Source organism: Lemur catta, chromosome 23, assembly GCF_020740605.2.
Source record: "Lemur catta isolate mLemCat1 chromosome 23, mLemCat1.pri, whole genome shotgun sequence".
Classification (NCBI taxonomy): domain Eukaryota; kingdom Metazoa; phylum Chordata; class Mammalia; order Primates; family Lemuridae; genus Lemur; species Lemur catta.
Genome location: NC_059150.1, coordinates 19,013,624 through 19,280,296, shown reverse-complemented (window position 1 = coordinate 19,280,296; position 266,673 = coordinate 19,013,624). Strand labels below are relative to the sequence as shown.

Below are 266,673 nucleotides of genomic sequence, written 5' to 3'. Positions count from 1 at the left end.
TTTGGAGGAAACGAAAGTAGAGCCTGCTTTGAAATAAATCCCAAGGACAGACGGTCATTAACGAAATAGAAAGTGTGCTATGCCCCTCATGGTGCAGACGCCCAGTATGATGTGGCATGACGCTCAGTAATTGCGGCAATACAATGTCCCCAATAATCCCGCCCAGCACCAACACGCCGCCCACTCGCGGGAAAGAGAGCCACCTAGTGAGAGATTATTCTCATCTCTGGTGTAGGAGCCTGCTTTTCCTTAACCCTGAGAGCCCAAGGGTGGATCCAGATTACTACTCCATACTACCTCAAAAATCCTACATTTCTTCCCTGAAGTTTATTGGTTAGATTTTTAAAAGATTTTAACCAGAATAAAAATTCTATGTCATAATTACCCTTTTACTAATCATCGTAATAACTTTTTATGTCTGTGGTAAATATCTCCAGTAAATAGTATATGAGCAGATTACACTCTTGATAAGCAATCTAGGAAAATATTATTATCTTCTAATTTTGGAAATACAGAAACTGGGATCAGAAAGATGAATCTTTTTGTTATGGTTTGCTGGTTTGTTTATTCAATAAACATTTACTAAGCACTTATTATATTTCAGACACCATCCAGGTTACTGTGGATACCACAATGACATGGTCCCTGTTTTGAAGGAACCCACCTTCTCATAGAGATGTCAGAGTAGAGAGGTGATGAGGATGCAGTATGATGGATTCCGTAATTAAGGTACGAGCAAAGTAGGAACACAGATGAGGTCAAAAATAAGAAACTTTGTATTTTATAGCAGCTTTCCTAAGAATTTTATAAGCTTCTTCAATAATTTTATGATGTTGCTATAAACTATATAAAAGAATAGTAACATAATTTACAGATTAGAAGACACTGATGCTAATCTTAAAAATAACTTTCAAAAATCAATAGGATTCAGAAAAATTATGACCTGGAATTTACATACTGCTTAATACACATTTTCCAATCTCATCTCTTTCTACCCCAATCAACAGACTTGTAGAATACAGATATCTTTCTGTAATAGATTTTATTCACTTTTTTCCCCTGAGAAATTAAAGAGAAGCTGCCTCATTTCCTTTAATCCTACGTGATTTTAAGTTTTTTGGTTTGTCTTTTTGACGAAGTGATTTCATGGAAAGGTCATAAGCTGACAGACCTGAGTGTGCATTCCAACTCTGCCATCTCGGTATCTGAACTTCAGTTTGCTTCTTAACCAAAATGGAAACATTACCTATTATAGGCTTTCTGTGACCCTTAATGATGATATATATGACTGAGTATGTAAGTGCCTGATATACAACACTGGCGTGTAGTAAATCTTAGTTTTCTTTCTGCTCATTCATATCAAGCTAAAATGAATAATTTAGAACTACAACAACAAAATTATTTTTAAAAATAATTTAAAAATAATAGTCTATCTAGCCTTTGTCTACAATACTCATAGGTCTGACCACAGACCACCCAAATCTGTTGTTGTTCAGTGCTAGAAGATAGATTTCTTTATCCATGACTCTGATTACAGAAAAGAATACAATATCAGGACATTGTGAGTCAGATTCTAAAGGTTCAAAACTTTTCATAAACATTTTATCACTACAAAACACTATATCACTAATATAATCACATTTCTGCTCTAGTAAATAGAGTGGACTCTTTTGAATCGACTACTAAGTACTAGCTGAGAAGCCACTCTTAACATTCATACCAAATTTACCCATAGCTTCAGTAACCTGACAATTAATACATAGTAAGCCTCCTCCCTATTTATAATAATAGACATCTCACCTGTTCCTTAACAAGCACTAATTTATTTTAATCTTTAGCCTACATATTCTGAATGTTTCCAAATCTTGTGCACTATTAGGCACTTAACAAATATTTTTCTGTTTTAATGAGAATGATTTATCAATTGCATACTCAAGTATACAATGTATGTAAAGCTAGCCCATACTCTTTAGTACCACACCTCAGACTATAGAGTTAAGTGATTCAATCAAGTGAGTGATTCAGTCTCTTCAAATAATGACTCAGATACAAATTGACATTTAAACTCAGGTCTCCTATTGCTCAAGATTTCTTAGATCAAGGGTCAGCAGCCATCCTCAAACAGTTTGCCAAATGTATATTTATTCATTCTCTCCTAAGAGGGAATCATTTAGCCTGAAGAATAGTCAGGAAGCATTGTAACAAGAAAAGAAACTTCTGGTTTGGGAGGCAATGAGGTCACAGTTGGGTAATGATAGTTAGAGCTCTCTTTTCCTCCTTGTCCACTCTCCTAATATTTACTAAGGGAAACATTATTATCTTCAAGGTTTCCCCCCAACTCCCAATAAGAAAATACGCTTAAGAAATTACCATACCCCCAAATCTTATCTGCTCATTTAATTAACACAGACAATGTAGAGAAGACAAGAAGAGATGCTCATAGAGAAGACTAAAGAGAACATTAAAAATAAAATAAAAACCTTAGCCTTTCTTACTCTATTGACAGAAGGCCTTAGTGTTCATGCATCTCTTTAGTACCCCAAGCATAGTACTACCAAAGTCATCTTGGAATCCTTAATCTAAAATCCATATATTTTATGTCGAAGTCTATTGAGTTACCCAGAAGCTGCCATTTTTTTCTTAAAACACTGAACGAAAAGAACATAATCTTTTAATATTTTCTAGTCTCTACATTTCTAATATCTATAGGGTAGATACTATTTTTGAGCACAGAGAATGTGATACTGTTATTCGTTATCAAAACTCTATTCTTCAAAATCATGGGAAACACATGTACATACACAGACATACACATACACCTTCCTCTTTTTCCTGCCATTATTATTTTATCATCTCCATTTGAAATTCAAGCTAACATGATAAAGATGAAAAGCAAAGAAACTTAGGACTTATGTTCATCACTTCAAGGCATAATAAGAATATATACCCAAGCATTGTTTTGCTTTGCTTAACTCTCTCAGGGTCTTTTTGATTCTCCGAAATCTACATAACAGAAACCTGGATAGTTTGTCCCATATTTGTAAAAATTCTTAATATTAGCCAGGCACGGTGGTGAGCAGCTAGAGTCCCAGCTACTCAGGAGGCTGAGGTGGGAGGACTGCTTAAGCCCAGGAATTGGAGACTAGCCAGGGCAACATAGGGAGACCCCCATCTCTTAAACAAAAAAAATTTTTTTCTTAATATTATTGGATTAAGATATAAGAGCACATCTCAGAACAAATTACATAGTAAATTAATATGTACCTATATTCCACATTTTAGCCGTATTAAGCTTTTTAAAAAGTTTTCTCCGTTAGACTTTAGGTCTCCATTGGTTTTCCATTACCCTTAGGATAAAGTTTCCAATCTTTAAGGTGATCTATGTGTTCTAGTATCTGCCTGCATGTTCTCTAACATCCCCCCTCACCCCCTGGCATCACCACGCTAGCTATAGTGACCTTTTCTTAGGTGCTTAAGTAGGCAGTGTTCTTTTCTACTCAGAGCCTTTACATAAGTTCTCTCTGTCTCTAGATAACTCTTCTCCTCAGACTATTCTTCTCTCTTCTTATGCTTCAAGCCTAAATCTGACCCTCTTTGGAAAACCCTTCTCTACTTCCCTATCCCCCATCATCAGGCTAGGTTAACTACGCTTGCTATGTGTTGCCACAGCACTCTGCCCTTCTTCTTCATGGCATTTGTCATATTTGTAATTCTTTGTTCAATGCCTGTTACCTCTAATTGTAAGCTCTGTCAGAGTAGACACTGTGCCTGTTTTGCTCACTATTGTTTTATTGCTCCCGTAGCAGAATGCCAGATAGAAGAAATGCTTAATAAATGTTTGTTGCATCATTGAATTTTTTTAAAAAAAAACAAATTAATAGAAATCTGGACCATGGCTTTCCTATAAATGCTTAAAATTCCTAACTACCTTACTGAGGAATATTCTCTAGAAGTAATCCCTAAGCAGTAAGAAAAGAATTTTACTGGGCCTTCTACTAATCTGGGTAATTGAAATCTGCTATTATATTTCATAAGATGAAAGTTTTAATTAAATGAAATTTACTCAGGCAGTGAGTAAAGAGCACATGATAAGATTAAGCATAACTCATCAATTATCTCACAGCAAAGCCTTAGACTTCAATGTAGAAAAACTAGTCATCAACATAACAAACGAATCTTTTTTTTGGAGACAAGATCTTGCTCTGTTGCCCAGATTAGTATGCAGTGGCGTCATCATAGCTCATTGCAACCTTGAGCTCACAGGCTCAAGCGACCCTCCCACCTCAGACTCCTGAGCAGCAGGCATGTGCCACCACATCTGGTTAACTTTTTTATTTTTCATTTTGTAGAGGTGGAGTCTCACTGTATTGCCCAGGCTGGTCTTGAACTCCTGGCCTCAAGTGATCCTCCTACCTAGGCCTCCCAAAATGTAGGGATTACAGGTATGAGCCACTGTGCCCAGCCCCGAAATCATTTTTATTTAACTTTATGTTTTCTAATTTAGGATTAGGTACAGCGGTTAATTCTTTCATTATGTGGCAGAAGGAAGACACAGTGCTAAGGGAAGGACAGCAAGGGAGAAGGGAGACTATCAGCTAATTAGAAAATTGGACCAAAAAATTACATTTAAAAATTCAGGGCAGGGCACAGTGATTTATGCCTATAATCCTATTACTCTGGGAGGCCGAGGTAGAAGGATCGCTTGAGGTCAGGAGTTAGAGACCAGCCTGAGCAAGAGTGCTCTACTAAAAATAGAAAAACTTAGCCAGGGGTGGTGGTGCATGCCTGTAGTCCCAGCTACTCGGGAGGCTGAGGCAGGATGATCAATTAAGCCCAGGAGTTTGAGGTTGCTGTGAGCTAGGCTGATGCCAAGGCATTCTAGCCCAGGTGACAGAGCAAGACTCTGTCTCCAAAAAAAAAAAAAAAAAAAAAAATTTAGAAAGGAAATTGGATCAGGATATAGAATGGAAAGCTCAGTGGTCTCTATGTCTCACCAGAAAAGTGTTTATAAATTTTAGCATTATTATTTTTATTTTTTTCTTCCATAATGGGATAGGGCTAAACAAATTGAATGTAAGATTCTTAAGGAAAGGGCCATATCCAGTTTCAATGTAAATGCAATAATTAAATTATGTTTCTGGAGGCAAGTTCTCCAAATTCAATTCAATTAAATAATGTAAGTAACATACATAGCAGTGCCTGGTACTTAGGAGACACTCAACAAATGGTGTGGCTCTTATGTATATAGGGTGAATAAGAACTTCATACACACTCTCATTAATGGAGGTTTAACTTGTCTTAAAAAACAAACACAGAGTGCTGTAGAATTGCATTTGTAGAGAGGGAAGTACACAGCATACTGCCTTAAAACTATACGACCAGTTATTTCATATGACCAAGTATAAATTGCCAAGAGAGAAAACATCTTTCATCTCTTTGTGGAGGATGTCTCAGTTCATTAGCTGTTTTATGTTTGAATGAGATGAGATCCAAGGTGGGGTTCAAAGCTAAAGAAGATAAGGAGGCTCATAGGAACAAAACCAGATGCTTATGCTTTCTCCTGCCCTCTTTCAAACTAGCATCTCCAGCATGGCTCTGGCTTGTATGCTCTCTTACCCTCACTCTCCAGCATTGGCTGTAATGTTCCCATGTGGTCCTCTAAGTTGTCCAGTCCTTTGTCTAAGAAGACATGCATGGTTTTAGTTCTTCCTTAACAATATGCCTGTGGCAGGACCAAGGCTATATAGGGCATGCCAAACATTAGAATGCCAACATTTCCAAAACGTAGGCAGCAGTGGCCTAGATGTTAACAGAAGGTTATTCGTTGTAGAAAGAATTTGAAATTAATTTTCTGTAAGTATTTGAGGGACAGCAAAATTTTAGCATTAAAGCACAGCAGGTATGTTAGGTAGAATTAAAAAGTTTAGATCTAAAGAAAGTGTTCAATTGATAATCAATTCCTATATTTCTCTGCTACTTCAAGACAAATCTATATCTAAACCACAACTTTACTTCTGGAAACTTTAATCTGGGTAAACATAGCCAGGTATTTACCAGATAGATAGTGAGGGATTCCAGGTCTCCTAGGGACAACAGTGGTTGCTATTGTGATACACACCCCCCAAATGGGCTTTCAGAGAGGCTCATGGGAGATCTGCATATACAGTAATATTCAGATCATGCAATTCCTAACTGTCCAATCAAAGTGGTTCCATGGTGACATCTGATCCATGCGGGAGGTTCCTATCCGGGCACTATAAAACAAGACACAGACCATAGCCAGCCCCTTTTTTGGCCCCTTCCTCTGGCTCTCCTTTTGCTGTGACAATGGGTCTGGTCATCATCTGTGGCGTATGTATCATGCTCTGTAAACCTATGTCTTGCTCTTGCCCTGCAATCCTATCTTTCTCTCCTCAATAAACCTCCTTCTCTTGCTTGCCTTACTTTGGCATGTCTGGTCATTCTTTGGCCATGAGTGTGCTAAGAACCAACATTTTCAGACTAAAACCTGGTGTGTATTCCTATATTACAGAGAAGTGTGATAAACTACCTATCGTCTATAATTTTAGCATTTAGTAATTTATTCATTCGTTCATCCATTCTTCAAATATATTAATATATTGAGAACTTTCATTATATCAGGTTGTATGCTAGTTATTGGGGTGCAAATGGTGAACAATACAGTTTTGCTCTCAGACCTTAAAGTTTAGAGGAGAACTAAGTATAGGGGAAGTTATATTGTAAAGTGGTAAATACTGCGGTAGAGGTCTTTGGAACCATTCCACCTTGAGATCAAGTACAGGCATGCAATCAGATAATCCACTTAAGTGTCCCAGTCAACTACAAAGTCCCTCAGAATGAGATTTTGCAGGGTTTCCTTTTTCAAACTCTATTTCCCAGCAGGAAAAGGACTACATACAGCTCGCTCTACCTGCCAGAAAAGTGATGGAAAACTGTGGCTGAAAGTATACTAGACTAAGATATGCCTGAAAGATACAAACCTGTATATATAAAGTGCAACTATGAAATAGAAACTCAGAAAATGGTCAGAAATGCAATAAAATGTTAATAGCAGTTACAACTGAGATAGACTACATATGGGTGGCTTTTCTTGTATGTATTTTTCAACATCTCCCACCAGCCAAAAAGCAAAGCTGATTTTTTTTTGGTTTTTGCTGCTGCCGCTGCTGTTGTTAGGTGTTTCATTGTTTGTTGTTGTTTTTAAAGAATGTCTGAACTATCTGCTATTTTACAGGATCCTGAAAGAAACATTGGAAGTTGCAAAGAAGGCAGATTAAAAATAAGCGTAGTAGCTTTTCACAACTTGATTGAAAAAAATATCTTGTTGTAGGCACTTCCTAAGGCTCTAATGCAATATCAGGTGCTGATACTTATGTACAAGCAGAAATTGTTGAGAGTGATCATTTTTTAATACACAGTTACTGATCAAAACACCTGGTAATTTTGGATCTACTTCTGGAAACCATCACAGCCTGAGAAAGATGGCACACCCTGGATGGGAGTCACAGAGAATCATCTTAAGTAATAAAAGTCTAAAGTTAAACCTTTATTTAACCTTTTTGCTTTCTCTTTCCTTTACAATTCTTTTCTTCTCCTTCCTCGACTTTAGGTCACACCCCGGCTCCTCCTAGTTATATAACAACCTGCATTTCCTCATTTCTCTGGAATGTGACCAGTCAGGAAGGGATCTCAACATTTGCTTTTTTTTTTTTTCTTTTCTTTTCTTTTCTTTCTTTTTTTTTCTATTTGTGGATGACAAAGAAAAAGAGAGTCAGGAAAACTGAATTGAGAAAGAAGAAAGAAGAGGCTAGATCCCCAATCTGTCTTAAAAGCAAGAAAAGGGACCCTGTGACCTTTGAAACATACTTCTAGACTCAGCAATCTCTAACTTGTGATTAGTTTTGCTGCCTGGAATCTGTGACAGTGGAGATGATTCCGTTTAAGATCCAGTTCAAGGAACTATACACCTTGAGAAACTTTATATTGCTATTTTAAAGACCAATAGTCTTCAAAATGAAATGTATCATTCAAATTTGGCTGTAAGTACAAAGTGGAATGTCAACCTACTCTTATTTTAGTAAGAGTGAAAACACCACTTAAAACAAAACAGTGCCATCCAGATAGTTGTTGAACTACTATATAGTCTGCAGAAAGTCCTCTTTTACCCCTCTGGTGATCTTGAGATAATTAGGAACCTTTTAACTAAATCTAATAATCTCTTGTAAATTTTTATTCTTTTAAACTTCCTGTTCCGTTTGGCAATACCAATCGTGTTTTCTTTACCAAAACTATCTTTTACCTTGAATCTAAGGACATTTAAATTTTTTTCATTCTATTATCTTAACTTCATCTTTAATTCAACATACGGTTATGGCATAGTAGGTACTTAATAAACCTATGATAGATATATTAAAAATTTCCACTATAGCAGCTGGGACTGGAGGCAAGTGCCTGTAGTCCAGGCTACTTGGAAGGCTGAGGCAGGAGGATCCCTTGAGCCCAGAAGCTCAAGTCTAGCCTGGGGAACACAGCTGAGACCCTCAACACTTAAAAAAAAAAATGTTCTGTCTATGTATTGTTATATAACAAAGAAACCACTCCAAAACATAATGGCAAGAAGCAATAACCATTTCATTATGCTCATAGATTCTGCATTATAGAAATCTGTATAGGTACATCAGGGAGAGCTTGACTCTGCTTCATGATATCTAGGGTGTCAGGTGAGAAGACTTGAACAGTGGGTGGTCACTTGAATGGCTGGGGAATTTTTGACTCACATGTCTAGGCTAAGGTGACAAAGGTTAGACTCTGCTGGGATCATAGGTTGGAATTCCTACACGTGACTTCTCCACGTGGTTCGGGTTTCCTCGCATCCCAGTGGCCTCAGGGGAATCGGACTTCTCCCATGGCCGCCCAGGGCTCCAGTAGTAAGTATTCCAGCAGACAAGGTGGAAGCCGCATGGACCTTTATTACCTAGCTTCAGAAGTCACACATGTCACTTCCACCTTTACTTTGTCACAAGCCCACCCAGTTTGGGAGTATGGGGGGTGGGGTAGACCCACCTCTTAATAAGAGGAATACCAAAAAAATTGTGGCCATGATTTAAAACTTCCACAATATGTCTTCTCTTTTATATCATGCTGAATTCTGGATAATTTCCTTAGGGCAATCTTCCAATTCAGTAATTCTTTCTCTGACCAGTTTAGAGTTCATCTCATTATTGAATTTTTTATCACAATGTTTCCATTTTATTTATTTATTTTTGAGACAAGGTCTCGCTCTGTCACTCAGGCTGGAGTACAGTGGTGTGATCACAGCTCACTGCAACCTCAAACTCCTGGGCTCAAGCAACCCTCCTGTCTCAGCCTCCTGAGTAGCTAGGATTATAGGCCCACACCATCATGCCTGGCTAGTTTTTAAATTTTTTTTTTCTTTTTTTAGAAACAGGGTCTTGCTATGTTGCCCAGGCTCATCTTGAACTCCTGGCCTTAAGCAATTCTCCACCTCAGCCTGCCAAAGTGCTGGTATTACAGGTTTGAGCCAATGCGCCTGGCCCATTTTTTCTTAGTTATTTTTAATATTGATCTTTTCTTTATTCATATATTTCATATTTGTGTCTTAAGCTTTGGTTCTTTTTTTAGATATTTTATTTATCTTGTTGAATGTGTTTATTTTAAAGTCAATTTATTTTTCCTATCTGGATTTCTATTCCAGTGGGAATGGATCATCTCTAGGAAATGAAAAATTTCTATCATGTCTATATCCATATGTAAAAACCCTCCAACCAACAAATACGGAATGCATACTCTTTTCAATCACACATTAAACATTTCTATAATTTGACCATATACTAGGCCAGATATTTCAAACAACCACTGTAGTACGGACTACATTCTCTGACCAAAATTTAGCTAAATTAGAAATCAATTTTTTTATGTTTGAAACTTAAAAACACATTTTTAAATAACTCATGACTTAAAGTAAAAATTACAAATCATTTAGAAAAGAATAACCATGAAAACGCTGCATGGAACAACTTGTATAAGGCAGGTAAGGCAGTCATTTGAAGGAAATTTATGGCATTAAATACATTTATTAAAAATGATTTCAAGTGAATGAGCTAAGCATTCACCCCAAGAAGCTAGAAAATGAACAGAGTCTATCCCAAAAAAGTAAAGTTTATTAATAAATTCAAAAGCTGCTTCTGGCCGGGCGCGGTGGCTCACGCCTGTAATCCTAGCTCTGGGAGGCCGAGGCGGGTGGATCGCTCGAGGTCAGGAGTTCGAGACCAGCCTGAGCAAGAGTGAGACCCCGTCTCTACTAAAAATAGAAAGAAATTATCTGGCCAACTAAAAAAATATATATACAAAAAAATTAGCCGGGCATGGTGGCTCATGCCTGTAGTCCCAGCTACTAGGGAGGCTGAGGCAGTAGGATCGCTTAAGCCCAGGAGTCTGAGGTTGCTGTGAGCTAGGCTGATGCCACGGCACTCACTCTAGCCCGGGCAACAAAGTGACACTCTGTCTCAAAAAAAAAAAAAACAAAAGCTGCTTCTTTGAGGAGACCAATAAAATAAACTTCTAGCAAGCCACATTGAAAAGAAGATAGCATAAATAAGCAATATTAGGAATTCAAAGAGGTACACAACTAGAAATACATACAGCAGAATAGAGATTAAAAATATCATTGGTTATGCTAGAAAATTTATAATACTGAGTGGCTTTATGTCAGTCAATTGAAAACTGAGGTGAAATCCACCCTTTGCCAGTAAAACACAAATTAAAAAGTTGACTCAAGAAGAAATAGAAAATCTGAATAAATCAATCATGATAAAGAGAATAGATCAGTAGTCCAAAATCTCCCAATATTCTGCTGCCTGTTCTTTTTCTACCCCTTGCCATAAAAACCAGTCCAGATGGTTTTACAGGTGAGTTTACTAAAGATCATGGAACAGACTATCCTAACTCACACGAACTATTCCAGATAAGAGGAGTAAAGCTATTCAGTTTATTTTACAAAGTTAGTAGAATCTTGATATCAAAATAGGACAACTCTACAGGCAAAGGAAATCATAGATGAATTTCTCTTTTGAACATTCACATGAAAATCCTAAATAAAGTCATTATGAAATCAAAGCCAGCAAAGTATACAAAATAATACATCAAGCACAAATAAAGTTTACACTACTACAATGGTACTGCAATTTAAAATCTATCTGTAATCCACCTCATTATCAGATGAAGGAAAAGGCCCACATGCTCATCTCAATGGATTCAAATAAAGCATTACAAAGTCAAGAACTATAATTAAAAACAAAATGTCTTGGTTAACTAGGAATGGTAACTTGCTGTGGGTATATATGAAGGACCTATAACAAACATATTTAATTAGGAAACTATAGAAACATTCTTGTTAGAGCCAAGAAAATGACAAGCCTGCTGAAACCTCTACAATTAAACATTATACTACAAGTTTTTTTTCCCACCCCCCACCTCTATACTACAAGTTTTTAAGACAAGAGAAAAAAGGTATTCAATGATTAGCAAGGAAGGATAAAAAATATTTGTGGACAATATCATTTCTTAGCTAGAAACTCCAAGAGGCTCTATGAGAAAAAAAATTAGAATGACCAAGTGCTGAGCAGTGTGGCTACATGCCTGATCAATGTGAAAAATCTATAGCAATCCTATATACCTAAGTAATAGGAATTCCACACACCTATGCAATAGTGGGGGAAAGATCACATTTACAGTTGCAGCAGAAATAATAAGATATTTAGGAATAAATCGAACAAAAATGTGTAAAAGCTTTATGACGAATGTTATAAATACCAAAGGGCAAAAAAAAGAAGATTATAATAAGAAGTTTGTAATACTAAACTCACAGAACAGAAAATCAATACCATTAGAATTATAATTCTACACAATTCAATGCTATTTCAATCAAAATACCAACAAGATTTTTTTGTGTGTGTGGAACTTAAGCTGATACTGAAGCTACTTACAGAAAGAAAAAGTCTAACAAGAGCCAAGACAATTCTAAAAAATGAAGGAAACGTGATTTGCCTTCTCAGAAAGGAAGGTTCTTTCTAGAGCTGTAGTAATTAGATAGTTCAGTGTTGTAATATGAAAAAGAGTACTGAGACAGACACGAGTACACATGGGACCTTGACTTACGATAAAGGAAACCTTATGTGTCTGGAGGGTTTGGGGATTACTGACTTTCTGTATTAAATAAAAAATTAGGTCCCTTTCTTATACCTTATATCAGCAATTCTCAAACTTCTTTTGGTCTCAGGGCTCCTTTATGCTCTTAAAATTTACTGAAGATCCCAAAGAGCTTTTGTTTATGTGAGTTATATGTGTTGACATTTACCACACTAGAAATTAAAACTGAGTAATTTATAAAACACATGGACAGTTAAGCACCCACGCTGTTAGGCAGCAGAGTGACAACATCATGACATGTTCTGTAGCCTCTGGAAGTCTCCACTGCTCATGAGAGAATGAGAGTGAAAAAGAGACAACATCGCAGTATTATTATGAAAATGGTTTTGAACTTTGATACCTCTTGAAAGAGTCCTGGGGACTACCAGGTGTCCCCACACTACAGTTTGGGAACCACTGCTATCAAGTGAATTCCAGATGAAAAAGGTCTAAACCTGGAACAAAGTAAAAACTTTATCACTATCAGAAGAAATTATAGGAGAGCACATTTATGATTAGAGGGGAAGGAAGGATTAAACGTGACAGCAAAAGCACAAATTATGAAGGAAAAGCCTAATAAGTTTGAACACTCTGAATTTAGTATGTCTGTTTGATAAAATATCCCATAAACAAGATTAAAAGGAAAGCCACCATCTGGGAGAAGATAATTGTAATATATATATATATATATACATATCAAACAAATAATTAGTATTCAGACAATATAAATTACTTTTGTAAATAAGAGAAAGACAATCCAATAGAAAAAAAAGTAAAAGAAAATACGCTCAACCTCACTAGTAATCAGAGAAATGCAAATCAAAACATCCATCAGACTGGCAAAGATTTCTAAGTTTGACAATACCCTGTGTTGGCAGGGATAGAAGGAAGTAAATCTTACCTACTGCGGAGGAAACATAAATTGATACAACCACTTAGGAGGGCAGCTTGGAAATAATTTAGTTGAAAATGCATACATTCTGTGATCCAGAAAACCTATAATTTAGGAAAAAATATTGAAAATATGCACGAGGAAACATTAATTCATATATATTGAATAAATATTTACCGAGTTTCTATCTAAACCAAGCATCATACTAGCCTTGGGAATAAAATGATGAACAAGACTACTTTCATGAAACCGAGATGAACTTATGGGTAAGTATGTATATGGGTTCAGACAATGACAAGCACCTTGAAGCAAAGTTCAGCAGGGTAAAGGGATAGGGACTGGAGGTGCTATTTAGGCAGGACAGATGGGGAAGTCCTACCTGAGAAGGTGAATTTGAATGGATTAGAGAAGTGAGGGAGCAAGATCTGTGTTTAAATTCTGTGGAGAGTGCATTTCGGACAAGAAAAGAATGGGAAATGCAAACACTCTGAGGCAGAAATGAGCTTAAAACCCTGGAAGAAAGAAAGAAGTCCCCGAGGTGGGGTGGAGTCAGTGACGGAAAGTCGGAGGAGATTAACCTGGAGGGTAGGCAACTGCTACATCACATAAGGCCTTCGGGTCAAGGTAGGGAGTTTGGACTGTTTTACTAAGTGTACTGAAAAGCCACTGGAGGGTTCTGTGCAGGGACACGGTTGATCTAATTTGCATTCTTACAAGGCCACTCTGGCTGTTCCATGGAGAAGAGGCTGTATGGTGAAAATAGAAAACTATTGCAGTCTTAGGAAAGAGATGTTGGTGGCTTAGGCTTGGTTCAAAGTGTTGAGAAATGGTTGGATCCAGAATATATTCTGAAGATAAAACAGATAACTTGGTGGTGGAGATTTGAGGTGTGAGGGAAAGGGTTCAAGGATGACTGAAGTTTTTGGCAGAGCAGCCAGACCTGGTGCCTGGTGATGTCATTTACTGAGATAGGGACAATGTAAGGAGTAGTAGATGGGGGAAAGGAATAGGAAAGGATAGTTGTTGCAACATTGTTTGTATTAATATAACACTGGGCCAGGCACAGTGGCTCATGCCTGTAATCCTAGCACTTTGGGAGGCTGAGGCAGGAGGCTCACTTGATGCTAGGAGTTCGAGACCAGCCTGAGCAACATAGCAAGACCCTGTTGCTACAACAAATAGAAAAATCAGCCCAGCATGATGGTGCCCACCTATAGTCCCAGCTAACTGAGAGGCTGACGTAGAGGGATTGCTTAAGCCTAGGAGTTTGAGATTGCAGTGAGCTATGATTGCACCACTGCATTCCAACCTGGGCAACAGAGTGAGACTCTGTCTCAAAAAGAAAGAAATGAATAAAACACTGGAAACAACCCAAGATTGAATTAATAAGGAACAAACTGTGGTATATTCATTCTATGAAATACTGTACAGAAGTTAAAATAACTAATTGACTTTATGTCATACATGGATACATTTTGAAAACATTCTACAACATCATGTTGCAGCATATTATATTCAGTCTGATACTATGTGCATATACTTTTAAAAAACACAAATACAAGATATTGTGTTTGTCTACAATTATGTCAGACAAAAGCATAACAACATGGACTAGATTTGCACCAAATTCGTGATATTGCTTGTCTCTCGGGAGTAAGGGAAGGAAAGGAGTTAGGCTGAGGAAAGACATACAGTGGACTTGATCTTTATCTGCACTGTTTTATTTCTTTAAAAAAATCTGATGGAAATATGAAAAGACAGTAACATTTGTTCATTTTGGGTGATAAGCACATAAATCGTTTATGTTATTATTTGTACTTTTAAATATTTTATTTGTTTTCATGAAAATAAAAAGACAGACTGAGTGACGTCTGGGAACATGGGCCCAAGCCAGCCTCAGGCAGCTGTGAAACAACTTCCTATGCACCTGAGGGCCTGAAGCTGACAACATGGCAGCACCCAGCATGAGTTGACAGGTGGCTGATGATGGAGACCCGCAGGCTGCCAGTGCAAACAGACGATGGCAGCATTATACGTGGCACAAGTCCCCAAACCCCAACTGCTCCCCATGATGTAATGCCGTCCCCAAACTCTGAAATTCAGCTACAACCCAGAGAAAGGGAGAGAATTAGCCAAGATTATATTTCCTCCAATGTTAGGATTGGAGGCTTGTAATTGAAGTTGAATTTATTCGTAGAAAAATATTTCATAAACATTAAAGTTTGTGCTGCATCTTTATGTTAGGAAAGAAGGAAGCAAGGATGGGTAGTGGTATAGATACATTTCTCACTGCGGAAAAAATGAGTAGTCCTGGGAAGGACTACTCCCTTTCCCTTCCTGGTAGGGAAAGAAGAGGGAAGGGGAAAGGCCGGCTATATTGAGAGAACAAGTGTGGTGACAGTAATGGAACGAGGTGGCTGGAAAGCCAGAAGATGTGGTCCAATAGTGAGAGGTGTGAATCTGAAATTTGTGAGGTCGAATGGCTCCAGATGATTTTAAGGTCCTGGGTGTGGCCATAGGGCTGGAAGGCTGAGATGAACCAGAAGTGGAGACAACGGGAGTCTCCTTCCTTTTCTCCTGATTTATATTTACTGATTATAAACTGTAATCATGGATAGGTTGGTAATGAAAGTATTCTGCACATTGTCAGTACTTCATATTCCATAGAATTACAGAAATTGTAGAATCAGGGAGCTAGAAAACCCTCAAGAGATTATGGTTTCCCTCCTCTTCTGAAAGTGTCAAAGTCAGAATTATGTATGTGTAAGATTTCTTGGTATAAGGAGTCTTTAACTTTTTGAGGTAACCTACTTAAATCTCAAATCACTTTTGATTTAAGGTTAACTTATTATTTTAATTCAATACCTCTCTGCTTAGGGACAGGTCCCTGAGTTCAGTAAGATGGGATATTCTGCCCCACATCACCAATGGAAAACACAGTGTTAACACACTTTACACTTATCCTGAGTTGTAACTTCTCTATCTTTGGTTCCCATGTCGTGAAAATACATACAATTTTTCATCTATCCAACTGTCGAAGATCAAAACATTAGATAAAATACTGGTTTGATAAAGGTTTGAGGAAGTAGCCACTCACATACAGTTCATGGATGTGTAGGGGAGAAAGATAACTTTGGAAATATCTTTTAAAAGTAAACATACATGTACCCATCCACACAAATTCAATTTCTAGGTGTTTATCCAGTGAATCTATGCAATGCAATATTGTTAATTATATGAAAGATTGGCAAGAACATATATATTTTATAGAATGGCAAAATGCAATGGCATAGGCATTCAGTGAGTGCTACTCAGCTGTTTAAATAAGCAAGCCACTAGCTCTCCATATACTAATATGGAAGGATATCTAAGGTATATTGATAAATGAAAAAATTTAGAAAGCAGGATGTATATTACACTACCATCTGTGTAAGAATATGTTTATAAATACATAGAATACCAGTGGAAACAAATTTAAGAAATTGGTAATAGTGGTTGCCTCTGGGGAAGAAAACAGGATCACTGAGGGGCAGAGAAAGAAGACTTTTCTTTTTTTTTTTTTTTTGAGACGGAGTCTCACTCTGTTGCCCGGACTAGAGTGCCGTGGCGTCAGCCTAACTCACAGCAACCTCAAACTCCTGGGCTCAAGCAATCCTATTGCCTCAGCCTCCCAAGGAGCTGGGACTACAGGCATGCGCCACCATGCCCGGCTAATTTTTTCTATATATTTTTAGTTGTCCAGCTAATTTCTGTCTATTTTTAGTAGAGACGGGGTCTCGTCTTGCTCAGGGTGGCATACTTTTCCTGATACGCTCTTTTGTACCTTTTGATTTTGTATATGTGAGTATGTTACCTATTCAAAAATAAACAAAAATTAAAAACAAATCTACAGCCAAGCAGAAATAGCCATTTGTTTATTCATTAAGTAAATGAATAAATACCCCCCCACACACTTATCTTACTTATGAAACATTGTAACAGCAATTCCTGGGCTACTGAGAAGAAATATACCATACAGTGAGGCATGGCTCCTTCAAAGACAGCAGCATCCTGCAGATTGAGTTCCCTTCATTTAAAGAGAAGCAGCAAGGACCATCTGTGGATCATTAAAGGCCCATTTAACCCAAAATGTTTCGTTTTTGTTAACTTGCCCAGTTCTGGAAATCCCTACCTTGGGAATCGTTTTTTTTTCTTTCTTCTTTTTTCTTTTCTTTTTTTTTTTTTAGGATAAAGGCATTATATTTTCAGGAAGCCCTTGTTATGCTGCAAATATGTAACCTGGCTAACGGTAACATTAGGCTCATTTGTGGGTTCCCTAGCAGAAAGCAGTTTCTTGAAGAATAAGATTGGTTTGGTGGGAGGGAGTTTAAAAACTCTGATGCAGGCAACCCTGCAAAGGAAAGTTTACACCCTGGAGATTTGCCAAATGGGAGTTTCTGGGAAGTAATAGGCATCATGAAGGTAATGAGCATTTTGGAGAAACAAAGAAAAGAATGAAACTTTGCAGAGAGTGTCAAATGCAAATCTCACCCAGTGTTTATGAAATAAACCCTGATGCATGGTAGGTGAAGCCCTATACCAAAATTATAGGAAGGTCAAATTCGTGGTAATTGAATATAGGTTGACAATAGGCCCGCACCTCCTAGTATTTTCTTTTTTAGCTGCAATAGTAATATACCCTGTTATGAAATGGTTTTTATATCATCTACCCAATATTAATCAATCTATGTTTTGAATAATGCTAGTCTCTTGAGATGTTAATAAATGTTGCTAAAGCATTGTGTTCTATGATCAAATAAATTTGGGCAACAGTAATTTAAGCAGATTTTTTTTCTTGGTGGGACTTCTCAGAGCCTATAAACATGCAAACGTGTATTTATTTCCCCAAGAGGAAAAAAATTATGCACTGTGCCCCAGATTATTTTCCCGTAGAACTCCTTCTTATCACAGCACATCGTAGAGACTCCTGTTATTTGGGACACTTGGGAATTGCTGATCCTTCCTACTCTTGCCCTGGCCTTCCATTTTCGTCCTGATGATCACTTTCACCTTGTCTTACCTTAGCCTCACCTGAACCATGACGTATCCTCCATTATAATGTTCATATCTGCAAAAGTGTTGATAATATTAAAAGTGATGATGACCTTCATGCAAGGACTTTCTTACCACTTACTACCATGCTCCTATGCATGAGTGCAAACTCTGCATTTTTTAAAGCAACTACATCTGTACAAGACTCAGAGCAGTGTGAGATTGGAGCAGGCCTGAATGCTACGTCTCGTTGTCAGGGAGGCCTGTCCTCTAGGTGTCATGATGCTCTCTGTTGTCATGCTTTGCCTTCTCTTGGGACTCAAAACCTGGGTCCAGGGCTTGGCGTTCGGCCTCCCTGAAGCAATCATGGTGTCTTTTCCTCCCCCTCTTTCAATGTATGACTCATCTAAGTTTCTAAATCCTTTAAGGCTAAAATTAAATTTCATAACAGTTAAAAACTTCAGACCATGGAGTGCCACCCATCTGTGGACAGCACCCACTGCAAATATGATATGATGTGGGACTGAGACAGCTCTGGCTAACACAATCTCAAAGGTTAAGACATAACAGTTGATGATGGCCCCACTTATTCTCAAGAGAGTCCGACTGCATAAATATTTATAAAACCAGAATAGAGCTTCGTCCAGCCTTAGCGTCCATCTCAACATTAGGTCTCATTCAAAAAGAATCACAAATCCACCTTTAAACAGCTTTGAAAAATAATTGATCTTCACTAAAGACTCTTGAAGAAGTAGTGAAGTGACGAATCACAACATATAACAAACAATAGAATTCAGTTAAAATCCTCCTTTCCTGTTTATTTCCCCAAAGCTCCACGCCCAGAGCAGCTGCTGTCCAGACCCCTCTCTCTGCCTGTTACTCACTCCCTTCTCCTCTCACGTCCCTGCTTCCTCTGCCCCCTTCCGCTTCCTTCCAGATCTCTGCCACTTCAGGTAATTCTCATCTTTTAAAAAATATGTAAATCACTTCAGCTTCTCTCCAGCTCTTCTTTCTATCCCTTATCATCTTTTCTCCCCATTATCTTCCCCCTACAGCTTCCCCACTCCCTCAGCAAGGAAGCTGGAGGACAACAGAAGAAGGGGGAAGATGGTCACTTCCACATGTCACACTTTGTCTCTGACACAGATATGTATAATGTATAAAATGTATGAGATAAAATAGGACATATATGTTATATAAAACATATGTGATATCGATTTCGTCATGTCCAGGAGAGCCTCATTATAAGCGTCCTTGCCATCTGTCCTATCCGACTGCTAAATTGATGGACCAATTAGGTATTTTCTTCTCATGCTCCAGTAACTCGTTCCCTTTTAAAAGTTTGTACCCTTAGCTCAATTCCACAGCATGGCAAATGGTGTTCTAAGGAGTTTCTCCAAAGACTGTTAAGCCGTATGTGATGGAAACAGATGAACAAAATATCTGGGTACTGGTCATTTACGTGAATAAAGCTGCCCATCTATCTTCCTCTGGTCAGATGGTCTGAGCTTGTGCAGGAAGACCCTTTGTGTCTTACTTGTGCTAAGGAAGATAAAGAAACCATTGAGTAGGAACTAGGTCAGCTGCCTCTCACTGCTTATCAGTCATCAAAGCAAATTTCTTAGGCTTAGAAGTTTCGTGTCTTTTAAATGGATTTCTTGTTCTCTTTTCTTTTATACAAACTAGAAGCGCATCTGCTAATCATCTCAGTTTCAAGCAAGTTTATATATCAAAGTGTGTGAGGGGGGTGGGGGTTGTGGGATTTTTCTCAAATTCTTATTTTTTGGCTTACATATCTAACTATTTGCTGGGCAAATACTTCATGTGTAAACTATACAAAAACAGATATCCAGGCTGAATATAAAATTTGGAATCAATAGTAGGAACTTCTTCAGAGAGAAACCGAACTTGAAAAAGAATAGAAAATGTCAGCCTGTACCCCAACCCTCTGCTACTTGATCTTGGTCAGAGTGAAGTCAGGATTCAGTGGTGAGGACTACAGCCCGTTGCCATGGAAATGATTGTGCTGTCACATATTTAGTATGATAACTTCACGGTAAAGAGGAACAGATGGTCTGGAAGAGAATGAAGGCCTAGGGTTAACACAGTTGTTCGGGGAATAAGCCGTCTTAGATCCTTTTTGTAAGCAGGTAGGAGCATAAATAATAAGCAAAAAACGACTTGACTGTAGCTTTACAAAAGCTACTGAGCAAGAAAATGCTTAGCCAGGGCAAAACTACAAAGCGCTGTTCCATAATAGAAAAAAACAAACATTTTAATGAAGGATGAAGCACAAGTAAGAATACAAATCAGCTTACAAGTACATGTTCCAAAGCTGCCTCTCCATCCTTCCCCAGCCTCTCTGCTGACCACTGTTGAAGTCAGTAATATCAAAAACACTTAGGGCCAATGGTAAGGCCTCTATTTGCCATAGTTTTCACACTAATTTTTAGGTATTCTGGTTTTAGCATTGGTTTGATTCAGGCATCCTGGATCTTATACCTCCAAATGGACTCAAAATACAGGGTTGGATAGCCGGTCCGGTGGGTGTGGAGCCCGCACAGCAAAATCAGGGGCACGTGTAGCTCACTCCTCTTCACCCTACGTGGTCATGGGTCCAGACCCAATTCTCCAGCCTCGTTGTCACTCTGCAAAGCAGTCTCCACTGACTGGACAGTGAAACTAAGGTATCCTCAGCTACTCAAAAGTGACATTGATCAAAAGCACTAATTTTTAAAAGCATCAGCTTGGCAACTTCCCATCATGATATTGTTTATTTAAAGGGCAAACAAATTTCCCAAACTTATTGCTATAGTCTGTATGTTTGTGTCCGCGCCCCCCCAACCCCAGTGCTAAAATTGATATGTTGAAATCCTAACTCCCAAGGTGGTGATATCAGGAGTTGGTGCCTTTTGGGAGGTGATTAGGTCATGATCCCCAGGAATGGGATTAGTGCCCTTATAAAAGGGACTAAAGAGGTCCCTCACCCCTTCCACCATGAGGGGACACATCAAGAAGGTGTCTATGAGCCAGAATGGACGGGCCCTCACCAGATGTCAAACCTGCCAGCGCCTTCGTCTTGGACTTTCCAGCCTCCAGAGCCATGAGAAACTTCTGCTGTTCCTAAGCCATCCAGGCTATGGTACTTTGTCATAGCAGCCTGAATAGACTAAGGCAATTATAAACACCACCAAAATCATTCATCCTTAGAAACACACTTTTTATTTAAAGGCAATAAGATTTCCCAGCACTATCATTCTCTGGGGTTGATGATCAAGTAATTTAACCAAGAGAAGATAACATCAGACACTAGCTAGTATGTACCAGCCTAAACACTTTTTAAAAAAAATTGTCTTGAAATAAGTTTAGATTTACAGAAAAGTTGCAAATATAGTGCAGGGAGTTCATGGATAGCTTCAATTCAGCTTCCCCTAGTGTTACCATGTTGCATAACCATAATACAATGATTGAAATTGTGAAATTAACTTTGGTATAATACTGTTACCTAAACTACAGACTTCATTCAGATTTCACCAGTTTTTCTTTTCTTGGTTCTGAGATCCAATCCAGTACACCATGTAACATTTCATCATCATGTCTACGTCTCCTTTAATCTGTTTCTCAGTCTTTTCTTGTTTTTTCATGACCTGGACAATTTTGAAGAATACTGGTCAAGTAGTTCATCAAATGTCCCTGAATGGGGCTTTCTCTGTGATGTTTCCTCATGATTAGACTGAGCTTATGAATTTTTGGAAATGATGTCATGGAGGTAGCATATCAGGGTGAGTACAATCAATATAACATATTTACGGATGATGTTAACTGTGATCACTTGATTAAAGTAGTTTTCCATTGCATGATGTACGACAATTTGTTAATCTGTTTACCTCTTGAGGACTTCTCAGTTGCTTATAGTTTTTGGTAATTATTAATAAAAGTTACTATAAGTATTCATTTACAAGATTTCTGTATATGCAAGTTTTCTATTCACTTTGGTAGTTACTCAGGAGTGGTATTGTTGCATAAGTGTATGTTTAATTTTGTAAGAAACTCACAAACTAGCTGTACCATTGTGTATTCCCACCAGGAATGAATGAGAGTGCTGTTGTACTGTGTCTTAACCAACATTTGGAATTATCAATTTAAAAGAATGTTGTCATTCTAATAGGCATGTTGAGATATCTTATGTAGTTTTCATTTGCATTGCTCTAATGACTAATGATTTTGAGCACCTTTTCATATGCTTATGCGCCATTTGTGTATCTTCTTTAGGTAAGATCCGTTCAGAACTCTTCTTGTCTTTTTTTTTTTTTAATTGGATTATTTGTTTTCTTGTTGAGGTATACTTTGTATTTTGGCTACAAGTCCTTTGTTGAATATGTGATTTGAAATATTTTCTTCCAGTCTGTAGCTTATCTTTGTAGTCCCTTAACAGTGGGCTTTTCTTTTTTTAAACAAAGCCAAAGTCTTTAATTTTTTTACATTTATTTATTTGTAGGTGTGAGCCACAAAGTTTTTAATTTTGATTAGTCCAGTTTATCACTTAGGAAAAAAGTTAATTTTTTTCTCTTGTGGATTGTGCTTTTGGTATCATGTCTAAAAACTCATCACCAAACCCAAGATCATGCAGAATGTTATCTTTTCTTCTAGAAGTAGTATATTTCTACATTTTACATTGAGGTGTATAATCTACTTCGAGTTAATTTTTACGTAAGTATGAAGTATGTGTCTCTTTGTTTCTTTTTTTTTTTTTTGGTATCTGTCTGTCAAATTGTTTCAGTACCATTTATTGAAAAGACTATATTTTCTCCATTGAATTGACTTTGAACCTTGTCAAAAATCAATTGACTATATTTGAGTGGATTTATTTCTGGGCTCTCTATTCTATTCCTGTGATCTTTACATATATTAATGTAATAGTATTAATATATAAGATTCCCTGTCTAGTTCTAACATCTATGAGTCTAGTTATCAATATAAGTGTTTTGTCTGTGCAGGCTGTCAGCCTAGATGTTTTAAATGTGTTATCTCAAAGTTTTCAAATGCATCTTAGAGTTCAAGGAGAATTTTTAAAGTGTGTGTTTATATTTTATGATTATCTAATATAAAATTATTCTGAATCTTGTCATGCAATGTTAGTCCCCATGTTTGTTTCCAGCTTAGTATGTATCAGTGAATACCCAAAGTAACAGCACATAATATTCAAGGAGTGGAAAAGCACGTCAAATTTCTGTTAGTTTTGCATATCTTACAATCAAAATAATAATAGTCCTACATATATTGCTGTACTCGTGTTGATTAATTTTACCAGTTTTGTAGACAAAACTAAGTTTTTGCTATGGTTACATTAATTGGAAAGGTGTTTTCATAAAAAATACTTTAGCTTAATTTATTTAATAACTTGAAAGTTTGATTAAACATGATAAAAATGACATAATGACATAGTGCCAGTTAATTAGCAATGACCAACCTAATACGTAAATTTCTTATTTGTATCTAGTGAAGGTTAAATGATGTCATGCTAGGTGTACAAATGAAGTACTCCAGTAGATCAAACAGAGAAGAGTGGGAGAATTAAATAATCTACACCATAACAGTCAGTCAGTTTCACATTGCAAGTGGATATATTGCTTGGGTCTTATCTTTGTCAGCCTAGTTGTTCAGGTTTTTTTTTTTTAGAGATGGGGTCTCACTCTGTCTCTCAGGCTAGAGTACAGTGGCGTCATCATAACTCACTGCAGCCTCCAACTCCTGGGCTCAAGAGGTCCTCCTGCCTCAGCCTCCCAAGTAGCTGGGACTACAGGCACACACCACCATGCCCAGCTAATTTTTTAATTTTTTGTAGGGATAAGGTCTCACTATGTTGTCCAGGCTGGTCTCTAACTCCTGGGCTCAAGTGATCCTCCTGCTTCGGCCTCCCATATTGTTGAGATTACAGGCATGAACCACTGTATCTGACCCTGTCAACCCCACCTTAACAGATTATTAACAGAAGTATGGCAGTATAAACCAAAAAATAGAATTTTGTACTAATTCTGTATTTTCCCAGAATTATATTTTGGGTTACATTACTGAATAATGGACAATCCAATATTGGATTGGGGATTAAAAACTAATTCATATTTAAAATGAAAAGTAATAACAACAGCTCAAATTTTGGCCAGTTAAATTAAAAAATCAATTAAGTCAACAAGTGACAGGAAGCAAAAGGAACTTTCATTGCCCTCTCCCTGTTTTGGAATTGGCAGCCTCAATTCCAAACAGTCCTTTGAACACAGCATCCTGTCCATGAACCATAAGGAAGTAAGTGAGTGACCTGTAATGGCACATGGGCATTTGGCAAAGGGAGGTTAAGTGGGACCTGACATCCATCTGGAGGAAGGAGCACCATTTGTAATTTACACAGAGATGTCAAATGTAGTGATGGCAGCTCTGGTTGAAGAATCCTTTCCTTGGCCTGGTCTGTTGCATTTTTCAGGATATAAATAGCTACAAGTCACAGAACACATGACAAACAGTGGCTTAAACCATGAACACATTTATCTAGCAATAGATGGTTTCAGGATTGGGAAGTGGGTCCATGATGCCATTAAAAATCAATTGATTTTTTTCTACTCCAACATCCTCGAGTCTTGAATGTTCCTCTCATAGTAACAAAATTGCTGCTGCAGTTCCACGATCACTTCCTCATACAACTGTATTGAACCCTTATCTGTTTTTATCAGGAATAAAAATCATTCCCAGAAGTAAACCCCTCTTCCTACCCCAGCAGACTTCCCCTCATGTATCATTGGCCAGAACTGGGTCACATAGCTACACTGGCTTCAAACAGAGCTGGGAATGACAGACTAAAAAGGAAGAAGAGAGGTGGCAACCAACAGGATCTACCACACCCGTGAAAGAAGTTTCTTTTCTACTTTCTGTCTCAAAGGCAACCTTCAAGTCTAGTGAGCAAAAAGCATCTCAACTACCCTTCTCTTTGACTCTGGAATTCCTTTATTGAATGACTTTATAATCTCTATGTTGATATCCCACTTATTCAGACTAATTGTAAAAAAGATAAGATTGAGTTCATTTGAGTTTGAAAAAACAAAATAATTTTAGAAACTTGCATGTCTACTACCTTGAACTGTAGTTTATCAGTAAGAACTGGGTTAAACAAGGAAGACCAATAACCAATCTTTAATGATAGAAGAATCATTACTAATCACCTGGGATAATTACATTCTTTGTATACAAATGTATCTACCAAGCTTCTTTTTTTTTTTTTTTTTTTTTTTTTTGAGACAGTCTCACTCTGTTGCCTGGGCTAGAGTGTCAGCCTAGCTCACAGGAACCTCAAACTCCTGGGCTCAAGCAATCCTCCTGCCTCAGCTTCCCCAGTAGCTGGGACTACAGGCATGCGCCACTATGTCCGGCTAATTTTTTCCATATATTTTTAGCTGTCCAGATCATTTCTTTCTATGTTTTAGTAGAGACAGGGTCTTGCTCTTGCTCAGACTGGTCTCGAACTCCTGACCTTGAGCGATCTTCCCGCCTCAGGCCTCTCAGAGTGCTAGGATTACAGGCATGAGCCACTCTACCAAGCTTCTTGAGCATTTTTTTTCCTTTTCTGTATTACCGCCTGTAACCCTGTTTAAAATGTGTGCCTTGGCTAGACATGGTGGCTCACACCTATAATCCTAGGCCAAGGTAGGAGGATCATTTGAGGCCAGGAGTTCAAGACCAGCCTGAGCAAGATAGTGAGACCCAGACTCTACAGAAAATAGAAAAATTTGCTGGGCATGGTGGCACATATCTGTACTCCTACACAGCTACTTGGGAGGCTGAAGGCAGGAGGATCTCTTGAGCCTAGGAGTTGGAGGTCACAGTGAGCTATGATGATGCCACTGTACTCTAGCCCAGGCGAGAGGGAAACACCATGTCTCCAAAAAAAAAAAAAAAAAAAAAAAAAAAAGATGTGTGTCTTTGTCTATAGGGTGGGAAGTTAATTAGGGGAACAACTAAAGGAAAATTAACCCAACATTGGCTTCTTTTTTTTTAAATTTAATTTCTTTTTTTTTTTTTTTTTTTTAGGCTAGTCAAGTGAAGCAGTAGGAATGGAGAAGGAACGAAGGAATCTGTAACTGGTTGTGATCAATTAGTTGTAAACACCACTGCACTCAGACAAGCCAGTATTGGCTTCTTAATGTATCCATGATTTAGCTTTTCTTTGTTTATATAGAAAGGCTCTTTCTGTTAAAAATTCATTTTGATTCACTCTATCTTAATTCTGGTACATCTTTTTCAAAAGCTTTGTGTGCCTGAAAATGTGAGTGTAAGTTAAGTTTTCCTAAATCTCAAAGCATGGATATCCAATCAGGATCTTTATATTTAGAGAAATCCTGGCTGGATATGGTGGCTCACACTTGCAGTCCCAGCACTTTAGGAGGCTGAGGTGGGAGGATCCCTTGAGCCCAGGGGTTTGAGGCTGCAGTGAGCTATGATCGTACCACTACACTCCAGCCTGGGCAACAGAGCAAGACTTTGTCTCTAAAAAATATATAAAAAGAAAAAATAGAGAAATTCTATTTGTGAAACTTTCTTTAAAGCAAAAAGTCTATGAATAAATCAAATTTATTTCTTCTGTAAATATAGATTTACATATATGAAGTTTTACTAACACATGGTATATACTTTTGCCTTGGTTTTCCTTAGTTGTATTATTTTCGATAGTAACCACATTTCTCATAACAGAATCTCCTGATAAACTCTTGTTTTTATGCACCCTGAGCAAGACACTTCTCTTTTCACACACAGACACACACACACCCCAAACACACCAAACCCCATCCTGCCTGAACTTGCCTTTTTCTTAGTGGAGCTTTTTGGAAAAGGTATGAGTGAGCTTCATTTTTCCCTCCTCTGAACCCTACTTCCAAGACTGAAAAATGAAACCTGATCTGGGTCATTCTCATATGAAAAGTGCTTCCTTTTCTTTCAGTGTCCTGGATTTGCTAAAGAGCACAATGGCAAGAGAATAGAGTCAGCCACTAAGGCAGTTAGTTACCCATTGCATTGTGAAATTGCCTCCTTTTTGGTAGCACATTTAATTTAAATCCACATTATAGTTCCTGCACTTTTTGCAGAGAGGCTGAGAAAGCAAAAGACCCATCATTCCTAATTATACACAATTTGATTACTTCAAAGTACCCTTGCAGTGCCCTTTATAGGAGAAAATGAACCCTCTGCTATGTATTAATGACACCTCCCCTATGTGATGAATTTGCTCAGATCGTCTTGGAAACCACTTCGGCTCATACCCTTTAGGGCCTAAAGGAAGATTTTAAAGCATTTTCATTGCAACTGGTCTTCACTTACCTCCTGTCAGGAACTCTTCCTTGAAAGAGATGTGGTGAGGCAGAGACCTTCCGAAGCCTGGCAAGGGCTCAGGAGGCCTTGGCACAGGTGGGCCAGGTGAAGGGAGGAAGAAGAGCAAGGGTGCTGATGACACAGGCAGTAAGTGCTGCCTTACCTGCCCCGTTCGTCACTGGCATTCCAGCTGGTGGGACTGTGGCTGGCAGTCACTTCTGGGTGAACTGGTGTCCTCAGCCTTTGATTAGAAATGTCATAGGGCTGCAAAGTAGGGTGGCACAGTAGTGCTTTCTGTCCTCGTCTGAGCTAGTTATCACGCTCGAGGGTCAAGAGAGATCAGAGGTAACATCTGGAGACCCTCCCTTAATTCAGAGTCCAGCATTAGGAGAGGCAGCTGTATACTCTGACCCCTAAGTCTTCCTTCAAAAAGGCGGCATGGGGCCTGGCAACAGGAGTGGGCCCTGGACTTGGGCGGGCCTGGTTCAAATCCTTGCTCGGCCATGTATAATGGTTGAATGATTGTGGGCAAATTATTTGACCCCTCTGACTCTTTTTTCGCATTTGGAAAATGGTGACAAGAATCCCTGCTAACTTCCAGTCCCCTCCATGACACACCCAGGTTTAGAGGAAAAAGTCAGAAAGCATCTGACTTTGGAAATTCTCTTGACAGTTTCCTTTTCTTCCTTCTCTTACGAATACATTTCCTGTACTGATGTATAGAGTAAAAGAGCCCCCATCCGGAGGGACGGCAGGAGAAAAATCTGTGGCCACCTTGCCTGTGCAGGCTGGTGGATGTGTGCAGAAGGGCAGTTTAAGAGAATGACATTCATCAAAAGCAGCCATAAAGGTGAGTCAGAAAATGCGCCCTCCTCATTCACTTTGCAAAATGAAATCTCAGAGCCTTGGAACCTAATGGTGAGTCTTTTCACCCTCAGTGAAAATAGCTACACGACCATCCATCAGTCTGAAAACTGACGGTTTATTTTTATGGACATCCAATGAGCTATGCTGCCTCCTGTACTTCTTTCTCTAGAGTGAATCTACCAGTAATTTTTAAAATTTGTACGTGCACATATACACTACAGCAGCTCTAAGTTCCCAGAGTCCCCTCTTCTTCCTTGAGTCCCCTTGGATCCTCTTTCCTGAGACACAGTTACAAGCAGGGAGAGATCTTCCTTCCCTCCTTTTTGCAATATTTTCCTAGCCGGGGCAGCTCCATGCCCAGCTAACCCTAAGGTGATGATTGTTTGTATCCACTGAGACAGGGGCTGGTCTAGGGCAAATGCCACCAGACCTGACAAAAGTCAGGGGAGCCCTCACTGTATAGTCTCCCCAAGAAAGTGTTTTCTTCTTCCCCGCAATTCCCAGAGCAGGGCCAGATGCCACTGTGTTTACCATTGTGCCAGTCACCCAGTGGATAGAGGACAGTCTTCCTTTTCACCTGATCCTGGAGTGCCATCCAGGCAGGGGAAATAAATATCAGAGCCAACTCTTTCTGGGTCCCCTAAATGACAACTGATTCATCCTTCCCTTTCCCACACCACTTCTGAGTAGCTGTTGGTATTTGACAGTGCCCAGCAGGGACATTTCACTCTTTTCCCCAAGCAAGGCCCCTTGCCTATCCACACCTTAAAGCAGTGTAGACCCGGATGATAGGAAGTGTGAGAGCTGAGAGGGAGCTCTGTGGAAGGCAGGACCCAAGCACTGGGCTCTCCCTGCAAAGAAGATGTCCCATGCACCGTAAGGCAAGGCTCAATGCGCCCAAAGCACATTAGACTAATGCGACCTTGGAACTACAACTTAACCTTTCCCTTTGTCCCATTGCCCTTCTCTATGATGACATAAGAACTCACCCAGATTTTTAAGCTCAAGATCGACCATATGGGCTCAAGGTCAGGAGTTCGAGACCAGCCTGAGCAAGAGGAGACCCCATCTCTACTAAAAATATAAAGAAATTAGCTGGAAAACTAAAAATATATACAGAAAAAAATTAGCCAGGCATGGTGGTGCATGCCTGTAGTTGCAGCTACTTGGGAGGCTGAGGCAGAAGGATCACTTAAGCCCAGGAGTTTGAGGTTGCTGTGAGCTAGGCTTATGCCAAGGCACTCTAGCCCCCAGCTAACAGAACAAGACTCTGTCTCCAAAAAAGACCAACAATATGGGAACATCAAACTATTTACAAAATGACAAATTTTATCTACCCAGCATGTTGAATCCACTTTGCTCCTAGCTCCACGGCCAGCTCACTCACGTTCTACCTCTCCAGTACTAGTCACTGAGAAAGAACAAAAAAGGGCATCTCCTAGTCTTGAAAAAAGCAAGAATCTTTATGACTGGGCCCTACAGCCTTTGTGTTCAAGATTCAGAAATAGCATGCCAATTGTCCTTGACAGTCTGAATTCCTCAATTTTCCTCATTCTTAAACCAAAAGTAATTTCTATAGCCAGCTTCTTAGAGTAGGACACAGGAATTTGGAATCAACATTCTGACCCAGCCACCTACTAGCTTCAACCTTGAGCTTAAACTTCCTTTGCCTTGATTTCCTTCCTCATATGAAAGCTATACCAGGGCCTGCGAACACTTGGTTCACGGAATCATTCATTGTAAAAGTCAAATAAAATAACATATGTAAGGGAACACTGTGAGCTCTAAACAGCTCTACACATATAAACAATGATTAGATCAAGTTCTTAATAATAATGATAAATCTTATTCTTAATTCCAAATCTGCTCTGCTGTTCCCTTGTAGAATTCTAGGGTCCTCTACTCATGTTTATCCCTCTCTTTTCCCAGTCATCTTCTATCATTCTGCTTGATTCATCCTTTCCACATCTCCCTTCCTGACTCGTGAAACACACACACACTCCCCCACAATTCTTTCATCCATTATTTTAATTCCTGCCAATCAATTTCTTATTCATCACACATTTACAGTTTCAAAATAACTACATTTACATATCATTTGTTCTTGCCTGCGCAAAAAGTGGGTACAGCTAGATACAGCAATTAAGGGATGTGTCAGTCAGGTTTCAATTCCGGAAACAAAAACAACCCTATGTATTTCAAGTAGAAAGGGCTTAAAACCAGGTACTTATGTGCTTATAAAATTCATTAGAAGAGCTAAATAAACTGAAGTTAGGGGCCACGACAGAACTCTAGATCAAGTGCACACTGCAATAGCTGCAGTCCACAGGTCAGACATCAAATTGCCTCTTAATGCCCCTGACTTGGGTGACTACTGAAAGGCGGGTTCTGGCTTTAAGTACACATCTACAGCGTTGCTTAGCAGCAAAAGCAATAGGAAGTGGACTTTCATTTCACTTCTGCCTTCCACATCTCACATGAGGGCATCTCTCTGGTAGAATCTAATTGGCATACAGAAATTTAGCTGCAAGGGAGTCTGAAAAGGTAGTTTCTAACTTTCTGGCCCCTAAAGTTCAAGAACATACATAGACGTTTTGGGAAATGGATGTCTACTTCAGCTGACAAGCACCCACTCAAAGGAGATGCTCTGATCCTTACATTTGATGAATAGCACAGCTATAGTCTAAAAGAGAGCTTGGGGGAGAAAGGGTAGGGGATCCAGATCTTAGAGCTGCAGGCTTTACAAATACTGTTTTAAGTTTTTAAGACATCTAATTCAGAGCAGAAATAGAACAAAATACATGGAGAGTGATCCAGGCATAAACAAAAATCATCCCACCTTTATTGAAGAAATTTTTTTTGAACCCATACTATGTGTCAGACTGTGACAGACACTAGGGATGTAACAGTGAACGAGATAGAAGCAATTCTTCCTTTCATGAAGGCTTTGGGAGGTGGTAGAAATGCCTAGCTGACTACTCAAGTTCAAAGCCTGCCTTCTCCACTTAGTGACTGTATAGCTTGAACAAGTTATTTAACTTCTCTAAGTCTGTTACCACATGTGCGAGATAGATATAATCAAAGAACCTATGTAGGCCAGGTGTGATGGCTCACACCTATAATCCTAGCACTCTGGGAGGCTGAGGCAGGAGGATCCCTTGAGGTCAGGAACTCGAGACTAGCCTGAGCAAGAGCAAGACCCCATTTTTACTAAAAATAGAAAAAATTAGCCGGGCAGTGGGCAACAGAGCAAGACTGTCTCAAAACCAAAAACAAGAACCCCCCCAAAAACAAACAAAAACACCCTACATCATTGAGGTATGATATAGTGAAAATTAAGTGAGATAATGTCTGTATAGTGCTAAGCATACTGCCTGGTGCAGGGTAGGGTCTGAAGGTGCTGGTGGAGCGTATAAACAATTGAAAAAGCAAGAGCAATGCCGAACACCGAAAGAAGTACAGAAAAAACAGAACATATGAGGAGAGAGGCTAATGCAGACCCAGGGAGCTCACAGAAGGCTCAGGAAGTAAATCAAGTGAATTCTGGGTTGAACCGGATTTAGTGTTAAAGTATGAGGATGAGAAAACAGCATTCACTGGCTGGGAGAGAGCACACCACATTTGATGACTAAAAGAAGGCAGGATGTGGCTGGAATAAAGAGAGAGTAAGGTGAGGTTGGGAGGCAATGAGGAGCCAGATTATGAGTGTACTTGGAAGATTTTAAGAGTTTGAATTTTATTCTGATGGTGCTGGGGAGCCACTGAAGGATCTAAAGCCAAAGAGCGATATGACCTGACTTATCTTTTAGAAACTATTCCTGCCTTAGTCTGTTTTGTGCTGCTATCACAGAATACCTGAGATTGGGTAATCTATAGTGACCAGAAATTTATTTCTCACAGTTCTAGAGGCCAAAAAGTCCAAGATGGAGGGGCCAGCATCTGGGGGGGACCTTCTTGCCATGTTGTCCCATGGCGGGAGGTGGAAGGGCAAGAGAGCATAAGAGAGAGCAAGAGGGGGCTGAATTCACTTTTATCACAAACTCACTCTTGCAATAGCAACATTAATCCATTCATGAGGGCTCTACCCTCATGAGAGAAGCAGAGAGAAGGACAGAGAGAGAGAGAAATGGGGAGGGGGAGAGAGAGGGAATGAGAGAGACAGAGACTGTAGGAGTTTAGAAGCTTCTAGAAGCCAAGCAAGGCCAGCTTGGAGTCCAAGAGTATTAAGCTCTCATCCTCAAGAGAGTATTTCATTCTCCTCAGTCCCTAAAACCTACAGCATAAATACCCTGGATTCCTCTAGGACCACATTTGCCCTGGAATACCTTGTTCCTTTCCCACAAGCTTCTACCCTCCCACAAAAATCAACACATCTCAGTTTACTTCCTACAAGGTGCTGGAGTTACCAATACTAACAAGACATTTTCTGGGTTTAATCAGATTATGGAACTCAATGTCTATGCTATATATTTTCTTCTTATAGCAACATTAGGGATACAATTTTGCTAAGCCTCGCTACCTTCTATTACAATACTGCCCAGTCCAAGTAACCCAGAAGAAGTTGGCCTTTCTTCCTGTTCCCGTCCACCTTCAAGCCCAGCGTGGGAAAACGACCCAGGTTTGGCTAATTAGAACACTTCCTCTTTCTAGTCACAGTGACTGATTAGAAATAGACACATGATCAGTGCAGGACTGATGAGAGTCTTCCTTGAGACTTTTACTGGCATTCTTGGGAAAGATGCTCTCTTTCAATAGGATTATGATCTGTAAAGACGTCATCGTTCAAGGCCAGCAGGCACCTTGTTTGAATGTGGAGTGTACCCATTTGAGAAGGGAATCCCAGAGGACAGTAGAGTAAGACATGGTGGGAAAAAGAAACAGGGTCTTAATGATATTATCTGAATTCTTGGATACACCTGTTCCTACAGCTAGATCTAGCCATTATGCTTCCCAATCACATAGATCAATAAATTCCCTCTTTGGCTTAAACCCTACTTTGATAGAGTTTCTGTTATTTATTGCTGAGATAGTCTTGAGTAATACAAACAGCATATAAAATCTAAAAATGTACAGTTACCAACCTTGAGCCACTTCAACTCCAGCAACAGAACAAATATGGGGTGTGAAAATTGATACTAGCAGGTCCAATTGGTGGAAATTTTTCTTATGCCTCCATTTCCTCTGAAATTAGTTTAGTTATTACTGGCAAGTTGTTAGAGAAGCTCAGCTTCAACAGTTATTTCTTTACCTCTGATAGATTTGAGGAGTCATGGGATTGAAATTCCAGGTTAGATCTGACTCAACTGCATTGCAAGGTATTGACCTAATGGAAAAAATGTTTTGTTATTTTAAGCTCCCTATCCTTTATTTAACACTCCCTTGAGTCAAATGTATTTTCCATTCGGGTGACTTAAAGGAAGAAGGCAGAGATAGTTTCAGATGTCATTTCAGGGAATAATTTTACTTCTTAATCAATCATATCTCTTTCCAAATCTGTTAGTACTGATTTTTCTATCTCCTATTTCTGCTCCTTATGATAAGTAGTGAGATCGTCAGTCTCAAGAAAAAAATTGAAAATATGAATATAATTATTTGTAAACCCTCCCCCCTGAATATCTGAAAAAAGCCATGATGAATAAATTGGCAAATATCTGAGTTAGCTGAAGAAATTTGTTATTTTTAACGGTATGCAGTGCTAACTGGTTATGAAGACCTGTGTACTTTCTTTCTTTCCCTGTGGAGCCAGTAGTATTGCTATATTTATAATTGACAACCAGGTTTTAAAATTTGGGGACATAAGGCAGGCGCAGTGGTGCACACCTGTAGTTCCAGCAATTCGAGAGGCTGACGCAGGGGGATCGCTTTGGCCCAGGAGTTTGAGATCAGCCTGGGCAACACAGCAGGACTGGCCCCCAACCCTCACACACCCAAATTTGGGAACATAATTCATTTGTCAAATATGATTTGAATAATTAGAGAAATTATAAGGCTGAGTTACATTTGGGGGATTTAGAGCTGCAGGAAGGAGGATCTTGATCTAGTGACATTTTTTACTCCATGGATGTAAAAATGTTCGCTTGTGGGGAAGAGGGAGAGAGGAATGCCAATCATTAGCTCCATCCTGAAGATGTCCATCCTGAACAGAAGAGAAGAAAGCAAAGGAGACAGAACCATACAAATGTAGAAAACTCTCTTCCCAAAGAGCCATGGTTTCCCCAGAATAATATTTTTACCAGGAAAACATAAAATAAATATTTGATATCTGACTTGATCCCAGGAACTGAAGGACTCAATTCCAGGAATATAGGTGTGTGCCTCTTTGTTCTTCCTATGAAGGATGGTCCCTAAGATTACTTTGGAAGCCTGCGCGGTGGCTCACACCTGTAATCCTAGCACTCTGGGAGGCCGAGGCGGGAGGATCGCTCAAGGTCAGGAGTTCGAGACCAGCCTGAGCAAGAGCGAGACCCCGTCTCTACTAAAAATAGAAAGAAATTATATGGACAGCTAAACATATATATATAAAAATTAGCCGAGCATGGTGGTGCATGCCTGTAGTCCCAGCTACTCGGGAGGCTGAGGCAGTAGGATGGCTTGAGCCCAGGAGTCTGAGGTTGCTGTGAGCTAGGCTGATGCCACGGCACTCACTCTAGCCCAGGCAACAGAGAGAGACTCTGTCTCAAAAAAAAAAAAAAAAAAAGATTACTTGGGAAGCCAGCTGCAGAAGTGTAAAATGCTTTTATTCCAATTTGTGATGAAGATGGATGATTAATCTTGAATAGGTAAATGAGAAGATAAGTGAACATACACACTCACGAGCATACACACCCACTCTGTTAAACTTTATGTATGCACATTGCAGATCAGACCCAATAGACACTTAAGTCTGCCCCTTCAGAACAGATACTTAGAAGGGAAAGTTCTGGTTTGGTTTGTCTGCCTTGAGCTATTAGTAAACTGGACTGGCTCCAGAAGACCACAAGTTTCAGGCAGTGGGAGAATGACTCTGCTTCCTTCTTGTCAGCCTAAAGCAATTTCTAGCTGTCGGAAAGTTGAAATATCGGACAAAATTGTATTACCTAAGTTAAAATAAGCACCCCTGAAAATAGATCACTGTATATATTAAGCTACATTTATCGTGTGAGAGTTGATATTCTTATTTCCATGTCTTATAAACTAGCCTTGGAATCTTCACCAAAAATAAATTCATTGTTAGTATGTTTTTGGCTATTTGTTTTCATTGACTGATATGTAGACTACTGGCATATTCCCAAAGCCATTACTCTCTAAGATTGTTACTTCCAGAAACAACCTCAACCAACCCACCAATAGAAACAACTAAATGCTTAAAAACAATAGTTGTTTGTATCTAGCAACTGTGGAGTTTGACATAAAGTTGACAATACGCTTAAAAAAAAAAAGTCCTTTACTTACACATGATTTTATTTGATTCACATAGCAACCCCGTAAAATACACAGGGCATGTATTATAGTATTCACCATTTTACAGATAATAGGTATAGCTAATATTTTTTGAGTGTGTATTATCTACCAGGATGGAGGCAATTTCACAAAATATTACATGTATCTTAAGAACCTAGAGATAGGCAGAGTTCCGGTTGGCAAAATAAAGGCTTAGCAATAAATGACTTGCCCAAAGCCACACAATTAGCAGGTGGCAGAGCCAGGGCTTGCTCTCCATGTTTCTATATTCTAATTCCAGAACCCTCTTTGGGCATACATGGATTACAGACAGGCATAAAAAAAATTACAGGAGACTATTAGGATTACAACCAACTAATTCTAATATATAGAATTTAAACTATTACTTCAGATATAACCTGGAGGGTTGAAAACATATTTATTACATTGTATTATAAATCCACATCTGATTGCTACTCTCTGGGCACTGTACTGGTAAAGAGATTTCTGTACTTAATTCATCAATATTTATTAAGTACTATTCTGGATAAAATTTTGAGCTGAATATTTTTTCTTTCTTTTTTATTAAAATTAACTTGTAGAGGGGGACCAGGCATAGTGGCTCACACCTGTAATCCTAGCACTCTGGGAGGCCCAGGTGGGAGGATAGCTTGAGGTCAGGAGTTAGAGACCAGCCTGAGCAAAAGGGAGACCCCGTGTCTACTAAAAAATAGAAAAATTAGTTGGGCATGTGACGTGGGCCTGTAATCCCAGCTACTTGAGAGGCTGAGGCAGAAGGATCGCTTTAGCCCAGGAGTTTGAGGTTGCAGTGAGCTATGATGACACCACTGCACTCTACCTGGGGTGGCAGAGTATGACTGTGTTTCAAAAAAAAAAAGAAAATTAGGCCGGGCACGATGGCTCACGCCCGTAATCCTAGCACTCTGGGAGGACGAGGTGGGAGGATTGCTCGAGGTCAGGAGTTTGAGACCAGCCTGAGCAAGAGTGAGACCCTGTCTCCACTAAAAATAGAAAGAAATGATCTGGACAGCTAAAAAATATATGTATAGGAAAAATTAGCCTGGCATAGTGGCACATGCCTGTAGTCCCTGCTACTCAGGAGGCTGAGGCAGAAGGATTACTTAAGCCCAGGAGTCTGAGGTTGCTGTGAGCTTGACGCCACGGCACTCTAGCCTGGGCAACAGAGCAAGACTGTGTCTCAAAAAAGAAAAAAAAGAAATAAAGAAAAAAAAAAGAAAGAAAATTAACTTGTAGTTTTGAGTGAGTATCCAGTCATTCCAGCAAGCTACACCGAATATTGTTGTTCACTCTTCTGTTTTTCCTGGATAAAAAAGAAGAGAAAACCTGAAAAGCTGGTCACTTAGTCCTTTCAGGCTGCTATAACAAAATACCATAAACTGAGAGGCTTATGAACAACAGAAATTTATTGCTCCCTGGAGGCTGAGAAGTCCAAGATCAAGGCGCCAGCAGATTTGGTGTCTGGTGAGGGCCTGGTTCCTGGTTCAGAGACGGCTTTCTTCTTGCTGCATCTTCACCTGGTAGAAGAAGCAAACAAGCTCTCTTAGGCCTTTTTTAATCCTATTTATGAGGAATTCACCCTCACGACCTAATCACCCCCTAAAGGCCCTACCTCTTAATACCATCACACTGGGGATTAGGTTTCAACATATAAATTTTGGGGGGAGACACAAACATTCAGACCGTAGTACCTGGCAAGGCAATTCTCAGTCTGTTCTTAAGCTCTGCTAAGAAGTCCTATTCTCTCACTTATAAACTAGCTATCATTTATTGATCATCTACTATATGCTAGGTGTTCTAGATATATCACTTCTAGTCTTCACATTTCTGTGGCTTGGTGGGTATTGTTATCCTCATTTTACAAATGTGGTTCATACAGCATAGCAGTGAAACAAGACGAGAAAGTAGCTTTGGATCAAGAGTAGGGCCTTTGATCAAAACCACGAGAGCTCGAATCTGGCTCCATACATACTAGTTGTCTGAAGTCACTCCAGTTACTTCATTTCTCTGTGCCCTTGTATGCTTATCTCTAAAATGGAATAAAATCATACAAGCTCATGGGGGTATTATGAGTGTTAAATGAGCTAACATCTATAAACAGCTTATAGTGATGGGCTTATGAAAGTTAGTACTATTATTAATTTGATGTGCCCCAGGGCTGAATCTGAGGGCCTCTTTTTTTCTTGTATATCTGTTTCTCCCTAGGTGACCTCATTGAATCCCATGACTTTAAATATAAACTATACTGATGACTCCAAAATTTGTATCTTCTGCCAAACTGATAGTTTTCAAATGCCAGTCAGCTCATGTCACTTCTCCACTTAACACCCTCCAATGGCTTCCCATCTCGCTCAGTAAAAAAGCCAGATCCCTAACTGGGGGCTCTGAGGCCCTATATGATTTGTCCTGCTTTTCTGATCTGTCTCCTGGCACTTTCCATATTCTTTCTTTTCTCTGGTCAGGCTGATGTGCTTGTTGAACACTCCTAAGCACTTTTGCTTCTCACGTCTTTTGCATTGGCTGTTCTGCCTGGAATGTTCTTCCCTAGATATTTAAATGACACATTCCTTCACTTCATTCAGGTCCCTGATCAAATACTGTCTTATCAGAGAGGCCATTCCTGATCATCTGAAATAAAAGAAGATTTCCTTTCCTTCTCTTATTACCCTGTTTCTTACCATTTTCCTTTATGGTACCTATTACTGTTATGTTTATTCATTTGTTTATGGTCTGTTGTTTTCCTCTAGAATGTGAGCTGTATTAAAGCAGAAACTTTGCTTTGTTCACAGCCCCCAAAGCAGTGCTGGTGCATGGCAGACACTCAATAAATATTTATTGGTTAACTATAATTATGTCAATTGCCCAGCTAGTGAGTGTCGGAGTTTCATACCCAAGTCAGCCTGCCCTTGAAAGCTTTTGCACTTACTACTCCATTAATCTGTATCTCATGTCAGGGAAGATACAAACCACGTTATGAATATACATCAGTTCTCAGGACTTTTCTATTTAAAAACTAGAACTTTTATGCCTATTAGGGTTGATTTGCTATTCAGTAACATTTAGCAAATATTTACAGGACACCTTCTACTTGCTCTTGGATAAAAAGCAATGATACCCCCCCTCCAAAATAATGACCAACTCACTACTAGGGAGTAGAAATTTATCCAAGAAACTTGAAGCTCAGGAAAGGTACATATTTGTACTTGTGAATCTCTAAGTTAAGAATTATTGGTTCTTCCATCAATACATGAGTGGATTAATAAAATGTAGTGTATGTATACCATGGAGTATTACTCATAAAAAAAAATGGTGAACTACCTATTGTATTATCCTGGATGGAGCTGGAACCCATGCTTCTAAGTGAAGCATCCATCACAAGAATGGAAAAACAAACACCACATGTACTCATCATTAAATTGGTACTCATCAATCAACACTAATGTGCACATATGGGAGGAAGTAACATTCATAGGGTGTCGGGCAGGTGGAAGGGTGGAGGAGGGGATGGGTAAATTCACACCTAATGGATGTGGTTCGGTGCACACTGCCTGGGGGATGGGCATGCTTGTAGCTCTGATGTGGGCCGTGCAAAGGCAATTTATGTAATCAAAGCCTTTGTACCCCTGTACTACTCTGCATAAAAAAATAATTGGTTCTATGTGTAAGAATAGAACATTTAATCATCCCTCAGATTTTTTCTTCTCCCATATTTCCTAATTCTAGTTCACTCATTGCTTAAGCTAAATTTCTAGACATTTTCCTAGATTTCTCTCTTTTCCTCATCCTCTATATCCAATCCATCCACAAGGACCGTGAACTACAAAATCTACAAAACTTATCCCGAGTTCATCTACTTCTCAGCACTGCCACCTCTCTTAACTCTAGTCCCAGGACAACTCTACTTGCCTAGGCTACCAGAAGAATTTCCTAAATATTTTCCTCATCCTCCCATTCGCACCTTTTTCCCCACACAGTAGGCAACGATCTTATAAAAATATAAATTACATGTTACTCCCCTGCTTAAAAGCTTCAGTGGTTTCCTTTTGTTATTCCACTGTAAATTATTCCACTTAGAAAAACATCCAACTCATTGCCTTAGTCTACAAGCCCTATTTAATTCGGTCCTGATCACTACCAGTCCAATCTGCTCTCCTACAATTTTCCCCCTTGCCCATGCATTTTAGCCACACGGGCTTTCTTTCATTTCTATGAGCACAGTAAGCCTTTTCCTGTCCCTGAATATTTGGACCAGCAACTCCTTCCTGTCATTGAGGTCTCACCTTAAATGTCACTTCCCCAGAAAGGCCTTCTTGGATTACATGATTGGTCTCCTCTTCTCCACTCACTCTCTGTTCTGTCTGAGAAGGAACTGCATTAGCTTACGTTCATGGCACAATTGCCATCTAATATTTTTTTCTCTCTATTTTTTGTCTATCTCCCTTCAGTAGAACGAAAACAGAGACTTGACTTTATCAGCACGGCTCATTGCAGCACCTAACACATAGTGAGCATTCAGGAAACACTTGTTTAGTGGTAAATCTTTGTCTCAACTTCGGTAGCTTATGTAAGATCACAATAGTTCTCTAATACAGCGTTGGTAACTCTGCCCCTTCCAATGTGCTCTGAAACTGACAGCATCGCTTCACCCACAAAAAAGACCAGCATAGCGGAGGAAAGGTTCCCCCAATCTCTTGGCAGCCACTAGGTCAAGATTTGGACTCAGCTCACTAGTTTGGAATCATCAGATAAGGAGAAAAGGTTAAGGCAAATTCTACTGAAATTAAAAGTCATTTCTCATTTAAAATTTTGAGGGAGAGAGAAAAAAATTCTTAAGATCAAACATTTTTGCAGTTGAAGATGTTAGAGAAAGTAGATGGGGACAGACAAATGTTAGGGAGGAAAACTAAATCAGGAGGCAAGAGAAAGAGCTCACATCGTGCTCTAAGTATTCGTGGTTCTGGGCTTGGGTCCTACTTCTTGCCTTTTATATAAATTTCAGGAAGAGAGAATGATGGAGTGAAGCGGAGTGGGGACCAGAGAAGGAGTGGCGTGGGGCACCAGCACGCGAGACGCGAAAGAAGCTAGAAGAAGAGAGAGGGACGGAGGCGAGGGGAGAGGCGAGCCATACAAAAGCCGCCTCGGATGTCGCCGGCGCTGCAAGCGTTAAGGGGAGGCGGGGAGTGACGCGGTTTGCGTCTGGAGCGGCCCCTCGGAGTCCACAGCATCCACGGCCCGAGCCTCGCCTTCCTTTCTCCCTCTGCAGACGTAGCGAGACACAGAAAGAGAGGCAACCCCTAGACCAGCGCTAGGGACCCACCGGCACCATGACCGAGACCACCAAGACGCACGTCATCTTGCTGGCCTGCGGCAGCTTCAATCCCATCACCAAAGGGCACATTCAGATGTTCGGTGAGTCCCCCGCCCACCCCCGGAGGCTGCTTCCGCTCCGCTCGGCACCGGTGTTTTGCCGGCGACGGATCGGGAAGGCGTGCGCCCCTCCGGAGGGCTGCGCCGGCCGGTCCGGGCGGCGGGGGGTCAGCCCGTCTCCGCCCGACTCGGTGGGGGGACGCAGGCTGCGTTTCCCGGGCGTCGCTCGCTCGCCCGGGCCAGACCCGGCTCGCAGGGGCGGCCGGGGGTGGGGGAGGGAAGAGGGCTGGAGGTGAGTGTCATTTTGGGGTGCGTAGGGGTTCGAGGCGGTGCGGTGGCTCGGCTCCTCGGCCGGCGAGCCCCGGGATGGGGGCAGAGGCTGGGGCGCGGGGAAGGGAGGAGGGCGACGGAGATAACGTGCTGTTTGTTTAGGATGGGCTGGGAGCTCGAAGGAGTTAAATGATGTATCAGCCTCGGAGACACACGCTGGCACACAACACGCCAGTGACAAGGGGCTGAGGCTTCAAGGAGATCGATTCAGGGTTTTGCTGATGGTTCGGGGCGGCGCAGCGGCGAGTGCTGGGGACCGTGGACCGCGCGTCGCCCGCGCGGGGTGGACACGGAGCGAACGGGGAGGGGGCCCTGGCCCGCCCGGGACTCGCCGCCCAGGGAGGGGAGGGCCGGGCCGGCTGCCGCGGGAGGCCCTTCGCGAGCCGGTGTGGACGGATCGGGGCCCAAGTCGGCGGAGGCTCTGCCGGGGCGGCGATGGCACCCGGAAGGCTGGCGGCGTGTGAGTGCGTGTGTGGATGTGTGCGAGTGTGTGCGTGTGCGCGTGTCGGGGGAGGGGAGCGCACCACCGAGCGTTTGTTTCTTAGAAGCTTCGGGGCGTGGAGCGAGAGGGAGCCAGTGGGGGCTCCTGGTTGCCGGTTTGGGGTCCAGCGGGGGCAGGGGCAAGGCGACTGATCAATGCCCATTGGAGATTTCGCGCCACGGGTGGGGAAACCACGCGGTTTCGCAGCTGCTGCGGTAGGACCCAAAGGCGCGGGGGCGTGCGCGTGTAGACCCTTAAAGAGGGACACGGAGGTCACTTTGGAAGCAGGAATCGGGGAGAAGTTAGAAGTTGGAGGTGCCTTTTCCTGGGACCGGGGGCAGCAAGGACCAGGGTCGAGCGAGGGCCGGGAAGGGTGAGACCGGCGCGGGCCTGACCCGGCGGCTGGCGGGCGCTCTCCAGGGGCGGCGGTGCTGAAACGCAGGGCGCGCGGCAGCCGGCTGCGGACACGTGTCCCCCGGGCCTGAGCATCGCGGGAGCCCTCCTGGGGCCGCTTCATGAAAGCCACAACACGTCGGTAAGGACCAGGCCAGGTAGCCTAGGCTAAAAACATTCATCTTTAAACCTAAAAGGTGCGCCGAACTGGGCCCGCTGGTTATTACAAAAACCTCATGGAAAGAACATAGAACTACTTGGAGCAGAGGGCAAATCAGGTAGGCACATTCACACACGATCGAAGGAGGGAAACGGAGAGAGAGCCATCCCTTCCGCGCCATTCCTTCAGCTTTTAAAGTGTTTTATTAGGAACCAGTGCCAATTTGCCTATTAAATAAAGACTTTTGTGAAAGTATCAGGGTAGACCAGAGCATCCGTCTTCTCAAGGAATATCAGCGCCTTAGGAACATTCTACTTTCACTTTCTTTTCATTCTGGTGTCTTCACCCCTTTCCTTCTTTTCCTCTCTGTCCGTATTTCCTCTAGCCATTTAACGTGGATGTACTTTATTCCTCTCTCTTGACCAGGCAGGGATGGGCTTTCCTTTGGACCTCCTTGGCTCTAGCAATCTTCAGTGACCCAGCAGGTACTCCCCCTTTCTTCCTGGGCTACGGATGTAGTTATTCCCACTTGTTTTAGATTAGAAGAGGAACAGATCTGATTAAGAACCAACGATTCTGTCTTGTAGCAGAAGATACTTCGGTGACAGTGATAAAGGCTTTTGTTAAGTGGATGCTGACCTGCCAATTCTCCACGAGCTCCGAGGATAGAATATGTGGAAATAGGCATGGATTTCAGCAGAAGGCTTTATGACACAGAATAAGTGAAAGGAGACTTGGACAGTAATGATTATTTACTTGGTATTAGAACTGAGGACTACGGAAAAATATCTGTCAACAAAGCCCTTTGAGTGCCCATTAGTTAAGTATCGTCCACAGAGCAACAAAGAGGATGTGATGTGCTCTTTATGGCTTTAAGGAGCTTCTTACCTAATGAAGAATTCAGCACATAAACACGTGAAAGCCAAGCAAGACTAAGAACACAGTATCCATATTAAACAATCTTTTTTGTAGAATCTCTTATTGAGCTCTTCATAAATCTTTGAGCTCTTTATAAATTTTGTGCTTTATTTTTATAGAGCAGTTTCTGGTTAACAAAACCTTTTCCTATACGCTATGTCACTTATTCCTATTAACAACCTTATAAGAAAGGTGTCATTTTCTCCATTTGACAAATGGGAAATTGACAAAGGCTAAGTGACTTTCTTATGAGCCCACAAGAAGAGTGGGTGGCAGAGATGAGACTTGAGCCCCACATTCCTGATTCTTCTTGAAAGGTCTTTGTACTGCACCAAAGGCCGGAGGAAGTGCTCACTGATCTTCTGACTGCATAATTCCATGAACACTCTATTTCCTTCAAACATATACTAACAGATTAGAATTAAATTGGCCATCAACTAAATGAGATTCCTAAATATGCACTTCCTTAATATCTTTTCCCCATCTCTAGAGAAACTAGAATGATTTCTGCTTTTTAAACAGCTTTTAAAAATTTTTCCCTAACAACACAGAAATAATTAATGTAATTAAATTATCAAACTTTCTTTAAGGTGCCCAAAATTTGTAATAAAATTTTTAAAGAAGACACAAACAGGACTTTGAAATTAGATACTTTTAATAGAACTCATGTATTTTGAAATGCAATTGCTTACCAAAAGAAGAGAAAGACCATACACAAAAAGAGAAGTGGCATTCAGAACTAAAGACTCATTCTTTATCTTTGGAAAGTAGCACTTGTATAATTCTTCATATTTGTAAAATTTTTTAGAATGAGATTTTCTTTTACTCTGAAAGGGAAGTTGATATTATTCCTCCTTTTTGTGACTATAAAAACATATAGAAAAATAATATTTGTAATAGAGATAGTTGACAAGGATGTTCTCAGGGATGAATAAAAGTTTTGGCAAAGGAAACCTATAAACTTATGATGTCATATTTCATGGGTCCACTTAATTACATAAGAAAATATGAAGCTAGAAGTTGTTTTTTTAAATACAAATTCCTAGTTTTTAAGTACATAGATATTATACTTTAGTATAATTTTCTTTACAGTTATATTGCTATATTTGTCAACAAATCCATCACTAGGAAGCCAGAAAACAAGTTTGAATAGAAAAGTAAGAAAGGACTAATAGATTGGTTTAGCCATAAAAAATAGAAGAAGTTGGGGGATTTCATCACAGCAGAAATATATCCTGTTTTTTGATGATTGCAAAATAACCGAAGTTTTCAGTTTTTCTATTTCAAAATACTTTTGCTTTGAACAATGGGATCTTTTCTGTTCCTCTTAAAGGATAATGAAGAGGACTCTTTACTTGTTGTGGAATTGGAAATGCAGCCCCTATTGCTATAGCTAGAAATCATAAGAAAAATCAATTTGAGTTGCTGCTAATATAAGGGAACTGCCAGAAATCAAGAAACTGTTTAATGTGCTTGAAACACTTATATAAAAAGGCCAGTAAGCACAGTATTTTGTACTTTTGTACCACTATCTCATTTGATCCTACCCTGCAAAGTAAACTGGATAATATTGTCTTTCCCCTTTTACAAATGGCAAAGCAGAGGTACATGTGTAAGTCATTAGGTCAAGATCATAAGAAAAAAATCAGTATAGAACCAATTTATAGGTATCTAGACTTTCTCTCTCTGTCATGGTGCTTCTTCTTTATTCCCTTGTAATTGCAATAGCACCTATGAAAGAAGGAGCCATCTGAAGTTAGCTGGCAATAAAGGGTAATGAGAACCTTACAAATTTTTTCCCTTGGCCAACAAAATATATTCAACAAAGACATCTGTACCCAATATCATATGCTCATGACAAGAAGAGACTATTTCTTTTCTCAATATTTTATATTTTCCATTTAACTGTGTCATCAGAATATTCCTTCCACAACTCCCCCAACCTCCTCTTTTCTCCCCACTCTTCTGTTACCCCAATGAACACCTGTTCATTCTTCAGATTTTACCTTCAACAGTACTTTCTCAGGGAACCTCCACTGATCCCTAAATTAAGTCTGGCTACCCAGACATTTGCTCCCACATCCCCTTACACTCTCCATGCCATAACTCTCATCTCATATGTTTCATGACTGTTTTCCATGCTAGACCTTAAGCTCTATGAGGACAGAAACAATGCCTGGTGTCATAACTGATATATTTCTTAGCACCTAGCATGAGATATGCTCTCCATAATAATTGTTGAATAAATTTAAAAAGTGAATGTACAGAATCTTGTTCCAGACAGAGGAATCAGCCATGTCCAAGGGCAGGGGTGATGAGACAGTCATGGTATACGAGAACAAAGAAAAGTTCAGGATGGCTCAAGGAGAAATGGAATGAGAGATAAGACTAGAGAGGTATGTGGATGTCTGATCAATTATGAAGGCTTGTAAATCATGAAGAATTTAGACTTTATTGCAAAGACAATGAGAAGACATTGCATTGTTTTTTAAGTAAAAAGGTAACGTAGCCATACCTTTTGAATTATTATTTATTTATGTATTTATTTAGAAATAGGGTCTTGTTTTCTCACTCAGGCTGGAGTACAGTGGCATGATCACTGCAACTTTGAATTCCTGGGCTCAGGCGATCCTCCTGCCTCAGCCTTCTGAGTAGCTGGGAATACAAGTGCGTACTATTTTACCCGGCTAATTTTTTGAAAAATTTTGTTTGGGTAGATACAGGGTCTTGCCATGTTGTCCAGGCTGGTCTTCAACTTCTGGCCTCAAGCAGTCGTCCCATCTTGGCCTCCCAAAATGCTGAGATTACAGGCATGGGCCACAGTGCTCAGCTTAAATTATGATTTAATTGAATTTTGAACATAGATTTGTGAAGGGCAAGAATGTGATGACCAGTTAGGCACATATTTCAGCAACAGAGTTCAAGCCAGAGAAGATGGTCACCTGGCCCAGGTTGGTGGTATTTGAAATGGAGAGTGAATATATTTGAAGATTATTTAGTAGGTAAAAGAATTCCTCATTTGGTGATTTGATGAATGGGTGATGGTGAAGCAGTCCAGGGTAATTCGTAGATTTCTGTCCAAGGTGGATGAGTAGAGAACACTGGAGGAGAAGCAGGTTTGATGGGGAAAGATTTATATTTCTTACTCTAAAATTTTGGAAATATGTGTTCTAACAAAGCATTGATATAAAAGAAAGAAATACCTGAATTGAAAGTCTCTCTGTAGCTTGGGACATCTGAGTCTTGTAATGAAAGCTTCCAGTAGGTTCCAGTTGACTTATTCAAATTTCTTAATGTAAGAAAGATATTAGGCTGGGCGTGGTGGCTCATGCCTGCAATCCTAGCACTCTGAGAGGCCGAGGCAGGAGGATCGCTTGAGGTCAGGAGTTTGAGACCAGCCTGAGCAAGAGCTAGACCCTGTCTCTACTAAAAATAGAAAAAATTAGCTTGGTGTGGTGGCAAGTGCCTGCTGTCTCAGCTACTCGGGAGGCTGAGGCAGGAGGATCTCTTGAGCCCAGGAGTTTGAGGTTGCTGTGAGCTAGGCTGATGCCATGGCACTCTAGCCCAGGCAACAGAGCTGAGACTCTGCCAAAAAGAAAGAAAGAAAGAAAAAGAAAGAAAGAAAATGAAAGAATGAAAGAAAGAAAGAAAGAAAGAAAGAAAGAAAGAAAGAAAGAAAGAAAGAAAGACATTGAGATTCATTAATATTATGGAAATAAAAAGATAATAGAAAGGTTTTCTGGTTTTTTTTGTTGTTGTTGTTTGTTTACTATGGGAGAGAATCGAGATCCTAAATTTGACTCTTTTTAAATGTGAGATTGGAGACAGTTCACAAAACCATTGCAAAACAAAACTTGTCCATCACTGTGATGATGATTGTAATATTAACTCAGGTAGATGCTTGGGAATCCTACCTAATGCATTGGTAAGTTGAAGGTCCACTAAGGGAAACTCATGGATCACTCACAGTAGTTCCACTGGCAGGAACTAAGTCCACTCATGACACAAGAAATATGGGCTGAGAAAGAAAATTTAGACATTTTTGTTCACACAAACAGGTGGCTTGATTTACTTTCTTCTGCTGCATTGACTGACTGAGCCATATATGGACACAACTTACCTGTGCCAGGCAAATCTCCCATCTAGGATTCATCCCAAACCAGGATATAATCAAAAAGAGCATTGATGGTCTATGAGTTTTGCAATGAAGAAATATTTATTTTCAGTTTCTTTTCTCTTTTCGTTTTACTTGATCCTATTCTATATACCTAAGCCTTTTTGCTTAGAACTATCAGAATTAAGATAACTCAAAATATTTAATTCAGACTCTAATTCAAAATGGTTTAAATTATTGCTTAGTAGGAACATCCTTTGAATGTTATGAATCTCAGAGCAACATTTCTATACAAATTTCCAATTTTAGATCAAGTCAAATGAACAGCCTAAAGGTAGAGGCAAACTAAAAAGCATAACCTGCCAACACTCAAGTTTGAACCTCTTTGTTTCAAAGATATCCTCAGACACAGAGGAAAATATAAAAGTAGATGGATTACATATGTATTTATACATATATATATAGTTAGTTTTCTATTGATAGGCAATAGTTGTGAGAGTAGTCTCTGCATGACTGGAAAAGAGAATTAAAACCATTTTGAAAGTGTTTCTTTGAAAACATTTAAGTCTAAATTTTACAATATTATTGTCCTCTCAGCCACCAGTACAGTTTCTGTATGTGGTGGTTGCTTAATTAATATTTAATGATGCTGTGGATTATACTTTCTAGTACAGTTCTTGTTCAATCTTAGAGTTTTCAGATTATCCTGAATTGCTCAAAAAGCTTCTAACAATACCAAAAAAATGCATTAAATATTTTTTTCAGTATCTTTTTTTTTTAACAATACTCAACACAAAATTTTGGTTAAACACAGACATTTAAAATAATTTTTTCAGATTTGATGTTACAGACTAAGACTTGCGATATAGGAATTCATTTTATAGAGAATCACATAACTCTATGGATATGTTCCATATCGCAATATATGTAAATGCAGCATCAGTTTACAAGGAAGAAAGTTTTCCATTGCTAGAGATCTTCCAATTGTAAGCATTCTGTTGCAAGGAACGCATTTACTTTTTTTGGATACAGTTTGGCAGCCAGCCTCAGAAGTCTTTCAGCTTAAAAAGACGTTTGAATGGCTTACTTATATGGTGTGACCAAGGCCATCCTCCTGACGTTGGTTCCCTCCTCCTTTTATATCTTGCAATATCTTCATGATTTATGAACTCTACAGCAAAGGCAAATGTTATAACCACTACCAACATCATCATCTTCTCCATTATCATTCTAATAATGGAACAGTCTTCTTTGAGCTTCTTTAAACCCTACTGCCATTAAACTGTTTTCCATTATATTTACTGTGTAATTCTTTTAGTCTTGGATGAGTGAGCCAGCCAGGAAAATTCTTATAATTCTGGGGAAAAGGGGTTAAGAGGTTAAGGTAGCAAGGGAGCAAGACTCTGAAGCTAACCCCTGGAAGTGATGGCAGCTGAACTGCATCCTTTTCCTACTCTTTCTCCTGCATATTGTCTCCACGTGATTAGCCGTGCTGCAACATGCTGACTTCATTTAATATTTATCAGACATTAGGAGGGTGAGTAAAATATAGCCCCTAGGTAAGACTAAATGCCTATAGTTTTTCTCTTGTTCCAGTTGCTTAGGCCAAAAACCTTGGACTAGTTCTTCATTATTCTGCCTTTTGCACACCCCACCTATATCAGCAAATGTTTTGGAATCTATCTTCAAAATATGACTTAGATCAACCATCTGTCCCCACGTCCAACCTTGGTACAAGCCACTCTTATCTTTCATTTGAATTACCGCGGTAGTCTTTTCCTGGTCTTCCTGGTCGGTCTACTCTTGGCCGCATCACTCAATTCTTAAATAACTAGAGTGATCCTTCCAAAATTTAAGCCAAATCTAAGTCAGATCATACTGCTGCTTTGCTCAGAATCCTCCAATGGCTCCCTGTGTCACTCAGAGTCAAAGTCAAATCATCGTAATGGCCTCCAGGCCTCTATGATGGGCCACCTTCCCCCAACTGCCACCCTAACTCTTTCTGCCACCTCTTTCTGCTTCATTCTTAGCCAGCCCCACTGACCTTGCCTTAGAGTCTTTGTGCTGAATGTTCCTCTGCCTGGAGTGCCCTCCCCCATGTATCCCCATGTCTAATTCACTCTCCTTGAAGTTCTTTGCTCAAATGTAACTTCTCATTGTCCACTTGTCAGGTCCTACTCCAGAGCACACAATTTAAAATCCTACCTCACAGGCTCCCAGTCCCCCTTATCCTGCTCTATTTATATCTTTTCCCTTTAGCTCTTATCACCTTTTAACAGAGCATGTTATTTCCTTATTTGTTATGCATATTATTTAACTCTTGTCTTCCCAGCTAGAATGTGAGCTCCTCCAGGGCAGGGACCTTTGTTTACTCTGATCATTAATGTATCTCAGGCTCCTAGGACAGTGCCTGGGACATAGTGAGTGCTCAGTCAATGTTTGTTGAATGAGTGAATGAATGAAATGTTAGAATTACCTACCATCCTTACCTTAAGTCTGTAGTAGACTTGTGGGCAGGAAGGGTAGAGTCAGGAGGGCTCCATGGTGGCTGATTTGTTTGACAAGTGTTTATTGAGTTATGAATGAATGTGCTTCAGGCACCGTGCTAGGCCTAGGGATATGAAAATTGATGACACTCTTTCCTATGCCTTGGGGAGACCATTTTCTAGATTATCTCTAGAGGAGAGAAACAAACAAATTTAGCAATGTTATGGAAGAGGTGAGAATGGGGTGAAGTGGGAGCATAGGGGAAGAAGTTATCACTCTGGACATGGTAGGAAGGCCATCAAGGCAGGTATTAGTGAGAGTTTGAGCTTGAAAGTCAAAGCTGCCCAGTGGACAGGACAGAGCATGGCACTCTGGGCAGAGAGCGGGATATGCTTGGAGACCCCAGTAGCACTGCACGTGAAGGAGTCTCCAGGGAGGTTGCTATATGGTTGGAGGGTAGGTGGGCACAGGGAAGGGCAGGAGATGAGAGAGCCAGAAACGGGGGGGGGGGGGGCAGTGCCAAGTGGTTCAGACCGTACCCAGCACTTTTAGTGAGGCTTGAAGGGTGATGGGCAGAGGGGTATGTGGCCGATGCTGGGCTTGCACCCCAAATGTCAGTGTTTCCCCATTAGTTCTTTAGGGATCTGCCAACATACTTTCACCTAAACATTTTAAAGTTACTATTTCTGCATTACTCTTTGAGATAAAGAGAGTTTTTTCTTTTCCTTGTCATGATTTTATTTTTTGAAATGGAACCATGGCACAAGCCACATCTACTGATGGAATAAATATTAAATAAGTGAAAAAATTATACTGCTGTACAACCCACCAAAGTAACAACTACAAACAAACTACTCCCTGATGAGAAGTTGTTCTTGCCTAGGTTCTAAATTTATCTCTCATTGTGCTTTAATGAGATGCCCCTGTTTTTCAAGTATTCTCAGATTTGGTGAACTCAGTTCACCCTAGTTTTATCTTCCATGATTTTTTGGAATTTGGATATGTGCCTGCCCTCTTTTCCACAGGCTTAATTGTCTGAAAAGTAAGTTCTATGGAAGCGTTCACATTTGTTTTTAGCTCTAATCCTAGAGGTCTTGAGCAAGTATATTTCCATTCTTGCCATAAAAATCTGGTTTTCTATGACTTTTAAAATTATCATTATATCATTTTAAAGACTCAAATAAGTGGCATTGCAGTGAGGAGTCGAGTTTTCTGATGCTTTGTTCTTTGACAATTTGCCAACCCTTTACCTGGGTACCCACAGAGAGGTGGAATATTCATTCCATGGAACTGAGATTAAAGTACATCAGTGACTATTCATATGTCTTTTGAAATGTGTATGTGCTGATAAATATTTAGCAGTATGTGAATTATCACAAGAACTACAACATCTTTAAAATAAGGCATTTAAAAAAACTTAGAGATTGCAACTCATTATAAATTAAAATTAAGAAAGACAATAAAATAGTGTCTGTGTAAATTCAAGCCATGCTTGCTTCATTTACCATGAACCAATCTTGCTAAGCATGATTTAAAATTTATTTACCTGTTATGCCCTAGGGAATCAATGTTGGTAGATAATATATGTTCCCTGCTGGGAACAATGTTGATAAAGGGTGGGTAAATGTCCCAGTTTTTCCTATCTCTTCATTTTTTCCCTTTATATGGAAACTAATAAACTGAAGGGCTATTGACGGGAATACAGTTAGTCTCTTGGAGCCTTGTTTTTCTCATCTGTAATAAAGGGTGATTGATAAAACTCTGAGGTCAGCAGACTGTGGCCTGCAGGCCAAATGTGGCCTGTTGCCTGTTTTTGTAAGACCCGAAAGCTAAAGATGACTTTTACATTTTTAAATGCTTAAAAAATGTAAAAGAAGTATAATATTTTGAGACACACAAAAATTTTATGAAATTAAAATTCTAGTATTCATAAATAAAGTTTTATCGGCCCATAGCCGCACTCATTCACACATGTCTTACCTATGGATGTTTTTGTACAAGAACAGCAGAGCTGAGTAGTTGCGACAGAAACTTCACGACTACAAAATCTAAAATATTTACTCTCTGGATATTCACAGAAGAAGTTTGCCGACTCCTGATAGAACCTACCTCTGGGTGGTGGAGTGAGAGTGAGTCTAAAGAGTTCTTAAAATAGCAAGTCCGCGGAAGTCCATTACCCAGAGAAACTGTTTAATGAACAATTTTCAGTCTAAACCGAATCTCTAAAAAGACTCAGTTAAGAAGCAAATGTAGTTTCAATATCATAATTGTAATTTTTCTGGCTGACTGGGTAAATGACCATGTTCACAGTGGGGATGATTTTCTGGTGTTTGGTTTGCAGTAGACGTTGACTGGCCACGCTGGCTAATGGTGGGTGTTTATCTGCTGTTGAACGTTGGATATGCCTTCCCAGAACACATTTGTCCTTTTCTGTCCTTTTCACAGCTTCACTCCTTCTTTAAATTTAATATTAACATACTTTATAGTTGAGGATTAAAAAATTAGCACACCAATGGCATCAGGCTTTTGCAGGCTGCTCTTGCAGTCACATCTAGATGTTTTTCTGCAGCATGTCACCTCCCTCTGAACTTTGATAGCACTTGATTTGTACCTCTCTTATAGCACTTAGCACATTGTGCCGTGGGTTGTACCTATTTCTGTTCATGCTTCATATTCTCTATCCAATGTAGGCTCTTGCCAGGGTTCTATGGCTCTTTGTATCTATCTCCCAAGGTGCCTAGCACAGTGTCTTAGGGACATATAAGATGCTGTAAATATTTAGCAAATGAATGAATGATTAAATTGTTAGGAATATGTAGACTCTCAACATCTAGGCAAAATAGTTGATCAGAAAAAAGACAAACATTTGGGATACGGCATTTATGAGGAAGCAATGCATTTGGGAACCAGGAAATACAGGAAAAGAGAGTCAAGGAAGACAGGGCCAGAAAACAGGACAAATAGCACACATGTGTTGCCAATGGCTTAGGGACTTCAAAACTGAGACAATTCTTGCCTCCAGATAGGAAGGCTCATGCTTCCTCGAGGGGAACCCTACCCCAGAGTGTAGTCCTCCGGTATCCACAGTGGGACCCGCAAGTCATGGTTGGGAGCTAATAAGGATGTAACTTGGCAGGACTGAAAAATGTGGGGTCACGGATGAAAGTGAACCCTGATATTGTCCACTGGCTTCTTCAATCAGGTGCGCAGGACCTCTGGGAATGGTTTCCCGGTGAGGCCAAAGGAGGTTTGAGAGTGGCAGAGGAGTTGAGTTTTATTTTTATTTATTCACAGTTTGAAAAAGGTTCTATGACCATGGCACCTGGTAAAGGGAAGTTTTGTAAATTATCTACTTCAAACAAGTAAAATGAACAAAAAACCCTTGGTTTATCAATTTTAAGTTTTCATCTTTAAACATCATAGAATCTCCATTAGAAGGAGATTTCAAAATCATGCAGATTATTTATCCAGTTTGAAATCCCTTTATAAAATCTTTATAAGTGTCTGTTCAATCTCTGCTTGAGATCCTCTGGGTCCAGAGAATGCACTGTTTTCCAGAGCAACCAAATAGCCCTGGCACAACTGTACTTTTTTCAAGATTGTTCCCTTCACCAGCTGACGCCGGGCTTCCTGATGCTCCTAGGTATTCCTTGACATCCCTGGGGCAGGTCTGATCTCTCTTCTACTGTGACACACGGATGCTCTGTCCTCTCCACTAGGCTTCTCCTTGGCTTGGCAAGCCGTAGTTCCTTCGGTTGACCATTCATTACCATTTCTGGTGTCCATAGCACCCTGGCTCATCTCCTTTAAATGCATTCTCACTGTCTGTATCTCTTTTACATCCAACTCATGACGCAGCAGTCTGATACAACCTGATTGTGCTGTCATGTCTGTTATTGAGCTTAGCATAGGGGATATTCCCTTTACTTGGGATGCTGTGTCTATCTCTTTCTTTCTTTTTATTATTTACGTATTTATTTATTTATTTTTGAGACAAGGTCTCACTTTGTCGCCCAGGCTAGAGTGCAGTGGCATTATCATAGCTCACCGCAGTCTCAAACTCCTGGCTCAAGTGATCCTCCCGCCTCAGCATTTCTGAGTAGCTGGGACTACAAGGCACACACCGCCACACTCGACTAATTCTTTCCGTTTTTTTAGAGACAAGGTCTTGCTATGTTGCTCAGGCTGGTCTTGAACTCCTGGCCTCAAGCAATCCTACCTTGGCCTCCCAAAGCACTAGGATTACAGACAGGAGCCACCAAGCCTGGCTTATCTCTTTGAAATTGAATTAAGTAAGGCAAGCTATGACGACCTGTATGGTAAGACGTCCTGACATTGTGAATAACTGGTCAATTTGGTGAACTAAACTGCTAAACTAGTCCAATTTATTTAAAAAAATCTAACTGGTATATTGCTGAGATGTGCTATCTTTTAGAACACTGCAGGTCAGAGCACGTGCTTAGTTGTACAAGATGTCAACTACACACTAGGAGTGACAGCCCACCTGTGGAATAAGAAAGAAACTTTGTAGTTCCCAGCCAGGGCTGAGACTAAGAGTTTCTGAAGTCTGATATCAAGTTTTTTGATATTTCGCTGAAGGGGCTGTTACATTCTCATGGCCATGCTGTGGACGCTGCCCTATCCGCAGGGCTCCCACAAGAATGCGCTTGTTCCCTGCGATGGTGACTTTGTCCCAAAAAATCATATTTAAATTGGACAAGGTGGAATCTTCAAAAAAACCCAAATAATAAAAGAAAACATTTTTCTTATGAAAAATTCCAAACGTCTGCAAAAGTAAACAGAATGATACAAAGAACCCTGATGTACCTATCACTCAGCTTCAGTAATTATCAATTCATTGCCAATTTTGATTTACTGACATCCCTACCTACTCCCCAACCCATGGCCTATACTATTTTGAAGCAAATCCCCAGAATCTTATTGTTTCAGGGTGAGCTCTTTTCAGTGGGTAAGTAATTGCTTCTCTGTCTATCTGACCTCCAGTTACAGACAGAATCTTTCTCTTTCCCGTCTCATGTTTGTGTGACCATTCGGGTTGCAGACAGATCTGGCGTGGGAACGATGTCTAATTCCTATCTTTGAGCAGATACAATAATGCCTCCACGCCAGTCAACAGCGGGTGACACTTTAGCATCCATGTTGCCTTTAAAGCATGGGATTTATGGTCATTGCCATCTTTGTCACGTCATAGAGGGCCTGGGAGGCTTCCCTCCAGAGTGGAGCTCCCACTGGACACAGTGGGCCATTCTTCCCCCACGTGGACCACGGAGCTCTTCATCCCCATCTTTCAAAGCCTTCGGTGTCTGTGTTAGATGTTCCTGTGTCAGTGGTTCTCAGCCTGAGGGCCCTCCACAGTCAGGGTTTCTCATAAATCAGAAATGTTTCCAGGATTTCTGAGCCTGCGCATTCACCCCCAATATGGCACGGGCTCACTGAGTATCAAGTTTCTGGGCTTTTGCTTGAATTATTCTCAGTTTGGTGACATAAACTCCTACTGGTCAGGAGTCCAAATTGGTAGCTATAGATATCTTTGATGAACAAAAAAAAATGGGACCTTTTTTCCTTCCATTCCTTCACAAGAGGAGAAAAATAATTAAACGGATCCTGTTTGGTGACAAGGTTGGCCCCTTGTAATAGCATTTAAATTCTTGGCTTCTGTTTGGCCCGACTCTAACCTCTGTACAAAATTAAAATAAAATCCTTCTTGCTGGTCCCTTAATCCTTCCCTTATGCTGCATTAAATCACCTTTTCCAAGTGTGTTATCATGCAATTTTGTTATGATTTGCATTTAAATGTAGTGAATAAAGAACTCCCCACTAAACCCCTTAAGGAATGTTTAAACCCAACATCCCAGTTTGCCCAGTAAATCTTACCGCTATGAATATTCATTAAAAAGGCCCAGAACAACTTCTCCATGTGGAATTTGCCCTTCCTGCTGCACCTGCTTTGTCAAGATTGGTTCTTTGTGGTTTCGTCTGTGGTCGTGTTGAGCTTGCACAGACGATGGGGGAAAAAACGGTGGGAGGGGGTAAGGGCAGGCTCCCCACGGCTACCAAGGTTCTTTGACACTATTTTCCTGGCTTTGTGCCCCACCCCTACTTGCTCCCACTCCCCCACTCTGGACAACCTGTGGTCACTTACACACACACATTTCTTTTAGATGCAAACTGGTTTATTTCAGGCTGCTGAATTTAAAAAATTTTTTGTTGTTTAAAGAAATGCAAAAGGTTAGGCGCGGTGGCTCACGCCTGTAATCCTAGCACTCTGGGAGGCCAAGGCGGGCGGATTGTTTGAGCTCAGGAGTTCGAGACCAGCCTGAGCAAGAGTGAGACCCCGTCTCTACTAAAAATAGAAAGAAGTTATATGGACAGCTAAAATATATATAGAAAAAATTGGCCGGGCATGGTGGCACATGCCTGTAGTCCCAGCTACTCGGGAGGCTGAGGCAGAAGGATTGCTTGAGCCCAGGAGTTTGAGGTTGCTGTGAGCTAGGCTGATGCCACGGCACTCTAGCCTGGGCAACAGAGCGAGACTCTGTCTAAAAAAAAAAAAAAAAGAAATGCAGAAATGATGTGTTTCTTCAGTCTTGAAAAGTCAGGGAAGGGAGGAGGAACAAGATACGGCGTTTATGAGGAAGCAATGCATAGAGGATGTGTTTCTGCAGTGCTGAAAAGCCTGGGAAGGGGAGAAGAGGAAGAAGATACGACATTGTTTATGGGGTATTGTTTTATTGCATGATGACAGCTTTGGGGTAAAGTCTAAACTTTAGAAATTAAAGGGATAGGGAAGACGAAAGAAAACCCGACTTGTCAATTAGGTGATCCTCAGTTTGCTTTCCCTTCTCTTTCTGAACTATCCCCAGAGGGCACCTGCTCAAATGCCTTTGCAGGGAAATGGAACCACTTACAGACACCCTTCCTGCCTGGGGGCGGGGGGTGTGTGTGGACTGGGGAGCAGCGGTGGCCTGACGTCCTGACACCAAGGAATTTTTCTGGACTGTGTTTTGACCAACCCTGTTCATTCCCTCCAATATATAATCATTGTAAACGAAGACACAAGCTAACATTATTGAATACTTAACTATGTGCCAGGCGCTGTTTAAAGTACTCTCCTTTTTTTTTTTTAACCTCATTTAATCTTTACAACAATCCCATTATCATCCCTATTCAGCTAATGGTCAGAGAGGTCAGGTAACTTGTGTCAAGCCACACAGCAAGTGCTTGGTGGACAGAAATGTAGACCCACACGTTCTGACTCTGGAGGTCGGATGCTATCTTGCTCATCGTTGAATGTGAAGGGACACTCAGCACCATGTTAGGGGCTGTGACAACACAGAAAGGCACCATGGTTTGTGTGCAGAGAGGCTGCCGGAACCAGGAGCCACTGGTGGGAAACAGGAGAAGCTTGGGAGCAAATCAGGAAGGGCCCTGGGTAACGCCATGAGCAGAGTGAAGTTGCCACACCTGCATTTGTGCCACCTTAAAGGTATAGGATCAGAGTAGACAGACAAAAATATAAAATTCTCTCCTCTTCTTACATTGTAATTGGCCAGAGTGTCTACAGATAATTATTCAGTAACTGCCCTCCTACCCACACTATAAAATGAGTACGATAATACCCACCTTATTGGGCTGTTGTGAGGATTAAATGAGATGATGTGGCTACATGGGCAGGCACCTCCTAGAGTAGTCTGGCTCCTACCCTGGGCTATGGTGCTTCATTGCACCTCCTGCAAAAGCACAGATCCAGGCCCTTGGTACTGATGTGGGGTGTAAATTTTGCTAAACATTTTAGGGGCAGATGGCAGAGAGATACAAGGTGTATCACCAACAATTTCCAAATATCCCACTCAACTCTAGGGAGAGGAAATTTCCCTTTGGGTTCATTTCTCTTCCTCCTGCAACTCTCTGCCCCGATGATACCCTTCCCACAAAATATTCTGGCTCCCCTCTCCCTCACTTAGCTTCTTTTCTTTTTTTTTAGAAACAGGGTCTCCTTCTGTCACCCAGCCTGGAGTGCAGTGGCACGATCATAGTTCACTGCAGTCTCAAACTCCTAGCCTCAAGTGCTCCTCTCCCCTGGCAAGCCACTGCACCTGGCCCACTTAGCTTCCTTGACCCACTTGCCCTTCCAGCACCTTTGCCAACCTCTCTAAATGCCGTGGCCTGCCCACCCCACTCAGCAAGCAAAAGCCACCACTGCTATTTAAACTCTGACCAGCCATCTCTCTCCACCCCAGACCCTGCCACGTATATAGGGGTTATAGCCCATCCTCTCACATACGAGTTTTCAGCACACTGTCTGGGCCACAGTAAGTGGTAGATAAATTGGAGCAATAGTAGCAGTTTTGCCAGTGTCTGTCCCATGACCTCTTGCCTGAGCCAGCCAGGACACAGTCACCCCTGCAGGTCTGGTTGCCCCTGTCGGTGGGGGGGTTGGGGAAGTGGCTGAAAGGCAAAGGAGGGCGGGTTATTGCCATACAGGGACATTAGGAGCTGGCTGGGATCTCAGAGAGGCCTGCGGACATGTAGACATTGTCAGTGAGCATCCAGAATTCACCAGAGAGGCAGCCTGGAGTCCAGGACAATTTGCCCTTTTCTTTTCTGTAACCGCTGGTGGCTTAACTGTCAGTGAGCATAGAGTGACTGGTGAAGACATCTGCCCGGGCCCACTGGGCAGAGGACCTTGCTGAGACGCCAGGCCTTGGTGGGCTCTGTAGGAGAAGGCTGGGGGAGGCTGTGCTCCCCAGCTCCCTGGAGAAGAGGCAGGTTTGGCGCTGCTGAGGGTCTGGGGCTGACAGTCAGGTGGCTCTCGGCCTCTGTGAAGGCTGGCAAGAGAACCATGGTTTTTGGCCAGATCTCTGCTCCTGCCCATTGCCTTTCCTCACCCTCACAGAGCCTCCTCCTGGAACTGATGGTGACTTGGGGTAGAGAGAGGCTCTGCAGAGTGGAAAATAATCAGATTTGCAGTTGGAAGAGACTTCTGAGGTCATTTCTTTGCCTCTTGGATACTTTCCATGACAGGGAGCTCATTTCCAGTTTCTTTCATTGCTGGGCAGCTTCATTTGCTAGAAAGCTCTTCTGTCACAAACAAAATCTGTGCTCTTAAAACTCAGTGTTTGTCTTAGTGTTGTCTTCTGAAGCCGTCAACCAGGCTCTGTTTTATTTAGCTTTACTGTCACCCCCATTCCCTAGCACCGGGACTGGAATCTTGAACACCTTTGATACCCAAATGCACAATAATACATTTGTAGTGTCCCTGGCCAGCATTTCCAGCATGGACCATCCCAGTACGAGATGGAGGATTTGTGGGCAACAGCTTAAGTTATCATGGGGCATCTCTAATGTGGCTCATCTGCTCTGCTCCCATCAACCTCCAGCCCTTTCCCCTTCACAGCATTATCATCCCCTGACATGTTTTAGACAATTTATTTATTTGTCTATCTTTTCTCTAAGAATATAAACTCCATCAAAGTATGGCCTGCCCTGGTCTGTATCGTCCTGCACTGTCTCCCGTGCTGAGAACAATGCTGGAATCTAGGAAGTGCTGGATTAATATTTGTTGAACGAAGCAGGAGCCAAATCAGGGTAGTGAAGGTCCCAGAGCTGTCAGAACTCATCTGAGCACTGCAGAGAAGGGCAGGTTGTTATTTTAAAGGTCGACTGGTATAACAGCAGTGGCCCTGGAGTCAGGGGGACTTAGGTTCACCCTGACTTTGCACTACCCATCTGAGTGACCCTTAAGCTGGATATTTAACTTCTCTGAGGCTTAGCTTCCTCATCTATAAAATGGGATTGGCACTCTCTGCCTTGTTTAACCCACAAGGTTGTTTTGAGGATCAAACATGACTATAGAAGAGAAAGAATTTTGTAATCTTGAAAACACCATATAAATATGAGTTATGATGATGATGATTGAAGTTATAATATATAATCTTGGTCTAGTGAAAGTGTATTTAGCCTGAGGATGAATTTATCTTCCATTTGAGGTGAATTCATTTCTGGAGCAACTAGGGCTCATGTGATTTCCAGAGATGCACTCTATGAGCTTGTTAACCATCACCAACCGATACTTGAGCATCTACCATGTGGAAGCGTTAGTCTAGTAGCTAGAAGTGCAGCAGAGAAGAAAACACACCAAAATCCCTGCCCTCGTGGTGCTTACAGTCTAAAGGAAGCAGAAAGACAATCAACAAGTAAGTTAGTAGTATGTTAGGGCGTTAGGGTTCTAAGTGTTGAAAGATTAAAAAAAGGAAAAAGCAGGATAGAGGAATAGTGAGTGTGGGGGCAGGGACTGCAGTTTCAAAGGGTGGTCAGGGGAGACGACATGAGAGGTGACACCTGGCCAAAGACTTGAAGGCCATCTGGATTCCCAGGGAAAAGCATTCCAAGCAGAGGAAGCAGTAGCGCAAAGTCCTTAAGCTGAGAGCTTCCCTCCCATTTCCAAGAGGAAAATGAGACTCGTGAGTCCAGTGTGGAGGAAGAGAGAGGGAATGGCAGATGGGATGAGAGAGAGAATGATGGTCAGACTGTGGGGCCTCACAGGCCATCACGAAGACTTTGGCTTTTCCTCCAAGGGAGAAGGAATCATTTGAAGGTCTTGGAAAGGAGTGTTACATGATCTGACTTCCAATTAGACTTAATCTGGCTGTAAGGATGGGAATAGACCATCAGGGTTGGGCATAAAAACAGCAAACCTAGTTAGGAAGTTGCTGTTTATGATCTGGAGGGCAGATGATGGTGGTTTGGACCAGGGAGGTGGAGGTGAGAAGTAACAGGGTATTAGATATATTCTGTAGGAAGTGGCAACAGGATTTGCTGATGGATTTGTTTTGGTGATGGAGAAAAAGGCATTAAGGATGAGCCCAGGGCTTTGGCTGGGCCCTGGGAAGAATGGAGCTGCCATGGGCTGACATGGGGTGACTGTGGAAAGAGCAAGTTTGAAGGGAATAGCAGGATCTCAGACTTGGACATGTTACTTCTGAGAGGATGATGAGACATTCACGTGGAAATGTTGAGTAAGCATACCCCAGCCTTTGCCGAAAATAAAAATAAATAAATAAATAAATCCGAAGTCTTAGTGTAGAGCTGGTATTTAAAGCCACGAGACCGGCTGAGAATACCAAGACAGTGAGTGCAGCTGAAGAAGAGGGCAAGGACTGAGTCCTGGGACACTGCCGTGGGCAGGGACTGGGGGGACGGGCAAGAGGCAGTGACGTTGGCTGTGAAGAGCAGCCGGTAGGTAGGAAAACCAGGAGGGTGTGGTGTCCCGGAAGCCAAGTGAGTCAGTGAGGCAAGGGGCGTGATCAGCCCCATCAGACATTGCTGAGAGGTGAGTTAGGGGAGGGTGGAGAACTGACTGTCGGTGCCTCTAAGTGGAGGCCACCGAAGGCTTTGACAGGAGCAGAGCTGCCCGAGTGGTGGGGGCAGAAGCTGGACTGGCGTGAGTGTCAGCGAGCTGCAGGACTGTCACGGAGAGAGCATATTCTACACTCTTTACTCTAAAGGGGTGCAGAGATCCGGTGCAGCTGGAGGAGGACAGGGGTTAAGAGAAGGTCTTTGGTTTTTGTGTATTATTTTTTTTAAGATGGGAGAAATAACAGCATGTCTTTACACTGATGGGAATCATCCCATAGATGTGGAAAAACTGATGTCGCAAGACAGAGAGGGCAGAGATCTGGGAAGAGTGCCCTTGAGTAGGTTAGGGCAGTCGGGCGAGGGCAGAAGGAGGAGCTGGCCTTGCCCAGGAGCACCGGCCAGTCTTCCAGAGCAGAAGAGAATAGAGCGTGCAGAGTTGCATGCAGGGAGGTGCAGAGATGCAGTGCTGGCGGCAGGGGGGATTCTCTTCCCAGGGCTTCTGTTTCCTCAGTGAAATACACAAAAGGAGCAGGGACAGAGCCTAAGGGATGTGACCATGCAAGCGGTCCTCTGAGGCCCTCGGCATGTCACTCGTGTGTGGGAACTCTCCTGTGCTCACCGATTCTAGGAAATGCCAGACGTCCCTGTCCCTCCTTCAAGCTTTCGTGGTCAGATTTGTATCGATTTTCAGGCATCAGTTTTGCCTAAAACTGACTCGTACATCACCCTAAATGATTCCAGGCTGTGGAAGCTGTCAGAATTGTCATGCTGTCTTCAGAAGTTGACTGACTTCATATAAAGTAAAAAGAAGAAAATGTCATGCTCTGACCCAAGCTGACCTTCACAATGTTCCAAAGGGATGCGGCATCACGTGGTTTAATTTTGCCTGCACGTCTCTAGTGAAGGAGTCAGTTCTGGCCTGAGAGAGGAAATATTTATTTCTTTTGTTTTGGACAACTGTGTTTCCCTTTACATTTCTCCCTGGAAAAATGACTTTGGTTCATCTGGCCAGGCAATGCTAGCCTGAGTTATTATTTTATGTTTTTTAAAATTGTACGTGTTCCCTTGAATCACTACCTTTTAGGTAGCAGCCAAGAGTCTTCAATTTGGGTTTTAAGTGTAATTTGTATAATTACCGTTAGGATCAAGCAGTCAACAAGTATTCGTGAGGCAATTATGATGTGCTGGCTTGGAAGTCATACCGTGCCGGATGGCATTGACGCACTTGGCATGAACACAGTGCTCACGAGGGCAGGATGGACTACGTAACTCCTTCATCACAAAGAAAGTGAGGACCGAGAGAGTGGTGACACGATGAGGATGCAAAAGTGAGCTTGGCTTGTGATGTTTTCTCACTGTAAGCACGAAAGCATGTTCTTTTTGGTCATTAAGATCTATGTGTCTCCCGTTCCAAGGCTGACTGGTACCATGTGCATTTCTGAGTAACTGTTTTAACAGTGACGTGCATGCAGCTCACCCTGCTCAGTAACTGCTGATTTATAGACAGCACATGCAGGGAGAAGGCAGCCATCTTCCCCCACCTTCCCTCTCCACCGCTGCCCACAGGCACCCTGGCACTGCAGTGTTCTAAAGGGTGGTGGGTTTCTATTGTTCTATTCTGTGAAACCCCAACTCTCCTTGGTTCATGGGTTCTTGTCGATAGTTGAGAATATACTTCGAGGACAAAGAAAGGATGAACATCATCTTTCATAGCTACTCTGCACCAGGTGCTTTGGTCTATTTTGTCCCATTTAATTCTCAGCACAGTCCTGGCAAGTCACTTTTAGCCCCGTGTTTATAAGATGGGAAGACTCAGGTGGTGGGAGGTATGTAATTTGACTGAGCTTGTGCAATTGCACTATGGTAAAGCATGGATTCAAATTCAGGTCTTTGTATGGGACAGAAAAAAATAAAGATTTTTTAAAAAAGAAAAATTATTTTTCATTTTCATGTTTCCTTCTTAAGAGGATGGATCCCGAGGGGGTATGTCCTTTGCTCAACAGGAATGACAGGAAGAGGTGAACTGGAGCCCCCACATTGCTCAGCAAAATAAGGAGGCGGATAAAGGGTCTAGTGTGGTGGCTCACACCTGTAATCCTAGCACTCTGGGAGGCTGAGGCTGGAGGATCGCTCAAGGTCAGGAGTTCGAGACCAGCCTGAGCAAGAGCGAGACCCCGTCTCTACTAAAAATAGAAAGAAATGATCTGGCCAACTAAAGATATATATAGAAGAAAAGTAGCCAGGCATGGTGGCACATGCCTATAGTCCCAGCTACTCGGGAGGCTGAGACAGAAAGATCCCTTGAGCCCGGGAGTTTGAGGTTGCTGTGAGCTAGGCTGATGCCACGGCACTCTAGCCCGGGCCACAGAGCTAGACTCTGTCTCAAAAAAAAGAGGTTTGCTTGTCTTTGAGACATGAAACAACGATGGAGTGGTATTTCAGCTAGGTCTTGGAGATGGGGAAAACGCAGAAATTTGGTAGAAGGGGTGGGGAAAGCCATGGGTGTGCAGAAGCCAGGCAGGTGGGGCCAGCGCTGACATGCTGACTGGTTTGATTGGTCTCAACATTGAATGTGCAAAGTTAAGAAAGAGAGAGGTGCGGAAATGTGGTAGGTTAGTTGACAAATGTGTAGGCATTTGAATGTGATGGTTGGTATCAGACTTTGTAGGCAAATTGTAAACTACTGTGGATTTTTAAGGATCTGGATCCTTAAAGAGGTGTGTGGGTGCGAGGGTTGTTTATTCCAACGTTAAATGACTCTGTAATTTTTTTTGACTCTGTAATTTTTTTAATTCTCCAATTTTTTTTTTTTTTTTTTTTTTACTGGATTTGTCCACAGGGATTGGGCAAGAAAACCTAAATGAATTAATTACATATTCCAAATCAAGAGCATTCTGTATTTTCTCAATAAGATATAAAACATAGATAGGGATTTTCCGTCATAGATATATAAACTTTTAGAGCTATAGATGACATTTTAAATAACATTTAATTCATGAATATAACTACTCATGCAGATTTAAAATTATACACTCTATCAAATAATATATTAATTTATAAATATTGCCTTTCTTCATGCACATTTCATTAAACAATTTTATTCAAACTCATCACAGACATCCTCAATGTTTCTGTCATCACTAAACTGAAGTTTTAAATCATCAAAACATTTTTGAATAGTTTTCCAGAGCATAATATCTTCACATTTATTTGTTTGATATAAAGTACTTCTTGCATCTGTGTATAATAAAATTTTGTCCTAACTACAAGTGTCCATTTGCATAACATAAGAGCAGTTTTGATTTTTCATTTTAACTTGCAGTATCTTTTAACTACTCTTTATGATCACCACAACATAACTACATACTATATTGCCTTTTGTGATTGTTAAAGAATTTGTTGTTTGTGCAAAATGTTGACACGATAATGCCAAGTGGAAAAGGCAAAATAAATTACAGAAAGGTAGTATTACCTCACTTATGAAAAAATAATATTCAAACTCATTAATTTGCTTTTTAAAAGTGATCTTTCAAAAGTTCATACACAATGCCCAACCCTTCCTATCGTGAGGGTATATTGCTAAGAATAATTATTACACTTGTGTTAAATTGCTTTGCTTTTGCTTTTGACCAATTTCATCAGATGTTTTCTATAAGCACCCAAACTTAGCATAGATAGAGGCTTTCTTTTTTTCTTTCTTTTTTTTTTTTTTAAAGGTTTTGCATCTTCTGGCATAGATAGAGGCTTTCTTAGGTAAAAATAACTTCCCCCAATGGGACACCACACCATTCAAAATAAAGTAATTGAAAGAGCACCTAAAAAATACGAGAGTCTTTGTAAGGATTTATACATAAGATAACCCTCTCTTTCCTGAGGGACTTTTTTTAGTTGGGGGGAGCCTCACCTTGTATTTGGACCTACACGGTCCCTTCTCTCCCCTCGACAGTGGCTCGTCTTGTGATTCCTTTGCTCACGGCCTTGATCTTCTTTCTCTAAATGGGTATAATTTTTGCTTAACATTATAGTCCTTCAGGTAACAAAACGCTATAGGAGAGTTAGATAAAACACACACACACACACACACACACACAAAATTTCAAGCCCCTAGCATAATCCTTCTGAGGGGTATCGGGTCTCAGTTTTTATGTCTCCCCAACATTACGGCTCAGTGCCCTCCTGTGCTCTCAGCACCCAGGACTTGTCCCCTGGGGCCCTCATCAACTGACCTCATGGACACCGATTTACTCGCCCGGCTCTGTCACCAGACACGAGGTGTCCTGAGGGCGGCCGCTGTGTCTTGTTCACTACCCCAGTCCCTGGCACAGCGCCTGAGAAATGAATGAACAAATAAGAGTCCAACAGCCTCACAGAATCAGGACTCCTTCCAATATCTTAGAGAGTTGGTACAAATTTCAGATGATACCATATGCAGACTTGAACGTTTGTTGATTCCAACTATGTACACACATTCGGGTAGCTCCCATCTGCTGTCTGAATGTATGGGTGGCCAGATCTCCTGCAGGAGGTGAGGGAGGGAGGGCAGTTTAACCATGGAGGCTTTTCTGAAAAAAATCCAGGCTCTTTCCGTTAGTTTATATCACATGGCTTCAGTTTCGTGACGGTGCCAGGCCACATCCCTGTCATCACAGAATATATGAAAGTTCAGCGTGTCTATAGACTGGTAATCCACTTTAGTATTGTTTTAATCTCCACTAGACTTGTGCCCACCGTCTTCCAAGATTGTCTTCCGTAGGTGTATTTTTAGATTGTTAGGTAGCTGGTGAATGTTTTTCTAGGAATTTCTGATGTCTGTGGGTTTTAGGCCATTGCTTCAGCCAACCTCAGCCATCGTCCAGACTCGCAAGCACACACATGCACATGTCCACCTGTGGGTGTTCATTTTCACCATGTTTTTGTTGCATATTTTGTAATGGTCTTAGTCATACTATATATGCAACATTCTGCCCCGCGGTCTGCCCAGTCGTGCCTGGTGGCTGGCAGGGCACCAAACACACCACAGCCATGAATCTTTGGTGCCTTCTCTCGCACTTTTGTTATTCTCTCGGCCGGGAATATCACTGCTTTCTGCCTCAAAGTAGTGAGAGACACTCACCCCCTCGGTAAAGATGTGAGTTGGGCAATTATTACAGGACCAGGATCATCAGCATGAGAGCATCATGGCAGAGCATGGACTCCGGAACGAGATGCCTCATTTGGGTCTGGTTCTGCTGTTTGCCAGCTATGCCATCTGGGGCAAGAGTCTTCAATTCTCTCATCTCTTAATGGGTATATAATAGTTCCTGGCCCCCTAAGGATTCAGGATAAAATATGTGAAGTGCTCAGAACAGTGCTCACCCGAGTAACTGTTATTTTAAGTGTCAGTTATTACCACTTTCTTTTTTATGGAGGTAAAATAGTAGCTATTGTTGTTGTTATTACCATTATTATTATTACCATTATTATTATTATTATTATTATATATGCTGTTGGCTCTGCTTAGCTGGAAAGGAGCTGACCACCATGACTGGCCCAAATTGGGTTATTCCCTCCCTGGGAAAGTAGGGGTTGGTTTTTGGTTGGTAACTTGTGCTTTCTCTGCTTGCAGAGCTTGGGGGGGAAGATCCAGGGCTTGTCAATCTTCTGTCCAGAACAGGAATCATGGGAATGCCCATTGTCCTGGCCACATATGTAATCACTGTCTCTGTCATGCATCCTCACGACCATCATTTGACTCTTCCTGGGCATCTCCTGCCACAGGGCACCCCATTTAATTTCTCCCACATGCTCACAGTGGTTGGTCCAGGTCCTCATTCTGCCGCCCCTGGACCACTAAAGGAGCCTCCCCCCTCTGTCTTCCCCACCTCCAGCCTCAACATCTCCTCCACTCCTCCCGCCGCCTCCAGAGTGGTCTTTCTAAAACACAAATCTCATTTTGTCTCTTCTGAGCTGAGAGCCTTCGCTGGCTCCCTATTGCCTGCACAGCCCTGTGAGAAGACACTGTTCGGCTTCGAGAACCTCCTGCAATATGACAAGAGGCTCATTTCTCTATGCCGTTCTCCCGCTCACCTTCTAATCCAGCCAAACTGAAAGTGCCTATCTCTTGCTTCATGCTTTCATTTAAGCTATTTCCTTTTTCCAAATGACCTTTCCTGCCACTTTGATCTGTTGAATGTTCCCTTTTAAAATTTAAGAAGAGATCTGCTTTTTATAATGAGAGTTATTTTCCAAGTTCTCCACCTCGTCCACTCCTGTTACCTGTCCAGAGTTGTGCATCCTCTCTCATAGTCCCACGGTCATTTGTTTGTATCTCTATGACAATGCTTAGTGCAGACTGCCTTGTGGAATTTGTACTTTCTTTTATTTCAGAACTGCCTTTAGGTGGCTAACAAAAATGATATGGTGATATTTGTCAAAACTTATTGAACTGTACACTTAAGATGGATTTGTTTTATTATATGCAAATTATACCTCAATAAAATTGATTCTAAAAGAAAAAATACAGTAAAGGCATAGCAGAATAAAAATAAACAGATGGGAAAATTGGGATGAAGGAAAATAAGGACAGGAAAGTAAAATAAATTTATTTTTCATACTAACTTATCAGTATAAAAAAGTTCCATAAATTTCCATTGACTAAAAACTTTCCTCTGAGCTTCCCAGCTGCCAAAGGAGATAGAGAATTATGACCAGAGAAATAGAAATTTTCCTAGGTCTGACATCTGAGCAAAATCTCTCTCATGGGCCCTTGTGAAGAGAACACTGTGATCTAAGGGACAGCTTTGTCAATAATAACCCTATTGGCAAAGGGTTAATAATAACCCTTAAACTCAATGAGGAGTTGTATACATTGTTTCTTATAACTTCTATCAGTTCAAGTTGCCTGTAGACACAATTGCAATTAAAAAATCAGTTCCACGAAGGACTAAAATAGCACAGTTGAAGTACACAGCTTTCTAATGGTTTGGTTGAATTAGAAAATAAAATTTATTTATTTATTTATAGAGATAGGGTCTCTCTCTGTCACCCAGTCTAGAGTGCAGTGCCCTGATCACAGCTCACTGTAACCTTGAACTCCTGGGCTCAAGTGATTCTTCCATCTCAGCCTCCTGAGTAGCTAGGACTACAGGCATAGGCCACTACCCTTGGCTAATTTTTCTTTTTTTTTTGTAGGGACAGGGTCTCATTATGTTGCCCAGGCTGGTCTCGAACTCCTGGCCTCAAGCTACGCCCCTGCCTCAGCCTATCAAAGTGGTAGTATTAGAAGCATGAGCCACCACGCCTGGCAAGAAAATGAAATTTAAAGTAACTATAGAAATGGGTAGACTGTTTATCTTTCAAGGAATCCCTTGAATTAATCTGAATATATAACTGTGAATATATCTTTGTTACTATTTGAGAGAGTTCAAAGCTATAAAGTCTGATTAAACCCTGGAGTGCAGGTGACTGACTGTTACCAATTAAGGGAAGATCTTTGTTTTTGAAGCTCTGTTGTTAGGTGCATACACATTTAAGATTGTTCTTCCTCCATGTTGACCAAACCCCCTTATCATTATAATCTCTCTTTATCTCTGATAATATTCTTTGGTGTGGAGTCTACTTTGTCTGAAATTAATAGAGCTACTCCAGCTTTCTTTTGGTTCATATTTGCATGTATATCTTTCTCCATCCCTTTACTTTTAACCTATCTATGTCTTTATATTAAAAGTGGGATTCTTGAAAATACTATAGGATTGGGTCTTTTTTCCCCCTTTAATCCAATCTGCTAATATCTGTTTTTTAACTGGTGTGCTTAGGCCATTCACATTTAAAATGATTATTGATGTAGTTGGATTAAAACTTACCACTTTGCTCAATGATGTCTATTTGTTCCAGTTGTTCTTTGTTTATATTCTCTAAGTTTGAGAAATTTTTTGTGATTCTACTTTTATCTTTTTTTTCTGATTTATTAATTATATTAGTGATTGTCCTAGGGCTTATAATACATATTTTTAAAGTAATTTGCATCTACCTTAAAATAATATACCACTTCAAGTGAAATGTAAGAACCTTATAACACTGTATTCTCAATTCCTTCTTTCCATCCCTGGGCCATGTTGTTATATATTTCACTTACATATGCTACAAACATATAATACATGGTTTCTCTTTTTGCTTTAAACAGTCAAATATCTTTTAGAACAATTAAAAATAAGAAAAAATATTTCATTTTTCCTTCTTCATTTCTTTTTGTAGATTCAAGCTTCTGACATATATTGTATTTCTTTTGCCTAAAGAACTTCCTTTACTACTTCTTACACTGGTATTAAATTCCCTAAGTTTTTGTTCATCTGAGAAAGTCTTTATTTCTCCCTCACTTTTGAAAGCCATTTCAGTTGGGTATAGAATTATGGGTTAATATTTATATTTTTTCTTTCAGCAGTTTGAAAATAGCACTTCATTGTCTTCTTGCTTAAATAGTTTCTGACAGTAAGTCTGTGGTAATTCTTATCATTGTTCCTGTGAGGTAATGTGTCTTTTTCTCTGGTTACTGTCAAGAATTTCCTCTTTGAGCTTCTTGGATCTGTTGTGGTTTGGTATCTCTCACTAATTTTGGAAATGTTTGGTCTTTATTTCTTCAAATATTTCTTTTGCCAGTTTTCTCTTTTTTTCTCCTTTTTGCATTCCAAATACACGTATATTTAATACTGTCTGTTTAATATTACCTCACACCTCTTGGATTCTTTTGTCTGTTTTCTTATTCTTCTTTCTCTTTGTATTTTAATTTTGGTAATTTCTATTGACCTGTTTTCAGGTTCACTGATTTACTGATATGTCCACAGGTGAACTCACTGATGACATTGTTTATCTCTGTTCTTGTGTTTTGGTTTCTAGTATTTTCATTCGATTCTTTCTTATAGTTTTCAACTTTCTGATGAAATTACCTATCTAGTCTCCCACGTTGCTTGCTTTTTTATTAGAGCTTTTAACACTCCAGGTGTCTTTGAGGCTGGGTAGGGCTTGGATATATGGATGTGGAAGAGGGGAATTTGCCCCAGGGAACAGCCTGGTAAAGGCATCAAGGAGGAAAAGGCAGGTCGGGATCAGGGAATAGAAAGTGATGAAGTGTAAGTGGGAGTAGGGGGGGTGGAGAGGAGGGGGTGGAGTAGAAGGCATGGCTGGGGAGGCTGGCACAGAGCAGGTGCCTGATAAATATCTGTCAAATGATTGGATAAATAAACAGAAGCACTGAACATGGGTTGTTATTGTTTATTTATTTGTTTCGGTAGCTAGCAGTGAAAGATTTTGAATAGGGAGGCGATATAAGATGATTATCTTAGGATGGCATCTCTGTGGAGGACAAGTGACAGACAAAGCTGATGAAGGGTGGGGACGTGAGTTAGGAAGCTGTGGCGATTGTCCCGCGTGGCCTTCCTGCCCCAGCCCCAAGGCCTGATTCTCTGCCTCTGTGCACACCCAGGCTGGAGTGCTTCCCTCTTTTGAAACAGTATGGATCGATGCGCGTCAGCACTCAGCTAAATGCAGAGTGAATTTGGACACACACTGGGAGCAGCAGCACACGTCCTATCCCTAGGGAGGGGACTGAGGTCTCCCGATTGCATCTGTGCCAAGGTCAGCCTGACTGCGGGGGAGCCCGTCAGCCCTGAAGTGTCCGAGCCTCTGAACGTCCTGGGCTTGCTGGTTCCCATCCCTGCTTCCTAGAGGGAAGGGGGAAAGCCATCTGAGGCTCCTGTCTCAGCACTCCTCACCTACCCAGTATTGACATCAATAAACAATGAAGTCACAGGATCCAGATTAAGTAAATCTATTTTCCTTGCCTGTGGTGCAACATAGTTTGAAAATAAAAACAAATCAAATGCTCTGAAAGCAAAATGCATGCAAATTAAAGTCTGGAGAAATCGGTCAGCATTTGAGCATTTATTTTGCTTTCATCTCCCCTTTAAATTAAACTAACACCATTTGCAGAAGCTCAGATGTGAATCACAGCCCCTTCTGGAATGAATGCTTATGACTCTGGCCTAGTTGAAGCAGATGATCCCTCATAAGTGGGGAGAGAGAGGCTTTTCTCCGATGGGTAGGGGGCTTTCGGGCTCTTGAGGGCCGGCTGTGGAATCACACAGGTGAGGTGCCCGGAGCCAGGGGCGTGAAAACACAGCCCTGGAGTCTGTCTTTCCTTTCACTGAACCCTCGCTTGTGCTTTTTTCTCTTGCTAATGCTTTTTGTTAAAATTCTTAAATCGTGCAATAGATTAGGAGGATTAGAGAGAACTGGTTCAGATTCTCATCCGTAGGCGTGCGAGCTAGGGAACATTTATTTAAATTCTCGGGACTTCAGTTTCCTCACCTAAAATTTGGGGGCAGTAACAGCCAACGTAAGGGTTATATGGAATAATGCACAAGGTATATTTAGCAACATGGTGCAAAGTGAGTGCTCAATACAAGGTAGCCCTTCTTTACTTTTAATAAATAATAACTTCAACCATCATGAAGGAGAAGGCAGAGACCTTAGAGGAAGTGCAGACGTTTGTTCTGGACACTTGTTCTTTCCTTGGTGACTCTGGAATTTAGTGCATACTCTGAAGCTTTTCCTTCAGCAGTTATTACGGAAGGAGCCCACGGGGCCCTGTCAGGCCTGGGGCTGCCCCAGGACTGTCAACCCTGCTAGTGTTACTCTCTTTACTGGGTCTCGGAGGGGAGGAGAAGGGAGAAGGAACTGGGGGTGCATTAAGCCCCAAGTTAAGGGACCCTTTGCAATCAGGCCCTGCAGACAGGACCTCAGGTGTCTGACTCACACAGAGAATACTGAATTTTAAAGAGAGCCAGACATTTTATTTGGCAACGATGCTCTCTCTTTTCCTATCAAAGACCACCAGGAGATGACAACTTGAAGAACATGCTGGAGTAAATAGAGAAGTTACTCTCGGCTGGAGGGGCTGGCCTGGCCTCCTCTCATCAGACCTGGGACTGAGTGCCTCAGTCGCTCAGCTCACCTGGCCCTGTCCTGGGCACTCTGGCACCCGGTGGTTCTGTTTAGGGTCTGGCAGCCGCAGGAGTGGGACATCTGGGCTTTGAAGTGATGGCCTCCTTGGGGGGGCTGGTCCTTCCCATGTGGAGCCCAGAAGAGGGAAGACACTTGGGCCCTCTGGTTCACAAGGAGAATCCATGGAGCGTCTCCCCCACCTCCAGGGCCTGGGGTCTTAACCTTGGACACTGGGTCCTGCCCCAAGTCCCAGGCTGAGCTGCGCACATGGCATCAGGGCCACATTCTCTTTGATGTCATAGAGTATCTGATCTCTATGGTAACATACCTTCAAACCCAGTTGTTCAGCTTGGTCAGTTTTCTGGGGTCACACTTTTAGATTTTGATTGCCAAAATCTCTTTGAAAATTCGCCATTAAATAAAAGAGAGGGGGCATTTTTGCTGTTTTGTTTGCAGATGCAAAACATCTCTGAAGAAGAGGACAAGGGACCAAGCAATTTTGCAGTAGCTTCTAAACTGTAGTTTCACTGAAAATTGGAATGTGTTTTATTTTGAGGAGCAGGAAGAACCTGGGCCTCCATCTGCCGTTCCACACAGGTGCCTCACGCAGCTGATAGTCAGTTTCTGTAGCTGAAAGCTAAGGCTTGTTTGTCTCACTCTCCCCAGCTCTGTGTGGGCACCTTGCTGCATTCCCTTGCTCCGTCTCTAGCCCTGGCTTTGCTGTTCCCTCCTTTGACACCCCCTTGCCCCCACTTTCTGTAGCGTGCAGTCCATTTCTCTGTCGTCACTGTTCTGCCTTCTCTCTCCCTTTTCTGTGTCTCTGTCTTTCTGGATTGATGAACATCTCTTGCTCCTAATTTTTTTCTCTAGCCAAATGACCAGCAGCCCAGTTCCTTGAGAGGCACAGCCTTGTTTCTGGAACCCTTACTTGTTTCAAACGTCCTCCTGAAGCTGCCCGGTGTTTATCCAGAGAAGCCACCATAGCTTCCCTTTTGTTTCTTTAGTACCCGTCCTTGGCAAGGAGAGGAGACACCTGGGAAGCACAGTGGCTTCCTCTCTCCTTGCCCTCTGGCCACCAGTAGCCCCAGCAGGTTCATAACACCCTGGAGTTCCAGGCCCTTCCAACTCCTTGTTAAAAAAAAGACTTTATTTTCCAGAGCACTTTTAGGCTCACAGCAAAATTGAGAGGAAGGTACAGAGATTCCCACATACTCACTGCCCTGCCAATGCACAGCCTCCCTCATTATCAACACCCTCCACCAGTGGGACAGCTGGTGACAGCTGATGAACCTACAGTGACACGTCATCATCGCCCAGAGTCCACAGTTTACGTTAGGGCTCACTCTTGGTGCTGTGCATTCTGTGGGTGTGGACAAATTCATAACGACATGTATCCACCATTATGGTATCATACAGAGTAGCTTCGCTGCCCTAAACATCCTCTGTGCTCTGCCTGTTCATCCCCCCTTCCCTCACCGCCTGGCAACCACTGACCTTTTTATTCTCTCCATAGTTTTGCCTTTTCCAGAATATCATATAGTTGCAATTAGGTGGCATGCAGCCTTTTCAGTTTCAGATTGGCTTCTTTCTCGCAGCCGTAAACTCCTTGGATTTACAGTTTCAGGAAGTTCGTTTCATGCTCCCGGTGGCTGGAAGCATCCATCAACCTCAATCTCTTCCCCGCCCCCTGGCCTTTTTTTTTTTTCTTGTGGAGGGCACAAAGGAATTTATCCTGAAATATTTGTCCAGGTATTAATAGTTTGTTTGCTTTTCCTGAGTAAAGGCACGTGGGCACCGTGATCAGGTGACACGCATTCCCTTGCTCGCTCACTCATTGGCTCAGCAACGTCCCCTGTGTGCCAGCCCTCGGGGAGGCACCCAGATACAGTGGGAGGTGCTTGGGGCTGGGCAGGAGCTGTCCAGGCTGCCTGCTGGCTGAGGGATGGACAGTCAGGAGTTTGGCTTTTTACAGCATTGATATTTCTGGGGGGGCACCAGCATCCCCTTGTTCTGATTTTCCTGCCGGTACTTAAGATGCACGGGGCAGCACGTATGTTTCTGGGGATTATGTTTCATTACTGGGTCCCAACCAGTTCCTCCCTTCAGCCATGCCTCTTCCCCTTCCCCATTCCCCGCTCCCAGCGCAGGTGATATCAACAGCAGCCCCGGGCTGGCCGGGCTCCAGGGTGTTCGTGCAGGTTTTTTCGGTTTCCTTTCAGGGAAGGGTGCGTGGAGAAGGGACACTGGAGTTCACAGTTGCTGAGTTTCTGTTCTGCATCAGGCACTGTGCCTGGGGATTTTACAAATTCATTTCATTGAGCCCTTACTCTCAGCTTACCCGTAAGATATTATAGATACTGAATAATATCCTTCCCACGTTAATGAAGAAGAAATGGAAGCTCAGAAAAGGGCAGACAAATTGTCCAAGAGCAGACGTTTAGCACATCACAGAACGGCACCTGGAACCCAGCTCTGCCTGGATCCGGAACTCAATCTCTCGCCACTCCAGCCCGCGCGTGTGCATGAGCCTGCGTGCACGTGGTGTGCGCGAGTGGTGGGCGTTGGTGGCACCGTGGGAGGCGCTAGAAGGGACTAAATCAAGCAGCAGGAATCGCCCCAGGCTCTTTCTCCCACCTTGAGTCCTGGACCTGCGGAGCCCCTTCCCACTCTCCTGCTGCTGGTTAGGCTGCAGCCATGTATCTGGGACACGTGAACCTTTTAAAAAATAATTTAATTAATTTATTTTTAATTTCAGCATATTACAGGGGTACAAATGTCTAGGTTACATATATTGCCTTTGTCCCACCCGAGTCAGAGCTTCAACCATGTCCATCCCCCAGACAGCGCACACCATACCCATTAGGTGTGAATGTACCCATCCCCCCACACACACACCTGCCCGACACCCGATGGATGTTCCTACTATACGTGCACTTAAGTGCATGAAGCTTTAAGGAAATGAGGCACCTGTTCCTCTCCCAAGAGGGACTTCTATTCTCTTTCACCTGGCCAGGTGGGCTCCGGAGCCAGACTTCCTGAATTCTTACCCCAGCTCTTCTGTTCGCTAATGCTGTTACCGTGGGCAAGTTATTTAAACTGTCTGTGCCTCAGTTTCCTCTTCTGTAAAGAGGATAATAATAATAATACCATCCTCATTCCCAGAGTTGACAAGTTCATAGGGACAGAAAGTAGAACTGCCAGGGACTGAGGGGAGGAAGGAATGGGGGTGCCTGGGCACAGAGTTTCAGCTTGGGAAGATGAAAGAGCCCTGGAGGTGGATAATGGTGATGGTTGCTGAACAATGCAAATGTACTCAATGTCACTGGACTGTTTGCTTAAAAATGGCTAAAATGTTAAGTTTTATGTTATGAATATTTTACAACAATTTTAAAAATTCCTCAAAGGATTTGGGGAGGCTAGAATGAAATCATACATTTCAAGCACTTAGGACTGTCGTGTATGCTCCATAGATGGGAGCTGTCACATACTGCAGGCTCCACCTCCACAGAGGTCGTGGAAACGGGGGGTGGAGCTTTGTCGCCCGGCTCAGGGCTGCCGTGAGAAGGGGCCTCACAGCCGGTGTCTGGAGCGGTTCCCTGTGCCCGTGATTAGTCAGCTGTTAGCACAGGGACCGGTGGCTGTGCGTTCTAATGGCAGAGCTCTCGCTGCCTGTGTCGAGCGTTGAGGTTATAAATGGAACACTACTTGCTAAATGGCCCCATTTTGCACAGACTCACTCCACGCGTTGCCGGCTCTGACGTGCGGCTGCACTTGGTGGTTGAGCTAGAACAAAAGAATTATGAACCGACTGAGGAAAGCATCCAATTAAGTGGCATCAACTCAGTATGTCTGAGAGAAGAGAATGATGTTTTAATGTTTTCACTGGCCCTGCCAACAAATATTTATGAAGTGTCAAGAGGGAGGGCGGGAAGGTGCAAAGTACTTAGAGTTCAGATCAGGAATGGCAAGTGACACATCATGGGACAGAGGAGGGAAGGCAGATGCACACAGTTGATCTGGGGACAGGATGAGCACCCTTGGAAGGGGCTGAGCTCCTTCCAGCCTGCAGACTTCCTGCGTGGACTCTTCCCAAACTCCTCAATTCCACACAGACCAACAGCATGTACTGCATGGTGCACGGAGGCCTCAGGACCTTGGAGGACAGCAGGCAGTCCCGTCCAGGGGCAGGGAGCAGTCAGGAGAAGAGACATCCCTGTCCTTATTGCAGCCTCCGGGAACCCTCCCTAGCCCACTGCAGCTGCCATGCTGCCCCCCAGTTCTGACCCCAGGGGACCCTGCCACTCTGCAGGGACTTGCTCTCCAGGGTCCTTCCAGCTAAGAGCTCTCAGACTGACTGTCGGATCTAGAGTTTCTCAAGCGCTCTGTGGTGAAAGGCCAGGTTTTTATTTTATTTTGTTTTGGTTTTAGTTTCCAATCCATGGTGGTATCAAGGCTTTTATATAATAAATATAAATTACTAAATTTATATAGTAAGTAAAGAAATAAGTTAGAAAAATGAAATAAGAAACAAAGAAATACAAAACACAAGACAATGTTTTTTAATTATTATATTCAGCAGACGTACATTGACCGAGTCCTATCACTATGGAAGTTTCCAGAGGCTTACTCTCCATTTTTGTGCCTATCTTGTCACAGACTAGCAACAACATGGGTTATGCCTGGTGGGGGGGACCCCCTTCTGGATGGCTCTGCTCTAGATCACTGGTCTCCAAAGTGTGCCATGGGGCATAGGAAGAAAATATTGGCACTTCTACTTATATTTTAATAGCATTCTCTTTTAATTTTTATTTTCCCATATATTTTAAATGTACACAGCACAATAATAAAATAAGACACATACATAATTTATAAGTAAGTAAATTATATGTGGTGAGTTGTACCCAGAACCTTTTAATGAAAGAGTTATGTGGTCCACATTGGAAGTTCATCGCCCTCAACTGCTCAGGTAGGAGTTATCGCTGTGCCTTTCTGAGACATCTCCTACCTTGCATTGAGCTCCTATAATTTAAGATTTCATATAGTTATGCTTGTCCTAAAATTATACATTCTTTAAGGAACTGTGTCCTATTTATGCTTATTTATTTATTAAGCTGAGAAAAGCATGGATATGATCTAGGCTTTGTGCCAGGATGTGGAAATCTGAAGACGGGTAGAAATCAATTTCCATTTCTCAGGGTGGACATGTCTAAGTGAGGAACAGAAATTTGCAAACGGATCACTGCTCACTCGGTAGCGTGAGCAACCGAGTGAGCATGTGTAAGTGCACACTTGAGGCATAAAGAGTGGTTGACTCTATTGGGTTTGGTGCTCAGGCAAAGACGCCTAGAGGAGCAGATGCCTGAGAAGATGTTGGGGAATGACCAGGGTTTGCGGGTTGACAGGAGGAGGTAGGCTATTTTGGGTAATATTAGCACATAAAAAAGGCATAGAGGTGTTCATTCCCATTGCTGGTTCTCATTCCCTCCTGCAATGGTTTAAATTTCTGGGACTCCCAAAGTGACATCTCTGTTCCAGATCTCTCATCTAAGCGTAAGATCTGTTTATTCACCTGCCTCTTAACTGTTTCTCAGTGAGCTCACACCCAGCGTATCAGTGGCACGACCATCTATCCCTGCACCCACACCAGACTCCTCCCCTGTCACTCCCACACACCCATTCTGTTAGTATCTGCTCAATTCTACCTCCTTACCATGTCTCAAATGCATTTCCTACAATATCAACAATGCTCATACTTTTTATAAAGCTACTAGTTTTGACAGTTCTGTGCTCTTCTAAGGCAGGGACTGAGTCTTAATCATTTTGGAATCCCCAGTGGCTAGCAGAGTGCTTAGCCTACTACATAGTACTAATATTAATAAATAATAATAATGATGACTATGATAATATCTAATGCTTCTATAGTGCTTAACGTGTGCCAGTCAATGTGCTCTTCACATCAATACCTCACTTAATTCTAAAAACAACCTTATGCGGTAGATACTATTATTGTCCCTTTTTACAGGTGAAAAAAATTGAGGCACAGAGGTTAAGTGACTTGGCCAAGGCCTATAGCTTATTAAAGCCCAATGTTGAATAAATGAATGAATAAATCAGTGCATGAGTGGAAGAATGAATGAATGAGGCCAGAAAGACAGGCTGGGTCATACAATGATCATCTCTGCCAAGAGTGTAGTTGGTAGATTTGGAGCCATTTCTTGGGTTTCTTTCAAAGGAGGCAGTAATCGCTGTTGTAGTTGGACCCAGGCTGTAGTGGTGTATCAGAGAGAATAGGACTCTGATATATATGATCTGCAGAAATAAGGGCATGAAACATTCTTGGTGGAGAAGGAAAGGAAGTTGGCTGGCTCAAGGTGTTATTTCGGTTGGAGATATGAGTCAGAAGCGGTTTATCTGCAGTCTGGGCCTGCAGAGTGACGTTGGCATCCTGCCTTATCCAGCCTTTGCTACAGAAACATCGTGACAAGTGTCCCCCAGGGAGCCACATACCTGGGGTTTATATGGCAACTTGTCCCAGACATCTACTGGGGGCTGAGGGCCACCTGTCATTGTCCCTTATTTTTAAAACCCATTCTTGATCCCCACATCTCCTCTACCACGTTGGGGCCCGGTTACCACAAACTGTTGGCTGTACATTTTCCTAATCTAGAAAAACGATGCTGCTGGACGTGATTGCTGTCCTCCCCAATTGCTAGTCCTCCCTCGGCTTCCTCTCAGTTGCCGCAGGGTTCTGTGCTGCCCTTCTGTGGTTCTGCCCCCACTATTGAGAAAAGCAATGAAAAGGGTCCTTCTCCGTGATCAAATTAATGTCAAGACAACCCCACCTGTTCTGCTACTCATATTTTCTTCCTTTCTACCAGCTATAAATAAACACATGAATATTCTGCCCACTCTGATTCATAGGCTGTCAGAACTATAAGGAATCTTCAGGACATGCTGGTTCAATCTCTTCATTTTAAATATGAGCGAACAGTCTGGGCACCATGGCTCACGCCTGTAATCCTAGCACTCTGGGAGGCCGAGGCGGGAGGACAGCTTGAGCTCAGTAGTTTGAGACCAGCCTGAGCAAGAGTGAGACCTTGTCTCTATTAAAAATAGATAAAAATAGAAAAATTAGCTGGTGTGGTGGTGCGTGCCTGTAGTCCCAGCTACTCGGGAGGCTGAGGCAGGAGGATTACTTGAGCCTAGGAGTCTGAGGTTGCTGTGAGCTAGGATGATGCCACTGCACTCTGCCCAGGGCGACAGAGCATGACTCCATCTCCAAAAAAAGAAAAATGAGCAAATGGTCCAGAGAAGGTTGAGGATCCCATCCATGGGGCATGGGCTAGATGGGAACCCTTGTCAGTTCCCCCTTCTGGGGAACTTGGGAGATAGAAATCATTCTCCCCTTGCCTGAATTTCTCCCTGCAGCTTCTACTCATATATAACAAAATTAAACTGTGAATTGATTTTAATACTTTCCTGTGATTTTTATTTTTCTATTTAGAAAAACCATTCAAAAATCTGTTCCATTTCATTTCTTCTCCTCTGATTTCCTTCTCCAAAGTATTCTTTAATGCACAATAATGAAGAAATGTGTTGTTTTTCAATCCTCTCTTCTAATGATTGTATACAAATGGAGAAGTTTCCCATGGGGTACCTGAAGAAAGATGAAACTTCAGTGTCTGCTATTCTTCCAGATCCTACCCTGTGAGCTCCAGTGGTGAAAATTGCTTTAACGCAATCATTGAAATACCATGTCATTTGTAAATATATGTTTACATGCCCATTTTGCTCAACACATTATGAACTTTCTGTAGACACAGACTTTGTCATATCCACTTTTGTTTTCCTAATACATAGCACAATGTCTTGCGCATAGTACATGCTCAATAAATGATTGCAGGATTAGTGACTGAGTGTGGTTATCAGTCTGGCCATGCATTCAGTGCTTATCCTGCCCTAATTGGGAAGACTGCTTACAGGAAATGGCCTTTGAGCTGTGCTTTAATAGAAAAAAAGACAGCACATGATAGAGGGAGGAAGAAGGTTGTTTTTATGCATATGGAACAAGCCAGACAAAGGCTTGGAGTGGGGAGACTAAAATTACTAGGTTGCCCATCAGGAAATTAAACAGCCTATCCATTCATTAGAGAAAGAACAAATGACAGGCCTTGTGCATTACCAGACTGTTAATAAGCAGGAGCCAGACTGCTCTTATGGAAGCCACGTTCTGAATGTCATGTTACCCAATCCTCTCAAGCCACCCCATTCTTAAAGTCTTGCTATTCAAAATTGCAAAGATCGTACAGAGTACTGGTGCTGGAATAAGGGGTTACAATCCCTCTTTTGTCATCGTCTCTTTCCCTCTATTTCTCAAGCTACTGAGATGGTTTGTATTTGTCCAAATGATCTCATGCTGAGTGGAGGCATTGTGTGTGTGTGTGTGTGTGTGTGTGTGTGTGTGTCTGTGTGTGTGTACACGCACATGTGTGTATGTATATGGAGGAGAGACCTCATAATAAACTCACTGACCTCTTCCAATCGGGGCCCTACTGTTTAGACTTCAACTTACTCCACTGACCGTGTTGAAATTGATCTGCCAGGGTCAAGTACAGCTTCCTGAGGGAAAATGTGTTTAAACTGAGGGCAGAGGGATGAGAGTGTATAACAAAATGTTGAGTGTCTATTGGGTGCCCCAAACTGTGCTTGATGCTTTACACATCTCATTTGTTCCTCACAACGGCCCTGGGAGGGAGATATGATCCCCTTTTATGTAAATAATAAAGCTAAGGTTCAGAGAAATGAAATAGTCTTTCCTGAGGTCACATACCTGAGTGACGGAGCCAGAATCAAATACGGGTCAAATACAGGTACACCTGTGATCCTTCCAACGTATTATACTTACAACAGCACTTATAAAAATATCTGAGGCCAGCAAATAGCCCAATTTAAAAGTGGGCAAAGGGTTTGAACAGACATTTCTCCAAAGAAGACATACAAATGGCCAATAGGCTCATGAAAAGATGTTCAACATCATTAGTTGTTACGGAAATGCAAATCAAAACCACAATGAGATCCCACTTCCCACTCACTAGAATGGCTATGATAAGAAACACATAATAACAAGTGTTGGTGAGGCTGTGGAGAAATTTCAGCTCTCACACGTTGTTGGTTGGAATGTCAAATGGTGTAGCTACCTTGGAAAGCAGTCTGTCAGTTTCTCAAAAAGTTAAACACAGAGTTACCCTAAGTCCCAACAATTCCACTCCTAGGTATATACATACTCAAGAGAATCGAAAACACATGTCCACATGGCAACTTGTACATGAATGTTTATAGCAATATTATTTATAATAGACAAAAGGAGAAAACAACCCAAATGTCCATCAACTGATGAAAACAAACCGTGCTGTGTCTGTATAATGGAATGTCATGTGGCCATAGAAACAAATGTAGCACTGATACATGCTACATCGTGCATGAACCTCGAAGGCACTATGGGAAGGGAAAGACGCCAGTCACAAAAAGCCACACGTCGTATGATTCCATTTACGTGAAGTGTATAGAATAGGCAAATCCACAGAGACAGAAAACGATTAGTGGTTGCCCAGGGCTGGGCGTAGGAAAGAATGACAAGTGACTGCTAAGGGTACAGGGTTTCTTTGTGGGGTCATGAAAATGTTCTAGAATTAGATAATGGTGATGGTTGCACAGCTCTGTGACTACACGAAAAACCACTGAATTGCACACTTTAAAACTAAGGATCAATTTTATGGTATGTGAATTATAGCTTAATAAAGCTATTACAAAAAATGTATCTGAGGCCAGAGGGCTGGCTTGAGCAGGTGTCAATACTTACTAAGCAGGTAACCATACCTAGGAAAAACTCTACACATTAAGCACATGCTACCAAGACTTAGGATTTAACAATAAAATGACTGACAGAATGCTTGCTGGGAGTGTCTGTACATGATAGGTTTAGAAATGAGGTTCTTGACAAACAGCCACCAAGGAGAAAGAATGCCACCTTTGGTTCAGCTAGGAGACACTTCACTCAATACCAGTGATATTAATGTATCTTGCAGAGGTTAAGGGGTTAGGGATTATGCAATCGCCAGGAGACACAGCTGTCACTTATAATACAATAATGTCATAAAGGTAAACTTAGTTCTAGGATGCACTATTGCCACCTTCATTTCTTCATTTATTTTAAAAATATTTCTTGAGCATCTAGAGTGTGCCAGGTACTTTGCTAATTGTGTTATAATTTGTTACATTTCTTCACTCACAGTCACTTCATGAAGTATTAGTTTTCCCATTTTACAGATGAGAAAACTGATGCTCATAGAGGTTAAGAAAATAGCCTGAAGTCACACAGCTGGTGAGTGGTAGAGACATAATTTGTGCCAAGATTTGTCTGACTCCAAAGCTGAGGGTCAGAGGGTTGGGATGGAGAGTCAAGAGCAAGCAGTGGCTTGCCAAGTGGGGACGACCTAAGGACAGGGGACAGGGGCAGTGGGGGAGTGAGGAGTGTCCAGCCCAGACTCTGTGGTCACGTGTGTGGGTTTGAATCTTGCCTCTGCCAGCCCATGGGAATGTCGTGCAGATTTAACAAGCGTACGCGTGCAAGAATGCTTACAACAGGGCTTGGGAGCCAGGTGCGGCAGCCGGTGCCTGGAGTCTCAGCTACTCCAGGGGCTGATGTGGGAGGATGGCTTGAGCCCCGTTTGAGGCTGCAGGGAGCTATGATCATGCCACTGCACACTCCAGCCTGGGGCCAAAAGTGAGACCCTGTCTCTTAAGACAAAAAGTGGTTGGCACATAGTGAACACTGGATGTACAGAGGTTTTATTATTATTGCCTCTTATGCACACATGCTTGATGTCAGGGACTGTTACGAAGACAGAAAAGCCTCTCTCAGATTTGCAATTAAAGCAGGATTAACTCTGGAGAATGGGTTTAGAGGAGGTGTAGGGTAAATAAAGAAGGATGTTTTTTCTCTTCCTTATTTTTCTAAGGTTTAAATATTTTTACAATTGTGCATTACTTCTTAAAATAAAAATAACCACAGCTGATAAAAATGCTTCCACCAATAAAAGAACACTTGCTCTTGGGGGAAAAGAAGCCCTCGGGGCTTGTGTTTATCTTAATTCTTGGAGAAACCCGAAAAGTCAGCCTTGAATATGCAACCTACATACAGCCAGAGTCTTTGGAGTGAGGGGCACAGTGCCAATTTTATAGATTCACTTTCTTTGCTCCTTCAGCCTGTTTTCCACTTTGGGCAAATTTGCTGTCATTGGATCTTAATAGATGACCTGGCAGATGTTTCTAGACCTCAGCTCTGCACAGGGCACCTCTCAGATTCCTTTCTGCTGGGAACTCCTAGAGGGGTGATGTTTACAGAGTTTGCAAGCAGGGTCTTCGTCTAGGAGACTCGTGGGTGGGTGGGTGGGGGAGACCTGTGGATTGGCAGCCTGAGAATTTCTGTCATGAGTAGAATCTGGGGCTAAATAGAGGGAGGAAGAGGAAGAGGAAGAGGCGAGCAGCTGGTATCCTTCTGGATGTGAAAAGACAAGCTGTCTTCATCTTCTCACCTGGGGCACCAAGCAAGGCTGTGCACCTTCCATCTTGTCCAGCCTGAATTTTCCGTGTCAACTTCAGATGCCTGTTTTTCCTTGGCTGATATTTGGCTTTCTCATCTATGAAATGAGCTTCATATTTCCTCTGTTCCTAGGATTTGGGGAAATCCATTTAGCTTTGGCCTGAAATGCATTGTCAATCTTCTGGGAGCAAAGTATTGAGCGTTTTTGTGATGGAGAGTGAGATGATAGTGCTACAGGGACAGAGTACAGTTCAGTGACTCGTTGTCAGACTTGGAGGAACCCAGGGGTGTGAGAAGGAACTTAAGTCGAATTTAGACTTAGCCCACCAGAATAGAGTCCAAAGCCAGCAAAAATGCAATGTTTTACACTTAATATTATGTAAGGACAAGGGTATGCTTGGAGCCAACGTCAGGGACCCAAAAAGAAAGGTTCTAGAATATTGTAAGAAAACAAAAATCTATCATCTTGCAGGTCTTTCTATAAGAGTAATTAGACATTTTTACATCCAAGCTAAAGTTTTAAGAACAAACGCCTCCAGGGCTTCCTGCCTTTTCAGCCACACCTGTATTCCGCTTCCACTGGACTCTGAATCATCCATGTCTCCATTTCCCCTCTTCTAATGCTGAGCCAGAGCTTGGCATGGGAGCAAAAAAGAGGCAGCCCCGAGGGCGATGTTGCGACCAGCCTGAGCTGTCTGCATCTCATGCATCCCTTCCAAGGATCAGATGCCTCTGTCCTGCTCGCCTAAGCGCAAAGCTTTGCCCGAGGCCAGTGCAGCCTTGCACACAGGAGGAGCAGAGTTCAGAGACCACATGGCTCAGGTTTATAAAATGATCCCAGACATCAAGAGACAAAGACCACTGACATCTGCTTGTCAGAGCTTTTCTTCCATTCTCACCCCACATGCAAGCAGATGGGGCAAGATGGGCTGGAGTGTCGGTCCAGCTGACAAACAAACCTGGTGGTGCACACACCACTGGGTTCTCTTTTCTTTCCTGTCTGTTGGGTGGGTGCCAGGGGAAAGAGGGGATTTCCTTTTCCTGACTTCTTCACCTCCTTATGGAAATGTTCCTAATGGCAGCACGATATGTGTGTTATGAAGTTCTCATCTTACTAACACAATCTGTTGGTGAATGTGGCACTGGACAGGCCTAAAGGAACCAAGGATGTGCCCTGGTCTCCATTTCCAAAAGGAGGGGACATTTTTGGAAAAGTGATGGAATTATTTTATAATTATATAATAAAATCCACTGTATGATGAAATCAGTTTCATGTGTCCTGTAATTGGTGCTAAGTCACGCTTTAAAGAAAAAGTCGAAATAGAAAGGAAATCCCATGAGTCCATTTGAACAACTCAACCAGCAATGACACTTTAATTGAACCATCTCTGCCCAGTGGTTTTCTACCAGACTGTCTGTGTGAGCTTTGTTCAGATTAGCCTGTGCTTAGCTCTGTGTCATGAGGATGCTGCTACCTTTGGATTATTTGACAGCTTAGCCACAGGGAATGAGGAGTGGCTTGGCAGGGAGCATGCACCAGCTTTAGTGCCATCCAGAAAGGAGAGGAGGAATATGAGAAGGCAGAAAAAGAGGAAAGCTGCACATTTTTGGTGTGCTGGAAGATGCTAGAAACATTTAGGATCCATTATACTTAGGAAGCTGAAATTGGCAGATGACATGATGAGGGGAAAAAAGTGATGGAGAAAGTGTCCCTGGAGTTCCCTCTGGTGGCTGCCTCTCCCTGTCCCTTCTGGCTTGTTCTCCAGCTCTCAGCTCCAATCCAGACACTCAGATCAGGATGATGCAGAATGTGTTTGCAAAGTTTTCACCTTTGCACTTTTACTTGAACCTTCCCTCCCTCCTCCCCACCCTTCAAGGCTCAGTTCAGAAAATCCTGTTTTCATCAGGGCTCCCCTGAAATATTCTGTTGAATTTGATGTCCCCCTCCCCTGAGCCACCAAAGCCCTTGGCCTTGGCACCTATGTCCTGCCATATATTATTTAGTGTGCTTTTTCTACACCTCACCAACATCCTCCACACTCTGTCCCCTGCCCCACCACAGCCATCCTGTATCATCAATTATAAACTTTTTGAGGACAGGAGTTATGTCTTACTCATTTTTATATTATCCGTAGTATGTTATACTTTTTAGTGTCCAGACCACTGTGGGCACTAAAAAGTAAATATGAATTCTACCAGTAGGCCTGATTTTATTAGTGAAAGTTGCTTGGATTTTAGAGACTCATTTTCAGACATATCTAGTTTGATCTAGAAAATTCCTCTTGCACTACCATCAGTGGCCTGGCAGCTTGAAGAAGTTCTCACCTTGTTAGTGAACTCAGCTTGTTTATATACCATGAACACAGATAGTCATAACCAGTTGGCTCAGGCCCATGGTTTATCCAACTGGTCTTGTCCCTGGCATGACGTTTGGGAAAGCCGTGGTCTAATGGGAGTTGGGTCTGAGCTCCAGTTTAAACAAAAGGTTTGAGATCCAGGACAGATGCACATGATGCTGGTAATACATTTTCACGCTCTGTAATTTAGCAGGTATATGCTAAACTGCACACCTGGCTGGGTGGTGCCCAGGTGCCCTGGGTCCTTCCCTGGTGTTGCCACGTGGAAGCCCTCAGGAGCCAATGAGCTGGCTGGCTGTGCATCTGAGGCGGCTCTACGCATCTGTGGCTTTCTCTGACATACGGGGAACAGGATAGCATAAGGGCCACACATGAGGTGTCTTTTTGGACAGAACTAGGTTAAAGTCCTGGCCCCATCACTCCTAAAGGAGCGATGTAAGACAAAATATTTAATCTCTTTATGGCTCATTTTAAAAACTCTGTAAAATGGCGAAATAGCCCACTTCATGGTATTGTTTTGAGGATTACAGGAAGTTGTGCGTCTCTCAGTAGTGTCGGGCACGTAGTAAATGCCCGATACATGCCAGCCGTTGTGAGCTGACCAGCCCGGGTGCTGGATGACAGATGCCACACCTCCTGGTGGCAGGTATCCATTGGCTCTGGCTTTTAAGCAGGAGGCTCCGCTCTAGGAAGACTCTGCTGAGCTCGCTTGTACCCTCAGGAGAGCTCTGATATTTCCAAAAGATGGATTTAAAAGGTGAAGGGGATAATGGTACAACTCCGATCACCGAAAACCTTTCCCTGCGTGTCGGAGTGTGGGGGAAGGGCGGCAGGTCCGCTGTCTCTGCAGCAGAGTCTCCGCTGGTTGGAACGACAGCACGACCTGAATGGGCCCAGAAACAGAATCCGGGCGGGCACCTGCTGGAGAGTCAGCCATCAAAGTCCGTGAGCAGAGTAAGTTGCAGAAGCCACTCATCTTGGCCTCATTAGCATCTTTCCCAACGATCAGTGTAATTCATTCACTCAGCAAAGTTTTTTTTTTTTTTTTTTTTTTTGAGACAGAGTCTCACTCTGTCACCCAGGCTAGAGTGCCGTGGCGTCAGCCTAGCTCACAGCAACCTCACACTCCTGGGCTCAAGCGATCCTCCTGCCTCAGCCTCCCGAGTAGCTGGGACTACAGGCATGTGCCACCGTGCCCGGCTAATTTTTTCTATGTATTTTTAGTTGTCCAGCTAATTTCTTTCTATTTTTTCGAACTCCTGACCTCGAGCGATCCTCCCACCTCGGCCTCCCAGAGTGCTAGGATTACAGGCGTGAGCCACTGCGCCCGGCCCCTGCTCAGCAAAGTTTTATGAAGCGCCTGCTCTGTACCAGGCCCTGAGCTCATGGAGTTTTCATTCAAGCAGGGGAGACGAATGGAATCAGTTTGCCATAGGAATGACAACATAGCGCTGGTTCTCAAACCTTAGTGTACATCAGAATCACCCGAACCGTTTGTTAAAACACAGATCAGGGGCTGCCCTCAGCTTCTGATTCAGTCTGTGTGGCACAGGGCCCGATCATTTGCATTTCTAATAAGCTTCCAGGTGCTGCCGGTCTAGGAACCACTATTATGTAATAACAAACTGTGATAAGTTCTCTGGGAGGAAAGATACAGGAGCTTCTGGGCGAGCAAACCAGGAGGTCCTAACTCGGATCGGAAGTGTCTTAGAAGGCCTCATGGAGGAAATGGCACTTAGACCAAGCCCTGCGAGATGAGCAGGTGGGGAGAGGATACGGAGGCTGTGAGCAGGAAAGAGGCCCTCGTGGCTGCAGCACGGCAGGTGGGCAAGTGGCACAGGTGACGTCAAGGGGCCAGGGGCAGGCGGGACCATGAGGGACTGTGGACAAGCAGAAGGGCGGTGGGTCTATGCCAGGCACATGGGGAGCCTTTGTCGGGCAGAAAAATGACATGTTCTGATTTGTGTTTGTAAAATTTAACTTAGTGCCATTGTGTGAGGATGGATCAGAGAGAGGCGAAAAGGAAGCTTCCTTATAGAAGTCCTTATAGAAGGTGGCCTGGACAGGGTGGTGCCCATGATGCTTGAGAGAAGTAGGTGAATCTGGGATATTGTTGGGAGCTAATATCGGTATAATTGGGTGATGGATTGCATGTGGGAGAGAGGGAGGAAAAGGAAAGAGTTAAAGATGGTTACAGGTATGTAAGATGCAATTATAGGGCCAGGTGCAGTGGCTTGCTCCTGTAATCCTGACACTTTGGGAGGCTGATTGGCAGGAGGATTGCTTGAGGTCAGGAATTCGAGGCCAGCCTGAGCGAGAGTGAGATCCCGTTTCTACAAAAAATAGAGAAATTAGCTGGGCGTGGTGGTGTGCACCTGTAGTCCCAGTTACTCAGGAGGCTGAGGCAGGAGGATCACTTGAGCCCAGGAGTTTGAGGTTGCAGTAAGCTATGATGATGCCACTGCACTCTAGCAGGGACAACAGAACGAGACCCTGTCTAAAAACAAAACAAAACAATTATAGCAGCAGGACAAATCTGACAGTCTTCCTGAGAAAATGGTGAAAAGTTTTTGTCCACACCTACTGACAGTCTTTAGTCAACCCTACTCGTTGTCTTTTCTCTCTTTTTCCTCTCTCATCTCTTTGTCTTCAAGCTAGTCTGTGTCCACCTGCCACTTCTTTGGGCCAGTTAAGCTATTTGCTGTGGCAAGTTTGGCAAGACCTGTGGGTTCGGGCTCCCAATTTTACAAACATGGTGGGGAGAAAGCATTGTCCAGACGTACACACACTCTGTATCCCTTTCACACTTTATCTACTAAACTCCTGAACCATTCATCAGAGAAAGCTGAATACTGTCATCCTCTAACTGCGGCAACACTGCACCATAGAGGGACATGTGACGTCCCTCGCTCGAGAGGGAACAGAGCAGGGGTTGGGACTTCCTGGCTCCCAGGTATCTCACCGGGGCCTCTCGCTCCAGCACGTAGAAGTAGGTCATAAGCTGCAATCAGGGACAGGAACGGGATGTTCCCAGCTGGAGGTCTGACTAAAAACCGGTGAGTCAAAGTGGAGGTTCCCATGGCAATGGTACTGCCACCTCTTTTTTGAGACCAGCCACCAGGCAATATGGGGGTGAGTCAACTGCTGCTTTGAAAACCTGTTGTATTTCTTCACTTTCATGTCTCAGATTGGAAATATCTGTGATGACTTGGGTGCTGGGCATTTGGTAGGGTTTCAGATGGTTTTCCACGTGGTGGTGCGGTCTTAGGACAGAAGCCCCGGAAACACCGCCTGGCAGTGTGTCTTTCCCCTCGTCCACTGCGTGAGCCCCAGAGAATGACTGACTGTAAGGCTCCAGTGGAGTGAATTTTTCTACTAGCTTATGCTTTCAGGGCATTTGAAAACCTTTGAACTTTTCTGATTTTAAAAAACAGCAAGAAAAGAAGGATGAATGGAAAGGATCATGCTGGCTGTTTCCAAAAGATCTCTGAGAACCTTTGCCCTGGTCTCCATCTGTTTAAGAGGATGTATTCAGAAAAAGACGGTGCGAGCCTCCTCCCCAGCCCCCTCTTCATATCCCTTTGCTCATCTGGTCAGTTGCATGCCCAGGCCTTGCAGGCCCCTTAGTTTCCACCTCAGGATGAATCAGGGAATTCTTGAATCCCCAAATCTCAGAGCTGGAATCTACTTCAGTCAGAGAGAGATGGGCACAGAGCTGCCTGAGACTCTAAGGCTTCAATCAGGTGAGGCTCTCCCCATGGTGCAGGGCCTTGGTGTGGTCCCTGTGTTCCTGGGACCAGCCATTAGTATTATAGGTCCTGGTCTCATAGACTGACTTACAATAACCAGGCTTTCAATAAACTAATCTATAAACTCAAATGTCCATGTTTGCATCTTACAATGCAGGATATTCTATTTCAGTGACCAGAATTCTCACACATCTCTTTATCCAGTGTCAGATTATTTGGAAGATTGACTTAGTAATCAGAAGCTTGCTTAGTGATCAGAGCTTCAGAGCAAAGGGAGGTGGATGATCTGGAAGGATCCTTGATCTGGAATAGAAACCCCTGATGAAGTATCCCTGCCCAGCAACAGGCAATGTTTTGGGTTTATAGCAGAATACTCACATGCCCCCAAACTAGCCATTCTCTTCCCAGGATAGCCCTGGGAAAATAAGTATTGATGAGTCTGTTCCTTTGGACTTACATGGGAGCCACTCAGACCGTATCCTTGTTGGTAGTACTTACATTTCATTAGGTTTCAACTGTCTTGATACTAGTATCATTTGCAGTTATATCCCCTCAAATCGCACACTGGTCACCTTGTCTCCTGATTTATTGATGTTCTCTTAGCATGAGTTGATTATTAATAGCATCCCTTTTGAAGGATACCCTGTTTCTATATTCTTATACGGAGCCTACGAGAGCCTCCTCCAGGACTGCGGGAGGACCAGCATCTCACCCAGTCCAACATTTTAGGACACGAATTCCCAATCCCATACCCCCAGCCCAGCTTGGCTGGCGCACTGCCAACAGTGGGAGTTCACCACTCTCCTGGAGGCTCAGTCCTTTCAGCCAAGACGCTAGGCTGAATGCGGTGAACCAATCAGAAGATATCATCCAGCACCTACCCTGTGGAGGAGGTTTTCTAGGTGCCGTGGGGCGTACAGAAGAAGAGTAAGAAGATCAGGAATGGGCAGCTGGCCTGTTTCCAAAGTTCTGCAGGCGAGGAGGGTTCAGACGTTCACAGACGTGGCAGTTTGTGTCCTCAGCTTCCCTGGAGCTCATTCAGTCACCTAAAACGACACTACTCCTGTCCATCCTGGGCTCTGTCCATTCAGGGCTCTGGGTGTCTGTCACTTTGGTGGGGAAGGCTGAATGGTGTGGCCCATGTGAAGAGCTGTAAGGACAAGGTTGGGTCTAGCATGGAGGGAACAGCCTGCTGCTGGGGACCCACGAGGCTTGTCACAGTGTCTGAAAACCCCACCGGGCCTTTGGACTTTTGTCGTTGTTGTTGTTATAGCATTGTTTCCAGAATGTTCCTATTATAGTGCAAATCATTTTATATGCAATCAGTAACAGATAAAGACATATGTGCCTGTGCAAAGAGCAAGACCTCAGGAAAATGGGACCTGCAGTAGGAGGCACTGTTCGGAGGGGAGAACGGAGGTTTTGAATGACGATCGGTTGTCTGATAACGGTGACAGGACGTGTGGGATATGGTCCCGGGGACCTCCTAACACCCACACAAGATTGCACCCTGAGATTTTATTGTCATTTTCGCTGACACAGTTCTGGAACTGGGGAGTTTTCCCTCCAGATCCATCTTGCACTCAGTGAACGAGCTAATGGGTCAAATCTCAGCTATTCCACTTAATAGCGTTGTGATCTCAGGTGAGGTGCTTAATTTCTCTGAGCCTTAGTTCACGTCAGTGTGAAAGAGAGAAGAGAAAACCTACTCAGAAGGACTGTTTGTGAAGATGCAGTGAAGGTACATGTGATGTGCAGCACATGGTAGACACGCGATAAACGGGAATTATTATTTCTCCTCGTATTTCTATAGCAGCTTCCTTTAATGATGTCCATAAAGCACTCCTTCTGCTCCTCTCCCAAGGGTCTTATCTAGATGGAAAATTGTTCACTCGAGTATTCCAGGAACTGAGTGGTGATAGCCTAATAATAAAAGCGAATTTTGACAAATGAGCATTGGCCTTTGAAAGCCTGACAGTGCATATTCCTTGCTAAAGAAAACTTACGTGCTTCGAAGGGGAAAATTGTGCTAACAACCTTTTTCTCTTTCTGAAGGAGGGAGCCATTCCTTCCTTCTGCTCTCCTTTCCCCTTTTCCCTTCTTCCTCTTATCAAGCTCTCCAGCCTGCAAGATATATCTCTGGACAGATTTCTCCCAATTTTCCCTCCCAAATTGATAGAGGCTGGCTAGGACAGTTCCCTGATCTCCCCCAGTGAGTAGAAACGGGGGCTCCCTGTTCTCCTGGACACCTTGCATCATAGTTCTTGCTTGGTGTGTGCAGGAAGGGAAGAGAGGACCCTATCGTGGCTCTCCAGTTATGTATCCATAGCACTTACCCCTCCGCAGGTATCGCTCTTGGAAGGGGAGCTCCCTGAGGGCAGGGACTGTGTGTATCTTTATGTGCTCAGTGTCTGCACAGTGCCTGGAACATAGGAGGGACGAACAGATTGAGCAAATGCATAAATGTGTGGGATTGTGGCCGGGGAGTGTGGCAGGGTTACACAGCGAGCCTGGGAAAGAGCCCAGCTCTGAGCCCCAGACTCCACTCCGCCGGTCCAAGCAAGGGAACCCCTATTTTGGTCTGACACTCGCATCTTCTAGCAAGGTCAGCATCAGGATGGCTCCTGAGTTTTCCATCCCGGAGGGGTGAACCTTCTAGTTCTCCCTCCCAGGCTCCCGGTAGGCAAGACCAAGACCCATTTCCGGGAGGAAAACATTATTCGATGTTCCCTTCCTTCCCCCGCGTTGGTCCGCAGCTCTGGAAATCTCACGCCCTCCTCACACCACCCAGATGGCTTTTACCTGCTGGGCCCAGGCCACCCGCTGCTGCGGTGGATTTTAGCCATATTATTTTCTGCTGCTCCTAGTGCCAACAGTGCACTCAGCACTAGACACAAACATGCAAAGACACATCTCTCACCCGCCCCAGAGGCTCGCTGGGTAAGTTAAACAGACAATAAAATGCAGACTTCAAATATGCCACAGGAGAAGGCATTTAAAATTCTCAGCGGGGGCTGGAAAGAGAATGTGTTTAAAGTCTTTTCATTTCTTTCTCTTCCCTTGCCTTCAGCATCTGAGCTGCCTGAGAGTTGTCCTGCCTCTTCTCCATCTGTATGGCCATTTAAGGATGACTGGTTCTTTTGTGAGCAGGCAAAGACTTTGAGATGTTGGCTGGGAGTGTGGACAGCTCCTCCCAGGTTGCCCAAAGGAGCGCAGGCACCTAAACTTGGCAGGAAACATTTCCAAGCCTGTTTTCCCTTCTACCATGCCGAATGGTTTTATTATTAATAAATCGATGATTCAGGATTGCAAACCAGCAAAGCGCTGTCCTTTGGGAGAAACTGAATCCACATGACAGATTTCACTTGGGCTATTTCTGAACACCAGAAACCAGTGCCTAGGACAGTGTAGATACGAAAGCAGGTGCGCCAGGCCCCTTGGGTCAGGAGCCATCTGGGCTGGACATACCCCGGTCCGCCTGGTGGGCTGAGTCCACGCTGTGTCCTTTTTGATGTCCCTTTCTCCTAGCGAAGACCTAACCTGGTGTCATATCTCTCCTAAGCAGTGTGAGGAAACACTACAACTTCCAAGGATTTGCTTCCTGGTCTTCTGGTAAGGATGTCATTCCAGGGAAAAGTCATGCTCACTGGCTAAAGAAAGGATCAGGCCTGAAACAGTGAGCTCAGTAAGTCAGGCATCAAGATCTCACCAAATACCAAGACCTCAGAAAGCATAATCCCGTCCTCCCATCTGGAATGTGTGGCAGATGGAGTACAGGAGAGGAGGTTTGTTTTCTGTTTTGTTAAGCCAAAGGGACCCTGCCTGAAATGCTCCTTATCATGCATGCCTGCATCAGGAAGCGAATCTCCCAACTCTGGGCTGAAGGCTGGCTGGCGTATTATGCAAAAACATTTACATTTTCTCTGTCATTCCCTTACCCCCCACCCCCAGCCCCCATCTCCTTCTCTTATTTTGTTTCCAAGATGTTCACATCAGTACCAAGGTCTTAGGGGCAAAGAACATAAATATCTCGGTGACTCTAATACTGTCTGTGCTTGGTGCATGTCTTGGTACACAGGGGAGCTCAATGGGTGGGCGCTGATGGTGCGGGAGATAGAAATGATTTAATAATCGCTCAGCATTCCCAGATAAATTATCTCTATTCCCATCATGGTCTGTGCACGGCCTATGGGTGCACTCACACACGCCTGCGTACACACGCACACACACACACACACACGCACCCACAGCTCAGGAGCAAACAACTGTGTTGCTTATTCAAGGCACCGAAAAACCTCTAAAACACGCCTTTGCTGGGTTGACTGTTTTAACTGACGTTCAGGTCAAATTGAAAAGGAGAGAATGTATCATCCGTGTTGAGAAAATAAAGGAGCAGGGTGTTTTATATATAGGCCCCGTCTTTTCCAGACAGGCGGCAGTGGACAGACTTTCCTAAATGGGGAAGGGGATCCTCGGGATGGGAAGGGGCATCAGGAATCCCCTTGGGGGCACCTGTGTTCATGTCCACATTCACTCTTCCCAGCCCGAGCCTCTGTCGGAGGGGGCCTGTGCTATCTCTCAGGGCATGCTGTGGGATTCAAAAAGAGGTTTGAAGTCAACTGGTCTAAAAGAGCACGAGGATTCAGGGCCATCTAACACGAGGAGAGTGGTAGCACTCAAAAAAAAAAGTGGTCTCTGTTCAAAGATCTGGGACTTCATCGGAGCCCCTGCGACGTGCTCTACAGATAACGTCAAAACAGAGCTGCTGCCCTCGCTCACTGAGTCAAACAGATTGTTAATAGTAACAGTTCCTATGTCCAGTGCTAAGTGCTTCGGGGACACAAAGATAATACTGTCCTAACAACTGCAAACACTGTTATAACCCTTGCTTTGTGTCAGCACCTTCCCAGGCGTTTCCATGTAATAATTTATTTAATCTGGTTTAATCCTCTCAACAGCCCAGTGAGGGAGGTGCTAATTATACCCGTTTTACAGATTATGAGCCAGAGTTTGTTTTCTATAGTAAGGACAGAACAGTCACAGGAGAAAGTGGTAAAGTGCCAGAGAAGATGCAAAGGAAGTCCTGTAGTTGTTGGAAGGAAAGATCACTTCCCACCTGGAAGGTCACGGAAGGCTTCATGGAGGTGACATTCGAGCATGGTCTCAAAGCGTGGGGAGGGTTTCTTTGTGTTAGTTCTTTGCTTTGTCATAGAAAGAAAGGCAGCAGGAAATGACTGTCATGGGGGTAGAGTGGGGCACATGGCTGTTCCAGGCTGTCAAAGACAAAATTACAGCAAATTTAGCTTAAAGATCTTCATTGGGCTTTACCTGCAATTCTAGAATCAGGCGACACCTCGTTCATATAAAATAGAATGAATATTCCAATGAGTGTCAGCTTTACAGACAGAAAAGGAGAAACAGAACAAAAAGTAAGTTGGTTGTTTCCAAGTTACTTTCCTTGTCAAGGTCAAAGCAGAGGGACTTCCTTATCCTGCTGGCTAAAACTGGCCTGTTGAGGGATTTGGCTCTTGCCTCGCTCTCTCCTGATTTCTGAGGTCAGATAGACAGCTGAGCTTCGGCTCAGTGGTGTGGAGCTTCAGCGAGCGTGACTCCACTGTGCTCGGGTCCGTTGTGCCTGGCGCAGGAGCTCAGCCCACACCAACCTGTGAATTCCATTGCACAACGCGGAGGGGCAGTGAGAGCAGAGACGCAGAGCCGTGGGTCACTGGGGATGACAAGGTGTTTGCTTTGGCCGGGGAGTAGCACGACAAGAGGCTGGAAAGGTAGAGGAAGGGTAAGTCCAGGTGAGTCTGGAGTGTGGACTCAGTTGTGCTGACCTTGAAGGTGAGATCAGAGGTGTCCGGTCTGGTGGCAGAGGGTGTGTGGAATCCAAGGGGAAGAGCTTGGGGGCAGCCTCAGAGAGGGACCTCCAGTAGTCCAGGCGCGAGGAAGGAGACCCCAACAGCAGAACTGGGGCTGGCAGTCAGGGACAGATGTGAGAGATGACACATGATTGGATGTGGGGGGACAGATTCATTCCTTTGCTGTTGCTTATAGCACAATACCTGGAACGGGGTTATTTATAAAGAAAAGGAATTTATTCCTTACAGTTATGGAGGCTGAGGAGTCCCATGTTGAGAACCTTCTTGCTAGTGGGGGCCCTGGAGGTTCCCAAGGCAGCACAGGGTATTACCTGGGGAGGGGGCTGAGCGTGCTGCCCGGGGCCCCCTTCCTCTTTTCACAAAGCCGCCCTCTCATTCCCATGATAAGCCAGTAACCCATTAACCTGTGACCCTCAGAGCCCTCACGGCCCAGTCACCTCTTAAAGGCCCCACCTCTGAATACTGCCACACTGGGGACTAAATTTCCACGTGAGTTTTGCAGGGAACAAATTCTCAAACCATAGCAGAGGTTGTGCTGAATCTGAGCCCCACCATTACTAGCTGTGTGGTCCCGGGGGGCTCCGCCTTCTCAGCTTCAGTGTCCACATTTGGAAAACAGGGTGTAAACGAGGTAAGGTATAAAGTGCCTAGTACAGTGCTAGGACTCAGCGGAGGCTCTAAAAATTCTGTTCTGCCTTGTCTGGAAATGGTTCCGAAGTTTATTTATGTTTATGCTGTTAAACATCTTACAATGCACAGGACGCCCCCACAGCAAAGATTTATCCGGTGCAAATGTCAATAGTGCTCAGGCTGAGGAGGCCTATATTAATCTCCTCATCTATTATTTATAAAGCACCTACTAAGTGCCGGGTCTGAGCAGAGTGCTGAGAATATAAAGATGAAAAGATGAATTTGTGCTGTCAAAGGCCTGACAGTTTTGTGAGGAGACAGGCAGCAATCAGACAGTTCCATCGAAACGAGACAGGTGCCACCGCAGGGCCCATGCAAAGGCGGGTGGGACAGTGGAGAAGCCGCCCGCACGGTGGCTGAAAGAGCCTCTTTGGAGCTGGTCAGCCCTGGGTTTGAATCCCAGTCGTGCCCTTTATTGTATCACCCGGGACAAGCTGCCTAGCCCCTACGAGCCTCGATCTCCTCGTCTTAATACAGATAGTGATGCTTGCGTCACGGTGCGGTTGTGGGGATTAAATACGTTGAGCACAGTGCTAAGGCATCGTGACTGGTCAGTCGGTGGTAACGGTGAGGAGGAGGAGGATAACCCTGCTGCTGGTAACGATGATGAAGACGACGTCTGCTGCCTGGGGATCCGGGGAAACTCCACAGAGCAGTGTGTGATCTGAGGCTTGAAGGGCGAGTAGAAGGCTGCTAGGTAAGCAGTGAGGAGAGGCATTTTATTTTATTTTATTTCATTTTATTTTATTTTTTGAGACAGAGTCTCTCTCTGTCACCTGGGCTAGAGTGCCTTGGCGTCAGCCTAGCTCACAGCAACCTCAGACTCCTGGGCTCAAGCGATCCTCCTGCCTCAGCCTCCTGAGTAACTGGGATTACAGATGTGCGCCACCATGCCCAGCTAGTTTTTTTCTATTTGTTATTTGCCTGGCTAATTTTTTCTATTTTTAGTAGAAACGGGGTCTTGCTCTTGCTCAGGCTGGTCTCAAACTCCTGACCTCAAGCAATCCTCCCGCCTCAGCCTCCCAGAGTGCTGGGATTACAGGCGTGAGTGATCGCACCCTGCCTGAGAGGCATTTTAGACGGAATATCATGGGCAAAGACCCTGAGAGAGGATATATCATGATGACTTGTTTGGAGAATTACAAATAGCTGGGTGCGCCTAAGTTTAAAGAAAGTGGACTGCTCTAAACTTTCTTGTGCAAAAAAAAAAAGTGGGGATATTGGCTAAAAGTGGGGTTAGGGCCAGTAGGATAAGAGGCTGGGTAGGGAAGTGAGTCCCCATCATGAAGTGTCTTTTGGTCGATGCCAAAGAATGCTATTGTACTTTTTGTACTATACAAAAATATAGCATTTGTACTATAATTGCGGAGTCACTGGAATATTTAAAGCAGGGAATGACAAGATTGGACTTATAAGTTGGGGAAAATAAATCATTATTTCTGAAGTCTGGAGGATTGATTGGAGGGGACCAGGAGACGTATAAGGAGACTTGTAAAAGTCCAGGAAAGAGAGGTGGTGAGTGGTAGTGCCTTATCTCCAAGTATAGTCTCCATTCATTCCAATAATTTTTATTGAGCATCTCTGAAGTTCTTAGTGTTTGGAATACAGAAAAAGACGTCTCTGATATCACAGAAACTGCATTTTGGTGAGATAGACGTAGAGTAAACAAGAAAACAAATGAAGAAATTAAATGTTGTGCAAACGCTTGGTGCGGTGGCTCATGCCTGTAATCCTAGCACTCTGGGAGGCTGAGACAAGAGAGTTGCTTGAGCTTAGGAGTTGGAGACCAGCCTGAGCAAGGAGAGCGAGACCCCGTTTCTACTAAAAATAGAGAAATTAGCCAGGCATGGTGGCACATGCCTGTAGTCCTAGCTGCTCGTGAGGCTGAGGCAGGAGAATCGCTTGAGCCCAGGAGTTTGAGGTTGCTGTGAGCTATGATGATGCCACTGGACTCTACCCAGGGACACAGAATAAGACTCTGTATCAAAAAAAAGTTGTGGAAAAATTAAACTGGGAAGTATGATGAAAGTGACTGGGTTAGAAAAGCAACCTAAGAAAGGATGGTCAGGAAAGGTCATTCTGGGCAGGTGACAGGGAGACTAAGACATGCATGATGAGAATGTTGTGGTTTTTCCATAGGTATTTATTGAATGAATGAATGACCACATGAAAGAGAATGAGTGAATTGGAGAGTACATGACCATGAGTAGTGGTAGTGAGGAAGGAGAAGAGGGGACATCTATTAGAGAGATTCCGGGAGAAGGATCGCCGGTACAGGACTTGCTGACTGCTTGGATGTGGGGTAGGAGAGAGTGTCCAGGACAGCTGGCCTCAATGGCCCAGCAGTGAAATCCGCTGAGATAGGAAGGAGAGGGAGGCTCAGACATGAAGACAAAAGGTCTTGCATTACACTTGAGTTAAAATGAGTTTGAGATAACTTTAGAATGTCCAAAGGGCTGTGTTAAGCAACCATTAGAATTGTGAGTCTGAATACCAAGAGGGAGAACTGTCTGGGGAGGAGGATTTGGATTGCCAACATAGAGGTGGCCCTAAAGTCATAGTGTGTAGGACAGGCAGCATGTATAGAGTAAGCAGAGAGTGGAGGACAGAACCCTGGAGAACCTGACAGGCAAGAGGAAGCATCTAGTTCCTTCCTAGAAAAGTCTTAAGCAGTGCCCCTCATAGAGGTAACACACAAGAGAAGGATGTGCACTGTTGTTTCCTTGCTGTGGGTTCAAGCTTCTTCCAGCCTGTATCAGAAAGGCTTTATGTAGCTCTCTTTAGAAGTTATCAAGTGCAAGCCTGAGAAGGGGGAGCCACCACTACTGAGTGTGGGAGGTTTCTCCCTCGGAGATATTGCTTTGCAGGTTTGGGCCACAGCAGGGGAGCGGGCAGGGGTCCCTAGGTGGCAGAGGGGTGGTGGAAAACATGAGGAAGGAAGATAAAGCAAACCACATGGATGTGATCGATCTGTGACGACCCCCACCCACCCCACAAAGAATTCACTGATGGACTTCTACCCCATGTGATTGTCTCTGGAGCAAATCACCTGAAAGAGTGGAGCCCAGGTTCCATCAATTAATTTGGTAATTGTGTGTCCAGACAAAAAGCATGTTAACAAAATTGACGGTCTATGAATGCATATTTTGATATGCTTTCCTATGTGTTTCTGAAATGACTTTTTTCCTCTGGGTGCTCTTAATGTGAATTAAATAATCTTAAAACATATGACTTTGGAAAGTGACCTGAATTAGAGGAAACAGTTTCTCATATTTAACAACAACCAACATTTATTGGATGTCTATGATGGGTGGCCAGTTGGCCCCAAATGCTTCACTGCTATTATTTGATCATCTTGCACTTGCCGTTTCAGAGCTAGGGCAACTGACCAATAGGTCCCTACTAAAGACCCAGTATTCCCAGGGTCTTGAAGTGAGCCACAGTGAAATGCCTTCCTGTAGCTCGCAGCACTGGGCCCCACCAACCTGAGCAATCCCCCCAGAGGCAAGGTCCTAGGACTTGGAGTGAGCAGACCTTGGTTCAAGTTCTTGCCCAGCTGCCCATTCACTGCATGACCTTGAACACATCACTTAGCCTGTTGGAATCTCAGTTTTGTCCTCGGTAAAATGAGGACAACTCTTGCCTTAGTGCACAGCTTGTCATTAGGATCTAATGTAATAACGCACAAGGAGCCTTGTGAACTACAGCCTACCCACAAGTACAGGATATTAGTCTAATAACCACTACTCCACCCCTTGTATAAATCCAGGCTGTTAGGTGGGGCTTCTGGGTCACAGTCATTTTGCTCCCCTGCCATGAGGGCACTTGCTGGATGCTGTAATTAAACCAGCAACCTGGCAGGTCACCTTTGGATTATGCTTCCTCAGCCCAGCTTGGTAGGCCTGGGAGAACAAAAGCTCCCAGCACCCAGGCAGGTGTGTTCACATAAGCCAAGCAAGTATTTGCAAAAGCTTCCCAGTCTGGCTGCGCATGAGAAGCAGCTAACCAGGGGAAACTGTGTCAGGATCCAAATGGCCATGAGCCACTTCACCTCCTAGGCGCTAAGCAGCTGTGGCTATTTGAGGGGGCTGGCTTTGCTAGCACAGCCGTCTGCTCTGCAGCACTGGGGCCCCCAGCAGGGAGGCATCCCCCAGGAAGGGGGAGCCAGAAGGTCTGTTCTCTAGCCTGAGGCCCCTTGCAGGACTGGATGGCAGTTGACCTTAAGGAAGGTGACGGGACCCAGCTCTCTACTTTTTGGCTCCCCTGATCTTCCAAGGGCCCAGGGCCACCAACACTCCCCTTTCATGTGTTTGTGTTTCCAGGATCTTGATCTTTAATAATAGTAATGGTCTGACCTCCCAGGACATGTCTGGGGATTCCAGGCCTTAATGAATGCTTCCAACACGCCCCTGAGGCCTCCTGCCAGGCCACCCAGAAGGCAGACAGAATGGTGCTCCCTCAAAAGGAGCTTCATTTGAGGGTGCACATGGTACCTCTCTGGCTGCCGGGGCAGGTATCAAAATTGCATTGTGTAACAATTCATTGAGATAGTCCACGTCAAGTGCTGAGAACGGTGCCCAGCACGTGGTTAGTGTTTGATTAATATTGGCCGTTGTGATTGCCTTTCTCACAACAACCCTATAAGGAAGGTACTGTTATTAACCCAACTTTAAATGGCAGGACATTGTCGAGGGGCCACTGGCAGGACCCTGTGAAATTAGCCAACGGTGAAATAGGGCACGTGGCTCTGATCCCCTCCTCCCAGCCCTGCCCTTCCCTCCATCCCACCCCAGTCCTAGCCCGAGACAGCAGGACAGTCTCCAGCAGGCTGCCTGGCCACATCGCCTGGCCTGGGACAGTGTCTTGTTGCCTCTCACTCTTCCCCCTGCCTGCACTGTCTCACTGCGGCGATCAGCTACTGCTTCTCCTTGGCCTTCCCAAGCCTGTGTGGCTTCCTCAGTCCCTGGGTAAATAACAGATCGCCCTCTGAGGTCAGCTGGGTAGCCGAGGAGCAGTTTTTCAGACAAATGGAGTGCACCCAGGAGACCTGAGTTTGAGTTTTCACTTTCCCATTTACCAACTTGGGCAATAGCAGTAACAAGCATTAATATAAGGTTGATAAAACACCTTAAAACACCTTCTCAAACCTTATTTCATTTGATTCTCATAAGACTGTGTGAGTAATCAGGACAAGTTCTCTTATTTTCATTTTGCAGGTAAACCGAGGTTAAGCACTTGCTCAAGCTTGTACCTCCAATAAATGAAAGCCAGGGCATAAACCTAAGATTTTTAAATGGAAATTCCAATACTGTTTCCACACTATTGTCATTTCTCCCTCTCCCCCATACGTATTTTTTCATGTGTAAAGTGAAGGTTTTGGAATGAATGATCTTTGCAGTCTCTACTAGCTCTCAAACAGAATCTAGTGTCTTGCAGTTTTCCGAAGCACCCTTATTCATCTGAAGAACTCAGAGTTACGATACCTGTAACGGGTTCAGATCTATTCCCATCTGTATCTTGTAATATTTCCATTTTTAATTAATTAACTAATTAATAAATTAATTCAGAGATGAGATCTCCCTATATTGCCCAGGCTGGGTTCAAACTCCTGGGTTCAAGAGACCCCCCTGCCTCAGCCTCCCTACTAGCTGGGACTACAGGCATATGCCACCACACCCAGCAACATGTCCCCGTTTTTACAGTTCACAGCATACACCTAATGGGAGGGGACCTATTTGAAATCAATAATAAGAGAACTACCTGTTTGTTCCTTAGATTTCGCTACCAACTAAATACACAGCCCTACCAGTTTGTGCACACCCCAGAATTTCCATTACTTTTGCATTCAACATCTAAGCACAGCCCAGGCCTCTCTCTATAAAGAAGCCAGCTTTGTGACATCTTCTAGAATCATCTACAAGGCATTTAGATCCTTGGGAAATGGCAGTGAACGTGCAAATGGATGGAGAGTATTGATGGCACAAGGTATCTAAGTGATTAAGAATTTAAAAATGGAGCAGGAAGTGATTGTTGCCAGCAGAGAGAAGCTTCGGCTGAATCCTTGGTGCATTACTCTTGAAGGAGTAATTGTAGAAGCCCACAAACTGATAGCAACTCTCAATTACAGATGCTTCTCAAACATGTGGTATTTTTTGCTGCGGAGAGGAGGTGGTTCAGATCACTGCTAGTAAGAAAGCCTAGATTCGAGATCTTACTTTTTAGTAAATGACTTAACCTCTTTATGTCTTAGGTGTTTGGTTTACAAAACCTATACTATAATGATAACACTAAATAATGCATCAAATGGTGATGTGAGGATTTTGAAGTTTAAAGAGATAAATTTGTATGTGTATTTTTATCAAAGCAAAACATATTCATGTTTTAAAAAGTGTAATACAACTGACAGTAAGCAGCAGGCTGCTTCTCTCTCTCTGATTCTCTAATTTTTTCCTTAATTCATTCCCTCCATTATCTCATTCTCTCTCTCACTGTAAAAATCTTTTTTGCCCATTCTTTTCATTTTTAAAATTGAGGGAAAGATTTACATAGAGTGGCAAGTACAGATCTTAAATGTACGGTTCAATGAATGTTGATAAATACAACTGTGTTGGCAACTCGCCACTCAAGATATAGACCATTTCCATCACCCCAGAAGGTGTTCTTGTGCCCCTTCCAGGCAATCCCTATCCTTAATGGGCAGCCATTGTTCCGATTTGGTCCCCATAGATAGCTTTGCATTCTTCACCTTCAGGTAAGTGAAATTACACAGTATATATTGTTCTGCATTCGGTTTTCTCTGCTCAACAGTTTTATCTATGTTCTTGTGAGTAGCATAGTTTACCCTTTTGTATTGCCGAATAGTATTCCATTGTATGAATCTACCAAAATTTGCTTATCCATTTTCCTATTGATGAACATTTTGTTTTTTTCTGGTTTGGAGCTATTGTGAATACAGCTGCTATAAACATTCTCATATAAGTATTTTTGTGGGCATGTGTTTTCATTTTTCTTAGGTAAGAATTTGGGAATAGAATTGCTGAGTCATATGGTGTTTGTTTAACTTTGTAAAGAACTGCCAGGTGGTTTTCCAAAGTGGTTACCATTGTACTATCCCACCAGCAATGTGTGAGAGTTCCAGTTTCTCCATATCACCACCAGTGTTTGGTGTTCCTCAGTCTTTTTAATTGTAGGTTTTCAAGTTGGTATGAAGTCATATAAGATGTAACCAGTGGAGGACATCGGGTGAAGAGCACTCTCTTTGTACTCTCTTTGCAACTTCTGTAAATCTATAATTTTTTCAAAATAAAAAGTTTTTAAAAGATATTGTTTTTTTTAAAAAACTGGTGTGAAGTGTTATCTCATTATAGTTTTATTTTGCATTTTTCTGATTTCTAATGATGTTGAATACTTTTTCATGAGGTTATTGGCTGCTTATATATCTTCCTTTGTGAAATGTCTGTTCAAGTTTTCATACATTTTCTTTTAATTGGGTTGTTTGTCTTTTTATTGTTTTAGGAAGTGAGTAGTCTGTTAGGGTTAGGTTTGATCATGGTGCTACTCTAGTAACCACAGTGCTGCTGCGGGTTTAAACAAACGGACTGAAGTTCACTGTGCTGATTTAGGAAATCTTAAAATTTGTTACCAGGGAGTAAAGGTGTGAGAGGAAAGCACATACATTTAGGGAGTTATTTTTGACTATGCTTTAGTCCCTCCCAGAAATGAGTTTCACAGAGTTCAGATACTCCGATTGTGAAAGTCTCTGCCTCCTACTCTCCTTGGAAGCCTCCTCATCTCCTGAGATCATCCTGTGCAACAAGACCAGCTTTTTGTATTCACAGATTATTTATCCAGCAAACATTGATGAGTACCTATGATGTGCCAGGCCCTGGCTAGGCTGGGGAGTACAAGATAAATTAGACATGGTTCTGACTTCTGAGAGCCTACAATCTAGTTGGCAAACAATATATAAAAAATGATGAAATAAAGGTGGTACACAGGGATAACTGCAAAAAGGGGTGTGTACAAGTTAACGTGGGAACAGAGAGGCATGATCAACTAACTCCACCCCGGGAAGTCAAATTTATTCCCAAGCTTCAGGAAGGCATCACAGAGACGGGAGAAATGTCCGTCCCAAGGAGACACAGCCAAGCTGTAGCTGAAGATGACTAAAGCAGAAACATCTTCAAGCTTGGCTGCAGGACAAGCATCCATGGATCAGAAAAAGAGCCTCCCCGCCCCCTCCCCCCTTCACCTCACCACAGAGTGGGGTGCAGAGGAAACTCAGGCGCTGGCCATGTTGGTGGTGGTTTGTTCACATTTTACACTAGCAAGTGAAGGGTTATCTCCTTTCCACCTGCATCCACAAGAAGAGATGTAGATTTTCCAAGGCACGGAGATGGCTTAGTGGAGAGGTACAATGTCAGAAGAGGCCTTATGTTTTCTACTAGACATTTCTAATTTGAACATCTGAGTAGATGGTGCTTTTATTAACAGAGGTGGGATCTAATGAGGAGGAGGAGACTTGTCAGTTTGTGAATTATTTTGACTATGGCTATTCAGTGACTTTTCACAGAAGCCCAGTAAAATAGGACTAATGGACTAGTGGAGTGGATTAAATGAGAAGGCGTCTGTAAAGTACCCGGTAGGTAGTACTTGGCAATTATTATTAATCAACAGGGTAAGAAGTCGGGAGACCTGGCTGAATCAGATTTTTATGGCAACCTAATTCCAAGTTGTGCTCTAGTTCCTTAATTCTCTCCACTCATGACAATGTCATGTGACCTATTCCTGTGCCCCTGACCAGAGCAGACAGGAAGTAGGCCCCAAGCTTCCTCAATGGGGCACCTGGACCCTCCCAAACGCCAGTGCTCAGCTGTCCATGGGTGTTTGAGTCAGGACTTGAAGAATGGGTGGTCTCGTACTCACCTCAGCTACCTTCCACGGGGTCCTTTAGCCAGGGCAGACACAGATAGACTCGAGTGTGTTGAAGTGAATTCAGTTGAATCTCGGTTTTCGGACTCAGCAGGCTCTCATGGAAAGCATGGAGTATGTTGAAATGCAACAGGAAGCAGCTTTGTTGGTGAGGCCCTGCGGGCTGCGAGCTACTGGCTACAGTGGGGAGGGTTGGAGTAGAAGACTGGCTTGCGCCAGCTGCAGCTCAGAGAACCCTGAGACGGGCTTCAGCCTGTGCCGCGGGGAATGGAGACACGTGCCTTTCCCTTGAGGAGGCTGTGTAGAAGGCCAAGGAAGGTCTCCTTTGATATTTGTTAAACCAGATTGCCCAGGTGATGGTTGGGAATGAAGTGGGGATGGGGGAGTCTGGGGACACATAACCTGCTTGTCCTAGCACATCTCTGGGTTGGCCCTGGGCCCTGCACATCCCCAAGGACAGCAGTGCCTGACAGACAAAGCGCCGTGTCCGTGGCGTGGCTGGGGTGGGTGGTAACGGAGAAGTCTTGGGTAGGCGGTTTTGCTGGAGGGGATCCTTCTCAGAGCTGTCTTTATGCAGGGAGGAGGGCATCGTGCGTATTTCCCAAAGCCTCTGGACTCGTGTTGATCATCTTCTCCTTTCAGCTTTCTTCCTTCCTGGGAGCAATTAGACGACACTGGTGGGTCCCTGAGATAGCTGAGAACAAGTTCACAGCCGGCAATGACAGAGCTAAGGGCAGCGTTTCTAAGTCAGGGGGCAGCACCAGCCGCAGAGCATCAGTGAGGAAGGCCAAGAGGAGCACCTCGCTCCAGGGTGACCCCCCAGTGACTTGAGTCTTGGGGAAGTCGAGCTGTTTAGCAAGTGTGTTGGTTTCCTGTTACTGCTGCAGCACATTACCACAAAGTCAGTGACTTCACATATACATTTACTATCTTACAATGCTGGGGGCCAGAAGTCTGAAGTGGGCTGAGTGGGCCGCATTCCTCCGGAGGCTCTAGGGGAGAATCCCAGAGGCTGCCTGCATTCCTTGGCTCATAGCCCCACGTCACTCTGACCTCTGCTTCCCTCATCACATCTCCTCTGACTCTGACACTCCTGCCCCCTCTTATCAGGCCCCTTGTGTTAGACTGGCTCCGCCTGAGTGACCCAGGATGACGGCCCCGTCTGAAGATCCTTAATTTAACCGTATTTGCAAAGTTCCTTTTGCCACGTAAGATAGCAAATTCCCAGATCCTGGGGATTAGGATGTGGACGTCCTTGGAGGACCATTATTCTGCCTGCCACTGTAGAGGTGACCTTCTCACCCCACCTCCAGTGTGAGTTTTCTTTTGGCCCAAGGGCCTATCTAGAGGTGGTCAGTAAGCACCTGAGCACTAGGGGTGTTGGGATCTATCCAGGACCCCACATTTACCAGCTCTGAGTGTCTTCGGAAGGATCCCACGGAACTGGCTTCCTCCTGTGCTTTGTTCCTTCCCCTCAAAGGGATTTGTGGAGCTGGTTGGAGTCCTTCTCTATGGGATTTTCCAATGGGAGCCAGATGCCTCCTGGCTCCATGCCAGAGAGGTGTCATCGCGTGGTAATACTGGCAATATAGACTGGCCATAAGGCTGAGGGGCGACTTCCCGTGATGGCTCTGAGTGCTGTTCCCTGGGGTTCTCAACAGGCTCGTGGCCATCAATGCTGCAAACCAAATGAGGAGAAACATGCAGAGTTTTCAAAGGCCCCTAAATGAGCAGGGCGGGTGGGAGGGCAGGGCAGCCAGCCCTGGGTGAGGCTGGGAATTTTCCGTGGTGAGTCTGGATTCCCCAGAGAAGTGGGCAGATCCAAGGAAGCTGCAGAATTTCCTTCTGGTCCAGAATAGTTTAAAAGTGACTCTGGGGTGGTCCTCCCAGGCTTGGCCAGCACGTTGTCGGTCACGCTCGAAGGCAGGCAAGTGTCTTTTCAACTGTTTAGAATCTCTGTCCTGCCCTCGGTTTCCCGTGCAGGGCTGGCTGGCAACAGCGTCTGACTGAATGTCACTTTTACCCTACACGCTCACGCAGGTCCCAAACCTCATTGTAAGTCTGTTCTCCATCGTATGTGCCCTCAGTTTCCCCTCCCTTTGGTGCCTGTCTACATGACTGAGTACTCTAATCTATTCAGCATTTGGTGCTTTTTCAACCTGAGTATTCTCAGTGATTAATATCACATCCTGCCTTTTCTAATTTAATTCCGAGGTGCATCCTGGGTTATCATTTCCCCCAAAGACAGTTGATAAGATAAAATTGTCTATAAAAAAATCCCACATTGTTGAGATCAGGGAACACAGAAAGGAGAACCTTAACCCTAAGACTGTGATCCCTGCGTACAAATTCTAGAAAAGGCCCACTGGTCCTTTGTTCTCTAGCAGAAAGCCGGCCCTTGGGGCTGGGGGGCACATGCAGGGCTTTGGCAGAGCTCGTATCTGGGGATACAGGTTCAATGTGGAGGGTGACAAAGGGGTGCAAAGCGGGGTGTGCTGCTGGCCAGAGAGTTGCCTGGTACCAAGTGGCAAACTGTGTTACCATGGGGAGGGCAGGTCCTGAATTCCCAGCGGCTGCGTGTGCCTGGCTGTTGCAAGACTCAGGCCCGAGGCAGCAGTGGGAGCAAGTCACTGCCCCCCCACACCCCCAGGAGAGAGCAGGGAGCCCTGGAGCAAAGAAGAAAACCTGGTGGCTTTTCATTATGGAAAAAAAAGGTGTTTACATTCCAGGCTCCTGAGTCCCTTGGCTGCCTCGGGAGACCAAACCTGCCTCTGCTTCCTGGGTCACTCTGCCCCTGGGTAACTCCTTCATCTTGTCTGTCCCGCTCTGTACCCTCCAGCCTCCCCGCCAGCCCTCCTCCTTCGCCTCAAGTCCCCAGCTGCGAGCTGGAAAACAGGCTCTGGCGGCTGTCCCCCAGACCCTCCCAGGGCTCCCATGCATGTTGTGTGACAGCAGCTGTGATTGACGTCTGCCATCTGCAGTTCCAGCGCTCAGTGCACCACCGCCGCCCCCTCACCCCCACGACTTTGTGAGTCTCTGTGCCAGGAGGGCAGTGAGGGTTCCGTGGGGGGCAGGGATCCCACCTGAGTTTCAGGCTGAGAATCCAGCCCGCAACTGAGTAAACCCAGGGAAGTGGGAGGAAGGGAGGGAAGGTGGGAAGAAGGTGGGGGGGGGGGCAAAGGAAAGAGACAGAGGAGGTTCCCTCAGCATGTCCAAGAGGTTGAGCGAGATAGAAGATCATTTAGACAGGGCTCGGGAGCTCTGAGCCCCAAAAGAAGTGACAATTGTTTTCTGCATATTTTACTCTAAGTGTCTGAGAGGACATTAAAGCAGGCAGGAACTGCCAATTGGGATAGAATTCACCTCATTGATCCTGTCTGAATTAACTCTTAAAGATGCAGCTTGGCTAAGGAAAACACACACTTTCAGGTTAATAAGAAACACCTCATGTACTCAGGAGATCCTTTTGTGACCCGGTTCCTTACGTACAGCTTCTGGCAGGTTGACCCAGACTTCCTGGTGTTGCTTTGGGAGCGGGAGGTAACTGGCCAGGCAGCATGTGGTGGCACTGCCACCAGCAATGTTCTCAAGGGGACCACTAACTAAAGCACGGGTGAGGAAGAGTAAGGAGGCTTCCTGGGGAGGGCGTGAGGGTGGGGGACACGCTGAGGCAGCCCGGGCTGCAAGTGTCCCAGGCTCCTTCGTTCTGGTCTCCACCTGGCTGCTTCTGTAACACAGTCCCACAGCCTGGCGTTGAGGGACTCTGTGCACTGGCTGTCCCAGGATGGCTCTACTTCCAGATGCTTCACCAGATCCTGGGTCCCCAGAGACTGCTTGCTTTTATTTAACAAATGCACATGGAGAGTGTACTATGCACCAGGCACTGTTCAAATCGCTGTACTCGCATTAACTAAAATAATGTTTATAGGCCGGGTGCGGTGGCTCACTCCTGTAATCCTAGCACTCTGGGAGGCCGAGGCGGGAGGATCGGGAGTTCGAGACCAGCCTGAGCAAGAGCGAGACCTTGTCTCTACTAAAATCATAAAGAAATTAGCTGGAAAACTAAAAATATATATAGAAAATTTAGCCGGGCATGGTGGCGCATGCCTGTAGTCCCAGCTACTCGGGAGGCTGAGGCAGGAGGATTGCTTAAGCCCAGGAGTTTGAGGTTGCTGTGAGCTATGCTGACGCCACAGTACTCTAGCTCGGGCAAACAGAGTGAGACTCTGTCTCCAAAAAAAATAATAATAATAAAATAAATAAAATAATGTTTATAACAATCCTATTCGATAGATAGTGTTTTTATCCCCGTTTCACAGATGAGGCAACTGAGGCACAAAGCCGTTATGTAGCTGGCCTGCGTCCATGCAGCTGGGGAGTGGTGGAGCCCGGATTTGAACCTGGGCCCTCTGGCTCCAGATCCATGCTCCCATCACTGTTATGCTTCATCTCATGATGGCTCCTGTTGTCTCCCTGTTGGATATCCAGCCTCCCTGATTTGGGGGCTTGGAGGGGAGAGGATTTGTGGTAGAGTGAGTAGAGTTGAGAACTGGAGGTCAGTCAACCTGGGTGCTCGTCTGTGTTGGTCCACCATCTTGCTGGCTGATGCTGTGCAATGCACTTAAGCTTTCTGAGCCCTGGTTCTACATCTTTCAGAGGAGGGAGTGGATTAGATGACTCTCATACCCCTCTATCATTGGGTGCTTGCAAGGCCCTCATGGAGCACTCAGCCAAGCTTGGACCCAGCCCTCCCTATGGCTACCTGGACCTCATCCTGGGCGTTACCAGGGGAAGGTGGGGGAAGGGAGGAAAGTGAACATGCTTGGCAAAAAGATGATGGGTGGGGAGCCTCTGTTGAAAAGGTAGATAGCTCAATGTGGCTCTGATTGTGTCCTTCCATGAGGGGGACAGTAAGGGCTCAGATCTTAGCAGGGTCATCCCCATGGCAGGCCCAGTAGGAAACTGCTAAGAGCTATTCTTGTCCAGCCAAAGACTATTCAAGTAGGTCTCTTCCCATGCAAGTGGTAATAGATTCCAGATCCTTCTGAATGACATGTACACTTTAATTGGGTTAAAATGGACCATTTTACCTAATTAAGAGTCAGGATCAGGGAGTTTAAGATTGAAGTATCCTATTTCTTCAATGCTAAGATGCGTGCTTTTCATGTTGAACATTTCTGAAATTGCAGTAAGTCTTACAACCAACAATATTTACTTGCAATGTAGTGTTTCCCCTCCAACACACACATACATGCACACACAGGCATTATTAAAATTTATGGTGCTTGTTGAAATTAAGGAAATACATTAGTATTAATATATTATCGTTGCTCTGGTCATGGTGGTGGTGGGGATAGAAACCACTTTAGCAAAAAGAGAGACTTTATAGGTCATCATGAACCCCCATAGGCAGGAATGGGCCTCAGGAAAGCTGTGAGGAGCACCTCAACTATTTCTGGCTCTCATCTTTGCCTCTTTCTGTGTATCTGATTCATTGTTTGCTATTTATACTGACTTGCTACCTCTTTACTTCAAGATAGACAGCACAAAAATGGCCAACCGCAGTCCCACAGAAGGAAAATCTCTCTGTCTGCATGTTTCTCTCTCTCTCCTACAATCCAAATATCAGGCAAAGGATTCCTATTGGCTCTTCTAGTCCAATCAACTGAGGGTAGAATAGGAAGTACGGTCCCATTGTATAATCAAAGATGCTGCCAACTTCCTTTCACTGTGAATCCACAGGTCACTGTAGGAGGCACTGTGGATGGGGCCATGGAGGCAAAGGTCTACTTCTACAGAACCCCTTTCCCACGGCACTAGGTGTTGGGTTTGGAAGGACAGTGGGCAGGGCCCCCAGAGACAGATTTACCTAACGAGAGCCAGGAGGCGCACCGGCTCCTGACACCACACCTGATGGTCAGATCAGCAATGACCATGCTGACTCAGCCTGAGGCTGGCCAGGGCTTTCCCTGATCTTCTCCCTTGGAAAGGACTGGAAGACAGAGGGTCCACTGCCCAAGGGCATTGCCCAAGGAGGAGTGGCAGGGAGGCAGAGATGGCAAACTTCAGAAGAGGACCCTCCCAGAAAGGCTCGTTAACCTTTAGCACCAAAGAGGCTGTCTCTGAAATGCTCTCTGAAGGTCCAGATTTTGCTGATCTCAGCCTCAGACTATGTCCAAAGAAAGTAGAGCCCCCCTGCAGACCCTGGAGGTGAGAAGGGTGGAGCAGATGGGTGAGGAGGAAGACAGGAAGCCGGAAACCAGGGTCCAGGCCTGTGTTGTCTGGCCCCTCCCCCATTTCAGGGACCTGCCAACTCAGTGTGCTCAGGTGGCTGGAGTCCCGCTGCAGTGCCGGGTGGTCTTCAGTCCCGAGACCAGGTGATGGTTTCCTTGCGTGGCCCCTTCCTCTCTGCTCTCTGGGCCGCGTGCTGGCTGCAGCAGCCTCCCCGCCTGCCCTGGAAGCTGCGAGGGCAGCTGACGTTGATGAGCCACCGACCTAGGGACTTGGCAGAAAAGCTGCTTGCTAAGTCGGAGAGGATGTCAAGTGAGAAAGAGCAGTGTTTGGTGCCAGCTCTTCTGAAACCTGGGGGAGCTGGGGACAAGCAGGGAGGGAGGCAGTAGCTTCCCGGGGCAAAAGAAGAAAATCAGCAGCCAAAAGGACTGTTTTTATTTCCAGTTCTCCAGAGAGAACTCCCAAGAGATCTGCCCAAGTGACTTCAGAATGTCCTTGTGGCAGGGAGCAATCGCCTGGTGTGTGAACGCAGAGACCTCTGTGCTGGCCGGTAGACACCCCCACTCTTCTTCAGCCACTCACCCCTTCCCGCCGCTCATGGGAAAAGATTCTGGGAAGCTCTGGTATCCGAACTTGTTACTGGAAGCACTGGGACAAAGGAACTGTCGCGGTAACAACAAGGAACGCTGCAATAGGGTCCGTTTGGCGTGCTGGGGTGGCCATTCTTGAGCCAACACATCTCCATAACTTGCTCTGTGAACGGAGAGAAGTTATCTCACCAATTTCTCTCTCCACTTTTCTATTTTAAAAAGAAGAAGCTGTGAACAGTGTTGGGAACTGATAATGGGGGTAGCTGTTCCTACTTTCTTTTCTGTGTTGAGCGATTGGAGACTAATTCTTTTTATTTATTGATTTATTATGATTTTTTAAAATCAGTCCTAAAGGTCCATCAGTGGAGACTAATCCTATTCATCTCTTTCTCTTGAACCCCCTGACCCCGCAGGCAAAGCTTCAGCTCCCCTGGTGGTTCTTCCCGCAATGCGTATCTTAAACCCACCCTCTCCTTTCCAGCCCCATAAGGGAGCCTCGCTTAGTCCTCTGCAGTCTCCTTTCCCCAGCGTCTCAGCCCACTCGCCTCACAGCCCGGGGGCTCTTCTTAAGAAATAAGTGTGATCGCATCACTCCCTTTCTTAAATCCCCTCGATGATTCTACTCCTCCCTTAGAGCAGACCCAGCGCGATTCAGTGCCTGCTGACCACTCCAGCAACGCTGGACTCTTCGTGTTCTAGAACACGCCAAGCTCTTCCCTGCCCTAGAGTCTTTGCACTCACTGCCATCTGCGCTTGAAAAGCTAAGCTCCTCAGTCTCTGCCCCGTGGATCTTCCTCTTCATTTGTGCATCAAAACACAATTATTTCTTCCAACTTATCTTCCCCGACAACCATATCTGCATAGTTCTCCCCCGTCCCCTGCGTGTCCGATTACTGCATGCTATTCAGTACTTCCACACCATTTTCTCAGTTTGTATTTATGTGTGTTTGTGTGTATACCTACAAATAAATACCTGTGCTGTCCCCCTTCCCCACTGTAAGCCCCACGGGGCAGGGACTGCATCAGTGTGGCCCACCTGTGAACACCCGGGCTGAGCACCCAGGACAGAACAAGTGCTCGGTAAATATTTATTCCCTCCTTCTTTGAGCACCTACTATGTGCCATGTGCTGGTAGTGAGGAAATTAAACACCCTGTCCACCTAGGGCTGACATGATTTAACTATTATTTGAGTGTGAGGTGAGAAAAAGTAATGGCTCTTTTAATATCCAAAGCGCATTGAAATTACATTTAAAAAAACAAAATGGGAACAACAGATTTATCTGTTTAGCTATGTGTGAAACGCTCTGCTGAGGAAATAGTATGAGGTGAAAGAGAGTTTTATTTAAAGTCGCTCCAACTCAGGTGTAAAACCCCTTGGGCCTACTGAGCCTTTTTCTCTAGAGGTTTCTGCAGTGCTCTCTCCTCAGTCAAGCCCTTACAACAGTAAAGTAGCTTAAAGAAAACCATAAGGATGGCCCGGAGTCTCTTAAAGAGCATGACACTTTCATTTTTCCATTTTTCAATGCAGATAAATGTATGTATCTCTCCAGGGTATTTATGGACGTTAGTTGTCTTACAAATTGGCCATGTTTGCATTCAGTTGAAGGAGCGGGAATACAATCCTTTTCCTATGCTGAGAAAGAAATTGAATTGAGGATGAAACGGCCAGATGTGGAGGGAAGAGAACGAACTAAAAGTCAGGAATCTGAGTTGCTGGGTCCAGTTCCACCACTAAATCACTGGCAAGTCAGATGGCCTTGCTGGGCCTCGGGTTTCTTCCTTGGAGAGTCCAGGGCCTGGATAGATTAGGTGCCCCCCCCAGTAGATCAGGCTGGATGATGGCAAAATGGGGAGCCCTGGGCCAGAGCCCCCTAGTCACATGCTCTGTACCTGGAGAGCTGAGAGACGACATGGTCTGACTTATGGTTCCTTGGGGTAACCGCAGGGACTGCTTGGTTGGGCTGTGGTCATTGAACCCACACTTACTCTGGGTCTGGCACTCTGCTGGGTGTGTCCTGGGGGTCCAGAGATTTATTCATTCAACAGATATTTATCAAGCACCTACTACATACAGTGCCAGGAGCTGGGTGCGTAATGGTGACAGAAGGAAAGTCTAAGTCCCTGCCCTGAGGGAGTGTAAGTCTGGAGGAGGTGGAGGGGACAGGTCCTGAGCAACAAAGAGAGAAGGAAGGACAGCCCCAAGCGCAGGTGCTGAGATGGCAGATGGCACGGGGAGACCACTCAGAAGTGACCCGAGAAGCCCTCCCTGAGAAGGTGGCGTCCTCTTGAAGGATCAAAAAGGAGGAAGGGAGATGGAGAGCAGGTCTGAAGGCAGGAGAGGGCTCCAGTGTTGGGGACTCAAAGAAAGCCGGAGCGGCCGGCGTTCAGTGGTTCAGAAGAGAAGCCTGGACTGGGGACGGTGAAGAAGGTAGAAGCCAGACCATGCAGGGTCTTCTGGGTCAGAGTCAGGGGTTTGAAATTCATTTTAAGTAAGGGAAATAGTATGATTGGCTTTATGTGTCACTAGTGTGACATTTTCCACTTCAGACAGTCTGCTGTACAAACATTTAATTTTGTTTATTTTTCTACGATGAAACTCACGTTAGCTCATAAGAGTCCATTTCCCCCTTGTCAACGCAGATCTCATAGTCGGGTCTCATACTCTCTTTTGGGTGCCCTCCAGCAATTTCAGAGTCCTTCCCTCCTCTTCCTTCTCCCTGGATGTGCTCAAAATTCTGGGCTGGGTGCGGTGGCTCACACCTGTAATCCTGGCACTCTGGGAGGATGAGGCCGGAGGACCATTTGAGCTCAGGAGTTCGAGACCAGCCTGAGCAAGAGTGAGACCCTGTCTCTACTAAAAATAGAAAGAAATTAGCTGGAAAACTAAAAGTACATAGGAAAAAAAAATTAGCCGGGCATGGTGGCGCATGCCTGTAGTCCCAGCTACTCGGGAGGCTGAGGCAGGAGGATTGCTTGAGCCCAGGAGTTTGAGGTTGCTGTGAGCTAGGCTGACGCCACGGCACTCTAGCCCGGGTGACAGAGCAAGACTCTGTCTCAAAAAAAAAAAAAAAAAAAAAAAAATTCCAAGGGGCCTGTGTGTCTTCCTGATGTTGAAGGAGGGACATCTGACCTATGCTGATCTGCTGGCATCTGCTGCATTAATGAACCTGGCATTTGTTCCCTTGCCCTGGGCAACATGAACCCTTTCTTGAGGGGAGCTGAGCAGAGGGATCTGCCCTCCCCAGTTCTGTCCAGTTGCAGAGGGTAGTGGGGCCAAGTTCTTTCTATTCCCAGATTCCCGTAGTTTTTGAATTTTGATCCCATGCAACAGTGATGAGGGGTGGGGCCAGCAGCAAGATTCCACACATGTTTAAATGTGCTCCCAGCGGGTGTGGTGGCACATGCCTGTAGTCCCAGCTATTCGGACGGCTGAGGCAGGAGGATCGCTTGAGCCCAGGAGTTCTGGGCTGTAGTGCACTATGACAATCGGGTGTCCGCACTAAGTTTGGCAGCAATATGGTGACCTCCTTAAGCAGGGGACCACCAGCTTGCCCAAGAAGGGATGAATTGGCCCAGGGTGGAAACAGAGAAGGTCAAAACTTCAGCACTGATCAGTAGTGGGATCGAGCCTGTGAATAGCTACTGTGCTCCAGCTGGGCAACACAGCAAGACCCTGTCTCTAAAAAAAACCAATGTACTTGCTTTCCAATCCTGCTCTCTAAGCTCTCCCCCTCGGTCGTCTATACCAGACAGTCACTTGGAGTATGGCGATGGCCGTGGAGATGAAAGGATCTGATGGCTTTTACAGGCTGTTGAGGGGTCTGATATGGGGGTTAAGGGAGAGGGAGGAACCAAGGCTGACTCCCTGGCTTCTGGCTTCAGCAGCGGGTGCTGGGTGGCGTCGTTGCAGCAGAGAGGGAGGGAGCGGTGGTGCAGACTCAGGGATGAACCCCAAGAACCTAGTTTTATGTGTATTGAGATGTTTGTGAAAGACACCCAAGGGAAAAATGCCAAGCAGGTAATCAGATTTCTGAGATTAGGGCTCAGAAGAGAGGTCCGCAAGGTGATATAAATTTGGGAGATGTCAGCAAACAGATGGGATTTTAAATCATGGGAATGAACCTCAAGTAGTCTCAGGACTAAGCCCCTCAGGTGGGGCTTAGACTTTGCTGTGTGGTCCTGAAAATCTCACCCTGTGATTTGGGTAAGGAGAAGAGCTTAGGCTCCAGGTGGTTCCTGCAGGGTCCCCTGGGCCCCGGGTGTTAGATCACAGATCCCCTGACAGCCACGGCTGCTCCCTCTGTGGACGCTGGTCTGGCGATGTGACAGGGGTTGGGACAGGCCCAGCTTTGGAGGAGCGGGGGTGGGACGGGGAGAAATCTGCCCAGCTGGACGGGGCAGGTGAGGGCGGTATGTCTAGATGAGGAGGCAGCAAGCCCTGTGTGGTTTCAATTTTTCATTGAGCCGCAAGGCTGCGGGTGCAGTCCAGGCTAGTGAAGACCAAGGAGAGCCTGGGACCGTGCACCTGGATGTGTCTCCTCCCCTTAAGGATCTCAGTCAAATGACACCATCCCTCACGATCGTAACCCTCGTAAATCCAGAAACCCACACAGTTCAGTCTCAGAGGGGTGTCATGTTCAGGAAAGTCAGTTCAATCTTCACTTATAATTTACAAGGAAGTTCATCTTTACTGGGAAGGATGTTAAAGGCATTCAAATATATAGTCCAAGGACATTGATTACAATCTTATATCCATTTCTATTCATGTATTTTACACACTAAGCTGCTCTGGCGCTGCATTTTCTAATGTCTTTCACTCACCTAAGTATTAATAGACTCCTCTTCACCCCAGCCTGGCAGGCTTCTTCTCTCCTGCCTTTCTCTTTCTCTGAGGCCTTTATTATGCAGATGGCGTTGGCCCCCGTGTGCAAAACAAAGGAAAGAGTAAAGGAAATGGATGAAAGCATTCATCATTTAGTATACGAGGAAAGAGGTTTATGGAATTAGGTTGAAATTAAAGGATTCTCTCCGGTGAGATGAAGGAATGGGCATTTTTGTTTCAGCACCCACTTACAAGTCGAATTACACTCCTATGATCTCATTGGAACGTCCCCAAAATCTTGCAGTGCTGTTCTTATTAATCCAGTTTTACAGAGGAGGATTCTAAGGTTCAGATAGGAGGTGATGTGCCCAAAGCCACGTAGCTTTAAAAAGGCAGAGAAAGGACTAGAACAGCTTGCCAGAGTGAAGGTGGTTGAGATGTGAGATGTGCCAATGAAAGAAACAAAAAGAGATCTCTTCCCCCTCTTCTCTCCTCTCCTTTCTCCCTTCTGCTCACGGGCCGCCCTCCTTCCTTTCAGCCCCAGCAGAACAGAGGCAATTGCAATCTTTGGTCAGGAAAGAAAGAGCTGGCACCTGCCTGGCTCCCAGCTTCCTTATCTGTAGAATGAAGAGTTTAGAAAGATGGCTTTAGACCAACTTGAGTGAGTGTTGGTGTAACCCACATCAAACATAGCTGCCTCGTGACCCAGTCCTGACGTGGTAATAATGTGCTCAGAGAAACAACTGTCAGGTATCCAAAAAGTAATTCACAAAAAATTTCTAATCTCTGCTAATATGTCTCAAAGCACACCAAAAACGTATTCTGTTCAAACTAGAGCAGCACCTCAAAACCTTTTTCTGTCTCCATACGCTTCAGATACACCACCTCTCAAATCCCGTCAGCTCTCTCCACACTCCTAAAAACTCTCTGTAAGCCCAGAAGGTTCTCATCTTTCTTCTCCTCTCATCTCACCCTCAGGATCTATTTATTTCTCCCCACTAGTAACTCAGAGTTACTTTCAGAGGAAATCAAGTCACCCAGTCTGGTTCCATCAATGCTCCCCTTTCCCTTTATCCTGGGTCAGCCAGGGAGACAGTGGCTACCCCAGAATTCCCAGAATTCCCACCCACGGGCAGAGGAGGGGAGAGAGGGCCTGTTAATAGAGATGAATAAACAAATTTCCTCCCACAATGGGACAAGTCCAGAAAAAGGCAAATGAGAGGAACTCTTTTACATTGCAGATGCTCAAAGACAGGGAAGGTCATGGGAAACTCCCTCTTAGGGTCTCCTTAGGTTGCATCCGACCCTCAACCCCACGGCTTTGTACAATCCCCGGCTGCCGACTCTTGTCGGATGGGGGAGGAACATGCTGCTCGTTTCCCTGATGAGGACTCACAGAACAGTGGGAGCAAAGAAAGAAGGAAGGAAGGAAGGGAGGGAGGAAGTCAGGAAGTCAGGAAGGAAGGAAGGAAGGAAGGAAGGAGACAGAGGATGGCACTGTCACCATGGCAGATGAAAGCTGGAGGCAGCCCCGGCCTTGGTGCACAGCTGAGAAGGGAAGGATTGCCCTGAGATACTCTTGAAGCGTGTCCCATCCTGCTCTTGGTTCTCCTGCTTTTGAGGGAGCTGGCCCCACCTCGGGGAAGTCAGGGCAATCCTTGGATTTGCTGAACAGTTGCATGCATCACCTTGTTTAGACTTTACAGCCACTCGGGTGTGCAGGCGTTGTGCTGAAATGATCCACTTATAAGTTGCTCTCCCTGACGGTATATAAACTCCTCCAGGGCAGGCCTTTCATTTTATAAATCCCATATCCCCGGCACCCGGCCTTGTGCACGGGCCCATGGCAGCTGCTTGGTGTTGGTGGAATGGAGGTGCACGGAGCAGACTACAGTCCAGAGCCACCAACTAGTTTCTGGTGGAGTCAGGACCAGAGCTCAGCGATCTTGACTTCTACTTCAGCATAGTTTCCACTGTGCCGTAGTCCTGGGCAGTGTGTGTGCACGTGCGATGTAGGGTATACACACACCTGTGTCCCCACGAGGCAGTAGCATAGCAGCAAGGATAACGTTTGGGCTCTGAGTCCAGACCTGGTACGATTCCTGTTTCTGCCCTTATAAGCAAATCTTTAACTTCTCATCTGTAAACTGTGCTTGATGATACCACCCCCAACAGAGCTGATGTGGTGACCCAATAAATAATAACAACAAAAGGTGATCTGGAAAATCCTCAGCTGGCTTGCACTTCGTAGCCCTTCACTCCCTCCCGTCCCGGGCTCCCAGGCCCCAGACCACACGGGCATGCATGTGCCTGGTCACAAACACCCTCTGCTCCTGCGGCAGACTCTAGGACGTCCAGCAGAGGTAAGAGCGGAGGTCAGCAGTGCGGGGCGTTTGGCGTGTGTCTCTGCAGGCCCTCAGCAGATGGAGCCCGTGGCCTCTGGCTCACTCGGAGCAGGAAGGACTGCAGGGCTTTTCCCAGGGAGGAGAGGGTTGTGCAACGGTTCTCCTGCCCCGGCCTCCCTGACCCTTCGCCTTGCGGCTCTGGAGAGTCCCTGCCCTCAGAAATTCCTCCCCTGCCACCCTATCTGGGGGAGTCCAGGGAGAATAAGATGACCTCTCTCGGGTTTTGGAATTCCCAGACTAGCCAGGAACAAATCCTCCAGAGCTGCCCTGGCTTCCAAACACAGAACTCAACTTAATTCCCCGGGGGCCGTCGCCTCCACGTCCCCCTTCTCCAGCGCCAGACACGGAGCCCTGTTTCCCCATCTACCGTGGACGTTTTCTCTGACGGGCTGGGCCGGGGGCTGCAAATGGGCTGGAGGCCCCGAAGGCCCAGTGTAACAAAAGTGAGAGGAGCTCGTGGGGTCGGGGCTCAGGTTATGCCCCGCGGGCCCCAGGTCCCGCTGGGGAGGTGACGCAGAGACCTGGTCAGCCCAGGGCCAGCGCTCGCTGCCCGGGATTCGAAGCTCAATGTACCTACTCTGTAAGTGGCATTCAGAGCTCCCACGGTGCTGGGAGTTTACCTCTGTCATTCAAATAACCAGTCAGTGCAAGGGCCGTGCAACAGTGCCCAGCACTTAAAACTGTTGGCTGTTATTGCAGAAATTGTGGCTGTTATTACAACCCTGCTAGCACTGCGCTGTATTTGTCTGAGTGTGTGTCTCTCACACTGGGTGCTGCATTGGGTCCCCAGTGTTCAGCACAGTATCCAGCTCACAGGTGATGCTAATTAAAAAAACTTTTTTTTCTGTTGGACACTACTCAAGAATCTTTGAATAGCTCCTGGAATGAACCTGGGTAGAAGGCTGTCCCTTGGCCAGTGACAAAAGCCCTGGGGTTAATACACTTGGGGTGGGAATTCATGAACCCTTTTCTAACTCTTGGGGCTATCTTAGGTAGTCTCTGGGCCTTCACTTCTCTGCCAACAAAGTGAGGGGGAATCGGAATCACCCTAAAGGGCCTCTCTGCTTCCAAAGACTGACAAGAGGTGACTTGATTGTAGGCAAAGAGAGAAGGGATAAGGGAGGGCGTAGAAATCCAAGGTCAGGCTCAGGGTGGGGGTGAGGGTGGGATGAAGCTGGGCCTACGTTCTGGGAGGAAAGGGCTGACCAGCCTGGCCCACACAACCCCTCGGCTTCCACTTTGAGGAGCCTACACCACTGTGACACAGGTGACTGAAATTCCCATTTTAGAGTCACTCTTTTGGGGAGATACACAGGGGGCTCTTGTTAAAATGTATGTATTTGGGGTGGGGTGTGGTGGCTCACGCCTGTAATCCTAGCACTCTGGGAAGCTGAGGTGGGAGGATGGCTAGAGGCCAGAGGTTTAAGACCAGCCTGAGCAAGAGTGAGACCCCATCTCTACAAAAAATGGAAAAATCAGCTGGGCATGGGGGCACACATCTGTAGTCCCAGCTACTCAGGAGGCTGAGGCTGGAGGATTGCTTGAACCCAGGAGTTTGAGGTCGCAGTGAGCTATGATGATGCCCCTATACTCTAGCCTGGGAAATAGAGTGAGACTCTGTCTCAAAAAAAAAAAAATGAGAAAAGAAAACAAGTATATGTTTGTCACAGATCAGATAACATTTATCAAATACACACATGCCAGGGATTGGTGGTGTCAGATTACTAAGTAACGGTTAACTGAGGGCACGGGGCACAGAGGTCTGGAACACAGGGATGCCCAGGATGCTGAATTAGAGTCCCCAAATGCAGGGCCAGGGACTGGCCTGAGGCCTCAGTGCTGCTGGGGAAAGACCTCAATTTCTGTAAGTGAACAGAAGGGGAATCAGGTAAAGATCTACTTCCTACAAATTTTGCCTGTTCCCTGTGGCAAGGTCTGCTTGCATTCACGCACTCAAGGATTCGCCGTTTGTTGAGTGTGGGCAGTATTTCGGGTGCTGTGCTGAGGGCTGGGACTGGGCTGGGTAAGGCAGCAGGCGGGATGCGGTGCAGGTCCTGCCCTCCAGGACACAAGCAAAGCGTCGACACCCCTCGACCATCCATCAGGCACCCACGCCTGGCCAGCTTGGAGGCCCACGTTGCCCAGCGGGCTGGCCTGCCCTGGCTCTGGAGCTGGCTCTCTAACAGCCTTGGAAGAAATCTGGGGCTGTCATTGGCTTGGCACATCTCCACAGCCGTGAAAGAGAAAATGGGTCAAAAGGAATGCGTGCTGGGGCGGGGAGCGAACCTGCTCCCTTTTCGAGCTGGAGGGCCTGCAGGGGAGAGGGGTCCAGCCCTCCCTCTTGACTCCCCACCCCACAGAGCAGCTGTTGATCTCAGGGAGGAGTCGGGGGTGACGGACCCCGGGTGACACAGACGCTCAGCCCTGCCACCCTCTTCTTTGTTCACACGGCTCTCCGTGACCTGTGCCAAAATGAATTCCAGATTCCAGGAAGGAAGGTTCCTGGGAACCAGAGCACTCGAGGGACTCTGGGCCTTGATGTCACCACCAATCCTGAGGAAATCGAGCCTCGCTGCCTCAGAGCCCCCACGTGCACATGATGCCAGGGACGGGCAGAAACTGAGCCCAGGAGACAAAGCCAGGCTGAGCCCTTCCTCACCGTGGCTGTTTTATCTCAGTGGTCATTAAGGAGAAAAAAACTCTAAAAGTCAAAGATTAAAGACTTGGTTATTCCAAATTTGGTGGTTTCCTCAGTGCATGGGCTACTCTAATATTTTAAAGTAGTTTGGATATGATGTCTTTCACTTGAATTGAACACACACACACACACACACACGCGCACACACACACACAGCTTGACCTCTGTGGACTGTACCCTCTAAAGCAGTGGTCCCAAGCGTTTTTGGCACCAGGGACAGGTTTTATGGGAGACAATTTTTCCACGGATGGGGGTGGGTGGTGAGGAAGATGGTTTCAGGATGATTCAAGTGCATTACATTGATTGTGCAGTCAAACCTCTCTGCTAATGATAATCTGTATTTGCAGCCGCTCCCCAGTGCTAGCGTCACCGCCTCAGCTCCACCTCAGATCTTCAGACGTTAGATTCTCATAGGGAGCCACAACCTAGATCTTCCCATGCGCAGTTTACAGTAGGGTTCGCGCTCCCAAGAGAGTCTAATCTGACAGGAGGCGGAGCTCAGGCTGTGATGCGAGCGATGGGGAGCGGCTGTAAATACAGATGAAGCTTCACTCCCTGCCCTGCTGCTCACCCCCTGCTGTGCAGCCCGTTCCTAACAGGCCACCGACTGGTACCTCCGCAGCCTGGGGGTTGGGGACCGCAGCTCTAAAGGAATTCATGACTAGTTACCGCATGTGCTACTGAACAAGTGTGATGCATTTCTGAGTGTTTACTAACATGGAAATACTTTGTCAATGGTGAACTTAATGCTTATTCTCTATTTTTTTTAAAACAAATTGAGATATAAGTGAACCTCTTAACATGTTTTATTTCTACCTATGCATCTGCCCCTAGTGATTTCAGAATCAGGTACCATTGGCCATCACAGCATGGCGGATGGCCCAGTGAATATTTGCTTCAATTTTTTTTTTTTTTTAGCAGTAGCAGCACATTTTTGTTGTGGTAGATCAGTGATCTAAATAAAAAGAGAAAAAATATAATTAGTTGGAATATTAACATGGAGTGTTAATATCAATTTTGATTATTTTATCTTCTCTTAAAATCTGCATGAGGTGATGCTGGGAATTTAAATTCACAAAACTAGCACATACAACGTGTACAACTTTTTTTCCCCCCATAAGATACTACACTTGTATGTGAAAAATTCCCCTGTAGACTGGGAATTCTAGTTTTTAAGGTGCCTGCACTTTTACACACGTGTGTGCTGTAGCTGAGCACACGGCTGTGTGTATGATGAGTGCTTATTAAATATTGTCGCATGTCTAGTTGATAAGAAGGGATCAGAGATAAAGACACACATGGCCAAGGCAGCGTTGCCCCTATCCTGGGTGTGCCCTCCAGTGTAACCCAGCGAACCGTAACGGAACATCCCAGTTGGGTGCCAGACACTGGAGCAGGTGCTGGGGTTGCAAAGTAGAATAAACACAGCCTTAACTTGGAGCCCCCAGGACACTGATGAGACCTGTTACAGCAATATGTACAGAGCTGTGGAAGGACAGACTTGATTCCATCTCTGAAGGTCTGAGAGGGGGTCACGGGGAGTTGAGTTTTGAAGGGTTTGCAGGTGTTATCAAGGTAGGGAAGGGCATTTGAGGCAGAAGGAGCCCAGAGGTGAAGGCACGTGGTTCTGGGAGGAAAGAGCAAGCAGGAGGGGTAGAGAGAAACTTCTAAATATGCTTCTCGGGAGTTCGGCCCTTATCCTACAGGCAAGCGGTTGTGGAAGGTTTGTGGGTGTGTACAAAGGTGAGTGGGCACCTCTGGAAACGGGCAGAAGATTCCACATAGGAGACACCAAACACTGCTTCTGATGTTCAGCTGCCATCGCCGTTGGTAGAGTCCGCCTCATAATCATGTGGCCCGAAGCTGTTGCCTGGCAAGAGCCACCTTTTCGCAACGGCAGCAGCCTAGCAGGGCCCTGGGGGCAAACCTGGCTGCAGCCGGGGCCCTTCAAATCAGAGCTTTCTGCTTTGAGGCCTTTCTTCCAGCCTTCCCCTTTGGGGCCGCCCACTGGTAACAATTAGTGATTAATTAGTATGTGCTGTTGTTAGATCTTAGAAGATGTATTTCTCCAAAAGAAATGCTTGAAGGTGAAAATACCTAAACGTCTAGTGGAAGTGCCAGGAATATTATAATTGTATATTAAACATTGGTTTTCTTTTTTTTCCTTACTAACCAATTACCCAGTTGTCCATGCCTAGGGAAAGAAAGTCCCAGATACCCAAACACCCAGAAACCAGGTGTCTCCCTCTCTTCAGTGGTAATTGCTCAAATGGTGGCCCATTGCCTGCTAAGGGGTGTGTGATCTCAGGCTTGCTAGATTCTCCGTGGCTGTCCTGCTTTATATATAGCACAGGTACTTCAATAACCTTGTATGAATGATTCTTCATTCTTTGACAGTCCATTGTATGCTGATAAATTTCTAGATTTGTCATGGTTAAATGGAACAGAGGGCCAGGGTGTGTGTGTATGTTGGGCAGCAGGGGCAGGGGTGGGGAGCTGGCAGTGGGACAGAAAAATTATGGAAATTATGTGTTGAGTGACAGCTCCCCCAGCGAAAACTGGGATTGGGCTTCACTGGACAGGATGCTGGTTGGGGAAATATCAGAGAATAAAAAGCTTGAATAATTCCAAGACAATGAGTAGAGAGAAATGGAGATGCTAGTATCTGATAATGAAGCAATGTTGTTATTGGGCCTGGTTAAACCTGTCTGTGTTTATTTAGTGACTCAGTTCATTTGATCCTCACAGCAACCTGTGAGAGAGAGAGATACTGTCATCACCCCACTTTACAGGTAAAGAAACTGAGACTTAAGAAGGTATCCAAAGTCGCACTTCTGCAAAGTATTATAGTACAGGCAGGATTTGAGAAAATCCCATCTTGCAGGCCCAGACTTTTAAGCCCTTTTGCCAAATGTTCATCCTTTCCTCCACTGGAAAAAGACAAGGCTGATAAACTGTCACTACTATGTCCTTTTCCTCAGGAAATACACATTGAAGTATTTAGGAGTAAAGAGGCAACTTGCTGTTAAATACTTTAAAAAGTAATAATAATATCAATATACACGCAGCAAAAATGATAAAATGCATGTGGTAAGATATTAACAAATGGGAAAGCTAGTGCGAGAGTTCGTTGTACTATTCCTGCAACTTGTTTGTAAGCCTGAAATTATTTAAAAACAAATTACAAAAAAAAAAAATTGTGACTAAGTTACGTGCCTAGAACAAAATGATTCTTTGTCCTTCTCTATTTCATAGTATGTTCATAAATTTCTAAATTTGTCCTGGTTAAATTGGGCAGATGCCGGTGTGTGTGTGCGTGCGTGCGTGTGTGTGTGTGTGTGTGTGTGTGCGTGTGTGTGTGTGCGTGCGTGCGTGCGTGCGTGTGTGTGTGTGTGTGTGTGTGTGTGTGTGTGTGTGTGTGTAGGGGCCAGGGATGTGAGACGAACTGCACAAGTCTTCCTTTCACCCTTCTGGGGAGAAACCCACTTCTCGGGGCCTGTGTGAGAAAAGCAGTGAGGAGATTTCCGGGGGCTGTTGATCCCCCAGGTTATAGAGCAGATCCCCCTGCGAGGGGTAGGCAGGTCTGTCAGAGAGCTCAACTGGAGCTCAGCAAGTGTCTGGACCACCCCTGCCTGGACGGTGCGAGGTGGTCCCTGCCATTTCCGCTTTCAGGAGAACAAATCCTTGCCAGCAGAGTGCCAAGAAACCCGTGCAATGACTTTCACCTGATTATTATACAATATTGTTTTGCAACTGGAAAACAGAAGGCTGCTGAAAAATCCCTTTACTGCTGCGTGTCTGAATTATTCCCTCACAGTTTCTCATAAAGAACCAATTAATGAATTAGAGCCTGTAAGGAGAATTCCCCAAATCTCCTGGTCTGCTTGTTCCAAAATCCTGTGCTCTTAACTACTGGGCCTGCAAACCATTCATCCTGTCGGGTTGGGGGGACACCCTCACTGGGATTTGGTTTGTAAAAGCAAAGGGAAGGCAGCAGCCAGAGCAGGAAGAAGTCAGGGGGCCGGGAGCTTGTTCCAGATCATGGCCCTTCAGTCAAGCAGGAGCGAATCTCCATGTGCAGCCTCATGGGGAGAGTGGGGACCTTAGAACTGATCTCTTACAGCCTCTGGGATGGCTTAGAAATCCCTTTGTCATACAGGGCATTTGTCACCATGCTATTTGACTGGGTCGCCTTTTCCAATAACAGTCCCTTGTGCTAAAAGGGGTGCAAAGGCAGACTCTGAAATTCCAACACCCTTGTTTTTTCTGTTTTTGTTTGTGTTTCCTTTGGGGCCACAGTTCTCCCATTAGTGTTATCATTATGAGTTTGTGCTTCACCTTTAAGACAGAGGCCTTGTTTTTTGTATAGACAGCAAGGTTTTCAACCTTGGCACTATTGACAGATTGGACCAGGTGATTCTTGGTTGTGGGCCTGTCCTGTGCATTATAGAATGTCAAACGGCTTCCTTGGCCCCTGCCAACTAAATGACAGTAGCACCCCCTTCCAACTGTGACAACTCAAAATGTCTCCAGATATTGCCAAATGTCCCCTGAGGGGTGACCAATGATGATTGAGAATGATTGATCTAGAACCTGCTTAGGACTAGGATCTTTGTGGACTTCTTGGGAAACCACCGGAAACAGGAGAGGGACCGGAGCAGGCTGGATGCTTTTGATGAAAACTCAGGCTAGTGGAGGGAAGAGAAGTCGTTATGATTTGGTATCTGGGGTATTCTGGAAGACGAGTTTTGCTGTATTGCTCTGGTGCTAGTTCCAAAACACTGGAACTATGTTATACTCTGCATCTGCTGTGAACGCAAGGAGTTTTTGAAAGCAGTCCCAGCATCAGGGCAGTACAGGGAGCTGACCTAGAGATATTAGTACTACGGTCCAGATTGCCAGGCCAAGGTCTTTGAACAATTAGAAACACGGCATCTTAAGAATGTTTGGGAGAGTCTATCTGAGCCCCACCCAGGTCTGTCTCCAGATCTGCCTAATCCGGGCAGTCTTGCTCCTTCCTCTCTAATTAAAAGTCCCCTGTCTGTGAAAGGTCAGCAAATTAATCTTTTACATTCCAAGAACAGAGCTGTGGACCGCCCGGGGTGAATTTCCATGATTCTTCAGATGTCCACCCTATATTTTCAAGAAAGTGCTGAGAAGTTTCACCTGGGAGAAAATATTTGCAATGCTTTAAAATAGCGTGAAAAAATAAGGTCTGTTCTTCTAGGGGCACTGCAACTTCAGCTAAAAAACGAACAAAAGCAAAGCCAGAGAGAGAAGTGTGCTGAAGCGCGTGCGTAATCCATCTGAGAGCATGAGGACTTGGGCCTTGCTCCTTCCTCGTGAATTGTGTACAGTTTTCGTGGGGTCTCTTTTTGACTCTTGGGCTGGGAGGGAACAGTGCTGCCATCCATTTCATAAACCAACAATATAAAACCAGGTTGTTGGATAAACTGTTCCAGGGGCAGGATTTGACCAGGTTGGATACAGTCATAACAAAATAATCTATGTAATTAATGAACTGTAACAAAATTCAGTTCTACTATAGTAGTACTCTCCACCTAATGTAGGTCTTTTTACTTTTTTTTGAGACAGACTCTCGCTCTGTCACCCTGTGTAGAGTGCAGTGGCCTTATCATAGCTCACTGCAACCTCAAACTCCTGGCCTCAAGCATCCTCCTGCATCAGCCTCCTGAGTGGCTGGGACTACAGGCGTGCACCACCACGCCCTGCTAATTTTTCTATTTTTAGTAGAAATAGAAACTCTTGCACAAGCTGGTCTCAAATTCCAGCTCAAGCAATCCTTCTTCCTTGGCTTCCCAGAGTGCTAGGATTACAGGCATGAGCCACTGTGCCCATCCTACTTTTTAAAATAATATAGTTATCAACCACTTTAAGATGCGTATTAATGTGTCTGGTCAGAGGCAGGTGCCGCAAGCCTGGATGTGAGGGGCTTCGTGCCTGTGTTGTTTCTCGCCGGGGCTCCTGCAATCGGCTTCCCATTGCTCCCCTACAATTCCGTTTCCACCCACAGCCACGCGATCTTTCAGAAACGTAACTCAGGTCACTCTGCTGCTTCAAACCCTCCAAAGCCTTAGACTAAAACCCCAGCTTTTCCCCAGCGCTCACCCGGCCCTTCCTGTTTGCCCCTTCGGTCCTCCCTGACCTCAGTGTGGACCCTTCTCCCTGTGCCGCAGCCACACCGGCTCTTCCGCCTCGAGGACTTGGTGCCAGCTGTTCCCTCGCTCTGCCGTCCTGCTCCTGATGGTCGTACGGCTGACACCTTGTCCCTCACTTCTCAACCCACTGTCACTCCCGCAGAGAAGCTGCCCACCCCACCCCATCTCTGCCCTATCTCCCCGTTTTCTTCCTTCACTCATCTTGTTATCACTCTCTGAAGTTACTTCACATTCCCATAGTTTTATTCGTGTCACCATCCCGTAGGTATTGTTCTGTGACTTGATTTTTTTCCCCACCTAACAATGTGTCCTGGAAATCTTTCCATGTCAGACTAAATGGGTCTGCCTCATTCCTTCTAATGGCTGCATAATATTCCTGCAAATGTATATACCAAAATGTGACTGCTTCCTTATTTATTTCTGATTTTTTACTATTACAAATAGTATCGAAGTGAGACATCCTTTGGGGTACATTTCTGTGCACATGTGCAAGTTTTTCCTGCAGTATAGATTCCTGGAAGTGGAACTGCCAGGTCAAAGGTTATGCCCATTTGTCATCTTGATAGGTGCTGACCGCCATATTGCTTTCCTAAAAGGCTTTATCAATTTACTCTCATCACTCTGTATTAGGATGTACACTTCCCCTCATCCTCACTGACGCTAATTAATATCATTTTAAAAACTTGTGCCTTAATCAATACGCAACAATGGTATCTTATTTCACACCATAGCCCTTAAGGCCCTTCTGAGATCGTTGCGTGCTGATGTCCCCTGGAATCAGGCCTTCAGGTCAGTCGAGGGAGAAGCAGCAAAGCCCTCTGTGAGCTCTGAGAGTTTCACGAGACAAATGAAACCTTTCAAAGCAGCCTCATCCATTGCAGCTGAAACCTCCTCTGTCCCGCCGCCAACAGAGCTCAATCAATAACCCGGAGAGCAGTGGGCCAGCCCGACATTTCCTGCATGCGGCTCTCTCTGCCATCCATCATCCACACACCGCAGCTGAGGCTGGGAGTCAGCCGGAACCTGCCCAAGTGCAGCACAACCCCCAACCCCCACCCCAGCCTTGGCTTCTCTGACCTCACTCGGAACCCAGTGTTTAGTTTCACTTAAAGAGAAGAGAAGAGGGTCGCAGTCAGACCCTCGGTGTCTGGAGGTGGTTTTCCAAGCCAGGAAGGGAACATCTGCTCTCTCCAAGGGAGGGCAAGACAGAAGGGGCAGCGAGCACCAAGAAAAACATCTCACTGGGGCCAGGGACAAGCATGGCTGGCCAAAAGTAAGACTTCTTAGACTTAATACTCCCACATGAGCAAGCTGCTAATGTTTTCAATGAGTCTCTGAGTTTTTCTTGTCCCCCTCTGCCTTCCTCCCCAAAGGAGCTGTTGGACTTCCCCAGGAAATGAACATGTCCCCTGAGTGCTCTGCTCCGCTCTTTGCGTCATTATCTGACAGCAGTGTGAGCCAGATAGCATCACTACCTCCAGCTTAGAGACGAATCAACAGCTGAGCAGCTGCGTAGCGAGTTGGGTACCCGAGGTCACCCAGCTAGCGATGCCTGGGGCAGGACTTGAACCCAGAGCCTACAAACTTATGCTCTACCGCCTCTAGGTGAGGGTTGGTGTCTCAACCTAAGGAATTTACAAAGGCTTTATTTTGGGGTGTTTATAAATTATCGTGCATTTCTTTACTTTTAGGTTGCTTAGAGGAAAGTCCAAAATAAACAATGAAATTACTTTCAAATTGTGTCCTTTCCATGTCCCTGAAAGAGTCCCACACGTGGTACATTTTCTATGGGCTGACTTCCTTTCTCCAGTTCCGTGGTAACTCGAGTTTGCTTTTTGGTTCAGGGGTTCACTGGGCACCCTGGCTGAGGGAGGGGCAGGGCGACCAACTGTATTAGCTTCCTATTGCTGCTGTGACAAAATGCCACGGAATCATTGGCCTAGAACAACACGAATTTATTATCATCCTATAGTTCTTGACATTTTATAATTAAAGAGAGTTCTTTCTGGAAGCTCTAGGGGAAAATCCATTCTCTTGCCTTTTCCAGCTTCCAGAGGTCATCTGCATTCCGTGTCTCGCGACCCCTTCCTCCGTCTCCAACGCCAGCAGCGTGGCATCTTTCTCTCTCTCCCTCTCTCTCTCTCTCTTATCTCTCATCTCTCATCTCTGCTTCTGTTGTCGCATCTCCTTCCCTGACTCTGCCCTACTGCATCCCCTTTGTGATCACACTGGGCCTGCCTGGGTAATCCAGGCAGGATAATCCATTTCCTCTTCTAAAGATCGTGACTTTAAGTCACATCTGCAAAATCCCTTTTATAAGATAACATATTCATGGGTTCTAGGGATTAGAACAGGGGCCTTTGCTGAGGGCCATTACTCAGCTCACCACACCAACCCTCTCAGTTTGTTGGGGACTAAGGTCTCCCAGAACGTGGGGCTTTTAATGCTAAAACCAAGAAAGTCCTGTGCAAACCTGGACAGCTGGTCACCCTAGAAGGGAGCTCTCATTCCAGAAAGATACTTCTACTAGGGGAAGTAGAGATGGAAGAGGAACACCAATAAAAAAGCTGTAAAGGAAATAGTGTTTTTCCAGAAACACTCCTTAGGGAAAAAGCAACGTTCAATCTTTAAAAACTCCCAGCACTACAGCCTCAGTGTGACCCCATCCTCACAAAAAAAGAAACTTGTCATGCTGAACGCTGTGTCGCCTGTTTCAACTGACAAAAAACCAAGCTATTTCCCAGATAAACTATTCCAAAGCCTGAATTATCCTTAAGTAAGAAGACTACGGTAAACTTGTATGCAAAAAGGTTAATAAATTGTAGAATAACAGAATCATGGTTAAAAATAGAACTGGATTCCATGCAAATGACACAGATGCGAAGCCACAGTGGGTTTTCTACATCGAGTGGCCCCTCCCTGTCTTTGTTCCTCCCCCTCACCTTCCATTCTGTCCCCCCCCCCCCCCCCCCCCCGCAACCACCCCTCTCGCAGTTATATTTAGTATTACAGTCTGCGGGGGCTCTAAAATAGTTCTCGCATGCTTTTGAGTCTCACTGAAGGGGAAACCTTCATTCCGTGTCATATTTTTATGTATATATTTAGTTTGTGTCATAGTTGTACATATATATTTAGCTTTCCATTTTTAAAGAAATAAATACAAAAAGTGGTTTTTCAACAATGGGTGAAATCCAAGAAGCTGGGAGCCTGGTTTGGAAAGGATGGGGGATGGGAAGGGTTGGACCAAGGCCAGGCTGCCGGGCGGCGGGTACCTGCTGGGGACACGGGAGAGGTTCCCTGGGCGTGGTCTGTCGGCAGTGACAGCGGTGGGAGTGAGGGTCATAAATCATTCCCAGCTGTGAGGACAAAGGGACTCCAGTGCTCCCAAGCTAGATGTGGTGGAGCAGATGCCATCAGCAGTAACGAGGGAGCAGCTGGCCCAGTCCGTGTGATTCCCCGACAGCCACTTCGGGGCTGCACGTAGGGGCTGCAAAAGCCAGACGCGTGGATGGGAATCCAGGAACCAGATGAGGGGTCGTGGGCAGCATCTGCTACTCTCTGGTGCGTCCAGACAGCCTGAGGCGCATGCAGTGGGGGCTGCAGCAGCTGGGGGGGCACAGACGGTCAAGGAGGTGGGATTCTGCGTCTCCAGTGGAGCTTCCGAGGTTTGCGGGGCTGCTCTGTGCATGAGTCGTGAAGGTCTCTCAGCCTGATCCCACGTGCCTCCCAGCCTAGTCCACCCCTCCTGCCAGCTGCCACTGGGCCTGCATAGTGGCCCTGAGTGGGACAGCCCAACGGAGGAGGTGGTTGGGGCTGTGCTTAGTCCAGATTGGTTAGTTTGCATTTGAAACGTGTGCTCTAGGGCCAGTTTTCTATCTCAAGGAATGGCTAACTCTGAGAGGGGCAGTACCCCCAGGGTCAGCAAAGCCCCAGGTGTCAAAGCATCGGAATACAGAAAATACAAAGCCATGGTGAATACACCTTCCTCTCTGCTGTCAGTTCCCAGCTCAAGTCTCATCTAAGAAGACTTCCTAGGCCACCCCATCCCACTGGGATCTCTCCCTCCCTGAAGTCCTAATGTCCCCGCTGTTCATTTTGGTATCTACTATCTAAGCAAAGCATATGCTGTGTTTCCCCGCCAAATCAAAAACCTAAGCTCCTTGGAGACAGGGATTGTGTCTTTTACTTCTCTATGTTCCTTAGAGCAACTGGCACAGAGCCTGGAGCATAAGCACTCGTTACATTTTTGTTAGGAAATGCTCAAGGTTCAGTTTGGTCCGCCACAGCGATGACTCCTTTAAAACATTTTTTCCTAACCCCTAAGCAGGAATAACCCTTCACTAGAGGCACGCACAGCTTGGTTTCTTCCTTTTTTTATCCAGTGCTTGATCTTTCTACAATCTGGAATGTTTAAAAATCCAGACAGCCTTTGTGAAACTCACAAACAAGGAAAATACAGGCAGCTCCAGCTGTGAATACAACTCGGAAGGGGTCATTTCTAATTGCAGCTGAAAAGGAAAAATTGAGTTAGTATTGATGCCCTGACCAGTGTCTCCTCCATTCACTCCCTGGAAGGGGAGAGTAGATTACACATGTCAGCCAGCTTTGCTGAGTAGCCAGGAGGCAGATGAGACATGTCTGTCTAATAAATTTTTATTAACGGGCAAGTCATCCATATTGTATCCATCCTTGGCTGCTCAGTCCAGCATAGGCCACCAGGAAGGGAGATTTACCTGGTTCCATGTGGCCTGGGATGAGCTGTGAGACACAGCGGATCCCCAGGGTACTGAGGACAGGATGGGGCCCTGCTGCTGCCAGCCATGGGCTCCTCCTCCATGAGCACAGGAGCAAAGACTGCGGACCAAATGCAGAGTGGGTCAGCCCCGAGTGTAAAATGTTAGAGTAATCTGGCTCCTTCCCTGGGGCAGAACTGATGGACAAAAATAAAACACATTTTGGGAAGTCTGGCATGAAATTAAATTCCAAGGCCTCTAGCTACAGCTTTGCCAGTGAGCTGGCTTCCTCCCAACGTCCGGAAATGCCCTTGTCATGCAAGTTAGAGGTGGCGGTGGAGTGGGGAAAGGAGGAGAACTTCCTCCGTGGGTGCCTTGATGTTGCAGGGGCTGCCCCAGCTGTCTTTAGCCCCCTTGCTGTTCACAATGTAGTCCGCAGCCCAGCAGTGCTGGTCTCGTTTGGGAGCTTGGTTAGAAATACTGGATCTCAGGCAAGGCTGGCGCTAAGGTGAGGCGAGGGGCATGCCCTTCTAGTGCCCCAACACTCAGTAACCAAAACAAACAATATTTTAAAATATCAAAATCAATGCAAAAAAAATTCAGGATGAACAAAATGTCAGTTTTCAATAAAGGAAGGATGTGACCCTGTACTTGAATGATCCCGCCTTACTTGCTTCATGCTAATCTTGGCTCTGATCTCAGGCCCCAACCCAGACCTACAGAATCAAAATCTGTATCCCAAAAAGACCCCTGGAGGATTCATGTGCACATCAAAGTTTGAGAAGCACAGCTTTAGACAACACCCTGGCCCACATCATACCAACCCCAAATCTTGGAATCCAGACAGCAGCAAAAACGGAAAGATATGAGCAATGATAACGTTCCAGAAGTAACTCCACCAGCTGGCTTGCCATTGGTCTGGATTTGCACACCACCACCCTGAAATTGTAGTGTTTTGTAATTTGCCATGAACTTAAAAAATTTTTTATTGTGAAATTTTTATAGATTCACAGGACTTGCAAGGATAGATAATACAGAGAGATCCTGTATACCCTTCACCCTGTTTTCCGCAGTGGTTACTGTCTTTGTTTGGGCTGCTGTAATAAAATACCTTAGACTAGGTCATTTGTAAACAATATAAATTTATTGCTCACAGCTCTGGAAGTTGGGAAATCCAAGATCGAGGCCCCAGTAGTACCTGGTGAGGGCCTGGTCTTCAGAAATGATGCTGTCTATGTGTTCTTACGTGGTGGGAAGGCACAAAAGGGGCAGATGAACTTTGTCAGGCCTCTCTTGTAAAGACAGTAATCCCATATACAAAGGCTCCACCCTCATGACCTAGTCACACCTAAAGGCTCCACCTCTTAATACCAACACTTTGGAGATTAGATTTCAACATATGAATTTTAGAGGAATGCAAACATTCAGACTCTAGCAGTTACATCTTATGTAACTATAGTACAATATAAAAATGAGGAAATTGACATTGCTATAAGGTGCATGTATAATTCTATGTCATTTTATTGAATGTGTAGATTCACTCAACCAACACAAGTAAGATACAGAACTAGTCCATTACCACAAAGATCTCCCTCGAGCTACAGTTTTGTAGTCACATCCACCCCCTTCTCTAACCCACCATCCCTAAACCCTGGCAACCACTAATCTTTCTGACAACATTTTGACAATGTTATATAAGTGGAATCATATCGTATGCAACCTTTTGAGATTGCCTTTTTCCCCCACTCAGCATAATAAACTTGAGATCCATCCAAATTGTTGCATGTATCATTAGTTTGTTCCTTTATATTGCTGAATAGTACTCCACAGTAAGAATGTACCACAGTTTGGTTAACCATTTACCTACTGAAGGACACTTGGGTTGTTTCCCGTGTTTGGATATTACAAGTAAAGCTTCTATGAACTATTCTAGTTCCTTTAACTTTCCATGTAAGTTTTAGAATTATATTACCTATGTTTACATGAAAAAATCTTGCTGGGATTTTGATTTTGATAGAAAGTACATTAAATTTATATATCATTTTGAGGAGAATTAACATCTTTACTGTGTTGAGTCTTTTAGTCCATAAATATTATTTGTCTCTACATTTATTTATATCTTCTTTGATTTCTTTCCTCCGCATTTTATAGAGTTTAGCATATAAAATCTGTATATATTTTATTATTATATATTTATATATAAGTATTTCATTTATTTGAGTGATTACAAGTTAGCTTGTATTTTTTTTTTAATTTAAGAGATGGGGTCTTGCTATATTGTCCAAACTCTTGAACTCAAGCGATCCTCCTGACTCAGCCTCCCAAGTATAATTAGCTGGGGCTACAGGGACCTGTCACTGTTCCTGGCACCTTGTGTTTTGATTTCAATTTCAACATGTTTGTTGCTAGCATATAGAAATACAATTAATTTTCTTATGTTGATCTTATATCTTATGACCTTGCTGAATTCATTTATTAGTTCCAGGAGTTTTCTTACAGATTTCTTGGCATTTCTAAATAGAACATCGTGTCATCTACAGTTTTTTTTTAATTTTCCTTTTTTGATCCGGATGTCTTTTATTTCCTTTTCTTGCCTTATTGTGCTTCCTAGAACTTCTGGTACTATATTAAATAAGAGTAGTGAGAGCAGACATCTTTCCTAGTTCCTGATCTTAGGAAGAAAGCATTCAGTGTTTCACCATTAAGTATGATGTAATTTGTAGGTTATTGCAGATGTTCTTTATCAAGTTGGGAAAGTTCCTTTCTCTTTCTACTTTACTGAGAGTTGTTACAATGAATGAATGTTGAATTTTTTCAACTGCTTTTTCTGTATCAGTTGATAGGATCATGTGATATTTCTTCTTTAGCTTGTTGGTGGATTTTCAATGTTGAAACAGCCTGGCATCCCTGGAATTCACACTCCTTGGTCATGGTGTTTAATTCTCTCTATATACCTGGATTCTATTTGCTAACATTTTGTTAAGAATTTGTGTGTGTATATTCACAAGGGATATTGGTCTGTAGTTTCTTTTTTTGTACTACCTTTGCCTGGTTTTGGGTATCAAGGTCATACTGGCTTCATAGAATGAATTGAAAAGTACTCCTTCCTTTTCTATTTTCTAGAACAGATTATGTAGAATTGATTTTAATTCTTCTTTAAATGTTTGGTGAAATTCTTCAGTAAAACCATCTGGTGTTATACAGTTTTATATTCATAATTTGACTTGATCATCATAACAACCTTGCAAAGAAGGCATTTTACAGTTATGGAACTTAAGGCTCAGCAAAACGAAGTGACTTGCCCGAGATGTAGACATCTTCTGATCCCAAGTTCAGTGTCATTTCCACTATACCACAGTTCCCAAGTTTGTCCAGGCAGAGTTTCCAGGCATTTGCAATCTCTCTGGGACACAAGGAAAGAAAACAATCTTATCTGCTTCTGGCCACTTTTGTTAGCTGGATGCCTGTTTTTTCTTGCTTGACATTCCATTCAAGTTAGAGGATAATAAGGCAGCTAGCAAACTGCAAAGTATAAAACCTAGTACTATCAGCACAATGATAAAGTTACAGTTTAAAAGATTGGTGGGAGAGAGGGGGTGGAGCAAGATGACCAAATAGAAACTTCCAGAGATCGTCCCTACCCATGAACACCAAATTCAACAACTATCCACCCAAGCAAGCACCTTCAAAAGAACCAAAAATCAGGCGGGTGATCATACTACCTGGTTTTACCATTATATTAATAACCAGGAAAGGCACTGAAGAGGGCAGAAGAGGCAGTCCTGCATTGCCTATGCCACGCCTCCCTATCCCCCGGCAGTGCTGCACCAACACCCTCAGTGGAGAGAGAATCTGTTTGCCTGGCGGAGGGGGAGTGCAATGATTGAAGGACTTTGCACTGAAACTCAGGGCTGACCTGGCACAGGGGAACACAGCACAGGGCAGAATTCTGCCATTACCCACAGAGGGAGCATTAGACCAACCTGGCCACAGAGAAACCCTCCACCCCAAAACTTGAGTTCCAGCTAGCCCTATGCTGGCTGACAAAAAGCAGCCTGGGGTCTGGACTAGATTCTTAAGGCAGTCAGACCACAAAGGCCACAGTCATTGGGCAATTCCTGCAGCTGTGCTGGCTCAGATTCAGTGGACTTGGGGTGCACGTGACCCAGTGAGACACCAGTGGTGATGGCCAAGCCAGTGCCTGTGTCACTATCCCCCACTCCCAACTACAAGCAGTGCAGCTCGGGGACTCTTCTTCCACTTGGGGAAAGGAAAGGGAAAAGTTCAGAGGACTTTGTTTTGTAACTTGGGTACCAGCTCGGTCACAGCAAAATAAAGTACCAAGTAGACTCCTGAAGCCCCTGAGTCCAAGCCTTAGTTCCTGGAGGGCATTTCTGGACCCACCCTGGGCCAGAAGGAAACATGCTGCCCTGAAGGGAAGGACCCAGTCTGGACAGGATTCACCACCTGCTGACTAAAGAGCCCTTGGGCTTTGAATAAACAGCAGAGGTAGCCAAGCAGCAGTCACCATGGGCTTTGGATGAGACTGGGCTGGCTTCAGGTGTGACCTGGCACTGGTGGCCATGAGGGAGATCCACATCACTCCTCCCCCACCTCCAGCAGCCCAGCACAGAGAGGGAGGAGAGTGAGAGACTTTGTCTGGTAATCCAGGGGCCTAAGTCCATCAAGGTGGGACCAACAGGAGTCTGCAAGAGTCACAGCTTTAATGGGCTTGGGACACCCCAGTGCTGATATGGCTGCAGTGACCAAAGATCTAAATGACAACACTCAATTCCTTTTGACTATCTGGGAAAACTTTTCCAGGAGGATGGGCTCAAACAAACCCAGACTGTGAAGATTAAAATAAAATTAAAATACCTAGTTCTTCAATGCTCAGATACAGTGGATATCCACAAGCATCAAGAACACCCAGGAAAACATGACTTCACCAAACAAACTAAATTAAGGTACCAGTGACCAATCCTGGAGCAGTGGAGATATATGACCTTTCAGACAACGAATTAAAAATGGCTGCCCTGAAGAAGCTCAATGAACTTCAAGACAACACAGAGAAGGAATTCAGAAGCTTATCAGAGAAATTTAACAAACAGATCAAAATAATAAAAAAAAATCAAGCACAAATTTTGGAGCTTAAGAAATTAATTGACGAACTGAGAAATGCATCAGAGTCTCTCAAAAGCAGAATTGACCAAGCAGAAAAAAGAATTAGTGAGCTTGAAGACAGGCTATTTGAAAGTACAGTCAGCAAGGAAAAACAAAAAAAGAATGAAGCACGCCTACAAGATCTAGAAAATAGCCTCAAAGGGGCAAATCTAAGAATTATTAGCCTTAAAGAGGAGGTAGAGAGGGAGATTGTGTAGAAAGTTTATTCAAAGAAGAAATAACAGAGCACTTTTTCAAACCTAGAGAAATATATTAATATTCAGGTACAAGAAAGTCATAGAAAACCAAGCAGATTTAACCCAAACTATCTCAAGGCATTTAGTAATCAAGCTCCCAAAGGTCACAGATAAAGAAAAGGTTCTAAGGGAACCAAGAAAAAAATAACATATAAAGGAGCTCTGATACATCTGGCAGCAGACTTCTCAGTGGAAGCTTTATAGGTCAGCAGGGAGTGGCATGATGTATTCAAAGTGCTTAAGGAAAAAAAAAAACCCTTAATCCTAGAATATTATATCCTGCAAAAATATCCCTCAAACATGAAGAAGAAATAAAAACTTTCCCAGAGAGACAAAAGCTGAGGGATTTCAACACCAGACTTTTCCTGCAAGAAATGCTAAAAGAAATTCTTCAGTCTGAAAGAAAAGGATGTTAATGCACACAATAAGTCATCTGAAAGTATACAAATCATGATAACAATAAGTACACAAATACACAATACTCTATCACTGTAATTATGGTGTATAAACCACTTATATCTTGAGTTGGAAGGCTAAAAGACAAACCTATCAAAAATAATAGCAACAACTTTTTGAGAAATAGATAGTATAAAAAATATGGATGGGAACAACAAAATGTTAAAAGCAAAGAGGGAAATGGAGTTAAAGGGTAGAATTTCTGTTAGATTTCTCTTTGCTTATTTGTTTCTAAGCAGAGTGGTGATATGCTTCAAATAATTGGTTATATTAGGTCATAAAATATGAAATGTCCAATTTCAAATCAAAAGTGTAGTTTATTATATCTCAAACTAGAAGCAGTGCAATTAATCAAAGTATATGCCTAAAATATTTTTATTTATTTATTTATTTTTTATTAAATTCTTTATTTTTTTTGAGACAGAGTCTCACTCTGTTGCTCGGGCTAGAGTGCCGTAGCATCAGCCTAGCTCACAGCAACCTCAAACTCCTGGGCTCAAGTAATCCTCCTGCCTCAGCCTCCCAAGTAGCTGGGACTACAGGCATGTGCCACCATGGCCGGCTAATTTTTTCTATATATATTTTTAGCTGTCCATATAATTTCTTTCTATTTTTAGTAGAGATGGGGTCTCGCTCTTGCTCAGGCTGGTCTCGACTCCTGAGCTCAAACAATCCACCTGCCTCGGCCTCCCAGAGTGCTAGGATTATAGGCGTGAGCCACCGCACCCGGCCATGCCTAAACTATTGACACAGTTTTGCCGTCTTAACGGTAGCTTGTTTATGCCAGCAGCAAAGAAGGCTGGAGAGTCAGTGGTGATGAATCACAAAAGGTGTTTTCCACAGCTTGTTGAGAACTGAATATTTTTCCTCACAAGAAGTGGTCCAAAGCCTGGAAGAAGTGGTAGTCAGGAGAGAGGTGCAAAGTCTGGTGAATACGGTGGATGACAGAGAGTTTCCAAGTCCAGCCTCTGTAATTTGAGCAGTGTTGTTTGTGCAACATGTGGTTGAGCTTGTCTTGCAAGAGGATTGACCTGTCTCTATTGACCAATCTCAGCTGCTTAATGGCAAGCATTCTCATCATTTCATCCAATTGGTTGCAGTAGACATTCACTGTAATCTACTCTCCAGGTTTCATGAAGCTGTAGTGGATCATACCAATGCTGGACCACCAAACAGGCACCATTAGCTTTTTTTGAAGAATATTTGGTTTTGGACTGTGTTTTGGCACTTTGTCTTTATCCAACTCTTGTGTCAAATGCTTGCAGTTTTCAAAAAGAGTCCATTTTTCATCACACATAACAATATGGTGTAGAAATGATTTGCCTTTATGTTGTGACAGCAAAGAAAGGCAAGAGACGATGTCTCTTCTGACGCTTGTTTCATTCATGTGGAACCCGTCTATCCAGCTTCTTTACCTTGCCAATTTGTTTCAGATGGTCCAATATTGTTGGAATAACACATAAGTAGAGATGCATTTGCTTCCACTACAGCTTTCAGCTCATCATTATCCACCTTGGTCTCGGGTCACTCACATGGCTCATTTTCAAGATTAAAATCACCAGAATGGAACTTCTCAAACCATCGACGTACTGTGCATTCATTAGTCACATCCTTCCCAAACACTTCTTTGATATTTTGAGCTATCTGTGTTGCATTGGTTTCATGACAGAGCTCATATTAGAAAATAACACAAATTTTTTACTTATCCATGGTTTCACAAAAATTGCTCTTAAAAAATGTGAAAGATAATCACAAGCCAAAACATGCATTTTCAAGGCTGAGGATGTACCTTCACAATAAAAATAAAACAAGAAGTGTCAAAGTGAAATGTCAGAGATATCAACTGTCAAACTTAGTACTTAAGGAAATTGGACATTTCATACATAATATCCTAAATAAAAATGTTTTTTCTAAGCCTCATGGTAACCTCAAATCAAGAAACCTACAACAGATACACAAAAAATAAAAAGCAAGAAACTAAAACACACTACCAGAGAAAATCACTTTTAACAAAGGAAGACAGGAAGGAAGAAAGAGAAGACCACAAAACAACCAGATATCAGATTACAACATGGCAGTAGTAAGTCCTTATCTATCAACGATAGCATTGAATGTGAATGGACTAAACTCTCCAATCAAAAGACACAGAGGGGCTGAATTGATAACAAACCAAGAGCCAACCATATGTTGCCTGCAAGAAACATACTTCACCTATAAAGATTGAAAATAAAGGATGGGAAAAGATATTCCATGCAAATGAAAACCAAAAAAGAGCAAGAGTAAATATACTTCTATCAGATAAAATAGATTTCAAGATAAAAACTGTAAAAAGAGACAAAGAATGTCATTATATAGCGAGAAAGGATTCAATTCAACAAGAGGATGTAACAATTCTAGCAAATGAGGAGGGTGGAAAATGAAAAAAAGAATGCAGAATGTTAAATCCCAACCACAGAGATTCTGATTCAGTAACTCTGGCCTAGGGCATAGGGATCTGCATTTTAATAACCTACCCTTGGTGATTCTGATACAACTAGTCCACAGACCACATATGGCAAAATAGCGATCTCTGGGATAAAGAGATACTCCTTAGCCTGGCTTTCAGGGCCCTCTACGGTTTGATTTCAACGTACTGAGCAACAGCACCCCTCCCTCACCCTCATCCCAACATCCCAACCACAGTAGTTGAGACTAAACCATTTGGCGACATGCTTTCCATCCTACAGTTTCTGGGTATTTGCCGGAACTCCTCTCCCTGCTTGGAAAGCTCTCTCTCACTTTGTCTATTGAAGCCCTACCTTCCCTCAAGGCCAAACGAAAAGTATACCCCCGCCAAGAAGCCATTCTCAACTTCCCCAGGCAAAATTAATCTCTCCTGTCCCTTTTTCTCCTTGCCCTAGTATCTCAACTATGGCACAGAATTGTTCAAACTATAGGTTGCCACCCAGTAGCAGGTTGTGACCAGATTTTTATTTAAGTGTATGATTACTAGAATGTAATACACTAGAAAATATCTGTGTGTGATACTGTGGTAAGGGCATTGTAAAATAAGTTCATTTCAGTTAAATATACATAGGTATGTTTTGTGTTATGATATAAAGTGTATTTCTTGTGGGTTGCAGTAAAATAACAGTGAGAGCCACTGCTATAGCGCTTATCCCATTTGCCTCTCATGAGAGCCAGTAGTATAGCCTTCTGTTTCCCTTTATTGTGAACCTTTGGAGATTAATAAATAAAGTCATCTTTACCCCCTTGTCACTCTAACTCCACCATGGTGTTTTGTGCTCAGTAAACATTTACTGAATTGAACTGGAATTCTCAGGAATGGAGTGAATGGCTCTCCCGGCTGAGACGGCTCAGTGGAAGCACACCCTGGAGGGCAAGAATAGGGCCCAGTAGCTGCATGAGCTTTCTAAGTGTGAGCACTTACTGAGCCTCCATTGCTCAGTAAACAAGTCACTTTGCTGGGTGCTTTCGAGCCAAGGAAATCTTCAGCGTAGGTGATAAACTGGGCCACATCTGGAACATAGATGTATTTTCTGAAGCCCACACTGTGGTTCAAAAGGCAATGTCAAAGTTGACCTACAAGCAGCTGAATGCAAATCCTCTTATATCCAGGTTGCTTCTCACATGCATGCATGTCAACTGCGCATCTCCATTAGTTGTGAGTTTGGGACCTCTTATCTACAGCAAAGCCCCTGCCTTTGCAGAACCCACAGTACAGAAGAGGAGTTGGGACAGAAACTTCCAGAAACAGTTTTCAGGTCCCTTGGACTGGATGCAGGGCAATAAGGCCAGAGGCGGAGAAGGAGAATGGTGGGCAGGGTAGGCATGCTGGACGTGGGGCGTAGCTGGGCTTTGAATGCCGTGCTCTGGTGAGTGGAGAGTAGGGAGGAGGTACTTTTTGGAGGCCAGGGGGAGTCAGGGAGGCCTGGCACATTGCAGCAGAGAGTACGTGACAGCCACGGGCCAGATGTAAATGATCCTGAGGAAGACTGGGGTGTGAAGGGCCACGAGAAGGAACGAGGGGCTGTGGAGTTTATCCAAATATCGGACGAGTTTTGCTACAAGGTCTTTAACTTGGTCTTAAAATAAGACGTGAAAACAAGCAAAGCAATATTACTCTTTTAAAAAGCAAACATGACACACCTGTTAGAGTGGCTAAAATCCCCGAACTCAAATGCTGGTGAGGATTTGGAGCGACAGGAGCTTTCATTCACCGCTGGTGAGGATGCAAACTGGTACAGCCGCTTTGGAAGACAGTTTGTCAGTTTCTTGCAAAGCTAAACATATTCTTACCATACAATCCATATGGCTCCTAGGTATTTACTGAACTGAATTGAAAACTTATGTCTACACAAAACCTGCATATGAATGTTATATCATCTTTATTTATAATCACTAAAAACTGGATGCAGCCAAGATGTCCCTCAGTGGATGAATGCATAAACAAACTGAAGTACTTCCAGACAGCGGAATATTATTCAGGGATAAAAAGAAATGAGCTGTCAGTCCATGAAAAGATACGAGGAATTTTAAATGCATACCACTTAATGAAAAAAGCCAGTTGGAAGAGGCTACATACTAGTACGATTCCAATTATGTGGCATTTTGGAAAAGGCAAATCTATAGAAATATTAAAAAGATCAGTAGTTGCCAGGGGTTGGGAGGAAGTGGAGGGGTGAATGGGGCGAGCATAGTGGATTTTAGGGCAGTGAACTATAATGATGGATTCATGTCACACATTTGTCAAAATCCACAGAACTGTACAGCACAAAGAGTGAATCTTAATGTAAACTGTGGACGATAATTAATAATGTGTTAGTTTGATCATCAAGTGTAACAAATGTGCCCTACTCATGCAAGATTATTAATATAATGGGGGAAACTGTGAGGGGGGAGGTAAAAATGTGCAGGGGCGGGTGCTGAGTATATGGAACTCTGTGTACAATCTGCTCAACTATTCTATAAATCTAACACAGTGCTAAAATTAACCTATTAGGTTTTTTTTAAATCTAAGAGATTTCACATTGAAAGGAAAAAAAAAATAAAGAAGCAAGTGTGGTGAGAATTCTAAGTGTTAAGAGATCTAGCAAGTTAATCCTGGAAACTTGCTTGTAAACTATACAGCCAGCCTTGCTGCTTAGGCTTTTGTTCACTTAAAAATTCCCTCACTATAAAATCCATGCCAAATTTCCTCTGCAGTATAAGCTCAGGCCCTGTCGGGTTTGTACAATGAACCCCCTGGGACTGGGGGGTTCATGTTGGAAGGCTGCATTAATTTAGCTGTAATCAAATAAGGCCATATTCAAGAAACGTCAGTTAGGTATACTTAAAAATGTACATTATTTTGTAAAAATCTAACTACTATGTACTTAATAATTCCAAAAAATGAAAACTATTTGTTAAATTTAAAGTTAACTAATCTTCTGTGTCTGCTTTTTGTTGGAAAGCATGTGAGCATTTGGTTGCAGCATGGAGGGCCACAAATTCAGTTGATCGTCTAGGTAGGTATTAGCCATTTGTGACGTCAAGGGCATCTTGATTTGGGTTAGGTAGGAGAATGTAGATTCGCAGCAATAAGTGGTTGAAAAGCAAGAAAGCATTTTTTAGGCATGTTGCCCGAAGGTGTGGATATTCCACTGCATTTTTTTGCATTTCAGTTGGATCTTTCTTAGCATCAAACAATGACTTAAAATTCATCTACTGGCAGGGCGTGGTGGCTCACGCCTGTAATCCTAGCATTCTGGGAGGCTGAGGCAGGAGGATTGCTTGAGGTCAGGAGTTCGAGACCAGCCTCAGCAAGAGCAAGACCCTGTCATTACTAAAAATAGAAAGAAATTAGCTGGGCGACTAAAAATAGAAAAAAAAAATTAGCCGTGCGAGGTGGCGAACGCCTGTAGTCCCAGCTACTCGGGAGGCTGAGGCAGGAGGATCACTTAAGCCCAGGAGTTTGAGGTTGCTGTGAGCTAGGCTGATGCCACAGCACTCTAGCCCTGTCAACAGAGTGAGACTGTGTCTCAAAAAAAAATAAAAAATAAAAAAATAAAAGGATTTGTCCTGTAAAATCTGGGTTCAATCAAAAGGCCGAACTTAAGGACCTAGAAGGTCACATGTGGCCTTAAGGCCGCAGGTTCCCCACACCTGCTTTAGGAAGTAGATAGAAGTAGACTTTTCAGCCCCTTCCGAGTTTGCTGAACTTTATCACAAAAATGAAATTGGGCTTGTCTGATACATTTTATTTGGAAAAGCAACATCGCTTTTCTTCCAAAGGGAAAAAAGGTTTTTCTCTAGTCAAACTTTTTTCTCAACCAGCTGTAATGGTGGTGGTCTTCTGTGTTGATTGCCAATTGTCCATAATCACGTGCAAAGCCCTTTAAATTTGTTTGGGTGTTTTTTCTCTCCTGAATAATTAGGGGAAGCAATCAGCACATCTTTCATATTATAAGGAGGCTTTTTTAAAAAGAAAACATTCCTCCACTTTGACAATAGGGGTAAATTCCAGTCTGTACCTCTAATGGTTGCTAATGAGGTGCTTGTTTTAAACCCCTCTGAGCTACAGAAGGGACCCACGGAGGACCTTTAAAACAGGATTAATCCCCGAGAGTTCTAAATCCTTTTGTGCTGAAATCTGGTTCCTCAGCCTTTTGAATCACCAATGTTTGCTTTGAAAGTTGACACTTTCTATTTAAATGGCAAGAAAGATGGGAAATAAACCTCAGCATTACAGAGCTGAACATATTGATTTCAATTATCACCTCTAATCCACACTTTTCCTCTTTATGATGTGTGGGTTTCTTCTCCTCATTAGAAAGAGCCAGAGATTATCTGCACAAGACCGGAAGGTTTATTGTGATTGGCGGGATTGTCTCCCCTGTCCACGACTCCTACGGAAAACAGGTGGGTTCCTTCCTTTGCCCCTCTCCTCCTTCCCCCCTCCCTGGCCTGACAGCTCCTCCAGCGCAAAACTGCCCCACTGCCCGCTCTGCTAAGATTCCTGGAAACACAAAATGCCCCTGAGCAGCTGTCGTCCCGCCTCCCATCTCAGGACCACAGTGGGACCTGGGTGGGCGGGTGTCAGTCGGAGCAGCACCTGGGAGGCCCCACTGCCCACAGCGCCAGGCTGGTCTGGACTCATCAGCGGAGGAGCAGGTGCACCCGCTTGATCTGACTTGGCACGATGGATGCCAAATTGGCAGCTGCCTATGGGTTGAGCTGCACTGAGCAAGTCTTTCTGGGGATTTTAGGAGAAAATGGCTTATGCCTCTTCTAATCTAATTTAAAATTCATTTCCCTGCCCCTCCCTCCCCGCCACACGTCCCAGGAAATCTAGGAGTTCTACCAGATATCCCCCCTTTCTCCCACAGATGCAAGTTGGTGGGCCCCCGGGGAAGTCACCTAAACAGCCAGACTGAGCCATAAGACAAGGCAACATTTGCTGAGTTAAGTCTCATCTCTGTGCAGGGCACACGGGGCTGCTTTGTAGATGGAGGCTCATCTGTCGGCCCTGGTCGGGTGGTATATGCCACACACCCTCCATTCCTTTGCCTTCCCTCTGCCACTCCACTCTGTCTGTGTGGCAGATGGACAAGCGAAGGGGTCACATCCCTCATTCCCTCTCACCACCGAAAAATGGCTGCACTTTTATTCTGGGCTGGCTTGGGATGGTGTTCTGGGGCGCTGTGGGGAACAGAGGGAGTCTCCCAATGATTGCTCTGTCACTCCCCAGGGCCTGGTGTCGAGCCGGCACCGTCTCATCATGTGTCAGCTGGCGGTCCAGAATTCCGACTGGATCAGGTAGGGCTGGCCTGGTGATGCCAGGGGCAGAGGGTCCTGGACTCATGGGGCAGTGGGGGTGGGGGGTTAGAGAGGTGGGGGGCTGAGGAAGAGTCCCAACAGTGATTTGGATCCTGAAAAGTTTGGGGGGGAATGCTCACCCAGTGCGGGCAATAATTAGGGAGACCTCCAGGGCTGGCCCAACTGATTATTTTTGAACCAAGCTATGGGGCCCATGAAACTAAAGGAGGAGCTTTAAGTGTTTCATCTGCTTTGGCACCTCTGGGTCCTGGAGTGCCTTAGAGCTTCCAGAAACATCGCTGGGTTTGGGATGAGGCATGGCCAGAAAATCCAAAATACCTCCCACTCTCATTCCCACTAACGTCCATTAACCTTCACTACCTTTCAGGAATGTCCCCTGGCCTCAGCAATTTTATGTTCCCCAAACTCAGGCTCTCTAAGTGCCCCACACGGACTCCGGACAGCGGTGCAGCGTGGGGCCTGCAAGCCCTACCCTTTGTGGCAGCCAAAGTCCTACCCAGTGGGTCCCTCTCCTGCTCACTGCATTTCTGGTCAGAAAGTACAGCTACGATGGCAGCTCCCCCATCCCCACCATCAGCTGAGCTTGCAGTGTAATTAAAGCAAGCTTCCGCCAATTATGCTAATTATGCTCCCCAAAGTTCCTACCATTATAATTTGCATTAGAAGATGATGTTTTGAAAAAATAATGGCACACCATTTGTGCTGTAATTTCTCCCCGTGGAAAAATAAGCAGCACCTAGAGGCTTCCATGGAAGGGGAGAAGTGATGGGAAGACGACTTCAGAGTGAGGGACGCAGAGAGTCAGGCCACGAAGAGGCAGGGAAGGGAGCAGGAAGGGAGGGGACGATGGTAATTAAACAGGGATCCGTGCCACCTGTGTGCAGTGATGTGTGTGAGAAGCACATGCCCTTTGCAGACTCTCTCATCCTGCTCGAGACAAAGGTTAGGGTCAGGTAGGGAGACGGCCGCTTTTTCTTAGGTGAGAAGCAGGCCCGGAGAAGGCGAGGGGTTTGAGCAACGCTATGTGGGTGGGTGAGTCAGGATGAAAACGAGGCCACTTAATGTTGTAACTCCTGGTCGCCTGGGGAAAGTGGGGTCCAGTGGGGAAATCACTGGGCAGGAGGCTGTTACTGCTTGGATGTGCTTAGAAGATTCTAGAATAATTCCCTCATTCATTCAACAAATATTTACTGAGTGCCCACCACCTGCCCCAGGCTGTTCTGGGCACTTGGAAAATCATAATTCCCAGAACTGAGATCACTGGGGATGTCTAAGAGCTCGCAGCAGAGATTGGGTAGGCTGTGGCCGGGCCCCCAACACAGAGGTCTGGTTTGGCCAGGAAGTGTTTGTCCATCTCTAGGGACATGTGCACACCTGGGGCGGGGACGGGGGTGGTCAGGGATTTGGGAGGAGCCGGCTCAGGGCAAGCTGACTCTCTAAGGGTTTTCAGCAAGTGAGATCTCTTCTCTGGGAACCTTAGGGGTGTCTGTGTGTGTGTGTGTGTGTGTGTGTGTGTGTGTGTGTGTGTGTGTGTGTGTGTCTAGGGTGGGGAGTAGATAGGGAATGCTTGACTGCTAACAAAAGGTTTGAGAAATATCCCGATTTAGTGGCTCATTAAATGGCAATTAAGCCCAAGTGCTGCATCAGTCTGGGGCTGGGTCCTTGCTCACTTTCAGACCGGGTGTGCGGTGGGGGGCCTGGCCGGTCCGTGGGTCCGCGCCTGCTGGTCTGCACGCCTGGCCGCCACGCCCACAGGGCACCCCGTGCACAGGGAGGCAGCCAGGGCTGACTCTCCAGGGCTTGCAGCCTGGCAGGGACAAACGCAGCCACCACTCCATGAGGTCCCGGCTCATTTAATCCTTGTCGCAATCCTAGAGTGCCCAGAGGAGAATTTCTATTTGCTGGTAAGAATAAGAGCAAGACACTGTCCTAATCACTGTATGTGTAAAACCTACTGAGCCTTTCTAACAGAACCGTAAGTTAGTTACTGCTGCTGTTCACATTTTGCAGATGGGGAACTGAGGCACTGAGAGATCATGTAACTTTCCCAGAGTCATCCCCTGGAAAGCGCTGAGGCTGGGGTTAAACCCAGGCGGACTGGCACCAGCGTCTGTCCTCATCAGCACCTGCCACGCTCCTCTCGTTTCAAAGAGGAGGAGACTGAGTGTCAGAAAAGTGTTCCGTGCCCAGGGTTTATCTGATTCATGATCTAAGCTCGGGGTATGGCCAGATCTGCCAGGCTCCCTGGGCTACGGTCGTATACAGGAGATGGTAAGGAAGGAGCGTGGGAATGGAAACCAAGGGAAACTTCTCTCTGATGATGTTAGGGTGGACCCCTGGGAGTGCTACCAGGACACCTGGCAGACGACCTGCAGCGTGTTGGAACACCATCGGGACCTCATGAAGGTGAGCGGGGCCGCGGCCGAGGGGTGAGTGAACCACTAGGGTGCAGGGGAGGGGCCGCGCCCCCAGAAGCGGGGCAGGGCGGGGAGAGGGTGCTCTGGCCTTGCGCCCCGGCCCGGCCTGCTCTTTCTCTGCCAGCTGTGGGAGAGACCAGCCCACGAACGGCACGAAGGAGGGCCGTGAATTAGGGAGCTGGAGCTGCCCCCACCTCCCACCCTCGAACCTGGCTTCCCCTGAGGGCGCAGCTGCTGGGTGCGACTCAGACAGCTTTCCCCACTGGGAGCAAGTTCAAGGTGGGATGAAGGAGAGCACAGCTGTAGGACTTTAGAAGTGTGAAGTAGAGACGGGGAAAAGAAAGGCAGGAAAAGGGAGGAGCACTCGGAGGGGGCACAAGCAGCCAGGCCCCCTGCCCCACCTGTTGGGGACCCCCTGGTCCCCTAACTCCAGGACAGGCTGCTGCAGCTGTGGCTGGGGCACTTCACACCCGCCAGTCACCGCACCCTCATTCCCACTCATCGCTCCTCACCAGAGCCCCACAGGCAGAGGGTGGGCAGAGCCCTGTTGTGTTGTTGGGTAGAGAGGAGGAGCCCACGTACCTGAGGACACATGTGAGGGCCTCGTGACACAGGTGGGGAGAACACCTGGACTCCCCACTGGAGCCGGGGCCTGCGGCGGCTGCCGACACTCCAGGGCAGTTTGCCAGGTTGTGACAGGCCCCGCGCCAGCCAGCAGCACTGCCAGAGCGTGCAGAGCTCTGCCCTCCCCAGATCAATACCAGCCATCGGCTCCCGCAGTGACAGGGCGGAAAGCAGAGCCACCAACGGCAACAAGCCTGACGGCCCAAGACAGCAGTGAGTCCTGCTCACCCCGGCTGCTGCGGAGCCCTCCCCAGCCCCCGGTGCCAACCAGCCCGGCGTTGCTGTGCGCAGGGAGACCCTCCACCCTGTCTGTGTCCTTGCTGTTGGGGGCCCGTCATGATGTCCTTGGGGAGCAGCCCCCGGCCACCCCATGCTCCACCAGCCACGCAGCCGGGCTTCACTTTGACAGATGTGGAACTTCAGGCTCCAGACCCTCCTGGGGCGTCAAGGGCAAGGGAGGGAGAAGGGACCAGCTGGCTGTTGCCAGACTTAATCTGTTAAGTTTTTCCCCTGTGGAATTGAAGAAAACATTTCCCTTCTCTTGGCTTTCAGAACGCTTCTTACACATCCTGACTCTCCTGGTCCCCCTGAAAGGACCCTGCCATGGGGTCACACTGACTTGCTCCCCTGTGCTGGCCTTCACGACAGCCGCAACGCCATCTTACTGTAGAAGGGTGTACCAGTCAGCATAGGCCAGGACATGCTGTGGAACAAGCATCCCCCAAGTTTCAGTGGCTTCACACAGGTTTATTTCTCAGGCTACATGTCACCTCACCTGGGGGTTCACCTGGGGGGTCACCTGGGGGCCTGTGCTCCTTGTAGTCACACAGAAGCCTCAGGCTCCATGGTGGAAAGGAGGAACCTGAACCCTGCAGGCATCCCCGAGCACTGGCTGTACTGGCCATAAAGCCCAGCCGTTGTTTGCTGTCTAAATGTCTGGGCTCCCCGAGCTCTTCCTCTGTCACTCGTGCCCTGGGCATGAGTCTGGGCCGGCAAAGCCCAGAGGGAGCCCCAGCTGTTGCAGTGATGGGCAGAGGCTGGCGGAGAATGTAGGTCGCAGACGGCCCCTGCCTTGGAGAGAGCTCGGAGCTGCTTCCTAGTAACTCCCAGCCCTCCCAGTGCTAGCGTGAGGCCAGCGTTCCTGGCCTGGAGGGCAGCCCTGCCAGAGAGACAGACATGTGACTTAACAGGGGACTCAGGGCAATGTAGGGAAAGGCCTCTGAGAAGACGGGAGCCTGTGGGGACCCGACGAGGGCAGGAGCGGGTGTGCAGCCGGCCGTTTTCTCCTCTGGGACAGCGCACGCAAGTGGAACGGGACTTACAAGGCAGCAAGGGGAAGAAATTCTTCAGCTACTGCCCAGTCATTGAAGGGGAATGTGGTGTTTTCTTTTCTGGTGGGGAAATAAAGGAGTCAGACCACCCCTTCCACCCCAGCAGCTGCAGCCGGGCAGAGAGGCCCACAAAGCAGGCTGAGAAGGTCCCACGGTGCCCGTCCCAGTGGCTCCCAGCTGTGCCCCCCTCCCACCAGGAACATTACAAAAGTGACAGCTGATCCCACAGGACAAACGCCTGCCCTGCAAGGGCTCAGAAGAACTCCCTGCTGTTCTGCTCACAGGGTTGTCTGTGGAAGAGGTGCCCAGAGGGTCACCCTAGCCCTGGGGTTGGGGGTCCTCTGAGCAAGACCCTAATCCAGAAAGAGTAGGGGCAGGAGGGGGTGGTGGGTACTGCCCCAGCGCTCCCGAGACGCTGGCTTTCGGGAAAGGAACATTGAATAAGCAGGCTGGAAACTCGTCCTTTGTTTCTCTGTGGCCCAGTCCCCACTCTCCCTCTCTCCCTGCGAGTGGGGTTGCCTCTGGGTCAGCCAGGAGGAATGCGGCCTTATCAGCGCTGTGTTTTCTGCAGCCCTGGAGAGAAGCACCCGGGCAGATAACGTGGGACAATGGGTAATACACACAGAATTTCCCTTTGGCTCTGGAATGTGTGTTCACACTGAGCAGGCGAGGGGGCGCCCAGAGCCCACCCAGCCCCCTTCCTGCAGCGCAGACGCATCCTGCTGTCTTGCTTGGCTGCGTTACTGACATCTCTGGCCCGAAGGGGCCGCAGGTGGTGGTAGAGCCCTGTGTGTGCATGACCTTTCCCGAGCTTACGAGCCCTTTTGCAGACATGATCTCATTTGAGCCCCATGAACCGGGCAGGGAGGGTAGAGATTCCTGTTACACAGAAGGTTGCAACATTGGCTGCTGTTTGCTACGTTCCTGTCGTGCGTCGGGAGCTCTGTAGGCACTTGGCATACGCTCACTTGTGCAATCTAACACGATTGAAAAGGCAGGCATATCGTTAGGCTCGTGAGTTGAAGTTCAGAAGAGATTAAATGACTCTCTGAGGTCACATAGCTAGAAGGAGGCCGAGCCTGAATTCAGACTCAGGACCCAGTGTAGCACCACGTTCCACGCTTGAGCTACTGTGTCTCCTGCCAGCCTGCTGACCACGTGGTGCAGCTGGGTCTAAAACCCACCTCAGCTCAAGGTGGCCTCACTATGATGGACAAGCCTAGAGAAAAACGGGAACCGCTTTGCAAAGTCACTTCACTAATGACACTGACTTAGGACTTCTCTCTCTCCCTAGAGGGTGACTGGCTGCATCCTCTCCAATGTCAACACACCTTCCATGACACCTGTGATTGGACAGCCACAGCATGAGACCCCCCAGCCCATCTACCAGAACAACAACAACATGCCCACCAAGCCCACTGCAGGTAGGGGGACGCTGACACAGTGGTTCTCAAACTTCAGAATCATCTGGAGGGCTTGTTTAAATATTGATTGCTGGGACCCACCCTGGAATTTGATTCAGTAGGTCTGGGAGGGTGACGAGGATTTGCATTTTTAATAAAGAGATGCTGATGCTGCTGGTCCGGGGATCATACCTGGATAACCCTTAATACAGAGCAATCAGAGCAACGTAGCTGCAATCGCAGTGAGAGAAAGAGAGAGGGGTGGGGAGAGGCAGACAAGTGGGGGGCAGTGTGCACTCTTCTCCTGTATTCAAATATAAATACAATATTGCCTTAATTGGGAATTAAATATACAAAGTAGAGCGTTTTTCTCTGCCTCTTCCAGGGAGATTGAGGATCTTGCCCAAGGTCTCACCGTGAGGAATGGCAGGGCCTACACCCTTGCAGGCTGTACCCAGAATTCCCACACCCTTAGCCACCTCCACAGTGACAGAGAACAGGGGCCACCAACACCCACCCAACACCTAGGACGATGTGCCTGGTTATGCTCAACGCTTTACCTGTGTCCTTATTTAACGCAGTAATGTTGTGATATAAGATGTTATATTCCCATTTACAAATAGAAAACATACCTGCACAATACCCAGCTAAAAAAATGAAAGAAAATAAGTGATATACCACTATGTTAGCAGTGGTTACCTCTAGGGTTGGGATAATGGTTGCTTTTTTATTTTCCTCTTTATATTTCCCTCTTCTATATTTTCCAATTTTTTTCAACAATGTAATAAACATGACCAGAAAACGGATTCCAGTCTGTGGCTCACGATACTCGTGCCTTGGACTGCGAGTGAGAAGGAGGAATCTTTGCTGTCATATTTCTGTTCTTTCTCTCCACCCTCCTCTGCCTCCCACTCCCCAGCCCCTGCCCGCCCAGTGCACCCTGTTGTTTACGGCGGCCCCGGTGCCGGGCTGCGTGTAAGTTGTGCGTGGTTCTCTCCCTCTGTCCCTGTCTGTTTTGCTCTCTCCCACAGCCAAGATCCTGGGCAAGGTGGGAGAAAGCCTCAGCCGGATCTGCTGTGTGCGCCCGCCCGTGGAGCGCTTCACCTTCGTGGGTAAGGGAGCGGCCCTTCCCCAGTCCTGCCTCTCTTCTTTCCCTCCTCCCTTCGTTCATTCAGCAAAGACCCCCAAGCCCCGGGCTATGGTCTAAATGTTTGTGCCCACAATTCATATGTTCAAATCCTAATGCCCAAGGTGAACGTGTGAGGAGATGGGGCCTTTAAAAAGGAGGGGCCTTGGTCACGAGGGTGGAGCCCCCCTGAATGGGATTAGACCCCTTGTAAAAGGGACCTCAGGGAGGTAGCCAGTCCCCTCCACAGCTGGAAGGAGCCATCACGAACCAGGAAACAGGCCCTCACCAGACACCAAATCCGCCAGTGCCTTGATCTTGGACTTCCAGCCTCCAGAACCGTGAGAGATACGTTTCTGTTGTTTATGAGTCACCCAGTCTGTGACATTTTGTTATGGCCTCCCAAATGGACTAGGACAACCTATTATGGCATGACCACATACAGAGCAGTGATTGAGACCAGAGGGAAACAGGAGTGTCACCAGGCCTACAATGCCAGACATGAGACCTCCTGCTTTGTCTCCCCTCCCCAGGCTGTGCCCGTAGCCCTCCCTGCCCTTGCCCAGCTCCAGTGGTGTTTGTGCTCCGGCCCAGAGGCAGTGCCCTTGCCTCCATTCCCTCGGTTCTTGGCTGCTCCCCCAGGACTCAGCATGGATGAGAATATCAGAGTCCCTGGGGTACATTCTCCTACAAACCCCAAAGTCAGTCCAAGAGCTGAAGGCCTAGACCTCACTCCTTTTACTCTTTGGACAAATGACTTCTGCCATTTCTGAGATTTCCGATTTCAGGCATCCTGGAAAGGCACTGAGAGGGGTTGAGGAGGAGAGAGGCAGGGGACTAGACAGCATCTCCGTGGTTTGGGGTGTGAGCACACGTCTGTGCACCCCCATGTAGGTACCGCACACTTAAGAGCAGGTCCAAAGCTCTGCCTTTCACATCTTACTGTCGGCTCTTGCTACATCCTGCCACGTGAAAAATCTCAGCATCCCCAGTTTTGCTTGTTGTTTAAACCAGGTAACCCCTAAGGAGAGAGGGCCACCTCCCCTGACTCCAGAAGCCATCTCCCCAGGCGTTGAGGATGTTGCTCTTGCGGGCAGCCTCCCTGAGACAGAGAAACAGAAGGCACTCAGCATGAGTGTGCATGTGTTCCTCATCGGTTCCCCAGCGAGGCTGTCTAATTCTGAAAGTCCCAGAAACGTGACGTCCTGCTCCTGGAGCAGGAAAAGATGCTCCCTCGCCATTTAATGCTGAACTGTGCTCTCCGTTCACTCTCTTCAGATGTCACCTGTGCAGGAGGCACGCAGTCCCCCACGGCCACCCTCCCCACCCCATCCCAACCACTCCCACCGAGGAGGCCCCCAGGCAGACCTCGCGTTGGGTGCCAGGAAGCCAGCTCCCTAATGCTCCTGCCTTCTCTCTTTCCTCCTCAGATGAGAATGCCAATCTGGGCACGGTGATGCGGTACGAGGAGATCGGTGAGTGGGACTGCGAAAGCGGGGACATTTGGAGCCCTTGCCTCCAACACAGGCGACACGGGGGAGGGGAGAGGCTGGAAAACCCTGGGCTGCGGTTTGCAGCGGTGTCTACTCAGAGGGAGCCAGCGAGGGCGGAGGGCGGTCACACTGCTGTCAGGGTGGGAAGGAGCTGACAACCCTAGAAGCGAGCGGAGAGGCAAATCAGAAAATTGAAATCTTTTCAGGGTTCCAAAATGGATGAGAGACACAAGTGGGAGACCCAAGCGTCTGAAGCTGGGGAAAGGGCAGAGAGATACCAGAATAGAGCTGCAACTGGCATAGGTCCCAGGGGATAAGAAGGATCAGTGACAACAGGAATGCTTGGATCCCTAGGATGAGAGGCAGACTGGTGTCCCTGAGACACGCTCCACATTCCACAGTGAGCAGGTCTATGCAAACCTACCCCCAAAGGCCAAAGGGGCTGAGAGGCTGAAGGAAGAGGCTGACAAATCCAGTTTCTCAAAAAGAAACATTTAATATAGGGACTCACAAGCAGAAGCCATGTCTCCAGTGGCTATAAGATGGTGGATCCCTGCACCCACCCCCCAGAAAGGATTCTTTATAGGGCAAGCTTTTTTTGGTACGACATGTGCAGCTGGTCATGGCTCAGACTTTCTGCAAAACTCATGACCACTGGGGAGGTTCGATAAACATCTTCCTGAGGGGTGATCTATGCTATAGGCATTGTTTCTTGACCTTGCTGTGGGAACACCTCGGTACGCAGGAGGCAAACGTCAGTCCTTAGGGCGGTTTTGCTTCAAGATGGTGTTACTCTTGCCATGCCACAGGCTGTGTTCCTCCTACACTTAATCTTAAACCTCCAGCTGAAAAGATATTCCCAGCATCCCCCTCCTGGAGCTCCTCTGTCTAGGGACTAGAGGCCAGGCCTCCTGCCACGATCCCGGCAGGCTTGGGGTTGTCCTGAGCACCTGGTTCTGCCAGCAGGCCCTGCAGATGTGACGTCATTTCAAGGGGCGTCTCTGGGTCTTGCCCCCCGATCTGAGGAGCAGGGGTGTGCCGGAGTCAGCTCATACTAGTTTGCTAGAACCATTTGTAAAATTTTCGGGACAGTTGTGAACCAGTTGTTAAATACAACCATTACTAAAAATTGTTAGTATAGCTTAGTTAGATAAATTGTTCCCAGGTGTTTCTCCTTGACCAGCAGAGCTCAGAACCGTCATTAGAATTTTAACAGTATTCCAGTGTATGCTTCTCTCCTGGCTTGTCGCAGAGAAGTTATTATGCCAAGCTTCGGCTGCGGCCTGGCCTTCCCAGCACCCAGGGCGGTGTATCAGGCCATCCCCGCCCCGACTGGGGGAGTCCCCTCCTGCAGGGGGCAATGCCTCCACGCTGCAGAGGGCAATGCCTCCACGCTGCACAGGGCACTGCTGTTGTCACCTGCAGCCTTGTAGGGGCAGGAGCAGTCGGCCCCCTCCTGCTCACTCTTCTCACTCCATGGCAGTTGTGGCTAGAAGGCCACCACAGGACCGAAAGTGGAGCTGGGGGTGGCCTGTCACCTCTGGCTTCTCCCAGGCTCTGCCTGCCCACCTCCCCAGCCCCCGTGTCACTGTGAGGGAAGGCGACTCCAGGGTCTGCCGGGAAGGGACTGTGGCGGTACGGAGCTGGGTGGCCACAGCTGCCAGACGGATTCACGGCCCGCGTGGTCCGGGTGGCGGCCGCAGGGGGAGCAGGGGGAGCCGGGGGAGCCGGGCCGCCCGGCCAGGGCCGCACATAGCCGGGATTCCTGGGAGGGGAGTGCGGAGCGAGAGCCCGATTGTGGCTGCAGGCCCAGGCCCAGGGCGCCCTGGGGAGAGAGGGGCCCAGGCGGGGAAGGGGGCTGCCCTGCGTCCTGACCCCGGCGCTCTGGGAGGTCGTGGGGCTCGCGTGTCCCCCTTTTTAGAATCCACTTTCACACTAAACAGGAAGGAAAAGCCGTTTTCTCCTGGCTGCATTGGCCTCTGTGACCCCATTTCCACGTTCCTGGGGCTGCCCCGAGCCAAGGACTGGGGGGCTGGAAACGGCTCGGCAGGTCCCCTAAGCCGAGAGGGATCCCTGCTGCCCCCCAGCGGCCGCTCGCGGGACCGCGGGCCCGGCCCGGCCGCCGTCTGTGGCCAAGGCCTGGGTGCTGGTCCCGCGGGACAAGGCGAGGAGACTCCGCTCTTTGACTTTCTGTGTTTTCGCTTTTTAAAAAAAAAAAGTCCCACATTATACCTGAATGGGAAAGTGAGTCCCTGGCTTGAGTATAGAAAAGAGATTCATCTTCGTAGCTCTAAGCAGAGTTTCTCAACCTTGGCACCGCTGACATTGGGGACCAGGCAATTCTGTGTCATCGGGGGCTGTCCTTAGCAGCATTCCCCGCCTCTGCCCACTAGATGCCAGCAGCATACCATCTCCCCCTCGGTCCTGACACCCCAAATGTCTCCAGATATTACCAGATGTCCCCTGGCAATTGCAAAACTGCCCTCAGCTGAGAAGCCCTGATGTGGAGAAAGCTAAGGGCCAGCAAAGAGGACGTGACAACCTCTCTGAACGTTTAGCAGCCAGAGTCACGGAGCCTCGCCCTCTCCACAGATAACTGCCTAGAGCACTGGGGGCACTCAGGGGGGCATGGGGACCCACAGAATCCCAGGAGTGGGCCCGGTCTGGCTCCTCGCAGCCCTACCCGCCTGGCCCAGCTTCACGGCTGGGGAGTCGGGCCAGCAACCTGGTGGTACGACAGGGGGAGGGGGTGCCCCAGACTCGGGCAAGCATTTCCCCCCAGTGTCCCCATGCTGTAAGAGCAGGGGCCACGGTGACCACCAGGGCCACCCCCAGATTGTCCTAACGGCTCTCAGGCAGCCTGCAGGGGCCTCTCTTATCAGCTTGACTGTTGGCTCACCCATCCAGCATGTCTGAGCACCTACTGTATGACCGTCACTCTGCCACACCCTGGGGATGTAAAGATAAATTAAGGTCCCTGCACATAAACAGATCATCAGACTATGGTATGGGAGAGAGGAGGGAAGAGAGGCTGCAGGAATGTTTAGTAGATAAGATCCTAGCCTTCAGTGGGGCTCCTTGGGGTGGGGGGGCTGCCCAGACCGTGGGACGACGAGACGCTGGCATTGCCCATTGTCAACGTAGCAGCCTCGCACCGGCCTCAGAACCATCTGGAGCCTCCTTCCGCAGCAGGAGCCAGTTCACCATCTGAAAGTCCCTGTCAGGTGCCGGGCTGTGGGGTCTGAGGCAGGCAGAGCTGTCGGCAGCCTCTCTCACACCTCTCGTGCTCAGGGTCCTTGGCAGCCGCTGTCTCTGGAAGGCTGGTGGTGAGCTCCGTGAGGGGCTGTCTCCCTGTTTCAGATAAGATGCCCACAAGGCCTCTCGGGGCAGGAGATTGCCACTGGGGTGCCTGGGAGCCAGACAGGGACACCACCCCGAGTCACATCCTGGGCGAAGACTCTCCCCATGGTGCTCCAAATCCCAGGCTTCTTTTTTCTCCATTGCTCAGTTTTAATAAGCAAATCAGTTTGGTGCCTGTTTTAAATGACAATGGGCCTCCCTGGGATAATTCAGAGAGGGCTTAATGGGGGCAGAAAAACAACTGACAAGCAGGAAGTGTGCCTGGGTGCCAGGAAGAGGACAGGATGGGGAGGGGCCCTCGCTTCTCAAGCCCTTTGCTGAGGACAGTGGCCTTGTAGAGGGCGCGTCTGATAAACTCAGCTATCTCGTGGGTATACTCAGGGTCCCCCCACTCTGCCTACCATGCCGGGGAGACAAGCCCCAGATGATGCACAACAGCAGAGAATCCAGACTTTGCCCACCCTTGAGCTCAGTAGGGAGCAAGAGAGGGGCCCTTAGACCTTAGACAAGGCATGTGGCTGGCTTGGTCTCTGTTAGGGTGACCAACCGTCCTGGTTGAGCCCTGAAAGACCTGTCCCAGGCAACCCAGGACAGTTGGTCACCCTCTCTGTTCACTCTCTGCAAGCGTGATTCCTCCCACGGGGTGGAGAGAAGGAGGCGAGCAGAGGTTTCTGCACGGCGTACCCCCTGGCGCAGGGGTGGCTGGGAGAACGGGCCCCGCGGCTCCAAGGGTGCAGGACTTCTGTGTCCACCAGGGGCAGAAGGCTGAGAGTCGAATGCTTCCCACTCTCCACTTACTCCCTTTGCAAACTTTGCTCCCCCCATCAGAGCTGCGGATCTTGCTGCTGTGTGGCAGTGACCTGCTGGAGTCCTTCTGCATCCCGGGGCTGTGGAACGAGGCGGATGTGAGTAGCAAGGAGGTTTGGTGCGGCTCGCAGCTGGGGCCGGGAAGGCTGGGAAGGGTGCCCTAACCTAAGCCTCCACCTCCCCTGAGTTCCTAGGTGGGCGATCCATTCACATCACTAGGGAATTCTCACCTACCCCCAAGCTGCTTCTCCTGCTGTGTTTGTGCACTGGCTCCTCAAGCCTGCTCCCGTAGAGCCCCTGGGAACAAAGCAACCTGCCTCACACAGTGCCATGCTCCAAGTAGAGTAGGGCTTGCAGGGGTGTGTTGGAGGTGGGAGGAAGGGAGGGACAAAAATACCTTTGCCCTTTGGAGATTATTGTGTTTTGTTTTCCTTTGGTTCCTTTTGAAGAGGTAGTAAATACCAAATACCACCCTAGAATTCCCTCAACAAGAAAAGGGGTCAAGAAGGGAGAAGTTAATGGCAAAAGGTCAGTAGGATCCTTCTGGCAATTGACTTGGCTTGAGGGAACCAAGCAGTTAAACTTATACCACTTAGAGGCTTAATTGACATCTTTTGTTGCCAGATCTTGAGTGTGATGGTCTTACATCAGCTAATCCATAAATTACTCACTCTTCACACATGCATTCATTCTTGTGTTTCATTCATTCGTTCACCTGATAGCCTGAGCTAATGCTAAATCCCAACCCCATAGCCCTCTGCAAGCTGAATTCCTAGGGCAGCAATTCCAGACGTAGCAGACTTTTTATTATCTTGCGGTGTGACTCCGTGCAAATCAGTCAACTTCTCTGGGCCTCAGTTGTTTTTTTAAATGTATAAAATGTTAGGCCAGGTACAGTGGCTCATGCCTGTAATCGTAGCACTCTGGGAGGCCGAGGTGGGAGGATCCCTTGAGCTCAGGTGTTCCAGACCAGCCTGAGCAAAATTGAGACCCCCGTCTCCATAAAAATAGAAAAAATTAGCTGGGGCATGGTGGTGTATATGCCTGTAGTCCCAGCTACTCTGGAGGCTGAGGCAGGAGGATCACCTGAGCCCAGGAGTTGGAGGTTGCAGTGAGCTATGGTGCCGCGACGGCACTCTAACTGGGGCAGCTGAGTGAGAGAGTGAGACTCTGTCTCCAAAACATAAAAACAAATAAATAAAATAATAATAATAAATCTATAAAATGTTATCTACAGCATATTGAGATTCTAAAGTAATATACAACCCTTGCCCCTAAGTATTAGGTGGCATGACATATACATATGAAATCTTTTCATGTATATTTATGTGTCTCTGGAGTGAGAAACAGAGAGAGAGAGAGAGACGAGAGAGAGAGAGAGAGAGAGAGAGAGAGAGACGAGAGAGGCAAGAGAGAGGCAACCTTCAGGGTCAGACCCAAGATTCCAGTTCTACTCCAACATAGCTCATGACAAGATATATTTTGAGCTTTGGTTTTCCCTGTCTCTAAAATGGTTATAATGGGAAGACTTAAATGATATTATCTATTTAAAGTGCCTAGGCCAGTACCTGACACACAGCCACGTGCAAGAATCGTGAGTGAATTTACAAATAGACACACAGAGGTACACCCACAGCTATTCGAGGTGAAAGGCATAAATGCTAGCGTGCTCTGGGATAACCGAGAGGGGAGGGACAGTTTCAAAGAAGCAAATTATGCTACGTAAGGCTTTCATCTCCATCCTGGAACAACTTCCTGCAGGTGAAATTTTAAACCTCCTTTCAGTTCTGGATTAAGTGGATTAATTGGCTTTCGCTTTCCTCGCTGCTTCACAGGGTGCCGTAGAAAGTAAAAAGTAACGGGGGCAAAGTTCTGTACAAGATCTCAGCAAAGCTCTTTCAAGAATCCAGGCAAATCTGTGCAATTGCCCGGGGCCCCGTTTTATGGGGAGGCCTGACAGTCAGGGAGGGATTTAGAGGGATGGAGTCAGCAGGCGGCAGGGAATCCCCGGGCCTGTTTACTAAGTATGGGGGGTGAGCAGCCTCCTCTCCAGGGCAGACCCAGGCGTTGTGGAGCCTGAAGCTTACACAGTTTGGGGCCCTGGCTGTAGGACAGTCCCTCTCTCTGCTCCCGGTGACATTGCTGACTTAGATCCCGGGGCCTCTGACTTCTCTGCAGAATGGCTGCTCCTGGCATGGTCAGGTATTAACACCAACGTTTGAGGACCAGGGAGAAGAGCTGTAGGTCTTTCCTCTTCTGGTTGGTCTCTGGTATTGAGACCAGGGCTGGGTGGTTAAAATAGAAAAATAGCTGTTGATTTACCAGGAATGTGACGATGGAGGCAGAGTCAGGTCCTCCTCTGTTCAAATGTGTCTTATTCGACCGCTTGGCCACGGCTCAGCCCTGACTCTCTTCCCTTTCTGGATTCCCGAGGGGGATCATAGAATTCCGGTACTTTCTGGGTGGTTGTGGAAAAAGGGAAGGGCTTTTCCTATCCCAGTCTCAACCTCCAGTCTGAGATGGATAATTTTGGAAGCTCCAAAATAATGAACTGACAGCACGGAGAGTGACCAACTAGTCCCAGTTTCCCCAGGACTTACCCAGTTTTAAAACTGAAACTTCAGGATGGTTGTCTGCCCTGCAGACCCCGGGCACCCAGCCTGGCTGTGCTCAGAGGGCACCACTGTCCCAGGCCAGCAGGGACGCGCATCTAACCTGTCCAGGGTGATGAGAAGTCCAGTCCCCTGCCGACGCAGCAGAAGGGGCGGGTGAAGCAGACCCTCACGCTGGCTCCAGAGGGTTTTCTAGAACCTGGAGCAGACCCGCCTCCCCCTACCCCAGTCGACTGCTCAGTCCCCCACCTCAACCACAGCCTGCCTATGAGGTCCTTAGGATCATTGCGTCTGACATAGACGAGGGAAATGTCTAAAGAGCTCTTTCCTCACATAACGAGTGTGCATCTCGGCCCGCAACAGAGGTGTGCTCCGAGCCCGTGGGCCCAGAGCCCTCAGCCTACCCGTGCCTGGGGACAGGCATGCGGGGAGGAGACCAAAGCTGCTTACTGGAAAAGTCTAGGCCCTGGCCCCACACTCCATCCTCCCATTTTTCTCCAGAACCCTCAAGAACAAGGCAGGAGAGAACCACTGTTCAAACAGGTCTGGGAGAACTGGGAGCCTCGTCCCATCTCTCGGGGGCTGTGGAGCAGCCTCTCCTCCAGCCGGGCTGGACACTGGCTGAGAAGGACTGTTCTGTGTGACAGCAGGACTGCCAAGGCCCCTTCCAGCGCAGCCACACCCTCCCCACTGAGTCACTTGTGCTCTTGCTTTCGCCTTGAATTCCTGAACCAAAGCTCTCCATCCAGAAATCTAATGACACAATGAAAGGGACAATACCACCCCCACTGCAAACACAGCCTTGTGGCATTTCCCATTAGGCACTGAGATCCATTAGCCCACAGCGAATTCTGACCTTCTCTGACCAGTGTGACACACCCTTCCCCTTACATTCCATGGGGAAAAAAATTCCATTCATGTTCACCGAGTGCCTCTCAAGTGGAACACAAAAGAGCCGCTGTGTGGTCCGGCAATTGGCATTTTCGTTCTTGAATTCTAAGAGAAATCAAGATCCAGCCCCCTGGACCAGCCTCGGAGACCAGGACCCGGGCCCTGATCCTACTCATCCCTGGCCCTTCGTTAGGGAACTAGTCTCGCCCAAGCCACCTGATGCCTTGCTTCTCTGCATCCTTTGACTCGTGGGCAGGACTGGCTTAAGTGGGGGCAAAGAGAAGAGCTTTTTTGAGTAGGGAGGACCCAGTATTGGAAATGAGACCTTTGGGGGAGATGGTTCTGGTTGGTTGAAATAGGTTTACCCTGGTTTTGGGGGGGGAAGTTATTAACTTTTAAGCAAGCAGCAAAATCATTAAGTTTAATGATCCCATGTATTAGCGTCTCTCAAGGGTATGTGCATGTTAAATGAGCAAGGGTCAATGTTTAACCCAAAGGAGTGAAAATCTAGAGATGGAACATCAGGCGCCAGAGATGGGCCAACGAGGAAATTGTTTTTTTCTTTTTTCTTTTTCTTTTTGCACTCCTGAAAGCCCCACGTTCCGCAGGCTGGTTCTAATTGGCTGCATCCTGAATTTTGCCAGCCAACCAGCCATGGGCTAACTGCTTCCTGCATCCATCAGCGGTGGGAAAACAACCAAAGAAAATAAACAGAGGAAGAGCCTAGGGCATTAGCCACTCCAGAAGAAATCCCAGGGCCCCAGGACAAATGGAACAAAGACAAACATCGGGTTATTCAGGCTCAGATGGTTTTTATCAGACAGTCCCGGCCCAGCCAGGAAGCCTGGTGGACTTTCTCTCGCACCCAGGGGATTAGGCCCTCACACCAGTGAGACCGATGCTGGGTTAGCAGGCTCAGGGTAGGAGGCTCAGCAACTACCATGGGGGATTCTGGTTGTTCTTGTGCCAAAGGCGCCATTCGTTTGGTTTTCCGGCTTTTGCCTTGAGTCTGGAATCCCCTGCCTTCCCACCTCTGCAGTCAGATGGGCACTGGGAGTGGGGGTGATTTCCTCTAGGAAGCTCCTCTGAAGGATGCTGGTTTTGTTGTTGTTTTTCATTAAGAGAGCCATCCTGGAAATGCATTCCCACCGTCTTGACTCCGGCCAGTCAAGCCTCCACCCAGCCTTCCTTCCAGAGACAGGCAGGGGCCAGAGCCCGGGTGGAGACTCTTCACTGACATGCACGGGGCACGGTGCAGAAGCTCCTCATGCATGGTGTGGCTTCTGCTGGAAGCTTTCTCCCTGTGTCTTTTTTAACCCACGCAGAAGTATACAAAATTGTGTGCTCTAGGCAGTGAGGTAGAGTGATGAATTGAGGACTTAACCTGTGGAAAGCTGGGAGAAAAAAAATAAAATAGGATATATTTTTCAAATCAAAATAGTTTTAAACCCTAAAAGTTTCAAGTCACTAAAACGTGTCTTAAAAATGGATCTAGAAGAGGTGTGATGTGGCAGAAAGACCCTTCAAGGCAGACCAGAGTGGGTTCAAATTCACTTACTAGCTGTGCAGATGGGACAGGTTATTAAATTTCACTGAGCCTTGGTTTCCCCATCTATGAAATAAGAACTGAGGCACATATCTCAGAAGACAGTTGTTGTAAGGGTTAAATGTGATGTCAATAAAGCTCCTAGTGCTTGTGCCTGGCACATAATAGATATCTTCATAAATATTTCTTTCCCTCATTCCTGATGGCCCCATGTTTTCCCTGATCACCCTCATCTGGATTGGAAACACCGTGGGCTCAGTCCGGGATGCTCTAGACCTTGAGAAGAGAGTGCTGTTTGGGAGAGAATGTCGGGATTCTGAGCTCTGATCTCAGAATGACCTTGCGGAGGATCTTACCAGTTAGGCCTGCCAGGATAAATCAGTTTACATTGGATCCTGTTGCTCATGGAAGTCAAACCCTCTTAAAACACTCGAATGGCTTTTCTTTGCAATTGGAATGAAACCCCATCTCTGTCATGATCTGGTCCTTGTCTACTTTTCCCGCCTCTCTGTGTTCCCGTCCACTTGGTGTATTTGAATACTTTCCCCCCACCTCAGGGCCTTTATATTAGCTGTGGCCTCACTGGGGAGGCTCTTCCCCAGATACCCCCCTGCCCAGCCCTTTCTTGTCATTTGGGTTTAACGTAAGGGTCATTTTGTTTTATAATCAATATTGTATACTTAGCTCTACCTGGTGTTTTCTTATTTACATACGTATTTGTTTATGATCTCTCCCCACTTGAAGATAAGCTCTGTGAGTACAGGAAACCTGCCTGTCTCACTCACCAATGCCAGGACAGTGCCCCACTCGCCATACACACTCAGTGAAGGTTTGCTCAGTGAAAGAACGAAAGGTACCTGGGGACAACCTGGAGGAGTTCAGCCCGTAAGATAGTTTCCCCCCACCACGAGATGTGGCCCACACTTTTGCCAGTTCCCCTAATATATTAGTCACTACAAGATATTAGCCATCCAGTAGTAACCTGCCCTTATCCTTCATAGCAGTAGGTACAGTTGGAAATAATCGTTTGCTTAATGATTCCCACTAGATACTGATCTGTCTAAGAGATGGATACCTGCCTTGCTCAACACTGTCCCTAGAGCCTAGGACACTGCCTGGCAAAGACACAAGGCATCCATCCAAAGTGTCCCCTGAAATCCTGCAGGGAAGATCTTGAAGTTCAGCCTTTACAGGGATGATGACAATTCCACATTCCTTCCAAGAGATTTGCCGCCTGGGTCATGAGCGTTCTCTCTCCCAAGGCCAAAGTGCTTCCTGCCTCACATGTCTCATATCCTTCCCTCAGATCCCCCTCATTTGGGGAAGTGGAGTCCACCCCCTCCCACTTCCTCTCCCCATCCCCACCCCCACCTCCCCTGGGGAGCCTGTGACCAGAAGATGAAAAGATGTGATCAGAGCTGTGTGTGTGAGCAGGAAGCTGAAGCAGGATGAATGTCCCACCTCTGAGGCACGACACAAGCCAGAGCTAAACTGAGAGGGCCCCTGCGTGCTGCAAGGGGAGAAGATTGGGCCCCCATCCTGCCCAGTGTGAGGTCACACTGGCCACCATCAGGAATGAAATCTACCATCAGGACAACTCTGCTGCACTGGCTACCCACTCACCCTCCCCCCACCCCCAAGAGTAGACCCACAGAGTCTTCATGAAGACGGGAGGTGCTGGACCAGGAGCCCAGTCCCAGGTGGCTGGGTGAGCTCCTGCAGGCTCCGTGGGGAGAGGGGTCTGAGTGCCCCCTGCTTCCTGGGATCAGGTGTCTGCGCTTACACCCCCACTCCCCAGGGCACAGGGGGAGTGTCCTCATTCTTGCTGGCATTCCCAGCAGTGCTGGTGTGCTTTTCCGATAGGTGTAGCATTTTGACCTCATCCCAACCCAGCCCAGTGTTAGCAGCTTAGGCGACTGTCCATGTGATTTAAAACAACACTTTGCCAGGTGGGTGCACATCAGAGGCACTAGGGGGCCTTACAAAGAGAAGCTCCAGCACATTGACACGGACTGCATCAAAATTCCCAGGGCAAGGTCTGGGAAATCCGCTTTGTTGTTGTTGATTTGATTTGATCTGATTTATGTTTTCATGAATAAGGCTTTTTATTTGTCACCATTAAAAGTCTGTCCAGGTGCAGTGGCTCACGCCTGTAATCCTACACTCTGGGAGGACAAGGTGGGAGGATTGCTCCAGGTCAGGAGTTCGAGACCAGCCTGAGCAAGAGCGAGACCCCGTCTCTACTGAAAAAAAAAAAAAATAGAAAGAAATTAGCTGGACAACTAAACATATATAGAAAAAATTAGCCGGGCATGGTGGTGCACACCTGTAGTCCCAGCTACTCAGGAGGCTGAGGCAGAAGGATTGCTTGAGCCCAGGAGTTTGAGGTTGCTGTGAGCTAGGCTGACGCCATGGCACTCTAGCCTGGGCAAAAGAGCGAGACTCTATCTCCAAAGAAATAAAATAAATTTTAAAAAAGTCTGAATTTTAAACAGATTCTTGGTCCAGTGGCTTATATCCATCAGCTTATTCAACGTCAGCCCCTGTCTCTCTCTTGGTAGCTTTTCCAGAATGGCTGCCTTCGCCATGAAGCTCCATGAGTTTTCCCAGTTTAAACTCGGGCTTCTTTGGCATTTTACTTTTCTAATGAAGACATCAAGGGAGGACAGATTGGCAAGCCCTTTCTATGTTTTTTCCAATGCTGTCCAGAAGCAATTTATCGACCATTTCTTTCAAGTCATTTGTCTGCACCTCTTTAATCGTGATTTCCATCATCTTCTTCTGGATCTGCTAGATCTGTTGGTACTGACGGCTTCCATGTCTGATGATGTGTTTTTCAGTAAAACCAACACAGAACAGACAAAGCAGATGACCATCCGTGGTCTTGATATCAACATGAGCTTCGGTCATGGTCTGCCATTTTTTGACCACCGAGCACACTTTGTTGTGGGTAACATCCATGCCATGGAAGTTAGGCAATTTTTTAACTAAACATGCTCAGTAATCAGCTTGAAAATTTTCTAAATGCAACTTCATAATTTTGCAGCTTAGGAAGGTTGGTTCAGACACATGACCCTTGAGGCTATAGGTGAAATTTTGATTCCTTGTGTGTTTGTGACTAGTGCTTCTCCAACAGTTCTTACATTGAACATAGCCAGTGTGTTCCCATCATACCAGTCTTCGAGAATGGAACAGCGCTTTCTTCTTGGCTGCTTTTTGCCATGTTTTGTAAAGTGGTTGTTTTTGCCAGCCACCTTGGTATTGCTCAGAGAGCCTAAAGGGTGGGAATGCAACTCTCAGGAGAATTTAGGTATTTGGGGGTAGGTGGGGGGCAAGGGATGCAACATTAATTAGGGTGGCCAGAGAGGGTCTCACCAAGCAAGTGATATTTAAGTGAAAGGTTTTCAGCCAAGGAGCAGCATAATTTGACTTACATTTTAACATTATCAGTCTGGCTGTTGGGAATAGACTGAAAAAGGCAAGAACATAACAGGGAGACCAGAGCAATCCAAGGAGATATAATGGAAGTGAACTAGTTTCCCTGTTGCTGCAAACTTGGTGGCTTAAAATAACACATATTTATTCTCTTACAGTTCTGGAAGCCAAAAGTCTGAAATAGGTTTCACTGGGCCAAAACCAAGTTGTTAGCAGGGCTGGACTCCCTCCGGAGGATCTACAGGGGAATCTTCTTCCTTGAGTCTTCTGGCTTCTAGAGCTGCATTTGTTGCATTCACTGGCTTATGGCCTCTTCCTCCATCTGCACGGCCGTAATATACTGTCTTCAGGTCTCTCTCTGCTCCTTCTTTACGTCATCTTCTCTCTTCGGTCTCAAATCTCTCTGCCTGTCTCTTATAGGGACACTTGTTACTCCATTTAGGGCCTGCCCACATAACCCAGGATGATCTCAAGATCCCTCATGTAATCCCATCTGCAGAGTCTCTTGCCGTATTCACGGGTTCTAGGGATTAGGACCTGGATATCTTTGGGGGCCGTTCTTCAGCCTATCTCAGAGGAGGCTCGGATCAAGGTAGAAGTGATGGAAATGGTGAGAAATGAGCAGATTCTTGGATTTGTTTTGGAGATAGAGTCAATTAGATTATCCTGTGGACTAAATGTGGGATGTGAAAGAAAGAGAGAAATCAAAGAAAATACCAAGGCTTTTGGTCTGAGCAATTATAAGAACAGTTTCTATTTATTGAAATGAAAAGGACTATAGGAAAAGCATTTGCGGGGGGGCAGTGTATCTATTTAGTTATGTTAGAAGGTCCAGGGGCTCATGGACATACTGAGATTAAGTTTGAGATCCAAGTGGGCACGTTGAGAAGGCAGCTAATGTATGAGTCTGGGGTTCATGAGAGAAGTTTATGCTGGTGATATTAACTTGGAAGCCTTTAGAGTGTCTTTGAAACCTTGAGATTGAATGAAATCATTAAGGGTGGGCATGTAGATAGAAAAGAAAAGAGGTCTAAGGACAGAGTCCTGGGAGACTCCAGGGGTTCAAGGTCAGAGAGAAGAGAAGAAATTAGCATGGGGAGAACAAAAAGTCGCATCCAGAGAGGTAGGAGACAAACAGGAGGTGTTGTCGGGAGGCCTGGTGAAGACAGGGAATGAGGGTAGGGTGGGAAGGACAGCCCTGCCCCAGGAGGGAGATGAGACCAAGGGGACCAAGGACACACCTCACCAACGCTAGCACCTAGCACCTCCGCACCCCTGAAACACACACACACTAACACCCTCCAGCGTGAAATCACATCCATACCCTGGTGTCTGGCCAAAGGAGCAGAGAGCATCTGCAGTCTCTGGCCCGAACCCCTGCAGTGATGCCCTAAAGCCCTCACCCCATCTGTGATTCCCAGGAACAAGCCTGTCACTTTTTTCTGGAAAAGGAAACCATCTCAAGCAGCCAGGTCTCCATCTCTTGCCACCCACTGATCAGCCTGGCACAGTTACTGATTGGGTGCTCAGATCATTAGGTTCTTAGTGGGGAGCAGCAGCTGCACTAATGTTGCCCACAGGAGGATTCCCCCGTGAGCGCAGACTGCCGCTCTGAGCTGTTATTTTCATGCTTTAAACTAGAATGCTCGCTTTAAATAGCCCCATTATCACACCTGTCATGTATAAAACAGCCATCAAGTTCTCAGAATCAGCTTGAAGGCAGATCCTACATCATGCAGTCTACACCAGAGTATTTTGAAACATGTACATAACCAGGCAGCTTAGGAATCTCCATGTTTACCAGCTTGGATAGATTCTCTCTCCTCTCCTCTTCTCCTCCTTTCTCATTTCTATTTTTCTCTGCCATACCAATTTCCTTGGAGTTTTAATTTAGTACTCAGACCACTGGGGCTCAAACTTGCATATTGGAATCACCTGAGGAATTAGGTGCTGCATGGGTCCCACACCCTTTGTTAATTGACCTTGAGTGTGAGCTTGGCTTTGGGATTTTTAAAAGCCCCTCAGGTGATTCTGGCATGGAGCCAGTTTGAGAGCCAGTGTCTGAGTAGTGAATCCCAGAGCAACATTCTAAAAGCTGTGGCAGAAGGAGCTGACTAACCCCAACTCCCAGCCCTGCCCCTCCCTGTCATTCCTGGTTTAGAGGACAAAAGATTCCGTGCCAGTTTACTTGATCTGAACACTACCGATGGACGTAGCATGTTGTGTAATACTCTGTCTTCCAAATGGCATGATCCAGTGGGGGCTCTGATAGTCTACATCTAGCTTTTAACTTCTTTCCACAACTTCACTTTTAGGGCACCTTTGGCCAACTTTTTATTTCAGCAACCTCAGAGTTCCAGCTGCAATTCCAGGGTGTGCACACACACCCACACACCCACACCCACCCCCCACACACACACAATGTACACAAAACCAATGAATCAGGCTTAGAAATGGAATTCTGCTTGTGCAGAAATCCTCCGGTAGAGAAGAAAGGGCCACGCAGTGCTCCAGAATATCGGTTTTTGCAGCATTTGTTTGGAGAATTATGGGAAAAATCTGGGTCCCTTGTCTGCCCAGGTCTTGCTCAATGAGCATGGCTGCTTAGAAGCCACCCATCTCCTCCTCCCTCTCCCCATCCGGAGTCCATAACTGCAAGATCTAAGCAGTAATATGCCCAGGCTAGATTAAATGCCATAACTTTCAGGCTCTTTGGAAATAAAACTTGGCACAAATTTTCAGAAAGTAACTTGGTAATATGTCTCAAGAGCTTGAAATATGTCCAGTTCACATCCTTTTATCCAGTTATTTTACTTCTTATCCAAAGGAAATAATCAGAGATATGATAAAAGATTTATGTACAAAGATCTTTATCAAAGTGTTGTATATAACTGCAGAGTCAGAAGTAACCGGACACTTTCCTCAGTATAGGACTGGTTTAATATACCATGGTATGAAATATACAAAATTTTTTAAATGCATGTTTTCAAATAATTTTTAATAATGTGAGAAAATGCTCACAGTACAACGCTTAATGAATAAATGCAGGGAAGATCACTAATTTTGCAGTTTAATCCAATTGGGCCTATATACACCTATTTGGAAAGAGAAGAACACTGGACAGAAATATACTAAAATGTTAACAGTAGTTACCAGGATTGTGTGATTATAATTGATTGCTATTTATTTTTTATGGATTTTCCAAGCTTGTATTACACCTATAATCAGAAAAAAAAGTGTTTTTTTTTATTTTGTAATGAAAAGAAGGGTTCATTCCTCATTATGGCACTAAGCTTCTAGCAAAAGCTAATCTCAGAAGTGACCCCAACAATCACCATCATCATCATCCTCTCACTGCCTGGGCACACACTGATACCTTGTAAGCACTTCTCTGCTCTTGGCTACCCTTGAGTCCAACAGCTTCTCTCACATGGGTGAGCCAGGGGAACCTTTCAGTCCCTCTCATGAAGTCCAGCTGAGGGCTGAGGTATGCTTGCTGGACTGTGGGACCTGTTTCACCCACGAGGGTATCTATCAGGTAAGGATCATATGTCATTCATGTAATTCTGCAGCATTATGAACTCAACAGGAGTCTCAGGAATTGAAGAGATCTTGACCAGACATGTGAGAGTGCATTTACTCACTCAGCATAGAGTATTTATTAAGTGTCTTCTATGTGGCAGGCAAGGTTTCACTCCTTCTACTAACACAGTTATGTCTGGGTTGTTACTTGAAGGAGCTGACTGATGGGCCAAGAAGGCCAGTTTGGGACTAAAGCTTGGGTTCCACGTGGAAGAATGGAAGATGGCTCCAGCTTGCTACACAGTCTCTTGGTAGGAGTTTAGGGTCATGGTGTCACCAAAGGGCGCTCTCTCTTTCTTCAGATGGAGGTGATTGTTGGGGACTTTGGCATTGTGGTGGTGCCCCGGGATGCAGCCGACACAGATCGAATCATGAATCACTCCTCAATACTCCGCAAGTACAAAGTGAGTCCTCCATCTCCCTGTGGGAGATGTGGCCCTTTTCTGAGAGTCCTGGGAGGGCTGGAGGGCTGAGGGATCAAGAGGAGCTTGGTGTGAGGGACTGGCAACCTACTCTGTCTGCTTTATCCTCAGAACAACATAATGGTGGTGAAGGATGACATCAACCATCCCATGTCTGTTGTCAGCTCAACCAAGAGCAGGTACGTTTGACAGATGGCCAGAGAGACTTCGGTTAAACTGGCTTACAAGTTTCTATGCAGCTTTCCTCAGTTAAGGGTGACCCTCAGATTCAGGCAGACACCTGCTGCCCCATATTCAGCCTCCTGTTTGGACCGCATTTATTTGTACCCACCCATTTACTGTTGAAAGGCCAGTCACAGTGGGGGCAGGCCATTAGCTAGTCTTAGCTAGTCTGAGGGGAGAAGAGGATGTTTTTAGTTGTGGACTCTTTAGTTTGAGGTGCTTATGGAATCATGTATTAGTAAAGATATAGGCTAAGCTGCCATAGCAAAAAGATTCCAATATTCAGCGTTTTAAATAAGTTAGATGCTTAGTTCAAAAGGAATTGAATCTATGACCTCTTTGGTAGGAAGCTTCCATCTCTGGGTCCACAGCTGCTGCAATGACAGTTCTTCTCAGCCAGTGGGAAAAGGCGAGGTGAAGCCCATGGCAGGAAGCTTTGTCTTTAAGAAGGTGACCCAGAGTTGTTCATATCACTTCCCTTTGCACCCTACTGGCTCGAGGATGGAGGGACCCTGGGAAATAGACTTTATAACTTGACAGCCATATATCCAGATAAAACTCGGGAGGTTCTATTACTAAACCAAAGAAGGAGAGATTGGATACTAAAGGCCAGTTAACAGTCTCTACCTTGAACCCCAAGTGGAAATATCCAGTGGAATGGTGAGATATATGGAACACAGAGGTCTGGAAGTGTAAAGCTGAAGCCATAAGCATATAAGTGTCAATTAAAATTCCAGGTATGGATGAGCTCACAGAGAGATTCAAGAAGAGAAGAAGGCTCTATGGAATATGCAAACATTCTAGCAGTTAAAAGAAGGCTAAAGAGCAGTCAGAAACCACCAGTAGTGGTGGCCCAGAAACTAAGGCAGGAGAGGATACAAAGATGGGAAGCATTGTCATCTGTGTCACATGTTTCAGAGAAATCAAAGGAGCACAGGACTTTAAAAGTCCTCTGGACTCTTCCCTGGGAGGCAATTACGGGACACTTGCAAGAGTAGCATCAACTGCAAGGTGAGGGCAGAAACCCAAGGATAATGGACAGTGAGGGGAGAGGGGAAGGCTGTGATTCCAAACACAGCTGCACATTAGAATCACCGTGAAGAGTTACACAGCAGTACAAATTCCTGTGTCCCATTCACCCCCATCAGAATTTGTGGGGCTTGCACTTAGGAATCTGCTTCCTGGGTGAATTTGATGAAGTTGAGATTGGCATTTGGAAACCACAGGTATAGACACTTTTTCCAAAAAGCTTTACGATGCAGGGAGGCACTTAGAGACCTAGCTTGCAAGGTCAAGACAGTGTATGCATTGCAAGGCAGTGAGCCATTTTCCAGGGAGATCTCACAGGCAGGGCTTAGATGCCTTTCAGAAATTAGACATCTGCATGAGTTTATGAAGTTTTACAAATAGCTTATTGGGGCCTGACATTCTCAAGACTATCATATGAGGAGAGAACAGGAAGCAGCTAGACTAAGGCTGGAGAAAAACTGCAGAAACCAAAGTTTATCACCGGAGTCCTTCATAGCTGTGGGTGCCTCCCCTGCACGGGCTCACAGATGAGGGCCCCTACAGGAGGGAAAAGATGTGGCAATCACAGGAACCCCCAGAAGATTCATTTTCATGAGACAATCATGCAGAGGAACACCAGAGGTGAAAGAAGAAAAACTAATACATTTCTAAGAAGGAAGTTTATAGCAATAAGTGCCTACATTAAAAAAGAAGAAAGATCTCAAGTCAATAGACTAACATTGTGCCTCAAGGAACTAGAAAAACAAAAACCAAAACTAAAACCAAAGTTAGCAGAAGGAAGGAAATAATATAGACCAAAACAAAAATAAAGCAAATAGAGAATAGAAAACCCATAGGAAAAGTTAATAAAATTAAGAGTTGGTTTTTTTTGAAAAAATAAACAAAATTGATAAGCCCTTATCTAGACTAAGGAAAAACAAGTCTCAAATATATTAATATAAAATCAGAAATGAAAGTGGAGACATTACAACAGATGCCTCAGAAATAAAAAGGATCACACAAAACTATTATGAATAATTATAAACCAAGGAATTTGATAACCTAGAGGAAATGGATAAATTCCTTAAAAAAAAATCTTCCAAGCTTGAATCAGGAAGAAATAAAAGGACTCAACGTACCAATAACAAACAAAAAGATTGATGTAGTAATTAGAAACCTCTCAACAAAGAAAAGCCCAGAACCAAATGGCTTCACAGTTGAATTCTACCAAACTTTCAAAGAAGGATTAATATTTCTTAAACTCTTCCAAAAAATAGGAAGGACTACATCCTCCTAACATATCTTATGAAGTCAGCATTACCTTGATACCTAAGGCAGACAAAGACACTGCAAGAAAAGAAAACTATAGGCCAATATCTCTGATGAACATTGATGCAAAAAGCCTGAATAAAATATTAGTGGTGGTGTCTGCCTATAGTCCCAGCTATTTAGGAGGCCTTGGTAGGAGGATGGCTTGAGCCCAGGAGTTCAAATCCAGTCTAAGCAACATAGCAAGACCTTGTCTCTTAAGAAAAAATTCAACAACATATCAAAGAGGTTATACATCTGATCAGGTACGAAATATCAGGCACATGCGAGACTAGTTTAACATACACAAATCAATCAATGTGATATATCACATTAACAGATTAAAAGACAAAGAACACATGATCATATCAATTGACACAGATAATGCATTCAACAAAGGTCAATATCCTTTCTTGACAAAAGCTCATTTAACAGTATAGATATAGAGGGAAAGTTCCTCAAAATAATAAAATCCATTTATTTAAAAACCCACAGCTAACATTATAATCAATGGGGAGAAACTGAAAGCTTTTTCTCTAAGATCTGGTACAAGACAAGGATGTCCACTCTCACCACTTCTATTCAACATAGTACTGGAAGTACTACCAAGAGTATTTAGACAAGAAAAAGAAATAGAAGTTACCCAAATTAGAGAGGAAGAAGTAAAATTATCTCTATTTGCAGACATGACCATATATGAAGAAAACCCCAAAGACTTCACCAAAAACTGTTAGATCTAATAAATGAATTCAGTAAAGTTGCAGGATACAAAACCAACATACAAATTCTATACAAAAATAATGACCTATCTGAAACAGCAATCAAGAAAATCCCATTTCTGATAGCATCAGAAGAAAATACTTAGGAATAAATTTGACCAAGGAGTTGAAAGATCTATATATCAAAAACTATAAAACATCGATGAAACAAATTTAAGAGGACACCAATAAATGGAAAGATATTCCATGGTCACAGATTGGAATGATTAATATTGTTAAAATGTCTAAACTACCTAAAGCAAAATATAGATTCAGTGTAATCCCCATCAAAACCCAAATGGTATTCACTTTTCACAGAAATAGAAAACTCAGCCCTAAAATTTGTATATTTGTATGAAACTACAAAAGACCCTCAATAGCCAAAGCCAGGGGTGGAGAACCTTCAGCCTTAAAGCCACATGTGAGTTTCTAGGTCCTTAAGTCCGGCCTTTTGATTGAACCCCAATTTTACAAAACAAATCCTTTTATTTCTATTTACACATTTTTGTTCATCTTTTATATTTTTATTTTATTTTGTAAATGAACATAGTTAAAATACCAAAGAATAAAATATGTTTCAACAAAATAATCCTCCCAGATTGACTGGCACAGCTAGAACATTTGTAAGCCATAATGGCTAAATTGACAGTTCCTACATCGTTCACGATTTAGTTCTAACATCCCCTGCCTGACTGGTGCCACTACAGCATGAGGCTGGTTGCTAAGAGTTCATGGGGGTCGAGTATGTCAGTCTGTTACCAGCTTTTGACAATGGTGCACTGTGTTTCTCTTTGAAGTGGAATTTGTGAATAGTTGCACCACTTGACAGTGTATTGAATTCTGTCTGCTTAACAGCCCATCATGTCAAAGAAGACCAGAGAAAACTGAAGGAAGAAAATAGATCTTTTAATGAGGATTGGGAATTGCAATATTATCTTGTTTCTGTTAACGATGAGATGATTTGCTTGCTTTGTGATACTGCAATATCAACGTTAAAGAAATTCAATGCTCGGCCGGGCGCGGTGGCTCACGCCTGTAATCCTAGCTCTGGGAGGCCGAGGCGGGTGGATCGCTCGAGGTCAGGAGTTCGAGACCAGCCTGAGCAAGAGTGAGACCCCGTCTCTACTAAAAATAGAAAGAAATTATCTGGCCAACTAAAAAAAAATATATATACAAAAAAATTAGCCGGGCATGGTGGCTCATGCCTGTAGTCCCAGCTACTAGGGAGGCTGAGGCAGTAGGATCGCTTAAGCCCAGGAGTTTGAGGTTGCTGTGAGCTAGGCTGATGCCACGGCACTCACTCTAGCCCGGGCAACAAAGTGACACTCTGTCTCAAAAAAAAAAAAAAAAAAAAAAAAAAAAAAAAAAAAAAGAAATTCAATGCTCATCAGCATTATAAAACTCATAAGGACCACAAATATTTTAAACTAGAGGGAGGGGCACAAAAGGTTGTATTGCAAAAATTAAAAGATGAAAAGCAAAATCAAAGACAATTCTTTCAAGCAGGAATAAGACCTGGAAATAATGCCACTGAAGCAACTTATAAAGTAGCTTATATAGTGGGAAAAAGGAAGCCATCCAGTAATGTAAAAATGGTGAAAGACTGCATTGTTGAAGTTATAGGAAGTGCAAGCAACTGCCTCTTTCAAGGAGAATCATAACTGATGTGCAGCATGAATTAGCCTTCAACTTAACAGAACAACTTCATGCAATACTTCAAAAGGAAAATAGATATTATTCGGTGACTTTGGATGAATCAACTGATACTACTGACTTAATGCAGGTTTTACACTTCATTCAGGTCGTAACAGAAGATTTTCTTTGCTATGAAGAATTGCTTGCTTTGGGCACTCTTGCGAACAGAACATGGGGGATAGATACATTCAACAACTTTCAAGAATATGAAGTAAGACTGAATTTGGTAAATTTAGTGAGTGTATGTACAGATGGTGCACCTTCCATGACAGGAAAATGTGACGGGTTTATTGCACAGATAAAAAAAGTACTATCAGATCCAGATGCTCTCATTTCTTTTCATTGTGTCGTGCATCAGCAAAATCTCTATACTACAGCTACTATTTTAAGTGACACCTTGCAACAAGTTGTGAGTACTGTTAACCATATTCATGCAAATGCAACATGACATCATCAGTTTTGTAACATGCTACAGTTGAAGGATGAGGTATTCAGTGTAGATTTGCTGTATCATCCTAAAGCCTGTTGACCATTGCAGGGACAGGTGTTAGCCAAAATTTTATCTCTGCGAGAACACATAGTTAAATTTTATGAAGAACAGCAATGTGAATTATTGAAAGAAGATTTCTATAGCAATGCAGTTTTTCTGTGTGATATGTCAAATCAAAATTACTTGAATATTTCTTTGCAAGGTAAAGCTAAATCTATATATGATTTGTGGCCAGAAAATCGACGCATTTCGAAAAACTATTAATATCTCTTTTCAAAACACTTCTTCAAAAGGAAATTTTGGATGAACATTTTCCCCAGTTAGCAAAGGTCATTGATGAGCAGGATGATATATGTGAATCATTTAAAGAATACACAGCTGTTATAGACCTATTAGTTGGAGGATACAATGAATTCACTGACTTTGAGAATCATGACATCACACTCAAATTAGCATTTCAGCCTCACCTAGTTGATGTCACCAAGACACCTAAAGAACTATAGATGGAACTGAGCTCTCAGCAGATGACATTTTAAAGTCATTGTTTGATACTAAGAAAGATCCAATTGAAATATGTAAAAATGCAACATGCCCCAAAAATGCTTTCTTGCTTTTCAACCACTTATTGATGTGAATTTATATTCTATTACCTAACCCCAATCAAGATGGCCTTAAGGTCACAAATGACTGACACCCATCTAGAGGACCAGCTGCAACTGTGGACTGCCATGCTGCCACCAGCCATTCAAATGCTTTCCAATAAAAAGCAGACACAACAAAGTCATTAAAAGGTTAGTTAATTTAAAATTAAATGGTGTTCATTTTTTGAAATTATTAAGTACATAGTAGTTAGATTTTTATAAAATAATGTACATTTTAAAGTATATCTAATAGAAATTTCTTGAATATGGCTTTATTTGATTACAGCTAAATTAGTACGGTCTTCCAACATGAAAAGATTCCCCCACCCCTGGCCAAAGCAATTCTGAAGTGGGGGAAACAAAAAAACCCCAAAGTTGGTAGTATCATACTTCCTGATTTGAAATTATATTACAAAGCTCTAGTAATCAAACCAGTATGGTACTGGCAAAAAAAAAAAATAAATAAACCCACCAGACCAGGGGAACAGAGTAGAGAACACAGAATTAAATTCAAACGTATATGGTTGATTAGTTTTTGATAAAGCCACCAAAAAGACACAATGGGGAAAGGAGTCTCTGCAATAAATGGTTCTGGGAAAACTGGATTTCTACATGCAAAAGAATGAAATTGGACCTTATCTTATGATGAAAAAATAAACTCAAAATATATAAAAGACCTAAACATAAGATCTGAAACCATAAAATTCCTAGGAGAAAACAGGGGTAAAGCTCCTCAACATTGGCTTTAGCCATTCTTTCTTGGCTATCACACCAAAAACTCAGGCTATAAAAGCAAAAATAAATAAATGGGATCACATCAGACTAAAAAGCTTCTGCACAGCAAAGGAAACAATCAACGAAATGAAGAGGCAACCTACAGATGAGGAAAAAACATTTGCAAACCATGTATCAGGTAAGTGGTTAATATCTAAGATTTATGAAGAACTTATATAACTCAATAGCAAGAAAACATATTACCCAATTAAAAAATGGACAAAGGACTTGAATAGACATTTCTCCAAAGATGACATAAAAATTGCCAACAGATACATGAAAAGGTGCTCAACATCACTAGTTATCAGAGAAATGCAAATTAAAACCACGATGAGTACCACTTCTACCTGTTAGGATAGCTATCTAACATCAAAAAGGCTAGAGATAACAGGTGTTGGCAGGGATGTGGAGAAAAGGGAACCCTTGTACATTGTTGGCGGGAATGGTATGGCCACTGGTATAGCCACTGTGAAAAATAGTATGGAGGTTCCTAAAGAAATAAAAATAGAACTACCATAAGACCCAGCAATCCCTCTTCTGGTTATATACCCAAAGGAAATGAAATCAACACCCTATAAAAATATCCACATTCTCATGTTCATTGCAGCATTATTCACAATAGCCAAGATTTGGAAACAACCTAGGTGCCCATCAATGAATCAATGGATAAAGAAACTGTTGCAGATATACATACTGGAATATTCAGCCCTAAAAGAGATCCTGACATTTGCCACAACATGGATGGATTTGGAGGACATTATGCTAAGTGAAATAAGCCAGACATTCCACTCATAATGTGGAATCTTTTTTTTTAAAAAAGGTCAAATACATAGAGAATAAAACAGTGATTAGCAGGGTTGGGGCCAGAGGGACAGAAAATGGGGAGATGCAGGTCAAAGGATACCAAGTAGCAAATATGTAGAATGAATAAGTAGAAAGATCTAATGTACAACATGAGGACTATAGTTAATAATAGTGTATGTATTGTATTCAGGGTTTTTGCTAAATGAGTAGATTATAGCTATTTTTGCCACAAGGGGAAAAAGTGGGTAACCAAGATGATAGATATATTAATTTGTTCCACTATAGTAACCATTACACTATATATGTATCTTATCACATCATATTGTATACCTTAAATATACACTATAAAATTTATTTAACAAAAAAGAATAGTTTATACATTAAGATGCCAACTGTGTGCTTGGTGCTATTCTAAGTGCTTTGCATACTGACTCATTTAATCCTGTTAATAACTAAATGCTATTGGCCAAATAGTACCCTCATTTTACAGAGGAGAAAACTGAAGAATAGAGGGCTTAAATAACTCGCCTGGGGTCTCTTAGCTAGAAAGTGGTAGAGCCAGGATAAATGGTGTCACCAGGGTTGGGGAGGAACTGGGAGGAGGAGGGCTTCTTCTAATACAGATACCTTTACTCAATCTAAGCACAGGCCGGTCATGGGATGTTGGGGACACACTGGTACACCCTTTCCCTGAAAGACAGAGGTCAGACCAGGTTTCCTAGCTTGCTTCAGGTTTGGATGCTCATCTGATGACCTCTTTTCTTGTGCAGGCTAGCCCTGCAGCATGGGGACGGCCATGTCGTGGATTACCTGTCCCAGCCGGTCATCGACTACATCCTCAAGAGCCAGCTGTACATCAATGCCTCCGGCTAACAGCCACACAGCCCTCTGCTCCACTCTCCTCTCGTCCTCTGCCAACACACTGGCCCCTCCAGTCTCTGTCAGTCCCCCTGTTTCTCTCTTGCCTCTGTTTCTCCATCTCCTCATCTTGACTGTTCTCCCACTTGCTGACTTAACCCCCCACAGTGTGGGGGACCTGCAGAGAACCATGGCATTCCCTACTCCTCAGTCATCTTTGGACAAACTTTCCTCTAGTCTCCAGGTTGGGGGTGGGTGAGGGAATAGGGGTGGGAGTTGGGGGAAGTGCAGTCCTTGGAGATGTACTGGTGTCTGTCTCCCAGCATGCTCTAGAGAGGCGGTTCTGGCGCCCATCCTCCCAGCATGCTCTGGGGAGGCGGCCCTTGTGCCCATCCTCCCAGCATGCTCTGGGGAGGCGGTTCTGGCGCCCATCCTCCCAGCATGCTCTGGGGAGGCGGCCCAGGTGCCCATCCTCCCAGCATGCTCTGGGGAGGTGGCTCTGGCTCTTGCCTTCCCAGCATGCCCTTTACTACAAAGGGCTATTTTTCTTTTCTTTCTTTTTATTTATTAATTTTCTTTGTCCACTCCTCATAGAACTTGGATGAAATCAGTGTCCATGGTTCTCTATGTCTGTAGTCTTGATGCACTCCTGTGGTATCATTTCCCTTTGACGGGACGCTGTAGCCAGCCTTAGCACTCAGTAAGTGCGTGAGGGCCACACCCAGGAGAGAAGGCCAAGCCACCTCCACTTCTCCAACACACACACACACACACACACACACACACACACACTCAGCAGCAGCAGCAGCCTTTGGTCAGGAGTGAGATTCTCAGGTTCTGAAACCTGGGAGGCAAGTCAGGGAAAAGTAGGGTTTCTCAGAAGAATTTGAGTCCATTTCCTTTGTTTCCAAAGACCATTTTTCTCATGCTCTGGCCTGTGGTCACACAGAGCCAGTCCATCCTCATTTCCTGGTGGCATCTGCTCATTGACTAATGTGGGCACAGTGTGTTCCCCACCAGCCCAGGCATTGCCCAGGAACCGGCAGATCACCCCCTCAGCCAGTGGAAGCCGTGCTCAGCCACGTTCCTGTATCTGAGAAGAATCACATAGGCAAGGCCAAATCCTGACAATGCAGTCATTTCTTAAAAAACAAAACAAAACAAAACATGCTAGGAATTCACTCAACCCTAGACATCTTTGCTAATTGGAATTAGTTATTGCCTGTTTGGCTGGGAAATGTCTCTATTATGATGTAAGTTTGGGATGACCTAGGAGAAAGCAATTCGTTGCCCTGCTGGGATTTGCTGGTTCTTACACTCTCTCTAGCTGCAGTGACACACGCCGGGCCTGAGGCAGTTTCTTCCTGAGAAGCAGTGCCTTGGCCTTGTTTCTGGGGCTGGTCACAGCTCCCCCAGAGCCCCCCCAGCTGGGAACCTCTGGAGGAGATCCAGCTGACACGGGAGTGGGTTCCCAGCAGAAAGATCTTGGATGGGTTAAGAGCCACTGAACTGCTTCACTCCCTTTCTCCCTAATTTCCTACCTTCCTCTCTGCTCCTGGAGACAGTTTTGACACGTTTTGTTCTGGTTGTTAAGGCCTCACTCATGGCCTACTCGGAGAGCCACAGGGAAATTACTCTCTTGTGTTTTGCTGTCTCTCATCCAGTCCCTGGCTTTTGGGTTTCTGGTTGTCTTTGAGGAATTGTCCCCAAGTGTTAGGATACTTTTATCAAAACTGAGTACCAGCTGTAGCACAGCAGGGGCCAGATGGGACGCAAAACCAGGGACAATGTTCCTTTCCACACATCTCACACCTGCAACATCCTCCTCTTATTCCAGGAAAAGGAACTGGATTCAACACAAGAACATGGCAGAGTAGCATCCAAAGGGGGTGCTATTCTTCTTAGATTATGGAAATAATCTTCAGAGGAAGAAAAGGAAGATCTTATTCTTGGGTCTCAGTGTTCGACTAAGAATCATGAAATAATTAACTGAAAAAAACTTTAGAGCTCAGTTGATCTAACACTCCCCTTCAAAGGTGAGGGAGCAGAGGTCCATTGGGTTAAATGGCTGGTCGGACACACAGCAAGTGTAGGGCCTGACAAGAGGATATCATCTCGCTGGCCCTCAGGCCATTATGCCAGGTGGCCTCTGCCCCGCCACTCCCCTGTGAGGCTGACCAGGGCCACATGTGATCTCTACTCTTCCCCAGCCTTACTCTAAATTATGCTGTCCCCGGTGTTTCCCATATGTGGCTCGCTCATGCCAGCCCCGGGGGAGGATGTGATGGTGAGGAAGACCATAGCTAGGTTTCCCCCAGAAATCAGGAGATCTCAACAGTTTGGAGGAAATCCCAGAAACTGACCCTCTGAATCCAAGAAAGATTGGCTCTGGGGAAGGTTAAGGAGGACCCAGAAAGTGCTCAGGATGATACTATTGCTGGAGAGACAAAGAAGAAGGCTTTGTCCAGGCAAAACCATCATAAACCAGGAAATGAGACAAAGGGACACAGGGCTGTGTCCCTGGGGAAACATGGCTTTTTCAAGGATCTGGAGTCACGGATAGAGTTTATAGGATCCCCATGAGCAGACTTGACTTCCTTTGTTTCTCTGTCACTCTGCTGGCCTCTGGTCGAGCCCATTGGGTCTGCATCCCACGAGAAGGCCCCGGGCTGGCTGTGCACGTTTGCCATGAGGTGGGTGGGCATGTGGGAGACGGAAGGGAAAGTGAGAAGAGCTGAGAAAAAGTACAGGCGCAACAGAAGTAGATTTCTGGGAAAGAAATGGGGCAGATCTTATCTTGGTGGATCACAGGGGTTGTATTAAAAACAGCTTTCTTTCAATAAAAGGAATCTAAATCCCCTTTTGGGTAGAATGGTCCATGCCCCACCCCGCCCTACTTTTCACTTGTTGGGGGAAGGTCAGGGCACCCCTCTGAGTCCAAGGCAGGACACGGTGACTGCGACTCAGCCACAGCCAATGCCAGAAAGATGACTCAGAGTCTTAAATGGTGCCCTAGGTGTCAACAGGATAACCTCTAGGGCCTGCTCCTTCTACAAAGGCCAACCCAAGATGGTGTGCGTGGCTCAGAGGCTGTGAGGAAGGCGGGGACTGGAGTGGCAGTGTCAAGAGGGGTCTGGAGCCTCATTTCCTACCTACCATTAAAAAAGTCCCTCCCATTTTCCTGAAAGTGGCTAATGTAAGAACAGACAGGAGGAAGCCCCTTTGTGTTAATGACTCTCTCCTTAAGGAATGGTCCTCTGAGAAGTCTGTGCTGCGAGTGGGTACCTCGGTCACACACACCCCATCCCCAGGTAGCCTCTAGGGCCTTCTGCTTTCATTTTCCTTGAATGTACCTAGGAACAGGGGAGGAAAGTCTCTTATTGAAGTGCCTGAAACCCAGAGCTAGAGCTTCTAGAGACGCCGTTCTTCCCGACTCAGCTTGTCCAGCCTTTCCCCAGCGTTCTCTAGTTTCAAGCTCCAGCTTCTCAGAAAGAACTAAAGAACTTGCTGTTTGAATGCAGTAGAAATCAAGATCCAATCATCAAACGACAGCAAAAGGCAGAGCATGGCAGGGAGCAACGACTTGTTCTTTAACAGCCCGGATCAACTCTCCCCAAACCGACACACACACACACTTGTAGGGGACAGAGAGAGAGAAGCATGTTATTCTATTTTACTCATCAAAACAGTAATGCAAAAATAAAAACAGTAGACTATGAAAAGCTCAGGATCTCTCCCTAGGCTACTTACTGCAGGAGGGCCGACAGGTGAGACGGGAAGGATGGAAACAGGGACGTTTGTAGCTCCTACAACTAGGACACCTTAGGAATAGTATTGTAGCAATGATGACGGATGTGCCCTGCCAGGTTCATCCGGCTGCACCTTCCCGTAGCTGCCCAGCAAACGCGACTCTTCATGTGGTTTCTTGGTAGAGTGAGTTTGGCGCATCCTGTTAGCCGCTCTGGTTAATTAGGAATGAGTTACAGCTTTCCTCCTCCACCTTCAGTCTAGTCCCGGGGCTGAGAGTTCAGCTTGAGCCACGTGATCTTGAGGGTTGGCGTGGGGAGGGGGAAGCTTTTTTTTGACTCACTTTTTGGTCATATAATCTGCCATTTTAACAGTAAGATTTGCTTTATGGAAATCAATTCATTAATAAAAACTGTATTCAAGTTGCAATACCATTTCACAGTGAAATATTTTGAGTAAAATTTTGTTGCTAGGATAGTCATGGACAAGAGTCTAACAGCAAGATGTTTTTGATTATGTTAATAAATAAGACAATGCTACTGGAGTCTGGTGTCTCGGTCTAGAACCTTCTCGGTGAGTTGCAGAATTAACCACTTTTTCTTCATAGTCTTTACAGGAGACAACAGTTGTAAAAAGGTACTTGGAACAGGAGATTTTCTGCCTGGTTCAGCTCATGCCACATGTGTAATATAAAAGTTTAGAAAGCCACACCGAGGATGATAAGGGGAAGAATAAGTAGCAAATTTGTAAATTGTGCCTACATTTTTTCTGAGTTTTAAAAAATTAAATCTTAGATCCTGACTAGTCTGCATAGTTCGTTTTGGGTTAATGTTGGCTCTTTAATGAAATTAGTACTTTCTGAAATAAAAATATATTTGTGAAAATTAAAAACTACCTTTTTGGCATGAAAGATCTTAACGAAAACAGCAATTGTTACACTTACAAGTTGTTTTGGCAATGTAAACAAGCAAAAATGAAGAATTTGTTGATTGTTCAATCCTGCTGTGATTATTAGTTCTTATTTCATCTTTAGTTCTAGCAGACATCCTGTATTGAGTAAGGTCTCAATGATGATTGTCGTTAGCTAGTCATCAGTTGTGAATCAGAAGGTGAAATAGTAATCCCGTTAGGCCAGCTCGTTTAAAGGCTGGTTGCTTATTTGTTAGATTAGTTTTTTCTTTTTAAATCATTTGGTCCTTAGAGTTCTTTGCTGTTGTTTTTTCTGTTGAAAATTGAGATTGGTCAGCTTTGTGTGTATCCATGTGGATTTTGTGGCACATCACAATGATGTTTGATATACTTGTAATTTGATTACTTGTGTTTATGTTTGTAATTTTGTTCACAAAGCTAAACACTGCTTTTTTCCTTCTGTCCTGAGAGTGCGTAATGATGACAGCTTGTTTAAAATGGAGTATAAACACTGGCTTAATTTGCTAACTTATACTAACTTATAAAATATGTATACTAAATATGAATTAACATACATGTACATACACATTTCTTCCCTTATGACTCATTAGAAATTTCAGATCTTGGGATTTTGTAGGAAGTTCCAGGTAGCCAATAGTATAAAGAAAGTAGAGAGAAATATGCTTTCCAAGTGGGAAAACTGAACCACAGCAAGAATCCGTAACATTCTCATGACCATGCAAAACATTAAAAGAAGGCACGGTAAACATCTTCCTTGTCCTTGAGACTTGTTCCAAACATTGGACAGTACAATCTTCTTACCCTTTTCTCCAGCCTCCCAAGAGTACTGAAAGGAAACCACATCCTGGAGTAAGATCAGAAACGCAGCTGCTACAAAGTTATAGTCTAAGGGCACTTTTATTTCGACCCCTCTCTCCAAACAGAAATCCCTAAGAATCAAAGTAGATGATGTGTGTAATAGGCTACCAACAGCACAATTAATCAGAAAACTCTCGGAGGAGAAGAAAGCTTTCACTACAAATTACAAATACCAACAAAACATGAGAAGAAACCTCCCTTAACTTGGCAGTGTCAGGTCAAGGACAGGCAGCGGGAGGCTAGGTTTGGGTAAGCTATCTCTAAGCCACATCCCCTTCTCTCTTCTTAGGGACAATTTGTCAGGTCAGAAATGAGGGAATCATTTCTATACCGAGGGAGTCCCATGAGTCACTTTTCTATTCCCCATCTCTACTCAGGTATCATCTCCACAACCTGTCCATGAGGAATCCCGTTATGATTGAATGTACTATGGTTATTAACCAATGGGATCCCTCACCACGTTCCCTAGAATATGTGCAGTCTAATCCCATACTCAGCAAAGACAGGTAGCCGTACACCAACAATGCATTCTCCCCCTTCATATCGTAGAAGTGTCACTGAGAAGTGGTTTTCCACTAACAGACTACATCTTCCAGACCCCTTGCAAATTAGGTGTGGTCATAATACTGGATTTTGGAATGTGCAGCCTCCCATGAGTCTCCTTCCTCCATGTTCTTTCCCCTTCCCACCCAGCTGGAATGTGGACTCCTCCCTCCTCTACCCCAGACAGCCTTAGAAGTCACATGTCATAAATGGCAGGGCCTCTGATGTGACTCTACAGAGGGCCACCCTGCCATCCTGTTCCCCACCCAGTCTGTTATAGGATCAAGGGGGAAAAAGTCTACTGTGTTTGGGTTATTGCATATTTTTAGGTCTTTATGATATAGAAGCTAATCTACTTTAAGTAATACACATACATTTTCTGGGCACTAGTTGTTAATTACAGTTAGAGGTCTATAGGATGTGTGATTGAGTATGCCAAGACAGGATTATAACTTCACTTCCACAGAAGACAACGCAAAGTGGTCAGAACTGTCAGAATTTGGGGTCAATGTGGACAGAAGCAGAATCCTTTCCTCAGCCACTTGGGTAGATGGCCCAATTGGGATCTTCATTTATTATGTTTCAATTTATTAAGAGGTATGACATATGTACCACAAGCTACTGATTTTACCTTTATTTTATAGCTGATGAAAAAAAACAATTATCAACTATATCCTCCACCCAGCTTGGTTTGTTCCAGAAATCTTCATGCTTAGGAGGCAGCATCAGTTAAATCTCATAAAGTGCTCTTGTGGTTGGAAAGGGCAAAGTAAGATGCTCAGAAATAGGAGTTGAAGGTGTTAACTCTAGGACCCATTGCCATTTCTGTGGCATTTTCACTTCCATTGCTTTGGTACTTCTACCTCAGGCTTAGAGTTGAGTAAATCAGAAACTAACCCCAGGCATCTAACAATTGTTCTTTATTTTAAAACATGGCCATGAAAAGCCAAGGAAATGCAGAAGGAAGGCAGCACGAGGTCTTCTGAGCCAAGGTGGAAGTGCCTCTGGTCGGCAATTCCCACTGGTGTTACCATGACTCAACAGTCTGTTGCAATCTGTTGTGGAAAGGGGCAGAGTGACAGCTGGAATCCAAAGAAGTGTGTACAACCCAGAGCTCTCTCGGCTTTGCCAAAGGTCAAGGGCCCCCATGGGAGGGTCTTGCAACATATGTTCTGTTGAGCAAAGAGGTTGCAAACCAAGGAGTTATTGCAATAAATACCACGTGTGATGAACAAGGTTTGTAGGTTTAACTTTATTTTTTAAAAATGTTTGTCTTCCTCACTAGACAATCAACTCTATGAGGGCAGAGACTATGTCAGCACTGTCCTGCCAGCCCCCGGCACACAGTAGGTACTCAATAAATATATGCTAGAAGGATGGATGGAAGGATGGATGGAAGGATGGATTCTACCCAGCTCAAGTGTGGGTAGGAACATTCTCTGCTATAGAGGGAAGGAGGGAGAGAGAGAGAGAGAGAATGTAAAATAAAACACATAGATGCATATAATTTTTAGTGTTGAAAAGTGGGATTGAATTAGAACTAATAAGTCTTCTAGATAATTTCACTTCTTTCAATGCCCAAGCCAGTTTTCTATCACTTTGAAACCCAAAAGTAAATACCTTCCAAATGTTTGCTGTGCTGGTAGGAAATGCTTTAATGAAAATGCAGTCTCTAAGCTGCCATGGCATCATTAAGAGAAAGGGTATCATTCCAGGGCCAGACTCACAGGTGGCAGAGCACCGGCCGGCACCACTGCCCCAGTGGGCCTGCCTTCCAGTTCCTCCCTCCATCACTGCTCACTTCTTCCAGCTTCAAAGCGGAGTATGTAGTCACGTCCCAGTGGTAAGGAGCAGGAACTCTGACCAGCAAGAAGCTTGCAGTGGATGATATGAAGCAATAGTGTTGTACTGGCCACAGTGTGACTGCGTTTCACTCTCTGTTCTGACATTAGGAAGAATTTTATATTCTGGGCAAAGTCAACAATTTTTCCTTCAGTCACGTTACTCAAAGAATAAGCTGACTATAACCCAGCGGCACTTGTCCAAATTCCAGGACTCCGTTTATGACTATTCTGAGGCAAACATCTGCATATGCATTTGTCCTTCCATCCGGTCTACTCTTTGGGGTCCAGGTCCTTGGTCAGTCTCACGCCCAGTGCTTTCTGCCTCATTGCCCAGCGTCACGAAGCAAGCAGTACACAGGTGCAATAAGACATCCACCTGGCCACGATCTCAAGGATGGGGTCAGATTCAGTTGACCTGAACACACCCACTGAACATGTTCAAATGTCCCCATCCCACCCTACCCACATGAGATGGCTCCCGAGCCCTGAGGTCCGTATCCTAAGAACCTCAGTTGAGAAATCTCTCTGGCAGCTTCACTGTTGCTCAAGAGCCTGAGTATTGTAGCATCCTGGGGGCAGGTTGTCCCTAATGTTCTCCAGGTTCTTCACATCAGCCAGAATCCCATCTATGTTTGTTTCCAGCAAACGGAGATGGCCCCTTTGCCGGCGTGCCCTCTCTTCCAGCTCGGACATCAAGGGCCGCAGTTGGCTGTTGATCTGGGTCTTGGCTCGGAAAAGGTTTTGCTCCAGTAAGATCAGCCCCTCTTCATCCACACTGCCAGGCTTGTCTATTTCAGGGACAGGAGTTAACAGAGAAAAACTGTGGTTAGATCTCCTCAAACACATATGTGCCCTTCTGTACCCCTAACTAATTCTTGTTTCCACCTGCCCAGAGCAAATAGCATGTCTTGAATTTAAAAGGCTTATTTTAAATGAGAAATAATCTAGAAAATGCTCCAAGAGCACTAGCCTGGTTACTGGTTCAAGCTCAGTTCAAGACTCTGAGCTCTATAGCTCAGCAACATGAAGTTTTGATTTCTCCTTTCCTGTTAGGGTCAACAGTTTATGCTCTAAAAAGATGAAGACTGAAGGTCATAGTGGACCGAGCAGAATCCAAAGTGTCTGCCTAAAACAGATCACCCCTAGGATCAGAATCAACGCCAAAGTTTGCTTTCTGAGCCACCCTTGCTGTTTTCTATTAGAAGACCTTTAGACACTGGCGAGCTTCAGGGTTTATAGAGGCCAAGGTACGCTTTGCTCTTCAGAGGATGGATTCCAGCTGTTAGAAAATGATGTAAGACTTCCTTCTGGCCTCAAACCGTGGGAATCTGGCTAGATATGATTTCCAATATAAAATGTAATCACATTTGTGCAGGTATGTTTTACCCATAAACTATCTAAAACTAATGTCAGCATAAAGGGCGTCTGGACAGGCCCGCTTAGTTCCAATTGAGTGGTCCTTGGTCAAGTCAAACTCAAGGTGAAGCTGCCTCACGTACCTGCGCTGCAGTGACAGATAGTATTTGACTGTATGCACGTATTATACCCAGAACAATGAATCTGTTAAAGTTCCAGCACTCAAGAGTACACAGAGTAGAAACAACATCGTAACAAAAATGTGGACCCAACGGATCTGTCCTTCACCTGAGGGTAGGGAAGAGTGCAAGAATTTAGGGTTCTATGACATGCAGAGAAATTTAAATAAGCTTGGGAACAAAATAAGCATGTCTGTGAGGAAGTGGTGTGAGCTGTCAGAAAAGAACAGCGGCATTGGAGACAAAAAGACCTCAGTTTGAATCTCGCCTGCACAATTATGTCACCTGCGGGGGATTATTAAGCTCTCTAAGCCTCAGTTCTTTCCTTTGTGAAATAAAATAATGAAAATAAAACCCATCTCATAGGACTTTTATAAGACTTAAATGATGTTATATCATGAAGTCACCTGCCATAGTACCTGACAAACAGCAAACATTTACCAGTTCCCTCCTCCACCCTCCCTCTCCACTCACATGGTCCCTTTGAAGGCCCATTGGTTTCATGACCTTTTTTAAGAACACTAAAAAATGCTGCTAAAGTCTCAGCTGGGGAGGTTTTTTTTTTTTTTTTTTTTTTTTTCATCCTTAGAGGGTATTTTTCTCTTTGGGGCTCATTGGATCCCAAAGCAGACCCCTGAGCATAAGCACACAGGCAATACTGGTGTCTCAGGGTAACGATACACTCCACAGGGAAATCCGGTTTTAAAGTTGTTGTTCTACTGAACTGGAGAAGCAGAGCCAACCCTTTTTCTGATGTTGCTGGGATCTGTGAGCGAATCCCTAGTTCCACATGTGCTGGAGTCTAAGCTCAATAACACAGGCCAAAGGAGGGCTTGCTATCAGCTCTACCTAAATCCAGAATTTTAAGTAAAATCAGTTTTCTTGTGGGAGTGACTCTGTGGAGAAACCTGATTCTCTGCCCCACAGTGCTGTCAAATCTATTTTATCCTAAAATGTTGCAATATCTTGTGGACCACATTTCTTCTGGGTTATCTACCCAGGTAGCTCAAGTTTCTCCAACTGGTCACATCAAGATATAACTTTGGTTTGGGAAGGAACAAACAGCAAGTGATTTTTTTTTGTTTTTTTTTTTGAGACAAGAGTCTCACTCTGTTGCCCTGGGCTAGAGAGCAGTGGTGCCACCATAGCTCACAGCAACCTCAAACTCCTGGGCTCAAGGGATCCTTCTGCCTCAGTCTCCCTAGAAGCTGGGACGACAGGCATGCACCACCACACCCAGCTCATTTTTTTATTTTTTGTAGAGACGGGGTCTCACTCGTGCTCAGGCCGATCTTGAACTCCTGACCTCAAGCAGTCCTCCCTCCTTGGCTTCCCAAAGTGCCAGGATTTACAGGCGTGAGCCATTGAGCCCAGCCAGCAAGTGATTCTTGACCTCACGGCCTGGGAGAATCCTTCACCGCTTTCCCATCACTACTCTACTGCCTCAGAGCAGGCTCCGGCCCCTCTCCCCTCGATTATTTCAGTAACATCCTAAGTGGTCTCAACCTGCCTTCTGTCTAATCCTGCTTCAAGCTCTCCTCAACTCAGCTACGCTAGTGATCTTTCTGGAATATATACTGATGAATTTGTTACTCTGCTTAAAACTGCCCAATGCTTTCTCAGGATCAAGGCCAGACTCCATAGCGGGACACACAAGCTGTCTAGTCTTCTGGTAAGTTTCTTGGATACGCCCAGTTCTTTGACCCACAGACCTCCACCCCCAACTGCAATTGGTGCTCAGTGACCCATCTTAAACATGGTAAAACGGAGTCCACAAAATGTAAAGGAACCTCCCCAAAGTATCTGGGCCTGGAAACACACCAATCTCCTGCTATCCTTAAGGAAAGCTGAGATTCCCATCCATGGGGGCCAGGGGTAGGGGGTCTTCTGGGGAAAAGCCCTGGAGCGTGGGCTGGAAGGTTGTGGACACGCCACATACCCATCAGGTGGAGGATGCCATCCAACACGTCGAGTGTGTCTTGGATCGCAACTCCAGCATTCTTGGCTCTCGCGTCGACTCTCTGGGCTTCAGTAACCACCTGAGGGAAGAAAAGCACAGATTGGCTTGGAGAAGGCATTTTCTATATTGGCAGGTTTCGAGGCATTGCCCGTGGGAAGCGACAGGGACTCACCATCTGCACCGCGTCCACGTCCGCGTCCAACTCCAGCTCCTTCCTCGCCAGCTCTCCTTCCACTTCCCTCATCTCGCTCTTCAGAGTGGCCAGTCCCTTTTCCATGGCCAAGGCCCCATCTGCTGTCACATTGGCTTCCAAGTTCAGACTCCCTATCTCCTGGGAGGAGAAAAGGAGCCAGGGACGGAAGGAGAGAGAGGGGTGAGGCACAAAAATATCCCAAAGACAACAGCAGAAAAAATACAGCTGCAGTCAGGCCCTGATGGTGTCAGTTAGATGAACAATGAGAAAGTCAGACTCAGGGACACACCCTGCCCCAAGCTCTGCCTCAAACAAGCTAATTTGGGGGGTGTCTCTAGGGACTGGGGGTGTCAGCCCTGAGATCCTGTTTCCCTCTCAGTTCGATGCTCACTAAATGTTGAACACAATTAGGAACCCTTTGGGAAAAACCGGAGGACAAAAAACTCACATCATTCTCTGTCTCGTTCCTTTGCTGCTATGGTCTTTTGAATGACTTTACTAGGACTGATCCCTGAGACAGCTGAGTTTGGAATGCAGAGAATGAATGGGCTACAGCATTATTAATAAACTTTTGGTTTTGTAAGGACAGAGTTTATTAATATCTTTATCAATGAGCTATTATTAAGCACCAAATTGCAGGTGTCTCTATGCTAGAAGCTGTTATAAAGACAGACACATGAAATTGGTCTTAGCCCTCAAGGGACTTAAAATTACAAATTATTTTTGCAAGTTACCAAGTGGTCTAAAAGTGAGGCCAAATAGTCCAGATACCAAGAGTTCACTCTGCGCTTTTTAGAGTTGCACGAGCTTTCTAGAAGTTGTGCTTTATTAAGAGCTAAGAAGCTCCCTTCCAGCTGAGACACATCCTTCTATTGTAGCATTTAACATGTGGGTTGTAAGAGTAACTTGTCTGTTTCCCCCCATTGCATTGAATGCTCCTTGAGGAGAGGGGTTAGGTATTTCTTACTCTGCATCCCCCGCACCAAGCACGATGCTAGCACATTATGGAAGGAAAGAGAAAAATGAATACATGGAACTTAGACATAGGACACAGACTGAGACAAAGGATCTAGAACTCCAGAATTTCATAATCTAGAATCAAAACATTGATGATTGTTGCTACAGGTTAAATTGTAAAAGCTATGCTGAAGTCCTAAGAATATGACCTTATTTAAATAGAGGCTTGCTGCATATGTAATTAGGTACAATGAGGTCATACTGGAGCAGGTTGGGCCCCTCAGCCAATATGACTGGTGTCCTTCTAAGAAGAGATGGAGCCATCCAGGGAGAATGACACCACGTGACGACAAAAGCTCGAGGCTGCAGTGATGCAGCTGCAACCCAAGGCACACCAAGGATTGACGACCACCACCGGAAGCTAGGAAGAGGCAAGAGAGGCTTCTACCCAGGCTCCAGGGGAGCACAGCCCTGCTGACACCCTGCTTTTGGACTTCCAGCCTGCAGAACTATGAGAGAATAAATTTCTGTTTTTTGAAGCCACCCCGTTTGTGGTGTTTTGTTGTAGCAGCCCTAGGAATGTAATACAATAGTCTATATAAAAAATAAAAATCTTAGATGGTTTTTCTCATGGTGCTGTCCAAAAGGGAGATGAAAACAGGGGCTCTCGCACTCAGTTACAGTCCGTGAGTCACAGAGCAGGCAGCCGTGTGGCTCTGCAGCTCACGGGGGCCACAGCAGGACTCTGAGCCACAGGGGTCAAATGAACCCAGAGCTCTCCCTCCTTCCACACCACCCTTGCTTGGGGCTACTTGCACCAACTGCATCTCGACTTCTCTCTACCTGCTCGATCTCGCTGGAGATGCCCAGGGCCTCCCTTGCCGCCTTCTCTGCCCGCTGGGCGTCGGCAGCAGCACTGCCCAGGGCTGTTTCCGCTTGCTGGGTCTTGTCACTGGCGTCTTTAACCTTCTGGCTGATGTACGAGAGTCTCTTCATGGCCTCTTCAGCTTCTGCTTTTCTGTCTCCAACCTGCAGGTCAAACTCTGACATGACGAAAAGAAAAAAATGGTCACAACGATGACAGCAAACTTACAAAAGAGTGAGAGCGGCTGATGTTTTCAAGAAAAATTCCTGAAAGAGTGTTATTACCGACTGGGGCTTGGGGTGTGGGAAGTTGTGGCTGGGATTACTCTTTCTTAGCTGAGAGAAAGCATCTTAAAGGAGGCATGGAATGGGGCCATCATCAGTCCTTTGTGTAGAGAAACTGACAGCCAGCCTTCCCCGAGTCCCCAGCACTGCAGAGCCTTAAGCCCTAAGCTGCCAGTGACAAGAGCTGGCCTTTCGGGGGATGGGTAGAGAGGCACTTTCTGTGAAGAAAATCCCACGACTTTAGAAAAGTTTCTGTTTCGTTCTTTAGTGAAGAAATCTGAAATTTCACACAAATCTCTGCAAGGCATAAACCCAAATCTCTTGGAATCTAGATGCAGTGACAAAGGTTGCTCTGTCATCACCTCAAAGCAATTGTATCGGTTCCATGTTGGAACCAACCAGGCTACAAAAGAAAAGGAAAAATATCTAGACAGTAATGATGTGTTGAATCTGTGATAGACCTCAGAGATCACTTAGTTATACCTTTTCCCTTTGAAGAGGATGATATTAGGGTCTAGGAAGGCTATGTAACTTGCCTATGGTCACACAGCTCGCTCAACCTGGTCCAGTGGCCCAGCAGAGATCAGAACTCAGGCCTGCTGACAACTAGTTTAATTCTTTCCACTACATTAAACATTAATTAGATTTTTTTTCTTTAGAAAGATATTTACTAAGCATCTATTAATATTCTAATATACCTACCACTTAGAGAGATATATGAGGATTCAGAATAAATCAGTCAATCACTTTAAAAGTGACCTGAACCGTGAAATACTAACCTCTGAGATTCTTTAGGATGCTCTCAACTTCATAAAAGGTGGCATTGCCCATGCTCAGTGCTTCCTGTGCTCTGCTTTTAGCAAGATTGGCCCGGGAAAGCAGCTGATCTGATTTCTGTAAATAGGTAGACAGAATCAGATTAGAGGAAGTACATTCCTGCTGGCAAAATCATTCTGATATATTTCTCTTTCTGGTGATTCACCATAAAGTCTAGGGGTGCTGCAGCAAACTCCTTTAAAATCTGGGAAACAGCAAATTTTATAAGTCAACAACACATCCCGTACAAAGAACAGTCTCAAATTCTAGTCCACCATCAGGTACAAGAATAGTTTTGCAAATCATAATTTTAAACTCTAGATACTTCCTGAAGCCAAGCTCATAGACAAGAGTTAGACCAAAATTAAACCTAAGAGGCCTAGGACCTCTTCCTAGGTTTGAGGGCTGACTCAGTGAGTGCAGCTGCACTAATCACATCAAGATCTCTGCCTCTCAGTTACCTCCTCTCTAAGCAGTGACACCGTGACCTTCAGAGAGCTTTTGATCGTTCTTCTTGCCATATTGATTCACATGGTAGGCATTTAATACATGTTTATTGAATGAACAAACTAACAAAGGATACCTGTCTCCCATTCTTTCCATTCAGTAAGAGCTGCTGGGTTTCTTCTTCCCAGTTTCCCAGATTGCTGTGCACACGCTTGAACTCATCCATATGCCTGGTCACCAGGCTTGAGAGAGAATCAGCTTTTTGTTTGATCCTCTTTGCTTCCACCTGTGAGCCAAAGAAATGCATGAGTCTGACTTTCTGTTCACCAGTTACCACACCAGCCTTCTCAGGACCTGGCATCACTGTTTAAAAACAGCAACAGCCTTAAGAAGCCGAGAAAATAGTCACTAGCTATCCAGGCCCAAAGCCTAACAGGAATGAGGCAGTGTACCCAATGAAAGTCAGGCGGCAGGTCCCCCAAGTGTCAAATAGACTTTGTCTCTCTTCTTTTTTCTTTTTTAAAATTTTACATGTTAGTTTATATGTTCACAGGAACATATGTCCATAGGAATCATGAGTGTTTTTTGCTGTAGGTAACAAGCTGAATCTTCTTAATTTAATAAGTTTGGAATAGTTAAGGGAATTGAGGGCAGAAACAATGCAAAACTTTTAAGAACAAAAGATTTCTAAGTGGTTATACATAGAGATGTACTATGGGTTGACCCAAGTGTAAACATAAAACTTTATAATAATTTCCCACCGTTTTCAACAGTCCCATAAACCAGGGAAGAGATATAAAACTTCTAACCACTAATAGGTTCAGGATGGGCCAAGGCCTTTCCAGAGACTAGTATGGGGGTTTAAGAACAAGGAAATGGACAATGAGGAGGCTAAATACTCTTCCTACTCTAAAGCAAGAGAGGTTAAGGGGAAGAAACCCCCCAGAGCGGAAAGCATTTATGGCCCCTCTCCTGGACATCAAGCACACGGGCCAGATGCCCTCACCTGCAAGGACTGGTCGTTGACTCCCTGAAGCTGGGACACTGAATCCAGGAGGCGGAGGCTGTGTCGATAAGACCTATCCGCATCAATGTCGGTTTGCGTGGCCTCCCTTGACAGCTGCTGGGCCAGGGACTTGGTTTTCTCCAATCTACAGGGGGAGGGTAAAAAAAAAAAAAAATAGGACTTTGAGTATCCACCCTTTTAATGAAAGCCATAATTCATCCTGTTGCAGTTGGAATAACCAGAAGAACCAAACAAGGTAATGTGTCCGGCATGTGTCCTCCCCCACAATCTCAACATAAGCCTTTCAGTTTACACAGGTTGCGTTACAACAATTCAACCCCCGTTTCCCAATTTTGATAATAGAAACCTATTATCTTTAGATCTGCCACGCCATCAGATGGATTTACTCACACCCTTCAAATACCACAGAGGGTGACCGTACCTCCAAATACTGCAATGTCTCAATAAAAACATAAACTTTACTAGATCAACCGTTTCTTCTTCCAGTCTTAAAACTATCTGCTTCTCCCAAAATAACAGCCTAGCGTTAATAGGTTTTTAAAGAAACATGGCGCCCCGCGAGCACGGCTCGCACTAGACCCCGGGCGGATGCGGGGTCTGATGGTCCACGCGAGGACCCGTCGAGACGTACTTTCCCACAAGCCCTTGCGCCACGGCGCCATCTAGGCCGCCGCTTCCGCCTCCGTCGCTGCGAGCCTTGCTTGCCAGGGAGAGCGCTTGTTTGGAGTAGTCCTCAGTTTCCCTTGCCAGTCGCTCCATGTCACTGGCTGCCTCAACATGACTGAAAGGATTAAACACAAAGAATCAGAGTTGTCATAGCAAAGGGTTTCCTGTAGGCTGGTCAATGAGGGGCTAAGTAAGGGAACTGGTTTGGCTTAGGAAAACCTAACAGAATTGACCCCGGGTACATGGAATTAGAGGAACTACCAAGCAGCAGGTGTTCGGGAGAATCAGGCTCATGTCACGGACCTTGTGGTGATCTTTACTGTTTATGGCACGATCAGTGGAAGCCCAGAGGGGGTGGGGTGGAGACGGGTGATGAAACATTGCATCTGTAAGCTCTTTTCTGCAGGAAGAAGCTCCTACGTCTTATTATCTCCCAGGATCCGACCCCTGCTCAATTTCGCTGCGACTCTAAACTGGGCCACCACTAGGGGGACAGTGCCTGCCAATAAAAGTTCTCCAGGTGCTTTTGTACTCCTGGTTCTAGAAAGTGATTTAAAAGGGGGGAGGGGTTGACGAGGAGGCAGCTCATGCTACAAAAGCACAAGCCAGCCCTCTTCCGCTGACTGAATTCCACTTGGGATTAACAGAGCCTGCCACCCTGCTGAGCACTCGTGCTATGAGCAAACCTTGAGCAAACCTCTCAAAAAATGATAGGATTCATAGTTCCAGGCAAGGATAAAGGGAGCTGCCTGTTATCATTGGGGCCCTGCAGAGCCGGTTTCCAGGAGGAAGTCCCCCCTCTGCAGACGTAGCCCCCACATGCTAACAAACAACTTGTTGCTACTTGTTCCCAGGCCTGGTGTGGGAGCCTGGGAGTCCCTGAAAGCTGCGGAGCATTCTTTTCCAAGGGCTGATTCATTTCACGTGACCCGAGGAGTCACATCTGACATACACCAAAGCCATATTATGAGTCATAGGGAAACTGGGAGAAAAACACCCCCACCCCCAATTCCTGCCAAAGGACCCTGCAGTGGCCACTTGCATACACTAAAAGCCAGTGGTTAAAAACTGGCTTTAAGGTAGGGGATGGCCGCAAAGGAGCCTGGAAAGAATGAATATGGTGCTTGGGTCCTGAATACCCTGCAGTTTTAATCAAGTCTGGCCTTGCAGAGACAGCCTGAAGCAGAGGTGCCCTCTAATGCTGCTCACCTGTCTGCCAATCTTGTGGCCTCCTGAGCCAGACTTTTAAAGCCATTTGGCCCCGTGTAGTGCTCTGAGGGAGGAATGTTCTGTGGAAAAAGGAGACTTGGTTAAAGCTTTGCACTCAGCCATGGAGCCTAAGTAGGTGCAGCACCTGACCTGTCAGAACCACTTGTCATTAGCTACACAGGATTCTACACCCTGACACTTACCCAAGAGTCTCTGTTCACCATGATCATTCCATTAATAAGAGAAGTATGTATAGACAAGAACAAAGTAGAAACCCAAGTTCAAAAAAGGTCTGCATATAGATACAGAGGCATTTATAAATATACACATGTACATATTTTTATATACACATTTAAAGTTCAGTAGAATATACACCAAGTTTTAACAGTGGTTATTTAGTAGTAATGGAATCATAGGGAATTTTTACTTATTTTGTACATTTTCTACAATAAACATTTTTATGACAAGGGAAAAATCAATATGTATTATTTTTTAATGTGATTTCCTCATCATAGTATCTGATTATCTCCCAACTTTCTTTATTCATCTCCAACCCATCCACCTACATTAGTGTCACTATAGTCTTCTTAATTCAGAAATAGAAGTGTGTTCAATCAACTCTCCCTCTCCTATCACACCAAAAACTACATCATTAAGAAAATCATACTGGCAACAATTCTTTTCCATTTTCAAAACCCTGTATTTACTGGGCTCCTTCGTTCCTTTCTTCCTTCCCTTTTCATTCATTCATTCATTCATGCAGTATTCACCACAGCCACACACCGTGCGGTGGGCTAACAATGCAAATATGAGCAAAAGTAAACCCTGCCCTCTGGGGGTTAACAAGCTAGGAGATAGGCAGAAAGAAGGAAGGACAGGCAAGGCCAAGGTGAGGATGTGGTTAGAATAAATGAGTTAGGGAGAAGAACATAATGCAGTTCAATGGGCAATTGCAGGAGGCCGAAGACGTAAAGAATAGGTGTGACTGTTGCTAGGAAGAGAAGTCCAACTACCTGCCAGGGAGACCAGAGACAGAAAGTGAGCCGGTGAGAGCTGCAGGTGGGCCTCCCAACACAGCAGTGATTCTCAGTACCCCAACCTGGCAAAACCTACCGTGTTTTGCAAGGAAGCTTCACTTTCCGCCATGCTCACTCGCATCTGAGTGATGAGCCTGCGTGTGTCCTGAACTCGGTTCTGATACTGACTTCCCAGGGCCCGAACTCTTTCCACAGTCATCTTGAGGTCATCCAGGCGGTTCCGATAGCTGTTCTCTTGGCTCCTCATCTTGGCCAACTGGGGAGCGAGGGATCTACTAGCACCTGAACACAAATTAGGAAAGGGCGGATGAGCACTTTCCGGGTCAGTGTGGAGTTGTGAAACATAACAGAGGGTTGACTGGCTTATGGCAAAATGACAAAAATGTGCATGCAACTGTTCTTTTATCTCCATCATTCAGGTAGCAGGGGAACGTCACAAACAGTCCTTCTACCTCAGCCAGGGCTGGCTGGAGACACCTGATGAACTGATGTCCACAGAAGATTCTGTGACCTAGTGTAGCAATTCTCTCTAGGGCTATGAATTCTCTCCTGTCTAAAGAAGGAAGTTGGCGTCATCACCTTCTGAAATCTGGGCTTCTCTCAGGATGTCCCGGAGGGCCTGCTCAGCCTGCTGCATCCTGCCTTCCAGCTCCGTGTTGGGTATTGCTCCACCACCAGCCTGAGCCTTCGAAACCAGGGCCTCCAGGCTCTGAAGCTGCTGCACAAACTGATCCATCTGAAACCACACAGGAAAGAGGATCACAGGGAGGGTGGAGACAGCGGTCCAATACCAGGCACCCAGAGGATAACAGCTAAAAGCCCAGAAATGTTTGGCATGTCATGGTGGTTAAAAGTTTAAATTCTAGAGCTTAGATTCCTTGTGCTTGCATCCTGGCCCCAGTACTCACTAGCTGTATAAGCTTGGGCAAGTCACCATTTTTACCTGTGAAAATGGGATAATAAAAATAATAATACTACCTCCTAGAGTTATTACTTGGATCACATGAGTTAATAACTGTAAGGTGCTTAGATCAGTGCCTGGCACAAAGAAAGTGCTATAAAAGACTTGTTAAATAGATACATTTAAAAAGAACAGGTTGAGTTTGTTCTACATTTGGAGCTCTGTTTGGGCCTCTTCCTCCCCCACTCCTCATTCCAGAAAAATAATGGTTAATAATTAACAACATCAAGCTCATTCTTCTCTGGAATTCAAATGGGAAGTTTCTGGAGGCCATTCCCATTTGGAAAGCCTTGATACCTTCTAGACTACTCATATCTTTTATGTTTACGTTTTTTTTTTTTTTCATTTGTTTTACAAGAATATCTCTAGGAAAAAAAAATCTAGCTGGCAAGTGGCATATTATAGTGGAGAGCAGGGAGTTCAGCGTCAGGGGATGTGGGTGGGATTCCTGGTTCCACCTAGCCATGCCACTTTGGAAAGCTGCAAGTATTTTGAGATTTTGACCAGTGAAAACGGAGGTCAGAATACTTTTTCTTCCAACTCAACTAAGTTATCGTGAATACCAAATGAGATAATATTTGCAAAAGGGATTTTGAAAATGGCATATATAAGAACATAAACTTGAAGTATTATTATTAAACAGATTTTTTTTAAAATAAAGCTATTTTTAAAGAAAGAAATAGTAAGCTCCACTCTATCCCCAGGATATCAGGAGGGTCCTAGATTCATGATAGAACCACCCGAGTCAAGGGCACTTGAGGCTTTGATTCTGTGAGGTCAGAGGGTGGTAAGCAGAAGCGTGCATACCCGAATCTTCACTTGATTATAGCACGCTGGACAGCTGCTCAACGCTGCATGCTCACAGTTGAGGCCACCAAACCCTGGCTTGCAAACACAGCTGCCATCACTTCGACACTCTACAGGCTCTGAGCCCATGGGGTTGCAGTTGCAAGCTGGAAATAGGAGACAAATGGAGCATTTACATCAAACTAATCCCAGAAACTGGAGGTATAGCAAAGATACAAGGAAGAAGATTAAATCTCTAATGGCAGAGAATCCTTCTTTGCCCTTGTCAATGCATTTTTGTGTTGGAGTCATCTCCTAGCTATGTGCATCTTCAAGCACATTCCTGATACAGACAGGTCTTAGCAATCATCTGGCAGGTTTGTTTGGTGCACGTGGATGCAGAGCGATTACAACAGTCCAACCTTTCTGGCAGCATTCATTTTCTTCCTCCCGTTACACTGAAACCCTATTAGATATTCCATAGGCACTCTGGCTTTGTTCTCAAGGTGAATAACATTTCTTCCAGGCCTATGGATGTAGACATTTCCCTCTATTTTACAGATGAGGAATATGAGCTCAGAGAGGTTGAGTAATTTGCCCAAAGTCACACAGCAAGTAAATGCCAAGCTGCAATGGGAGCTTGGAAAGCACTAATATTCTTTTCTGTCTGGCCTGCTGCCTTGATGTAGGAAAAGCAGTAAGAAAACAGCACCTTCACTCATTCAATCAAATTGAGCACCTGCTATAAGCCAGGTTCTGTTTTAGGAGTTAAGTATGTAACAGGGGGTGAGACACTGCTCTGATGATCACAGTGATTCTCTGGGTTTTTCTATCTTCAGTGCTCATAAAACACTGATCACGTATCTAAGTGCACTGTCATTATTTGCACATATATTTGCGTGCCTTGGTTTTTAGCATATAAGCTCTAATTAGGAGCTGGGATGACTTATTCATTATTATGACTTCAGCATCTAGGTCCACACTGGGTACATGGGAGGCACTTGATAAAAGATAGTTGAGTGAAGAAATGTGTGGTCTAAAGCCAATGAAATCTCTATTAATATTCTAGAACTGTAGCTAGAATTATAGTTAGAACATACAGCTGGAATTATAGCGTTTACAGTGTGCTTTCTCATATCCACCACCTTGAGTTCAGTATTCATTCATATGACGAAACAGGCTCAGCGGGATTAATTGGCATAATCAGCGTAACGCAGTAGGTATGCTACAAAACTGGACTTGAACTCAGGACTGCTGGGTGTCACGTGGGCTCCTCTCTCCTGGGTGCTTTCCAGCACATCATAGCTAACCCGGAGGCTGGGGTCAGGGCCGGTCTGGCCCAGAAGTCCCCAAGGGACTTGTGCTCCTTGGTAGAAGCCTCAGCTTGCACAGGGTTCTCCGGCACATCCAGTTGGAGACTCTGGTGTGAATGGGAGGCTGGGAGCTCCCTGCAGATCTCTGGGCCTTCCAATCTGGGTCCCCAGAGTCACCCTGGGCCTTACGATAAGCAAGCTCCTGAGTCCTGGGCACCAGGGTCAGTTGGGGACTAAGGGGTGAGTCGCGGTGCAGGCCGGGTCCCCTAGAATATACCACAGGCGAAGGTTTGAAGGGACAGCCGGGCAGGAGGACCAGCGTGCACGTTCATGCTTTGATCCAAGGCCCTCGGGAACGTCCGCGAGAGCTGCTGCTTTGAAGCCCTCGGTCAGCAAAGCTCTCAACTCTTCCCTTTCTATACATCAATTCCGCAGACTTCCTGAGAGGGTCTCTTCAACTACTTTACAGCCACTCCCCTCCCACTTCAGTTTGTTCAGGCTTAGTCTCGAGTCATTTATTACTCTCCTGTCGCGGGTTTGGCAGCCACTTCCCTGCCCACCCGCCTTGGGATTGGGCACAGGATGTGACCCCGTTTTATCTCCTCTTTCACTTAGGAGTGTAAACCTGACCGTTTCCCCCTCTCCCACCCAGCTTTCGCCCAGCGCTGCCTTCCGCAGCCGGGAACCCGGCCTGAAGGTCTTCGAAAGGGGACAGTCCGGGCCACTCACGGGCCAGTGCGGTCAGACAACCAACGCAGCATCCTATCAGCCGCCATGTCCCCTTGCTTACACGTGTACACGCCAGCAAGCTCACTCGTACACGGACACACACAGACACAACCTCTCTGGGCTGCAGTCCCACCTCGACACTTGTCCGCTGGGTTGGGAGCCAGCGGGTCCCCGAAGTAGCCTGCTTTGCACTGGTCGCAGTAGACGCCGGCCGTGTTGTGGATGCACTTCAGACACCTGCCCGTCAGCCGGTCACAGTTCCCGGAGGCACCGGGGTCCACGTTGTTGTTGCACTGACAGGGCTGACAAGGCCTCACTGGGCCACGTTCCCCAAAGGGATCCCCAAAGTAGCCATCTGCGCAGAGCTCACAGCGGGCACCTGGGAAGGGACAAATGGCCACACGCAGGTGTCATTCACTGGCAGCAAGACCAGATGCAGAGGCCTACATAGTGTGGCACCCTCGAGAAGAGCCAGGGAAATGTGCTTTCCCTGCGACACTAGAACAGCGCTCTCAGGAGCAGGTGCACGTGGCAGGCGCTGGCCCTGTCACCCCCTGGGCACCACAGTGTTCAGAACCGAGCGGCCCCACTGGAAGACTTGATTAGCTGCTTGGGGAAAAGCTAGCAGCTCCACAGAAGTGGTAAGATGCCACCCAGCTGCTGCTGAAGAATTAACTCTTCTTCTAGAAGAACAGACCAGCAGAGGGATAGGACATTTAAGAGGTCGCTAAGTTTTCCCTCTTTGGTTCATTAAAAAAAAAACAAAACTTAAATCATGTACCTGGTCTGAAAATGTTCTCTGCTAATTATAATACAAACCTCCCCAAACTGCTTTAGATGTTTCCTCCCGTAATTGTACACTCTGCCCTGCTCAATCCACTCCACCCCCTGGGCATTGCACGATCTGATCTTTCAGGTATTATCTCTAGAATGAGCACCTTTAGATTGACTCTCCGTAATTATAATTTCCTAGAAATTCTTTGGAATAGAAGCTATTTACATGAATTCATGACATCGGGACAGCAAGAAGCAGGTGGCAGAGCAGGCCCGGGGGCTTACCGGTGACCCCGGGGGGGCAGTTATTGCACACCACCTCCTCTGTCTCGGGCATCACCGAGCAGCTGAACCCATTGTGACAGGGGCACGGCTTGCAGCTGCGGGGGTCGTGTGGGTCATTGTAGAAGCCAATGGGGCAGTCGGCACACTCGATGTCAGGATTCTCATCCCCTGAATAACAGTCTCCTGGGAAGCAGAGGATGGAGGAGAGAAGTGAGCAAGGTTAGACAATCCATTTCCTTCCATACGGATGGTGCGTGAGGGTCAGACGGTGGAAAGGCAAAACCTTCCCCAAAGTGTCCGAGCACCGGCATTTACCCCTGCCCGGGTTCTAAATGCAAACACAGCTAAGACCGGAATCTCACCCTCACTCTCCCATGCTGAGTAGCCACGCTTCCTTTACTAGCCATAACTTAACGCTGTTCCCCTCCCGCCATGGCCCGACACCCTTTGTGGGCTCATTCAGGCACACTCATTTAGAACACTACCTGCCTTTGATCTCCCCACACAAGGCTTGCAATTTGACACCAGCTCCCCCACCCAGCACTGAACCATGACAGCCATTTCCTGTAACCCAGCACCCTTCTCACAACCTTGTGGCATTTCCATAATGAAAAGGATTGAGTGTGCTAAGGCGCCATGTCCATCCATCTTCCTGACTCCAGCCCTACCCTCCTAATCCTTCCCCGTCTCTGAAGGGAGGTCAGACATGGCCTTTCTTACACAGCTCTATCTCTGCCACAGGAGACCCCAATCACCAGGCTGCACCCCAGCCCACCTGGTCCAGGTACCATCTCACTCACCTGTGTCTGGGTCGCAGGCCCCTCCCCCTTGGCAGTTACATGGAATACAGGTGCCAAAAGGCCCCAGTCTGGCTGAATCTCTTTTGTAGCCAGAAGCACAGTCCTGGCAGAACTGACCCTTGTACCCAGCGGGACATACACAGTGCTCAACCCAGGGTGCTGGGGCTCCGGAGACAGGGCGGGCTGAGATCAGGGTCACATTGTCAATGTACCCAGTACCTGCAACAGGGAGAACAGGTCAGAAGAGCAGCAAGCGGTGAGGTCTAAGGATCTAAAGTCTGGCATCTCTTGGGATTTTATTTTTCTCAACTCCCTATCAAAGACAGGTGGTGTTCGCACATCACGCCACGTGGAGCCGTGTAGCAGTCCAGCAGCATGACCGAGCGCACAGGCTTTGGAGTCAGAAAACTCAAGGCGTAAATTCTGGCTCTGCCTTCATTAGCTGTGTGAATCAAGTCACCTAACCTCTCCATGACTGTGTTTTCTCAAGTGTACTAGAGAACTAACAGTGGATCTATCCCCTATGGTTGTCGTGAAAATTAAATGAGATAACACATATATGATAATGTACCCGGCATATAGTAAAGGCTTGATAAATTGTTAGTAAACACCTTTTCTATTTCCCGCTTTATTTGTGCATCAGTGACACGGAAACGGTGCATGCTAGCCATGCTTTCTTTTTGCATGGGTGCTAAAAAGCTTAAGGGACTCTTGTTAAATAATTCCATTTGGGATTAGGAGGACCCAACGTATGAAGCTCAAAGAAGGGGATTAATAGAATATATAATGTCCAAACATGGTAGCATCGAGTATAATCCCCAAACGAAAAGCGACTTAAGGAATAAATAGCACTGTGTTGTAGATGCCATTTCCCAGCTAAGGAAATGTGTCCATTTGTTGTAGATTATCTTTCTCAGATAATCAGCTTTAATCTAAACTCAGAGACGTTTAGCAAGGTAGCATCATTCACTCTTCATTGGTGCTGACCTCTTTTTAGAGAAACATTCCTTTTTTAAAAACTTCTAGGCTGTAAAAAATTTAGACTGAATTAGAGACTCTAAGTCAAAACCATCAACTAGTTTATCTGCTTGTTTGGAGACTGTTACCACCTTAGAGAGCTGAAATAAAGGAAACTCAAACCTAAGAAGAGAGAATCCATTTACTTACTGTATTCTCCATACGTAGCTCGGATCCGGAGGGCTGTGAGGTTCCGCAGTAACCTCCGATACTCAAAATAACTCAGCTGGGGGCTCCACTTACTGCTTGGATGCTCATTTAACCTGCATAATTTAAAACCAAAGCTGTAAAAATCTGACTCTTATCACTTCCCTTCCTGCTAGCTAAGCCCCTTCGCAGTCCTGCTTAGAGGGGGGCACAGGACAAGTAGCCACCTCCCCGTGGCTGTGAACTTGGAGCTTCCTCACTCCATGGGAGGGCAAACCCCCCAGGAAGTGATGGAGGGCATCCCAGTGTGGAAAGTCTAGATCCCTATAGGGGCCATGTCACCAGAAGCAAGGTTGGTCTCAAGCCCTTAGACACCACTTTCTGTTCTCAGCCATGCAAATCCTAATGTTAGAAACATCTGTGAGTTCCAGAAGTTCTGACCCTCAGGAGCTACCATGCATTTTTGGTTTTGTTTATTTAAATAATGTATTTGTTATCTGAGCCCATTACACTTGCTTTTTTCAAAAATCAGTGTCCACTTTCTACATTGTCTGTATCCAGTACTTCTTAATTTGGAACCATGCTCCTCACTGCATCGTATTGTCAGCCCCTGTGCTATTCTTTTAAATGTTGTTCTGTTTTTTACTGGAATATCTCTTCTTGGAACAACCCTATCCTTTTCGTTTCATTCACTGATTCGTTAAACAAAAGTTGACTGTGCACGTGGTTTAGGCTAGAAGCTGTGTCGGGCTGGAGGATGCAAAGACAGCCAGGGCAGTGAGGTGGGCAGACGAATGGTTATAATATAACACAATGCAGTGGGCCTATAACAAATGCAAGCACAGAATGCCACAGAAACTCTACCTGGGCTTCTGAGAAGGCTAATCCAAAGGAAGAACTTGTAAGCTGAGTCTCAAAGAGCAAGTTCACCAAGCCTAGAAGGTGGGAATGGTATTCCGGCAGGAGAGCTCCGTGTGTGCTGGGGTCTTCCTTTCTCTATTCCCCTCACCTCTGCCCTGGTTAGGCCCCCAACCGCCCTCACTTGAGCCACAGTGAAAGTGCTCGCATGGTCTAGTTAAGGACCCCACCCAAACTATCCTCCACACGGTACCCGTATTTGCACCCAGCCTTCATACCTGACTGTGACACTTTACAACTTACACTCTCTCAGTGGCTTGCCATCATTTTCCTGGCATGGACAAGATCTAAGCACCTTGACATGGCATACAAGGCCCACTATGACGAGTCCTTTTCCAACCTTTGCAAACTTATCTACCCATCTCCCCTATATATGCTATATTCCAGCCATAACAGCTTGCCAGTTCCCCCTAATATCATGCCTGTCCACACCACGCACAGTCACATGTGGAGGCTGCCCTTCTCTGACTTCTCTCCCTGGAGAAGCCCCATGTGCCTTTCTAATCTCAGCCCACTCGTTGCCTCCTCTGTGCAACTTCCCCTGACTCCTCCAGGCAGAATTAGGCCAATTCCAAGACCCCATGAACATGCACGACCACTCAAGAAATTGTCCTACTGTATTTCATTTCATTATTGACATGTTAGATATCCTACTATATCATGATTTCTTGGAGCGCAAAGACCATGCTCCATCCTTATTTCCCAGCCTCTAATGCAGTACTGAGCACTCGGTAGGCTCAGCTCCCTTCCCTGACCTCCCTGAATGCGCCACTGTCCCCGTGCTACAGGATCCCGTGCAACCCTGCACACACACCCAGCCGCCCAGGACCTCACTCCCACCTCCTCCTCCGCCCTCACTTCTCGGTGCAGTCCTCTCCCTGACTTCACGCTCTACTCATGCTCAACCACTTGGAATTTCCTAAATGCACAAAACTTCCTCAAGCGTATCATGTCCTGTGCCCCGTTAACCTTTCCCTCCTTTTCTCACTTTAGGGAGCTGCCCCTCACATCTGTCATGTCTTCCTGGGACGCTTTCCCGGATCAGTCCAGTGTGAGTCAGTCAAAACACCCGTGTCCACCTTGTCCCTCTCTGTCCCTTGACAAACTGCACTGTAATCTGTTTATTTTTCTTTTCCATTGGCCTGTCAGCTGTTCAAGGGAAGGAATCACGTCCTGTCTCAGCACAAAGCACCATGCCTGGTGCTCAGAAAAGCTTGTTGAGCGAATGAATGATGAGTGAATGAATGAACAAAGGAACTGAACTTCAGTCTCAGTTTGCTCTATTTGACCTACTTGGGGTCTCTCTTTTTACCTGAACGTGTAAGTCTTGGTGATCCCACAAGGCAGCGTCTTGCCAAGTGGCATCAAGGGAGCCGTGATCCGTAGACCAGCACCTTCCAGGATCACATCGTGGGCAGACGGGTGTCTGCCTCCTCTGTCCACGCGGTAGTCAAACGACAGGCTTTGCCCATAGCTCACCTGTTGATTCCCAAGAAATTTGGCTGTGAAACAGAGTTTTAAAAGATTGAGATCAGTAGTGAAGCTGGAGAGATAAACACATGTGCAAGTTGGCATTAATGTCAGCAATTTCTGTTGGAGTCCTATGTTCCCCTGTCCCAGCCACCCCACCAGAAGAGTCAGAACTGTCACTTTTGGCATAGCCACTGGTTACTGAAATGCTAAAAGGGCATCATTGTAAGACAATTCCATCTATTAGATGTTTTGTAGCATGGCCCTCATGACAGGCTATTAGGTAAGACCTCAGGAGCATCAGTAATGGTGCCACTTGTTATATAATGCTTGAGAGTTTACAGAATGCTTTCACAAACGCTATCACATTTGATGGCAATCATTCTTGGAGGTAAGTATTACTATTCCCACTTGCCAGTAGAGAAAACTGAAGTTTAGAGACATTAAGAGAACAACTTGCTCAGGAATCATATTAGCTAAGGACAGGAACTACGATCAGAATCTTAGCTGGAGTTTTTTCACTCAGGCACATATAACTGACTAATACATTTTTAACTTACAAAAGTTTGAAGCTTTAAGAAGTGCTTTGTTTTTGCATTTCCATTTGCTTCTCAATAGACCCCCAGATTTGACCACAGTCCTTGATTTGGTGGCAAACCTAGAAACGTCCCATTTGATTAAAGCAGGCACTTCAGCTGGGGTCTGACCTCCAGGACCCCATTCTGTTCCTCTGGGCCATGTCTTAGTGATGGCATCAAACTGGGCTCAAGCCCCACTGTCTTCCGGAGATACCGCTTCCTTGAACACTAAGTGATGCGGTTTCCACATTTTCTATCTTGCCTTCCTATAGTCCTACAAATTGGCTTCTACAGGAAAAATTATCCCTCACATACCAGGAGCCACAAAATAGACAGGGTCGGATCGGCGGGCTGAGCTAAACACGTCCTGATGGCGTGGCGACCACTGGAGCTTTGCAGGAGACCCATTTCTGTGGACGGCCTTCCAGCCATCAACATCTGGAACACAAATAAAACCAATGTGCACTCGAGACAAACCCTCATCATTTCGGGGTTAAATCAGGCAAGGCTTGCTTGCCAAAATGTCCTAGTGGTGAGTAGTAAGTGGGGTTTTTCTCAATCTTTCTACATTTGCATACGGCCCTTAAAATGCCCCATGTGCCTCTCTACTTGGATCTCAGCTTCACCCACTTCCACCCCGCAGCTTCCGGACTGCTCTCCTCTTTGAGTTTGGCTCTTGTGATAAGAAAGCAGGTTTTCATCTGTCTGTAACGTGCATTTTTATGTATTTACATAAATGGGGTCTGGCCTTGATGAGGTGAGAGGGTTCAGTACCTTTTAAGAGAAACCCAGATGTACAGTTGAAATAATATCACTTGCCAATATTTTTATAGTGCTCTGTAGCCTGGTAACTAATTTCACATACATGACTCATTTAATGCATGTGAAAGCAGCATTAGTAATGAACGTGAATGCCAGGAAGACTCATAAACTCCCCGATCCAAATGAGTACTTCTTCTGCGGCTTTGAAATAGATGGGGACGGGACATGCAGGGAGATAAAACGCTAATCTCTTTTTATTCTTGTAAGTTATTCCTACACTGGTGTGAGCTAACTGTTCAACTATAACTTGTTGAAGATTTCAGGGTACGCCTTATTGCCCTGCCAAAGCAATGAGCATTAAACACTGCAAGAGAATTGCTAAAGAATGAGGCAAGATGAGGTTTGTGTCTGTAAGCACAAACCCCTGGACCACGTGAAAAAGCAAAAGCCTAGAAAACTGAAGGCTTTACCTTGATGGAAGGTGGAGGTGATCTTGTGCACGCTGTAGTCCGCGGAGCTGTGGCAGCTGGCGGAATGCCCGTAGCAGAAGCACTGGGTGCAACCCTCAGGGTTCCTCCCGTCCAGATGATAGTAGCCGGGGCGACACCTGCGGTGGCATTGGAAATCAGGATGATGTTACGGGTTATTTTTTATTCCATATAGAGAACACGAGGATGGATTCAGCCTCTTTCTACCTTCTCTCCCACTGGGCCCTACTAATTCCCAGAGGGAGGAAATGCTGACTCTCATATGCCACCTCCACTCCCAGACCCCCTGACGGGCAAACACAGTCTCCAACACTCGCTCTCCCTCTGGTAGAACAGAGTCACGTTGGTCTGGGGGGAGTCTGAAAACTTAGTGATTCTCCATCCTCGGGGAGGAACTGAGTGGAGGTCAGGTGGGCAGGACAGGAAGGGGTGGGGCAGGCGTACGCAGAGCTGCCCGGTCCTGGAGCAAGTGCTTCATGGGGACACAAGAGGGGGACGTGGGGACCAAGAAAGGCAAGGCCCTGCCTCAGCACCACACAGCTATACTGACCCCTCCACAGACCACTAGGAGTCGGTCCCCATCCCTGCCCCTTGGACCTGGGCTCTGTCCCACACAGGAAACGGGCAGGAAAACATATGACACACACACACAAAAAAAGGATGGTTAGAGACACTCCCCAAAAGCGAAGTGCAGGCTTGCAGTCCACCCCTGCTCCCGTGACAACTGCCGGCGAGTTTTAGATGTTGGGGTCACGGAGAAGAGGGCAGGGGAATCTGGGGGGACTTGTGTTTCCTCTGTTCAAGTTAACTACCTCCTTTCACACGACGTAATGTTAGTTTTCCTAATCATTTATTTAGCACTTACATTGTGCCAGGCACCTTATGTATATACTCTCCGACAGAATCCTCCCTACCACCGTATGTGATGAGAATTATTATTTCCAATTTTCTTAGATGAGGTGACCAAGGCTGGAGAGGTTAAGAAACTTGCACAAGTATATGCAGCTGCTTAGTGGCTGCGGTGAGATTCAAACTGCTGTGCACCTGCCTCCAGATCACGTGGTCTAAGCCACCGGGCCATATGTTGGGGGCGTGTCCAACATACAGTGTCACGGAAACGCAGGCTAGCTGCGGTCAGCACATGCTTCAGAGAACAGTTGTAAATAAACAAGCACTGGTTTTTCTCCAAGAGCAAGGGTTAAAAAAAATTATTACGGTTTCTATGGAAAGGCAACCTGCAGATTAAAAGAGATTAAAAAACAAGGACAGGAGGGAGGGGAGGGGAGAGAAGAGAACAGAAGGGAAAGGAAGAGAATCAGGCAAAACCAAATGATAATGTTTAGGAATGTACCAGAGTAATAAATTATGAAGAAAAGCAAGAAAGTGATGACCATAAAAGTCAGAATAGTGGTCACTTCTAGGGAGGAGGGAAGGCATTGTCACTGGATGGCACATGTTTAGCAGAGGTCTGTTTCTTATTGGTGGTGACGACATTTGTTGTATGTGGCTTTCTAGTTCTGCGTTACATTTTGAAATTAAAAAGGCTTTCAACAAATGACGTCTCTTTTAAAACTTAAACTATGTTTCCCTGCCCTCACCTGGGCAGCAAGGAACCCCTGAAAACACAAGCCAGGAATGTATTTGGCATTTCCTCCGCCCAGGTATGAGCGATTGGCAGGGTGCCAAAGAACTGCTTTCTTACTTTTAAGGAAATGAGGAGGAAGCCTTTACCCCTGGGGCCAGCCTCATAGCCCTGCTCACAGCAACCTCAGGGAGGGAAGAGTTTTAAGTCTGAACAGTTTGTCCTTAAGGGAGGTCCTGCACCGGCACCTGAGGGGGGATGGCCCCTCACGGCTCCACCTGCCCCAGTGTGGCGCCACCCAAAGGCTCCTGCGTCGTCCCCAGGTCATGTGTGTGCATGTCACCACCAGCCCATCCCTGGGGCGGTCCCTTTGCTGTACGCCATGGTTATTTATGGCCATGTGCTCTGATATTCCCTCTTACAAGGATTTTCCCAACATGTCTAATTAGGCCAGGCCTTTCCTGGGACCAGCCTGAGTCACGTGACCTCATTACTGCATACCACCTTCCACAGAGCACCTGGGGTTCCGAGCCAGCTGGCGAGGGGAATCCCTGGGGCCCTGTGCCCCTGCCAAAGCACAAACAAAAGAAGGGGCCCAGAGCAGAGTATGGAGTCCACTGAGATTTGGGGGCTCAGTTGTGTTTTTTTTAAAGCCTAGTTTTTGAGGACAGAGAGCAGGAAGGTCCTCAACATTTGTTAAGTGTCCCTTTCCACAACTGCACTCAGAGGACTGATTTTCATGCTGGCTGCCAGGGGACTTTCTGCCGTCTGCAGGGTTCACACAGACCTATCACAGCGTTCTCCAGTGACAGCTGGCTTGCAGACACAGCGGCCTGAGTCACAGGGCCCCGCGATGCCAGCTGGGTCACAGTCACACTTGGAGTCTCTGGGAAAGAAGTAGAAGAAAATTAGGGATGTGTTTCCAAATGCTTCACAGCTATGCACATAAAGACCATCTGCTCCCAAGCAAACATCATTCTGCTGGGCAAGTCCTTCCTCGATGAGACTTCTGGCAATTCTTGTCCACGCGGCTCTTGCTCAGCCTTAAGGACTCACTTGTTTGTGCCAGGTGCAGCCCAGAGCATGGGCTGTGGGCAGCAGCCAGGCCACGAACTGCCTGCTTCCAACCCCTAACGTGAGGAGGGGTTTGCACCAGGACGGAAACCAAGTTTATCACTAAACTCTTTAGTTTACTGTGCTTGACTGTTGGATTCACTGACATTTTTAAACATTTTATCATTTGTTTCTCTGTTGTTAAATTCAATGATGTCTGCTTTTTATCATGATTGATTCCATGTATCTGCTATTTTAGTTCATTCAACTCTTTGTTTTGGGAATACCTTTATTGAGATAGAATTCATTTCCTATACCGTGCAATTCGCCCATTTAGAGTGTCCAATTTAATGGTTTTTAATCAATTCTCAATTTGTACAGCCATCGCTACAAATATTTTTTTCACAGATATTAATTTTAGAACATTTCCATCACTCCAAAAATAGAAACCCTCTGCCCTCTGGCAGTCATTCTCCGCCCCCTCCCAGTTTTCCTCCCGCTCCCCCCACCCCCACCGTCAGCCCCAGGCAGCCACCGGTCTACTTTCTTTCTCTATAGATTTGCCTATTCTAGACATTTTCTGTAAGTGGAACCATACCATATATGGTATTTTGTGATAGGCTTCTTTCACTTAGCGTAATGGTTTCAAGGTTCATCCATTACCGTACCACGCATGTACCAGCACACACATTCTTTGGATGGCTGGATAAAACTCTATAGTATGGATATAACACATTTTGTTCATTTTTAGCTATTATGAATAATGCTGCCATGAACATGTGTGTACAAGTTTTCGTGTGGATATACACATCTTCACTTCTCTTGGGCACCCACCTAGGAGTGGAATTGCTGGGTTTGATTGACTTTTTTGTTTTGGTGGCAAGACTTTCTCCATGAAGGTGTCATCACTTTCCTTTAATTCCGGCACAACCTCCCAGTTCTGGGCTTTGCTGTCTCTGTCACACCTTTTGCACACAATCGTGCGTCTGCCTCATGGGTGTCAACCCAAGTGTGTCAGCTCTTCCCTACTGATCTATTCTCCTCTGCCTGCCCTACAACCCACCCAAATCTTGCCCAAACCAGGAGTGCCCTTGGCTCCTGCCCTCCCGCGCCCAGTCAGACACCAGGTCCAGTCCCTCGGGCTCCTTCCCGTCGTAGCTCCCTCCACACTACCCATCTGGACTGTTCAAGAAACACACATTCCGCATCTACTGGGTGCCCAGAACTGGGGATACTAAGAGAAACAAGAAACAACCCCCATTCCCTAGTCCCCTGGGCGCGGCCTTCTGGCAAATGCTGCGCGGCCGACCTCTCTGCCCCCAGCCATGCAACACCCTGCCAGTCCCGCGTCTCTGCAGACTGGTTGTGTGGTTTATACTGTATACTCCCTCTTCTTCCAGAAAAGAATTTGAGGAGGGATACAGGATATTGCAAACTAAAGGTGATAAACGTTACGCAGGCAAATTCTTCTCACCCAGACTCACTGGAGTCAAAATGGGCCCCAGGTTGGAACTGGAAGGACTCTTGGCCTCCGTCCCGGTTCATCTAAAGGGAAGCCATTGTCATGGCGAAGAACCAAGAACATCAGGCAATTTACTTCAACTCTCGAGGTTTAAGTTTCTTATCTTTAATGATAAATAATCCTAACCTCTTAGGGTCATCGTGAGGACTAAATTAGACAGCCCACAGGAAGCACCCAAAACAGTGCATGGCGCACAAAAGGTGCTCTGGAAATGCAAGTGGTCGCTGCCATTATCTGAGTTAGCGGCAGCCGCGGCGGGTGCGCATGCTCACCGTAGTCTCTGGTCTCGGGTGCACCCAGCATCTGTGAGCATGTGGAAGCCTGGCAGACAGCGGTCACATCTGTCTCCTGTCACACCCGGTTTACAGCTGCACCGTCCAGAGTTGTCACATCGAGCGCTGAGGGATCCTGTAATCCACAAGGCGGGGAAAGGAAAGAAGAGAAGGAAATATTCACTTTATATGGCATCAGGAAGCAACTGTCACCCTATGGGAGCTGAATAAGCACTAAGTCATGACCACCCCCTGCTGCCTTTCACAATTATCCCCCAGCCCCTCCGTGCTCTTGCACCCCCCAGGGAAAGTTCCGACAGCGGAGGGTGTCTTCTCCAGGGGGAGAAGGGAAACTACTCATGACAGCACTTTTCTTTGCATATTTGCTCTGAGGTTGCCACTAGGTAGCATCTAGTCCACTGCTTTTTAAAAGACCGTCACATCCTCGTGATCTCAAGAAGGAACCTGTGCGGATGGGCCTTCCAGAGAGAGTCTGGATCAGAAAGCGAGCAAGGTTCTCCCTCATCTCTGGCAGGCAAGGGTCAGTGCTCAGAGGGTATGATTTTTTTTTTTTTTTTTTTTTTTTTTGAGACAGAGTCTTGCTCTGTTGCCCAGGCTAGAGTGCTGTGGCGTCAGCCTAGCTCACAGCAACCTCAAACTCCTGGGCTTAAGCGATCCTCCTGCCTCAGCCTCCAAGTAGCTGGGACTACAGGCATGCGCCACCATGCCCGGCTAATTTTTTTCTATATATATTTTTAGCTGTCCAGCTAATTTCTTTCTATTTGTAGTAGAGATGGGGTCTCGCTCTTGCTCAGGCTGGTCTCGAACTCCTGACCTCAAGCGATCCTCCCACCTCGGCCTCCCAGAGTGCTAGGATTACAGGTGTGAGCCACCGCACCCAGCCAAGGGTATGATTTTTAAGAGCACAGAAAAGCATAGTAACCAAGAATATTAACGCACACCTGCCTGGAGCAGTCGAAAGCCTTCCCTGCGGGGCATGGCCCAGGTGCGGGATGAGGGCCCTGCGCATCTTACCTGACTTGGGCACTAGGGTACTGCACTTGTCTTATGAGCCAGTTTTTTACAGCACACTCTTATCTGTATGTGGGTTTTCTCAGATTGTTGATGAAAAACGAGAGTTGCTCAGGGCAACAAAATGTGTCACTGTGGGATCCGCCCACTTCTCCCCACCTGCCTCCGCACACCCACTGCAGCCTCATCTTCCCTGCCCTGGACCCTGCCTTGCTCTGTCCTCCCTGCGTTCTCCATGGGCAAGCAGAGTGCTCTTTCCAAAACGTAACTCAGACCATCTAGTCCCCCGGTGGCTCCCTGCCCCAAGCAGAATAAAACGCAAGCTCCGTATCATGGCTGCAAGACCCCACCTCTCACCCTGTCTCCCACCCTCCTTCACCAGGTTGCAGCCACCCAGCTCCCCTCCCGGTTCCTGGAAAGTTCTAAGCTGCTCTCCTCAAGGGGTCTGCACTTGGGGCTCCCTCAGCCTGGAAAGCTCTTTCTGCAAACTCAGCACTAGGGTCTTGACTAAATAGTACTTCTTTTTTTTTTTTTTGAGACAGAGTCTCGCTTTGTTGCCCGGGCTAGAGTGAGTGCTGTGGCATCAGCCTAGCTCACAGCAACCTCAAACTCCTGGGCTCAAGCAATCCTCCTGCCTCAGCCTCCCGAGTAGCTGGGATTACAGGCATGCGCCACCATGCCCGGCTAATTTTTTCTATATATATTTTTAGTTGGCCATATGATTTCTTTCTATTTTTAGTAGAGACGTGGTCTCGCTCTTGCTCAGGCTGGTCTCCAACTCCTGATCTCGAGCGATCCTCCCACCTCGGCCTCCCAGAGTGCTAGGATTACAGGCGTGAGCCACCGGGCCTGGCCTAAATAGTACTTCTCGAGAGAAACTTTCTCTGACTCCTGTATCCAAAATACCCACCCCACCCGGTGCCCAGGCGACACAAAGGTGTCCCGAAATCTGCTGGATTAAAGTGTGGGTGCCAAGGAAGGGGACAGGGCTGGTGAGAAAGGGGCTGAGAGAAGCCAGAAGATGACAGGGAAGGCTAGCCAGGAATACCTCAGCTACTCTTTAATTTCCCTCTGCTGGCGGAATTAGAAAATAATCCACATGTCTGAAATATCTGCCGTAATTAGGCTATCCATAATCTACGAAGCCAAGAGAACACCAACCAGTCGCTACATGTTTGATTGCTTTTTAAGTGTGTTACTTTTCTGCGAACTTTTAATTCACTAGTAGAATTCAAATCAATAAAAGTAGTGGTTCTGTGCCTATATAAAGGCTTCTGTGCAGCATGTGGACAATAAAATAAATTAATTAGTCACATTCACAGTTAGAATCTGTGAACATTTCCATGCCAACTTTGCAAGGCTTAGAAGGGGCCTTCAATGTCCCTGATGATAGCGTCAATGACATTTTTGAGCACCAACTCCGTGTGAGAGACATTAAGTTAGGCACTTTATAGGTATTCACTCATGCTATCTAGTAGTGAATTAAAAGGTCGCAGCACAATAACAGATTCCTTTCTAGATAATAGGGAGCTCTCAGAGGTTTAGGCAGGCAATGACAAGACCAGACCCGCAGTTTGGAAAGACAAGTCTAGAACCATCTGCAGGATGGCTTAGAGAGGGCAAGACCAGCATGTACCCTCCTCCCGTGCTGTGACGGCCGGACTTAGAGGAGAATGGGTGGGAAGGGAAGGACAGAGCATTGTGAGAGCCACAGTGGATGTAGAATGAACAGATTCGGGCGAATCTTGGGTTACAGGTGATGAGGGAGAGGGGATCACACGGATGACACCCAGGTCCCCAGCGTGCACACCTAGCTGGACTGTGATGCTATTGACCAAACCAGAGAAGGCAAAAGCAGGAAGAGCCTCTCAGGCAGAATCTTCGAGAGAAGAAAATGAGTTTAGTTTTGGATTTAGGAATTTGAGTTTCTAGGGGAATACAAAGGGAGAAATGTTAATCTGGAGCTCGAGAAAGAGGCTGGGGATGAAGATCTAGAGGGGCCCTCAGCACCCAGGCTGAATAGGAAGCCACAGGAAGCACGTGATCACCCGGGAGATGACAGAGAGAGGAGCGGGAAGAAGACAGAGTTGGAGCCCCATCGACTACGGGTGGGCGGTCCGAGAGGAAGGAGTCGCATAACAGAGTCTAACCCAGCAGCCAGCAGAGGATGCCCAGGGAGGACAAGGGTTAGCGGAGGAGGTCAGCGGGAAGGCTTTCAGAGCCTAAGGCAAGAGAACGTTTAGACAAGATGAGAAGGAAATGAGGTTATTGGGGTTGGTGTTGTGAGCAGGTGGCTCATTGCACCATACATGGTCAGCAGACAGAGCGAAGAAGGAAAATTCCTTTTTGAATTATGCTCTGATAAGTAACATTAAAGTAGAAGAGGTCTCTCTGTGATGAAATTTGGGTTTGTTTTTTTTTTAAACATAAATGGGTGTCAATTTGGGGACCCAGAAATACACTTTTTTTCCATTCAAATTAATGATAATTACACTTTCAACTTCAGAAAACCCTTCCTGCAGTAGCTTCTCAGAAATGAATTATTCTTATAAGGTGGAAAAGACTGAAGTTTACTGTTGGGTTTGGCCCAAATAGCCAGAAGAGGTTATTCTCCAGAATGCTCTTCTCAGAGGTAGTAACCATCATCCCATGAAAAATAAGTATTCTGTGTTCAAAAGAGTGAGAAATGGTACGTACTAAATCTTTCAGAGACTTATAACATAATACACTCAGTAGGCACGAAGCTTAACTTTTTCATGCCAATGTCTCCAAACATTACTTGACACTCTTAGGGCACTATCTATTAGTATACTGAGGAACATAGCGTTCCATTGGACACAATCCAGAAAATACTGCTCTAGAGGAATCTAAGGGAAGTGGAAAGAGCCCAGGCTTTGAAGTCCAGCAGGTCTCCACTCAAACACCAGCTCTGGCACCTATTAGCTGTCTGTCCCTGGGCAAGTTGCATACTTATCACTTCTTTACACGAGGATAACAACATATGCATGGCAAGGCGGTTATAAGACTTTGAGTTAATATACACAAAGTGCCTAATTCAGTGTCTCACATACAGTAGGTGCTCAAACAATGTGTTTATACTACACTAATATATTATACCACACTAATATCCTATACTAGTATACAGTCATACATCGCATAATGACATTTTGGTCAACGAAGGACCGCATATGTGACAGTGGTTCCATAACATTTTCATGGAACTAAACAATTCCTATCACCTAGCGACACCATAGCCATCATAACATCATAGCACAGTTGCTTTGCTTTTGGATAACTTTACTGTAACCCAAGTGTACAGTGTTTGTAAAGTCCACAATAGTGGACAGTAACCTCCTAGGCCTTCACACTCATTCACCACTCACTCACGGACTCACCCAGAGCAGCTTCTAGTCCTGCAAGCTCCACTCATGGCGAGTACCCTATACAGGTGTACCAGTTTTTAGTCTTTCATATCGTGTGTTTGCTCTGCCTTTTCTATGTCTAGATATGTTTATACAAATACTCACTATTGTGTTATTATCACCTACAGTATTCAGTGCAGTAACACGCTGTACAGGTTTGTAGCCTAGGAGCAATAAGCCACACCATATGGCCTAAGCCTGGAGTAGGCTCTACCATCTTGCTTTGTCCAAGCACACTCTATCATGTTTCCACGGCCATGACATCGCCTAATGGCACACTGCTCACAGGGTATCCCTGCCTTTGAGCAACACATGGCTATGTGATCACTGAGGCTTTCTTCAAGCCCTGCAAAGTTGCATGGAGAAGGTCACAGGCTCTAACTGTGAATATGACTAATTTATTTCATGCTCCAAAACTTCTCAAGTAATAACAATGGGTTTTGAAAGTGTCTCACTAAGATAAAAACGCCTGTCCCCATTCCCACGTTATGAACTACACTTAGGGATTGTGAACAATGGGGTTTAAAGAATAGATGAAGAATGGCATCCTGTTTCAAGTTAGCATTCCAATAATCACTTTCAGGGCTTATATAGCTATAGTCTACGTGCATCTGAGGACTCAAGAAAGTATTAAAAAATCATCGACATTAATATTTAAACCAACAGAGTTTGCTTCCTTTCGAGAACGCTTTTAAAAATATATACACTTGCATGTAAAGACATGTTTTAAATAATAACTCATATGTTATAGTCTGAACAATACACTGTCAGCATCATAGATATGTAAAAAATAATAAAATTAAGAGAATAAGTCCAATATCACTGATGTCCACACAGACCTCAAGAATTTAGGTGTCATGGAGGGAAAAAACACGCACACAAACAGTGAATTTCAAAGTATCCGCAAAAGGTTATCAGGGCTTAGACATGTGGTTATAGGAGTTGAAGATAACTCAGCCCTGCTGCTGAGCTCACAGAGTCATCACCTAAAAATCAGCCTAGTTGCTGTATTTATGGGAAATTGATAAGTCTAAGATCTGTGACCACTTTGGGATTTATTAATGCCGTTGGCCTCTTTTGCCTTATCTGCAATGATGGCATTTTTTTGCAAGGCATGTTCTTCTGCATTTGACATTGAATAGGGAACCAATTCCCTTATCAAGTTATTATTTGAAAGTGAAAAACATCCTCTGGCTAATTGGGAGACTGATGTCACGTAGGAACTTAAACTTGTGCCACTGGTTTAGTGATCTATGCAGCTGACAGGTAGCTGGGGACAGTAGGTGGTGGGAACAGCCTCTGCCACTAACGTGTCACTCAGTCTGGGCAGGGCGGACCCTGAAGCTTCAGTTTCTTCATCTCTACAACGAGGGATGCAGGATGTGATAGCACGTACAGGTTGCCAGGCTGTTATGAGAACTGAGGAGGGCATCATCTAGGACAATGTTTTGGAAAAGTGGAAAGCATTAGTCAAATCTTAGGAAATAATATCTGCAAGTCTTTTCATGGACACCTAATTATCTGCCTGTGGGCATAGAAGGTTACCATTCTGATTTCTTTGTTCTTCCATATGGAGGAAATAAGAGAGCACTGTTCAGCGCTTGGTCAGAAGACATAGATTACAATTTAAGTTCTTGCAACCACTTGCTGGGAGACTTAGGCCGTTCATTAACTTTTCTAAATCTCAGTTTCCCCACAGTTAAAAAGTGCCTAGTCAGGAATGTTACTATAATAATAAAAAAATATGTTAATAGTTTTAGACCAAATATACGGCCTGTACAAGGCTTCTTTCTAAGCTGAAATGTATTTCAAAAAAGGCCAGTGTTCCAGAAGATTGGGACCCTGATCTCTTTTAATAAGAAAAACAACTACATCAACTAACAGTTTACTAAGTTGTCTACCATGTGCTTAACAAACATCATTTGATCTTTGTATTTTATCTGTGATGTAAACATCATGAACCTCCGGTCACACATGAGGACACTGGAGCAGGGGGAGGCTAAGGAACCTGCGCAGAGTGACCCCGTGGTGGTGGCAGTGCCAAGATTTGAACCCAGGCTGTCTGGCTCCATAGCCCACCACTGTACTCTATACCATGACCATTGACGTCACCAAACCTGGGCTCGAACGCTTGCTCTGTTCCTTTTCTTAGCTCTACAACTTTGGACAAATTTTTTCCCCTGCCCCTCTAAGTCTCTGTCACCTCTTTTATAAAATGGAAGAAGTAATAGCTCCCTCTTCATAAGGTTGTTTGTGAAGATGAATTAATTACTGGATGAGACACACCTAGAAAAGAGTCCGTGCGTAGTACATGTTAGCTATCATATAAGATATAAGTCGTTATTGTGCTGCACTACTTTCTTCCAGGCTGTTCACACTGAGTCTGGGAAATCTATTCCCCAAATAAAAAGAAAGAGCCAGGCGCACTATTGCTGGGTGAGCAGCAGCAGTAGAAACAGCAGGGAGAGCGCAGTGAATCCTTCACTGCAATCTCTCCTTGCTCGGTAACGGGCTGCTTGTCTACCGGGAGACTAACAACCTTGTCTTCAGGCCACACTTTCCAGCTGAGCCAGTTAAAACTTCTCATTTCTTTCTCACTGATCACTGTGCTGGGATGACCCAATTCCAGTGACTCACAATGAAGCTGCGTGACCTGCGGGCACAGGAGTTCTTCAGAGAGGTTAAACGCCCATTAAAATGGAATACTTTTGCTTTGAATTTTTCTTTATGAAGTTCTTTGATTCATAGGGGAAACTGTTAAATCCCAAAGCTTCTGATTCTACACCACAAAGCTAAGCAAATCTGACTCAAACTACATCACAACAGCAACCTAGGGGTCCCTTTCGGAGTGACTACTGCCACAGGGGTCCACACCACCACGGGATCACCCCATTTTTCTGTGAGGCTCCCAACCGACTCTACCAGCAACTCATAGCTACACCAAAATCTGCCCATTTTTAGATTCTTTCCTCTGCTGCGAGGAATTGGTTCCACGGACTACACTGAGTCATTGCCATGCAATAAGGCTACACCCTTTAAGTGGATTAATATTTATCATAGGATGCTATTAAACACTTCTAGCAAAGAGAGACAGATAACGCCAAAAAGATAATAGACAAGTCAGTAAAAAAAAAAAAAAACTCTATTTACAGAACAATCTCTCCCTCTTTTTATTTACTAACTTGTCTTTACTGTCTGCCCACAGTGACTACAGCACAGCGTAACTGTGTGCACAGCGAAGACCTGTGGTTCCATGAATATAGCACTGGGTGGGACACTTGCAAAAAGCCAAGTAGTTCTCCTATGAACCAGCCACCCCGTTAGGTGCTTCCTATTTGTTATTTTATTTTCTGTTGTTGACAACCCTATGAAAGACGCTAACCCTCCTCTTTACTTATCTGTCTCTTTTATTAGTACCACTTCATATTGCTAGCACCGAGCATAGCGTGAGAAACAGATCTTTCTAATCCTTTATTTTCTGAGAGGTTGATCAAAGGGATGGACATGGATAGGAAGAACTATCGCTGGAAAAGTGCAAGCTTCCTTTGTCCCTGGGTCAAAGACTGTCATCTACCTGGAAAAGTTAATAATGTGACTCCTGGTACTAGAATTCAAGCCCACGTGCCCTGAAGAACCCAGCTGGTTCCACCAACCCCAACTTAAGAGAAACATGTTCCCTTTCAGATTGAAATTGCCAAGAAGACCAGTGCTGGGTAGATTCCCAATTATTCCTGAAGTTGAACATCTCCCTCTCGGCCTGCTTGATTCCCTGCCTGCTCTTTCTCCCTCCCTCCTTCCTCCTCTTACCCCCTCCAGCTCCCCAGCCCCCTCTCCCTCGCCCTCTCCCCTTGTCTCAGCTACCTTTGGAGTTGCAGTTACAGGGCAAACAGCGATCTCGTTCTCTGTGCCGGTAAAAGCCTTCCTTGCACCTCTCGCAGTGAATGCCGGCAGTGTTGTCTTCACAGTCCAGGCAGCGGAGTCCCTTGCCTGTCTGTCTGTGAAGCTCCTGATCGAAGATGCATTTCCTGGACTTCCCATTGCAATCACAGGCTAGGGAGGAAGGGGGAAAGAAACCACTGTAAGAAAAAACAACTCAGGCAATTCTCTCTGGCGTCTTTTGTTATTATTAATAAAGATTATGCACCAGGTGCTCCATGTCCCTTGAAACTACTCCATGGAGTAAGGTCAGGCAGTGCAACCGCCGAGGTGGGGGTGTGGGGGCTCGCGCTGGCGGGTTGCTCCCTGGGAGAACACGGGTTCAGGGTTGCCAGGCTGTCCAATTCCTCAGAAGAAACCAAAAATCTTAAATTATGTTTTTATGTGAAAATTCCCGACTTAACTATCCGCAAGGAGTTCATTTTAAAACACTGAGCAAGTCTACGGGCTGGAGAAGACCTGAGGACCACCAGCTGTGGCCTCGGCACAGACATAGCAGTCAACATGCACAGCTGTCCCTCCAGTGACGGTCAAGAGAACCCATGAAGAACGACTTTTCCCAAGTGTCTAGGAAGTTCATCCTGCGCGTGTTCCAAAGAGACCCGTGTAGTGACTAACATCTCCATGTGGGACCTAAACAGCCAATGAGGCAACACGTGGAAATACTTAGCATGGTGCCCGGCACCCTGGAGACACTCAAAAAAAATGTTTCAGTCATGGTTTAGATGAGAAAAATCATGGACGTTGAGGTTAAAAGAATTGGATCCAATATCAGTTCTGCTATTTCCTGGGCAAGTCATTTCAGTGTTCTGAATCGTGTTTCTTCTTCTATTAATGCAGACCTCATCATCAGCCTCCCTGGACTGTAAGAGCACCCCCCGAGAGGAGAATATCCAGGTCTTTGCACGTGCTACTTCATCCCTCGCTCACAGGAGACAGGTATTTATTTCCTCAGAAGGGAAAAAGGCGGCTTGGAAAGGTTAGGCAGCTCCCCCCGGGGGAGACCTGGGATTTGAACTTCTGTCTGAAGCCAAAACCTACTTTCCTCCTGCTGCAAACACTGTCTCTCTCCACTGGCCAGGTAGCCACACTGAGAGCCTGTTTCTAGGGCCCTGGCTCAGCCAGAGTACTGACAACAACGTCAATACACGTGCCGACACATGCAGGCAGCTGTCCTCTGCGTGCCCTGTGTCAGGCTCTGAAGAAACAAAAGCGACAGCGTAAATCTAACGAACTTGCTAACTGCCTGCCTTACAATAATTTCTACTAATAAAACACTCTCTTGCTACTTTGGGTGCCATTTAACCTAGGGGAACTCCGCTAGTATCTATCCAAAGCCCACTCTGTCTCTGGGACTTCACATTCATCTGCTCAGTTAATTTTCACAGTTAACATTTTTAACATGGGTTTTATTATCTGCATCTAACAGATGGAAAAATCAATACTCAGAGAGGCTAGGTATCTCACCTAAAGTCACACAGCTAAGCGGCAAAGATATATAATTTGCTCCCAGGTCTGTCTGACTCCAAAGGCCTCACCTTTCCATGCCATTCTACTTCCCAAGCATTGAGTTTACCGTTGCCTGTAGGCATTCTTCTTACAAATCCCTAATACAGGGTCATTCAGCCTCTTCTTGAATCCTTCCTAATCTGTGAAATGCCCTGTCCCTCCTTAAACAACATCGGTTGTTACAACCAGTAACTTTTTTTTATGGTGTTTTAAATCTACCTCCATCACTATAATTTTCATCATGTGTTTTTGTACTTCCCTGGAAAACAATATACACTCAACACACACACACACACACACCCTTATTCTCTTTTCATTCTTATCTTTATTCAACAGACAGAAACTTCAGATGTTGTTTCACAGGGCCCTGCATCGGCCAAGCGTTTGGGTATCTGAAGATGACTACAGCATCTCCCTCCTTAGTCTTCTCCTGTTCAAGTGAAACTGGAGACCTGTCACCTCCAGGTCTTTCTGCCATTTCCCCTGTCATAATTTCTGAGTTCTTCTCGACTACCCTCTTAGGAACAAATTCTAATTGTCAATGTCCTTCTTAAAATGACCACTATTCAAGTGTAGTTTGAATAGCTCAGCTTACAACAGGACTCGATGTTTTTATTCCGTGATGAAGACTAACATTTCATTAAACTTACAGCATATGAAATGTGCACTCGATGCGAACACTCAGGGCTTTTGACAGAACTAGTGCCAAGCTGAGTCTTTCCCAACTAATTGCTTGTGAAACTGATTTTGTGGACAGATGTGCCACACAGCTGTCATGTGCTGTGAAATTCCTACCGAGTACACGGTTATGCAAGTACAAGGGCCAAATTCACCAGCCAAACAAGCTTTGTGAGGCTCCCCAACTAGATAACGCAGGGAGCCAATGTCCTCCTGCCCTGCATGCCTTTTGGAAGCAATCTCAAAAGAACTACAAATTTTCATTGTGCCTTTCTTATTCAGAACCTACTTTTTGCTGGTAATAATTAACTTCGTAAGGACAGCTCATGATGATATATTTATTCAGAGCAATCTTTTTTTTTTAAAGAAACAGGATCTTGCTCTGTTGCCCAAGCTGGCTGGAGTGCAGTAGAACAACCATACCTCACTGAAGCCTTGAACCCCTAGGCTCAAATGATTTTCCCACCTCAGCCTCCCATTCTTTAAGAGAGGGGTCTTGCTATGTTGCCAAGGCTGGTCTTGCACTCCCAGCCTCCAGCAATTCTCCCACCTTGGCCTTCCAAAGTGCTGAGATTACAGGCATGAACAACCATGCCCAGCCCAGACCAATCTTTTTAAAATAGACAAACTTGTTATAATCTTTATGTACCACTCCCCTCTTCTTCTGTCCTTTCTCCTTTAAAGCTCAATAGTATTGAAAAAAAAATGGATGTTCTTCCTTTAAATTCACAGCCTTCAATGGACTTGCATTACAGTTCCAGCGAGGGAGGTCCTTAGCCAGCATTTCCCACTCTAGAGTGTGCCCAGCAGGTTCCAAGCCTATTGCCAAAGTACCCCCCTTCTCTCTTAAATGGGTTTCCCTTAAAGCCAAGAGCTGTGCCCGCTAGAGTGGGGGGATGTATGGGCCTCCTCTCTGGGGAGTGCATTGGCCTTGTGTGTCTGCATTACATGAGAACTCCATGAAGACACTCTCTCTAGCCTTGCCTGCAGGATCTTAAGTTACCAAGCTGTACTGAGCTCACACAATTAACGGCACTGCGTTTAGCTCAATATTGAGTCTTCCACACATTCACACCAAGGGAATGAAGGAAGAACTTGTTCTAGGCTTATTTTGCATGGAATGATTCTTTTTGTCATTGATGTATTTGAAACACGGTCTCTTTCGAATTATCTCCCAAGGCCGGGCGTGGTGGCTTGTGCCTGTAATCCTCGCACTCTGGGAGGCCGAGGCGGGAGGATCACTAGAGGTCAGGAGTTCGAGACCAGCCTGAGCAAGAGCGAGACCCCATCTCTACTAAAAAATAGAAAGAAATGATCTGGACAGCTAAAAATATATGTAGAAAAATTAGCCGGGCATGGTGGCACATGCCTGTAGTCCCAGCTACTCGGGAGTCTGAGGCAGAAGGATTGCTTGAGCCCAGGAGTTTGAGGTTGCTGTGAGCGAGGCTGACTCCACAGCACTCTAGCCCAGGCAACAGAGTGAGACTCTGTCTCGAAACAACAACAACAACAAAAAAGGAATCCTCTTTCTTTCCAAGGTACCTCACTGATGGATTTTGTTTTACTGATTCTTACTCCTTTTTCCCCTTCCTCTTTCTGTCCCTGGTCTATGAGATGTATATTTATTTCATTCATTTAATAAACAACATCACTTGCATCTAACATGTAGGCTGTTCCGGGTGCCTGGACACACTGACTTCATGAGCCAGCAAAATTTCAAATAAGAGGGTTGCTAATGTTTTATTTCATCAATGAAGATATCAAATATGTATTTATTTAGTATCTATTTGGCTGTGTCTTATCACATTATCCATGTTTTCTTATTTCACCATGAACAGGCATGGGTCCAGGACCTGGCGTTAAGACATCACTGCATCAGAAAACACAGAAAACAAATCAGACTCGAACCCTGAACAAACCTGAAGCACTTCTAGGGTCTAGGGAACAAGACAGGCAGGTTTTTCTCCGTCTTTCACTGAACTCGGTTTCACCGGTGCTAGGTCCCATTCATCACTCTTCCTTGACTAGTCATTTGTACCAAACCAGGGGCACCTCTTTCAGGTTTCATCATCACCTCTCTGTCCCCTCACTCCAAATCCCCCAGGTCCTCGGCTCTGCCAGCCGGGGTTGTCTCCACAGCTAAAGGAATGAGATTCAGCAAGTTTACCTCCAGTCCTACATAAACACACCTGAAACCGAGTCATTTTCCTCCAATTTGCACCCATTTCTTTTTAAGTCTAGGAAAGCGTGGGTGGTAATTGTGTCTGACTACGCTGTACGCATCTTCTTTGGCACTTAAGCACTTATTATAATAATAACTATAATAGCACACCGTCGCTGACCCTCAAGGTGCTTCTTAGGAAGGCCACCAGGCAGCCAGACACGGGCTGACCCGCCCACCACCACCCACACTCACGGGAGACAGATCAAAGGAGCTGGAAGCCTCTTTGAACAACGGGCGGGCTGTGGAATCCCTTGGGCTCACTTCACAACACTCCCACCCCTCACTAAAACGCAGGACTCCGACAGGTCAGGACAGGAAGCAAAGGGGCAAAGGCTGTTCCCAAGCTTAGTCTTAGGAGAATGAAAGGAAACAGAAAATATTTCCTGGGGTTGTACTCGGGGCAAGGCCTTGGAATAATCACCATCAGTGGTGGCAGTTCATCACGACCTCATTTTAAATTTCCCATAAGAAATCTTCCCCTTTCGAGGCAAGCGATTACCAGAAATTATAATGACTTGGCATAAATATGATCACTTGTGTATAAGCAGATCCTCTTTCTATTGTTCTAAACTTATAGACACGCTCTGTGTTTCACCAAGGTGATCTGACTTCCATCTTTGTCCAATTTGTGAAATGATAGTGCTTTTTAGTGCTTTAACGGTAATAACAAAATTAGAAATCCAAACTCCTTTCAAAACTCTGCAGATCTGGCCCCTGCCAACCTCTCAAATCCTTCTCCCTTGTTCACTGGGCACCAACACACAGATTCTTGCAGGAGTTCTAGGATGCACCAAGCTCTTTCCCACCTCGGGCCTAAAGGAATTGCTACTTCCTAGCTCCTTCCTTTTTCTGGGGCTCTCTGCTTCTGCCCTCCCTAGATCCATTTTCCACAGAAACCTAGATCAGATTGTGACTTCCCCACTCTGCCCTTCAACAGCCTCTCCTGCCCCTGAATGCCCAGAGCACTTCGTCCTCACCTCCCACATTCTCTGCTGTGTCATCATTTGTGTGCATAATTTATTTCCTCTATAGCATTTCTCACTTCTGATGCCCACAGTACCTACCTAATATGGTGCTTGAAACTGTGATTGTTGGGTGGATGGGATGGAAGGATAGAAGGAAGGATGGATGGATGGATGGATGGATGGAAGGATGGATGGAAGGATGGATGAACGGATAGAAGGATGGATGGATGGATGGAAGGATGGATGGATGGATGGAAAGAAGAAGGAAGGAGGGAAGGAGAAAAGGAGGGAGAAATACAGGTAGTCTGACTCTAAGAAAAGCCAAACAAAAACCAGAACATACAGAAATCTTCCAGAAGTCCAGGGGCCCACCTTCAAATTTTCCCCACACAATACACAAAGTTTTCATTGTCTACATATATGGCATTCAGTACAAAAAAGCTAATGTTTCAACAACAACCAAAAATCCCTAGTGAGATGGGAACAGAAAGCATTGTGAGAGGAACGTGCTATTTTCAATTAGAAGGAGTGTGTGGACTTTCTTTAGGGTTGCTGCTCACACCAGATGAACTATTTCCGCTCCAGGCCTGTCTGCCCATCTGTGTTCTACGAGCCTGGGGCTGCCACGGCTCCCTGCCTGCATCTCCAAGGGCAGCAGGCCCAGGGCTGTGTGGGAGGAGGGGCAGAGACAAGGCAGGCTGGAGAGCATGAGATCAGTTTGCAGTGATCAGGCAGCCTTGACAGGTAGGCTACTTGGAGGGTGTGTGGGACGATGTCAGGAGCTAGGAATCTGGGCGTCATGTTTGAACCTGACAGTGTGTGCTGGTTGCTATTACGTAGAGCTTTGCTGCTCTTGCTAACATTTCAGCTGCTTAGTGCACTAAAACTGATTCAGTTAGACAGCAGCAAGTTTATATTAATATAATGTTACCTGTAATCTCTTGTGAATGAGTCCAAATGCAAACCATTTAAAGACGACACTCAATTCTCTTCCTTATTTGGAGGAAAGGTGTGTGCCCTATGCTTCCTTTCCTGCATTTGTGTCCCTCATTCCCTTTCTGAGACATCAAATCTTTTTCCTTCCCCTTCCTTTTTTTTTTTTTTTTTTTTTCTTTTTTGGTGAGACAGAGTCTCACTCTGTTGCCTGGGCCAGAGTACCATGGCGTCAGCCTAGCTCACAGCAACCCCAAACTGCTGGGCCCAAGGGATTCTCCTGCCTCAGCCTCCAGAGTAGCTGGGACTACAGTGTGCCACCATGCCTGGCTAATTTTTCTATTTTTAGTAGAGATGAGGTCTCACTCTTGCTCGGGCTGGTCTTGAACTCCTGAGCTCAAGTGTTCCTCCCACCTCGGCCTCCCAGAGTGCTAGGATTACAGGCGTGAGCCACCGCGCCCAGCCCTTCCTTCCTTTGGGAAACTCTCTTCCCTTAGATACTATGAAGCCACACTGCCAGGTGCCCTCCTGACTTCTGACCTTCCCCGCTCAAGCCTTTGCTGGCTCCTTCCTCAGCCCAGTGCTAACGCTGGCATTCCTCAAGACGCAGGCCTAACCCTCCACAGCTCCTCAGTCCGTAAGTCCCTCCTTGGGTGATCTCGGCCAAGGGAAGGGTTTCAGGAGCCATGAGAGGTGTTGACATCCCAAGACAGTTTCCTGGCCCAGACTCCACTCTTGACTGCAGGGCCTCATGCCCAGCCACCCACTTCCCACCTCCAGCTGGTTGTCTCAAAAGCTCTTTATACAAAATACGTTTAAAACCAAACTTGGGATGATCATGCCTTCAAATCAGAAAGCTGGAAGCCATCCTGACAGGTTCTTCATCTTTCTGACCTGCCTACTTTCCATTCAACACTGAATTTTATTGCTGTAACCCACGAAATATCTCAAATCCATCCAAGGCTGTCTCCACTGTGGCCATTCTAGACCAAACCCCGATGATCTCTTGCAGGCCACTAACTTCCTACTGAATTCCATGCCATTTCTCTTGCCTCCCTCTGCTTGGCAGACAGAAAATCTTTTCAAAATACAAATTTTATCAATACTTATTTGCTTAAGATTCTCTGCCACCTTTCCTTTCTTTTTAGGTTAAGCACCAGAATTCCTTAACATTGCCTACAAGGCCTACTGAGGTTTCATCCTATCTATTTTTACAGACTAATTTCACGTAACACTTCCCAGTGGGGCATCTTCATTTCTCTCCCATTCATTTCACTTATACTTCATTGCATATCTTCACTTCCTCTGTGCCTTAAAATTCTTGCTCTACAAAGGAAAATCATCATGGTGGGGGGAGGTGAGCTGGGCTACCAATCTCAACTAGGCCCCCTTTTGTTTGTTCAAAGAAGTTGCACAAAAAATTAAACCTTAATTTACCTTATTGGATATCATTCCCTCCTTCTGAGTCAAAGGACTGGTTTCACATAAACTGACAACCCTTTTACGCTCAAACATGGCAACTATCATCTCCGTGAAATCAGCTGTAATGAGGCTTTTCAATAAGAAGTATGAATGTAAATAGCTAGACTGAAAGTGGTGGATAAAATTTGAGTATACTCACTTCGAAAAAACCGGGCAAGCGTTGTTCCCAGTACTAAAGCCATTACTGAGAGTGTCCTTTATGTAGCAATCTATCCTAATGTATTTTTAAAATTATTTTCACCAAAGCTAAATAAATAAAATTACAAATATTCTAACTGTACACTACTTACAAAGTCTAAAGCAAGATACATCTGTCATCTATCAGTTTGGTATCAAAGGCATTGGAAGCTATGATCTGATCTGAAAAAAATCAAAGTCTTCACATCTGAGCTACCCAAGATGAAAAGATGAATGTTTTCATTATATTATACTTAACACGTGTTGATGAAAATGCTTATATGTATTTTTCTAGTTTTAAAACATCCTACATGGAATTTTTTTTCCTTCCAAGGTTTCATACATGTCTCAGCTTAGGTGAATTCTTTATGACAAAATCTGAACATTTCATCATTTACAGTGGCCTTGAACTTCATGGTTTCATGTGTGAATGTCAGCTTCCAGTTTCATCTTTTTAAGGAATGCCACAATGTATTTCCTAACTAGAACAAGAGAACTGAAATGATACTTCTCTCACTAAGAGTCTTTTAACTGAATTTAGTTTTCCCTCTCATGTTTTTCACAGCCACATTTTTTTTTTTTTCTTTTTGAGACAGAGTCTCGCTTTGTTGCCTGGGCTTGAGTGCCGTGGCGTCAGCCTCGTTCACAGCAACCTCACACTCCTGGGCTCCAGTGATTCTCCTGTCTCAGCCTCCCAAGTAGCTGGGACTACAGGCATGCGCCACCATGCCCAGCTAATTTTTTCTATATATATTTTTTTAGTTGTCCAGATAATTTCTTTCTATTTTTAGTAGAGACGGGGTCTGGCTCTTGCTCAGGCTGGTCTCGAACTCCTGACCTCGAGTGATCCTCCCACCTCGGCCTCCCAGAGTGCTAGGATTACAGGCGTGAGCCACCGCGCCCGGCCCACAGCCACATTTTAAGCCAAGGCAGCCAAGACCCACTGGTGCTGATCCATTTGCTTCCCAGGACATTTAAGTGTCTAAGCAGCATGAGCAATGCCGCGGCATGGAGTGCCAGGAAGAGAAGAACAACAGAGCTCAGTCCTCTAACCACACAAGCAGTTTTAAATGATAAAATACAGGTAAATCTTTTCAACTCCAAATAGTCCAAAGTCATCAAGAGTCAATGAAACTCAGAGCACCACAACTTCCTTTTGAATGATTATGGTTTAAGAAGAGACACCTGGCCAGGTGTGGTGGCTCATGCCTGTAATCCTAGCATTCTGGGAGGCCGAGGCAGGAGGATCGCTTGAGGTCAGGAGTTCGAGACCAGCCTGAGCAAGAGCGAAACCCCGTCTCTACTAAAAATAGAAAGAAATCATATGGACAGCTAAAAATATATATCTAGAAAAGTTAGCCGGGCATGGTGCCACATGCCTATAGTCCCAGCTACTCGGGAGGCTGAGGCAGAAGGACACTTGAGCCCAGGAGTTTGAGGTTGCTGTGAGCTAGGCTGATGCCACGGCACTCAATCTAGCCCGGGCAACAGAGTGAGAAAAAAAAAAAAAAAGAGGAGACACCTGTTTTCACTACGAGTTCATAGTACAACGTATCACAACCTGGGCTCGGGAACATGCATGTGGCCTGTAGGTGACTCAGCCTGGCGAGGACTGCACCAAGAGACCACACCTGGAGACGCCTTTCCCTGACACTCCACTGTGACACTGGGGCCCGGGCAGACAGTGGGGAGACAGAAAGAAAATCCCAGTGAACAGGAAAACTGGGGACACCAAGTTTTGTCTGCCTAGCAAAGGAGCTGAGGAGCCGAGGGCTCAGTCTGAGTGAATTCAAAAGTGAAAGGGAAGAGAAGGTTAAAACACAGGAGATACAGCGGGTACTTTGAAAGGCTTTACCACCACACAGCCGGTGTCAGCTGTACTAGGAGACTCGGTAAGTGTCCACGGTAGGATCCTCTAGGAAGGCGCTCAGCCACCCACGTGTGAGTCCCCACCCTTCTGATCACAGATACAGAGATGTCTACATTTCTGTGAGGTCATCTATAAAGAAAAATATTCCAGTACAGAAAGGATATTTGACTGTTATTCAAAGAGCACAGTATCTTTTGAACACTTCCTATATGGCCTTGAAAAAGGTGTCATCTGTCCCTTTAAAAAGTAACTGAAATAAAGGAAATTAGAGAGTCTAAGGCAGCTAGAGGTAACACCTGAAGCCAAGAGGACCAAAAGGAGAGAAATCATGCATGAGGAGTCTGAATAAAGAAAAGTTAAAAAGGAACTTCTGGTTTGTACTGAAATGCTCCTTTGGAGATCATTGGAATATGATTTTTTTTTTCAGTCATTTAAATTTGTGTTTTGTTGGCTCCTTAAAAGAAAGTAACCTACTAAATCTTCCTCTTTAAATATATGATTGCTTTTATGAATGATATACTTTTGTACAAGAAGATAAGCCATGGATTTTTGCCATCACTACATCCCTTCACAAATATACAAGCATTTAGGGATGTGTGTGTGCTTACTTTGCACCATTATATAGTTCGCAGTTTTGACAAAAGAAAGATGCTATTACAATTCAGGTGCATTTGCAACTCTGGGAAAATATGTATAGAGTGCAAATTTATAGTATCTTCCTTAAAGATTATTTTCAGAAAAAAAAACTATCTGAAAAGGATAAATTAAAACTGTATTGGCCAGATGCAGTGGCTCACGCCTGTAATCCCAGTACTTTGGGAGGCCAAGGTGGGAGGATTGCTTGAGGCCAGGAGTGTGAGACCAGACTGGGCAACATAGTAAGACCCCATCTCCAAAAAATTTAAAAATTAGCTAAGCATGGTGGCGCATGCCTGTAGTCCCAGCTACTCGGGAGGCTGAGGTGGGAGGATTGCTTGAGTTCGGGAGTTTGAGGCTGCAGTGAGCTATGATCACACCATTGCACTTCAGCATGGGTGACAGAGCAAGACTCTGTCTCAAAAAACAAAACAAAACAAAAAACTGTATTGCCTGAATCCAGAAAAATGAATTAAATAGGCTCTTTATACATCCATAAAAAGAAGTAACCAATATTCCAAGAAGAAATCGGATCATGCAGACTCTGCCACAGAGTGGAACGACGTGCCGTGCATCTCAGTTGAACAAAATGCTGCTTCTCCACTATCACTTCCCATGCCAGGTTGGCTGGGGCCTCGTCCCCGGTCCCCGCAGATCTCAGCATGTGAAGAGCCCTCCCACCATGGTGGGACTACCCGGATAAGGAAGGAGTGGCAGCTTCAGATTCCTGTTAGACCCGCTGCTATTCCAAGTGCTAGTCTATGTGAAATGAGAAATGATCTCTCAACACTAGGAATCCTAACAAGAGCAAAATGGGTAGTGATCTGAAATAGCAGTAAGGATGTGTAAAGCTTATGTGGTCAATGTTCTGGCCGTGAAACTGACCCATTCCTGAAAGACACCAAGCCCTATATCAATAGTCTCTAGCAGGGAGAGAAAAATAACCTGTGGACACAACTATGTATGTATAGACATAAAATGTCAAAAGTCATTGAAGATCAATGACTGGTAAAACAGAAAGTTTTATCACCGTCCTATCAACTACCCTATTTTTTTAAACTAAGCCACTTGGTCAAGTCTAAACTGTGTGATAATATGACAACAGAGTGGAACAAAGAAAAGAGAAAATTGATGATTTGACTGTTTTCTTGTCAGTCTCTCACATACTAGAGCTGCGCTTGGTTTAACCTGTTGTTCTCTGACATTTTTAAAGGAAAGTTTACTATATTGATTCATACACACAAACAGATAGGAGACAGATGTCTCAACTAGAGATACAAGGGATGTTCTTACGATAGATCAAGATTCCGCCAAACCTAAAAATTAATTCAGATGAAAATTCGTAACAGTGAGAAATAAGCCAAGGAGTTATCTTGGAAAAAGAACATTAAAACAGCAAATGGAATCTGACTCTGTTACTAACTGCATGGCTCTGAACAAGGCAATCACTCTTCATGCCTCAATTTTCCTACCTATAAAAGGATTACACATGCCGGAGTTCAGCTCTGCCATGACCAACTGTGAGAATTCAGGCTGTTAATCTACCTCCCTGGATGTCATTTTCCTCATCTATAAAAGGAGAGGCCCTTGTGGAGAACCCCTGAGGTCCACTCTCATTTTAGTTCTATGATAATGAAATGAGAGAAAAAGCTGGTGAAATATTTGAAACTTTTTATAGGAAATGTCCCACATGAGTGCAGCCGAACATTTGGATAATCGTCCAATTTTAAAGTTAGTTGTGGGAAATGATTTGGCTGCATTATGATTTTTTTTCTAATGTGGAGACCCCTATTCTCACAATAAATAAAAATAAAATATGGGTCCAGCGCGGTGGCTCACACCTGTAATCCTAGCACTCTGGGAGGCCGAGGCAGGAGGATAGCTTGAGCTCAAGAGTTCGAGACCAGCCTGAGCAAGAGCAAGACCCCGTCTCTACTAAAAACAGAAAGAAATTAGCTGGACAACTAAAAATATATAGAAAAAATTAGCCAGGCATGGTGGCACATGCCTGTAGTCCCAGCTACTCGGGAGGCTGAGGCAGGAGGATTGCTTGAGCCCAGGAGTTTGAGTTTGCTGTGAGCTAGGCTGATGTCATGGCACTCTGGCCCAGGCAACAGAGTGAGACTCTGTCTAAAAAATAAAATAAAATAAATAAATAAATAAATAAAAATGAAATCTGGAAAAGACACAGTCAGAATTCTGTAAATGGTCTGCAAGCCCTGAAGAAGTCCTGGATACGTATACCTTTGACCAATTGAGCTCCACCTCTCCTCTGATACAACAGAAGTGAAAGGCTCGAGCCCTTATGTTGATCAGGGTTGGAGGAAGCAACCATTCTTTTCTATTTCCATAACAGTGACATAAAGAAGCACATGTTTGTTGGAGAGGCACATATTACAGACATACAGTCACCCACAGACACAGAAAAGACTTAGCCTTTGGCTTTGGATATGATTCAAACATTACATCATCCATCTGCGGATTATATTAGAACACAGCTCTGTAATGATTCAGTAATCTACTAAGTTTAATTTGTGACTACATTAGAGTATTCCAGAATCTATGGAGCTCTTATTTCTTTTTATTTTTTATTTTTTTTTAAGAGAGAGGGTCTTGCTCTGTCACCAAGGCTGGAGTGCAGTGGTGCTATCATAGCTCACTGCAGCCTTGAACTCCTGGGCTCAAGTGATTCTCCCACTTCACCCGCCCAGGTAGCTGGGACTACAGGCATGCACCGCCATGCCCACCTTGGAGCTCCTATTTCTACACTGGTCTGTAATAGATGATTCAAGTCCTATCCTTACAAACTTCTTCAAGAAAAAAAAAGTGTCAATATGGTTTAGCCACTAAGAACTTAAATGGGAAAAATATTCTCAGGGTTGCCTCAACACCTTAATTTTACACTCTTGCCTCCCCATAAACACTGATCACAAATCAACAATCTTTCTCAGCTTCTTGGACTAGTGGGGCTAAAATCAGTGGCTGCCCCCAGTTCAGGACACACAGAATTTAAGGCCACATAGGAATTTCCAGCTCATACACCAACCCAATTCTGTATTCTTGTTTACTATACATGCTTGGATATAAGGTGGAGGTTTTTATTTTTTCAAAATTATTCCTCAGTAAAAAAAAAAAAAGAAAAAAGGATCACATTTAAGTCCTTTCAAAATCTTGCATATTATAGGGTACGTTCTCAATTATCTTATTTTAAAAATAAAATATTGTTTGGGGAAGATATATTAAGCTGAAATGGCCTCAATCAATGTATTCGATACTTATCATTAAGAAAGAGGCCAAGTTATCTGATACAATTCTCATAGTGGTGCATTTCTCACAACTAGGAGTGCTGAAAGTTGTCATAAATAAGCCTTTGAGGATGATTATGCTGTGAAGATCCCAACGTACACTTAGGATAATTTTTATATCTTTTAAATGTTTTGAAAATGATGTATTTTCCAATGACAACATCCAAAACAGATTCAAATAGGACTTTATCTCAAGCTATCTAGTGAAGAAGAAACTATATTAAAGTGGCTTTAGGAATGACAAGTGAATGCTGAAAATGAATGAAAAGAGTCTGAATATAATTACCTTATGAAAGGTAATGAACAAATCCATACTTCTAAGTTAGTATATTATTTTATAAATTATATGACTTTAAAGGTATCTGTATAACTAATTTACTAAATTAAAATAAAGAGACCTTTGACTACTACATCTGTATTGCTAAATGTTTTCATGACGAAGTTGTCCAAATACTTTTTCGGGGGACGTGGGAAAGACCCTCCCATTGGGAAGTATGAGACCATCTTACCTGGGGTCATCTCATATTTGGGCCTGTTTCAGAGAGCAACAGATGTGCTGAATCTGTGTGTGATGAGGTCTGGGCCATGACAAAATGCACGGAGAAGGAACGATGAAATCTAATCGTAAAATTCCAACCTGCTTTGGGTTCCTTGTCAAGTATTCCACTTGTTTCCTTGGGTAAAGCTTGGGGCTCATTTCAACCTGAGCTGAAGGGCTCCTCATCACCTTTCTTGGGCTGATGAAAGGAGAGTAAAAAGGAGCCCCTTCAAAAACTTCACCACTGAAAAGTCAAGGCAAGGTACTAACATTCAGTACCGACAGGGCAGTTACTTGCAACCATAACAATAATATTGAGCACATACTGAGTGCTTACCAGGCATGGATTTACTATCCGCAGTTTAGAGATGCAGAAACTGAGGAACAGGTGAAGTAGCTCGCCCAAGTCCTACAGTGTAAATGTCCCACAGTGGTAAGTGATGGGGCGAGGGTTTGAACCCAGGCAGTCTTACTCCACAGCCCGCACTTGTATGCATGATGTTATACCATTGCAATGATTTAAATAACAGAATCCAGGAGAGAGCGTAAACATTTCCAGGGATCCTTTCTGCTATCCACAGCACCTCTCTTCCAAGATCAGGGCACAGGAAAAACCAAATTAGTGATCTATAATAATCTTGGATTCAGAATTCACCATTCTAGAAGAACAATTGCTTCAAAACTCACCTGCTGGCTGAATCCAGCAGTGTCATTGTAGACTTCATTCTTTTGTGTATATACATTTGGGTATCCGAATACCAGTTATTACTCCCCCGTTGTTGCAACTCTTCCTTTGGCTAACAAACACTCCCTTTTCTCCATCTCCTCTACCCCCTGTGCTCCATCCTTCATTGCTCCTCCATCTCCTTTTCAAGTGTTGACATTTCTACCTCTATATCCTAGGCAACCTCATCTGTGGTCAAGGCTTTGCTTTCTACCTATGGGCTCCCAAGTTGATATTTGAAATTTCTCTTCTAAACGTCAAAATCATAGTTCCAGCTGTTCACTGGGACCGTTGGACATGTCCACTTGCATCTCCAATTCAACATGTCCCCACAGGAACTCACTCCCTCCTCTCCACCCACTGCCCAACCTTGTCCCCAAACCTGATCTTCCTTTTATATCCTCACTTCCTGAAATGGCATCACTGTCTAACCAATCAAACCAACTTGAACCCTTGGATCCATCCTGGAGTCTTCCGTACCTCTCACAATTTTCCTGTACTCCCTAACATACCCACACTCATTGGATCAGCAAATTCTTTAGATTTTTACCTTCTAAATGCCTCTGTAATCTGTTTCCTCCCCCAAGATGAAAGCCTCCGTCGTTGCGCATTTGGATTACTACAAGGATCATTTATTTAATTGACTCTCCTAGCTCCACTCCGTCCTCCAAGCCCTTGAGTGCGACCTTTCTAAAACATGAATCCAAGCAAGCTCACTCCTGCTTACAGACCATCCAGAGCTCATTTTTGCCCAGAGAGCACAGTCTGTCACATAAAGCCCTTCACAACCAGATTGGTGGCTACATTTCCAGTCTCTTTCCTATCTCCTTCTCATTCCTTCTCTGGCCATGTCTCCCCTGTGAACTAAGACCCAGATTACTGGAGCTACTGCCATGTTCTCTCACACCAAGCTGTGAGCTGCCGAAGCGGAGCCTTCGTCTTTCTTACTGATCTTTGGACATCTGAGTTCACTATACCTGTATGTTGCCTCCAGACTTTTTAAAGAAATGGGGTTCCAGGCATTTTAAGATACTTTACAATAATCTTTCATCCTCTCAACAACTCCACAAGATTGTACAATACTATTACCTCCATTTAACAGATGAAGAAGCACACTCCAGGTTAGGAGTCACTAAAAAGGTCACTAAAAAGGAACTAGTAAGTGAATGAGCTAAAATTTAAAGCCAGGTCAGGCTGACCCTAAAGCCTGTGCTTTAGCTGAGACCAACCCGGAAAGTCTTGCTGCTTATACCTATTACCATAATTTCACCAGCAAGGGGACGACAGGAGGTGACATCCCTGCTTTCGGCTCTCATATATGTGCAGCTCACAGGACCCTCGGACCTGGTCACTGTGTCAGACGAGGCAGGTACCATACTTCCAGTCCATCCCAGCTTGATGGAAAAGCACGCACACTTTACCCTGACACTAAACTTTTCACATTCCCATTGGACCCCAAAATGAACCTCTTTGAAGAGGGAACATAAAACCTTAAGCAGTCTGTCTCCAAGGAAGGGGAAAACCTAGAAGTGAGCATGAACACTGCTTCTGATTTCATGGTCTAGACACAGAAGCTGGTCTGTCCTCTTAAGTCTGATTTTATTAAACTATTGATAGCAGCTTACATATTTATTTTGTGTTACCCAAGTGTGCTGAGAAACACATACACACTCAACTATAGCCAAGGAGAAAATTGCTTCAGTAATTACTTATCAAGTATAAAATATGTATCTTGTTCCCTTATGACTTTTATAATGTGGTCAAAAAAGCTCCAGTCTAAGAACCCCTGGATCAAGTGCCGGTTCTGTCTCTGCCAATAGCTGCCTGTATGGTCTGGAACAAAGACATTTCCATTTTCTCACTTTTTAAATCAAGGGATTCTAAGTAGTTGTTCTATAAGCAGTCTCTTTTATTCCTAATATTCAGGGACTAGTCTTACTTTTAGGGTGTTTTGTATTAGGCTAAGACTACTTATCCTAACCCTAAGGTAACCTGCCCTATAGGACCATTTTCACACTTTTTTTTACTGTTTTTTTACTTGTATATATTTAAGGTATACAATGTGATGTTTTGATACCATACATAGTGAAATCATTACTATAGTCAAGCAAATTAACATATCTATTATTTCACATAGTTACCCCTTTTTTTGGTGGCAATCATACCTGGTTCTTAAAAGCATAGTCAGAGATGATGGGTTGAAAGTTAATTCCAAGACTATTTTAGGAAAAAGGACTATAGCAATGCATTCAAACATGTGCTCAAATATTATTCATGCCATTCAAGTCCAATCCAGGCCAAACTACACAACAGTACTTGGAATGTCTGATATACTTCCATGCGCACATGAGCACCGTCTCACGCTCGGGCAGGCACATGTGTGAAAATGGCTCTTGGCCTTGATCTATTGACATGATTGTTAAAGTACCATTAGGTGCGGGATGCAATAAAAACATAAAAACTCAGGGTAATTATACAGGCAAGTATCGATAGAACTAAGCGACAAGAAAAACACCCGTTATGTGTTGTCATAGCTGACACATGCACGCAGTAAACAGTTGCTAGGTTCTCAGAAAGCTGTGTTGACATGAACTTAACTTCTCACACATGACAGCCACTCCGTGCCCCAGATAAGATCAAACGATACATCACACAGGTGCCCAATAAATGCCTGTTGAATGAAAATTACACGAAAATACTCTGAAAAGCAATGTTGGGCAAAAGTTGAGAGTTTTGCTAATACTCTCAAGGCTCGTTTTCCATCCCAAAGATTAAAACATGACTTATTGAAGAGGTTTCTTTTCGATCTTTGCATCGTTGCCAGTCATGGAAAACACTCCCAGCCAAATCTCTTAATAAAAACACGCTGGGAAAAGAATGCCTATACCAACATATTCCTGATTAAACAGGAACTCAAGAAGGAACATGTTTCAAGTAAGGGAGACCTGGTTTGGCACAACCCATCGGCTTCGCATAATGAAAACCAGACAGCTTTATACGCTATTAGTCTCATTTCAAGCCGATCTGGGGAGAAGCCCTGGACGGCGGCGGAGGAGGGAGCCCTGAAGAGGCTCTGGACGAAGTGGGCGTCCCCGGGGCTGCGTTCGGGCATGGGGGCTGCGGAGAGGCAAGCCCGCAGCCGACTCACCTTGCGTCCCGGCGGGGGCCCGCGCGGCCGGCGGCAGCAGCAGCAGCAGCAGCAGCGCGAGGCACAGGCCGCCGCCGAGCCGGGGCGCGGGCATGGCGGGGCGGGCCGGCTGCGACAGGAGTTCTCCCTCTGCGCTCCGCTGTGCCTGCCTGTGCCTCGATCGGGTGGTTTTATCGACTCTTCTACCTGACTCAGTCCTGCCAGGAAGAGAGCCCGCGTTTCGGGGTGTGACTCACCTGTGAATAAGGAGGACCCAGCCCTCGGGGGCAGACGCACACCGGGCTGCGGAGCGCGCCCCGGCCGCCAGGAGGGCGCACACCTGGCCGGGCCAAGGGCGTGGCTGCGGCCGGATCCTCCTCCCGGAACGGGCCACATCCCTCCCGTCCCGCCTGCCCTCCCAGGGTGGTCTGCGGCAGAACCCGCAGAGGTAGCTGCGGCGCCCAGCCTCAAGTACCCTAACTCAGAAACAAGCCCTCATCAGCTCTGGTCTAAAAGACATCAAGGAAGATGAATCAGTCCGAGAGTCATAACACAGTCCTCTCCACCCTCTGGCTTCGGGTCACCCTCTCTGTCAAATACAGCAACCTCATTCTTTCCCTCACAACCACCAGGCTGGACCAAGGGTTCCTCTCCTGGGTTCCCATCACTTCCTGATCTCCTGGACTAGCAACTCATTAAGTTACCTGTTGGTGGCCCAGCCTCCGTATGAAGACCCGGTGTCACTTTGTATTCCTAACAACTAGCACAGCTTCTAGCTTGCAGCTGGTGGTCAGTAAATGTTGGGTTGAATTGAATAAGGAAGAGGATCCAGAATCCGTGCTTTTTGTATCTTGGAGCCTACTTCTCACGCCATTCTCTATGGGCCCACTGGCAAATGCTCATTGACGCCAACTGTTATCATCCACTGTGCTAGGGGAAGTGAGTAATATCTAGAAAACTGCAGATCTTGGTGTAACCTATAGTGTCCCTACCCCTAAGGAGGCTGGTGGCAATAATTCAGAGAGGTGGCGGTCAAGAAGACTTTGTTTCCTGCTAAGAGATTTTAAAAAATTACCAGAGGTTTACATATACACAATCTGTCCCAAACAACCACTCCTTCTTCCCAGTTACCAAGATCCACAAAGGTCCCCAACAAAGAGCTGTTTGACTAAATGAATGAATGTTCTCTAGATTGTTCTATGGATGATAGCAACAAAAGATAACTAACAAACAATGTAAAACATATGTAATGTCACAGGCTGTAAGAACTTTATGCATGTCATGGAGACCAGTGTGGGCTGACTGGGATGGCCAGGAATGGCTTTGTACAGAACCAGGAGCATGAACCCGGGGTTAGGAAGAACTGGAATCGGAATGCAGTGCCCAGGAACCGCAGGGGCAGGACAGATCGCTGCAACCTAGCTAACACCTCCTCTAAAATACCCAACAACAAACAATGAGGAAGAGAAAGGAAACTCCCACTTCCTCATGCCAAGCTTGATTCTCTTCTACTCTGCCCAGGGTTCAAACAAATAGCATAAATACTCTTCTCCCTCAAAACTCAGAGTACCCAGTCACTGCTAACCTTTCAGTTCACAGAGACCAGGTTTTTAAATTTAGAATTTTCCCTCCCAGTAGTTGGTGCCTTGTGGAGGCTGAGATCCCGTCCCTGAGTCCCATCCGTGTGTGCAGTTCACCACAGTCCTGCAGGAATGGGAATAAGAACAAAATAAAGTCTTGGATGTAAACTTCATTTGAGTGCAGATAGCTATAGTTTATCATACCTCAAAAGTTGGAACAGATATTTTCATTTTCTATCACTTTTGGGCAGTGATAATATTATAATAATAGTGAGCACATATGTAATACTATTTGTCGATCTCTGTTGTAAAGCCCTTATAATGTATTAACCTTTTAATCTTCAAGACAACCCTATGAATTAGGCATACTATTAATTTCCCCCTTCTGCAGATGAGAAAATGCAGGCTTGAAAAAGGTCAAGTAACATGCTCAAAGTTACACTGCTAGTAAGTGGCTGTACAGAGCACCCTTGACTTAAGTAACTCTATCTTACAGAAAGACTCCATCTTGCATTTTAACAGGCATCATGTCAAGGGACCAGATGTTTACCTAATCAGTAGGGACTACACCCAACCAGACAAGGGTGTAACCAGACACACCCTTTACTATCAGTCCCAACCAGAGGACTCAAAGACATTAAGAAGAGCAGGATTTCACCAGTTTAACAACGCCATCTTACTGGAGACCATCCTACTGTCACTTGTCATCAGCACCCAGCATTTGCCCCTTGCAGGCTCTGTCCAAACCAAGGACTTTTCCTTGCAAGACGTTGACAACTGTCTGGATCAGCCCATGACACTCTCCTTGTCCATTTCACTCTTTGGACTGGTTTTCCATCCCTCCCCTTTTCTCTTGATGTTAAATGTTACTCTGATGTGAAAATTTTAATCTATAATTTATGTATTAAGTATACTATAGAATAGTACAGTATATAATACTATATATTATTTACAATATTAACTGACTCGTGGATTGGCTTGAGCCTGTGTGCCGGTGGCTATGACTACCGAGTGAACGGGTGGTGCTAAGGAGCATCGCCTCCTTGGGAACTCCATGTAGCGCTTGGCTTTTATGAATAAATAAGCACCAATAACAGTCTGATCTTGTAGAAAGACACAAATATACATGGATCTGGTTATATCTGACCTTGTGCTGCTTCAGACAGTAGCCACATCATGATCCAAAAGCAGGCAATCTGGTTCTACGATCCCTAAATTCTTTGTTAGGTCAGATTAAAAAGCATCATAAAAAAAGACAAATTCACAATACTAAATGAATCCAACAGGCATTCAAAGGTTATTTATTACAACTCAGCCAGATTGTAGACTATTGGCATATGTTGACAAACCCAAGTCACAGAGGACTCTGAACAAATATTTCTGAGTTTTCTAAGATGTTCGCTCCGAAAAAACCCCCAGAGAGCACCTGGACCAGGCTCAACCAATGGACAACAGGTTTCTGGGCACTAGACCAACCAGCAGCCACTTTTATGTGAATAGTACAGGATTTTAAACACTTTTAAAAATGTAAATGCCTTCAGGCAGGCACTCTCCAACTTTTCTCAGTTCCCACTTCTTTGCATTGGCTTCTGGGCTTTTTCCACACATCTAAAAATCCCGTCTGGCTCAGGCTTGAGAACCCTGCTCTGGCTTCATCCCTTACCTTGCTCAGGGATAACATCAACCCCCCTTTACCAGCTTCGGGATTCTTCTCCAGTGCATTGCTGGGGTTAAGAGTGCTCTAGTGGTCAGAGCTCTGGACCAGACTCCCAGGGCCAAATCTTGGCTTCACCATTCATCAAGGCAGATTACTTAGTTTTCTCTGATCCTCAATTTCTTCATCTGTAAAAAATGAGGGTAATAATAGAATACTTACCTAGTAGAGCTGTAGGGAAAATTAAATGAGTTAATGAAATATCTAGTGCTCAGAACAGCACCAAGCACACACTATGCACTGCACAGGTGTAGCTATAACAATAATTACTGTTATTGCAGTTATTATTATTATTATGACGGACTAAGCACCAGTTTTTCCTTGTTATAATTATTATTAATAACTAAAAGATGGAATTTTTCGCTTCCACCCTTCCACTAATTGATTATTGAATCATAATTGTAAACTTCTGTGGAACTGTTGGCCAAATCCAGGTTGACATCCAGATTACCGACCTTAACTTGGAAGTTGTTAATTAATTTGCTACATATCTGAAAATTTCTTTCACATACACATTTTCTTGCCCAATGTTTCAAGATTTTTGCATTTAAAACTTCACTTTAGGCCGGGCGCGGTGGCTCACGCCTGTAATCCTAGCAATCTGGGAGGCCGAGGCGGGAGGATCGCTTGAGGTCAGGAGTTCGAGACCAGCCTGAGCAAGAGCGAGACCCTGTCTCTACTAAAAATAGAAAGAAATTATCTGGCCAATTAAAATATATATAGAAAAAATTAGCCGGGCATGGTGGCGCATGCCTGTAGTCCCAGCTACTCGGGAGGCTGAGGCAGTAGAATCGCTTAAGCCCAGGAGTTTGAGGTTGCTGTGAGCTAGGCTGATGCCACGGCACTCACTCTAGCCAGGGCAACAAAGCGACACTCTGTCTCAAAAAAAACAAAAAAACAAAAAAAAAAACAAAACAAAAAAAGCTTCACTTTAAGGCAGGTTGGGATCTTCTATTTCCGGGAAAAGGTAAGAAGGATTCAAATATATTTTTAGGATTACCTTTAATTAACACATGCTTTTCAAAAGAGCAAGAAAAATCTATTTGCTTTTTCGAACGGCCCCAATAAATATATTTTTTCAAATCCAGACAAAAGTCAACTTGATACTACGTAGCAACAAAAAAGGAATAAACTACCGGCACATACACAACATGAATGAACCCCGAAGCATAGTGCTCAGTGAAAACAGCCAGACACAAAAGATCAGATTCTATGTGATCGCATTAATATAAAATTCTAGAAAAGGTGAAACTACAAGACAAAAAATCAGATCAGTGGTTCCCAGGGGTAGGGACAGTGCAATGAGGCATGAGGGTACTTTTGGGGGATTAAAGAAATATTCTGGCTGGGTGCAGTGGCTCACAGCTATAATCTCAGCACTTTGAGGGGGCTGAGGTGGGAGGATTGCTTGAGGCCAGGAGTTTGAAAACAGCCTGGGAAACATAGAAAAATCCCATCTCTACAAAAAATAAGAAAAATTAGCTGGGTATGGTGGTACACACCTGTAGCCCAGCTATTTGAGAGGCCAAGGTAGGAGGATTGCTTGAGCCCAGGAGTTTGAGGTTGCAGTGAGCTATGATGACACCACTGCACTCCAGCCTGGGCAACAGAGTGAGATTCTGACTCTAAAAGAAAAAAAAGGAAAAAATATGTATTCTAAAATATGATTGTGGCCAAAAGTAATCAAATTGTGTATTTAAAATCAGTAAATCTGACTGCATATAAATTAAACCTCAATAAACTTATATAAAAAAGAAAATCTCAACATTATCAAACCTATTTGATAATTATGATACTTCAATTCAAATGTGCTAACTTAAAACCACCACTGGAAACATGCCAGTGTCTACGTAAGCTGTGACAGAGCCACAAAATCATATAGCTCGGAGTCTAGTCCTGACATCTCTGCAGGTTCTAATTAGCTCTGAGCTGCCATCTCAGGCCTCGAGGCAGAGATACCACCCACGAATTGCAAGAGGACCCCTCTTTTGGAAACCAGTCTGTTTTGGCAATTTGCAAAAAGTAAGAGACACCTTTTTGAAATGTTTGCTTAGGGGCACAAATTTCAAACTCATCTTGGACTTTGATTCTAGAAAGTCAGCACTTATATTTTCATCTGATCCTCCCCGAAGTTGTCACATTCATCTAGAGTGTAAGCCCTGGTGTCAGCGGGGATAATGTTCTATACAGAGGTTCTCCATCCACAGTGCTGGGACATTCCCACAGGGTGTGGCCAGGAAGGCTGATGCCCTGGAAGTCCCCTTGCTTCGTTATTGCATTTGCAGCTCAGTCATTACCTAGGGGACTTTTCTTTGTACCGTGCCGTGTAAATCATTTCACAGAATGGTCATCTCTCCACCCCAACCCCCCAAATAGAATTACAAGTAACATGTTGATTTTTGCTTTGAATTCCATCATTACCTTAGTTAACTTTCAGAAGGAATGTTTGGCATGTCACCCGCTTTCAAACTCACTTATGATAACACTGAAGCACTGGCTGTTCACATGCCAGCAAAGACAGGGCTGTTAGTCCCAATTCCCTGCCCTTTAAAAAATCTCCCCAGAGAGCTGTAATTATGTCAGCATTCCCATTAAAAATTTAAATGTAAAATATAGCAATCGGGGAAAAAAAATTTTAACTTCTCTTTGTTCTTAATTGGTAAAGGAAAATGTCCATACATGGAAATGGTTCAGTGTTTCCTGGATCGTCTGGGTAAATTCTCTAAGGCTGGCTGGACTCCAGAAAACAATGTTCTCTAAAGCAAAACCCTGGCTGCGGTAGCAACCTTCCATTTCATGCAGAGAGATATATATGGCGTGCCCACAGCTAGTCTGCAGGGAGCGAGAGAGGCCAGACCAGAACTGAAGTAATGCCTTTATTTATTAAGGGGAGATGGTCTTTTTTCTATGTGGGAAATCAAAACACAAAGAAGAACTTCATTTGCATCCTGTTTGGTGTAGCTATTAAAGACAGAAATATTCAAACCAATGATTTGTTTAACAATACAAAAATTAGGAAGGAGCAGGGAAAAGGGGGACACATGCTTAGAAAAAGCGAAATAGACATAGAAAAAATAAAACACAGGTCAAAAGATTGTGAGAGAGGGACATGGGGTAGATTTCAAGGGTGTGTCAGCTGTTATATTCCCTTAGACTGAAATTTGTTTGTTCGCTCCTCTGTGAAATGTTGATTAGTAAATAAAACACTGCCCATGGTTCCTCAATCACACTTGTACTTGAACGACAGATATTCAGATATGAATGAGAGACGCAAAGCAGTGACAATTCTTCTGGATTGCAATGGTTGGGGTCAGAGCTGTATCACCTGCAGGCTTGACAAGAGAAGCTAGAAATGACAGGTGGCCATCCTTGGATCAGAGAGCCCACCCTTGTCTTTGCAAAGGAGAAATGAATCCAGGAAATAATGTTTCTAAAGACCCTTCTAAATTTATTAAATTTAAATCTGAATCTTTTCCACCTTCGGTAATTTACATTGTAAAGTCTGAAAAACTATATAGCATTTAGAGTCCAATCCTCTGCCTTCAGATAGGAAACTCTGCACGTATTTTAAATGTGTACTAATAATTTTGACAATTACAGTACTGACAGCCGAGGTGCAGTGAATATTGCACATGTGCCCAGCTCAGTGCTGGGAGCCCAGACGGGAATTATGAAGTTCATTTTCACCACCGCCCCACGAAGCAGGTGTTGTTATTATTCTCGTTTAGAGGTTACCCAGGCTCCCTCACAAATCCATGCCAATACTTCTCCCTAGAGTTATTATTCAACTACAATATAAAAACAAATTAAACCTCTCACTGAATAAACACACCCTTCTCCAAATAAAAAAAAAAGTTGAAGTTGGATCTTCAAATAAAACATGAAATGCCTAGTCCTTATAACATATTCCACATTCTGTAGTGACCTCTCTCCAGCATAAGCAATCATCAAGGTTTGGCTGTTAGAAGGTCATTTCCTTTCCGTATTACCTTTTGGTATTCCTCAGGCCCAATGACTTCTGGTTCTTATGCAACATCCTTTTATATCATCCAGTCAGCTCCTGCGTGGTTTTCTGGTGGTTTTGATACCTTAATCCAGATATAAGAGCACTTTATTAAGTAACTCAATTCTTGAACTCTTTAGAATAATTAGAAGTTATTTTCGGCACAGAAGAAAGAGTCGAGGAGTCTGAAAGAGCTCAAGAATTTCGTAGCTATAGCCCTGAAATCAGCTTTTCTAGGGGATGCTTACACAGAAATCCCCAAACATTCCTGGGTGGTTCTTTTGCAGGCAGCCTGCACATTGGATCTGACTTTAGTTTTTCCACTGCCCTGCAATTATGCAGAGAACTACAAATAATCACAGAAAAATCTAGAGACCCTCCTCACTAACCTAAAGATTTCTCAGAGCTTCAATATGTTTATTTAGATTAAGTAGGAGAATTAATTTAGTGATTCAGACAACTTAAACCAAAATGACACATTTGCCTCAACCCTCTAGCTATTTTGGGTGAATATATTTTAGGCCTGAATTCTTTGGACAAGTATTTCAATGCTCTGCTTTTTATTATATGAATACACAGCAAAACCAGGCTTAATTGCCATCACTTTAGCAAAGTTACTAGTACTTGCTATTATTTTCTTGTCTCAGGGTTTTCTATTAATAGAACCCTTGGAATGAACTTAGAAAATTTCAGCTAAAGCAGAATGTGACTACTTGGTTTAGCAGCAGAATTGTTTACATGGAACTGAATAAATCTTATGTGCCTCAAGTAATATAAAATGAATTACACCTCTGCTAAAAATTCTACATACACTTGGTTATATATTACTTGAGCTTTAGTTAGAAAATCGCCTTTTGAGTAAGATTTGGGGGTTTTGTTTAGTTGATTTGGTTTTTAGCTTTTAATCTTGCATTTTCTGTTCTTTAAAAAAAGAGGGTGATTCTAAGTCATCTGACCCTTCAAGGCCTGACGCAAAACTCGTCTTAAAAGAAATTGTCCCAATATCATCTGCGTTCTAATCTTTCCTGTAGGAATTTTCAGAAGCACTCTTATTAACTTGATAAATAAATTTATTTTAATAAAAATTAATTTAATGAGCTTCCTTTCGGAACCAGATCTTGCCTAACCAGTCAACCACACTGTTGATTTTTCCTCTGGGCCACAGACGGAGCTGAAAGAGTGATCTCATATAAGATGCCATGGTGACACAGACCAATGTCCCCTTTCACAGAACCAGGCTGCATTTGACAGAAGCACCAGAGGATGTTTTGGGAGTGGGCTGCTTCCATGACACTACCCTCAAATGTTTAGGAAAACAGTCTAAAATATCCAGATAGCTCCTAATTAACATACTGTGGACTTATCCAGAAATTTAACCAACTCTTTTAAATACCTATATTTTCTAGAAGTTTTTGGTCTGATATATAAAATAGACTTTCTTTTGTTATTTTACAAGGACCTCATCATTGTCACAGGTTCTAGTACTTTAGGATACGCTAATCCATTTTCCCATTCCAGTATGAGTTTATAAACTTTATCTATATGGCCCTTTGCCTTTCTGGCTGAGAAATCCCATTTTTAGACACTTTTTTTTTTTTTTTTTTGAAACAGAGTCTCACTTTGTTGCCTGGGCTAGAGTGAGTGCCGTGGCGTCAGCCTAGCTCACAGCAACCTCAAACTCCTGGGCTCAAGCGATCCTCCTGCCTCAGCCTCCCGAGTAGCTGGGACTACAGGCATGCGCCACCATGTCCGGCTAATTTTTTCTATATATATTTTAGTTGGCCAGATAATTTCTTTCTATTTTTAGTAGAGACGGGGTCTCGCTCTTGCTCAGGCTGGTCTTGAACTCCTGACCTCGAGCGATCCACCCGCCTCGGCCTCCCAGAGTGCTAGGATTACAGGTGTGAGCCACCGCGCCCGGCCTTTAGACACTTCTAATTGCCTGTCCTGGGGATGATATTGGTTGCTCTTCTTAGGAAGTTTCCAAACTTTCCCACGTCTTGACAAAGAGAGACCAGATTGTAAATGCTTCTTACATTTGGATAAACCACGGCTTGTATACTGGCAGCTTGTACAATGTTTTCTGATGGGAAGCTCCAGGTAGATGACTAGTAGCAGGTGCTAGCAGAGGAGGGTTCATAGGGCAGTGTTGGCAAAGTACTAAAAGCAGAACAGAGCTTCCCTTGCCAAGCCGTGCACCCTGGCACAGGCTGCATGCATCTAGAGGAAAGACAACTTTTCCCTAATTGGGCTGCCAAGAGAGTCTCCTTTTTGCTCTCTCCTTCATTGGCACATTTTCCAATTTGCAGAGAAGTGTCTGCCGAGCTGGCCTTGGCCCTGCCTCCAAAGCCATCAGCAGCAAACAGGAGCCAAAGGATCAGTCTTCAAGCCTTCTTGATTTTGTCTTCGATATAAAGCCGAGAATTCAGATCCCATCATTCAATCAATAATTTTAATTTGAATTATTTTTTCCTAAATATAATACCGGTTTTGATTGAATTTCACATTTCATCTTTCTGCTTACTCCAATTCTTGTGAGCTTTTCCAAAAAGTTTCTTTTCTCTGCATTGATTTGATATTCAGCACCAACTTCAGTGAGGTACCATCTGGAAGATTAAAACCATGTATTACGTGTTCCAGGTAATTTATAATCATTTTAGAAAACTTTGCTTACCATACCAGTTTTGGGGGGATAGCTTTTCTAGCACATGTTATTCCATCCAAAAACCTGCCCATTCATCTCTCTAAGCAGTTCCACATGTATAACAAAATATACCTCTGGTTCTAGGGTACTGAAAATTTTAAAATAATTCCTGGCATGGAAGTTTAGTAACTTTTTTGAATGTTCAAACAAACTAGTATCGTTTTATCTTATCGTTACACTTATTTATGCCCCCAAAGAGCCATTCTAGTGTGATCAGATGTTCTTTTCCCAGAAACCATGCTTCCTTTTCCAGAGTAAGTGGCTTGCCTACCTTTATGGAAGATTCTATCAGCCTAACTCACCTTTCTATACTCTTGCAGGCAGCACTATCCAGTGGAAATTTCTGTAGAGATGGAAATGTTCTATATTTGTGCTTCCTAATAGCATAGCCACTAGCTACATGTGTAATGCAATTGAGGAGCTAAATTTTTTGTTTGTTTGTTTGTTTGTTTTTGAGACAGAGTCTCACTTTGTTGCCCAGGCTAGAGTGAGTGCCGTGGCGTCAGCCTAGCTCACAGCAACCTCAAACTCCTGGGCTCAAGTGATCCTCCTGCCTCAGCCTCCTGAGTAGCTGGGACTACAGGCATGCGCCACCATGCCCGGCTAATTTTTTCTATATATATATTTTTTAGTTGGCCAGATAATTTTTATTTCTATTTTTTAGTAGAGACGGGGTCTCGCTCAGGCTGGTCTCAAACTCCTGACCTCGAGCGATCCACCTGCCTCGGCCTCCCAGAGGGCTAGGATTACAGGCGTGAGCCACCGTGCCCTGCCTCAAGGAGCTAAATTTTTAATTAATGAAATTAAATTTTAATTTGATTAGCCACTTGTGGCCAGTGACTACCATATTAGACAGTACAAGTCCAAGGCCTTCTGGTAACACTTTTCATCAATGGACATCACTCTAAGTACCTTCCTCTCTGTGATTGCCTGTAAGAAAATGTTGTATCTTATGGTCAGCAGTCCCATAATTTCACCCTCAGGTTCTTGCAAAATTAGTGAGTAGATAGAATCACTTCTCATGGGAAAAATCATTTTTGAAAGTAAATACATAATAATTTGTCATCTATTACAAGAAATTTTTTCTTATATGTTACCTAACTTTTCTGACCCTGAATTTCTATTGGCAAATATAACTTTTATATTAATAAGCTGCTGTAAGCTAGATGCCTGGAACTCAGGGGTAAGTGTCCTGCTCTGAGTTTTGGTTTTACCTTCTTGAGACTAACATTTGGAAAGTCACACACATTTTTGTTTCCACAATGGTAAATTAAGGCATTCACATTGCTATATTGGAAGAATATTCTGCGAGAAATGAAATGACTAGTGTTTGTAAAATACATATACCAGAAAAATGTGTTTAAAATTGCTTTCTAGGACACTTTTGAAAACTTACTCAGGTGTTGTAATCATCTACAAATGGAATTTACCTACAAAAACAGTCATCGCAATTACAGGTTTCAAATGTCATCTTTTTAAGGAAAATAATATGACATAAGAAAAAGGAAAGAAGTGGTTATAACCTGTCTTTTTTGGTGACTCTCACCTAAATTCTTCATATTTAAAAATCTGACAAACTTATTTTACTGAGATACTTTGATAAAGAATCATTTATGTCAGTAAGATATTTTGCTGTGCTCATTCTTTCATTTATGTGTTCATTTAACTTTTTTGATTATCTGCTATGACCAGGCAGGCATTGTGGTAGACACTTGATCAATAACACATCTCCACTCCATAATCCATGGAAAAGGATGGTAAGCCATGTGCTATAGAAACACATTTTCTAGGTATGAAGGGAAACAATGGAAAAGACATTATTATGACGTACAGTTTCAGGGTTTGTCCTGATAAAATAAGTTGCATTGAAAGAGAACAGTGAGTGAATTTGTTACTTCAATCTTTCTACTAAATGGCTATTCAACTGTTAGCTAAGACCATAAATGGGCTTGATGAACAGTAAAGGATGGGTAAATATCACAGTCTGTGGTGTTGCTGGGGACAGATGGCTTGTCAGACAGTCTGCAGGCCGGTGACATATCCAGTGGTCCCCATCTTTCTCATCTTTCTCAGAATAAAAGCCAAAGTCCTTCTGTGGCCTCTGAGGTTGTGTGTGGTATGTCATGTCCCACCTGTCCAACCCACCCTCTGCAGGTCTCTCTCTCATTCATTGTGCTCCAGCCGCTTTGGTCCTTCTGCTGTTTGTCAAACAAGGAAACATGCTCCACCTCAAAGCTCTTCCCCACCCGAGGATGGCTGTGATCAGATGCCCCCTCCCACCCTGCCCGATTACTCTCTATTCCTTTCCTTCGCTTTGTGTTTCTTCTCACTACTCATCATCATCCATCATAAGATTCATGTATTCATCATCTGTCTCCCACTACAGAACATGAGCTTCCCGATAGCAGGGACCTTGTAGTAGCAAGGCATAAAACAGGGCCTCTAAATAGGCCCTCAGTAATATCTTTTTGAATGAGTGAATGGTACATGTTTTGTACTTATTTTACAAGGCTGAAATCACCTCTCCATATCTCAGTTTGAACATTAATATAATGAGGGAAATTATATCTTATTAAATTACCTCCTAAGAATGTTAGGAAGATAATTAAACTATACAGATTTGACCTACTTGGAGGACAAAGAATTCTAAAACTCAAGTTCTCTTATTTTATTAAAATAATTCTAAAACTATATATTCATACAACTAAAATGAGTATAAAAGAATGGCAAACAGCTACAATAAGAATGGTGTAAGAAACAGTAAACCTCAGAATGAGATGATGCTTATGAAAAATGCTTTCTATGTTTGCAGCTTGAAGATTAAGAAGAGACCTGCGGGTAAGACCAAGGCTGTTAATGCGAGACAAGGAGAAAGTCCAAATCCTCAGTGCTGCTTTGTATCCATCTCTTTGGTCTCTTCACAGACCAAGTGTCCTCCAACCCAGATAGTCCATGGTTCCACAAATTAAAGGTTATTTAATCAAACCTTCTGCTATGGCTGGGCGTGGTGGCTCACACCTGTAATCCTAGCACTCCGGGAGGCCGAGGCAGGAGGATCACTCGAGGTCAGGAGTTTGAGACCAGCCTGAGCAAAAGTGAGACCCCATCTCTACTAAAAATAGAAAGAAATTATCTGGAAAACTAAAAATATATATAGAAAAAATTAGCCAGGCATGGTGGCACATGCCTGTAGTCTCAGCTACTTGGGACGCTGAGGCAGGAGGATCACTTGAGCCCAGGAGTTTGAGGTTGCTGTGAGCGAGGCTGACGCCATGGCATTCTAGCCTGGGCAACAGAGTAAGACTCTGTCTCAAAAAAAGAAACCAAAAAAACAACTTTTGCTATGGTTTGAAAGTTTGTCTCCTCCAAAACTCATGTTGAAATTTAATTGCCATTGTAACAGTATTAAAATGTAAACCGGTAAGAGGTTACTAGGCATTAATCTGCCCTCATGAGTGGTTTAATACCTTTGTAAAAAAGGGCTTCTGGCTGTGGGTTCTCTTTCTTGGCTCCTCTCCTCTTCTGCCACTTGAGGAAGTGTGTTCCTCCTTTCTGGAGGATACAGCATTCAAGGTGCCATCTTACAAGTGGAGACCCAGCCCTCACCAGACACCAAACCTGCTGGCGCCTTGATCTGGGACTTCCCAGCCTCCAGAACTGTGAGAAGTACATTTCTGTTCTTCATAAATCACCCAGTCTCAGGTATTCTGGTATAGTTGCACAAAACAAACTAAGACATCTTGTCTGTCCCATGGATGACCCACACTCACCAATCTAGGCAACTAAAAAAAGTCATAGTTGTTTTTATTTCCTATTTTTCACATTTACTTTTAATGATGGAAACGAAATATCATGGCGGCAGGTGTTAACTCATTTCAGTGTTTGCAAACTTTGACAGCCGTAAACTTGTTTTTAAATTCCCCATCAGCTAGGATACATCTATCTGCAAGTAACGGAAATCTCATCTCAGAGTGGTTTTCACAATAAGCACATTTGTAGCCTTACATATGGAAGATCCAGAGGTTGGGTGGAGGAAATAATTTTAAGTTATCCTGTAGTCCAGTGATAGCATCAAGGATACAAATTCTATCTTTCTCTTCCATCACCCAGAGCCCACATCATCTGCAGGGTCATTCCCCTTTAGTTGTGGACAGGTTACCAGCTGCAATCAAGGTTATGTGCTTCCTTACTCATGTGAGTAGAAGAGATCATACCCTTCTCCCCCAAACTGCAGACAAAAGCCTTTTCCCTTCCTGATTGGGCCCATCATATGCCTATTTCTAAACCTGTACATCACCAGAAAATCATTTGTGCTGACTGGTTTAACTGGGTCCCCTGATCACTGGCAAAAGGGACGAGATAGTTAGATTGGCTTAGGCCAAAGGTCAGCAAACTATGGCTGCAGGCCAAATCCTATTTGCTGCTGTTTTCGGGAAGTTTTATTAAAACACAGTCATGTTCTTTCTCTGCATATTGTCTATGACGACTACTTTTGCGCTAAAATGGCAGAGTTCAATAGTTGCAACAAAGACCATAAAAACCCAGAAACCTCAAATATTTACTATCTGGCCCTTGACAGAAAAAAATTTACCAACTCCTGGCTTAGGTAAACGTGGGGCCACTTTAGAGCTGTGTGTAATCCCGAAACTTTGATAATGCCACACAAAGCAGGAAAGTTTGGACTCCATTGTGGCTCTCCTCCCATGTGAACCTAAGGTTTTATTTTCTCTTGTTCTTTCCTAAGCAGAGCCGAAAAAGAAATGAACACACTAAGGCCAGAAGGAAAGCCTGTATTTTTGAAGTCTATTGATACGTCCTCATTTCGCTCTTCCAGATCTACTGGTATCGGTTCCTCACATTGAGCTGTGTTCCAACCTTGGCCGTGTGTCACTTTGCTGAATTATCTTCAAGTTACTTGTTAATTCCGTGGAACTGGACCACCCAAACCGGCTGCCAGATCTTCAAGCCACCGACAGCGTCAGATGGAATTCCCCAGAGTCCTGCTGCTGCAGTCTTACAAGAAACATCCCTAAAACCAGGGCTCTGCTTTGCAAGTGGTCACAGGCAGGACAGCTCCTGTCACGGTCACGTCATGATTTTCCAGGTGAGTGATTTCCTGCTCAAACAGCAATCTGACATTTCTTTCGAAAATAACTTTTGTTGTCTATTTTTATTGTAACAGAAACAATTCGTGTCCATTGTAGAAACATTAGAAACACAGATAACCAAAGGGAGAAGGAAAAAAAAAAAAACATTTTCACCATCCCACGCTCCCAGGGAACTTCGACAGCAAACAGCGTGTTCTGGAAGTGCAGTCTTCCCCCTAAACGGTCTGAACTAGCTTTGACTTTTCCAGCAGGAAGTCATGATGGAATATTTTATGTTTTTAGCCTCCTATAGTTATGAAGTTACTGAATGGATCTATTCTTTGACTAGCCTTCCTGAGGGTCTTTATTAAATTATGAACTTTCTATTTAAGGAAATGTACAGAAAAGGGCAGAGTTTGAGAAGTTGCTGTTTCAGGTAAGTTAATCTTATGCACCTCTTTTAGGGTCTTCTGTACATCGTTTGCAAACATGAAAGAGAACCTACTTTGCTTCGTTTGGACTGGTATATACAATTCCGTCTTATTTTGTAAATAAAAGGGAGCCAATCTTTCTGAAATATAGGGCTGGGAAAGTATGCTCAGCTCCAAATCCTCACTTAGGCACACCTGCGGGTTTACTCATGCTCATTATAGAAACCACTTGAAAAAGCCCCAAGGTTGGGTTGTTTCCAAGACTTCAGATGGGTATGACATTAGGTTTAGGGCTAGAATTGACTCTAGGTTGGGATTCGGGATCGCTCCAAGTCCCTGGGGGATCTGAGGGTAGGGTTGGGCCAGCTCTGTAATTAGAAGCCAGGCATCGCTGCAGAGAGGGTGCTTTTCCTGCCACAGCACCCACCCCCACCCGTTATTTCTCTATGGAGCCTACACGTACAGCTGACACCGTGGGTCATGATGAATTTGACCATTCATATCCTAAGGATAATTCCCATGAAGAGTACGAGCCCCTGAATGCCTGGAGGAGAAAAAGTGAATGGCGGAGGGAAGTACACAAATGATAGAGGTTCAAAGTGCACCAGCTCTGGGGCCCAGATGGTCTGAATTTGAATCCCAGCTCCACCCTTACGGGCAAAGTGATTTGGGGCAAGGTCCTTAGCTGCTCTAGGTCTCATTTTCTTTATGGACAAAATAATGCTAATAATAGTACCCACCTACTTCATAGTGTTGGTTGCTGTGAAGGCAAAAGGCAACACATGGGCTACAAACTTAGCACAATATACTACGTTAGCTCTTATCTTTTTGAGGGGAAGGGGTCCAGAAGGGGGAAGCCAGGTGCATTGCAACAGACTTCTCTTCCACGGAAGAACCCCGTACATATGGGGTTCCGACTACTCGGAACTGCCAACTCATCATCAGACTTTTGCATCAGAATGACTCCATGAGAGCCGGGGAGGAGGTTATCTTTCAGTAAGGTAATTTTTTTCTTAAATAGATTTTATTTCATTTTTTGAACAGCTATAGATTTACGTAAAATTGAGACTATAATACAGAGAATTCCCATCTCTTCCACAGTTTCCCCTGTTTTTAGCATCTTACATTTAGTTACCATTCATAAACCAATATTGGTACATTATTAACTAAAGTTAATACTCTATTCAGATTTTTTAACTTTTTTGCCTAACGTCCTTTTTCCGTTCCAGGATTCCATCCAGGACACCATATTACATTTGCTGTCATGTCTCCTGGGGCTTCTCGGGGATGTTACAGTTTCTTAGAATGTCAATGTTTTTGATGACCCTGATAGTTTTGAGGAGTAGCAGTCAGGAGTTTTGTAGAATGGATCTCGGTTGGGATTTGTCTGATGTTTTTCTCATCATTAGACGGGTTATGGGTTTTGGGGGAGAAGGACCACAAAGGTAACAGCCATTTTCCTTTCACTGTATCAAGAGTACATGCGATCACCCTGGCTCATCACTCCCGCACCTGACTGAGGTAGTGTTTGTCAGTTTCTCTGCTGTGACGTCACTCCCCGCCTTCCATACTGTTCTCTGGAAGGAAGTCACCATGAGCTGCCTACGCTTAAGGAATGGGAATTACCCTCCACCTCCTTCAGGACAGAACATCTACATAAATTATCTGGAATTCTTCTGTTTGGGAGATTTGTCGTTTCTCCTCAAGTAATTTTTCTAGTCTAGTCTTTGCCCGAATGAATTATTTTATTTTTCCTGAACACCACTGAAAAATAGTCTAAACCTAACTTCCCTCACATTGATGGAATTTTCTGCAACTAGGTATTGATATTTGGAATGTTGTTAAGCTGGGCTTGGGGGAAATAGGACAAAACCAAGATTTCTAAAATCTGACTTAATATTCTAGTTGAACATCACAATTGGCAGATCCAGAATTAGTAATTCCTTGCTAACCCTATACGGAAAGGCCTGAAAAGGAATAAGGAATTAAAAATAAAATGAGTGGGATGGTCAAAACCAATATAAATAAATTGCTGTGAGCCAAATGGAAAAGCATCCCTTGGCATGTTTGAACGGGTTACCTCGTCAGGCCCTGAAAATGAGCTTCCAGTGTTCCCGGGCTCGCTGTGGGCCTAGATCCCACCGCTCAAAAAGGAGGCTATCTCTACGCCTCTCCTAAAACACACCCATTTAGATTGATCTAGCATTCATATACTTTTAAAAATCACACACACACACCCCCAAACAATTTGAGAATAAAAGCCATGTCTTAGAATTAGAATAATGAGAATCAATTTACTGGGTAGCTGAAAATCCACTTGAACTTTTCCTTGGAGACATTCCTTGTAAAACTAAAAAGTGTATGTTTGGGGCTGTTCATTTGAAAGAAAATGGGGGAAGGTTATTGCTGGATTAGCCTGTAAGGTTTCTATGTCTGTTCGGTCAGATCAAACTGTAGCCACCACTGTCTTCATTCTACCAGGATATTGTTTTTTTCTCTGAAAGCAATTCTTAATTTGCTTCTAAAGCATGGACTTAGAGAAATAGACTAATGTTTGTACATTTCTGCAAAGTTCACCTCCAGACAGAAAGACCTCTAATGTGCCCGGCGTGTTCCTCACGCTCCTCCTTGGGCCGGGCACAGCCCAGTGGCAGCATTCCATGGCGCTGACACATCTCCTTGGAAACCCACCCATTGCACAGTGTATAGCAACCTGCATTCCCCGCTGGTGGAGGCCCCGGTCCTGTCTCATCCTGTTCTGCTGTGCTTTCACACACACCTGAGGACAGGCCTTCATTTTGCTCTGTTAATATTATCTTGGGCCATTAAAATGAGCAGAAGGAAAAAAAGCCCTTGAACAGCTCCAGTGTAATTGAGATGAAGATTCTTCAAAAGAGTGCCATGGTGTTTCAGCCTAGCTCACGGCAACCTCAAACTCCTGGGCTCAAGAGATCCTCCTGCCTCAGCCTCCCGACTAGCTGGGACTACAGGCATGTGCCACCATGCCCGGCTAATTCTTTCTATATATTTTTAGTTGTCCGATTAATTTCTTTCTATTTTTTAGTAGAGATGGGGTCTCGCTCTTGCTCAGGCTGGTCTTGAACTCCTGACCTCGAGTGATCCTCTCACCTCGGCCTCCCAGAGTGCTAGGATTACAGGCATGAGCCACCATGCCCAGCCTTGCCTTCATTAAATAGAAGAAGATATTGGGGTTGCATTTGGTTTCTGGCCAACTAAACTCCTGCTAACAGTTTTTTCTAAAATATGGCACTTTACTTTCCAGATTAGGCACATTCACACCTTCATTTAACAAATTAGATATCCTCACTGCATCACCCACATTTTCTGAAGCATGATTATTATCATCTTTCTGAAAGATTTTGGATCTTGTTCATTTCTTAACCATTATATTTATTTAGCACTATAGTTAATATAGATAGTATAGGTCTATATTTTTTTCTTACCCTTTGACCTTACTTGGAAATTTTGGGTCGTTCTTTGTCTTCTCTTTTTAAATGATATTATTGGTATGAGCTTATATTCTTGAGATATTTTCCTTCTTAATTAACTCAATTGCTAGGGGGGAAAAAATCCAGCCAAATTAAGTAAGGTTTTGATTAAGGTTTTATGAGTATGTGGTTTTCAAATTCTTTGCCCAGAGAGATACATGTAAAAGAATGCCCGTTTGCAGAATGCACATGGCAACCACAAAAGGAAATACAGTAATCTGATATTTGGTTAGAGTAAATCAAACATCCCTGTTTAAACTACTGGGCTTACAGAAATTACTCACGCCTACTTCATCAACCCCAAGTATGCATGCTAGGATTCATCCGGACTCGGACCCAGCCTTTTGCATCAAGGAGTCTCATCAAGTGTCCGTCATGTGTCGTGTGCAGGATGCAAAGAGCCGGGGCCTCTGTGAGTCACAGTGGATCATTCGTGGCCTCTGGGCTGCCAGCGAACAAAGATGTCATTAGGCTTCATTAGAGAAAGAAAAAGCTTCAGAACCATTTACTCAAGTGGCTTCAACTGAGACAGGATTGAAAGAGAAAGACAAGTGTGACTATTCAACCAGATACACTGTCTAGTACAACACACCCGACCTCAGCTACTCACTTCCGCGATCACGTCTAGATGGTGCCATTCCGAGTGGCCGTGCCTCTTCCGTAGCCTCAGTGTCAAACACCCAGTCTTGCAACACCACCTCTCTGATTTTTGAAGCTCAGACTTCAATAATACCTCAACCCACGGGGGCCTCCAATCCACTGAACCTGCCAACTTTGCATTTCTCCTGCCCTCTCCTGCCACCCCGGCCCCCTCGCCCATCGTCAATCCCCTCATCAGTCAGTAGAATCGTCCTTCGCACATACTGACGACTTACTGCCTCCCTTTGAATCCATGTTCATGAACTTCAAGGGGGTTCTTCATGCCACCTGGCCGTCAGACCCCATCTCCCCAGTCCCTTGCCTCTCCTGTGCTCCTCGAAGACTATTTCATACTCTCCCTCTGTCTTCACACCGTCCTCACCTCTTCCCCCATGTCACCCTCTGCTGATGGCCTATTTCCTAAGACCTGAGAAAACAGAAGCACTAGGAGGAGAAGCTCTGCCACACACACCTGCCGCCACATCCCGCGATCTGCCCCACCTCTACCTGCCCCCGCCACCTACTTCATCGGAGGCCAACAGAAGGGCTCATCACCCGCCCTAGGCAAGGACGGCACTCAGGGATTCTCCACCCACATCGTTCATTTTTCTGGATATTTTCTGCTTGCCTACAAACAGACCATTATTTTTCCCATCTTAAAAAAACCAAACAACTCCCTTGAACCCTAATGTTACACTTCAGCTTCTGCCCTACTTTTCTGTTCCCCTTTAGAATGATACAGAATAGTTGTCCATACTTGCTCTTCCCAGTTTCTTTCCTCCTAGTCTCTTTTGAAACAGCTGCAATTAGGTTTCAAGAACCTTCTGCAACCACTGCAATTAGGGGTGGACCTAATTAGATATCCATGTGGTTCCTGTCTTCGCTCAAACACCATTTCCTTAGTGAGGCTTTCTCTACCATCTTGTATAAATTTGCAAGCTCTCCTCAATGCCAAACACTTTCTCTCACCCTTCCCTGCTTTCTTTTCTTTTCTTTTTTTTTGGTACAGAGTCTCACTCTGTCACCCTGGGTAAAGTTCAGTGGCATCATCGTAGCTTAATGTAGCCTCAAACTCCCAGGCTCAAGGGATCCTCCTGCCTCAGCCTCCCGAGTAGCTGGGACTATAGGCACATGCCACCACACCAGCTAATTTTTCTATTTTCAGTAGAGACAGGGTCTTGCTCTTGCTCAGGCTGGTCTCCAACTCCTGTCCTCAAGCGATCCTCCCGCCTTGGCCTCCCAGAGTGCTAGGATTACAGGTGTGAGCCACCGTACCTGGCCTGCTTTGTTTTTCTTCATAGAACTTTCCACTGTACTAGACATTGGTGTGCCACCTCAGGGCTGTATAATGTGGTGGCTGAGATACAGGTAGGTCCTGGAGTCAGTTTGCCTGAGTCCAAGGCTTGGCTGTCGCTTAGGACATGATCTCTCTATTCTTCACTTTTCTCATCTATAGAATGAGAATAATAATAGCCAACAAATATTAAGCCAACCTCATCAGGTTGTTGGCTTAATATTTACCAAGTGCATAGAACAGTATTTGGACCATATTAAATGCTACATGGTGAGCTACACTGTTACATATTTCATCTATCTTTTGTTTATTATGCCTCCCCTGACCCCGCGAATCTAAGTTTCATAAGGGCAGGGATTTTTGTCTGTTCTGTACGCTGCTATAGCCCATCACGCTGGCCAGTGCCTCACACAGAGCTAGTTCTGTGTATTTGTAGAATGACAGGTCATTACACTCTTAGATGCTCAAGAGTTAGTGGGCCGGGCGCAGTGGCTCATGCCCGTAATCCTAGCACTCTGGGAGGCCGAGGCGGGAGGATTGCTTGAGTTCAGACCAGCCTGAGCAAGAGCGAGGCCCCATCTCTACTAAAAATAGAAAAAAAATCAGCCGCTAGAAATTTTCTTAATACAATGATATGGCTATGAACAGAAACCAGAGTTCCTCTGGTGCAGGTGTTGGCACTGGCCTAGATACATGTGTTAATCACTCACAGGGGGCAAGCCTCTCTCCTGGGTCACTGCAGAGAGTCACAGGAAAGACGCTCAGCACGCTAGGTGGGCATGCGCTGGTCCTACTGTAGTGCCAGATCAATGGCTACCAAAAATAATTTTTCTTTGATAAAAGAGAGCTAAACGGAAGTGTTCTGGTTGTAAACTGAGACTCCTCTCAGTGTTTTCTGACCAGAATATTCTTCATGGTGCCACTTAGGAGAGTGTACATCCACAGGGTACTCCAGGGCCCCAGAGACGTGGGACACTAGCACTCTGCACCATCACAGGGCTCCAGGAGAAAGACACAGAAGCGTAAGTTTAAGAATTTAGATCTTCGGTTCATTGGAATAATATCGTTTTGGTGGTTGTTGTCGTTTTGTTTTGCTTTAATCAGAATAAACCTAGCACCAAGTCCTGGCCATCAAATCGGAGTCTGTGTCCTCGCTGTTCAGTCTATGTGCCGTTCGGCACGGTGGCAGCTCGGAGCAGGCTCGGGCCTGAGAGCAACTCAACGCTGCTCTTCCTGGTATGTGATTCAGTGAGGACGGGGTTCCTAAAGAGAAGTGATCGTTAGGACTTGAGATTTGCCTCCTCCGTTCACTGCTGAGATTTCAAGGTTTAATGAGGAAGATAGTGAGTGAAGGCTCCGCCAAGCCACTCACAGCTGCCCAACGAACACGTGCCTCGGGCGCTCTTTTTGCCTTTGGCGAAAGTCTGATTCTGCAGCCTGTGGCCACATTCTGGGGGAGCCACGCCCGCCGTCGCCAGGCGGTGAGCACACCAAACAGGTTCGCCTGGCTAGACGGTGGCTGAGGTGTCTGCAGCGGGCGGGAAGTACAGTCATGCACACGCCCGATGACAGAGACACAGGCAGACACTGTGCCTTGCAGGAAGCCACTGCTGTGCTCTCCTCCGGCTTAAAAGAAAGGCAGTGACCACAGGGACGTGGATTCGCCGTGAGATGACCTCACGGGGCCCTTTCCAGCCCTGCACTTACCTTTGCATTTGTAATCGCTATATTCGATTTTTTTTGTAAGAGGACCTCCAAATTGTCCAAGCTTCAGGCCCCACAGAAAACTTAGTTGGCCACAACTACACTAAATTTTGTATACTGTTTCATGTACTTACCCATTTATGTGATCTACTCTGCAAGTTTGTGCCAGCTCCATTTGCAGGAAACACAGGCCAGGCTGAGGGACTTAGTCCCAGGTCACACAGCTAAATTGTCCACAAACTGTGGCCACTCGGTACAGCCTAAGGTTTAACTGAACTTGTTTTGATGTCTTTAGGCATATTTATTGGTTATCCTGATTTTAGATGCACGTCCCACATGAAATGATTTGCCTTTCGTATTTTATGTTCAGAACAAACTTGCCGCATCCTAGCATTAGATGACAGTGGTGAATCGCAGAGAGCCCAGGCCACCCTTCGCATCTGGTGGATAGGAATTGCTCATCAGATCTTGTGAGAAGTGGAGAAATTGATCAGGAACTAAAATACTTATATTCAAACATTTTAAAAATAGATTTGTCAGTCTTCCTCTACTTTTTAGGAAGGCTTTTGTACTACCTAAAAAAAACTAGATTAATTAACCAATTCAATGTTTATGGACTACTTAAGAGTATCTTAGTCGTTTTAAGAAGCTCAGAGAAGAGTTAACATTGATTGTCTCTAATCCTGTAATTAGCACAGACACATTCTGAATTTCTTTTTTCCTAATTCAAAGAGGCTGCAGTCTGTCTCCTAGCAAAGGTAGCTGGAAGTAAAGATGATGCCCGGTTGAGTGCCATATGCAGATTCATAGGACACACAAATAAGGAAGGTTAACACCGAGGGGAAATTGTTGAGAACCAGTACACTGGTTGTTAGTTATATTAGCATCAGAATCACCTGGGGGAGGGGGCTTGTTAAACATAGACTACCCCCATCCCTCCACTCCTGATTTCTCATTCAGTAGGTCTGGGGTGGGGTCCGAGAATGTGCATTTCTAAGAAATCCCAGGCAAGGCAGATGTTGCTGGGCCCGGGGCCCCACTTTGAGAACCACTGCTCTAGAGTCCACAATCCTGTGGGACATAAACTTTTACTTTGTTACCTATTCACTCCCCTAAAGTTCAGTACAAGAGCACAGTAAAGACCTCAATAGTTTTTGACAGCCCTTTCTTAGACTCTAACAAGACACCAATAGACTCTCCATGGTTTGGTAACTATGTTTGATGTCAACATGGCAAGATCTTTATCGTTTGGGCCCCGATTAATTACAAGGCACTTCTTAGAGCCTCACATAAGCAGTGAGAACTTGAAATAAACAACAGCGTGTTGTGATGACATTGGTCTTATGAGATGACAACATCATACTGCAAGAGTAGCCAACAATAATCAATCAAAACCTAGAACATGGAAAATGAGCACAGGAAGCATAAACGTTCTCCTTGGGTTTAGAGACCACAGGGCTGGGGTTCCAGAACATCTTCAGCACACAGAGAGGAATGGATGGGAGGAAAACCAGAAAAACTCAACTTCTCAGGGGCATATCATTGAATCTCTGTCCATGCATGTTCATATCTGGATCAATGTCCCCAAGCTCATTTCCAGATTATATTCTCCCCACCACAGCTAAAATTATACTCTCTCATACAAATACAACCTGTCCTTCAAAGACTTCCCACAATGAACAGTCCTGAGCATCCTGTGCTTTATTTTTTACCTCTATGCTCAATATTCCTATTTTATGAAAACACATCTTCCTTTGTTTCTGTTTGTACAGTAGTACCCCCTTATCTGTGGTTTTGCTTTCTGTGGTTTCAGTTAACCCAAGGTCAACCAAGTTTAAAAACATTAAATGGAAAATTCCAGAAAAACAATTCATAGGTTTTAAGTTGTGTGCTGTTCTGAGTAGTGTGATAAAATCTCATGCCATCCCACTCCGTCCCACCCAGGACATGAATCACCCCTTTGTCCAGCATATCCATGCTGTATATGTTACCTGCCCATTAGTCATGTAGCAACCATTGAAGTTATCAGATTAAAAAACATGGTATATATAGGGTTTGGTACTATTTGTGGTTTTAGGCATCTATTGTGGGTTCTGGAACATAGTATCAGCTGTGGATAAGGGGAAACTACTGTACTGTTTTACATGTTTTGTTTTTTCCTGCCTTCCCTACTTAAATAAGTTTATCAAAGTAGAAAGAATTGCCTTTGTCACAGTGTAAAACCCAGGAGTACCAGTACTAGGTAGGCTAAGAGCAATAGGTGCTCCAAAAACATTTGTCAATAATGCATAAAAAAAGACAATCATCTGTGGGAAGAGAAGAGGCCATGTCCCCTACGGCTAATTAGTCTAATGAATAATTTGCTTAAAAATTCAGCATCATTTTTGGGACTTTTCCCATCCATTTGGGCAACCAGGTTTTTGTTATTTTGGTTGCTCTTGGCTGTTGGCATTTTGAGAATTAGATAAACC

The 266,673-nt window shown here is 44.8% G+C and overlaps 2 protein-coding genes across 2 annotated transcripts; one reads left to right on the top strand and one right to left on the bottom strand.

Moving 5' to 3' along the window:
- Window positions 1-40,919: 40,919 nt before the first annotated feature.
- NMNAT2 (nicotinamide nucleotide adenylyltransferase 2) lies at window positions 40,920-181,783 on the top strand. The gene is made up of 11 exons (XM_045536372.1): window positions 40,920-41,236; window positions 145,991-146,079; window positions 146,909-146,976; window positions 149,325-149,403; window positions 152,664-152,793; window positions 153,804-153,884; window positions 155,329-155,373; window positions 159,580-159,656; window positions 171,927-172,028; window positions 172,158-172,225; window positions 180,517-181,783. The coding sequence occupies exons 1-11, from the start codon at window positions 41,152-41,154 to the stop codon at window positions 180,617-180,619; spliced, it is 927 nt and encodes a 308-aa protein (XP_045392328.1). The 5' UTR covers window positions 40,920-41,151; the 3' UTR covers window positions 180,620-181,783.
- Window positions 181,784-187,587: 5,804 nt separating this feature from the next.
- LAMC2 (laminin subunit gamma 2) lies at window positions 187,588-261,385 on the bottom strand. Its single transcript, XM_045536097.1, has 25 exons — window positions 261,176-261,385; window positions 241,795-241,965; window positions 241,559-241,703; window positions 223,295-223,483; window positions 214,980-215,115; window positions 212,920-213,018; window positions 210,533-210,669; window positions 209,616-209,738; window positions 208,565-208,754; window positions 206,338-206,450; window positions 205,171-205,389; window positions 204,371-204,553; window positions 203,445-203,690; window positions 201,291-201,436; window positions 200,102-200,258; window positions 199,599-199,804; window positions 198,486-198,565; window positions 197,242-197,391; window positions 196,590-196,734; window positions 195,720-195,869; window positions 195,100-195,214; window positions 194,015-194,214; window positions 192,194-192,352; window positions 192,001-192,100; window positions 187,588-189,314 (listed from the first exon to the last, which is right to left on the bottom strand). The coding sequence occupies exons 1-25, from the start codon at window positions 261,383-261,385 to the stop codon at window positions 189,061-189,063; spliced, it is 4,023 nt and encodes a 1,340-aa protein (XP_045392053.1). The 3' UTR covers window positions 187,588-189,060.
- Between the last annotated feature and the right edge of the window lie 5,288 nt (window positions 261,386-266,673).

What these genes read in the sequence shown, in the direction of transcription:
- NMNAT2 (XM_045536372.1), top strand. Translation starts at nt 41,152, where the DNA reads ATGACCGAGACCACCAAGACGCACGTCATCTTGCTGGCCTGCGGCAGC. An exon ending in AGGGCACATTCAGATGTTCG is followed by an intron (nt 41,237 to 145,990) that starts GTGAGTCCCCCG and finishes TCTCCTCATTAG; the next exon opens with AAAGAGCCAGAGATTATCTG. An exon ending in CAGAATTCCGACTGGATCAG is followed by an intron (nt 146,977 to 149,324) that starts GTAGGGCTGGCC and finishes TGATGATGTTAG; the next exon opens with GGTGGACCCCTGGGAGTGCT.
- LAMC2 (XM_045536097.1), bottom strand. Translation starts at nt 261,385, where the DNA reads ATGGGCGAGGGGGCCGGGGTGGCAGGAGAGGGCAGGAGAAATGCAAAG. An exon ending in ATCTAGACGTGATCGCGGAA is followed by an intron (nt 241,966 to 261,175) that starts GTGAGTAGCTGA and finishes GTTCTGCCGCAG; the next exon opens with ACCACCCTGGGAGGGCAGGC. An exon ending in TGGGTCCTCCTTATTCACAG is followed by an intron (nt 241,704 to 241,794) that starts GTGAGTCACACC and finishes AGGCACAGGCAG; the next exon opens with GCACAGCGGAGCGCAGAGGG.